Raw genomic sequence first — 288,358 nt, forward strand, 5'->3', positions numbered from 1 at the left:
TTTTTCCATTCCTTAAAATTCTCAGTCTACATGTGTCTTTAAAGCTACAGTGAGTCTCTTGTGGGCAACATACTGTTGAATCTTGAATTTTTTAATCCATTCAGCCATTCTATATCTTTTGATTGGAGAATTTACTCCATTTACATCTAAAGTAATTATTGATAAGTAATGACTTACTATTGCCATTTTTTAATAGTTATTAACAATTAGTTAACAATTGTTTAACTGGTTGTTTTGTAGACCTATCATTCCTTATTCCTTATACTGCTGTCCTTTTTGTGTATTTTGATGTGTTTACTTCTTTATCACATTCTTTTGTGTAATTACTACAGGTTTTTCTCTTGTGGTTAACATGAGGTTTACATATCTTAAAATTATAATATCATATTTTAAACTAATAACAAATAAACTTTACTACTTAAGATTTACACTTTTACTTCTCCTCCCACTCACATTTTAGGTTATTGATGTTACAATTTACATGTTTCTTATACTGTGTAAATAATAACAGATTTGTTGATTCATGTCCTTTTACTTCCACTTAAAGAATTCCCTTCAGCATTTTTTGCAAAGGCAAGTCTAGTGGTGATGAATACACTCAGCTTTTCCTTGTTCAGGAAAGTCTTTATCTCTCTTTCATTTCTAAAGAACAGCTTTGCCACGTATAGTATTTTTGGTTGATAGTATTTTTTTTCCTCAATATTTTGAATATGTCATCTCATCTTCCAGCCTGAAAAGTTTCTGTTGATAAATATGCTGACATTATTATGGGGGTTCCTTATATATAACTTCTATCTTTTCTCTTGCTACCATAAAAAATTCTTCCTCTTTGACTTTTGACAATTTAATTATAAGGTGTCTCAGTGTAGACCTATTTGGAGTCCTTTGGGCCTCTTGGGTCAACATGTCTATTTCTCTCCTCAGGTTTGTGAACTTTCAGCCATTGTTGATTTAAATTACTTTCTGTCCATTTCTCTTTCTCTTCTCCTTCTTCATTCTCATAATGCAAATATTCTTCCATTTCATTGTGTTCAATAAGTCCCATAGTGTTCCTTCACTCTTTTTCATTCTTTTATCTTTCTTCTTTGTCAGGATAATTTCAAATGTCCTAATTTCCAGGTCACTGATTTCTTTCTTCTGCATGGCTATGTCTGTTTTCAAAGCTCTCAAATTCTTCAGTTTAGTTATTATATTTTTCAGCTCTAGAATTTGTGCCTTTGAATAAGTAGTCTCCTCTTTCAGTCTTTGCAGATTTGTCTTGGCAGAGACAGTTCTTCAAAAGTCAGGTCAGTTTGGGTTTCTAAATGCGTCTGCTGGTAATATATTTGGGCAGGTGGGACCTGTCTGTTTTTGGGTGAGACAACTGTTTGAGCTCTGAGATGAAGGGGGTTGTGCCACTGGATGAGAACAACTGGATAGGACTGCTGACTTCGTTTTCTGCCCAAATGAGACTGTAGAATGGGTTCTGTGGTTGCTTGGATCCTCTGGTCAGTCTTCCTAGACATTGGGACTGGGTGCTATACTATGTAGTAAATGAGGCTGTGAATTAGCTTTCTGCCCTGGCAGGTCAGAAGGATCGGACCTAGGGCCTGGCCTGTTCAACTTATTGTCTGGGTACCTGATTCAGGAAAGAATTTAGACTGAATATCTTGATCAGGCAAGGCTACTGATTTTGCTCTGCAGACAGGGAAAGCCACAGGCTATGTTCTCAGTTCAAGTGCCACTATAAGCAGGGTTGCTGGATGGGCTATGCGGCTCCTCATGTACTCTGATTAGGTTCCTTGGCTAGGCAGGCTAAAAGCTATATTCAGCAATAAGTGCGGCTACAAATTAGTTTCCCTTCCTGGGTGCAGTGGAAGAAGTCTCTCCAGGGACTAAGGCTCTCTGTTTGTGGTCATGACTCAAGCTGACTCATACCCCAAGCTCCCTGCCTGAATAGGGCCACTGAAGTTTCTCTGGGGTCACTAAGCTCTGACTACTCTACTCTCAGCTAAAGCCCTGCTTTGTTACACAAATTCTAGGTATTCTTGCCATCCTTTCCTGTAAGATAGGGCTGGGAGCCATGTTCTGCAGTGGCTGAGGCTATGACTCAACTCTCCTGCCTGAGTGTGGGTGGACTGGGCTCCAAAGCTGACAAAGCTCCTCACTCTAGGACCCAAATCTAGCAGACCTTCACTGCACCAAGTTCCCTGTTCAAACTGTACCACTGACTTGGGTCTGCAGAAGAGCAAAGCCACTAATTGGGAACTACTAGTCTCTGCAGGTATGAACTTGGTTTGCCAAGATCTGTGTACTGGCTGTTGGAAGTCCCTCTCCCCTTCTATGTTGCAATCATATTTCAAGTGGTTGAGCCCCACAGATTCCACTGCAATCTCTATGGGGAAGAAAACGGAGTGGGGGCTCTAATAAAGCAATCCACAATGCTTGGGGTAAGCTGGATGTCACCCCTGGGCTCTCTTCCCATTGAAGAAATTGGGCTCACAGGATATCTTTCTACATAATGTTGCACTGGGCTGGTGGAGGGGGATGCAGTCAGCATGTAGTCACTCCTTTTACCTTTCTAATACCATCTGTCTTGGCCTCTATTGTGCACGGGTTGGGGGGGTCACCTTCACTGTCATGTTCTAGGATTCTCTCAGTGGTGTTTTGTCCATGAGTAGTTTTTAATTGTTCTTCTCATGAGGGGAGAGCAAAATCAAGAATGACTTCTATCTCGCCATCTTGGTAACTTCACCCATAGTAACAGTGTTTGGATTAGAAGAGTCATTCCCTATATAGAATGGCAATTAAGGACTCCAGTGATCTTCCATTTAATCCTAGTGTTCTCTGGAAAATTTTTCTCATTATATTTATGTTACATAGACATTAAGTGACTTGCCCAAATTCATACAGCTGACAGTGTTATAACCCAGATTAGAACTCAGTATTCTTGCCTCCCAGTTCCTGTGTCTTTCGACCATTCGCATTTGTTCTAATCATCACCAGCTTTCCCCACAACCATGTTGGTATCTAATTCTTATGCATTTTGATGGGTACCACTCCCAATCAAAGCCTTTCAAATGATGACATATTAATACTTATAAGAGGAGATGGCCATCTGCCCAAGGTTCAAGCCATGATGCATCTGTCATCATGGCTCCTTTAAGGGGATTATAGTGTAGATGACCAAAGCCAAAAGTGCCTAGAACAGATTCCCAAGTGAAGCACTACCTACCAGAACACCAGCCTTGGGCACCATTTCCTACTGACTTTAACCTAGAGGAGACCTGCCAGTGCCACAAAAACCTGGAAAATTTGGCTGAAATTCATACAGGAGACCAGCTCAGCATGCTTGTGGCTCGAGGAGATTAGACAATATCAGAGTCAGTAGCATCTGTTCAGTAAAGAGAATGTAGTGACTAAGACTGGATTTCTCTGGCTTATGCTGTTTCTACTAGGAGCTATCTCTCTACTTTGCCAATAAACATTTATTAAACCTCCCTAGTTCTACTCCCATTAAAAGGCAGGGAAGGGAATGGTATAATTCTGGGCTAGATATGTATTTCAGGCAGAGGACGCAGCTTAAAATCTATAAAGATCATAGAGCCTTTACCCAACATGACACCTTCAGGCATAAAACTCCATCTGCTACAATACAGAGTCCCAAGCCCCAAGCCTGGTGCAGCCTTAAGGGTTGTTCTGAGACTATAATAAAGCTGAGTAGCCTACAACAGGACCTAGCAGTGTTATTGTTATCCTTCATCGACTTATGTTAATTTCATTTGGCCCTTTAATGATCTGAGAGAGGGTCTGAATGCTTTGAAATAGCGGGAATGAATGTGCGTGTTGTGCAGCAAAGCTGAAAAGTGGCTACAAGGATGGGAAAATATAAGACTGGGTCTTTAGTAAGTTGGCCTAGAATAGAGCCATCAAGCCTAGGGCCAATATGTGCTGCTATTAGCTTTCTTTGTCTATAGAAGCCAACTTTCTGTGATGACAAGTCAGCAAAATGATGGCATGCAACCATATTCTCAATTAGATGACGATAGGTTATGGCCCTCCACCACCAGCTCCTAAGTCCAGAGTCATTATACTCACCATCCATCCTAATGGGTAGAATGCATGCCTGGAATTTAGGACAAATGAATTTGGCCATATACTTCATCATGGTCTCTCTCATTTCTGGGTCTTTGTGCATCCATGTTGAATGCCATCTCCTCTTTGCTTGACAAATTCTGAGTCATCCTTTAAAATCCCAGCTCAGAAGTTATTTTTTTTTTCAATAAGTATTTTCAGAGTTTAGACCATGGTTTTGGCCCTACACAGTGGTATACATGAACAGCTCTTCCTCCCAGGGCTTAGTGTAGTAGGAGATTGCAATGAAATGAGATGAATAAGAACAATACAGACTATAGTGGAAGCAAGCACATAGCTTTTTTCATCATGGAGGACAAAGCATGAGAGACAAGACCTTTCGGGCGAGAACTGATGAGTAGGAGTCAGTCAGGTCAAGACAGGAAGGGAAAACATTCTAGATTGATGACACATCCTGCATAAAGGCTTTGAGATATATTAGTACTTGCTGTACTGTTGATACAGCTGATGCATTGTGAGTGAGGCAGACATTAATGATAATAGGAGACTGATCAGAACTTTTAAGGCCAGGGTTAGATTTTGGATTTTATTTTATGTGCAGCAGGATACCATTGGAGTATATTAAACAAGAAAGTGGCATGATCTGGTTTACAGTGTAAAAGGCTAGTTATATAGTGATCCAGGTGAGAGACCATGATGGAGGGGTTAGACTGGGCTGCTGGTAGTGGGAGTGGAGGGGTGTACAATATGGGATTTAAATTAGAAGCTGAGTGTACAAGATTGTCAGATATATTGGATGGAGGGACGAGAGAGAGATGTCAATAATGCCTCCTAAATTTTTGACTTGAGCATCTGGATGTATGATTCTTCTATTTACTGATAAAGGAATGTCCAAGGAAAGAATTGAGGAGTTCAGAGATATGCTTTTAACATGTTGAATTTGACATGAAAGAACTAGGCTAGAGATTTGACTTAGCAACATCAGCATAAAGGAGGTTTGGTGATTTTTCAAGCATGTCTGCAAATTCTTTGACAGTCCTCTCATTAAGAGGTGAGGTCTGTGCCCAACCTCTTGAACCAGGGCTGGACATAGTAACTCTGTTATAACCAACATAATTCAGCTACCTTCCAGGTTATGACAGTGCAAGCTATACAGTTTCCACCTAGTTCTCTTAGAATGCTTCTTCTACAAAGGTACTTTCTGGAGATGCTCCATTTCATGACCCAGGTGCCATGCTGTGAGAAGTGATAAGGAAAGGCCGGTATCATAACCCAGCTGCTACACATGTGAGTGAAAGACCCCATTCCCTACACTGGCACCCATAACTCCCTTCTCTTCTCAGTTAGGACCCAACATTTTCCCAGCTGAACAGGACTGGATCTGGGCAACTAATATGCCTTCGTATCACCACAGGACCCCCTGCCACATGGAGTGTGAAAATAGATCGTCCATCCTCAGATATTCTAGTCAATTAGGTCACCCCCACTTACATGAGTATTCCTATCTGAAGTCCCAGGCATCATGGAGTAGAGACAAGCCATCCGTGCTCTGTCCTGTCAACATTCCTGACCCATGGGAATAATAAATGGTTATTTATGCTATTAAATTTGGAGATAGTTACAGAACAAAAGATAATTGAAATATGTGATAACCGAAGCTATCAGAACAGATGAGAAAAGAGAAAACACTTAGGAAACCTCAGCTTTTAAGGGATGGGAGAAGCTGATAGGAAAAAAAATGAGATACAGAAAAGTAGCAGGGGAAAAAAGCAGGGCTATCAGGAGACTGTGGTGTCATGGAAACCAAAGAATCAAGTCATTGTCACCAGTGTCAAATGCTGCTGACAGGTCAAGTAACATAACTAAAAAATGCCTTTAGGTTTTAGTAACCAGGGCAGTGGTGACTCAGCAAGAGCAGCTTCACTGAGAGCAGATAACAAAAGTAGAATTATTTTAGAAGAGACAAGCTGGCATGAAGAATAAAGGAGAGACTTAGACAGAATGAAGGCCATCTTGTGCCTGTGACAGAAGGGAAGGGAGAGATGGTGTACAGATCTGTGAGTTCTGTTGATTTGATCACAAGAAGTTTAGGGAGTTCCATTATGAGAGTTTCTGTTCTCCATTAAGCTGAAGCTTTGGAAGAAAAAACAAAGGGAGAGGTGTTTTTTGTTTGCAATCTATATTCTTACATTACGTAGTGCCCTCCTGCCTAGAACCAACACCTGCTTAATCTTCTCAATTAAGGCCCCACCTTTTCCCATGCTGGGAATGGTCCTGTGCCTCATCATACAAGAGCCTCCCACGTGAAGCTCAGGCCAAGGATAAGGGTTGTGGGAGGTGGTGAGGAGTTCACTACTAGACCTAAGAGTTTAGCCCCTACATTCCAAGGTTTAGCCTCTTAGCTTATTCAGTATTCAATTTTTTTTGAAGCTGCAAACCCATATGAGTTGTTGACAGGATGGGGTTTGTGTTCCTGGGGCGGGCTGGTGTGGTGGCCCAGGGTGTGGTGACACTTAAGGCAGAGTGGACCACCAGTGCAGCTGCTGGGAAGGTACTGTTTTGCTGACTTGACTCTCATCATAACCCCATTTTGTTAATAGGGAAACCCTCAGCTCAAGGGAGGGACTTGCCCAGTATCACAGAGCAACTGATATGGAATTGAGCTTGACTAAAATTCAGGTGTTCATTCTTCTCAACGTTTTTCTCATGCTATCAAATTGGAGCTGAGGCAGAAGCAAGGCAGAACAGGTCCAGGTGCTCTCTGATGGAAAAGGCAGGAGGATCCAGAGGGCAGCTTGCATAGTCAACAAGGGCAGGTGCCTTTAGCCTCGCTTCAGCAGATGGTCACATGATTAATGTTTCCAAGTGAAAGGGAGCCTGTGTAATTAGATGTTGTTGAGACTGAATGGAGAACACTTCCTCCAATTCTAGGCTCCTTTAACAGAATTTTCCCCAATTACTTCCTGTTCCATTTCCTTTCTCATTCATTCCATATCCTTATAGCCCTCTTGGGAGAAGTCAGAGTTCAAGAGGGCTTCCTTACCAAGCTCAGACTGAGAAGCCCTCTGAAGGGTGTCCAAACACAGATGCATCCTGGTACCCTGTCATGCCTTGCTCTCCTGCCCACAGTCCTTTACACTTCAGCACAAGAAACTAAGGTCATTAAATGAACACCCCGGATTTAAAAGCCCATAGGAATGAAGAATTATTTAAGTAATAAAAAGCTATTTTAAATGACTTAAAACAGCATATTTAATACTACTTGGATTCTCTTAGAGCTGCTTTAGAAGTCTGCACATTGCATGTATTCATTTGTAATGGTGTCCACTGATCATGGTTTAGCTGGTCTCCTTTCCAACACCACCCTGAAGAAACCCTCCTCAATGTAACTCAGATCTAGATTAGCATTCGTTTATTCATAAATATTTATTGAGTGCCTACTGTTAGACATTCTTCCAGCATCCTCTGGAACTGCTAGGGAAAATCTCTGAAACTATTAATACCATAAAATACTTAAGTCCACAACATAGGTCCTAGCTTGAAGTAGGGTTTCAAACTCTGGCGGAGCTCAGCAACAGAAGTACTGATGGGAACAGCTCCAGCTTTCCCCTAAAAGTAGGGGAATAGTTTTCAGAGGCAAAGCGGATTTAGGATATTCCTAAGGAAAGAACATTTAAATATGACTGTCAGGTAATTTTGCTAGGGAGGCTGCTATGTGTGCCTTACTTGGTTGTTCTGGGGGATGTCTGAGTTGGGCAGGGATTATGAAATTGATACAGTAGGGAATCAATTAGATGATCACATGGCTGGAACATGCACCAAGGGTCAAACTATCCAAGTCTCTGATCTTATTTCAGACAAGAAAGCCTTTTATATGATTTGACATGCTCTCCCAAGGAGATTTTCCCCATCCCTTAGGAGCCAGGTGATTTCCTCAAGCACATCTCATGAGATTATTTCTCAGATTTTTCCTAACTCTGTAACAAATAAAGGCCATCATTCACTTCTTAATACATGGACTAACCGATTAAATATTGACTCTCCCTCTGCCTAGGAACTATTACCTAAGGGAACTACTGCTAAGGGAAATAATAATCAATGGGGGGAAAAGGAGCTGTTATAATTGAAAAGAAAATACTTTTCCCTATTTCTTGGCAGTGCATGAATTTAGTGGAGGAAACCATACAAGTGTTTCCTTCTTTCTCATATTGGATAACGAGACCTCTGAGTCAATTAAAGCTATTTTTTCACATGGCTTCCAGTTTGGATCACTATAATAGCCTTTTTCTCTTGGAATATCTTCCCCCCAGTATATTTCAATGGTGTTAAGAAGTAGAAACTAAGGGTGGCATGAGACTAGAAGTGAAAGACAAAAACAGAGTACTGTCTGTTAAGCAAAGAGTGACTAAAAAAAGTTCTCTAGCCCAAGTACAATTCAGAAAGTGTTTAATAAACAGCCACTAAACATTGCACCAAAGCATTTGGAAACACAATTTCTACAGAGAGGCAAAGGTCAGGCTTCCATTCTAAATTCCTTAAGACAATCATTAACAGGACAATCATTAACAGCCCCACCCATCCCACCCCCTATCCCCACATATCCACGACACTACACTCTTCTAGTCATGAATTTACCTACAGACACAGTCTTAGGAATAATGGGACTGGCATGCATTATCCCAGCAATGGCAAGGAAGCAGAGGATGGGGGAAGGATGGGCGAAAAGGCAACCAGCAGCTAATGATAGACCCCTTAGGAACATTGTTCAGGAGGTGGGCAGGTAGAATCTGTGTTTGGTGTTACTTAGGGGTTCTAGGATATTCTGGACTAGTGGCTGTGGCTGCCATCTTAATCTCATTCCCTTGAGCCATGACTACTAGAAGTGGTCTCTTTGAGTGATACATTGTGACTTTCTAAAAATCTTTTTTGGTGTCCAACCAAACTTCATTCAAGATCCAGCAAGCCTGTTGAGATTGTGCCAATTCTGAAGTCAAGGGAGAACTGGCTTCTCAGCCCTATCTTCATTTTGGCCTTTGTAAAGAGGCATATGATAGTTCTGTATTGCAGACACTTGTAAAGAGCCTAGGCAAGTCATTCAAACATCTGGAACTCATTTAAGTTAAAAAAAATTATAATTATACCTGTCCCTTTTGCTCACACTAAGAACAAATGAGATTAAACAGCCACTAAATAATATATTATCAAATTGGTAATAAAGTTACTGATTTAGTTGACTCGTATGTCAACTTACTCCAATTCACCCCTCTTAAAGTCAGCATCAACAGAGGACCAGAAGTCCCTGACATGGTAGGAACAAAGTTCTTGGGCCTGGTCTAGGGTTTGGAGTGTGGAGAGTATGGAAGGAAGAATTTGACTTTCACCTGCCAGTAGCCCTCCTTTGCAATCTGGACTTCAAGCTTCAACTACCACCAGCCCAAATCTCTTGCCCCATCCAGTATTTGACTACTTGCCTTAGCAGAGAGGTGACTTTCCTATCTCTCTAACCTTTTTAAAAATCACTTTGTAGGCATTTGATCTAGATCTTTGTTTCTATATGTCCCTTTTTAGTATAAATTTTTTTTAAAAAACTTAATCATTTTCCTCAAAAGTTTGCAGGTAGTAACAGGCCCAAACGAAGCAATCGTCAGGTAGCTACAGGGGCAGGGAGGTCAAAGGGCTTGAGAGAGAAGGGCTTTCCTGGAGGAGATATACCAAAGAGGGTACTATTTTCCTGAGGGGATGGACACAACAGGTCACTACCCATCTTGGTGCCAGCCTGGCCCAGTTGGTTCGATTTGTTTTGGCAATATATGGTAGACAGTGGTAAGCCTTAATTGTCCCCACTAACCTCCAAGCAAATAAAGGGGTTGTGGGCCATGTTCAGGCCCTGCCTTAGCTGTCAAGACTTATGCCTTGTGGGCCCTACTGTAGGCAGGGGAAGTGGTAGGAAGGACCATATTGGGTAGCCCAGCCTGGCTCCCTAGGGAGTCAGAATCATCTGATCAGGAGAAGTGAACAGTCCTCCTTAATGTGGACCTCTCAAATAGCCAAGATTCTCACGACAGACCATAGAGTCTCCTGTTCTTTCTGTACTGGGCAGAGTATAATAAAATACATGCAGTGTCCTCAGCTGAGGGTGACGGGCAGAGTAGGATGAGCAACTGGACAAATGGCAGTGTTTGGCTCCACTGAGGATATATTCAGCAATGTTAGAGGGACAAGTACTTTTTTCTGTTATTATTTCTTCATTGAGATTCATAAATATTGAGAATCACGGTTTGGTAGAGGGTTCGAAAAGAATCCGAAACACATGAAGGGGAGCCCTGGGGTTTGAGTGTCTGGATGCTTCCTAGGGTATAGAGTGCTCTGGTTGCAGCGCCGCCACTATCTACTGTTTGCGGATCATGCCCTTGATAGCTGACTCTCGGTTGACATATGTGGCCCAATAGACCAGATTGAAAATGGCAAAGAGCACAGGAAAGATGATGCGGGAGATTTTGTCAACCTTGCTGACACTGTTGTAGGTCTTGGTCTCAGTTGGGATATCCTGCACGTAGGTGGTCTTGGGCGAACCAATGATTGTTGGGGTTGAGGAGGCACTAGGAGCAGCGCCCTTGGAGATGGCAGAGAACTCAGTGTCCTTGGCCAGGTTGATGGGATAGGTGGTCCCCACGATGTTGAAGGTGGTGCTGGTTTTCTTTGTCGGGACTGCTGGTGTTTTCTTCTAGGGGCCAGAAAAGTAGGGGAAAAGAGGGGAACAAAACAAAAGATAAGTAATTCATTATACAGAACACCTTCAGAGGCTGTGGGGAGGATGAGCCATGAGGGAAGTTAGGAAACAATGGCCATGAAGCCAATAGCACTTGAGTAGCCAGGTTTGTGTCTAGGGATAATTGAAAATGAAGTTTGAAAACAAATTTTCACCATCCTGGTTTACTAGCTATGTGGCTTTGGCCAAGTCACTTCTCTTAGAGCTTTAGTTTCTTCATCTGTAAAATGAAGATCAAAATATTTGGAAGGGTTGTTGAGAGGATCAGATGAAATAATGGTGGTAGATATCACTGGAAAACTATTAAATATTGGTCACATGTAGGGTCCTATATAATCATGCGATTTGATCCTCATAGTAACTGTATGAGGTATAAATATGTGAGATTACTCCCATTTGACAGATGAGAAAACTCAGCCTCAGGCTGAGTGACAAAGCCCACGCTAGCCACTTGGGCTCCCAACTTTTATCCAGGGATGCACTGTACTATAGGTGTGAGACACCTTTTGGTTACCCGAGACATAACTCCAAAAGACTTCAACCATCAAGTGGCACATCTCCTGTGAGGAAGAGAGCTCGGTGAGTCTGAAAGTCATTTTGCCTTAAAGACACATACATACTATGGCATGTTTACATGCATCATTATAACAGTATCACACCCTTCATGCACTGTAAATGTCCATACTTGCAAGGCTGCAGGCAGGAACAACAGCCTCCCCAAGGAGCTACACAAATGCTTCCCCTCTGACACAGCAAAGACAGGGATGCCAGGTTCTTGCTATGACACTGCTCTTTGTCTTGTTTTTCCAGAGTATGAAACAAACAAACAAACCTTAATGGGAAACAAGCATACACACATGTGCCCATTTGTTTTCATATATATGATTTGTGTAAACATGGACCTTCCATGTTGAAAAGACAAAAGGAGACAAAGATCAGGCCTGGATCAGAAGAGAGAGAGGCTGAGGAACAGGAGAGGACAAAGGCAGCTCATAGTCTGAATACAGAGCTCATAATATTTGCTGCTTTACTTCCCACTCTGGCCTTTTCAACCTTCCATCCCTCTTTATTTCTAGGGGAAAGTGGAGATAGACAAGCTTCGAAAATGCCCAAGAGTAACTGACAAAAAGTTTCAACTAGTTGTGTCACCCTAATTTCACACACCTCACATTGCTTCCTTTCTCAATGTCACTTTGCTTCCCAGCATCTGTTTTACTTCTTTACTTCTTGCTTCCTACTTCTTTCCTTCCTGAGTTTCTCTACACCCACCCTCTCTTACTGACCCCCTTCTCCTAATCTCTTTCTTTTTATTTGCTTCTTTAGAGTCCCCAATATTTTTTTCCCTTTAGACCATACTGCTATTTATCTTTCTGATCCAATATTTACCTAATAGCTACTGGGCCAAGAACTATGCTATGGGTTTAGGGATAGGTGGGAAGGTTAAAAGTTGAGTCAATTTGCAGTCCCTGTTTTATAGGAGTTTGCAGTCCAGTGGGAGACATGGCTTATAAAGACATCATTGCCATATAATGTAATCAGGGTTGTAAAGGATATGAACAAGGTGTGATGGGAATTCAGTGGTGGGGATAGAGTTCCTATAAGTGCTGGAAAAGGTGGCTCAGAAAAGGCAATGACCAACAGCACTGCTGTTTTTTTTAAAGGATGACAAGGAGTTTCCTGTAGTTGGATGACAGTGTGCATGGTAAGGCCTTCCTATGCTGGCTTCAGGGTTTTCAATCAGAGAAGGGAAGGGGGGCATTGGAGGGGTGGTGGTTTAAGTAAATGAACAGTCTAAGTAGTAGGACATTTAAAAAACAATACTGTTCTTTCTCTTTTTGGATTGTAGTTACACTGTTACAAGTGGAAGGGGACAGAACTCTAAGGCTTCTAAGAACATTGTAAATGCTTTAAATACTACATGGGACTCGTTTATAATTAGCAAATTCATTATGTGAATAGAGGCCTGCTGCTAAATGCCTTTGCTATTAAATAAAAGAACACTTCACTTGCTTGCCTGCTTACTTATTAATTTGCTTAGTAATCTCTTTTTTCCCATGGGCAGACCAAAAAAGAAAAAAAAAAGAAAGAAAAAAAACCCATTACTCTGACTATGCTAGAAGCTTTCACATATGTTATTTCATTTTGTCATTTTATAAGCTGGTTACGACCAAGTCTCTGAAATAATCATTCTGAACAACAAACACTTTCTTTAGCTCTGTAGGCACTTTGTGCTCTATAGGTGGGGAAGCAGCAGTTAATTTAATCACATATTTTTTAAGTAATACAAGAAAATTACCTTTTAATTCCCCTTGCCCTTTCCATCATGTTAGATTTTAATCAGCCACTATAATTTTACCTAAATTGTCAAAGAAGGGAGATCAAAGCAAAAGTTGTAGTGCTGAGAAGACAGAAGCAAGAGGCAGAGATTAATGGTTACTAATTCCCATTTCTGCATCTGGTTTTCTAATAATTCTCTATGCCCTGAAATTTGATAGATACAAACTAGAGTGACTTAACTTTGACCAAGTTGCAACTCTGTTCCTACTTTGTAGGCCAATGCTTGGCCCTTAGGTACAGGATAGATCTTTGTAGAATGAAACAGGCCCCCTCAACTGCATATTCTCTATGTGATTTCCAGTTTGTTCCTCCTGAGTCTTGACCTGTCCTATACAGACAACAGCTCTATAGTTCATCCTGGAGTCATTCCCATACCACCAAAGTGAAAATGGCTCTTCTAAATTCCTCCAAGTGGTTTTACCCCAGGGCAAGGACATGTTTCCTTCTAGAAATTCACTTCATGTAGATTTAAGGATGAAGTAATGAAAACTTTTATGGACCAATGTATGTCTGACTCAAAGAGTTTTCCTCGGATGGCATTCATGTCCATTATTTCCAGAAGTTCTAATTAGAGAGTAGGTTGAAACCTGAATGTACTTGACACCAGTAGGACCTCAGAGTATGTGTAGATATGGTCCCACGCTTCTGTGTTAACCCCCTAACAGCTATCCAACTTTCTGAACCCCATACAGAAATGGGGCAAGGTAATGGAATAGATGCTACATGGGATTCAAAGACAAAACAGATAAAACCCCAAACAACCCAATTTTAAAAATGGCAAAGGGCTTGGATAGACATTTCTCCAAAGAAGATATAGAAATGGCTAACAAGCATGTGAAAAGATGCTTAATATCACTGGTAATAAAGGAAATGCCAATGAAAACCACAATGGAATAACACCTTACACCCATTAGGGTGCCTACTATCAACAATAAGAACAACAACAACAAAAGAATATAACAAGTGTTAACAAGAGTGCGGATAAACTCAAACCTTTGTGTACTGCTGGGAATTAAAATGAAAATTTTATGAAAAATGGAATGAAAATTCTGTGAAAAATGGAATGTCAGTTCTTCAAAAAACTGAAAATAATAGAATGAAAATATGACCCAGCAGTTCCACTTCTGGCTATATGCCCCCAAAATTTAAAGCAAGGTCTGAAAGAGATATTTGTACACCCAAGTTCATGGCAGCATAATTTTCAATAGCTAAAAGATGAATGAAACCAAAGTACCCACCAAGGGAAGAATGGATGAATAAAATGTGGTCCATCCATACAATAGGATATTATTCAGCCTTCAAAAGGAAGGAAACTCTGACACCTGCTACAACATGGATGGACCTTGAAGATGTTATACTGAGTGAAATAAGCCAGTGACAAAAAGACAAATGCTGTATGATTCCACTTATGTGAGGTACTTAGAGAAGTCAGATTCATAGAGAAAGTAGAATAGTGTTTGCCGGCTGGGGGCGGGGGGAGGGGAGAATGGGAATTTTTTTTAATGGGGTCAGAGTTTCAGTTTGGCAAGATAAAAATGTTCTGGAATTTGGTTGTATAACATTGTGAATATACTTACTGAAAATTATTAAGATGATCAGTTTGAGTCTATCTAATGAGGAAGATCAATTAAAACAAGAGAAAACTAAAATATAAGGGAGAACACAGAAAACACAGAAAAAGGCATAAATGCTAAGTCAAGCAAATTCAGAAGAGGAAGGGAGTAGGCCAGATTAAGAAGAGGTCAGTAGGTGTACAGTAAATTAAGGCAAATCTTATATCATGGCTTTTACAATCCCCACAGAGAAGGTGAATTTAAAATAGATTTTATAAGAGATAGAAGACAGAACTGATTAAGAACACAGAGAAGGATTGTAGGCACGAGTTGAAGGACAAGCAGAATTCAAATATATAATTTCATGTATGTCACTAATCCATCAATGGCTGTGGAATTTTTTGAGAGAAAAGTAGAGGAATTGTATTGAAGTGATGGAGGAGGTCAAAGGTGCTGACGAGTGACTGCAGTGATGCACCATGCAGCCAAGGTTGGGTAGCAAAGCAAGGGAACAGAAGGAATCATGGATTTTGAAATGCTACAAAGGTTATTTTTTCATTTGTTAAGTATTTACTGAATGTCTACAACATGGCAGGCTCTGTGCTAGGTGCTGGGGGTACAGCAGTAAATAGTGAAACATGGCCCATGACCTCAAAAGCTCACATTCCAGTGAATGCAGGGGGTACATAATAAATGTGGAAGTGACTAAATATATACAACAATGTAATGTCAAGAGTGAGAAGTATAGGTAATGTATAAAATAATGGCAGTGTATAAAGCAGGGCAGGGTCAGAGAAGGATGATGAAAGCTATTCAGAGAAAGTCTCTCTGAGAAGGTGAAGAAATATCTGAATAAAATGAGAAAGCAAGCCATGAAAAGATCAGAACAACAAAACTTCCAGAGACAAATAACAGTAGTGACAAAGCACTTTGGGGTTAGAATGATAGTAATTTGTACACAGATCATCAAGGAGACCAGTGTGACTTAAGTGGAATTAATGTGGACAAAATGATATGATGGTAAGAGTTAGCATCACAGATCTGGGGACCAGATCTTGTGAGGCTCCAAAATCCAAGGTAAGAATTATGGATTTTGATTTAACTGTGGTGGGAAGCCATTAAAGTATTTTGAGCAAAATTTTTCTACTTTGCAAATATGAGTGGTCACTCTGGCTGATGGGCAGAGAATGCATGGTTGACACAAAAGCAGAGGAATAAAATTAAGGGGCTAACTTAATGAGGCTGGTGATAGATATGGGGAATTGACTGAACAGAAAAATATCAACGAAGTAAAATAAAAACATGAAATCCTAATAGATGAGAATCCAAGCAAAGATCTGGACTTTCAATGGTGACATATTTTGTGTAAAAGAATGGAAGATTAAGTCTGAAGGCAATATTGCGGATTAAGAGGATGTGAACTACACTTCTAGAAAATGGGAGTGAGAAGAATAATAGCTTCTGCCAAACAGGGAGGCAGTGAAAAGGAAGTCTCAGTTAAGATAGGAGTTATTCAGTGAAGAAGCACAATGAACAGGAGTTCCTGAGGGAAGTGAAGGAAAGTTTATGAGGGGAGGGGTAGGAGGATAAATTTGGAAAAAGACACAGTAGAGTATAAAGTTAAAAGCTGAGGGGAAGCTAAATAACCACAGAGGAAACAATCTGAGCATTGAGCAGGGATGACATGATGGTGAGCCGTATAGAACATTTGACCTCATGTGTCCATAATGAAGTTTATTATGAGATTTTTAGATATCAAGTCACAGTTCCAAGATACTAATACCATTGGCTGGCTTAACACTTATAGTCTTCCTGAACACAAAACAAAACAACCCCCCCCCCCCAAAAAAGCCCACTAGAACAAGTATTCAGGTAATCAGACTAGTTCATTCCAAAGCCCTCACCTAGTGGTGGAAACAGAAGCAGTGCCTGACAGGTGGGACAACCCAGAGCTCATTTGTTACAACTGGCTACAGGCTCAATTCTAATTTCTAATGTCAGATGGGTCTTCAAAGGAAAAACAAAGACAGAACTTGAAGTTCCAAATAATGTAAACTAGTTGTAAAAATCCTATATAAAGATGAGCATAGAGGAGAAAATAATGTTGATAAAATGATGAAGTCAAAGAGCAAGATAGCCAGATAGGATGAGCACCAAAGCACAAAGCAGTTTGCATGAAGTAAAGGAGTAGGTAATGACTTGGAAGCAGCAAGGAAGAAATGGAAGGGTGTCTTCCACCTGCAATGGCAGCTGAGGAAGTAGTTTCCTCAGGAAATGGCCAAGTAAAGATAAGGAAAGATCCTTGCAACCTTGGGATAAATCCCACTTGATCATGATGTATGATCCTTCTATTGTATTACTGGAGTCAGTCTACGAGTATTTTGTTGAGGATTTTTTCATCTATGTTCATCAGGGATATTGGCCTGCAATTTTCTTCTTTGTGATATCTTTGGTTTTGGTATCAGGGTGATGGTGGCCTCATAGAATGAGTTTGGAATTGTCCCTTCCTCTGAAATTTTTTGGAGTAGTTGTTAACTCTTCTCTAGATGTTTATAAAATTCACCTATGAAGTCACCTGTTCCTGGATTTCTGTCTTGGGACTTTTTAAAAAAATTACTGATTCAATTTCAGTACTGGTAATGGTATGTTCATATTTTCTTTTTCATCCTGGATCAGTCTTAGGAAATTGTACATTTCGAGGAATTTGCTCATTTCTTCTAGGCTATCTGTTTTATTGGCATACAGTTAATTGCAGTATTCTCTTATGATCCTTTGTATTTCTGTAATGTCAGTTGTAACTTTTGTTTGTTTCTGATTGTATTGATTTGGGCCCACTCTCTTTTTTTTTCTTGATGAATCTGGCTAAAGGTTTATCAATTTTGTTTATCTTTTCAAAGAACCAGCTTTTAGTTTCATTGACTTTTTAAAATGTTTTAATTCTCCATTTATTTCTTCTCTGGTCTTTATGATTTTCTTCCTTCTACTAACTTTGGGTTTTGTTTGTCTTTCTCCAACTCCTTTAAGTGTAGGGTTAAGCTATGTATTTGAGATTTTTCTTGTTTCCCGAGGTAGGCTTTTATTGCTATAAACTTCCCTCTTAGAATTGCTTTTGCTACATCTCCAACAAAGATTCTATATCCCTGTGTTTTCATTTTCATTTGTCTCCAGGTATGTTTTTTATTTCCTCTTTGACTTCTTCAATGATTCATTGGTTGTTTAGTAGCATATTTTTTGGCCTCCACGTGTTTGTGGTTTTTACAGTTTCATTTTTTCTTGTAGTTGATTTCTAATCTTATAATGTTGTGCTCAGAAAAGATGCTTTGAAATGGTTTCAATTTTCTTAAATTTACTGAGGCTTGTGTTGTGGCCTAGCATATGATCATCTGGTCTAATGTGTCATTTAAGGCTAGTGTCTACCTGATAATTTTCTGTTTGGGTATCTGTCCACTGACGTAAGTGGGGTTTTAAAGTCCCCTATTATTGCATTACTGTCAATTTCTCCCTTTATGTTCATTAACATTTTCCTTATATATTGAGCGCTCTTATGTTGGGTGCATATATATTTACAATTGTTATATTTTCTTCTTTGATTTATCCCTTAATCATTATGTAATGTCCATTCTTATCTCTTATAACAGTCTTTATTAAAGTTTATTTTGTCTGATGTAAGTATCGCTACCCTGGCTTTATTTTGATTTCCATTTGCATGGAATACCTTTTTGCATCCCCTCAGTCTGTGTGTGTGTGTGTTTGGAACTGAAGTGGGTCTCTTGTAGGCAACATATATGTGGGTCTTATTTCTGTATATATATTCAGCCACTCCATGTCTTTTGATAACTAGTCCATTGACATTTAAAGTAATTACTGATGTGTACATTCTTACTGCTATTTTGTTAATTGTTTTTGTCTGTTGGTGGTTGAGGCTGGTCCCAAGACTAGAGCAGGCTCACTTGAGGGTGGGGCCAGAGCCTAGAAGATCCTGGGGCTGGTGCCTACCCACTGGTGGGTGGAGCTGGGTCACAGACTTTCTGGCTGGCTGTCCTTGGGGGTTCCAGTTCTGGTGCCTGCACACTGGTTTGTGGGACAAGGTCCCTGGCCTGGTGGTAGGCAGAACCATTTTGAGGGGTGGCTGTGGGATCAGGGGCTCTTAAGGCAGGCTGTCTGTTGATGGGTGGGGCTATGCCCATGCCCATTTAGTTGCTCAGCCTGATGTGTCTCAGCACTTTTGCCTATAGGCTGTTTGGTCAGGGCAGGGCTGGGTCCTGAGGCTAATAAGCTAGAAGGAGGATTCCACAATGGTGCTTGCTAGCATCAGCATCCACCTGGTAGAATGATTTACCCAAAATGGCTGCCACCAGTGTCTGTGTCTCCAGAGTGAGCTGGTTTCTATTTATCCCAGCCCTCTGGGACTCCTGAAAGTAAGTCCCAATAGCCTTCAAAACCAAATGCTCTGGGGGCTCATATTCCTGGTGCAGGATCCTGGGCTGGGGAGCCCAACATGGGGCTTAGACTTCTCAGACTCCTCTGGGAGTGCTTCTGCATTTGAAATTATTCTCTCATTTGTGTATCACCTACCCAAAGATATGGGACTTGACTATATCAGGACTTCACCCTTCCTTCACATCTCACTGTGGTTCCTTCTTTATACCTCTAGTTGTAGATCTTTTATGGTAGGTTCTGGCCTTCTAAATCAATGTTGTTTCTACAAATAGTTGTGATTTTTGGTATGCCCATAAGAGGAGGTGATCTCAGGGTCTTTCTATTATGCCATCTTTCCTGATCTCCCTGTTTTCTTGTATTTCAACTTATTCACCAGTGATAGAGTATAACTGTTGCAAGAGCATTCATGCCTACTGTAGAACAGGGTGGGAAGGCCACCAGACTTAACTCACAGTGAATATCATTACACCAGAGAGAAAATACCAAGCAATAACTCGATTTGTGGCTATTTTTGTAGGAATGCCCCAAATGTTTAAAAGCCATTAATGATAAGAAACTAAGCTTCTCCATGCTATGGATGGAAGTTAAGTATTTTCTCTAATGAAAATAAGATAAAGTATAATTCTAGAGCATTAAAATATTCTTATTTGAAAATAAGAAAAAGAGCCTAAAATTAATGTGTTTCCAAAAATTTGGTAAGAATTTATGAATATTTTAAAAGCAGTTCTAAGAATAATAATTATCTTCTTAAGTGAACTGGTTTATTATTTTAATCTGCTTTTATTATTTTTAATATTCAAAATGTAATCAAGGTAATAATGAACATAGTTAAAAAAATTAATGTAAAGACTTATAATGAAAACCAAGAAACCCTTACCCTCATATACCCAGCTTTATCCAGTAACTCATAATTATTTTTAATTCTCTTACCTAATACCTCTAATAGTTATTTCTATACTTCTAAATAACATGCTTATACTGCTATTGGTTTTATATAAAACCATTCATCTTTTCATGATAATGATTTACCTCACTTATGGAACCCTTCCTCCATGCACCAATAACATTATAACAATATTTTTAGTTTGAGCCATAATCAGTGCTAACATCATTATAAATGACTAGATAAATATCTCTAGTTTCTTGCTACAAACTGCACTGGTTCCTCTCCAGGTTTAACTGATGTACAGCTTTCTTTTTAGGAATTCCCTTAATCTATCTCCTCTATAGGATATCCTCTTGTCTGGATCCAATGTATTTCTCTTTTGTGTTCAACTGTTTTGAGTTTTAATAGAATATACACCCCAGTATTTTCCTAAGGTGGAATATATGGGAAGTTATTGCAGGTCGAAGCATAGTACTATACCTTTCTACTTAATTCATACTTTGGCTAGGCATACGATTCAAGGTTGAAAATAATTTGTCCTTCAGATTTGAGTTTTTCTGTTCCACTGTCTTCCAGCATCCACTGTAGCTGAGAAGTCTGATGCCATTCTGGTAATCATTTCTTTGTATATATAACACTTACTGTCTTTTTAGAAGCTCTTTAGACTATCATTTATCCCTAGTTTTCTAAAATTTCAAGATGATGTGGGCCTATGAGGACACTTTCAACCTGGAAGCTCATACTTCCCATTTGTAAAGATGTCCTGTATTAGTTCTTTGTTAATTTCCTTTGTTCACTTTTCTCTCTCTGTTTACTCATTCTGTAGCTTCTGAGTTAGATGAACTTCCTGGATTCATCCCTAAGTCCCTTAACCTTTTCTTTTACATTCTCCTTTTTTTTTCCTTTTTACCCTACTTGCAGGAGATTTTCTTCAGTTTATTTTCCCACCTCTTTATTAAGATTTTTATTTTGGAAATTCTTTTTCATTTCAAGAGCTCTTCCTTATTCTCTGGTTTCCTTCTATATTAGCATTCCATTCTTATTTTATGTATGATATATTTACAAATATAAGAGAAAATTTACTTTTGTTTTCCTTAAATTCTCTTTAATTCCCTAAATTAGTTCTGTTCTCGCCAAGATGAGGTTTTTTAAAAAAAATCTTTACTTCTCTCTTTCACATTGCAAACTTCACCTTGGTAATCCATGGTATCCAAATATTATTTGGCAACATAAAAGATGTCTGTATGCTCAGTGTACCTGAGCTAGGCTTGTTGATTGGTAAACTATGATTTAAGAAGATTGGTTGGAAGGAGGTCATTTTATGGGATACTCCAAATGCCAGTATGTAAAGGTATTTTCTCTAGAGACATTCAGCTCCTCTAGAAGAGAAACTTATGCTGTTCTTCAGGAAAGTATATATCTGGCTATAGACATTTTATATCTTGGGCAGGCTCTGGGGTCTAGAGTATTCTATACATAGACTTGTAGCCAGTCCCCCTAATTGCACCCCTGTGATTTGTCTGCGGTACCAGGTACCTCAAATACTGAATTTCTCTAGGGTTCTATCTCACTCCAGCTTGATAAATCAGTTTTTACTCTTTCTTTCAACACTCATTTTTCTAAAAAATAACATTACAATCTCTTGTCTGACTGAAATCCCTTCTCTAATTCTCCTGGTACTTGTGGACTTCTACCTATTTTATTTCTTTACCTCATTTTAGTGAGTTTTTTTAAAGGAAGTGGTAATAAAACATGTAGTTGTTCCTCAGAAGCTCACAGTTCATCTATTTTACAGAGTGCTATTATAAGGCAGTCATTTGTCTTCATTTGAAAATGAGGTTTTGTTCCTGCCTATACCTTAGTTTCCTTTCCTTTATTCCCCCCACCTCACATTTTATCTAATCCTTGATTACAGTAGAGATCAGAAATATATTTCTTAATCATTTACATTAGTTTTTAACAGTTTTGTGCTCACCCATTCTGGCTTTATGAAGCAAATAAGGTTTAAGATGTCTCTCTAAAGGAGGGAAAAGAAATAATTAATTTATTAAATTCCACTAATTTTACTTTCAATGCACTTCATTTTTTTTCTGTGTCAATAGTTCTCTTAGTTCCTTAATATTGTAGCAGTCAAAGCATAGCACCTTCACATTAAAGATCCATTTTTATGCATTCCATAGGTTTTTTTAATTCAAATCTCATAATCACCATCCTTTCAATAACTTAAATAGATTGACTATGGAGAGGGACTGAGGAAGTCTGAGATCAGGATCTTTGCAGAAGAGCTTGACAATTCTTTTTGTTCTTTTTTCATCTTTAGCACTTCTGGAATTGGATAAATGATCATCATTTTTGACATCTACAAATGGTCATCATTTTTGACATCTACATGTAAAGTCTCTTAATCTATTCTAGTCCTCTAACTTCAAATCACCCCTGTACCTATTCCTAGCCATAAAAAACAAGCCTATTAAGATTTTGCACAAGATATCTATGACTTCCTTTCAGTATCTTAAGTTAGCAATCATCATTTCCTCAAGACATCTATCCTTTCTCCATTGTAGTAACCAAACTGGAACAGTATATTTAAACATAGCTCAACCTGTACAGAATAAAAAGGGCTTATCATCTCACTTGTTCTAGGTAATTCCTAATTCAGACTTGAGTTAAATTTGGCTTTTCAAGAGTTACACCACAGCTTATTAAATTGATTTTTCCCTATATCCCAGCATCTTATTTATAACACGCAATTTCTGCTAAGATTTTTTACCCCAGAACTCATTTTGGGGGAATCTATGTATAAGAATTTGTTGCATTTAGCAAATGTTACTGTTTTAATTGCATCCTTTTCTTTCAAACTTCAGAAATTCTCTTTGATTCTAATTCAAAAGATACTCCTCTTCGACCAACATTCATTAATGCCAGATTGCAAATCTGAATCTCCTAAATTATATATTTTCATTTACGTCACTGATGATAGCATTTAAAAAGGAAGGGTCAAAGATAAAGCCCTGTGGCTTACCATAGGAACATCCATTCAGGTTGATGTCATCCATCAGTTAATTCTATTTGAGTTCAACTGGTCAACCAACTACATCGGCTTAATCATACCATTTTTTTTCAACTGCTCTTTCTTCTTAAGACATAATTTTAAAAAGTTAGTTGGACATCTTGATAAAGTCTATATATTTCCTGTTCCACCAGTCTAGTACACTTTTCATACATTTTCTCAAGGTTAGTTTGGCATTATTTCTTCTTAGTGAACTCACACTTGATATCAGTGGTTGCTGCTGACTGCTCTTAAACCATCTGTTTAATAATATAATCTTGGTTACATTTCATTTTAATATGTCATAGCAAGGATATTTTTCCTTACTTTTCTTCTCTGTAAGGAAAATGAGATATAAAAACCAAAACTCCATCTTTGATGAAAATTAAAAGAACTTAGAATTTTTAACCCTCATCCCCAAAAGTAAGGGCTTCTAATACAGTAAAATTGTATCAGGGTGAAGAATACACTAAGGATGCCTACTGTTCTAGATTTTGGGCCAAAAATAGAGTCCTAAAAAGTGAGTGGAAGGACCTGAAAGAGAAAACAAATAAGCTCTGTTTTGAAAAAAAAAATCAATTTTTAGTCTGGTAGCTAAAATATCCTATAATACTATTGGATCACACATAGTATCAGAGGAGGCAGAAAATGGAAAAATTAAAGGATACAATTCTACACACAGAGAGACATAAACACACAGAAACACACACTGCACCATATATGGAGGAAATTCTTGTGAGTTATTTATAAGAATTTATATATAAATAACATATGATACTCAAACTACTCACTTTCAACTGTTTACTCTCAACTACTCACTACTATCCCTACTCATTTTCTTTTTTTTTTTTGTCTTTTTGCTATTTCTTGGGCCGCTCCCGCGGCATATGGAGGTTCCCAGGCTAGGGGTCCAATCGGAGCTGTAGCCACCGGCCTACGCCAGAGCCACAGCAACGCAGGATCCGAGCCGCGTCTGCAACCTACACCACAGCTCAGGGCAACGCCGGATCGTTAACCCACCGAGCAAGGGTAGGGACTGAACCCGCAACCTCATGGTTCCTAGTCGGATTTGTTAACCACTGCGCCATGACGGGAACTCCCTACTCATTTTCTTAGTCCCTTCCCAAAATGATACTTTCATAATATAGCAGCATGAGTAAACAACTCCTCTAATACAACTTCAAGTAATAATTGAAAAAAAACCAATATGGTACTGATGCAAAATATGTTACAAAGAGGAGGTAAAATGACCAATATAGGTTTGTAGAACAACAAACACAGAACACTTGAAAAAAATGTCAGCAGAAATCATAAAATTAATATAAGGGAAAATAATACTACTACAGAAATGAAGGTGATTAGACACTGGTAAAAATGGTCAGAGACATAGAAGATAGATAGACTTGAGAAAAATGAAATGGAAAATAACAGAAATTATTTGAGAAAAATGGTAGATATGAGAGTTCCCATCGTGGCTCAGTGGTTAATGAACCCGACTAGGAACCATGAGGTTGCAGGTTGGTCCCTGGCCTCGCTCAATGGGTTAAGGATCCGGCGTTGCCATGAGCTGTGCTGTAAGTCACAGATGTGTCTCGGGTCCCGTGTTGCTGTGGCTGTGGTGTAGGCTGGCGGCTACAGCTCCGATTCGACCCCTAGCCTGGGAACCTCCATATGCCGCGGGTGTGGCCTTAGAAAAGGCAAAAAAAAAGACAAAAAAATGGTAGATATGAAGGACAAAGTTCTACTACACGTATAATCTATGCTTCTAGGAAGATGAGAGAGAAAAAATGTGTTTTGTGAAAGTTCTCCTAAAACAAAGACAGTTATGAATTCTATAGGCTTAAAGGGCAACATGCTGTCCTAGGAAAAATTCATACAGATAGATCAAGATACATCCTTTTACTAGAATTTGTAAATAAAAGACACATTTATGTGGACTTCCAGGTCATAAAATCAAGCCCCCCTATTATATGAGAGCTTCTCAGGCTGGTCTTAAATTTCTTTAAGAAAAACTGTATGGGAACTGTATTTCCTACTATCTTCCATGTGTAAATTTATCTGTCTTGTGTTTTTATTTGAATTCTCTTTGAGCTGTTGTACAAATTATAGGTCACATCCTCTTTTATGATGTCCACATAGACACTAACTGATATACTCAGTTCTAGCACTGAATGTTGTTATGAAGAAATGTAAAACCTTGAAGTAACTAAGCAATGAATGGGAAAATGGACAAAAGGGCTCTTTTGAGAAAAGAACCTATTTAAATGTAGAACAATGACTAATCAACTGTAGAAATTATGGCTGCATAAAAGCAAGTAAATGCTAAAAAACTTAATGTAGAAATAATATAAGAAAAGGTGGGAAATAACAGGGACTGGTAAAGAGAGAAGGTGAGGGTAGGATAAGTATAGTAATTTCCTTATATCTTGTAGTGGGTGAAGAATCAATAGACCCTGTTCATAACTGATAAATCAAATATTAGATTGGTAAACATATTTTAAGGATACAAAGGTAACAACTAGACTAATTATAATAATCAACCAACAAATTCCTATGGTAAAGTAGATGGAATAAGTAAAAACATACTTATTCCTTCATAATTTATAGCAAAGAGTTAATAAATTCTATCTAAATAAATAGTTGAAATCTATTATAAAATGTTTCTAACTCGTCAATCTATATTCTATGGAATCTATATTTTCCTCTAGTTTGAAAAAATCTTCATTATGTTTTCTCTTCTTCATGATTCTTCAAAGAATACTAGAATGGTTCTGGGACCACATCTGCCAGGTTCTTTTTTAGCATCTTTTGATAGCCTTCATCTAGAGCAAGGAATCTGAACTCTTTAAACTAGCCAATGATAATAACTTTGATTTCACTGTATTCATGTTTTCTTTTCTACCAATTCTAGGTGGCTTATTGGTTCTTTTTTTCCCCCTCTCTTTTTTCTTCTTTCTCATCCATTTACTAATCCAATTAACATTAATTCAGCTTTTACTATGTGTCAAATGCTGTGCAAGGATACTAACTAGTTAGAAAGAATGCAGACAAACCCTTGTCCTCAAGAAGTTCAGTCTAGCGAGGAAGCAAATAACTCTAATACAAATAAATGCTTTTAATATCATGAGCACCCTCCTCCAACCCCAACAAAAGCTAAAGCTATCTGGAAATTCTGGAAAGGTTTTATGGAGAAAATAGCACTTCATCTGGGTCTTTATCAGGCAAGAAAATAAGAAAAGAACATTCCAGGTAGAAAATAAAAAATAAGCAAAGACATAGAAGGAATGATGATCACTTTTGTTTGATCATAATGGGAACATACTGGAAAAGAGAGAGGCAGAGTGGCCTAGAGACTGTTCTCTGGGTTGAGGATAAGTCCACTCTTCTGGGTGAGTTTGTAAGTACAACTGGTTCCCCTTGGGTTCAGCAGTATCACACTTAGGTTTGGTCCCTCACCATAAGATATCAGCCCTCCGCGATACCTACCCTCTTTTCTTTGTCCCCAGCAAACACTCCACATTGCCAAGAAGCACTCCAGTTGAGAATTGGATTGATGACCCCAGTGAATAGCACACAGCCCTGGCCAGTTCCCACAGGCTGCAGGCTGCCCACTCCTGGTTTCAATACAGTTCTCTCAGGGAGTGCTTCCCAGCCCCCACTATTGCTGTGTCTTACCTTCATCTCCAGGGCCTCTGGCACCTTCTTGCCTTCCCAAGCCCAACTGCGCTTTGTGAAGTAGTTGACGGTGGCGAATTCAATCAGCGCAGAAAATACAAAGGCATAACAGACGGCTATGAACCAATCCATGGCCGTCGCGTATGCCACTTTAGGTAAGGAGTTTCTGGCACTGATACTCAAAGTGGTCATGGTGAGAACAGTGGTGACACCTGGGGAGAGAGAAAAATGAGAAGCAGCTGCCACTGAAAGACATTTAGAGCATACGTGACAAGATCACCAACTTCCTAGTTGAAAGGAGAAAATAAACCCCACTAAAAAATGGCCCCTTTAAAACAAACAAAAAACCCCTAGAATGTCAGAGTAGAATGGTTTTACCTAGTAACCACCCCATATCACCTATCATAGGAATAGGAATCTCCAGTATAGCAGTACTAAAAGTTGTCCTCTAACCTCTGCTTAAAAATTTCCATTGAAGACTAGGTAACCTATTTCATTGTAAGAGAGCTTTCTAATTAGAAAAATCTACCTTGTAAATTAAAACCTGTCTTCCTTTAACTCCAAACCCAGTGAATGATCTCGTAGTTCTCTCTGGTGACACAGTAAAGAAAAGCCTGCTCCTTCCTTTTAGAGTTGGAGAGTGTAGCCATGGTTCCTCATGAGTCTAGTCATCTCCTGAATGAATATGGCCAGTTCCTTCTTTTGTTTCTCCTCCTTCCCCATTCTGGTAGTTCTCTTCTGAATAGACCATAAGAGACCTCAAGACTCAGGACATGGTCTGATCTTGGTAGGAGTTTCACTTCCCTTACTGTGGATGCTGTTCTCCTAATAACACAACTGTAGAAAATGGTTCTTTAGCTGCATCACAGTCTAGGTCCTATTGAATTTGTGGACAAACAAAATCATTATATCATCTATTTCTTATGAATTGTTGCCAAGCCAGAGCTTGCTTTTAAACCAATTGATTCTTTCTCTTGGTAGCATTTATTAACCTAAATTTAAGGCTTTCTTTTATTTACTTTTAAATTCTATTAACATTTTCTTCTAATTTCTTCATATTTTAGATATACGTATGAGCTATACACAGTGTTGTACTTAACAATAAGAGCTTAAAGTCAAACTCAGACTAAAACTCTAACAATCCCACCTACTTGTAAAATGACCTTGAACAAGGTGTTTTACCCTACTGAGCCTCAGTTTTATCATATGCAAAATGTGTGTGATGATACCAGACTCAGAGATTTGTTGGGGAATCCATAAGATGATGTTTATAAAGCCCACAGCACAATATCTAGCACAGAATAATCCCTCAATAAATAGAAGCTTCTATAGTTAACATTACTCTTATTTTTACTGTTATTAACAATAGTATGGTCATAGTTATATAATTAATTATAGTAGTATAATTATAATATTTTTAAATAATATAATGGTAATTTTATAATTATTAGTAATAGTATTTTAGTCTTTAATACCTACACTAGAAGCTAGAAGTCCTGAGTTCTGCCACTTAACTTGCTTTGTATCTTGGGCAATTTCCCTAATCTCTCCTTGCCTTCATTCTCCCCATCTATGAATATTCTATACAGTCTCCCCTAGAATCAGTTGTGTACCCAAAGTCTTCCAAAACTGAGGAAGAAGGAATAGTCAGAACCTCCTTCTAAGTGTTGGATTACTCAAGAGGATGGGGAATGAGAGCCTGGTGAGCCTAATTCAAGCAGGGCATGAAAGGAAGTCCTAATGGGGTGAGAGGTGTTATATAGAAAAGCAAGCAGATAAGGCATATTAAATATTAACTCTACTCAGAGAGTCAACCATGTGTGCTACAGCCTCTGGAGCCTCCTTTCATATCTTGATTCCCTGAGTACCTTATGTACACATTTACTATATAAATTAAAATCCAGACTGGAAAAGACTTAATACAGTTTCAACAGGCAGACCCTAAAGGAGCACCTTTGCACAAGCTAGGCAGAGAGTTAACCAAGACTGATTAGCAGAAACATATTTTAAGCCCTGTCAGGAATCAGCCACACAGCTAGCACTTCATAACACACTTCTGAATTTGTAGCCTAGTAAGCTCTGAGAATGGATCCAAGACTCAATAACCCTCTGATCACACTGAGCAAAAATAATTTACAGAAGAAATTAGTTATCTCATTTATGGTTATCAGCAAATGCAGTTGTCCACCCTGGCACATTCGTAGCATCGCCAAAGCATGGATGAAGAGAACTATACTGCAACAAAAGTGATTCTCAGTAGAGATGTTTAGAACTCTAGTCTGTTGAGGCTTAATTAGAATTGTCATCTTGTGAAGAACTCTGAACCAGTCAGAGCTAGTAGAACCTTTAATCAAGCATTTGGTGCACTTCATGGTTGGACAAGAGCTTTGGCATTTTAAAAGAGATCCAGGCTTGCCACTTGGTGCTTCTTTTGCAAGACTTGTCTGCAAGTTTTTTTGTCACTGCTCTCCTCACTTCCTTTGAAGACTTCTAAAAGTCTAGTATGCTTCTGTAGTAATGCATGTCTGTCCCACCCAACTAGAATTGCTTGAGAGCAGGGACCATGGATAATCCATCTCAATCTTTTCAACTCTGAACACAATACCTTGCAAAGAGTAGGCCCCTAATGTATATGTCATGAGTAGAACTGCTCTGCCCAGCCTATAGCCCATAGCAATGCAACACATTTGTTCCCATCAGAGTAAGTACTGTATTTTTCTTATAGGAATGATGTTATAATTCAGCAATATAGTTCTTTTGGGTGCACCCATGGCATGTGGAAGTTTCTGGGCCAGGGACTGAAACTGCATCATAGCGGTAACCCAAGCCACTGCAGTGACAATGCTAGGTCCTTAACCCACTAAGCCACCAGGGAACTCCTCAACAATATAGCTCTTGCTCTCTTCTTTTGTCTAGCATTGACAACTGCCTTACTAAGTTAGGTCCTGGGGGTAGGAAAATTAAAACATTTCAGACCACAGCATTCACCAGAAGATAATCAGAATTAATAATATTTCATCTACCTGTTGAGCTCAGACACTACCACAAAGATAAGGATTTTTGTCATTCATTATCAGTCAGGCTTAATCCTGTTTTACAAAGTACATTATGGAATATGACCCAGTCCCCATTCCTTCTTTATAACCCATTTCTCCCAGACTCTTCTAATCTCCAACTCTGCTGCTCTATAACCAGCAAATAAACCCATCTCCTCAACCCCTTTTCTGAATGCACATCTCTCTTGATCTTAACTGAAACCTAACTCTCCTTTTGTGTGTGCTATTTCACTTCTTGAAAGGTGGTTGATCATTCAGAATCAAGTGCTCAAGAGGCAGGGGTCCATATTTTCCTTATCTCTGGTACACTTTTTTCTTTCTCTTTACTTAGTTTCTTTTTTTTATTATTTTCCCACTGTACAGCAAGGGGATCAAGTTATCCTTACATGTATACATTACAATTACATTTTTCCCCACCCTTTGTTCTGTTGCAACATGAGTATCTAGACAAAGTTCCAAAACTCTACTTAAAAGAGACACATGCACCCGCATGTTCATTGCAGCACTATTCATAATAGCCAGGACATGGAAACAACCCAAATGTCCATCGACAGATGATTGGATTCGGAAGATGTGGTATATATACACAATGGAATACTACTCAGCCATAAAAAAGAATGACATCATGCCATTTGCGGCAACATGGATGGAACTAGAGAATCTCATACTGAGTGAAATGAGCCAGAAAGACAAAGACAAATACCATATGATATCACTTATAACTGGAATCTAATATCCAGCACAAATGAACATCTCCTCAGAAAAGAAAATCATGGACTTGGAGAAAAGACTTGTGGTTGCCTGATGGGAAGGGGAGGGAGTGGGAGGGATCGGGATCTTGGGCTTATCAGACACAACTTAGAATAGATTTACAAGGAGATCCTGCTGAGTAGCATTGAGAACTTTGTCTAGATACTCTGGTACACTTTAGACCATTATATCATAGTCTTGTGAAATCTATTCTCTGAGACTTCTACTAGCTGGTGATACCCCTCTCCATATTTTCTCTTAGGTATCATCTACAGAATACTTCAGTCACCCCAAAGATTCCTTAGTGACCATTCCATCCCATCCTTGGCCCCAAGTGACCACTGCTCTGCTTTCTTTCAACATGGTTTAAGTTTTTCTCACTAAATTTTCATATAAGTATCACATAGTATGCATTCATTTATGTCTGGCTTCCTTTACTCAGCCTAATATCCTTTAGGTTCAGTAAAACAAACAAATGAATATAAGAAAACATGAACATACTCATGGTATAGAAAACAATCTAGTGGTTAACAGTGGGGAAGAGGGCAGGGGCAAGATAAGGGTAGAGGACTAAGAGGTCCAAACTACTATGTATAAAATAAATAAGATACAAGGTATAGCACAGGGAATAGATACAATATTTTACAATAACTTTAAATGGATAATCTATAAAAACTTCTGAATCACTGATATATACCTGAAACTAATATATTAAAAATAAACTAGTTTTTCAGTTGAAAAAACTAAAAATAAAGAGATATCACCATAAGTACACCCAAAAAAATATCCTTTAGGTCCATTCATGTTGATGAATCTATTTAATTTCAGAGTAGTATTCCACTGTATTGAGATAGCATAATTTGTTCATCTCTTCACCTATTAATGGACATATGGACTGCTTCCAATGTTCAACTATTATGTATAAAGCAGCTAGGAAGATTTGCATAAGTCTGTGTGAGCATATGCTTTCACTTCTCTTGGTAAACACCCAGGGATGGAACTGCATAATTATATGGTAAGCATATATTTAACCTTATATAAGAAAATGGCTTCTTAAGTGGTTGTAATATTTGACATTCCCATCAGACATATGATAGTTTCAGTCTGCATGAATCTTTGATTTATAAAAATTAAGTATTAAGTGCTACTTTTACACATTTCCTTGACAATAAAAGTCCTTAGACATTTTATCTCCATGTATCCCATCTCAACTTACATAGATTTTACTGTGGTCTAGTCTTTTATTCTAAATATATGTATACCCTATAAGCCATTATCATATATTCAGTAGCCATTTAGCATTATCTACATATTATTTTTATTCTTTTATAATGCATCTATTTTTTGCTTTTTTTTTAAGGGGCCACACCTATGACATATGGAAGTTCACAGGGTAGGGGTTGAATTGGAGCTGCAGCTGCTGGCCTATGCCATAGCCACGGTAATGACAGATCCTTACCCCATGGAGCAAGGCCGGGGATCAAACCTGCATCCTCATGGATACTAGTCAGGTTCATTACTTGCTGAGCCACAACGGAAACTCCCCTTTTATAATGTATCTTAAACCTACTTTCTAGGATAATTTTCCTTTTGCTTGAAGAACTCCTGTTGGTGAGGATTTAATGAGAATGAATATTTGGTGGACATTTTTTCTTTTGTCTATAAATGTCTTTATTGTTTCTGTTAAACTCAACTGGTATCCCTTCATGGCTCAGTGGTTAACGAACCTGACTAGGATCCATGAGGATGAGGGTTTGATTCCCTGGGCTCACTCAGTGGGTTAAGGATCCAATCTGGCATTGCCATTAGATGTGGTGTATGTCGGTGGCAGATGTGGCTCGGATCCTGCATTGCTGTGGCTGTGGTGTAGGCCAGCAGCTGTAGCTCCAATTCAACCCCTAGCCTAGGAACTTCCATGTGCAGTGAGTGTGGCCCTAAAAACAAACAAACAAACAAACAAACAAATAAATAAATAAAATAAATCAGTGTACTTTTTCCCAGGCGGCTTTTAAGATTTTTTTCCTTTGTTTTCAGAAGTTTCACTATAATGTATCTGTTTGTGTGTCTTTTAAGTTATCCTACTTGGGTTCATAGGGCTTTTATAATTGTGCCTTTATGTCCTTCATCAGGTTTGGATAGCATTCTGCCATTATCTCTCCAAAAACTGCTTCTGCTCCATTTGCTTACTTCTCTCCTTCTGAGATAACAATTACTTCTGTGTTCAACCTTCTTAATAAATCATATATGTCATTTTTCCCTCATGCATTTTCTACATTTTTTGTCTAGGTATTTTCTTCCAGTTCATGAGTTCTCCCTTCAATCTTATCTAAACTACTGAGGTTTTAATCTGTTTTTTCCAGTTTTAGAATTCCAAATGTGTTTGCTCTCTCATGCATGCTCCCTCTTTCCCCCCACATCATTTACATGCTAGAATTCTCATGTTTCTTTCAACTACTTAAACGCATTCATCACAGCTATTTTGAAAGTTTGATAACTCAAATATCTAGAGTCCCAATAGGTCTGTATTTTTTAACTGGGTTATAATTTATATCCAATAAAATTAAAAGTTTGTACATTTCAAAATGAGCATATGTACATAAATGTGTAACTACCCCAATCAAGATATGCCCATTTTCACTCAATCCACCATCCCACAGGAAAGCACTGCTTTGGTTTTTGGTCTCTAATATCATGGCTTAGTTTTGCCTGTTTTGGAATTTCATATAAATAAAATTATATATTATGTACTATTTTGTGTTTGGCTTCTTAGTTTGACATAATTTTTGATATTCAACCATATTTTAATATAAATCAATATTTGTTATTCCACTCTATGAATATACTACAATATTCACTCATTGATATACATTTCTATGCTTTCCAGTTTGGAGCTTTTATGAATAAAGTGGTTATGTATATTCTTGTAAAGCCTTTTATGGATATATGTTTTCATTTCACATGAATACATATCTAGGAGTGAAATACCTAGATTTTAGGGTAAATGTATTTTTAACTTTATAAGAGTCAAACTCTTTTTCCTAAGTGGTTGTACCATTTTATATCCTCACTAGAAGTGTATGAAAATCCTAATTGCTTTTCAATGTCACAAATATATGGAATTGTCAACTCTTTTTAATTTTAGCCATCCTAGTGTTTATAAAGTGATGTTTCCAAGTGGTTTTAAATTGCGTTTCTTAGTTAACATTGTGGCTCAGCAGTAATGAACCCAACTAGCATCCATGAGGACGCAGGTTCGACCCCTGGCCTCAATTAGTGAGTTAAGGATCCAGCATTGCTGTGAGCTGTGGTGTAGGTCGCAGATGTGCCTGGGATTTCATGTTGCTGTGGCTGTGGTGTAGGCTGGCAGCTGTAGCACCAATTCAACCCCTAGCCTGGAAACTTCCATATGCCACAGATACAGCCCTAAAAAAAAAAGATTAAAAAAAAAGACCCAAAAATTGCATTTCTTGATATAAAATGATGTTAAGTATCTTTTCATGTGCTTATGGGCATTTATATATATTCTTCATGAAAGGTCTGTTCTTTCCTTTTTCTAATTTTTTAAAATTGGATTCTTTGTATTTTCATTATTAAATTGTAGGAGCTCCATAGACTTTGTCAGATCCGTACATATAAAACATATATTCTCTATGTCTGTGGCTTGCCTTTTCATTTTCTTAATGTTATCCTTTGATGAATGGAAAGTTTTAATTTTGATGAAGTCTAATTTATACTTATTTTATTTTTTTCTTTCTTTCTTTTTATTTATTTATTTATTTATTTATTTTTGCTTTTTAGGGCTGCACCCGTGGCATATGGAGGTTCCCAGGCTAGGGGTCTAATCTGAGCTATAGCTGCCAGCCTATGCCACAGCCACAGCAACACCAGATCCGAGCCATGTCTGCGACCTACACCACAGCTTGGGGAAACGCCGGATCCTTAACTCACTGAGGGAGGCCACGGATTGAACCTGCAACCTCATGGTTCCTAGTCAGATTTGTTTCTGCTGCACCACGACAGGTACTCCTACTTATTTTCTTCATTGTTATTACTTTTTTTGTGCACTAAGGAATTTCTGCCTTCCAAAGGTTGCAAATATATTGCCTTATATTGAGTTCTAAGAGCATTATATTTTTAGCTTTTATATTTAAGAAAGACCATGATGAATGTCAAATTAATTCTCTGCAATGTCATCTATGTCATAAGTCAGGTTTTCATATTTGTGGGTCTATTTTTACTCTCTATAGTGTTTCATTTATTTTTCTTTACCTTGTACCAATAACACACTGTCTTAATTACTATAGCTTTTTAATCATTTTCTACATCTTACAGACAAGTTCCTCCATTTTGTTCTTCTTTAGGAGGATACTGGCTATCCTTGGCTCTTTGTCCTTACATAAAAATTCTGCATAATTTTAAATTAATATTTTATCTTGGAGGCTCTCACATCAATGCAGTTAGTGTTATAAATATGAACTCTAAACTCATGTGAGGCCGAGTTAAAAAATAAATTTTTAAGGAAGCCTATATTTTACATAGAGCTCATGCCAAAATAGATATGCTTCCTCATTATCTCCCTGTATTTGTAGTGCTCTTTTGCATGAAGGTCATAACCCTTCAATAGTATTAGATTTATGGAGGTGAACCCTTTTATATGTTTCTTATGACTTATGTAACAAATTATCATAAATTATGTGGCTTAAAACAACACAGATACATTCTCTTACAATTCTGGAGGCCAGAAGTCTGAAGTCACTTTTACTGGGCTAAATTCAAGGTGTCAGCAGGGTTTTACTCCCTCTGAAGGCTCTAGAGGGAGAATCCATTGCCTTTTCCAGCTTCTAGAGTCACATTGGCTCATGAGTCCCTTCCTCCTCTTTCAAAGCATAGCATCTTCAAATCTCTCCTGCTTCCTTCATCATATTGCCTCCAGCCAAATATCTCTCTGCCTCACTCTATAAGGACATTTGTGGTTGCATTTAGAGCCTATCCAGGTAATGCAAGATAGTCTCCCATTTCAAAATCCTTAACTAAGTTCAAATCTGCAAAGTCCTCTTATCATAAAAGATAACATTCACAAATTTCAGAGATAATGACATGGCTATCTTTGGAGGCCATTACTACCACAGTCCTAGTTCTAAACCTTAATTTCATTTAGGCTCAAAGCCTTTCTTGTGTAATATTAAAACTCAAACTCTTATTTACCAAGGTCAGTAGTCTATCTTTCCATTTTCCTTCTACAATATCAGCTCATGTGGTTAGCATTCCAGTTTTCAGTTCTTTAGTCCATTTGGGCTGCTGAGGATTTATTGTGAGCTAAAATATCAAAAAAGAATGTTTTCTATGCTTTTTCTTTTTTTTTTTAGGATTTTGTAAAGGAAGATTTTTCAGTATATCTAGTTTGTTATATTTCCAAAATTGGGCATCTTTAACCTACTCCTATGCAGATTTTGCTTTCCCTATTTCACTAGAACTGTTATTTTCAAATCACTAACAACCATGCATATCATGACACCCAACAAACAGTTTTTATTTACATTTTACCTGAACATATAGAATTCACCCCAGAGGATTACTCCCTGCTTCTTGAAACACTCGCTTTTCTTGACTTCCATGATTTTGCACCCTTCTAGTCTTTATAATTTGTTCCTACTTTACAGGTTATTCTTTCTCTTTCTCCACTATTGTCTCCTCTTGTACCTGACCTAAAATGCTTATTATTGAAAAATCACTTACTATCTTAGATCTACACAGCATAGCTTCAGAATATTGGTAGGATAATCAGCCATCTGTGTGATTCCTCAGCATATCCAAGACAGTTTAGTAGATTAAAAGAATTAGTTAACCTTTATCTCCTAAAACAACAACAACAAAAAAAAACAGGTAGAATTTTTTTTTTTTTGCTTTTTAGGGCCACCCCCACAGCATATGGGAGTTCCCAGGCTAGGGGGTCAAACTGGAGCTACAGCTGCCAGCCTACACCACAGCCCACAGCAGCACCAGATCCTTAACCACTGAGCAAGACCAGGGATCAAACCTGAATCCTCATGGATCCTAGTCATGTTTGCCAACCTCTGAGCCACGAAGGGAACTCTGAAAATGTTTTAAAGACTTATGTGTTTTAAGTCTCCAGGGAAAAGTGCTAATGATATGCAAATATCATATAAAAGAACAATAAATTCATATTGAAGAACATTTAATTGTAAGTACTATTGTAAAAACCTTCAAACTTTGTGTAGCTCTTACTGAATATTAGATACCTTCAAAAAGGTTAGAGAAGCAGCAGCAAACTCAGATGGTCATATAAAAAATAGGTCAAAAAAAGCCCCCAATCCACTTATCTGTTTTCAGTTTAGTTTCCCACCCTTCACTTTCTCCAGCTCTGCTCACTATAATTTCCTTTCCTTTTCACTGAAGTCTCTGTCCCTCTCCAGGTCCTGAAGCAAACCTGACTGAGACAGGAAGCATTTCAATAAATTTTACTACTCCAACACTCTTCTTATTCCCACTTCTTTTTAAGAATTCAGTTGCTGGAAACGCCAGATTCAAGGACTTAGTTACTAATGCAGGGCTCAGGTGTTGTTGCTCCCAGGAACAATTTTTCCATCTTCCTTACCCCTACTGTGACTGCCCAGCATAACACTTTGCAAATGTACTCCCCCTTATTTTCCATAAAACAGCACTCACCAAAGACCGTGCGGGCAGGGACAGACTCTCTGTTGAGCCAGAAAGACACTTGTGACAGAATGACAGTCATGATACATGGCAAGTAGGTTTGGATCACAAAATAGCCAATTTTTCGCTTGAGATGGAAGTGGGTTGTCATGACAACATATTCTCCTGGAGAAAGAGTAAAATTAGACATTACGCAGCCAAATAAACATTGTTGGCTCAAGGTGGGCTCCAATTCAATTCACCAAGCTCCTTAACCTTATACTCAAAATGAGATGTTCCAGCACCTCTCAGATCCACATAATCAGATCTCTTTAATGATCATGAAGTAATGCAGAGATGGTTTTTTTTTTTTGGTGAAAATTTAGGCTAACAGTGTAACAACACAGCTTGCTCAGAGCAATTCTGACACAAGTTCATTCAACTATATTAGTGTCCTCATGTAAATAATAATAATCTCTTCTGTAAAATTTGCTGTGTGATTGACATTCTTCTAGAACTTTAACATTCTTAAAGTATTTAATCTTCACAACAACCCTGTGAAGTAGGTATTATTATTATATTCATTTATGGGTCAAAATAAACTGAGGCAAAGAGAGACTGAGCAATTTACAGGTTATCCACATAGTCGTAGAGCCTGAATTCAAGGCCAGATGGTTTTGCTCCACCGCTTATGCTTTCTAACAACTATGCTCTGCTATTTGAATGGATTTATTGGTTAAAACCAAAAATTCACATAGCATGATATGGGCTGGCCCACATCACCCCTCTTGAAAATAAGAGTGAACAATTATTGAACTGTTATGTTCCAAAGAATTTCAAGTGTTTTTGTAGTAGTAATTTTATACCCTCCCACCAACCCCGTAAAAAGTACTAATTATTACCCCATGTTGTTAAGTACAATAATTATCAGTCTTAGTGGATTTGTTAGCAGCATCATATACATTGACCACTCCATCCTCCTGAAAGGAATCTCTTCACCAAACTTCTAGGACATGATGTTCTTCTGGTTTCCCTCCTACGTCATGACCTCTCCAATCTCCTTTGCTGGTTCCTTTAAATTCTCAATGTTTGAGGAGGTCAGGACTCAGTACCTGTACCTGTCTCACTCCCTTGGCATTTTCATCCAGGCCTGTATCTTTAAATAATATCTTAAACTCTAATAACTCCACAATGTATATTTTCTACCTGGGCTTCCTACTTACTATGGGTTGAATTGTGTCTCCTGGAGAAATATAGTGAATTCCTAACCCCAAGTACCTCAAAATGTGACCTACTTTAGTACAAGGCTAAAGATGAGGTCCTAAAGGACTAAGATGGGCCCTAATCCACTATGACTGATGGCCACACCTGCGGTATGTGGAAGCTCCCAGGCCAGGGATCATACCCACACCACAGCAGTGATAATGCCATATCCTTAACCCACTGCACCACAAGAGAACTCCCTGATGCCCTCTTATAGAAAGAAGAGATACACACACAGGGAAACATGAGATGACAAAGCAGATTAGAGCAATGCATGCCCAAACCATGGAATGCCAAGGACTGCCAGGAACCATAAGAAGCTAGAAGAAAAAGGCAAAGAATAAATTCTCTTTCAGAACCTCCAGAAGGAACCAACCCACTCAACGCCTTGGTTTCAGACTTCTAGCTTCCAGAGTTAGGAGATGATAAATTCCTGTTGTTTTAAACCACTCGGTTTATGGTACAGCAGTTCTCAGGAGCACAGATCAAAATCCTTAACATCATTACTGACTGCTCTCTCTCAATATGCAATCCATATTGTGTGTGTATTCACATTCTAGATGTTTATGTGAACATAAAAAATATGAGGAGGCTTATTTTAAATTTAACAAAGAATTCTGATACAAAATTATAGAATATGTTCTTCATTATGACATTTGAGTTTCTTTTCTTTCTCTCTGCTTCTTTTTCAATCATTTTATTTCGTTGTTCCCCACCCAGTCCCCTGCTTTCCTCCCTCTGCCCGTCTCTCTTGTCTGTGTCCATTTCTACTCCTTTCTTTCCCTGTCCTGTTCACTCTTTCTCTCAGCGGAGAAGGCACTGAAGATTTATTTATAACAACAGTTGGACTTTAATTAGCTTGGGGAATTCCTGCCTTCCCCATCTTAGTCTTAACAGTCCTGAGTTCCTTCCTATTAATCCTATCTGATCATGTAAAATATTTTATATTCATGATTATTATATATTTTATATGTTATATTGTATAGATCTGAAAGAAAAGTGCAAGTGGACTTTTCAAAAACTTATCAAATTAGCCAGTTTTAAATAACAATATATTTTCTTAAACCTCTCCTTTTCTGTCCTTCTTTCCTTCAATTTTTATTTTGTTGTCTCTCTTCCAAAGAAGCAAAGAAAGTGATGTAACATCATCAGCAACATGGTGGAAGAGGACTGCTGTTGTACCTCATATGTAGGCACCTCATACCCCTGAGAGAAAAGTTATATTCCTTATGCTTCATTTTGAAATAAATACTTTGAAATTGAACAGCTTAGAGTCCTTACTTGTCCTTCTCCCTGCCTTAGCTACACTGTAAACACAATCACCCATAAGCTAAAGATGAGGCACCCTGAGCATAATAATGGCCTGTGGGTTAAAGATTATTAGTACATGATGTTTTTCAGGAACTTTCCTAGTCTGTTCTAATCTCTGATCAACACACCCTGTTCACAAGTACTGTTATTCTAGGCAATAACCCAGAAGAACACCCTCATGATCAGGCTGAGATCTCCTGACGCCGGCTTTGATGTCTAAGATTCCTCCAAAGAAAGAAGAATGCATGTTTGTCCCAATCCTGATTCCTATCTAAAAACATGTTTTTCTCCTTTTTAATATAAAACTCCTTGCAATTCTTTCTAAGCGGGGGGCACAGTCTTTAAGGCATTAGCCTGCTGTGGCCCTCCTTTGCCTGGCAAAGCAATAAAGCTATTTTTTTTTTCTCCTTTACCCAAAACTTTGTCTCTGTGTTTCAATTTAGCACTGGCAGACAGAGGCCAAATACTGGCAACATACCCTTGTTAGGGCCCACCTGGGGGCTCATTGTCAAAATGGCTCATTATCCTGACCCATGAGACTGACCACCTTGCTCAAGCGACATCCTGTTTTTGCCGCTGGTGACAACTTTCCCAAGACTATGAGAACCCCTACCGTGGTACACTACACATTTCCGGCTCTCTCAAGATTACAAGACCACCCCACTGTGAGACACCTCTGACTTTCTCATGACTACGTGGGTTACTACCAGAGTCCAGCTGCACGAAAGATAAATTAAACCCCCCTCCCTCCGCCGCCAGCTTCAGGGAATCTAATTTCCCATCCGTGGGGTATAAAAAGGCCCCGCCAGAAGGGTGGGGGCCTGGCTCTTCTTAAGGGTCAGTCACCATCTCCTTTTCCCTCAAATAAATTTTCTTCTCTTTGCCTGAACACCCTGCTTGTTCTCTTCTTCTCCACACTCACCTTACATTCTGGTGCCAAAACCCAGAAAGGGAAGTCCTGCCTTGGCTTGGCAGGCTTTACATCCAAATCTCCTGGCAGACTCCCCCTCCCAAACTGTTCCGGGAAACAGAGATGAGCTTCTTGGACTCTCCACACCCACTCACATTTCGTCCATCCATTGTAAGAGTGAGTAAAACCCCGTCCTACAGGATCCTCTTTCTCTCACCTCAAGTCCTAGCGCTAGGCAGGGAGGATCCCCCCCATCCCCCCGGCCTTCAGCCCTCAGCCTTGTGCCCACTCGGTCTGCCCTTGAAATAGGGGACCCCCATTTCAAGGCAGACAACTCTTAGCCTCTAAGAAGGCCTTGAGAACAGGGACGCCTATTCTCTTGGACCTTTCTCATTTTTTTTCTCTCACCCTTGTCTACCCTCCCTATTCGTCCACAATGGGAAATTCTCAATCCCAACCTTCAAAATCCACTCCTCGATGATGCCTCCTCCAAAAACTACCAGCCCTAGGTCTCTAGCAGGAGATTAGACCAAAAAGACTTATTTATTATTGTGACTCTCTCTGCCCTCAATACAGACTTGATAATGGTTCCCAATGCCCATCGCAATGGCAAGTGGTCCGAAATTCCCTATGTTCAGGCTTTCTTCACTCTTTGCTCTCGACTCTCTCTGTAAATCTTCTTCTACTTCTCTGGGCCACACCCTCCTAATACAACTCTCCTGATCCCTGTTCAGATTTTTCTTCATCTTATTCCTTTGACCCTTCTGACCACAGCCCACCCCCTATCATTCCCAATCCCATTGCAGCTGTTCCAGATCCAATTCCAGTTCCACAACCTCCACCTCACGCTCCCTCTCAACCTGACCTCCCTCCCATACCTGTTCTAGAAGCAAGCTCCTAGGCCTCAGCCCCACCCTCTACCCCAAGGGTCCTAAGGCTGGGTCCTAAACCAGCCTCCCTAAATCCCCTGCCCATACCCAGTCCTGAACGACTTTAAAGCAGGAAGCTTCGTAGCAGGGCCCTGCTCCTTTCTCTGCTCCCCTCCTCCCTTTACTGGAAGTAGCTGAGGCAGAAAGCATTGTTCGGGTTCATGTCCTATTCTCCCTTTCTGATCGATCTCAAATCGAAAAGCATCTTGGCTCCTTCTCCTCAAACCCCTCAACAATACCTTTTAAATTTGGCCTTAAAGATTTTCAATAATCAGGAGTTCCCGTCATGGCTCAGCAGTTAATGAACCCGACTAGCATCCATGAGGACAAGGGTTCAATCCCTGGCCTTGTTCAGTGGGTTAAGGATCAGAATTGACACGAGCTTTGGTGTAGGTCGCAGACACAGCTTGGATCCTGTGTTGCTGTGGCTCTGGCGTAGGCTGGCGGCTACAGCTCTGATTCGACCCCTAACCTGGGAACCTCCATATGCTGTGGGTGCAGCCCTGGAAAAGGCCAAAAAAAATTTTTTTTCCAATAACCAGGAAGAACAGGCAAAACTAGAAAAGGCCCGAGAGCAGGCCAAATACCACCTTTTATCCACTGTCCTACATGGCTCCTAACTTCTGTCAATCAACAAAGACAAGAAGCCACCTGGGCTCTGCTTCAAATGTGGCATAAAGGGACATTAGAAGATCAACTACCCAAATTCCCCTCTAGGGATCTGGCCATCTCTTCCAGGTCCTAAGCAGGAGTCCTCTGACCCAGCTCTACTGAGCCTCCTTGGACTCACCACTGAAGACTGAAAGTGCCCAGGGCCTCAGGCCCCAATTCGCATCACCTCTATGGAGCCCAGGGGAATTCTCACAGTGGTAGGTAAGCTGATCTCTTTTCTCATCGACACGGGGGTAACTTACTCTGCTATGCCCGTCTATTCAGGAAAAACAAAGGTCTCTCAGGTCTCTGTTGTGGGAGTTGACAGTTTAATTTCTACACCACGAATTACTGAGCCTCTGCCTCCATGCTTCAAGATACCCCATTTTCCCATTCCTTTCTCATACTCCCAAAACACCCTACTCCTATTCTCGGGAGAGGCCTCCTCTCCAAAATAAAAGCCTCTATCACTATCCCAGGTCCACGCCCCCATCTAGCCTGGCTACTGCTTCTTGACCCCACTTCCTCTTCCCCACCCTCATTGCCCTCCTTGTCCGCAAACCCCATAGTTTTGGACACAGACAATCATAGGGAGACTAATTACAAAAACAGGGCTGCTTTGTCCTTCCCCATTCTCAAGCCACACAGATTCTGTACAGACAATCAAGCCTTACACTTGGCACTAAACCTCTTTATCACCTCTTAAGACATCTTATCACCTTCTTTCACTCCTACAACAGATCACTCACTCTTATTTTATCTGCTCCTCAGTCTCACCACCGGGGGCCCTAAAGCCTATTCCCTCATTCCCAACACATCAGGCTCCCAGTCATATCCCAGGTGGGAGAATTGGCAAATGGACTTCACTCACATGCCTCCAACATGAGAAGTAAATGTCATGCTCCCTCTAGCAGACACTTTTTCAGGGTGGATTGAGGCTTTTCCTGTGAGGAAACTGCCTCGGAGGTAACACAGTTTCTCATAGGAGAAATCATACCCCCCCCCCTTGGCCTCCCGCCCTCTTTCCAATCCAATAACGGGCCAGCTTTTGTCTCCCAAATCACTCAGCAGGTAGCCCAGTCCCTAGGCATACCCTGGAAGCATATTCCTTACAGACCTCAATCTTCAGGAAAGGCAGAAAAGGTAAAATTTATTCTCAAAATGCACCTAACCAAACTCTCTCTAGAATTACTAAGGCCATGGACCAAACTTCTTCTCAGGGCTTTGGCTCACATTAGGGCTACACCACGTCCCACCCCACCCTGTCTTTCCTCAGTCCTTTTGAACATGTGTATGTACGCCCTCTTCTCTTAGGTCAATTCCCTACCACAAACCCCGTACTCAGAAATTATTTTCCCTCCCTTATTAGACACCTCAGTAATTCATGGAAAAACTGGCTAAATAAATTGGATGCCATGGGTCCTACCCTTTTTAAGCCCAGTCCTTTTCCTTACTCTCATTTTAACTTTCGTCCCATGTTTAATGCATCTTCTTTCAAAATTTCTTTAGGACTGCTTACAAGCCTTCACCAACCAAACTATCAAAAGCTCTGAGCCCACATAGACCCCCTTGATGCACATTCCAGCCTTTTCTTATCTCACCCCCACGATGCCCCTGTCCAGCAGGAAGCAGCTGCGGAAGATTGATCTTTGGCCCTTATCCTAAATTTAAAAGGCTGGAATGTTAGGGGCTATATGGGGGCTCATTGTGAAAATGGCTCATTATCCTGATCCATGAGACTGACCACCTTGCTCAAGCGACATCCTGTTTTCACTGCTGGTGCCAACTTTCCCAAGACTGCAAGACCCTTCTCCCACTCACCGTGGGACCCACACCTCCATCTTTCTCAAGATTAGCAGACCACCCTACCATGAAACACCTCCAAATTTCTCATGACTATGTCACCGCCAGAGTCCAGTGGCAGGAGAAAGATAAACTAACCCCCCCCCCTGCCTCAGGGAATCAATTTCCCATCTGCAGGGTATGGGAAGGCCCTGCCAGAAGGGCAGGGAGCTGGCTCTTCTCAAGGATCAGTCACCCTCTCCATTTCCCTTGAATAAATTTTCTTCTCTTTGCCTGAACACCTGGCTTGTTCTCTTTTTCTCCACACTCGCCTTACAAACTTGTCACATGACAACTAACCACCGAAGAGTTAAAAATCCCAGATCCAAACAGTAAAGCTGAAACATCCACCCACCCAGGGCTTGAAACCCTAGAAAAGCCACATTAGAAGGATAACAGAAGTGGTTTCACTTTGTCCCTTTTTCCTTCCTCTAGGCCAGCTCAGCACCGCACCTAGAGGATACTTCTGACTCTATGGTTTCTCCAGTAGAAAGAAACCAAAAGGCAGAGATCCATATTATTAGGTATTCCCCAGGAGGAGCACTGCTCTCCTCTCCTGGGGAATGCTCCAGGTAGTGGCACAGCCAGATCATTTGGGTCAACTAGCACAAAAGAAAGGACAGAACTTACAGCCACGAATGCATGAATCTTGCAGGTGATACCAGGTCCACTGCCACCAAAGTTGCCTAATCAAACGTGCAGTCAGCAGTGTACATCAGCGGCACAGGGAACCAAACCTCGGAAAGCTGCCCTCGACTCTGGCAAACAAAAGACTACATGCAGAGGCCCAGCCCAAAGCGGAGCTGAAGCCAACAGCAAAGCTCCAGTATAACCTTCCTCCAGTGGCGGTTATCCATGCAAAATGACCACGCTCACAAAGTGGTGTTCACAATCGGTTAAAATGCACTCGCTGGGCTCTTATTTTCTTTGTGTTCATTTACCCATGGTACATGTCTAAAGGAATAATATATACAGTGACAGTAATGAAACAGTTTTTCTGAAAAATGATCAAATTTCTAGGAAAGATGCAAAACCAAGATCATACATTCCAACGCCCCTTTTAAAATATTAATGTAAAACTTTCTAAATGAGGGAAAATGGAATCAGTGCTGAAATAGGGAACAGTGTGAGCAACTAGCTATAAATTTTTAGCAAATTCATTCATCTATTTAACACATGTTTGAAGCTGCAGCAAAGAACAGGAGCCCTCTATTTAGGATTAAGTCTTGTTCAGAACTGACACCATTCAGAAAGAAATCCACTCCTACGAAAGAGAACATCTACAGATTATGAGTCATTCTCTAGCTCAGCTTCCCATGAATATGTTGGAGTCCACATAGACGTGCAAATCACAATTCAGAAAGGATCACTTATAATTTATAGTTACATGAAAACAATATACATTTATTGAGTTAATAATATTTACATAGTTTCTAAATCAAAGGGTATCAAATAATATGCAACAAAATTTCTCCCTCCCTAAAGCTGCCCTCAAACCATTTCATTTCTTTCCTTTAATTAACTATAATTAACAGCTTTTTGTGTATCTTCCAGAAATGTTATTCTCATACCAACATATATACACCCCTACAGTTTTTCGTGTGTTTGTATTTCCTTTTTTTTTTTTGCTCTACAGTATATCCATAGATATTCCCATTGAACTCCTTTTTTCTTTTCTTTTTTTTTTTTTTTAGAGTCATACCCATGGCATTTGGAGGTTCCCAGGCTAGGGGTCTAATCAGAGCTATTGCTGCCAGCCTATACCACAGCCACAGCATCACCAGATCCAAGCCGCGTCTGCAACCTACACCACATTTCACAGCAACGCAAGATCCTTAACCCACTGAGCAAGGCCCACAACCCCATGGTTCCTAGTCAGATTCGTTTCTACTGCACTATAACAGGAACTCCCTGAACTCCCTTATCCTTATACCTGCATAATATTGAATTGCGTAAAATGAATTTTAACATATTAAATCACCTCTTACTGATGTACACTGTATCATGTCTTCAAAACAAATTTACAATTGTTAGCTAATATTTGCAATAACCCTAATTTCAAATAATGTCACATTCTTAGGTACTGGGGGCTCAGGTCTTCAACAGACCTATTGGGGAGACATAATTCAATTTATAACATCTGTGTTGCCAAGAGTGAAGGGAATCTGGTATGCTCATACACTGATAATGAGAGCATTTAATGACAAGAAAACATGCTTACAATATAAAATTATATAAAAAGTGTATAAAACAGTATCAAGATCATTGTCCCAGAGTTCCCGTCGTGGCACAGTGGAAACAAATCCTAGGAACCATGAGGGTGAGGGTTCCATCGCTGGCCTCACTCAGTGGGCTAAGGATCTGGCACTGCCATGAGCTGTGGTGTAGGCTACAGATGCAGCTCGGATCTGGTGTTGCTGTGGCTGTTGTGTAGGCTGCCAGCTGTAGCTCCAATTAGACCCCTAGCCTGGGAACCTCCATATGCCATGAATGCAGCCCTGAAAAAGTAAAAAAAAAAAAAAAAATCACGGTCCCATTTACATAAAAACATTTCTATAAAAATGCAGAAGGTATTTCTCTTGTGGTACAGTGGGTTGTGACTGCAGCAGCTTGGGTTGCTGCCATGGGTGGGTTCGATTCCTGGTCCAGGAACTTCCACATGCTGCCTGTGTAGCCAAAAAAAAAAAAAAAAAGGCACAAAGGAGGATTCTTTTGCTTTTTTGGGGGCCGCACCCACAGTATACGGAAGTTCCCAGACTAGGAGTCAAATCAGAGCTGCAGCTGCCAGCCTAAGCCACAGCCACAGCAACTCAGGATCTAAGCTGCATCTGTGACCTACACCACAGTTCACGGCAATGCCAGATCCTTAACCCACTGAGTGAAGCCAGGGGTTGAACCCACAACTCATGGTTCCTAGTCAGAGTCGTTTCTGCTGCACAATGGGAATTCTGCAAAGGAGCATTCTTGAAGTTTACATGCCACAATGTATAACAATCAGCTAATGTAGAAAATTCTTCTAAAAACTTTTTTTCTAGATGATGGAATTAAAGAGTATTTTAATTTATGTTTTTTGTTCCTCAGGAATTTCTAATTTTTCAATCATGAACATGTATTACCTGTGTGATAAAGAGTAAACAACAGTGGTTTAACCAAATGAAATGGGGCTGCTTGAATGGCTAATGATGGGTCTCAAAAGTTGATACTAGGTAAGGAATGCCAAGGAAACATGGGGAAGTGAACCAGGGATAACAGTGAACAGATGGTAGCCCCAGGAACTCTCTCCCTTCCGCAGGGTGGACCTCTTGGACCCCAAGGATGCCCTTGGTCTCTAGGGACCTGCCTTGCTGTGTTGAGATGTATGGTCTTCCTCAGGAGCCTGGGTACTCTTTACTCACAAGTTGGGGTTGGAAGAAGAGGAGAGTCTGATCTCAGATGGGAGTTTGGTTGCAGCAGCAGGAGCACCCCAGAGTGGCTTCTGCTCAAAAATACAAGAGTCGCAGCACAACAGAAAAAAAAAAAAAACATTTTGCACATGCAAGCACTAAAGGTCCTGCTCATTCCTCCTCCTTTGGAGAGCAGAACTGACCAGATAGGGGCCTCCCCTGACACACACACACACACACACACACACACACACACACACACACACACACCAGCTAACATTCAAGATGTTATGTTCTCAAAAACCTGTGGTGTTTTGAGCCTTCACACTGCCTCTCTCAAGAAGAGCCTTTACTCACAACAAATTCTGAATCTCTAATCCTGTTATCCTTTAAATTCATTTCAAAGCTGCTTTTTTTTTTTAAGGTTCCCTCCACTGGTCCTAGAATGGAGGGAGAACAGAGTGCACACATACTGCAACACTACAAGGAGAGGAAATACCACAAGGAGAGCTAACGACATAAAAGGACAAGAGCACCCTAATTCATTTATAATTGTGGACTCAGATCTTTCAGGAGACAAATGTTGAAAGTTCCCACTCTTTCACGGCAAAAAATGTTGTAAGATATGTGGGCCCCCAAGATATACTACCATTTTGCCAAATACCCTAAAGTTAGTTGGGATTCAGAGTTCTTCCTTCCTCAGGCGCCTGTAACTGGTCAGTTTTCAAAGAGATAGGACTTGAGTCTACAGAACAGGTCTCTAAGTTCCATTTACCAATGTCCAAGAAATAGCTATTGAGAGGATCTAGCAATGTTTGCCAGACAGACTTATCTCTGATATGGGTGATTCACTTAAGAAAATAATTCCATGGCTCATTCCTGGACCTCCTGGCTGTGCACCTGGCTTCTCCTGGGGTTATTACCTGGCCACCTCTGTATTAGCAGAGTTAAGCAAATAATTTCATGAAACCTTTAGTATCAAAGTTTAACTATCCCACCATCATGGCTTCCCTCTGCTTTCTCTTCTACCACAGTCCAGCCCTAATGAGCTTGATTTTCTGACTCACCAAGAGATAGCAGAGCATCATAGCTAAAAGCATTGCCTTGGAAGCCAATCCGCCTCAGTTCACATTTGGGCTCTGACATTACATAACTGACATGGAACAAATTACTAAACATCTCTATGCCTCAGTTTCCTTTTGATAATAGTACATAGACCACAAGACTGTTTTGTTACCTTAAGTTATTATAAGCACTTAAAACATTCAATGGTATGTGGTACAGGTTACAAAAATGCTTATTATATAAAATAAATAAATACCTGTACTAGACCGTATTATTTCTGTCCCAACAACATGGCCCAGCAGGTCATATTGATTGAGTCGAGAGCCATCCTGGGCCACTTCCACGGATTTGTTCTTCCCAAGAGTCCAAGAATAAACCACTTCAGCTGTTGTATAGGCATCTAAGGCAGAAAAAAGTCAGGAAGGAGAAGTTGAAGGGAAAGGAAAATGATCACCTTTGATACTAAACTTGCAAGAGGTTGAAATACAACTATCCCAAAAGAGATTTGGGTATGTGGTCTGTCTTCAACTAAAGTACATATACCTATGCATGTATTAAGCACTCATTGAATAATTACTAATAGTTTATGCTGGACACACAGAAATAAACCCAAAATGGTCTCTTCCGTCAATGACTCACAACCTTTTGGACTGTCAAGAAATTGTTAAACCTTTCCTTCTCTGGGGGCGGGGGCGGGGGGTAGAGTAGAGGCAAGGGAAGGAATGGTTAAAATATATTAAATAGTTAAAATGGTTAAAATAATGCAGATGTCACAAACTCAAATGCCTCAGGAAATAGAGAGGCATCTTAACTGAGCCAAATAGGCTAGTTGTAAGAACAATAAGCTACCAGAAATGTCATTAAATTTTCTTTAATTAATTAGGGTGTGAGTATATGAAATAAGGTAAAAAAATCGTACTAGGGATTTTTTTTATTTTTTATTTTTTATTTTTTTGTATTTTTAGGGCTGCATCCATGGAATATGGAGGTGCCCAGGCTAGGGGTGGAATCAGAGCTGCAGCTGCCAGCCTACACCACAGCCATAGCAACGCAGAATCAGAGCCACATCTGTGACCTACACCACAGCTCATAGCAACACCAGATCCTTAACACGGTGAGAAGGCCAGGGATCGAACCCTCTTCAGATCACATAAATCTTTCGCCTTTTACTAGGGATATTTTAAATTTAAAATGAAAAGTTCCAAATTAAAACAACTTTTATTACAATTTTATTTTGAAACTTTTTTCTTTTTTATGATTTTTATTTTTTCCATTATAGTTGATTTACAGTGTTCTGTCAATTTCTACTGTACAGCAAAGTGATACAGTCATATATATAGTGACCCACATATACATATTCTTTTTCTTACATAATCCTCCATCATGTTACTGCTTTGATTTGTAAACCAGAAACCTGCCACCATTTCTTCTGCACCAGAGTGTTAATATCAGATCTTATATTTGGAATTCCAATGTCAACTATAGAATTTAATACAGATTAATTTTAACAGGTGTGTAGGTAAGGAAATGAGGAGTGAAGCTATTTAGTTTTAGTCAGTATCTTAAAGGAAGAGAGTTGCTTTCTTTCCAGACAAAAATTAACTCTCTGTACAGTGAGTTTTATATTTGCCATCAGTTCCTTGCCTTAACTCAGACATTTAGGCTCATAATACAGGGAAGCTGAAAACTACACTGTTCAAATTCAAGCTTTGAGCTGTTTCTTGTTCAAGTCAATGGGGGGAGGGTGGTCTCCAGCTCATGGGGGCAACTATTATGTCCATAATATTCTCTTTTAAACTCTTACCATGAAGCAAATAATTGCTAGTGAATTTACCAATGAACAAATATAAACTCTGTATCCCTATGAAACTTTGCAAAATTGGATATATATTTCATAACAGTCTGACATTAATACTTATGTGTATTAATTGTGATCTGCTTATGTTACACTTTTTAGGACTTATAAGCAAATCACATAACAGTTCTCATTGAAGTTATGGTATTTTTTAATCTGTGCTCTCATAAGTGACGAAAGAAAATGCCACAAGAAATCTAACTTTTCCATATATTATGCCCTGTATATGGTCTCAGATATTTCTTCAACTAATGAAAAAAATACTTCTGGTTCAATGTATACTTTCTATTCCAATTCAAGACATCTTTATAAACTTGGCATCTATAAAATATTTTGATCCCTACAAAGGTTTATTGTTTCATTAATACATAACTGAATTTCCTAGCTGCAATACTTAGTTGTACACATTCAAATATAAAACCTGTTGAGGAGTTCCCATCATGGCTGAACAGTAACGAACCCAACTAGTATCCACAAGGATGTGGGTTCAATCACTGGCCTGCTCAGTGGGTGAAGGATCCAGCGTTGCCATGAGCTGCAGTGTAGATTGCAGACATGGCTTGGATCTGGTGTTGCTGTGGTGTTGGCCGGCAGCTACAGCTCCGATTTGACACCTAGCCTGGAAACTTCCATATGCCACAGTTTCAGCACTAAAAAGACAAAAAAAAAAAAAAAACCCTGTTGAACTTCAAGTCTCTTTTGTAAAATTAAGATTTTCATTGTACAATTTTTAATACATCAATTATGTTTTTTTATGATTGCACAATGTTGATATCAAATTTTATTTTTCAGCAAAGGCATACTTTGTATGCATAGTAACAATGTAGAAATAGTCTTCTTTTTTATTAAGAAATGCAAATTATACATTTTTTGAAACAGTCTGTTCAGTCTATATTTTATTTACTTAAAAAAATTATAGCTATGAGTGCAAGAACTATGTCACTTTCCTCCTAACACAACTGGGAACTCTTAATTCTACCACATGTAAAACAAGAATGTAAGTGAGTTGATTACTAGCAACTAACATTAGACCCTGTTTCAGGGAGAAAGTAGAAAGTGCCCATCTAAAAGAGATAGCCACTATTCAGCCCTAGCTGGTTCTTGCCATGTAGGAATTTGAGCCCAATGTTGTTCAATATTCTGATTTCATAAAATAATATAGAAATTTGGAATTTTATGTTACATCTCCCAAATTTCAACTCTTGGTAGATTATTTTTAAAGTTATTAACACTGTATGGATCGAATAAATGATACCTGCAAACTATCAACTTGTAACCTCTGGTCCAGAGATTTTCTATAGATGGCTATGGTCTTCTGTGATTCAGCTTTGGAAACAAAACATCCTCTGCTGCCTATGGGGTATCTAGGGCTCTGAACTGGAATTGAGATCTTTAAACTAGTATTACCAAGAAGAAAAGGATATCCTCTCCTCAGGACTCTTCTCACACCCTTACCTAAAATTTATACTATGATGATTATTAGGTGAGGACTGTGACAGGGCTGCTTAATGAAATGTGATTTGACAAGGTCCTTGCCCTCTCATTTTCCCCAGTGCCTTCCATCTTTAATATATATGTTTGGGATTCTACTATTCCTAAGCAGATAGATATCACCTGTATATGTCTTCTTATCCTTGCTGTTAATGTTGTTATAACTCCCTATGTTTAAAGGGCAATGCAGTGTTCTGCCCAATAAACCTAAGAGTTTGACAATGTAAAAACTAGAACAGAACATTTCTGTTCATGAAAAGGGTAGGGGATGGAAAATATTTTCTACCCCTAATAAAGAAAAGGGATTTCTTGCTGAATCTCTTTACTTACACTGGAATCTCTTTACTTACACTGAGTACCTTGAGCATACAATCCTGAATATTAGCCCTAGAAATCCTAGCATGTTCTAGTACAGGTGTGACAATAAATTGTGCAAAAACTTCACTGGGCCCACAGTGGCAACTTGTTTTATGCAAAAAGCAATGATTTCATTTCTTTGACAATGTGTGGGAACAGAAGATTTAATGGAGGGAAAAATATTCTCTTTTCACACATTAGAAGTCAAAGCAGGAAAGACATGAAGTAAAAGGAAGAGAAGGAACAGGGAGAAATATATTCAAAACAATTGAAAACTACCTGATTGTCTTCTCACGGTGTGAACCTGTAGTTGTAAAAAAAGGTTATTAAGGCACAGTAAGCACCACCAGGATGCCCACAACCTATTGAGGAAGACTAAGATTGCACAATAGTTATAGTACAAGCCTAAATATGAGAACAAGGCAGACTAGTGGAACAAAAACAAGTGTTAGGTGAAACCAGAAGGGGATGCTATTGATTCTGCTCAGAGTACAATGTTAGAGAAGGATTCATAAAGTAGATGATACTCAGAATTTAAGGTCACCTTTAGTAGGTGAAAGAAGGACATCCTTAGTGAAAGAACAATATAGCAAAGGCAAAAAAAAACATATAAGAGCAAGGAGTGTTAAGGGAATTAATGGTATCTCTGGACTTACACACTAAAGAGAAACTGGGATAATTTTATAAAATATCCTAATTGCCCACACTAAGAAATAAGGGGTTTATGTCCTTAAAGGACACACTAGACCAGTTAGACTTAATAGATATCTAAAGGACATTTCATCCAAAACCAGACAAATACACTGTCTTTTCTGTGCACATGCAAGTTCTCTAGTATAGATTGCATGCTAGACTACAAAGTAAGTCCCAATAAATTTGAGAAGATAGATATTATATCAAGCATCTTTTCTGACCACAAAAATATAAACCTAGAAATCAATTATAGGAAGAAAAATGGAGAAAATACAAACACATAGACACTAACCATCTTGCTACTAAAAAAAAAACAATAGGTCAATGAAAAATCAGAGATGAATTCTGAAAATACCTTGAAACAAAGGAAAAATGAGAACACAACATTCAAAAAATCTATGGGATGTAGCAAAAGCAGTTCTAAGAAGGAAGTTTATAGCAATACAAGCCTATCTAAAGGAACCATAAAAATCTCAAATAAACAACCTAAACTACCATCTAAAGGAATAAGGAAAAGAAGAATAAACAAAGCCCAGAGTCAGAGTCAGTGGAAGGAAGGAAATTATAAAGATAATAGGGGAAATAAATTAAAGAGACTAAAAGAAAACCCAACAATGACAGAAAAGATCAATGACAGAAAAGATCAATGAAAACAAGAGGTGGCTTTTTTGAAAAGATAAATAAAATTGATAAGCCTTTAAACTATGCTCATTAAGAAAAAAGAGAGGGCCTATAAAAACAAAATAAGAAATAAAAGAGGATAAATTACAATGGTATCACAGAAATAAAAAAAATCATAAGAGAATACCACACTGAACAGTTATATGCCAACAAATCGAATCTAGGAGAAATAGATAAGTTCCTAGAAACATGCTTTTTCACAATTGAGTCAGATAGTAATAGATAATCTGAACAGACTGATCACTAGTAGTGAAATTGAATCAGTAATCAAAAAACTCCCAACAAATAAAAGTCCAGGACTAATCAGCTTCATAGGGGGAATTCTACCAAACACATAAAGAATTAATAACTATCCTTCTCAAACTATTCCAGAATATTGAAGAGAAGGAAACATCCCCAAATTCATTCTACAAGGCCACTATTACCATGATACCCAAATCAGACACAGACACTACAAAAAAAATTACAGACCAATATCTCTGAGGAAGATAGATACAAAAATCCTCCACAAAATATTAGCAAACCAAACCACTGATATATTACAAAAAAGATTATACACCATAATTGAGTGGGAATTATTCCTAGCCATAGCAATCAGCAAGAAAAAGAAATAAAAGGCTTCCAAATTGGAAGGGAAGAGGTAAAATTGTTAAAATTTGCAGATGACATGATGCTATATAGAAAAAATGCTAATGTCACCAACAAAAAATGATTAGAACTAATAAATTAATTCAGTAAAGTTTAAGCTACAAGATTAATATACAGAAATCTATTGCTGTTATATACACTGATAAAAACTATAAGAAAATGTAATCAAGAAAACAATCACAATTATAATCATATTAAAAAGATTAAAATACATAGGAATAAATTTAATCAAGGAAGTAAAATACCTATATTCTGAAAATTATAAGCCACTGATGAAGGAATGGAAGATTAAACAAATAAATAGAAAGTATCCCATGTTCCTGGATTAAAAGAAATAATATTGTTAAAACGTCCATACTGCTAAAAGAAATCCACAGATTTAATCCTTATCAAAATAACCATGACATTTTTTACAGAACTAGAGCAAATAATCCTACAATTTGTATGGACCCAAAAAAGACCCTGAATAGGCAAAGCAATTTGAGAAAAAAAAGAACAAAACTGGAGGTAACATGCTCCCTGACTTCAAACTATACTACAAAGCTACAGTAATCAAAAAAGTATGGTCCTGGCACAAAAACACACACATAGATCAATGGAACAGGATAGAAAAACCTGAAATAAACTACACACTTATGGCCAATTAATCTACAACAAAGGAGGCAAGAATATACAGTGGAGAAAAGACAGTCTCATTAGTAAGTACTGCTGTAAAAATTGGACAGCTATGTATAAAGAATGAAATCAGAATATTTTCTCACACCACATAAAAAATAAAATGGATAAAATATCTAAATTTAAGCCTGGAAACCATAAAACTCCTAGAAGAAAACATAGGCAGAACATTCTCTGACATAAGTGTTAGCAATACATTTGTGGATTGTTTCTTTAAGCAAAGGAACCAAAAGCAAAAGTAAATAAATGGGATCCAATTAAACTTAAACCAAAGGAAACCATAAATAAAACAAAAAAATACAACCTACTGAATGGGAAAAAATATTTGCAAATGATATGTCTGATGAGGGGTTAATACCTAAAATATATAAACAGTTCATATAACTCAATATCAAAAAACCCAAAAAAAACTCTTTAAAATTGGGTAGAAGACCTGAATAGACATATTTCCAAAGACACACAGATGGCCAACAGTGGGTCACATGAAAAGATGCTCAATATCACTAATCATCAGGGAAATGCAAATCAAAACCCCAATGAGATATCATCTCATACCTGTCAGAATGGCTATCATCAAAAAGACCATGAATTACAAATTTGGCAAGGATATGAAGAAAAGGGAACCACAGTATTCTAGTACACTGTTATTTGGAATGTAAATTGGTGCAACCACTATAGAAAACAGTAAGAAGGATCCTCAAAAACTAAAAATAGAACTACTGTATGATCCAGCAATTCCACTCCTGGGTATATATTGGCAGAAAATAAAAACACTATTTCAAAAAGATAACTGCACCCTCATGTTTAAAAATAGAACTACTGTATGATCCAGCAATTCCACTCCTGGGTATATATTGGCAGAAAATAAAAACACTATTTCAAAAAGATAACTGCACCCTCATGTTTATAGCAGCATTATTTGTAATAGCCAAAATATGGAAGCAACTAAGTGTCCATCAACAGATGAATGCATAAAGACAATATGACGTGTGTGTGTGTGTGTGTGTGGAGTATAATCTATTAAAACATGGAATCACTATGTTGTGCACTTGAAAACAATATAATATTTTAAAATTAACTATACTTTTTAAAAATGAAAGAAGGGTTTTAGTCCCCAGGCTATAAGTTCTTGCGAACATGCCTATTTTTTGAACACCAGACTCACATTCCATATAATCAGCACCCAGAAGCAATAGTTGTGTCACTTTCAATCACAACCCCCATCAGTGTAACCATTGTCATGGCCATTGTTTCTATATGGAAATTCCTTCCTGGCCTTTATTGGGAAATTTATACATTTTTCTGAATATCAAATACTGAGAAATATAGCTGGGAAATCAGCAAAATGGAAAAAAGTATTATAATTCTCCCATAAGAATAAAGCTTAACAGTAGACAGAAATATCACAGACTTAAAGAAAGCTACTAATATTAAGTCAAAAACAAGAACAGGAAATGCTGGCACACTAAGTGAAAAGTGTTGAAATTCCAAATATCAACACAAGTCTACTGCTTATTGTAAGTGTATATTTGTAGCCCCGTATGCTGCTAATGGCGAGTCATTCTTGAAAATTATATATATATATATGTTAAGTATATATGCACAGTATACAACATACAAATCCTGTGTTCTTTCAAGATATAACAAGTTTAAGAAACAAAATTAGCCCTTAAAATAGAAATTTTGATGTTTGATTTGTGTAGTTCTGTTTACCTTGCTAAGAGAGCCAAATGTTTTTATTACAATACTATCCAGTAAGATTTGCTGGTGTTTTCCAGTGTTTGAGTATCATCTATTGTAGAGTTACTGGCATTTGATAATACTTCTAAACTGTTATTTCTTATTTCTTAAAAAGGATGTATATCCAGGGTTCCTGTTATGACTCAGTGGGTTAAGATCCTGACATAGTGCCTGTGAGGATGTGGGTCCGATCCCTGGCCTCACTCAGTGAGATAAGGATCTGGCATTGTTGCAAGCTGTGGCATAGGTTGCAGATACGGCTCAGATCCAGTGTTGCTGTGGCTGTGTCATAGGCCTCAGTGCAGCTCCAATTCGATGACATCTAGCCTGGGAACTTCCATATGCCGCATATGCAGCCTTAAAAAGAAAACAAAAGATTGTATATCCATAAAAATGAGCAAAGAGCATGATGGTTTGAAGTGTTTTATAAATAACAATTAATTTATAAAATTCCTGGCTGGAGTTCCTGTTGTGGCGCAGTGGTTAACGAATCCGACTAGGAACCATGAGGTTGCTGGTTCGATCCCTGGTCTTGCTCAGTGGGTTAAGGATCTGTCATTGCCGTGGGCTGTGGTGTGGGTTGCAGACGCGGCTCGGATCCCGCGTTGCTGTGGCTGTGGTGTAGGCCGGGGGCTACAGCTCTGATTCGATCCCTAGCCTGGGAACCTCCATATGCCATGGGTGTGGCCCTAGAAAAGGCAAAAGACAAAAAATAATTCCTGGGAATTTTAACTCTTATTCCTTATTTCCATAGTTTAATATGTTATGAATTTGGAAATACTACCAATAGCAATGGCAGATAAAATATTAGGGACTTCTAACACCATAGATTAGATTTTCCTATTTTTATATATGATATAAATGGAATAATGAACTATATACACGTTTGTGTATGGCTTTTGCTCAGCATTAAATCTGTGACCTCATCCAGATTGAGTTGTTGAGTGTAGTATACTTAACAGTTGTTGTACAGTATTCCATAGTGTGAATACGTCACAGATTTTTAATCCATTTCGATGGACATTAGGGTAGTTTCGAATCTACTAAAACTAGCTCTGCTATGAACATTCATTTTATGCCTTTTGGTAGACATAAATACTGATTTATGTTTGGAAATATACTCAGGACTAGAGATGCTAGGCTATATGATATGTGTATGTTCAGCACTAGTAGCTACCACCAAACAATTTCCCAAAACCTTTGCACAAATTTACATTCCTATCAGCAGTGCATGAGTGTACAGTTGTGCTTCACATCCTCACCAACACTGGGTATTTGCTTTTTCCATTTTAGTCATTCTAGTGGGTGTGGAGTAATATTCTCTGGATTTTAATTTGCATTTCCCTGTTGACTGATGTAGCTGATCACTTTATGTGTGTGTGAGAGATGGGGTTAGGGAGAAATTGGGAAACCCTCTTTTATAAGGTGCCTGTTTAACACTTTGGCCTTTTTTTCTGTTGAGGTTTCTGAGTACTACTTACAGACTTGTATTAATAATAATGGATTTGAGTCATTTGTCATGTATATACAACACAGATACTTTCACTCTGGAGCTTGTCTTTTCGCCATTGTCTTTTGATAAAGAGAATTTCTTAATTTTTACCATATTCCAAGTCATCTTCTTTCATCTTTGTGGTTAATACTATTCTATGTCCCATTTAAGTAATCTCTATCTCTTCCAATATCATGAAGATATTTTCTTATGTTTTCTTCCAAAATCTTTATTTTTTTTTTTTACCTTTCTGCTTTTCATGTTTAGATCTATAACCTATCTGGAATCTACTTTTGTTTATGAGAGAGATAAAGCTCTCTCTCTCTGTTGTGTGTGCGCACACACATGCACATGTATATGTGTACTTTCTGCTAAGTCCCACTAGCCAATTTTTTCTTTCTTCCTTTTTCTTCCTTCCTTTCTTTCCTTTCCTTTCCTTTCTTTTCTTTTCTTTTTTTTTTTTTTTTTTTTTGCTTTTTAGGGCCACACCCACAGCATAATGGGAGTTCTCAGACTAGGGGTTGAATCAGAGCTACAACTGCCGGCCTACACCACAGCTATAGCAACACAGGATCCAAGCTGCGACTGTGACCTACACCATAGCTCACGGCAACGCCAGATTCTTAACCCACTGAGCGAGGCCAGGGATCGAACCTGCATCCTCATGGATGCTAGTCAGATTCATTAACTGCTTAGCCATGATAGGAACCTGATTAGCCTATTTTTCTGTCTTTGCAACATTAATACCTATTGCTTTAAAATATAACAAAGCTTTAAAACTTCAAAAAGGTCTTGATATCTGGTAATAGATTTGATTTGATTGTAAATTCTCCAGTTTTATTCTTATTCAAGACTATCTTAGCTACTTTTTGCACTTTTCTATTTCTATATAAACTTTAGAATCAGTGTTGTGTTCTTTATATTTATCCTGCTTTGTGTTTACCAACTTCTTGAATCTTTGGTTTGATAATTTTCATCAGTTTTAGAAATGATTGGTCTTTAGCCACTTAATGATTTATTTTGCCCCTTTCACTGTTTTTCTTCTACAAAATTACAAAATGACAAGATATTTTACTGTGTCTCATGTGTTTCTTTACTGTTTTCTGTATTTTTGTCTCTTTATATTATAGTTTTGCCATTTTCTTGTTACCATTTTTAAGATCTCTAATCTTGGCTTCTACTTATTAAAACCTACCCATAGAATTCTGAATTTTAAATACTGTAATTTTCCATAACTAATTCCTAATTTATTCTTCTTTATAGATTCCAATTTTCTATTGAAATACCCTTTTATCTATTTTATCAATCTTTTCCTCTTTTATTCTTCAACATATTAACCATAGTTTTTTTTTAAAAGACCTTATCTGCAAACTCTGATATCTGAGTCACCTGTAAGTCTGTTGTCATGTTCTGATTTTTCATGTTTTAGATCTTGGTTTTAAGTCATATGATCCTGCCTCTTCTTGGTATGGCTATGATTTTTTATTGAATTCTAGACATTGCATAATTAAAATGTTGAGTTTTTCAGATAATTTTGACTTCCACCAAAGAGGCTTCATTCTTTCCTTTGCTAGGTAGATAGTGTGGGGGAATTATCACCTTATTCCCATAAGGCACTGAATCATATTGTAGTTTTGTTTAAACCTGGTCTGTCTCTGCTGTTCCCTTGTAACTAGGACATAGTTTCTGCAGGGTTTTAAACTGATAGTTTGGCAAGGCTTCTTTTTTATTGCATTGACAGATTGTAGGAAAGCTAGTTCTACTTTTCATATTAGTTATTATACTTTAATGCAAATTCAAAATTCAGCAATTGTATTAAGAGGATTATCAGTCAAGAGGTTGAGATCTTTTAGATCTCTACTTTTATCATCTTAGCTCTGTGTGACCATCAAAACTATTACATTTTTTCTATTATCCAGCAGCAGCCTTATGCTCAGGGCCAAACTTGAATTCCATGTTGTAATCCATGGCCAAAATTGGCAACTACCACCAATAATGAAGAAGCTACAGGTCACAGATTGATCTATGAGAGGTTCTACCAATTGCCTAGAATTTTATTTTCTTCAATCCTGTTGCTTTACAGTTCTAGGTTTCCTAATTGTTCATCCATAAACTCTTTCCTACCCAGAGTGAAGGCAATACTCATCTAATTTGATAGTAAATCTATTAGGACAGAAATCTACCTTTTTTATTTATTTATTTTTTTTTAGGGCCTCACCTGCGGCATATGGATACCCAGGCTAGGGGTCCAATTGGAGCTGTAGCCACCAGCCTACACTAGAGCCACAGCAATGCTGGATCTGAGCCACATCTATGATCTACACTATAGCTCATGGCAACACTGGATCCCTAACCCACTAAGGGAGGCCAGGGATCGAACCCAAGTCCTCATGGATGCTAGTTGGATTCCTTAACCGCTGAGTATGACAGGATTCCTACAGGTCACTCTTGATATCTCTCTTTTTCTAATATTCCACATCTAATTCATTGGAGGATCCTTTAAATTTGTCCTTCACAATATACCCAGAATCAAATTACTTCTCATCACTTATGCCACTATTGCTCTGATCGGAGCCATTATCATCTCTCATCTAAAATACTGCAATAACCACTTAACTGGACTCCCTACTTATATTTTTAACAGAGTATCCATAATGATTATTTTAAAACCATAAATTAGATAATTATATAATTTAATTTATATAATTATTTTGTTCAAAATATTCCATTCATTCCCCATTTTCCCTCAGAATAAAATTCAAAGCCCTTAAATGTCCTTCAAAACTCTAAATCACCTGCTGCCCTCTTTGATCTCACATGTGGCACTTTGAGGTTCCTTGAACAGGCCAGATACTTTTCTGACTCCGGGTCTTGTTCTTGGTTGTTCCCCCTACCTGGAGTGCAATTTTTTCAAATATCTGCCTTGTTAAAGGTTTTACCTCTGTAAAATTTCTGCTCAAATGTTGCTTTTTGAAAGAAGACTATGCATATTACCCACCTAGACATAACTGACCCCACCATATTCTACAGGGCTTTTATGTCTTCTCATTGTGCCTCTCATTTTACAAAATACTTTATGCTTTACATTTTAATCTAGAGTTTATTTTCTCTTTCACCATCCGTCTCTCCTCTATAGAGTAGGCTCCACGAGGACAGGGTCTTTGTTTTATTAATGGATGCATTCCAAGCTCATAGAATAGCGTCTACTACATAGGAGACAATCTGTAAATATTTGACAATGATTAAAAAAAATGTGTCACACATTATTATTGGGGTCTTTTCAAAAGCACTTTCTACTTCAAAATACCTTGATGTATTGCTCTGATGACTCCTAAGTGAAACTTACTCTGAAATTCCTAGTCAGAAACTCACTCAAATTCTGTTCAGTTTTGATTTTTCTAGCTTATTTGAAAATGGGCTACGTATCTACTCATTTCTCTGCCAGATTTATAGCTACTGGCAAAGGCAATACTCTCTAAAAATGAGAAAATTTCCAGGATATCTTCCTGTCTACGATTTATGGTAGAGAATTAGATAGAACTATATGAGGGTGCATGTAGAACAGGTATTTCAAAAATATAAACATATTCTGTTTGAGGGCTCTTGCCTTTAGGAAGCTGTTATTATACTCTACATTAGCTCTGTCTTAGTTTGTCTTCTGTACAGTTTAAGAAACAGATGTTAATGTTTCAATTTAATGACTGAGAAATTAGTGTAATATGGTAAAATAAGGTTTGCTGTCTAGAAAGAAAACTCTATTAAAGGCTAAGTCTCCCCACCCCAATCCGTTATTACTATTCCACCCCACTCCCTTTCCCTACTCCCATACCAGCCTGGATTAAAGGCCTCAACTTTAGAAACTACTAAGGGACAGAATAGGATACATTCCATTTCTTTGGGAAAATGATCAAACAGAAAGTGAGAAAATACATACAGCTTCCAAACTTCAGTGGACAGGCATGCACATCCATAGGAAAATCTTCCAAATGCATGGGACATTCGGCATGAATTGTTAACCTAAAAGAAAGAACAGAACATGAAATTAAGCTAAACTGAATGGTATTAAACATGGAGCTGAGTTGCTACTCACCATAAATGGATAAGAATAATGGGACTAATGCTGCTAAGAATAATGGGACTTTGTTGAGGTTCACTGAGATCCAAAACTTTATGAACACAAAGGATGGATTAAATAAACTAGATAGCTTCTCAGGGAAGATTCAGTATTCAGATTTTTAGATCAGATCTGAATCCCACCTTACCACCTTTAGGAAAGCAAATATCACTTATCTGTCCCAGCTGAACTCCCTTATCTTCCTATCCTCCAAAGAAGCCTGGAAACACCAGGTTCTGACACATTCACTCCTGATAGCAGTTTAATTATTTCTGAAATAATTCTCCTCAGCAGGCTATCACGTTAAACCAATTTAGAGACTGTACTGCAGAGATATGTAGAAAGAATGTCTTTAACCTCATAATAAACAAGCGCGAAAGATGGCTCTGTTGCTTATTGCAACTGTTATAGCCTTGTTGAGGAAGAGGGCTCCTGGAGAACACACACAGTAGCTGTCCAGAAAAAAAATTACAATGTTTATGGAGGACAACGACAACCTCAGAAATCAAGTCTGAAGAGCTCATGTTCTTTTAATAGAGATAATATGTGAGAGAGACTGTTCATGGATTCTTCTGTGGAAATCTGGATTAGGTATGACTTGCCATGCCCACATATTCATTCTCCTGCATTAGTCTAAATAGATTATTAGTCTAAATAATCTATTCCTAAATTTCCCTTTTGATTTCCTTCAAATTTTTGAGCTTCAACTTTCTTTGGCCTAGATAGTAGTCAGCTATGTGGAAATGGGACTCATACTGCGAAAATTCAGAATTCTTTGACACCTAACTCTGATATGCTATTTCTAGCCAAGCTGTATACCTCCTGGTTATATTGGATTCAATCCCTACCATCCTGTTGCAGTTCTAGGTAGTCAACTGGCAAGCATCTCTAATCCTGGCTAATCATTAAACCTAATAAATTTGTGACACCTCATAAATGATCAAAGCAACAGGCAGGATGACTAAAGCAAACATGCCCAGATGTTTATTAGCAAGAACCCTAGGCTGGAAGGGATAAACCAAGTATATGCTCTTTAGCAAATATTTACCTATCTCTTGTTTTCACTTTCCTTATCTAAATAGAAAGAAATTGGAACTAGATGGCAAGTGTCCTTGCAGCTCTAACTTATCCTTTGGATATTTATAAAATTCCCCATGTGTCTTGGATGAAAGCTTAATTCTCAAGTCAGCCTGTAATAGCCCTCCAATCTACCTTTTATTCTTAAGGCATAAATGGGCGGGGGGGTCGTGACTCAAAGAATCTGATTCAAGAGAAATGTCTTTCACTGAGAAACTTGCTCCTTGTGTTGGATACCTAAAAGATTTCATGAGGGTTTAATAAAGAAAATTGTGTTGTTCTTTCCACTTGCATTATATTTCCAAGATACTGCCTCTTATGAGTAATGCCAAGGGGAAATTACTTTATGTCTACCCAGCAGTCCTGGGGACATGGCAAATAAAATCACAACAAATAGATTTTCAAAGCAAGATGCGAAAGGTACTGATTTCTGATTAGGAGCAGAACTGATTTATAATAACTTTCCTATCTTCCTTCCCAACCACTTCTTGTCCATCCCACCTAAGCACAGAGCAGTGACAATGAGAAGAAAGCAAATGTTGGTGGGGGTGGGGTACTTCACAAGCCAAATTAAGCTGTGCTCTTTTCATTGGTTCCTAAACACATCCTAATGCTCTCTAAACATCTGCATCATGCTGTCTTCCCTTTTGCCCTCCTTCCACCTTGTTACAACTTCCAAGACCCTTTCAATCTTTTTCTGCAACAGAAAGCATCTTGACTATAGTCAGGCTAAGATACTCATCACCACAATCTATGCCATAGACATATCCATCTCCTTCAAAAGTTTCCTTCCACCCTCTCTTATTAGCATTGTTATTAAATTCTTGTTATTTTGTGGAACAAAAACACTTAATGTAAAATCTTCCCACTTAGCAAATTTTAAGTGTTCAATACAGTATTGTTAATTGGCCTGAATAGACATTATTTCAGAGACATAAAAATTGCCACATGAATGAAGAGGTGCATCACTATCATCAGGGAAATGCATATCAAAACAACGAGATATCCCCTATCTATTAGAATGGCTAGTATCAAAAAAGATAAGAGATAACAATTGTGGGTGAGGATGTGGAGAAAAGGCACCCTTGTGCACTGTTGGTGGGCATGTAAATTGGCACAGCTACTATGGAAAATAGCACAAAGGCGCCTCAAAAATTAAAAGTAGAACTACCATAGTATCCAGCAATCCCACTTCTGGGTATCTATCTGAAGGAAGTAAAATCGGGATCTCAGAGATGTCTGCACTCTCATGTTTATTGCAAAATTAATCACAAAAGCCAAGACATGGAAGCAACCTAGGTGTCCATTGACAGATGAATGGATAAAAAAAGTATGTATGTACAATGGAATATTATCCAGCCTTAAAAAGAAGGAAATCCTGCTATTTGTGACATTAATGAACTCAGAGGACATTATGCTATGTGAAATAGGCCAGAGAAAAAAACTACTGTATGCTATCATGTTGAGTCAGAGAAGAGAATGGTAGTTGACAGGAGCTGGGATGGGTAGAGTTATTAGTGAAAGGGTATCAAGTTTCAGTTAGAGATCTATTGTACAGTAAGTAGACTTCAGGTGGCTTTTCAAAAGAGGTTAGAGACCTCTCAAAATATGACAGTCAGATCATAGATCCTCAGTCCCAGCCAGATTTTGACCTGTTTTGATTCCTATACAAAGAACAGTCAGGAACTAAAAGGCAGCACAGGAAATCTTCTTTGAGTTTGAGGATGAACAATAAGGATGGGAATATAGATAGGAAAGAGGCCCTCAGGTACTGTCCTCATTACACTGTTCACTGAGTTTTGTAGAAACCTGGCTCCTCTATCTCCTCATCCTTGGCTTCTCAACAGTTGGTTTTTATTCCATTACAGTAACAGAGTTTTATTACTTTCATAGCCTCCTAACTTGTTTCCCTATATTCACCCTTGCCCTTAGAGTATATTCTCCACAAAATAGCCATCCAGTATTTCCCCACGTTATATAGAGTGAAAGCCAAATTCTTTGCCATAGCTTTACAAGGTCTTACATTATTTTGTCTTCTGTTCCTCTCTGGCTTATCTCCTATTATGCCCTCCCTTGCCCATTCTGCACCAGCCACATTGGCTTCCTTGCTGCTCTTCTGACATGCTGGTCTCTCTTACATCATAGCCTTTGCACTTGGTATGTTCTCATACCTCTTTCAAGTCTTTGTTTCATTATTATCTTCTAAATAAGGCCCACCTTGACCTCCCTCAGCTTACTATCCACACTATGGTCAGTAAACCTTACCATGCTCTTTTTTTTTCCCAGAGTACAAACATAAAACATGACATATAATTTATTTTTTCTATTTATCATCATTTTTTTCTGCTTACTATAAAGCTATGAATTTTTGTCTTGGTTTCTCTTTGATGTGTGTCAATACATATCCACTGAATGAATTAACTAAGGAATGATTTCTCTTTCCTAAGAGCATGTACTTCTATGGGGATCTTGCAGAGAAAGATATAAATTAGGCAATACAGCATTCAGATATTCCCAGGATTCCAGGCAAATAGCATCTTAATATGATTACTTCATAGCACAATATCTCAACCTATCCTCTTCAATGATCCCATAGCCTCTTTCCTAGAATTTCAGAGCTTAAATAGCCTTACAGAAAGCATCCTGCTTTATCCCTTCATATATTTTATATATGATGAAGCAGAAGAGAAGAACAATTTCTCAAATCACCCAACAAGAGTTGACTAATTATTGTACTCAACAAATATTTTTGATCACCTACTATATGCCAGGTATTATTCTAAACAATATAAGTATATCAGCAAACATACCAAGGTTGTTGCCCACTTAGAGCTTACATTTGAGTAGAGGAAAGACAAAAAATGAAACAAGAAAAATAAGTGAACTATATAATGTATTAAAAGGTAATATGCCTCAGGAAGAAAAATAAGATGTGATAGACACTATGGGAGAGGAATTGCAATTTTTAATAGGGTGTTCAGGGAATATTTTACTGAGTAGGTGACATTTAATCAATGACTTGAAGGTGATGAGAGTGAGCATTATGGATACCTAGAGAAAGAATATTCAAAGTAGAGGAAGTAGCAAGGAAAGACCCTGAGGTGGAAATATGCCTAATGTGTTCAAATAATAGCAGCTAGACCAATGTGCCTGCAGTTGGAGATACCAAAGGGGAAGATTAATAGATGATGAGTTCAGAGAGGAAACTATGAGGAACGGGCTAGAAGTTTTTCTAGGATACTTTGGCTTTCACTCTAAGTAAAATGTGGAGGTATTGCATGATTTTGAATAGAATGGTGACTTGATTTAATTGACATTTTAGTATTATTCTAGCAACAGTGTGCACAATTAATTGAAGGAGGAAAAGGACACAACAGGAACTCCATGTATAATCAAAATTTAAATCTTTTTCTTTTCTTCTTTTTTTTTTAAGGTCGCATCAGCAGCATATGGAAGTTCCTGGGCTAGGGGTTGAATTGGAACTGCAACTACAGGTCTATACCACAGCCACAGCAATGCTGGATCTGAGCTAGATCTATGATCTATGCCATAGCTTGTGCCAACACTGGACCCTTAACCCACTGAGTGAGGCCAGGGATCAAACCCACATCTTCACAGACACTATGTCAGGTTCCCAACCCACTGAGCCATGAGGGGAACTCCTAAATCTCTTGTTTTTCAAAAGACACCATTAAGAAAATGAAAAGACAACCATAAAGTGGGTCAATATATTTGTGAATCATACATTGATAAAAAACTTGTATCAAGAAAATAAATAATTCAGGGTTCCCATCGTGGCACAGCAGAAACGAATCCGATTAGGAACCATGAGGTTGCCAGTTCAATCCCTGGCCTCACTCAGTGGGTTAAGGATCCAGCATTGCCATGAGCTGTGGTGTAGTTTGCAGATACAGCTCAGATCTGATCTGGCTGTGTCTTATGCCAGTAGCTGTAGCTCCAGTTCGACCCCTAGCATGGGAACTTCCATATGCCATGGGTGCAGCCCTAAAAAACAAAAAATTAAAAAATAAAAAAATAAAGAAAATTAAAAAAAGAAAAATAATTCTTACAACTCAAAAATGGGAAGAAAAACAGCCCAATTTAAAAATGAGCAAAATATTTAAATATACATTTAATAAAAAGATATTCTGCTGACTAACAAGGACATAAAAGGATATTCAATCATTAGTCATTAGAGGAATACAAATTTAAACGACAATGAGACAGTGCTACATGCCTACAGGGATCTGCAGTACAGCACAGGGAACTCTACCCAATATTCTGTGATAATCTATATGGGAAAAGAATCTGAAAGAGAATGTGTGTGTGTCTATCTATAACTAAATCACTTTTTTGTACAGCAGAAATTATCACAACCCTTGTAAATCAACTATACTTCAATAAAACTTTAAAGAATTAAAAAAAAGACTGACAATAGTAAGTGTTATCAAGAATTTGAAGAAAACAGAACCTCATAAATCACTGGTGGAAAAAAATATATATAATACCAAAACACACTTTGGAAAACATTTTGGAAATTTCTTAAAAATCAAACACAAACTTCCTATAAAACTCTGCGATTTCACTCTAATTCTCCATTACTCAAGATAAATGAAAACATATGTTTGCAGAAAGACCTGTTCATAGCAGATTTATAAAAGCCAAAATGTAGAAACAACCTAAATGCCCATCAAATGATAAATGAATATAGAAAACATGGCATAGCTATACATAAAGGAATATTAGTCATCAATAAAAACGAATAAACACAACCAAGAATCTCAAACACAGTTTGCTAAGTGAAGTAGCCAGACGCAAAAGATCACATTCGTAAGATTCCATCCACATTAAGTATCTAGGAAAGGCAAATATATAGAGATGGAGTTGATAATGGGATAATGGCTGCAAATTTTTAGAGGGATTTTGAAGGTGATGGAAATGTTCTAAATCTAGATTATGGTTATGGTTGCAAAACTCTGTAAAAATTACTAAAAATCATTGATTTGTAAAATTAATTTTTTTGTCCTTTTTTGTTTTTGTTTTTAGGGCTGCACCCGCAGCATATGGAGGTTCCCAGGTTATGGGTTGAATTGGAACTGTAGCCGCCAGCCTACACCACAGCCACAGCAACTCGGGATCTGAGCTGAGTCTGTGACCTACACCACAGCTCACGGCAATTCCAGATCCTTAACCCACTGAGCAAGGCCAGGGATCCAACCCATGTTCTCATGAATACTAGTCGTGTTTGTTAACTGCTGAGCCACAACAGGAACTCCATGTATATTTAAAATGTAATAATTTTATCATATGTAAGTGATAGTTCAATAAAGCTCTTACAAAATTAAAAAAGCAAAAGAGGACTTATAGCATACTTTTCAAAAGCATGGTTTTAAAGCCAGAGAACCAGTGATTCCCAACAATATATAGTACCAATGGGTAATACTGCTTTTACCTAGCACAGAAGGTACCTGCCTCAGAATCCCAAACAAGAGATAATACAGTGATTATGTTATACCATCTCATTGAGTTAAGAATCCCTGCTATTGTATTATTTTCAAAAGACCCTAGAATGTCACGAGACATGTTTCTACAATATTTTCTTAGCCTCTTTGCTGAAAACTCCATCTTGTCCTGCTTTACTTAATCCCATCTTCCTGCTTTACTTTATCACATCTTCCTGCTTGAAAAACACCCATGGTGCTGGTAAATGACTTAAGCTTAAGAACAAAGACCTAAAGGCATAAGTTATTCATAGGGTCAGCTGAATGAGGACATAATGCATTGGTCTAGGCACGCTGGACCTGTGCAGATTGGCACGCCATTTGCACAAGCATGATATGTCCTCTAAGGAATAAGAGAAAGAGGAACCTCAAGGCCGGGTGGTTTATGAGCAGTGGTTAGCTGGATATGTATTAGCAAAGAGAACTGAGGTGCAAACCTAGGCACGCCGGGTTGCTGCAAATAGGCACGCTGCCTTCTGCAGAAGCACAGTGGTGATTCTCTAGATGCTATGCATAGATAGCTGACGCCAAGCTTCCTCAAATGCTAATGATTGTTATGTGCCTAAAGGTCAGAGTAAAAGCTTAACCTTCTACCAGCTAAGTGACTTTTAAAATAATAAAGAACTTATAAAATAATAAACAAACCCTATATCCTCCACCCATAGCCCCCTCCTCACGTGACATAATCCTAAAGAACACAATAAAAAGCAGTGTGGTTTCTTGAGGCGGTGCTCTTGGTCCCTGAGACCTTGAGTCTCCCGGTTCCCACCTTCACTTAAGATAAATGCCTCTGTGTCTTGTTTTATGTTAACTTTTTTCCTTAAGTTCCACAGCACCCATTCTTCAGCCCCATCCTGCTGAGCTGGTCTCAGCACTAGAAGACAACCTGTTTCCTTACCTTTTTAACTTCTTACATGCTTCCTACATTTCCTGCTCCATGGCCCTTTCTTCCATTATCAAAGCTGTTAATGTTGCAGCTTTGATGTTTTTTCCAAAGTTATATCTGTCTCTCACCATAGCCAAGAATTGGGCCCACTTGAATAATCCAGGATATTCTCTCCATCTGAGAATTCTTAAATAAATCACATGTGCAAAGTACCTTTACCATATGTGGTAACATACTTACAGGTTCTGAGAATTAAGACATGGACACCTTTGGGGGGCATTACTATACCTACCATATACAGCAAAATAAATGAATGAACACATAAACACAAAAAATCAAGACTACTGAAAAGCTGGGAGAAAATATTTGAAATATAAATAAGGGCTAATATACAAAGAGTTCTATAAATGAAGGGAAAATGCCAAAAACTTAACAAAAAATGGGCAGAATTCATGGACAAATAGTGCACAAATTCATTTGAAAGTTGCCTTTGAACATATGAAAAAATGTTCAAGCTCACTCATAACTAGAGAAATTCAAGTTAAGACTACACTGAGATACCATTTCTTATCTATCAAACTGAAGAAAATTTACATGTTTAAAAACTCATTCTATCAGTAAGATTGTGCATAAATACACATACATTGCTGGTGAAGATAGAAACTGGTGCAACCTTCTTGGAGGAAAATTGGCAACATTCAACAAAAATCTATGTGCATTGATCATTTGGGTGAGCATTCTCAGATTTTGGAATTTACCCTGAAAGTATACTTCCAATAGTACAAAAATACATAGGCACATAGTGATTCATTGCTTCATTGTAATTGTAAATTGTTGCATAAAATGTCTTATTCTTGGTGTCCACATATTCCATTTTTTCCTTATTTTATGGCTTGCCTTATCTTTTGGATTGGATTTTAAACTGCTAGTTAACTTTGCAATCTTTTCATGGGCAGTTTCTACACTATCGTCTACATAATAGCACTGAATAAATGTTTGCTGATTTGAGAATTATTAGGACTAAACATTTTCATTTGTTATAAAAAGTTTCATTTTGGAATAATGTAGTCATGTAACTTAAAAAAAGAATATCTGCTATTGATTTAAAGCCAGTGAGTAAATAGTTTATTTTCTAGTCCTTTGGAATTGAGACAAATGAGTGAATTGGTTATTTGGTACCCATATCTCATCTTCATTGGAAATATATAAATACATTTTCAAAATGAGCATACATATAAGAGATTATTCTTACTATGCTCTTTGCTGATTATTTTTCTATTTTGTTCAATAATTGATGCAAAAGCCAGCATTTTGCATATATTATATAGTGCTTTGCATTTTTTGGATTTTTTTTTTTTTTTTGCTATTTCTTGGGCTGCTCCCGCGGCATACGGAGGTTCCCAGGCTAGGGGTTGAATCGGAGCTGCAGCCACCGGCCTACGCCAGAGCCACAGCAACACAGGATCCGAGCCGCGTCTGCAACCTACACCACAGCTCACGGCAACGCCAGATCCTTAACCCACTGAGCAAGGGCAGGGACCGAACCGGCAACCTCATGGTTCCTAGTCGGATTCGTTAACCACTGCGCCACCATGGGCACTCCCATTTTTTGGATTTTATTGGTACATGTATCTTGTCTCCTGATCTAGATTGAATACCACATGTAAGTAATCTCATTTTAGATGGGAATTCAACCAATGTGCTAATCTAACAACAAAAAATTCCAACTCAAAAGGCATAAAGAGGGAGTTCCTGTCATGGCTCAGAGGTTAAGGAATCCAACTAGGAACCATCAAGTTGTGGGTTTGATCCCTGGCCTCCCTCAGTGGGTTAGGGATCCAGTGTTGCCGTGTGGGTGGCAGATGCAGCTCAGATCTGACATTGCTGTGGCTCTGGCGTAGGCCAGTGGCTACAGCTCTAATCAGACCCCTAGCCTGGGAACCTCCATATGCAACGGGTATGGCCCTAGAAAAGACAAAAAGACAAAAAAAAAAGATAAAGAATATGTGGTACATATATACACAATGGAATATTACTCATCCACTAAAGGAAAGAAATAATGGCATTTGCAGCAACATGGATAGACCTAGAAATTATGCTAAGTAAGGTTAGTCAGACAGTAGATGAGACACCAACATCACATGCTATCACTTACAGGTTGAATCTAAAAAAAGGACACAATGAACTTCTTTGCAGAACAGATACTGACTCACAGACTTTGAAAAGCTTGTTGGGGGTTTGGAGGATGGGCTGGGGGTTTGGGATGGAAGTGCTATAAAATTAGGTTGTGATAATTGTTGTACATCTATAAGTATAATAAAATTCATTGAGTTAAAAAAAAGCTATTACATCCATGTCCTCAATTCACATTTGCTTTTGGCTCAGGGAAAGTGATCCTTCTGGAGAATGAAGTTCTGGTCCTAATATGGGATAAAACTCTCACTATACTGAAACATTTTCCCATTTTTTTTCTTCTACTATGTAATATCTTAAACACATTCCTTACTCAGAATGTCATAGATCTATATACATATCATTTGTATACCTTAAAATATGCATGCTATACATCAATTAGGGTTTTCAAAATCATAAAATATAAGTAAAAATGAATCACCTAATTGTTAACAACTGCCCTATAGAAAAACATTAAACTATTTCTGGATTTTTGCATATAGAATACAAATTTTTTAAAGTGGATGAATAAAAGAGGAAAAAACTCTAGAGGAAAAAAAAAAGATTCCTGAACTAACTGGAGTCCTAAAGTTTAAAGATATAAATTTTATTAAGGATATGCGCTCATTGCTGAGTGAGACTATCAACACCTCGAGAGTAACGTAGGAAGGAGTAACGTAAATATAGTAGGAGATAAGGGTCTTTGGAATTCAACATGAGCACCTCTGTATGTCACCTAGGTCTTTTAGAAGTGGAACAGTCTGTTCTGCATTGTAAGGAAAGTTCTCCTGAAGAGCCAAAATAATCCTGAGAAAGAAGAACAGAGCTGGAGGTATCATAGTCCCTGACTTTATACTACAAATATACAGTAGTCGAAACAGTAGGTTATCTTGTATGTTAAACAAAAACATATACATTAATCAATGGAACAAAATAGAGAGCCCAAAAATATACCTACACACCTATAGTCAATTAATCTCCAACAAAGGAGGCAAGAATATACAGTGGAGAAAAGACAGTCTCTTCAATAACTGGTGCTGGGAAAACTGGACAGCTACATGTAATAGAATGAAATTAGAACATTTTCTCAAAAAATATATAAAACTAAACTCAAAATGGATTAAAAACCTAAATGTAAGACCTGAAACCATAACACTCTTAGAAGAAAAGTTAGGCAGAACACTTCTTGATATAAATTATAGCTTTATATATTTTTTTGGATCTGTCTCCTAAAGCAAAGGAAATAAAAGCAAAAATAAACAAATGGGACCTAATTAAAGTTTTTGCACAACAAAGGATATCATCAACAAAATAAAAAGACAATGTACTGAATGAGAGAAAATATTTGCAAATGATATGACCAATAAGGGGTTTATATCTAAAATATATAATCAGCTCTTATAACTTAGTATCAAAAACAAATAACCTGATTAAAAAGTAAGCAGGATACCTGAATAGACATTTTTCCAAAGAAGAAATACATGGCCAATGGGTTATGAAAAGATGCTCAACATCATTAATCATCAGAGAAGCACAAAGTAAAACCACAATGAGATATCACCTTATAGCTATTACAACGGCTATCATCAAAAAGACCACACACAAAAAAAAAAACACTAGCAAGGATAAGGAAATTTTATACTCCATTGGTGGGAATGTAAATTGGTACAGCCACTATGGAAAATAGTATAGAGGTTTCTCAAAAAAACTAAAAACAGAACTATCATATGATCCAGCATTTCCATTCCTGGATATTTACCAGAAAAAAAAATTAACTCAAAAAAATACCACAAAGTTTATAGTAGCCTTGTTTACAATTGCTACAAAATGGAAGCAACCTAAGTGTTCCTCAACAGATGAATGGATTAAGAAGATATGGTATACATATACAATGAAATACTACTCAGCCATAAAAAAGAATGAAATTTGGCTATCTTCAATAACATGGATGGGCTTAGAGGGCATTATGCTAAGCGAAATAAGTCAGATAAAGAAAGGCAAATACTGTATATTATCACTTATATATGGAATCTAAAAAATAAAACTAGTTAATATAACAAAAAAGATAAAAGACACAACAGGTATAGAGAATAAACTAGCAGTTACTAGTGGGGAGAAGGAAGGGGAAGGGAAAATGTAGAAGTCATGCATTAAGAATTAAAAACTATTAGGTATAAAGCTACAAGAATATATTGCACATCACAGGGAATATAGTTAACATTTTATAATAACTGTAAACGGAGTATAAAATGTAAAAACTTGTGAATCAATTGTTGTACACCTGAAACTTACATAATATTTTACATCAATTAAACTTCCTTTTAAATAAAAAAGAAAAAAAATAAAGAAAGAAAGAAAACAATTCTTCAGGAGTGCCAGATAGGCTATTTCTATTATCATGGAATAAAAGGCTGGGCTTTATGATGAAAAAGACAAGACAGCAAAATCATTAATAGCCATTATCAGTATAAGATGAGTCACCTGAAATATATCAGCACCAAACACCCAAACCAAGCAGTACATTAGTCATAAGAATCCCAGCTTTCTGCAAGTTCCCTGCTAAATCCTTGAGCTATAGGCAAAAGGTTTCATTCAGTACATTGGAAGCCCTCGGGCTTCCTAATTGGAAGATCACCACTTTACCACTGAATTTAGCACTTGCCATCAGGGTAGAGACCAGAAGTGAGGCACTCTCTGCTCTGGGAAAACTGGAAGAACAGGTCTTCAGATAGATATTTTTAGGAGAAGATTTTATGAGCCCAATTCTTGCATCTCCTCATATCTAGAAAAGAAAAAACTAAAATCCTTCAATGATGACATGTCTGTGACTAGCAGTCACCTTCATGAGACTAGCGGCAAACCTCTGTGAAATGTGTGCATGGCTGCATGCACCTCCCCTTTCCTCTTTGGGGAAAAATGTGTCACGGTCATCTGTGAGAACACCCACTCCCAAGGGTGGGCCTGTGAGCCCTGAGGGAACTCAGGAAAGAAACATACTCTGGCCCACAGTTGAGATGCATATCAAAGGAGTGATTCCAGGAAACCCAGACCTTTAGTCTTCACATAGAAACTGGTTTTCTGTAAATCTTCTTCTGTAAATCTGGTTATCTGCATATCTTTTGTTCCTACTATCTCCCCTTTCTTAAAAATCCTAGCTTCCCCCCTGGCCTCCTCTGAGTGATTTCTCAGGGGTACTTGAGATGCTGTCTCCCAGGCTTAAGTCCTAATTTCACCCCAAATAAAACTTAACTCTCAACTTTCAGGTTGTATTTTTTTAGTCAACATAATGGAGCACATCTAAGTTTTAACAATTACCTAAAATGTGTTGTTCCATCCTAGTTTTTTTGATGTTCGCACTTTCCCTCCACTCCCCAGCCATTTGTAAATACTTGTGATTTCACCAAATAAAGCCTCCATGTTTTTGTGTCTTTGTACAAATTTTGTTGGACTCTTTTTTGTCTTTCCAGGAATGCATTTTCCTCTTTACATGTGCAACAAATTTCCCTCAAGTCCTTCACTTATTCTTTGTCATATAAAAGCTTCCTGCCTTCCACCTCATTGTTGAGGTTCCACCTCATGATGTGAAATTGTTTGTATCACCTTTTTTGTTAATTATTTTTTAATAGCACATAGGATTATCAGTCTCTTTATGTACAGGTCTTCTGTACAGGACTGTGAGCAACTTGAGAGAAGTGTCTCTACATATTATTCATAGTATGGCTGTTGGCATAGAACATAAATGCTTTTTGATTTAATAAATCTGCATATAGACAGAAGAAGTATTGTCAGTCTCATTTCCCAGATGAAGAAATTGAGGCCCAGGGGGCAGAAACGTCTTGTCTATGATTACACTGCTGATCTTGACCAGAATTAAGACTCACATTTAGAACTCCTAATTCCTACTCTATGTAAAGTTCATTTCACCACAACATATAGTCTTCACTCTGTCTAGAAGCATAGAAGCTGAGCAGGAACCCTGTGGGGCCTTCCCAAGTACAAATCCTTTTAGGGTCCCCAGTTTTTTATTTATGAAATAGTCTTTACTCAGCCTCCAGACCTTCACTGCGTTCCAAAGGGCAGATTCAAAGAACTACTTATCAAGGAAGGGCAGGAATATAGAAACAAAGGAGGAACAGTCAAGAAACAATAGGCAGCCTGGGGCAAGGTTCTCATTCCTCATCAAGAAATATGCATAACAATATATTTGAGCCCTGCTGCAGAACTAAGGCCCCCACTGAGGTGGAAGATGGTAACTTCAGGCAGAGCACAAGATTCCTGGAGCCCCACCCTGTTACCTCACCACCAACCAATCAGAAGAAAGCCACACACCCTACAGCCCTCACCCCAAATTTTGCCTATGAAAACTTTTCCTCACAAACCACTAGGGAGTTTGGGTTTTTTGAGCATAAGCCAACCATTCTCCTTGCTTGGCCCTGCAATAAACCTTTCTCTGCTCCAAACTCCAACGTTTCAGTTTGTTTGGGCGAACTGTGTGTCAGACATATTCAATAACAGTAGCATCTAAAATAGTTGGGTTCAAACACAAATAAAAAAGTAAATAAATAAAAAATAAAAATAAAATAGTTGGGTTCTTCAGAACTAAAGGGATCCTTCTGGTGATCTGAAAATTCCCCTTGTATAAGAGTGATCTTTTTAACAGACTCAATCTGCTTGAAGTTCAGCTTCTTACCTTTGAGAATAAATGGCATTCTTGTTATTTCAAGGCCCTGATTTTCTCTTAGAGCTGGCAAAAATGAAACAAATCTGAGAAAACCTCTTTGGAATACATTCTTTCTCCCCTCCCTCCAACTCAAACACTACTTCCTGTGTGATACCTTCCCACATTTGGGCTCATGGCTCCAAGTTTTAATGAAGCCTATAATTTTTAGCTTACAGTACTTCATTGTTGGCTTTTTGTGAAACTTCCATTATGCCTTATGGTATAGTAAATTATGTGTCCTATCTTTCCTGCTAAGATGTGGGCTCTTGGAAGCTAGGGGTTGATATTACCACACAGAATGCACAGCATAAGTTGTGATTGACTGAGGACTTGTACTACTACATGCTTTTCACCTCACTGGAAGCTTTCTCAGAGTCCAAAATGAGCCACTCTATCTCTTCTATGCTCTTATTTCTGTTCATTAGAGACACACTAAGTGTGGTTCTGTGAGTCAGTTGCTAGCTTAATGAATAAGGAACTACAGGTGGAATCCCCTAGAGCAAAAGCCATTACAAAAAAGGACGGTGTGAAACAAAGCTATCAATGCTTGGTTGATTTGATTATATTAAGTCGGTACAAACGTGCCTCAAATGCCTTCCCTGGTTTCTGGCCATTTCAGAGGCAGTCTCTATAATGAAGACTCAAATACAAGCTATTTGCATCTAAAGCAAGAAGAGAGGAGCTTTTCTATTAACAATTGCATGTGTGTTTGTGAGCAAAGTCCAGGTATCATGCACAATTCATGTTTCAAGTAATTTGTCTTTGGAACATCGTATGAACTGAAATTAGGCACTTGTCATCAGCCTCTACATGGAGTAAAACATGAGCCACTGCAGCCACGGACCCACAGCACCCCCTGAGTGGAGCTCAGGGTGGAGACCAGGAGTGAGGCACTTTGTGCTCTGGGAAAACCAGAAGAGCAGGTCTTCAGATGGATATTTTTAGGAGATTTTATGAGCCCACTTCTTTCATCTCCTCATATCTAGAAAAACACAAAAACCCTTCGTGGTGATGTCTGCTCCTCATGGCTAGTAATAACCTTCACGACACCAGCAGCAAACTGTAAAATGTGTGCATGGCTTCCTGCATCTCCCCCTCACCTTTATCACTTACATCTTAATATTTCCCCTTTCCTCTTTGGGGCGAAAACAAAAGTTGTCATGGTCATCTGTGAATGCAGACACTGCCAAGGGTGGGCCAGTGAGCTCTGAGGGAACTCGGGAAAGAAACAAAGAATACTGGAATTCCTGTCATGGCACAGTGGAAACAAATCTGACTAGGAACCATGAGGTTTCAGGTTTGATCCCTGGCCTCCCTCAGTGGGTTAAGGATCTGGCGTTGCCGTGAGCTGTGGTGTAGGTCCGCAGACAAGGCTCAGATCCCGCACTGCTATGGCTGTGTCATAGGCAGGTGGCTACAGCTCCAATTGGACCCCTAGCCTGGGAACCTCCATATGCCACAGGTGCGGCCCTAAAAAGACAAAAAGATAAAAGATAAAAAAAAGAGAAAGAAACAAAGAATACTGGCTCACAGCTGAGGTACATATGGAAGGAGTAATTCCAGTAAGCCCATAGAAACGGGTTATTTGTAAATCTTTTGTTCCTACAACTTTCCATTTGTTGCAAAACTCATATATCGTAGCTTCCCCTCTCACCTCCTCGGAGTGGTTTCTCGGGGCCACCTGAGATGCTGTCTCCCAGGCTTAAGTCTTAATTTTGCCCCCAAATAAAATTTAACTCTCAACTTTCAGGTTGTGCAAATTTTTTAAGTCAACAATCCCAAGTACCTGAGCAAAACTGACCCAGTCATATAATTAAAAAACAAAAAGAGGAATGCAGGTCTGAATATGACAATAAGCCTCTCTTAATTGGTCAAAAAACACTACTTTCTTCGTGATGGTGCAACATGGAGATAACATTTTCTTTAATTTTCAGCTAAACATAGGACACGATTAGTGTGTGGCCTAATATACAGAAGACACTTTATGCAACTTATTTAATTTCACAAAATTCCATTGTATCAAAATTCTGGGTTACAAAGCTGCATTTCCAACTGCAGCTTGTCATGTCCACCTCAAGCTCATTTTGCTAAAACTGATGTCCCCTACTCTCCCTTCTTAGTGGAAGTGGTGGGATGTAGTTGGGTAAAACAGTTTGCTTTAACATAAGAGTGACTTGGGATTCTGTACAAGCTCTGTCACTTATTAATGGTGTGGTGTGACTTTGGTTCTACTGAAACTTTAGTTCAGTTCAATGATTATGTAAGTGGGGATATTAAGAGAGTACACATGTGCCAGAACATATGTCAAGCAATTCAGATGGCTTATCACATTTACTCCCTGTATAGACAAAGAATGATGCCTGCTTGCCAAGCCATCAGCCACTGCAGCCACCCCCTGTTGGTGTGCCCTGAGGAGAATTCAGGATGGAGAAAAACAGGATACTGGCCCTAGATAGTTATGAGACAGATCAAATCTGCTGTGTTTGAACATTTTTGGGTTCAGCAACTTGTGTTAACTCAAACGATCTGATCATGTTGTTCACTTTTAAAAAAATACCATATGATATCACTTATAACTGGAATCTAATATCCAGCACAAATGAACATCTCCTTAGAAAAGAAAATCATGGACTTGGAGAAGAGACTTGTGGCTGCCTGATGGGAGGGGGAGGGAGTGGGAGGGATCGGGAGCTTGGGCTTATCAGACACAACTTAGAATAGATGTACAAGGAGATCCTGCTGAATAGCATTGAGAACTTTGTCTAGATACTCATGTTGCAACAGAAGAAAGGGTGGGGGGAAAAATGTAATTGTAATGTATACATGTAAGGATAACCTGACCCCCTTGCTGTACAGTGGGAAAATTAAAAAAAAAATCAATAATGCTTTCTGTAACTACAGGATTAATATATTCTGTATCGCTTCCAGACTATTATCCCTCATCAGTCATGCAGAAATATTTCCAAATAGGTCTGCTATCTGGCTATATTTTCCACTATCCCTCTTTATCACTGCCATTTTTCAAATGTTTATTTACTCCTCTACATTATCCTAGGGGACTTAGTTACAGGAAGTACTCATACAACAGCCTTAACCCCACCTATTTCCAATCAGGCACCAAATACCATCTGATAGGTTCCCAGGAGGATGTAGAACGACTCCCCAACCCGCCAAATGTGGCTGTTCACCTTGGAGACCTGCTGAGGACAGACACCCTCTCCCAGAATGTGGATGCTCAAGTTGGGCAGCTTCTTAAGAAACAATGGCCTGTGGAAAAAAACTGCCTGCATAGATTAAACTCCTACAAGGATTAACTTCCTTCTGTCATGGGACTCAAACTCTTACTCCTCCCTTGACCTTCCCCTCCTCCTTCTTCATTGTTCTTGCCACAAGTTTCCACCATGAACTCCATCCAGCCACAGATTCCCACCACAGATCCTTTATAATCCTAGCATCTCCTCACAGTCAGGGCGGGCACCATCTTGAGCTCAGGCCGTGCCCCTCTGATGCCTTAATAAATCTCTCTTGCTTTACCAACTTGGCCTTGCACGTTCCTTGCTTGGCAAATATAATACTATTAACACTATCTTTTGAACATATAGAATAACCATATCCTTTTTAGAAACCTTACTTAGTGGAAAAAGCAGCAGCTTAAACTCAAACAGATCTGCGTTTACCTAATTACTGCATCATCTTGGGCAATCATTTTTATTTTTTAAACTTCACTTTTTTACATCAGCTCAATAGGGATCATAATATCTATACTGAATAGATTTGTGAAGATAAGAGATATTTTACATGGCGTCTGGTACATGGTAGGGTAGGTGTTCGATACATATCATAGGGATAGAATAGGATAGTTACACAGGTAGTTGTTGAAGTCCCAGTAGGGGACCATAGATATAGAGGGAAACCTAGGGAGATTTGGGAGACCACTGTTAAGTTAATGATCCCTCAAGAAAGCAATCACAATGTCATGGAATGAAGCAGGCTTGCCTAACTATAAAACCATAAAAACAGTCCTAGTTTGACCTCATAGGGTCAAACACTCTCTTAACCAATATGAACGAGAAGCTAGTGATATATGCCTGCCGTCTACTCAAAAAATGAGGAAGAAGGTGGTCTTTTCCCCCTCCCCCACTTTCCTTGGGATTATAAAAATGTAGCCAACCTAATCCTGGGGCAGACTGTTAGGGGCTACATGGGGGCTCATTGTTAAAATGGCTCATTGTGCTGACCTCACAAATAAAATATGAAGTCACAGTGACCCACAAGACTGACCACCTTGCTCAAGTGACATTCTGTTTTCGACACTGGTGCCTACTTTCCCAGGACTACAAGACCACACCTCTGGCTTTCTTAAGACTATGTGTACACCAGAGTCCAGCTGCAGACTAAAGATAAACTAATCCCCCTTTAGGGGATCCAATTTTCCATCCACAGGGTATAAAAAGGACCCGCCAGAAAGGCAGGGGGCTGGCTCTTCTCAAGGGTCAGTCACCCCCTCATTTCCCTTTAATAAATTTCCTTCTCTTTGTCTGAACACCCGGCTCATTCTTTTTTTTTCCACACTCACCTTATACAGACCCTCCTCGCCTGCCCACCTGCATCTCTCATAAGCATCTTATCTTAACAAATCTATTTCTTGCATATCATTTTGCCTCTTGCTGAATTCTTTCTGCGCTGAGACACAAAGAACCTGAGCCTCAATAAGTCCAGACACCAGGTAAGTGATTCTAATTTAAAAAAAAAAAGGTGGGTTCAAGTCCCAATCTGGGTTTAGGCTAGGTTCAAATCAAAGGTGTTTTGGTTTCAATAGTAGTTGTTACTAATATCATTAGAATTTTATAGCTCATATCGCTAGGCACCTCACCTTCATCTTGCCTTCCTCCAATCTACCTTCCACACTGTTGGAGAGTAATCTATCTAAAATGCAAATCTGTTGGTATCATTCTCTTTTGAAAAAAGTATTCCATGGATCCCTAGCATTTTTATGTCAATAGAGATCATAAGCATGCTTCTCAACAGGCCATTTCCATGCACTTTTCTCTGTGGTCCTGCAACCGAGTTGGACCCTGTGGTGTCCTCCAGGGTATGAAAGGCACTGCCTGGACCCTGTTTCTTGTTTGTAGAAAGGCTTTAGACTCCTAGATCTTCCCTGAGTTCCAAAGGGCAGAGTCAAAGAAATTTCTAATCAGGGAAGTGAGGGAATGCAGAAACAAAGGAGAAGCAGCTAAGAAATAATAGTACAGCCTTGGGGCAGGGTCCTGATTACTCCTCAAGGAATATACCTGACAGTATCTTTGAGTTCTGCAGGAACTAAGACCTCCACCAGGTGGAGGATGGCAGCTTTAAGCTGAAAACAAAATTCCTGAGGCACTGCCCTATTACCTCACCACCAGCCAATCAGAAGACAGTCACAAACTCCATTCCTCTCCCCAAATTTTGCCCATAACAGCTTCTCCCTGAAAACCATTAGGGAGGTTTTTTGTTGTTGTTGTTTGTTTTGCTTTGTTTTGTTTTTTGAGTATGGGCCACCCATTCTCCTTGTATACCCTGCAATAAACCTTTTTCTGCTCCAAACTCCAACACTTCAGTTTGTGTGGCCTCACTGTATGTTGGGCACATGAATTAGCATTTCATGACAGTCCATTCACACTGAACTTCTTTTAGCTTCTTTAATGTATCATTATTACCTCCCCTGCCCATTCCTCTGGGCTTTGTATCTGCTGTACTCTCTCTCTCTGGCATTTCTTCCCTATCTTTAATTTACTTCGACACATCTTTTAAGTTTCAGTTTAAAAGTGATTTCCTCTGGAATTAATTGTGGATATTCCCCATAGACTCACTTCATTGTCCCTGCTAGATGTTTCTATAACACTGTGTGCTTTCCTGATCCTAGCACTTATGCTATGTTTTCATCATGGTTTAATTGTTTTCCCCACTAGAATATAGTTATATGACAGAAGTGACTACATCTATTTTTGCCTACCATTTTATCTCTAGTGCACTGAATACTGTTATTGTCTCAATAATCCCTCAAGAAATATTTTTGGAAGAATAAAAAATGAAAGTTCTAACAAGAGACATGAATTTTCGGAGTTCCCGTCGTGGCTCAGTGGTTAACGAATCCGACTAGGAACCATGAGGTTGCGGGTTCGATCCCTGGCCTCGCTCAGTGGGTTAAGGATCCAGCATTGCCATGAACTGTGGTGTAGGTTGCAGACGCGGCTTGGATCCTGCGTTGCTGTGGCTCTGGTGTAGGCTGGCGGCTACAGCTCCGATTCGACCCCTAGCCTGGGAACCCCCATATGCTGCAGGTGCGGCCCTAAAAAGACAAAAGACAAAAAAGAGAGAGAGAGACATGAATTTTCTGATGCATGTTATCAATTCATTAATACCTGCCTTTGTGTATGCTGTTTTCTTTGCCTGGAATACCCTTCTATACCTCACTCTGTCACTCATCTTTTTAATAGTTAACTATATTTTCCTTAAGATTGAAGATACAGGATAACCACTGTCCCCTTTTTACATGAATTTAGATGCTTTTTGCCCTACAATTCCATCACATTTTGCACCTCCTTCTATTTAAGGGCTTTTATATTATTGTGCAGCCATCTGTGCATATGTCTTCTTTAACCACTAGACTATAAGGTCACTAAGAGCATGAGCTGTGTCTTATTTATCTCTGTAGCTCAGTACATATCCCAAAACCTTAAATGCAATAACACTCATAAATATGTTGAATGAATGATTCAAGGGAATGAGATAAAATCTAACTAAATTTAATAAGTACCTTTTCCTCCTACTCAAATAATCAGTGGAACTTTTTAAATGTATTATATACTATGCAATATTTATATATGGTAAGTATAAAGAACATAAAAATGAATATACCTATATCTTCATTAATAAATAAGATGTTTTAACCAGAAATGAAGATCCATATATATCCTATGTATATCTGAAAAAGTGGAAAATACTTCACAAAAGTGTATATCATCTTGAGCTGGACTCTGTTAATCTTTTCTGTATTGTTCCAATTTTAGAATGTAGGTTGCTGAAACAAACAGCAGGTAATGAGCTCTAGCCTGCATTTTTATGGTTGTCCTGAGGTCCCAAGATAAAGCAACGGAAGGCTTTATTATAATAAACTGCCCTAGTTACATAGCCATGCAATCCTTGGTCAGATTTTTCTAAGTTGTCCTTCTATATTTTTCCCATGGAATCCAGATGTGATTTTTGAGGGTCAAAACAACATTAGGAATGCTATAGAATTACACTTCCTGAAAAATTCCAAGTGTCCTTTAGATCTTATCCAATTTGTGCTTTTCGTGTGTTTGCAAGACAGGCAACAGCTACCTCATTATCAAAATGAGAAAGCAGATAATTTTGTCTTGCAAATGGTCACTAGATGAAAATGCATGGTGATAAATAGACTCAAGCTTTCATTTTAAGTTTTGAACCTAGGTCTTCCTCTGGACCTACCTTCCTGGGTCCAAGGTAAAGCATCTACTTATAAGAGCTTTCTACCAAGAGCTTCATCATGCTCTGAACTTCTGTAACTTCTCTGTTCTGTGCTTCACAATAAATACAAGGGCATTCTGTATAGATGCCTATCTTATCAAAACTTCACCTTCTTGTTCAATTCACACTAGAATAAAGGACCCAATGGTCATCTTCTTCCAATTTATCCAACTCTATTTTCAGGTAACTAATCTTTTGGTCTGCTTCATCTTCTATCCTTTTTAATCTGCAACCTCTTCATATTTCAACACTCCCATCCTCCCCTCTACTTTCTTCTCTCTTTTCTACCCCCTCCTCCAAAACTCAAACCTATCCACCATCCTCTTTTCCTTTTATTCCGTTTCTTCATTATCCTGTTCTCCTCATTTATTCTGTATTCTCTCTCCTCTATGTGTTCATTTACTTTTCTTCCCATCCCTCTTTATTCCCTCTAGCTTTTCCTCGATTTTCTTCTATTTTCTAATTGCTTTTTACCCATCTGCATCTCATCATCATAATTCCATCCCTCCAACCTCCTCATTCCATACATCCTCTATTCTGTTTATATCTACTCTACTCCATTCTTTTCACAATTGTGTACAATCGCATCTCCCTTTCCCCTTTGGTAAACATAAGTTTCTTTTCCATGTCTGTGAATCTGTTTCTGTTTTGTATATAAATTGATTTATATTATTTTTGATTCTACATATAAGTGATATTATATGATATTTGTCTTTTTCTGTCTGACTTACTTCATTTAGTATGGTATTTTCTAGATCCATCCATGCTGCTACAAGTGGCAATATTTCATTCTTTTTTCTGGCTAATATTCCAGTGTGTGCGTGTGTGTGTGTGTGTGTGTGTGTGTGTGTACCACAACTCCTTAAAGCAATTGTCTGTTGATGGTCACTTGTGTTGTTTCCATGTCTTGGCTATTGTAAACAGTGCTGCCATGAACATTAGGGTGCATATATCTTTTCTAATTAAGGTTTTCTCTGGATATATGCCCAAGAGTAGGACTGCTGGATCATTTGGTAGCTCTATTTTTAATTTTTAAAGGAAACTCTATACTGGTTTCCATAGTGGCTGCATCAACTTACATTCCCACCCACAGCGTAGGAGGGCTCCCAGTCTCCACATTCTTTCTAGCATTTGTTATTTGTAGACTTTCTGATGATAGACATTTTCAGTGTGAAATGATATCCCACTGTGGTTTTGATTTTCTTTTGTCTAATAATTAGTGATATTGAGCATTTTTCATGTGCTTATTAGCCAACTCTCTATATGTATATCTATAATATATATATTTTTGAGTGTGCATACCTACAAATGTGTTAGGAATTATATGCCAATATGTGCATTTCTAATCTGTAAGCTTGACAGAATTTTCAATGGATAGCCTAAAACATGCTGCTTTCTACCTTTGGTCCTGCCCCTGGTATACTTTAGATGGAAGGTAACACTCTCTGACCTCATTGTGTAGAGGAGGGTTCCATTGTCCACCAGTCTGAGCAGCTTGTTAGGCGTGGTCATGTTGTGGGCCACTGATTTCTTGCCATTGTGGAAGAATGTGTCAGGGGTCCAGATTTTACTAGCCAGGAGATTATTCAGTGGAAGGATCTTCATGGGTCCATCAAATTTCAGTCTTTCATCATGCCATGTCTGTCGAAAAAATACATCAATTGTGTACTCCTAGGAACAAAAAGAGAGAGAACAATGTTTCAATAGAGTTCTGGTAGGGACCCACAGTTCCCTTAGAAAATATTAATTACCTTGCAGTATTTCCTCCGATGCATAGAAGCAGCATTCTATTAACAGTAGTTACCAGTAGTACAGCAAATGACTGTGATTAAGAAATATTACCATGGTAATCAATAAGTACATAGATAATATGTCTGACAAGATTTTGCTTAGGAAGGTCACTGCCAACACTGCCTGGCACATCATACAAGCTGAACACAAGAATTTGTCTTAAGAAAAAGTAAGAGCTCCTTTCTCTATGCAGTGGCATCTCTAATAGGAATAAACTCCTTACCTTGTCTCTTCTACTAAATGATCTCATATGAACATCAAAGGCCAATATAACGATAACCATAAAACTAAAACTTGAAATTTTAAAACACATTTCATTTGATTCTCAAAATAACAATATGTATAATGAGTTAATATTATCTTCAATAAATAAGGAACTCTTACACATAAATAAGAACATACACATAGAAAAATTGGTAAATGACATGAATAGAAAATAAATTAAATGGATGAAAGTTTCTAATAAACATGGAGAAAATTTTCAAAATTGCTATTCATCTAAACACAAATAAAAAGAAGAAGTATTCCAGGTTTGGGGAACAGCAGAGTAAAAAATTTGGATATACCTTTCTGTAGCTATCAATTATAAAATTTGAATATATATATATATATATATATATATAGAGAGAGAGAGAGAGAGAGAGAGGGAGAGAGGGAGGGAGTTTGAAATCAATTGGGAATGACTAAAAGTAGGCAGAAACTTGAAGAAAGTTTACTCTTGAAAGATGGCACTAGCAACAGCTTAAAAGGGTGTTTGTGGCTTTGCTTTCCTTAAAGTGCTCTCTCAAACCTAGCATTTCTGTGGCAGATATCTCAGCCTAATGGCTCAAAGTGGCCAATAATGTGGACATTTAGGAGTGGGAGTCCCAGAAGCAAGAGAGTCACAGAAGGTATGGAACTCAAATCTGAGTATATACTCTGCCCCCAAATTTTGGCTGATAACTACATACATAAGGAAAACTCTTTGTTTCTAGAGAAAAATTCAGGCAGAAACAATAGGGGAGTATTCCACTAAATGACAGATGACAGAACTGTGGTGGGTGATGTTTATAAGTTTGGCAGAAATTAGAAAAGTGTTTGCCTTAATACCTCAGAAGACAGAGCTCAAAGCTGATCAAAGAGCTGAAAATTCAGGAGGAGGCCTTGGGAAAAAAGAACCACTGAGTATGTAAGTCACAAAATGTGAGTACAAACTCTGCCCAAATCTTTGACTGACCACTGAACTACACAAGACAAGGGAGACACATCTAGGCAGTCAGGTAAAATAAAGAAGCACCCAGAAGCCACTTAAAATCCTTTGTCTTAAAATTCCTCAGTGGCTTCCAATCATACTGTGGTAAGGGCCCTCCCAGAACAAAGGGAAGGCAACATGGCACAACCAGCATCTGTGTGCGCAGGTGTAACTCTGTGGCAGCATGACACAGTGTTCATGTGCACATGTGCACCTATGTAACATGGACCATCCAATCAGAATTTACAGAATGTACATTACCTTATAAGGGGAAAAAGGGACCAAAATGTAAAAGGGAAACTAACAGAAGGTATATAATGCAACACCCTGCTGCATTTGGGGCTCAGCATTTGGATATGAATCCCCTGAGCCAGTGCCTGCATGAATAAACACTGCTTCCTGGAAATAAGCCTTGGTGACCCATCTCTCTGTATGTAAGTCCTATAACAATACCTGGTATAAATTCCAATACCTTTCCTTTACCTGGAAAGCACTTCATAAACTGGCTGCACCCATGGTATGTGGAATTTCCCAGGCCAGGGACAGTACACAGCAGTGACCTAAGCCACAGCAGTGATAACACTAGATCCTTAATCTGCCAAGCCACCAGGGAAATCCTAAACCAGAACACTTTTGAGAGTGAGAAGAGGCTTTATCATTGGGAATAGACTCCCACATAAAACCAAAACCCTGAAGGGCTCCTATTTCAGCAAAAGAGTGAATTAGATAAAACAAACAGACAAAACTAGTTAATACCATGGAAATTCAGAAAGGAAACTTGTCTATCCAAGCATGAATTCTGAAATGGAGAGGTTTAAGGGAACCATTTCTACTGAGATTTACCAACTTCGTGTCTAATTTTATTTTATTTTTTTCTCAGTGAAATTTTATTACATTTATAGTTGTACAATGATCATTGCAACTCAATTTTATAGCATTTTCATCCCAAACCCCCAGCCCATCCCCATCCCCAACTTCACATCTAATTTTATATGGGATTGATATTTAAATGTATGCATGGTTTGGGGTTTACAGGTTGAAAAATTAAAACATAAAAAGAGGTCTCAGGATGGAGATACCTCTAGATTGACTTACAAAACCAAACACTGAAACACTCTGGAGGGACATGGCCATCAAAAAATACTTGCTGAAAATAACTTCACAATTCACAACAAAACACTTAAGGAAATGCTCATAAGCAAAAGTCAGATGATATAATGTATAACTGAGTTACACCTATTCCAATAACTTCATATAACAGAATAATCAAATAGATCCTATAAAAGAACTATAATTAAAATGATAAAGGCTTGAGAGGAGATGGGATTAAGATGGCGGAATAGAAGGACTGGAGCTCAACTTCTCTCCTAAGCACAATGAAATTCACAACGAAAGGCTGAGCAATCTTCAACCAAATGAACCAGAAACCTTCAAAGAGATATCCTACTCCAGAAGACAAAGAGGACACCACATCAAGAGGTAGGATGGGCGATTTCACTATATAAACAACCCCATACCTCCCAGGTGGGAAGCCCCACAGACTGGAAAGTAACTGGTTCACAGAGACTCACCTACAGGAGTGAGAGTTCTGAGCCCCACATCAAACTCCCACAGGTGGGGATCTGGCACTAGGAGAAAGAGCCCCTGGAGCATCTGGCATTGAAGGCCAGTGGGACTTGTGCGTAGGAGCTCCATGGGACTGGGGAAAACAGAGACTCCATTCTTAAAAGGTGCACACAGACTTTCACGTGCACTGGGTCCCAGGGCAAAGCAAAGTCTCCATAGGAATCTGGGTCAAACCTGACTGCAGTTCTTGGAGGACCTCCTGGGAAAACAGGCTTGTTGTGGGGGAAGGACATTGGAAGCAAAGCTCTCGGGAATATTCAGCAGTGTGCCATTCTCTGGAGGTGGCCATTTGGGGAAAAGCTGGCCCCAGCCATCTGTGCTGAGAAGCCCCAGGGCAAACAACCATCCAGGTGGGATCACAGCCCCACCCCTCAGTAAACAGGCTACCTAAAGACCCCCTCAGGCACACAGCTGCCTCTAATCCCATCCAGAGGCAAAGTCCCACCCACCAGAGGGATAGGAATCAGCCCCACCTACCAGTGGACAGGTATCAGCTCCTCCCATCAGGAAGCCTACAGCAAGCCCCCATACCAACTTCAGCCACAAGGGGGGCAGATGCCAGAAGTAAGAGAGGCTACAACTCTATTATCTGTCAAAAGGTCACCACACCAAAAACCTATAAAAATGAAAAGACAGGGAAGTATAACTCAGATGAGGGAGAAAGAAAAATCCCCAGAAAATCAGCTAAGTGACCAGGAGATTCTCAGCCTCCAGGAAAAAGACTTTATTTAGACTGTTGATGCTGAAGATGATGCAAGACATTGGAAATAAACTGGAGGCAAAGATGGATAACTTACAGGAAACAATGAGCAAAGAGATACAAGATTGAAAACTTAAACAAGAAGAGATGCAAAATACAAGAAATGAAGTAAAAAATTCACTAGAAGCAGCTAACAGCAGAATACAGGAGGCAGAAGAGCAAAGAAGCAAGGTGGATGACAGATTAGTGGCAATTATGGAGGCAGAGCAGAAAAGAGAAAAAAGATTGAAAACAAATGAGGAGAGTCTCAGAGAACTCTGGGACAACATTAAACGCACTAACATCTGTATTATAGGGGTGCCAGAAGGAGAAGAGAGAGAGAAGGGGACAGAAAACATATTTGAAGAGATAATAGTCAAAAACTTCCCTAACATGGGAAAGGAACCACTCACTCAAATCCAGGAAGCACAACAAGTACCATATAAAATTAACCCAAGGAGGAACACCCTGAGACACATATTAATCAAACTGACCAAAATTAAAAACGAAGAGAAAATGTTGAAAACAGCGAGGGAAAAGAGACAAATAACATACAAGGGAACCCCAATAAGGTTATTGGCAGATTTTTCAACAGAAACTCTGCAGGCCAGAAGGGAGTGGCAGGATATACTTAACGTGATGAAAGGAAAAAACCTCCAACCAAGATTACTCTACCCAGCAAGACTCTCATTCAGATTTGAAGGAGAAAGCAAAACCTTCACAGATAAGCAAAAGTTGAGAGAATTCAGCAACACTAAGCCAGCCTTACAACAAATCCTAAAGGAACTTCTCTAGGCAGAAAAGAAAACACCGCAGCAGGAAACAAAAATTCCACAAATGACAAGGCTCACCAGTAAAGGTATATATACAGTAAAGATACGAAATCATCCATGCACAATTATACCACCAAAATCCGAAATCATGAGAAGAGGAGGGTACAAATGCAGGACACTGGAGATGCACTTGCCATTAAGAGACCAACAACTTAAAACAATCTCATATACATTTAGTCTCTTATATCAAAACTTCAGAATAACTGCAAACCAAAAATCTACAATTGGGAGTTCCCATCATGGTGCAGTAATTAATGAATCTGACTAGGAACCATGAGGTTGTGGGTTCGATCCCTGGCCTTGCTCAGTGGGTCGAGGATCCAGCACTGCCGTGAGCTGTGGTGTAGGTCACAGACATGGCTCAGACCCCGCATTGCTGTGGCTCTGGCATAGGCCGGTGGCTATGGCTCCGATTAGACCCCTAGCCTGGGAATCTCCATACGCCATGGTAGCAGGCCTAGAAAAGGCAAAAAGACAAAAAAAAAAATCTACAATTGATACACAAAGAGAAATCAATGCAAATAAAACACTACAGATAGTTATCGAACCAAAAGATGAGAGAACAAGAGAAGAAGGTAAGAAAAAAGAGCTACAAAAACAATTCCAAAGCAATTAATAAAATGGCAATAAGAACATCCATATAAATTATTACCTTAAATGTTAATGGACTAAACGCCCCAACCAACAGACACAGACTGGCTGAATGGATACAAAAACAAGACCCATATATATGCTGTCTTCAAGAGACCCACTTCACCTCTAGGGACACACAAAAATTGAAAGTGAGAGGATGGAAGAAATATTTTATGCAAACGGGGATCAAAAGAAAGCTGGAGTAGCAATACTCATATCAGACAAAATAGACTTTAAAATGAAGACTATTTTAAGGGACAAGGAAGGTCATTACATAATGATCAAAGGATCAATCCAAGGAGAAGATATAACAATTTTAAATATATATGCAACCAACATAGGTTGACCACAATATATAAGGCAACTGCTAACAACCTTAAAAGGACAAATCAACAATAACACAATCATAGTGGGAGACTTTAACACCACACTTACAGCAATGGACAGATCAACTGGACAGAAAATCCATAAGGAAACATAGGCCCTGAATGAAGCATTAGACCAGATGGACTTGATACTATACCTAGAGAATCCTAAAGACTCTACCAGAAAATGGTTAGACCTCATCCAGGAATTTGGCAAAGTCACAGGATACAAAATTAATACACAGAAATCGACTCCATTTCTATACACCAACAATGAAAGAGCAGAAAGAGAAATTAGGGAAGCAATCCGTTTACCATTGCATCCAAAAGAATTAAATACCTAGGAGTAAACCTACCTAAAGAGACAAAAGACCTGTACTCTGAAAACTATAAGACCCTGATGAAAGAAATCAAAGATGACACAAATAGATGGAAAGATATATATACCATGCTCATGGATTGGAAGAGTTAATATTATCAAAATGACTATACTACCTAAGGCAATATACACATTCAATGCAATCCCTAAAAAATTACCAAGGACATTTTTCACCGATCTCGAACAAAATATTTTAAAGTTTGTTTGGAAGCACAAAAGACCCAGAATAGCCAAAGACATCCTCAAAAAGAACAATGGAGCTGGAGGAATCAGGCTCCCGGACTTAAGACTATACTACAAAGCAACAATCATCAAAACCGTATGGTACTGGCACAAAGACAGAAATACAGATCAGTGGAACAGGACAGAAAGCCCAGAATTAAACCCATGCACCTACAGCCAACTCATCTATGACAAAGGAGGCAAGGATATACAATGGAGAAAGGACAGCCTGTTCAATAAGTGGTGCTGGGAAAACTGGACAGCCACATGGAAAAGAATGAGATTAGAACACTCCCTAACACCATACACAAAAATAACCCCAAATGGATTAAAGACCTAGATATAAGACCAGACACTACAAAACTCTTAAGAGGAAAACATAGGCCAAACACTCTCCAACATAAACAACTACAACATCTTCTCAGATCCACCTCTTAGAGTACTGACAATAAAAACAAAAATAAACAAATGGGACCTAATCAAACTTGAAAGTTTCTGCACAGCAAAGGAAACCCTAAACAAAACAAAAAGACAACCCACAGAATGGGAGAAAATCTTTGCAAGTGAATCAACTGACAAGGGATTCATCTCCAAAATTTATAAACACCTTCTATAGCTCCATACCAAAAAAACAAACAACCCCATCAAAAAATGGGCAGAAGATCTAAGCAGACAGTTCTCCAAAGAAGACATACAGATGGCCAAGAAACACATGAAAAGATGTTCAATGTCACTCATGATTAGAGACATGCAAATCAAAACCACTCTGAGGTGCCACCTCACACCAGCCAGAATGGCCACCATCCAAAAGTCTACAAACAATAAGTGCTAGAGAGGGTGTGGAGAAAAAGGAACCCTAGTACACTGTTGGTGGGATTGTAAATGGGTGCAACCACTGTGGAAAACAGGATGGAGACTCCTCAGAAAACTAAACATAGAACTCCCATTGGATCCAGCAAGCCCACTCCTGGGCATCTATCCAGAGAAAACCACGACTCGCAAAGACACATGTACTCCGATGTTCACTGCAGCACTATTTACAATAGCCAAGACATGGAAACCACCTCAACGTCCATCGACAGAGGAGTGGATCCAGAAAAAGTGGTACATATACACAATGGAATATTACTCAGCCATTAAAAGGAAGGAAATACTGCCATTTTTAGCAACATGGATGGACCTAGAAAGTATCATGCTAAGTGAAGTCAGCCATCCAATGAGACACCAACATCCAAGGCTTTCACTGACATGTGGACTCTGAACAAAGGACAGACGGAACTTCTTTGCAGATCAGATGCTGACTCAAGACATTGAAAAACTTATGGTTTCCAAAGGAGACAGTTTGGGGGGTGGGGAGATGTGCTTGGGTTATGGGATGGAAATCCTTTGAAATTGGATTGTTATGATCATTATACAACTACAGATGTGATAAATTCCTTTGAGTAATAAAAAATTTTTTTAAAGATGTATTTCTTCTTATTTTATTAACCCTTTATCATTATGTAATAATTCTTACTCATTCTGGTAGATTTCTTTGCTCAGAAGTCTATGTAATATTAATTAAATTGTAGCTTATTTAATAACAAAAACATGATAAAGGCTTCAAAGGAAAGATTGAGAACATGAGAAAAGATCCAAACACTATTGGGTGGGTGTGAGCTTTTAAAAGGCAAAATTTTAAAAATGTCTATTTGAAGCAGACATTTTTATTATTATAATATAAATATAATATTTATTATTATTGAAGCAGCAAAAGAAAAATAGTCATTGAAAATAAAAATTCAATGGATATGTTACATAGGGGATTAGATATTATCAAAGAGAGATTAGTGAACTGGAAAATGCATGTGAAGAACAATTGTTCAGTGTATATCAGGTAGATAAATGATTTTTTAAATGAAAGGGAAAGATAAATATCATGTTATCACTTACGTGTGGAATTCAAAATACGGCACAGATGAACCTTCCTACAATACAGAAAGAGACTTACAGACCTAAAGAGTAGACTTTTGGTTGCCAAGGGGGAGGGGGGAGGGAGTGGGATGGACGGGGAATTTGGGGTTAATAAATGCAAACTATTACATTTAGAACGGATAAGCAATCAGGTCCTACTGTACAGCACAGGGAACTATGTCCACTCTCTTGGGTTAGAATGTGATGGGAGACAGTGTGAAGAATGCATATAATTGCGTGACTGGTTCACTTTGCTGTACAGCAGAAATTGAAAAAACACTGTAAATCAACTATACTTTAACAAAAAATTTAAAAAATAGGAGTTCCCATTGTGGCTCAGTGGTTCATGAACCCGACTGGCATCCATGAGAATGCAGGTTTGATCCCTGGCCTTGCTCAGTGGGTTAAGGATCCAGTATTGCCATGAGCTGTGGTCTAAGTCATAGACACAGCTCGGATCCTGTATTGTTGTGGCTCTGGCATAGGCCTGTGGCTACAGCTCCGATTGGACCCTTAACCTGGGATACTCCATATGCCATGGGTGCAGCCCTAAATAGCAAAAAAAAAAAAAAAATTAAAAAATAAATAAAAATGAAAGAGAAGCATAATACCTGTAGCATAATCTAATATAATTCTAAAGTTAGAGACTAAAGAAAATGGAAGAGAAACAATATTTAAAGTACCAACAGATGACAATTTCTCAGAATTCTAGAAATATAAGCATCCTTAGCTTTAATAACCATAATGACTTGTGAGCTCAATATAATAAAATAGATCCAAATCAACACAGTATATTTGAAAAATACTAAAGAGGAGGTCTAAAAACTACAAAATAGATAAGGCATATTATCTATAAATAAATAATTTGATAGAAGACTTCTTGAAAACAATCATAAAAGCAAAAAGTATTCTATAGCCAACTAGATTATCATTTAAGAGGGTTACAAAGTAAAGATGATTTTAGGAGTTCCCCTTGTGGCTCAGTGGTAATGAGCCCAACCATGAGGATGTGAGTTCAATCCCTGGCCTCTCAGTGTGTTTATGATCTGGCATTGACATGAGCTGTGGTGTAGGTTGCAAATGTGGCTCAGATCCCATGGAGTAGGGTGGCAGCTGCAGCTCTGATTCAACCCCTAGCCTGGGAACTTCCACATACTACAAATGTGGCCCTAAAAAGAAAAAAAAATCAAAATAAAGATGATTTTAGACAAGTAAAATAAGATTTTCTCATGACTGCATCACTAACAATATTCAGGCCTCATTCAAAAGTCTCCAAATCAGAGAAGCATTCTTTGACCATTCCATCATAAATAGCAATTACACTTCCCCTTGCAATGCATTATTTTTCTTCATTCATTATTTTGTCAGATAGCTCTGACAAAATGTATTTTCATTTGTTTACTATGTCTTGCATTCCACTAGCCTGGCTGCTCCATGAAAGCAGAGACTTCATTCAGTTTGCTGCTATATCCAGCAACTAAAACTCTAGCTTGCCTATAATAGCTGCTCCATAAATATTTTTGAATTTAAAAAACGATCGAATGAATATTCAGAAAAGGAACTACTAAAAGAAGTTCTTCATGTAGTTGAAAATAAAACCAGCATGAAGATGAAAGAAAGAATGGTATGCACGTTTGTTGACAAACTTATGGGTAAACTAAACAAATAATGGCTCTCTACAATGATGATAAGGGCTATACATAAAAGGTAGAACAGATATCTCAGTAAGCCAAATGGAGGAAGGAGTAGGGGATATGCAGATTAATACATTCTTGTATTATTTGGGAGGAGAGTGAAGATATAAGATTTAAGGTAAAGTGTGTATATTAATATTTAAGGTAACCACTAAGAATATAGAATGTAAAACTTAAAACAGTAGAGAAAAAGAAATTAGAATGGAGAAAATGCTTCAATCTTATAGAAGGCAAGAAAAAAATAAGGCATGTAAAAACATGGCAGAAAAGAAATCAGAAGATAGTAGAAACAATATAATCTAACAATAAATAAACAATATAAATATATGCTATGTATATGAAGAGTCAAACCTTAAGGACACATAAAAACACAAGTTGAAAGTGAAGTAATAGAAACATATGTATGGGGAAATCCTAATCCAAATAAAGTGGTAAAACTATAAAATACAGACAGAGTTGACTGTTAGACAAATGCTTTTCTTCAGGATGAATATTACACTAAAAATTCGAGTTTATCAAGTGAAAAAAAAATTTTTATATATGGCTAATATAGACTCAAAATATGTAAGGCAAAAATCAAATTACAAGGAGAACATAACAAATTCATAGACTTTCAATAAATAAAAGGCCAATAAGACCAACAATTTATATGATTAAAATATGTGAAGAACCCAATTGACAAGCATGAACTAAGTCTACACATAGACTTACCCACTTAACACTTAGTAAAACTAACTTTTTTTTTTACCAAAAATAGATGATCAGATGCCAAGCTATAAAGCAAATCTCAAGAAACACAAAAAAAGATTTCATATCCTAGAGACCATCTTGTTTCGACATAAGGAATTAAATTAGAAATTAATGACAAACTTTTACATTTGAAAATTAGAAAACCCACTATAAAAACTTCAAGAAAGAAAGGAGAGACTACAAAGGATATTAGAACAATACTTAGAACTGAATATCAGTGAAGATGCTTATATATGAAATCTTGTAGTGAACTCCTCCAGTGCTACTTAGAAGTAAATTGATAGCTATAAAGAAGCCTTAAGGATAGTATTAAGAAAAAGGAAAACTGTAAAATAATTTACCTCAAGAAACCTGAAAGACCACGGAGTATCCCAAGGAAAGTAAAGAAAAAATAATGATCCACACAAAAACAAAAATCAGTGAAACAGAAAACAAAAAAGAAATAATCTAGATGATGAATAAAATAAAAACCAAGTTGCTTTGACAACATAAATAATACAGGAAGTTTAATGAAGAAAGAGAGAGAAAATGGGGGGAACAGTTGGTGGTATGGGTAGAAATGTACAAATATAGATTAAATAAGATAGGTCAAAAAAGTGATAATTTTTGAAGCTGGGTGATGGATGCACAAGGTTCCATTAAACAATTTTTTCTATTTTTGGGGGTGTGTGCATGAGTTCCACTAAACAATTTTTTCTACTTTGGGGGGTGTGTGCATGTGTATCAATCATTGCCAGCCTGTAGAGAGTAGATTGTAGGGAAATGAGGGAATTCCCACCATGGCACAGTGGGTTAAGAATATGACTACAGGAGTTCCCGTCATAGCTCAGTGGTTTATAAATCTGACTAGGAACCATGAGGTTGCAAGTTCCATCCCTGGCCTTGCTCAGTGGGTTAAGGATCCGGCATTGCCCTGAGCTGTGGTGTAGGTTGCAGACGCAGCTTGAATCCCGCGTTGCTGTGGCTCTGGTGTTGGCTGGTGGCTACAGCTCCGATTGGACCCCTAGCCCTCGAACCTCCATATGCCACAGGAGCGGCCCAAGAAATGGCAAGAAGACAAAAAAAAATGACTGCAGCAGCTTAGGTTTCTGCAGAGCCATGGGTTCAATCCCTGGCACAGCAGGTTAAAGGATCTGGCAGTAGGTCATAGCTACAGCTCTGATTTTATTCCTGGCCTGGGAATTTCCATATGCTATGGATGCAACCATGAAATTTTAGGACAAAAATTTAGAATGGAGGAAAATGAGGGGCTTTTTACTCTTGGAGATGCAAGGACAATGATGGCTTGAACCAGAATGGTAGTTGCAGTGATGAGAAGTGGTTTAATTTCAGAACACCTATGAACATAGATAAAAAGAACCATGAATAAAATAACAGTGAAACAAACCAAGAAATGTGTTTTAAAAACATCCTTATCAAGTTTGATTCTTCCAAGGAATGTAAACATGGCCAAATAAGCAGAAGAACCTATTGTAATTAGCCACATTAACAAATTAAAGGAGAAAAATCATGCAATCACCTCTCTCTCTCGTTTTTGTTTTTGTTTTTGCTTTGGCTACACCCATGGCATGTGGAAGTTCCTGGGTTAGGGGTTGAAACTGCACCACAGCAGCGACCTGAGCTGCTGCAATGACAACACAAGATCCTTAACTGCTGAGCCACAAGGGAACTCCATGCAATCATCTTATTAAGAGGGGACAAAAGAAAAGTTGCAAAATTTTCAAATCCATTAATAATTAAATGCAAACACCCCTTGGGAAATTATAAATAGAATGTGGAGTGGATATCTGTCATATTCATTATTGCTCATGGTCATTCGTTTGGACTTTCTAGGAAATTTTGCAGAAATTCCCATATTATGAGTTCTGCCCTTCTAAAATAAGATTAAAAACTCAAATTCCCAGTTTTTATTGGAGTTATTATCAAACTAAATGACATAGTTACCACCAATCACACACAGGCCACAAGAAACTTCAATTCAGAGGTGGTAATACGAGCAAGCAGGATCTACATAGAGTTTCTACTTTTGCTGATGCAGGCAGTAAAAAAAAAAAAAAAAGCATCTTGTCTTTAGTGGCACACATGGGCCACGAAACACATAAAAAGAAGCTTAACCTCAAAGTTAATCGTGAAAATACAAATAATATCACATCATGATATCATTCTAATATGTAGGAAGATATCACCTCATACATACCAGAATGGCGAAAATAAAGTGTGACAATATGAATTGTTAGCAAAAGTGTAGAGAAATAGAGCTCTCATATACTGCCAGTAGGATTATAAATTTGTACAACCCACTGCAAGAGTTATTTGGTCCTATCTGAAAAAAGTTAAGCATGCGCAAGCCATACAAATCTGAAATGCTATCTGTGGGTACATACCCTACAGAAATTCAAACATGTTCACAAAAAAAAATATGTATAAGAATGTTTTTTTAATAGAAAAACAAAAACGGAAACAGCCTAAATGCACACTAACAAGAGAATTGGATGAATGTATGAATAAATATTCATATGCTGTAACAGTCTATAGCCGTCGAAATAAAAGAATTAGGTTAAATGCACCAAAAAGAATAGCTTTCGGTACAGTTAAAAATAAGTTGTAAAATTATAAACAAGCTATGATGCATTTTATATACTTTGAGAACCACTATTTTCTATTTATTGTGATATTTGTTATTTTGTGTGGTATATATATCCTTAGTTATAGGTCTAAAGTATGCATGGGAAAGATCAAAGAAAGCAGATTCATGCTTATCACCTCTGAGGAGGAAGGGAGAGAGACAAATGTGATCAGGATACACAGGGGTTTTTTTAACTTTAAAGATTATTTTTCATATAAAAAGAAATATAGCAAAAATTTTAAGATTTAAAGAAGTTGGATGATATGTACCCAATTTTTTAATGTATTATTCTTTACATAGTCAAAATTACTGGGAAAAATTACATAGTGATTATTTGCTCCCTAAGTATTGCATGACCTTTGGCCAAAAGCAATTTGATTTTGACCCAACCATTCTAGAAATGTAATCAATTCCTTCCTTCCAAATTAAGCCTTTGTATACTCTCCAAGGATGATTGCCTCCAAATTGACAAATGAATTCTATTGTTTTGTGAGGCATTTAAATCAAATCTTCCAGATAATAAGCCTAAGTCTGCCTCCTGGGAAAGGTACTTAATACATTTCCTACCCTGTACAGAGATGATACACAGCTCTTGGGGAAGAATTTCTGGCTTGGTATTAGAGCTTCAACTCTCCAACATTGCAGTATATCAAAGCAGGCTCCCAGAAAGGGCTTGCATGGCTGAATCAACTTTTAGCAGGGTCTGGGGGCCACCCAGTCTTCTCTTTGCTCTTTAGCGACTCTTCATTATTCTCTATTTTGAAGAATCATAATCCACATGCCTCTTTCAGTTGTATTTAGCCTTTGAAACAGTCTTATTAGAATTGTTTATGTGTCCTCTTTCCTGTGGTAGTGGGCTTAAAATTATTAGACCTCTTTCCTCCATAGCACTGGAATAAGTGGCCATGTCCACTTCAAGTCCTCACTTACTGATGGTCTTAGGCATGGAATGGAAGGGAGCATTTGTCTAGTTTGAAAGTCTTAAACTGTCCATTTCATCTTATTCCATAGGATACCATTTTCCCAGGCAAAAACCTACAAACAAGGACCTCTTTCTATACTACATCTGGGAAAATGGTATCATTTTCAGTAAGTGAGGACTTGAAGTGGACATGGCCACTTATTCCAGTGCTATGGAGGAAAGAGGTCTAATAATTTTAAGCCCACTACCACAGGAAAGAGGTGCCTATGCTACTCTCTTTCTTTTACATTAACATCATTCTTCCCCTGTACAGTCTTTGGACACCCTGGGGACTTTGCATGAGCTTCATAAGCAGTTGTCAGACTAAAATGCATGTCACCTGAATCTATTATCAAGAATTATGATTATAATGTATTTTATCAGTCCTCATTTCCCAAGTCTCCATTTTACTTGTTAATTTGTTTGTTTTGGTTAAGCTAGATGGTTAGTTCTCTTAGTATATTATCTACTTTCATCATTACCTGGTTGTCCATTATATACCCTAGGAAATTTCTCTGTTGACAAATAGCAGCTGGCACTTGTTACCTAGCAAGTATATAAGCAGTATCTCTGGTAAGAGAGTGAGGTTGACAATACTCAGTTGTTATCTTTCTTTCACTCAGCTTTACTGAGACATAGCTGACAAATAAAAATTGTATATTTAGGATGTACAATGTGATCTTTAAAGGTATACAAGGTGATGACTCAATATATACATTGTGAAATGATTGCCACAATCAAGTTAACACATTTAAGTCACCGTTTGCGTGTGAGTGTGGTGAGAATATTTAAGATCTACTTTCTAAAAATATCAGCTGTCACCTTTCTACTTTTCTTTCTGATAACTGACCATATGCATACCCTGCCATTCTTTTTTTTTTTTTTACTATTTTTAATCACAGTATAGTTGATTTACAATGTGCCAATCCCTGCTGTACAGCAAAGTGACCTGGTCATTCATATATATATATATATATACACACACATTCCCTTTCTTATATTATCTTTCATTATGGTCTATCCCAGGAGACTTATCCTGCCATTCTTAAGCCAGTGTCCCACTTTTTCTGCATTTTAATTCAAAAAGCCTCTTGGGAGACCTGGGAAAATTTCCACTTGCCAAGAGCCATTGCTTATTGGTAACAAATGGATAGACTCAATTTATGAGATAAGTAGCAATGAAATTGCATTTTCACTAAATCTCTTGCAGCCTTCCTCTCATTACCACCTCACCATCTTTCCACACACTGATTGAGAAAAATGATCTAAACTCTCCTAAAAATGGAAAATTATAGATAGTCACAGAACTGGCCTCAGTTCATTCAAGTTGACATCACACCCCTTGTTCTGAGAAAGTGTACTATGTGACCATCAAGCTCCATTTGCTGCAAATTGTTAACACAAGTTTTCATTCATGATGCCAGTAAAATTCGCACTGTAACCAGTTTCCAATTTATGCCTTGCACTCTGCATTAGGTTTCTTTCTTTACCTGACTTTCCCGTTAGAAACATCTTCAGATTTCATCTCTGTCCAATTCTCTAATTATCATAGCTCCTTATTCTCACAGATGAAGAAACCATCAAAACTAGTGTCCAAAGGTTACAGTCATCAATCATTGGCTTACTAGTCTTCCCACTCAATGGTGATTCCTGAAAATAGCTACTTTAATTTGTTATCTGCAGGTCTTGCTACTAATATTTCATATCACACAGAAGACCTGTATCATGTCCTGTGCTAGGTGCCAGAGATACAGAGATGTACTTGGTATGTTTTCTGCCTTTGAAGAACTTTCATTTAAGTGGAAAAACACAGTCATAATTCTTCCCTCAAATTTAATTTGTTCCATCTTATTTATTCTTGCATTTAACAAATAGTTGGCACTTCCCCAGGTATCAAACTGAGTTATGCATTGGTGGTACCAAGATTAACCAAATAGACATGGCCCTTCATGATTCAGACTCAGAATCTATGTTTATGGTGTTAGGTGTCTGACTAAGGAGTGTAATGGCTACAAAGGGTTATGGGTGGTGGTGGTTCAATGCTCAAACTGCAACCACAATTCCCCCCTTGGTGAACAAAAGATACATCTCTATTCCCTTAGAAATGTTTTCTGCACCAAAACTCCCAGTTTGGCTGGAAGAAAGTCAAGAACCCAGCTAGCATTAATTTTTATCTACTTTTCCAATTAGTCTGTGGTCTCAGGGAAGCCTGCTTTCTGGCTTCAATTAGTTGTGAAAGTCACATGACTGTATGGTGCTTCATCCAAAGTCATCCTTTGGAAGAAGAAAATTTTTAAAACATCAGAAATATGTTTCCTACCCAGACTGACCATAGCTATTCTGCTTTGTGACAGGATGGAAGTTCAGCTAAAAACCCAAAATTTATTTGACCAAAGGCTTCCCCATCAGGAAAGAGCCATTCTGTTGCTTCTGCCTAATCATGAGGGAGAAGAAAAAACAAGCAATTGGAAGATGAAACTTTAGAAGAGATAAACTGTCTAGATTGTTTGAAAAATGTCTCCAGAGCCTCTGCACACCCATATGTGATATTTTTTATTCTATATATACTTTCTGGTTTTGTCTGCATGTATTTATGGATGTTGATGCATAAGTGAGAGTGTGTGTGTGGAGGGGGGGTGTGTGTGTGTGGGTGGTTGTGTGTTCAAAGAGTAGCTTCAGTTGCTTTCTTATGCCACACTCAAATCCTACATTACCTATAGGACAAATTCTATCACAACACTACAAAATCATTTGTATTTACTCAACAGGTCTAGTCCATCACTAATTCCTACTAATACAAAAAGAAGCTTTGTCCCTTGCTGAGTAGTTGTTCCACTGAAGAAAGAGGTACAAATAAATCTAAGTAGTTAGCATGGATATTTTCACTTTTTTGAACATATTTTTTTAATTTTAAATAAAAAGATTTGAATTTCCCATACAAAGTCACTCATTCAAAACTTTATTGAACATCTAATAACTGTCAGATATACTAAGCAGGTAATAGATTTTTTTCCTTCATGATAAGGGATCATTTTTCAGTCAAATATCTGACATTTGGTATCCAAAATAGGTATTGATCAGGTGGTCCATTAGGACAGGATATCCTGCCTCAACTCTCCACTGCATTTTTTGCCTTCACGGCAAAGGGAGAATAGTAGGAGAAGGGGAAACCTTTGCAGATGCCTCATTAGTCATCCCCTTGCCAGTTCTGCCTTATTTGAATTTTCTCTGAATATCTCCCCCTCTTCACATCTGTAGAAGTACCAGTTTCTAGAAGTAGTTTTGACTCTTCCTCCAAACACTTCACATCACTTTGGTCTGTCCACTTCCCTGATGAATAGAGCTTGTTTGCAATGAATGGATTTGAATGACACTGCCAGTTGCTAGACTGAGAGTACCCCCCCGCCACAGTGCACTCCTCGCATGACCTATCTGTGCTAATATGTGTGTGGTGCTGGCAAAATGTGAACACAGAGGTCAAAGAAAGTTTAATTGGGGATAGGGAGCCTACCTGAATTTTGAAAGATATGTTATAGAAAGAAGGGAAGCATACTCCTGATGGTAGATGTATGCCTGCTACTGGAATACGTGGGGAGAGCAGGGCAAAAGATGGATTTGGCTAAGTGTAGGATGGTGAGGGTAGGGAATTCATGATACAACACTTCCCCTTAAACATAGTTCTAAGGCCCTGCCATAGGAAAACCCTAATATGTTTTCTTTTTTTTTTTTTTTTTTTTTGTCTTTTTGCCATTTCTGGGGCCGCTCCTGCGGCATATGGAGGTTCCCAGGCTAGGGGTTGAATCGGAGCTGTAGCCACCGGCCTACGCCAGAGCCACAGCAATGCGGGATCCGAGCCACGTCTGCGACCTACACCACAGCTCACGGCAACGCCGGATCATTAACCCACTGAGCAAGGGCAGGGACCGAACCCGCAACCTCATGGTTCCTAGTCGGATTCGTTAACCACTGCGCCACGATGGGAACTCCCCTAATATATTTTTTTTGCTCTGTTGCATCATCTTTCACTTTTACCTTTGCAGAAACTATACTTACCATGTCAGTGTCTGACACAGGGCCAAAACTGGTCACGTAGATGTCAGTCTTCACTTCGGTCACTGCATCTGGTCCAAAGAAGTAGAAAAGCAGAGTGTTATGAAGGCTGTTGCCATAGCTCAGAAAAAGTCACTGCTAGCCAGCTTGCCACTTCTAAAAAGGATACTTGGTACAATCATAGGAAAACCCCTAAAAAACCCCTCTCATTTGTACTACTTCACAAAGGATATGCTAGGTATAGATAGGTGCAAAGTCCATCCTTTTAGGTATCATTGAGAATGACAGCAGAATCCCCAAACTCTAAAGCTTAAGGAGAACCCTTTGAGATCTCTGACATTCACAGATCCTGGGCTGGGCTCTCACTCTGGAATTCTCCCTACCTGTGGTACGTTACAAATGTTCCAATATCCAGGAATCCAGGATGATTGTACTCCCACACCCTTGCCCACTTAAAGTAGGGAGGGGACTTGTGATTGGTTTTGGTTGCAGAAGGAAGTAGTATGTGTCCCTACCTGGATGGAACAATTAATTTCCAATGTAAGACCCTCCCTGCCATGGTCATCACGGAAACATATGTTGATATGGAACTATTATAAGGTTGAAACAAACTGGAATGATCAGCTAACAATGGGAAGACAACTGCCTTGGAGAATTGCCTGGATCAACAATAGATTTTGCATCAATGATAAATAAACTTTTGTTGGCTTAAGTGACTGAGATTTGCACATGCTTGATATCACTGGATACACTCTCTGCATTTTTTTCTATCACAACTGTCTGTTTACTTGTCTGCCTTCCCATATAACCCAAGAGGTCCTGAGGAGCAATATGTATTTGTTATCTCTGTATCCTCAGTACTTAGAAAATGAGCCTGTTACTCAGATGGTACACATTGAACATTTTTGGTATGAATGGATGAATCTCATCACATATATATTTGCCAAGTTGGAAAATGATACTCAGAGAAGTGAAGTTATTGCACTGCTAAGTTTCCTTTTTTTTTCTTTTACTTTTTTTTAGGGTTGCACTCAAGGCATATGGAAGTTCCCAGGCTAGGGGTCAAATCGGAACTGCAGCTGCTGGCCTATACCACAGCCATAGCAACTAGGGATTTGAGCCATGTCTGCCACCTACACCACAGCTCATGACCACACTGGATCCTTAACCCACTGAGTGAGGCCAGGGATCAAACCTGCATCCTCATGGATCCTAGTCAGATTCATTTCTGCCATGACACAACAGGAACTCCCACACTGCTAAGTTTTTCTTCTCTTCCTGTCAGTCCTGTTTATCCCATTGCAGTCTAGACTAGCCCAGGCACTCCACCATACCTCATACATAGCACAGGACAGCCTACTGTACCTAGAAAAGTCATGAGGACACAGGTTCGATCCCTGGCCTCGCTCAGTGGATTAAGAATCCAGCATTACCGTGAGCTATGGTGTAGGTCTCAGACATGGTTTGGATCTGGTGCTCTGATTCGACCCCTAGCCTAGGAACCTCCATATGTCCTCGGGTGCAGCCCTAAAAAGGCAAAAAAAAAAATTACGTTTCTTTTTTATTGAACTGTAATTGATTTACAATGTTATGTTAGTTTTAAGTGTATAATATTGTGATTCAATATTTTTATACATCAATATATATATTTTATATAGTTTTATATATCCATTTAAAGTCATTATAAAATATTGGCTATACTCCCTGTGCTATACATTACACGATTCATTTTTCTCTCCTGGAGAGGTAGGGAACATTCCTACTCCATTTATAGCATATTCACTATATTCATCCAGTCCTGGGTCCTGGTCTAGATATACTTTCTATCTTGTTGACTTCCTAGCTTCCAGAGTCATCCTTTAGGCTTACAACACTATTCCCCTACACAGGCACAAAGTGTGCTCAAGGCCAATGCACACATCCACAAGCATTCCATTTTCAAAAGAGACTGTTAGTATCATTTAATAATAATCAATGCTATAGTCGATGGCTCTAAACACACAATTTCATTCCAAGCCTAATCAGCAAATAACATGTCTCTGAAACTAGAATTGTGTTTGGGCTCTCATCTAGAGCAAAGGCTTCCCTCAGAGCCATTTCTGTGTTCCAAGGACAAGAGACAACACTTCAGAATGCAGAATATTCCCCCTAAAAACTTGTCCCTTGAATTACACTGCCAGATTCATTGGCTGTAGAAACAATACCCTACCTCAAAGTACATAAAAAAATTAATTAATGGGAGAGACCACAATTGAACTTGAATCCAATAGGACATAGTTATACACAGAACATCTTTCTAAACCAATTTAATTGTAAAAAGATAGTTATGCAGATTAAAAACAAGTGACACAGACTACAGGAGAAAAAGGAGAAGAAAAATGGTGGGGATAAAGTCATATGTCAGGAGACTGCTCTAATTCCAAGAGGAGAGTGGAGCTACTGTAGGTAGAAAGGGAAGTGGCTATAACAAAGACTTGGACTGGGATGGGAAGGCTCCATCCCTGACTCAATGAATGCTTTAAACAAGACTTTTCTTCCTTTTTGTTGCTTTCTTGTATAATAAGGGTTCAGTACTAAACAAATTTGAATTTTCTCTCTGCTCTAAGTAGGAACTCTGACTGTAGGGTCTAGCAAAAAGCATCTGACCAAAGATGCTCGAGGGTAGCAAGAGGTAACTTTTCTCTGCTGCCTGAGGATGGTAGGAGATTTGTATCATCAGGCTACATGAGATAGCGGTTTTCTTCTCTCTGTATGTCCCCTTCTTAACTAGTGTCTTCTTCACCTACACCCTATTCACATGACTGACCTTCCCTATTAATTACAGAGCCCAGTCACTGAATACCTATGTACTCGTCTCTAGCCCCACCTAGTGATTGTTCTAATCTTTAGATCAGACATCTCCACTATGATAGTTTATCGAAGCAGTAGCGAGGGGCATGCCCTTCTGCTGGTTTCCCTGGCAACCAATGAGCCAATTGGAAGTCAATTCCCCAGGTAATTGGTAACCTCCCTCCTCCTTTCCATTCTCAAGAGTGAAGACTGCCAACATGTCCTGTCCACCTCTGCTGCACATGATGGGTATCATCACTTCAGGACCTTGCTTTGGATATGTAAGCTCCTCTACTCATTAAACCACTGATGTCTCTGTGGCTGGCTCTGGGCTCCTTCTTTGCCCTTGAGGCTGGGTAAGTACAGGGCTTGGAAGAATCAATATAGTCAAAATTATAATACTACCTAAGGCAATCTACAGATTCAATGAAATCCCTATCAAATTACCAATGACATTCTTTATAGAACTAAAACAAAATACTTTAAAATGTGTATGGAAACACAAGAACTTCAATAGCCAAAGCTATATATATATATATATATATATATATATATATATATATAATATACACACACACACATATATATACATACATACATACATACATTTCCCCAATACATTATTTTTTTTCTTTTTTAAAATTTATTTACTTATTTTTAATTGTTATTTCCCCAATACAATTTTTTCCTACTGTATAGCATGGTGACCCAGTTACACATACATGTTTTTTTCTACTGTACAATATTTAAAAGAAAAACAGAACTGGAGGAATCAGGATCCCTGACTTCAGACTCTACTTCAAATCTACAGTCATCAAAACAGTATGGTATTGGCACAAAAATAGAAATACAGATCAATGGAACAGGATAGAAAGCCCAGAAATAAACCCAAGCACCTATGGTCAACCAATCTATGACAAAGGAGGCAAGAACATACAGTGGAGGAAAGATAGTATCTTCAAAAAATGGTGCTAAGGAGTTCCCGTCGTGGCGCAGTGGTTAACGAATCTGACTAGGAACCATGAGGTTGTGGGTACGGCCCCTGCCCTTGCTCAGTGGGTTAGGGATCTGGCGTTGCCGTGAGCTGTGGTGCAGGTTGCAGACGCGGCTCGGATCCCGCATTGCTGTGGCTCTGGCATAGGCTGGTGGCTACAGCTCCGATTAGGCCCCTAGCCTGGGAACCTCCATATGCCGTGCAGGCGGCCCAAGAAATAGCAAAAAAACAAAAACAAAAAAAGCAAAAAATGGTGCTGAGAAAACTGGACAACTATATGTAAGAGAATGAAGTTAGAACATTTTATAATACCACACACAAAAATAAACTCAAAATGGATTAAAGACCTAAATGTAAGGCCAGATACTATAAAAATCCTAGAGGAAAACATAGGAAGAACGTTCTTTCACATAAATCACAACAACATCTTGTTTGCTACACCTCCTAGAAAAAAGGCAATAAAAGACACAAATAAACCAAGGGGACCAAATTAAACTCAAAAACTTCTGCACAGTGAAGGAAACCGTTTAAAAAATGAAGAGGCAACCCACAGCACCAGAGAAATTTTTTGCAAATGACTCAACCAACAAAGGTTTTAATCTCCAAAGTATACAAACAGCTCATATAACTCAACAACAAAAAAACAAACAACTCAATTGAAAAATGAGCAGAAGACCTGAATAAACATTTCTCTAAAGAAGACATACAGATAGCCAGCAGGCACGTGAAAAAAATGTTCAACATCACTAATTATTAGACAAATGCAAATCAATACTACAATGAGGTACCACCTCACATCCGTGGGAATGGCCATGATTTAAAAGTCTACAAATAACAAAAGCTGGAGAGGGTGTGGAGAAAAGGGAACCCTCCTACACTGTTGGTGGGAATGAAAATTGGTACAACCACTGTGGAAAACAGTAAGGAGGTACCTCAGAAAACGAAATGTAGAACTACCATATGGTCTGGCAGTCCCACTCCTGGGCATATATCCAGAAAAAACTTTCATTGAAAAAGATACATGTACCCCTTTGTTCACTGCAGCACTACTCACAATAGCCAAGACATGGAAACAACCTAAATGGCCATCAATAGATGAATGGATTAGGAAGACGTGCTACATATACACAATGGAATATTACTTGGCCATATAAAAGGGCAAATAATTCAATCTGCAGCAACATGGATGGAACTAGAAACTCTCATACTAAGTGAAGTAAGTCAGAAAGAGAAAGCCAAATACCATATGATATCACTTATATGTGGAGTCTAAAATATGGCACAAATGATCTATCTACAAAACAGAAACAGATCATGGACATGGAGGACAGACTTGTGTTTGCCACGGGGGAGGAAGAGGGAGTGTGATAGATTGGGAGTCTGGGGTTAGTAAATGAAAACTGCTGCATTTGGAGTAGATGGGCAATGGGACCCTGCTGTATATCACAGGGAACTATATCCAGTTACTTGTGATGGATCAGGATGGAGGATAATGAGAGAAAAAGAATATATATATATATATACACACACACATATATATATATATATGTATAACTGGGTCACTTTGCTGTACAGCAGAAATTGGCAGAACACTGCAAATCAACTATAATAAAAATAAATATTTAAAAATCAAAAAATAAATATATGAAAAACCCACAGCTAACATCATATTCAATGGTGGAAAATTGAAAACATTTCTACTAAGATCAGGAACAAAACAAGAATGTCCTCTTTCACCACTATTATTCAACATAATTTTGGAAGTCCTAGCCACGGCAATCAGAGAAGAAGAAAAAATCAAAGGAATCCAAATTGGAAAAGAAGATGTAAAACTATCACTGTTTGCAGATGACACGATCTTATACCTAGAAAACCCTAAAGATAGCACAAGAAAACTGTTAGAACTCATCAATGAATTTGGCAAAGTTGCAGGCTACAAAATTAATACACAGAAATTGATTAAATTTCTATATACTAACAATGAAAGATCAGAAAGAGCAATCAGAGAATCCATCCCATTTACCATTGCATCAAAAAGAATAAAATACCTAGGAATGAACCTACCTAAAGAGACAAAAGATCTATACTCTGGAAATTATAAGACACTGATGAATGAAATATGTTTTGTGATGAAACTTTGTCACAGTTCCATTAAAGACGGGATCACAAGATGAATGGTATGAACAAAAGCCAACCATACTCTTTATCTCATGATAGACTCTCCATTACTTCCCAATGACAATCTTCCTGAAAACAGTGAGGCCTTAAGGATTGGGACTTAAAGGCCTGACATTTCTTACTTCAAATCACTGGGATTTTGCAGAATAAGTGCTTATTGTCATGTACACTTTTCATGAGACCAGGCTACTATAAATGAGCTCCCATGTGACTAGCTGGATCTGCTAGTGACATGGATTTAGGGAGTGGGCTACAGTGATTTATGGACAGGTTATCAGAGATGTCTGTTCTTGCATTAATGGCCTTTTCATTTATCTTTGACAGTGCTTGGGGACTGAGATACTGAAGGCACTCATTGACCTGACCCCATCCCACATAGCATTAATCACAAACAGGTGGCTTAGGAAAGCACCTGTGTTTTACAAAAGTCTGTGTTAGAGGTCCTGAGCTCTAAACTAAGCTCTGCGACTGATGCATACCCCCTTTTGCAGGCTGTTTGGCAAAGCTCATAACTTTTGACATTTGGTAGGCTAGAGGTCTAGCATTATGTTTATGCTACTCCACCTAGTGTCTGGTACATGGAATGTACAGCAAATCTTAATAGTTAACTGCATACAACACATGTTTATAAAAGAACACCAGTAAGAAACAGCACAAGGTTTAAAAGAGAAGATGACCACCACCAATCTAACCACTGTAGGTTTTCATTAACTCAACTATTTCTCTACTATTGCTAGAATCTTGACCCTCACAAAGGTAGTACAGAACAAAATTTACTGTCTGTTTCCTAAAATCCTCAGGAATTTCAGATTTAGGCCCTAAAATTCATCTTTCCATCCCAAGCCAGATACAGTTGCTGGGCAGTAGACACATTTCAGATCACTCAAGTCACTTCACTGGTTCTGCAAAATCACTGACTCCTGTACCATCATCCTCAGCATTTCATATTCCTGTCATTATCTCATTTCTTAATCTAGCATTTAACATTAAATTGTAAAATATCAACACATATTTCAAGTGTCAATTCAAATGGTCCTATTTGTCTTTCACTCATTCTAGATGTTTTCCCACTCAAATCTTTCCCTTTCTCATACACTTATTATTTTTACCTAACCCAATACTTACTCAGAATGTAGTGGAAAAAGCATTGAATCTGACTTCAGAAGATCTTGGTACAAGCTCAAGTACTGCTACTAACAAGCACTACAATCTTGAATGAAACTTTTATCTCCCTAAGCCTAGGTTTCCTTAACTAGATATGAAGAGCTTGAGCACAGAGATTTCTAAAATCCATTTTAGAAATATATTCTCTGATTCTTTGGTTTTCTGGCTTCTAAGCATGGGGTAGATCAGAGGCACCAAATTAGAACTGAAGAGATAGGAGCAGTGGCGAAAAAAGAAATAAGCACTAATGTAGTAAAGAGGGTAGACAAAAAGTAATAATATCCATGTTTGGGCTCATGAGAAAAAAATAATCAAATGGTATTTTTGACTTTTCTCAAAAAAAAGATTGCCATGCTCAGTGCTCCTAGTGGCATTAATATTGGTCTTTAGAAGCACCGTCTTAGAATAAATTACCTTCAGACCTTTCTAGTGGCATCCTTTCCTTGTGGGAAGACGTACTGAACTAGCCACCCACATATAAAGAAATTTCAGTAACAAATGGGGAAAAAATAAAACCATCATAGAGCAGCCTCTTTAGCAGTCCTTTGCTGAAAATAGAGGCCACTCCTAAGAGCTAGTAAGATTTCCTTGAGGCAACACTGTAACAAAATTAGAGAGGGAAGTAAAAGCAGCGCCAAAGAATGACCAAGAAATAAGTTGGAGACTGACTATACAATGTCTTCTTCACTCTAGAGGCACATTCTTGAGCCAGAACAAGCTGAAAGCTAGGGGAAAAGCAATAGAATCTTTAAAACAGATGAAATATTATAAAATGTTACAAGGATGTTCTGGTATTTTTCCAGGGCCTACTGATTTTTAGCTTAAGAATAAGTGGAAAAAACATCAATATGGGAATCTGGAGACTTGGGTTAATCCTGGTCCAGCCTCAACTTAATTGTATTTCAGTTTCTTTATCTGTAAAGAAGGGAGTCAATTTTGTAATGATTCCAATATTAAAAATATGTTGGCCATAATAGATTAGAAGAGGCTACAAAAGGTACATACAATCATTCTTAAGAAGTGTTTGGAACTTCCAGATCATATGGCACAGATCATAAACACACAATAATGAGAAATCAAATATGAAAGGCATGCCAAAAAGATACAATTGTCTCAAATAAAAGATCAAAATATGGAAAAGAAACAAAACAAAGGTGTAAGCAACATTGAAGCTGGAGTTCTGGATCTGAAAATAAGTGGAGTAAAAGAGGCTAGAAAAAGTGAAGATGAATTTATGCCTAGGGTATGGCTCTGTTTGAGGCAGCAGGCTTGTGCTGGGGATGGACAGGGATACCATGATATGTACAAAGACACAGTTTGGGTTTACGAATTGAGCCACGTGGCTTGTTGGAGCAGGAATGGATCAGTAATATCACAATGGAGAAGAAACTTTAAAAATATTGTTATAAGTCCAGCTTGGAATAAGGATCAGAGTAGAAGTAGACTATAGTACCACAAGCCAGTAAGAAAAAGAGGGTGAAAAACTAAAATTAAAACAAAACTAAACTGGTTTCTGGCCTGGTGGAGTAAGTACATTGCAGCCTTTCTCTCCTACTCATTACAAATAAAATCTCTGGACAAAATAACTACCTAACCATTCTGAAAAGTGAAAAAGAACAGGTGGATTATGAAGGTAAATCAAGACTTGGAGAAGTAACCCACAGGGAAACCCATGTTTTCTGGGGTTTTTTTTCCCTTCTCTTCTCTCGCGGTTTTAATCTTAGAGGCAAAGCTGCATAGTGGGACAGTGGCGCAAGCAGCCAAAACTCTGATAAAAAAAATCTGCCTTGTAAGAGAATCAGGGGAAAAGACCCCTGCATACCACAGAGTATGAGGAATTCCAGAGTACAGAAGGTCAAAAAAGAGGATCAACTAATTCTTTATGTGAACACCTACAAATCACAGGCTTACCCTCGAGCACATGCCTAGGACAGACCCAAGGCAGCATGCCAAAGACTTTGAGAAGTACAGTATTATTTAAACCACCACCTAAATTTCAGAATAACCCTGAGTAGCACAAGTATAGGACAGGCCCAAAGCAACAGAGCAAGGATTTTTAACTGAACTTTGAATTAATATGTAAACCATGGACCAAATCTTAGATTATTCCCTCAGTGACAAATGTGTGAGATAAATCAAAAGCAGCATAGCAAAGCCTTTGAAAATTGAAAGAGATGGGCATCACCACACCTAGAGAGCAAGGAAGACCTTGCTTCTAACCAAGTTGACTGTCTGCTAAAACAAATAAGAAAAAAATCAATATTCTCCAAAGCATTATGACAGGGCCCAGACTCCACATAACATAGTATTCAAAATGTCCAGTATATAATTCAGAATTATTTTACTTAGAAAGAATCAGAAAATATTACTATTTCTCAAGAGAAAAGACAATCAACAAATGTCAACTGTAAGATGATTCACATGTTGGGAATTTCAGTCAAAGATTTCAAAACAGCTATTATAACTAAGTTTTATGAGGTAAATGAAAATATACTTAGAATAAACAGAAAAACAGAAGTTCTAACAGAGAAGTTTAAAAATATTAAAATATAAAAATTTTTCAATTTGAAATTTTAGAAATGAAAAATGTAGTTACCAATATAAAAAAATTCACTGGATGGTCTCAATAGCAGAATGGGGATGACAAAACAGAGGAAAGAGTTGGTCTCCAGTAAGCTTGGAGATTGAGAGAAGTTATCCAATGTGAAGAACAGCAAGAAACGTGTCTGAAAAATTATCAACAGAACCTCAGGGCTATGTTAAACAATATCATAATGTCTAACACGTACAGCATTGGAATTCCAGAAGGAAATGGAAAATAAATTAGAAAAGAAAAATAATTTTGAAGAAATAGTGCTTAGAAACTTCCCAACTTTGGTAAAACATATAGGTATACAGAATTAAGTCATTCTACAGACCCTAAATAGAAGAACAAAAAAAAAAAAGAAAATACTGCCTAGACAGATCATAATTAAACTGCTAAATATCAAAGATAAAAATCTTGAAAATATCTATTACAAAATAACATAGTTATGAAGGGGAAAAACTGTTTGAAAGATTGAGGATATATCAAGTCACAAACAAAGGAAAACAGTATCTTTAATACTGTTATTAATACTTTAATAAGCTTATAGAAAACAACTGTTAATGTCAGGATTCCATACCCAGTAAAAATATGCTTCAGGAAACATTCCCAGATTAAGAAAGACAAAGGAATTTATTATCATCAGCAGATTTACTCTACAAGAAATTCTACAGAAATTCTTCAGGCTCAAGGGAAATAATGCCAGAATGTTGGGAATTAGACTGTCAGGAATAAAGGAAGAACAGAAATGGAAATTCTGGATATATGTAAAAGAATTTTTCCTCCTTAAGTACCTTAAAATAGCTATGAGTGCTGAAATAAAACATAGCCTCATGTGGTTTTAATGAATGTTGACATTATAGAGAAGACAATCATATGATAAAGGTCACTTGGATGGTAAATGGGCCTATATTTATTATAAGACTACTATACTTTACTGGAAGTGGAACAATATTAACTCTAAGAAGACTGTCAAACCTCAGCTATGAAAATTGCAATCCCTATAGCAATGAATGAATATCATAAATATTTCAAAAAATGCAATATATAAAATAAAGATATTTAAATATTTCAAACATATTCAGAAAAAAGGAAAATAGAGTAACATAAAAACAGAGCAATAGCCAATACCTAAGTTCCCATTAATGGATGAATGAATAAAGAAGATGTGGTGTATACACACACACACACACACACACACACAATGGAATATTACTCACATTACTCAGCTATAAAAAGGAAGGAAATCCCAAAAGTTCCCATTATGGCTTGGCAGCAACAAGCTCAACTAGTATTCATGAGGATGCCGGTTGCATCCCTGGCCTCACTCAGTGGGCTAAGGATCCTGCATTGCCGTGAGCTGTGGTGTAGGTTGCAGACGTGGCTTATATCCTGTGTTGCTGTGGCTGTGGTGTAGGCTGGCAGCTGTAGCTCCAATTCAACCCCTAGCCTGGGAAATTCCATATCAGCCCTAAAAAGGAAAAGAAAAGGAAGGAAAGCTTGCCTTTTGGGACAGCAGGGATGGAACTAGAGGCATTGCTGTAGGTGAAAAAAGTCAGACAAAGAAAGAAAATACTGTTTGATTTCACTTACATACAGAATAAAAAAAATGAACAGATACAACAAAATAGACACAGTCATAGACACAGAGAATAAACAGATGGTTTTAAGAAGGGAAGGGGATGGGAGATAGGAAAAGTAAGAGAGGGAGATTAAGACGTCAAAATTCCAGTTACAAAATCAATGAATCACTAGTATGAAATGTGTAATGTTGGGAATATAGTCAATAATTATGCAATATCTATATATGTTGACATGGTAACTAGATTTATCATGGTGGTCAGTTTGAAATATATAGAAATAGTGAATCACTATTGTGTACCAGAAACTAACATAGTGTTGTAGGTCAGTTACACTTCAAAAAAAAATCATAGAAAAAGATATCAGCTTTGTGTTTACCAGAGTCAGGGAGTGGGGAGAAGGGTGCACTGGATGAAGGCGGTAAAAAAGGTACAGACTTCCAGTTAGAAGATAAATAGGTGCTGAGGATATGATGTACAGAATGATAAATATAATTTAAAATGTTATATGCTATATATAAAAGATGTTAAGAGAGTAAATCCTGAGTTTTCATCATAAGGAAATTTTTTTCTATTTCTTTAATTTTCTGTCTATATGAAATGATGAATATTCACTAAACTTATTATGGTTACCATTTCATTTTATATGCAAGTTAAGTCATTATGCTATACATCTTAAACAGTTTTGCATGTCAATTATATCTCAATAAAACTTGAAGGAAAAAGAAAACAACAATGAAAAAAACAGAGGGAACAAATAAAACAAATAATAACTATGTCAATAAATATATTAATTGTAGGTGTTTTCAGCACTTAAAGTCAGAGATTGTCATATTGGTAAAAAAGGGCCAACCCACTTTAAACACAAAGATATAAATATATTAAAAGAATGGAAAATGTACACAATGTAAACAATCAAAAGAGAGTTGTGGTGGCTATACTGATATCAAAGTATACTATAGAACAATGAAAATTACCAAAGATTATGTATTTACATAATTAAATCACAAGTAAGATTATTAGGCTAAACATGCTATCTAACAACGGAACTTCAAAATATATGAGACAAAACTGCCAGAATTTAAACAGGAAAGAAACAAATCTAAAATTATTGTTGGACATTTCAACATTCCTCTTCCAACAACTGACAGAATGTGTAGACAAAATTAGTAAATATATGGAAGATTTTAACAATATTATCAACCAGTATCACCTAGTTGACATTTATAGAATACTCTACCCCCAACAGAAAAATATCCAATTTTTTAAGTACATTGGAACATTTAACAAGATAGGCCCTAAAACAAAGCAACAAATTCAAAAGAATTGAAGTCATAAAATAAGATCAGGGTCCATAAGAGAATAAAAATAGTAATAATACAGAAAAAAACCTGGTAACTTTCCAAATATTTAGAAACTAAATAACACTCTTCTAAATAACCCATGAATCAGAAAGAAGTCACAAGGGATGTTTCAAAATATAGTGAACCAAAAAAAAAAAAAATCAACATATATCAAAGCTATGGGATGCACATAAAGAAATACTTAGAGGGAAATTTATAGCACTAAATGTGTACATTAGGAAAAAAGAAGAATCTAAAACTCAATAATCTAAGTTTCCATCACAAGAACTAGAAATATAAAAAAGAAACACATTAAAAATGAAACAAATAGAATGAAAAATAGAAAACTAATAGAGAAAATCAGTAAAATTAAAAAATCCTTGAAAAATTGATAAAACCCTAGCCAGGCTGACAAGAAAACAAAAAGAAAAGATAAAAATCTATGCGTATTAGGAAAAACATAAGAGTGATGTCACCAAAAGAGCAAGGAAATCCAGGGCTCTGTCTCTCCATGAAAACAATTTATACTCCTGTTACAGATTTCCAAGTACTAGAAGGAGCAATAAAAGTCTTACTCTCAAAGAATTATGGTTAAGAGTTTTTACCTGAATGGCAGCTCCCTGAAAGAGGGATGCAGGGGCTTGCCTTTGTTTCACCCAACTGTGAGCATTCCCATTGCTGGGATTGCTTCCTGAGAGGCATTGCCAAAAACATTCAAAAACAAAAATATTGACTCTCTTCAACAAGTTGTGCTGAGAATACTGGACAGCTACATGTGAAAGGATGAAATTAGAACATTCTCTAACACCATACACAAAAATAAACTCAAAATGGATTAAATACCTAAATATAAGGCCATATACTATAAAACTCCTAGAGGAAAACATAGGCAGAACACGCTTTGATGTAAATCACAGAAATAAATTGTTTGATCTACCTCCTAGAATAATGACAATAGAAACAAAAATAAACCAGTGGGATCTAATTAAATTCAAAAGCTTTTGCACAGCAAAGTAAATAATAATAAAAAATACAATCCACAGAATGGGAGAAAATGCACATGATGCAACTGACAAAAGCTTAATCTCCAAAATATACTAATAGCTCATATAACTCAACAACTACAACCAAATGAAAAATGGGCAGAAGACCTAAATAGACATTTCTCTAAAGAAGACATATGAATGGCCAGTAAGCACATGAAAAGATGCTCAACACCACTAATTATTAGACAAATGCAAATCAGAACTAAAATGAGGTACCACCTCACACAGGTCAGAAAGGTATGTTAATGAGTCTACAAATAACAAGTGCTGGAGAGGTTTTAGAGAAATGGGAACACTCCTACACTGTTTAAGGGGATGTAAACTGGTACAACTGCTATGGAAAATAATATGGAGATTCCTCAGAAAACTGAAAATAGAACTAACATATGATCTAGCAATCCCACTCCTGGGCATACATCTGGAAAAAAACTTTCATTCAAAAAGATACATGCACCCCCATGTTTACTGCATCACTATTCACAATAGCAAAGACATGAAAGCAACCTAAAGGTCCATTGACAGATGATGTATTAAGAATATGTGGTATATACACAATGGAATACTCTCAGCCATAAAAAATGAAATAACACCATTTGCAACAACTTGCATGCAACTAGAGATTCTTATACTAAGTGAAGTAAATCCGAAAGACAAATACCATGTGATATCAGTTACATGTGGAATCTAAAATATGGCACAAATGAACCTGTCTACAAAACAGAAACAGACTCATAGACATAAAGAACAGACCTGTGGTTGCCAAAGGAGAGGGGGGAGAGAGTGGGATCAACTGGGAGTTTATGGTTAGTAGATGCAAACTGTTACATTTAGAATGGATAAGAAGTAAGGTCCTACTGTATAGCACAGGGAACTATATCCAAACTCCTGGGACAGAACACAGTGGAAGATAATATGAGAAAAAGAATGTGTATTACGTATGCATGTATGTATGCACATATATAACTGGGTCACTTTGCTGTACAGCAGAAATTGTCATAACATTGTAAGTCAACTATACTTTAGTTAAAAACAAAAAATTCCAACAAACAAAAGTCCTGGACCAGATGGCTTCACAGGCAAATTCTATCAATCATTTAGAGAAGAGTTAACACCTATCTTTCTGAAACTCTTCCAAAAATGGCAGAGGAAGAAACACCCAAACTCATTCCATGAGGTCACCATCACTTTGATACCCAAACCCGAGAAAGATACCACACTAAAAAAGAAAATTACAGGCCTATCACTGATGAACATAGATGCAAAAATCCTCAACAAAATACTAGCAAACTGAAACCAGCAATACATTAAAAGGATCATACACCATGATCAAGTGGAATTTATCCTAGGGATGCAAAGATTTTTCAATATCTGCAAATTACCTGGAGTTATACACCACATTAACAAACTGAAGAATAAAAACCATATGGTCATATCAATAGAGGCAGAAAAAAACTTTTAACAACATCTAACACCCATTTCTGATAAAAACCCTCTAGAGAGTGGGCATAAAGGGAACCTACCTCAACATAATAAAGACCATATATGACAAGCCCACAGGTAGTATAATTCTCAATGGTGAAAAGCTGAAAGAATTCCTCCTAAAATGAGGAACAAGACAAGGATGTCCATTTTAACCACTTTTATTAAACATAGTTTTGGATTCCTTTCAGGCTCCTCTCAACACTCAAAAAAATGGCCTTTTCCCAGGATATCTCCTTTCTGCATATAACACAGATGAATGGATAAAGAAGATGTGGTACATATAGCATGGAATATTACTCAGCCATAAAAAGGAATGAAATTATGCCATTTGCAGCAACATGGATGCAACTAGAGATTCTCATATTAAGTGAAGAAAGCCCAACAGAAAATGCAAGTATATGATATCATTTATATGTGGAGGCTAAAATAATAAGCCAAATGAGCTTATTTACAAGACAGAAACAGACTCACAGACATACAGAACAAAGGTATGGTCTCTGCTCCTCTTAAATGCTGTAACAAGCCTGTAACAGTCTTCCTAATATCCTCTTCCCATTGTTTCTCGTGGCATTTGGTCTCCTTGAAACAAGTAAGAAGCCCAACTTTGAAAAAAAAAAAAAACATAGTTTTGAAGTCCTAGTCAAGGCCATTAGAGAAGAAAAAGAAATAAAAGGAATCCAAATTGGAAAGTAAGAAGTAAAACTATCATTGTCTGCAGATAACATTATATTATAAACAGGAAATCCTAAATACACTACCAGAAAACTTTCAGAGCTCATCAAAGAATTTGGTAAAGTTGAAGGATACAAAATTAATACACAGAAATCAATTGTATTTATAGATACTAACAATGAAAGATCACAAAGAGAAATTAGGAAAATAGTCCTATTTATGATCACATTGAAAAGAATAAAATACCTAGGAATGAACCTACCTAAAGAGAAAAAAGACCTATACTCCGAAAAATATAAGATACTGATGAAAAAATCAAAGATGACACAAACAGAATGGAAAGATATACCATGCTCTTGGATTGGAAGAATCAGTTATTATCAAAATGACTATACTACCCAAGGCAATCTACCAATTCAATGCAAGCCCCGTCAAATTACCAATAGCAATTTTCACAGAACTAAAACAAAAAAAATTTAATTTGTATAAAAATTCAAAAGATCTCAAAGAGCCAAAGCAATTCTGAGAAAGTCATATGGAGCTGAAGGAAACAGGCTCCCTGACTTCAGGGTATATTAAAAAGCTACAGTCATCAAAGCAGCATGATACCAACACAAAAACAGAAATACAGGTCAATGAAAAGATAGAGAGCCCAGAAATAAACCCAGGCACTGCTGGTCAACTAATCTATGACAAAAGAGGCAAGAATATACAGTGACAAAAAGACAGTCTCTTCAATAAGTGGTGCTGGGAAAAATGGACAGCTACATGTAAAGAATGAAATTAGCACACTCTCTAACACCATACATGAAAATAAACTCAAAATGGATTAAAGACCTAAATATAAGACTGGATACTATAAAACTCTTAGAGGAAAACATAGGCTGAATGCTCTGATATAAACTACTGCAATATCTTCTCAGATTCACCTCATAGAGTAAGGAAAAGAAAAACAAAAATACACAAATGGGACCTAATTAAAATTAAAAGTTGTTACACAGAAAAGGAAAACATAAGAAAACCAAAAAGACAATACACAGAATGGGAGAAATATGAAGCCATTTACAAGGGATTAATCTCCAAAATATACAAAAAAACTTATACAGCTCAATATAAAAAACAAACAACACAATCAAAAAAATGGGCAGAAGATCTAAACATTTCTCCAAAGACATACAGATGGCCAAAAAACACTTGAAAAGATGCTCAACATTGCTAATTATTACAAAAATGCAAATCAAAACTACTATGAGGTAACACCTTACACCAGTCAGAATAGCCATCATCAAAAGGTCTACAAACAGTAAATGCTGGAGATGGTGCCAAGGAAAGGGAACCCTCTTACATTGCTGGTGGGAATATAAATTGGTACAACTACTATGGAAAACAGTATGGAGGCTCTTCAAATAAATAAAAATATAACTACCGTAGGACTCAGCAATCCAGAGGAAACTCTAAATTTGAAAAGATAAATGCACTTGAATGTTCATTGCCGCACTATTTATAATAGCCAAAGCATGGAAGCAACCTAAATGTTCATCAACAGACAAATAGATGAAGATGTGGTACATATACAGAATGGAATATTACTCAGCCATAAAAAAGAATGAAATAATGTCATTTGCAGCAACATGGATGAACCTAGAGATTATCATACTAAGTGAAGTTAGTCAGACAGTGAAAGACAAACATTATATGATATCACTTATATGTGGAATCTTAATAAAGGAATCAAATGAACTTATTTGGGGAACAGAACAGACTCACAGACTTTGAAAAAAAATTTATGGTTACCAAAGTGGACAGGTGGTGGAGGGGGATGGACTGAGAGTTTGGGACTGGCATATGCACACTGTGGTATATGGAATGACTGGCCAACAGGGACCTGCTGTATAGCCTAAAGAATTCTACCCAATATTCTGTGATAGTCCATGTGGGAAAAGAATCTGAAAAAGAATGGATATGTGTATATATATAACCAAATTATCTTATTGTACTGCAAAATTTATCACAACATTGTAAATAAACTGTACTTCAATAAAACCGTTAAAAATTAAAAAAAAAAAGATGTGGTACATATATACAATGGAATATTACTCAGCCATTATACAGAATGAAATAATGCTTTTGCAGCAATATGGATAGACCTAGACATTATCATACTAAGTAAATTAAGTCTGACAGAGAAAGACAAACATATCATTCATCTGTGGAATCTAAAAATGATACAAACAAAACAGGAAATTTTTTAAATGATGTAAACTATCAAAATGTGCCATACACACACACACACACAGACACACATATATATATACATACATATGTATATATATAGCTATACCCATGGCATATGGAAGTTGCCACGACATAGATTTAATCCAGGCCACAGCTATGACCTATAATGCAGCTGCAGCAACACTGGATCCTTTAATACACTGCACCAGGCCAGGGATCAAAACTGCATCTCTACAGTGACCCAAGCCACTGCAGTGGGATTCTTAACCCACTGTGCCACAGCAGGAGCTCACAAAATGTTATATTTTTACCTAAAATATTTGTTGACATAGCGGAAATTCAGTTAGCATGCACTGGCTGAGTGATATAATTGTTTATTTTAACTTTGAGAGTCCTTCCCGATATGATGGGTATTTGTTCTGATTGGTCAGTGTCAAAATCATACCAGTTATGTATTATTGGATGCAGTTTGCTAGTATTTTGTTGAGGATTTTTGCGTTGATGTTCATCAGTGAAATTGGCCTGTAGTTTTCTTTTTTTTGGTGGAATCTTTGTCTGGTTTTGGTATCAGGGTGATGGTGGCCTCAAAGAATGAGTCTAGGAGTATCCCTTCCTCTGGAATTTTTCGAAATAGTTTCAGAAGGATAGGTGTTTGCTATTCTCTAAATGTCTTATAGATTTCGCGTGTGAAGCCATCTGGTCCTGGACTTTTGTTTGTTGGAAGTTTTTTAATCACAGTTTCAATTTCAGTTCTTGTACATCATGATAAAGTGGGATTTATCCTAGGGATGCAAGGGTTCTTCAATATCCGCAAATCCATCAGTGTGATACACCACATTAACAAACTGAAGAATAAAAACCACATGATCCTCCCAATAGATGCGGAAAAAGCCTTTGACAAAATCCAACACCCATTCCTGATAAAAACCCTTCAGAATGTGGGCACAGCGGGAACCTACCTCAACATAATAAAGGCCATTTATGACAAACTCACAAAGCCAACATCATTCTCACTGGTGAAAAGCTGAAAGAATTCCCACTGAGATCAGGAACAAGAAAAAAGATGTCCAGGGGAGTTCCCGTCGTGGCGCAGTGGTTAACGAATCCGACTAGGAACCATGAGGTTGCGGGTTCGGTCGCTGCCCTTGCTCAGTGGGTTAACGATCCGGCGTTGCCGTGAGCTGTGGTGTAGGTTGCAGACGCGGCTCAGATCCCGCGTTGCTGTGGCTCTGGCGTAGGCCGGTGGCTACAGCTCCGATTCAACCCCTGGCCTGGGAACCTCCATATGCCGTGGGAGCGGCCCAAGAAATAGCAACAGCAACAACAACAAAAAGACAAAAGACAAAAAAAAAAAAAGATGTCCGCTCTCACTGCTACTACTCAACATAGTTTTGGAAATCCTAGCCACAGCAATCAGAGAAGTAAAAGAAATAAAAGGAATCCAGATTGGAAAGGAAGAAGTAAAACTACCTCTATTTGAAGATGACATGATACTATACCTAGAGAATCCTAAAGACTCTACCAGAAAATGGTTAGACCTCATCCAGGAATTTGGCAAAGTCACAGGATACAAAATTAATACACAGAAATCGACTCCATTTCTATACACCAACAATGAAAGAGCAGAAAGAGAAATTAGGGAAGCAATCCGTTTACCATTGCATCCAAAAGAATTAAATACCTAGGAGTAAACCTACCTAAAGAGACAAAAGACCTGTACTCTGAAAACTATAAGACCCTGATGAAAGAAATCAAAGATGACACAAATAGATGGAAAGATATATATACCATGCTCATGGATTGGAAGAGTTAATATTATCAAAATGACTATACTACCTAAGGCAATATACACATTCAATGCAATCCCTAAAAAATTACCAAGGACATTTTTCACCGATCTCGAACAAAATATTTTAAAGTTTGTTTGGAAGCACAAAAGACCCAGAATAGCCAAAGACATCCTCAAAAAGAACAATGGAGCTGGAGGAATCAGGCTCCCGGACTTAAGACTATACTACAAAGCAACAATCATCAAAACCGTATGGTACTGGCACAAAGACAGAAATACAGATCAGTGGAACAGGACAGAAAGCCCAGAATTAAACCCATGCACCTACAGCCAACTCATCTATGACAAAGGAGGCAAGGATATACAATGGAGAAAGGACAGCCTGTTCAATAAGTGGTGCTGGGAAAACTGGACAGCCACATGGAAAAGAATGAGATTAGAACACTCCCTAACACCATACACAAAAATAACCCCAAATGGATTAAAGACCTAGATATAAGACCAGACACTACAAAACTCTTAAGAGGAAAACATAGGCCAAACACTCTCCAACATAAACAACTACAACATCTTCTCAGATCCACCTCTTAGAGTACTGACAATAAAAACAAAAATAAACAAATGGGACCTAATCAAACTTGAAAGTTTCTGCACAGCAAAGGAAACCCTAAACAAAACAAAAAGACAACCCACAGAATGGGAGAAAATCTTTGCAAGTGAATCAACTGACAAGGGATTCATCTCCAAAATTTATAAACACCTTCTATAGCTCCATACCAAAAAAACAAACAACCCCATCAAAAAATGGGCAGAAGATCTAAGCAGACAGTTCTCCAAAGAAGACATACAGATGGCCAAGAAACACATGAAAAGATGTTCAACGTCACTCATGATTAGAGACATGCAAATCAAAACCACTCTGAGGTGCCACCTCACACCAGCCAGAATGGCCACCATCCAAAAGTCTACAAACAATAAGTGCTAGAGAGGGTGTGGAGAAAAAGGAACCCTAGTACACTGTTGGTGGGATTGTATATTGGTGCAACCACTGTGGAAAACAGGATGGAGATTCCTCAGAAAACTAAACATAGAACTCCCATTGGATCCAGCAAGCCCACTCCTGGGCATCTATCCAGAGAAAACCACGACTCGCAAAGACACATGTACTCCGATGTTCACTGCAGCACTATTTACAATAGCCAAGACATGGAAACCACCTCAACGTCCATCGACAGAGGAGTGGATCCAGAAAAAGTGGTACATATACACAATGGAATATTACTCAGCCATTAAAAGGAAGGAAATACTGCCATTTTTAGCAACATGGATGGACCTAGAAAGTATCATGCTAAGTGAAGTCAGCCATCCAATGAGACACCAACATCCAAGGCTTTCACTGACATGTGGACTCTGAACAAAGGACAGACGGAACTTCTTTGCAGATCAGATGCTGACTCAAGACATTGAAAAACTTATGGTTTCCAAAGGAGACAGTTTGGGGGGTGGGGAGATGTGCTTGGGTTATGGGATGGAAATCCTTTGAAATTGGATTGTTATGATCATTATACAACTACAGATGTGATAAATTCCTTTGAGTAATAAAAAAAAACTAGGAAAATTTTTAAAAAATTAAGAAATTAATAAAAATCATACCCTTTATGAAAATATTGGGTTGTGATCCCTTTAACAATAAAAAGATCTTCCACTGAAATTAGGAACAAGTCAACGATGTTATTGAAAATGATTTAAATATGTATGTAGAAAATATAAAGGAAATGATAGACAAACTAATATAATAAGTAAATCAATACAAAAAGTTCTCTGGATAGAAGGGCAAATATAAAGCCAATCATATTTCTACACAACAGTAACACAAGCTAAAAATGAATCATCATTCAGAATATTTTTACAGTCAATCTTTATCATTTTTATTTTTTATTTTCTACATTGAGTATATATCACTTTTTAAAAATTTTTTATAGAAATATAGTTGATGTACTATGTCATGTTAGTCACTTTTATAAAAGGTTACTTTTAGAATAACACTTATTGACTAATTTATTTGATACTCTATTCCTTAACTTTTTAATTTTTTAACTCAATGAATTTTATTACATTTATAGTTGTACAATGATCATCACAACCCAATTTTATAGTATTTCCATCCCAAACCCCCAGCCCATCCCCCACACCCCCAACCTGTCTCCTTTGGAAAGCATAAATTTTTCAAAGTCTATAAGTCAGTTTCTGTGCTGCAAAGAAGTTCATTGTGTTCTCCTCTTAGATAGCATTTGCAAGTGATAGCATTTGATGTTGGTGTCTCACCATCTGACTAACTTCATTTAGCATGATAATTTCTAGGTCCACCCATGTTGCTACAAATGCCATTATTTCTTTTCTTTTAATGGCTGAGTAATATTTCATTGTGTATATGTACCACATCTTCTTTATCCAATCCTCTGCAGATGGGCATTTAGGTTGTTTCCATGTCTTGGCTATTGTATAGAGTGCTGCAATGAACATTGGAGTACATGTATCTTTTCAAGTCATGGTTTTCTCTGGATAGATGCCCAGGAGTGGGATTACTGCATCAAATGGTAGAATATTTTTTAAATTCCTCAAGTTAACCTACAGACTCAAGGCAAGGACAATTCCAGATTTTATTAGAAAATGATAATCTATTGTAAAAGTTATATAAATGCAAAGGGCCAAGAATAGTAAAGGCAATCTTTAAGAAGAACAAACTGGAGGACTGATACTAGCAGATATCAAACTTATTATTAAAATAATTAAGATACAAGTTACATTCATCATGAGAAGGAAGGTTGGGTCAAACTTTTGAAAATCAATCAATGTAATTCACCATATTAAGAAACTACAAAAGAAAAGCCGTATAATCAACTCAATAGACATAGCAAGAGCATTTGAAAAACTGCAACATCCATTCTTGTTAAAATCTTTCAACAAACTAGAGTAGAAGAGAACTTCCTGAACTTGATAAAATGCATCTAGGAGAAATTTACACCTAACATCATACTTTATAGTGAAAGACTGGAAGCTTTCTTCCTAAGATCAAAAAAAGACAATGTTGTCTGCTTTAATACTTTCTGTTCAACATTATAGGTGAGGTCCAGTTAGTGCACTAAGGCTAGAAAAAAAAGGCATCCATATTGCATAGGAAGAATTAACACTTTTTTCTCATATGATATAATCATCTAGGTATATAATCTGATGAAATCTAAAAAAAGGTTACTAGAAATTCTATTTCTGGCATGAAGGCATGACAAGCTCTGCATACCTGCTCCTCAGTGAAACTTGTGAAATTTACTTTAAAAATAACCATTTAAATTTTCTGGAAATGGTCCTAAGTGCGTACAACAAAAAGAAAAATAAAATTTATTCCTGAAAATCTACTAAAACTCAGTAATGAAATCAAGAATCCAGGATATTTAAAAGAAGGACCATTCCTACACCCCTTCACAGCTCAGTCTGAAGGACATTCTACTCCAGACTGTTGCAACCAAGAAAGCACACAGGACTCTGTCCTCACTCAGCTCCCATTTGGAAGGCTGTCTTCTTGGGAAAGGCAAGATGCCAACAATTCTCATCCTGGAGCAAACTACTTATTGATGTAGCTAAATCCTGTGCCAGTTTGGCTGAGACGTAGGAAATCTCTTCATCCTCCTAGCCCTCACTCATGGAATCTAGACTCTAACTTGGGCATGGCTCTGCTGAGAGTACTATGGCATCAGATGTCACTGATCTGGCTCATAGAAAAGTGGTCCATGCTGGAGGAGACCCCGTCACCAAGCATTAAGCAATGAAAGTGGGGGTTCCTTTATAGAAAAGTGTGCCATTGTTCTCACCCCCAGAACCAGAGCCAGGACTCAGAGATTTTGCCTTATTGATTCTTGCTCTTGCATTTATTATTTCTATCATTACTGTTAGCTATTTCTTTCTGGTTTCTTAAGGTGAAGGCTTGAGGCCTTCCTTTGGGGTTAATCTTTTCTAATGTAGCTATCTAGTATCATAAATTTTCCTTAATTTAGAACATTTGATCATTTTTAAAAATTTTGTTCAATGTAAAAAGTTTAAAATTTTCCTTTTAAATTCTTCTCTTACTTATTGTTTATTTAGAAGTATATTATTTAGTTCCCAAGTACATGGAGATTTTCTAGATATATCTGTTTTTGATTTCTAATTTCACTCCTTTTGGAATAAAGGAATTCACTTTATATCTTGTGAATTCTTTTAATTTTTTTTACAACACAGAATATGGCCTATCTTGTTAAATGTTGTCGAAACACTCGGAAAGAACGTACATATTGCTGCTGTTTGTTGGAGTAGTCTACAAATGCCAATTAAGTCAAGTTGGTTAGCAGTGTGGTTCCCCTTTCTGTTACCTTTTATTTTCTGTCTACTCATTATATTGCTTATTGAGAGAGGAGTGTTAAAATCTCTAACTACAATTATAGATCACCTCTTTCTCCTTTCAGTTTCTTGTCTTTGCTTCATTTCTATGATCAGGTGCATAAATATTTAGTATTGTTATGTACTCTGGATAAATTGGTCCCTTCATTATAAAATGGCCCTCTTTATTTCCAATAATATTTTTGCTCGTATATTTATTTTGTTCTAGTATTGAAATAGCTACCCCAATCTTCGTTTGATTAGTGTTAGCTTGGTACATCTTCTTTTATTTATTTACTTTTAACATATTTATGGCTTTATTTTTATTTTTATTTTTTGCCATTTCTTGGGCCGCTCCCGCAGCATATGGAGGTTTCCAGGCTAGGGGTCGAATCGGAGCTGTAGCCACCAGCCTACGCCAGAGCCACAGCCATGTGGGATCCAAGCCGCGTCTGCAACCTACACCACAGCTCACAGCAACGCCAGATGGTTAACCCACTGAGCAAGGGCAGGGATCGAACCCGCAACCTCATGGTTCCTAGTCGGATTCGTTAACCACTGCGCCACAACGGGAACTCCAATGGTTTTATTTTTAAAGAGGTTTTCTCTCAGGGAGTAATTCGGGTCTTTTTATCCAAATTGACCACCTCAGCCTTTTAAAATAGATGTTTAGATTGTTTATATTTAATGTGATGATTAATATGGTTGCTATTGGTTTTCCACACGTTTCATTTATTGTTATTTTTTCTTTTTCTGCCTTCATATTTGTTATTATCTATTTTAATAAACTTTCTGGCTTTATTAGCTATAATTTTTAAAGTTCTACAGTGCACATCCTTAATTTATTACAATCTACCTACAAGTAATATTATATTACATCATATGCAGTGTATTTCATCTTTTGGCCTTTGTGCTATTGTCATACATTTTCCTCATATGTATATTCAAGGCTTGTAATACAATGCAATGTTATTATTTTCAGTTTAAGTAGTTATTTATCATTTAAAGAGATTTAGAAAAGAGAAACTATTTCATATTTACCCATATATTTTCCATTTTGTCACTCTTTCTTCCTTTTTATAGATCCATATTTCTATCTAGCATATTTTACTTTTGCTTAACACATTTCCCTTAATTTTTTGAATTACAGATCGCTGGTGATAAATTTTTTAGCTTCTCTGTGTCTAAAAATGCGTTTATCTATATTTTTAAAATATATTATCTCTGGTACAAAATTCTAGATTGATTTTTTTTAGTACTTTAAAGTTGCTGTTAACTACCTTCTTGCTTGCTTGTTTCTAACAAGAAGGCTGTTGTCTTTCTATAATTCCCCTATGTATATAAATATTCTGTTTTACTCTGTTTTACAAGTTTCATCTTGTCAAGTATTAGGTATTTTTTTGTATTGCTACAAATAGTCTTAAACTTTGTTCTGAGATAATGTTAAGTTATTTGAAAATACTTTGATAATTTTGAAACTTGCTTTTAAGCTTTGTTAGGTGGGACCAGAGCAGCCTTTGCAGGGGATGACTTTGCCACACCACTGAAGGCATATCCTTCTGAATACTCTACCCCAGGCCCGTATATTACAAGTCTTTGCCTCCTTTGTCGAAGATTAATTGAACATAGGAGTCTGGGTTTATTTCTGGATTCTCTATTCTGTTCCATTGGTCCATATATAAGTTTTTGTACCAGTACCACATTGTCTTGATTTCTGTGGCTTTTTAATATTATCTAAAGTCTGGGAGAGTTATGCTTCCTGCTTGGTTTTCACTCCTCAGGACTGCTTTGGCAATTCTGGGTCTTTTGTGGTCCCATACAGATTTTTGGATTGTTTGTTCTAGTTCACTGAAAAATATCATGGGTAATTTGATAGGGATTGAATTAAATATGTAGATTGCTTTGGGTAGTATGGCCATTTTAGCAATATTAATTCTTCCAATCCAGGAGCCAGACACCTGTGGTCAATTAATCTTTGACAAAGGAGGCAAGAATATAAAATGGGAAAAAGACTGTCCCTTCAGCAAGTGGTGCTGGGAAAACTGGACAGCTGCATGTAAATCAATGAAACTAGAACACACCCTCATACCATGCAAAAAAATAAACTCACAATGGCTTAAAGGCTTAAACATAAGACAAGACACTATAAAAGTCCTAGAAGAGAACATAGGCAAAATATTCTCTGATGTCAACCACACAAATGTTTTCTTAGGTCAGTCTCCCAAGGCAACAAAAATATACCAATGGGACCTTATCAAACTTACAAGCTTTTGCACAGCAAAGGAAATCATAAAAAAGAAAACCTATGGAATGGGAGAAAATAGTTTCAAACAGTGCAACTGACAAGGGCTTAACCTTTAAAATATAAAAACACCTTATACAACTCAACAGAAAAAAAACCAACAACCCAGTTGAAAAATGGTCAGAAGACCTGAGTAGGCATTTCTCCAAAGAAGATATACTGATGGCCAACAGGCACATGAAAAAATGATCAACATCACTAATTATTAGACAAATGCAAATCAAAACTACAATGAGGTACTACCTCACACCAGTCAGAATGGCTATCATTAACAAGTTGGCAAATAACAAATGCTGGAGAGGGTGTGGAAGGTAAATTGTACAACCATTATGGAAAACAGTATGGATGTTCCTCAGAAAACTAAATATAGAATTACCATATGACCCAGCAATCCCACTCTTTGGCATATATCCAGACAAAACCGTCCTTGAAAAAGATACATGCACCTCTATGTTCATCGCAGCACTATTCACAACAGCCAAGACATGGAAACAATCTAAATGCCCATTGACAGATGAATGGATTAGGAAGATGTGATACCTATACACAATGGAATACTGCTCAGACACAAAAAAGAAAAAGCTAATGCCATTTGCAGCAATATGGATGGAACTAAAGACTTCATACTAAGTGAAGTCAGAAAGAGAAAGCCAAATACCATATGATATCACTTATGTCTGGAATCTAATATATGACACAAATGAACCTATCTATAGAAAATAAACTCATGGACTTGGAGAATAGACTTGTGTTTGCCAAGGGGAAGGGGGAGGGAGTGGGATGGACTGGGAATTTGGGGTTAGTAGATGCAAACTATTGCACTTAGAGTGGATAAGCAATGAGATCCTGCTGTCTAGAAAAGGAACTAGATCTAGTCATCTGTAATGAAACATGAGGGAGGATAATGTGATTTGAAAAAGAATGTGTGCACAGCAGACTGTGTTACTTTTCTGTACAGCATAAATTGACAGTACATTTTGAATCAACTATAATAGAGAAAATAAAATCTTAAAAAAAAGTTTTTCCACTTTTTTAGGGAAAACACAAATTATTTCCAAACCTGTTATTTTATCTGCTGTAGTCTGGTGGTCCTTTTTTCAACCTTGGGCTGTTTCCCTATATGCATGATCTGATGATCTGAGCAGAACTTACCTGAAAACCTATGAAGGAAAGCCTATGAAGATTTCTGGATCACTCTCTCTCTCTCTCAACTGTCTCTTTTCCATGCAACTCTCACTTCTCTGCCCACAAATTTTAGCCACTTTGGCTACCCCAAATTCAAAAGTCTTTCTCATCAACTGAGGGAGTCCACCAGGCACTATATGGATTCTTCCTACACTGCAGCCCAAAATTTACCCAGGCAGTAAGCTGGTACAATCGAAGAGCTCATCTTGTTTGCATCCCTTCTTTCAAGGATCACTGTCCTGTGCTGCCTTTGTTTAATTTCAGAAAACTACTCTATACTATGTTTGTTCACTTCTTATTTGTTTTTTAAGAAGATAAATCTGGTTCCTGTTACTTCATGTTAGCCAGAGCAAAAGGCTTCATGCATGTTTTTTTCATGGATACTCAAACTCTGCATATCTACAACTAATTAATTTTTACTCCCTTCTCCTTTTCCTTCTTTGTTCCCACCACAACTCCAAAAGAAACAGAAAAAAACAAAATAGAACTATTCTTCTTCCAATGGTCTCTATTTTAGAAAATAGTGCCACTCAGTCATCTATGCCAGGAACCTTAAAGGTTATCTTTTTCTCCTCCCTTTCCCTCTAATCCCATAATTTAATCAGTTACCAAATTCTCTACATTCTTACAATCATCACCTTCATTCTGGACAGCTGATATTGATTTGTGACTGATCTTCTCTTCTTCCAATACTGCCCTCCTCCAATCCACTATTTATATCAAATCAAGAGCCATATAGCCTTCACATAAAAACAAACAATGCCAAAAAAAGACCATGCAAACATATCTTCAACTTTACTTAATAAGTGAGCTTATAGTGGTATAGGTATAATAATTCCAACACTATTTTATGTATATTATAGGATTAAGTAAATTAGTACATCAATGAAGGATACTGTGTTAGAGTAGAATTAGTGGTATCAGTATAGACTCACTACACATGCACATATATATATATATAATGTTCTATTTTCTCAATTCTGTCCACTGGAAGGTTCTAGAAGCAGCGACACACAGTAGCAATGAAAACACCTAGCACATAGAAGTTGGATTTTAAATATAATTTCCCACCAAAAAAAATCCATTTCTTCTTGGAAAACAATGATTCATTCCAAGGCTTAATAAGAGAGTAGGAGTTCCCGTCGTGGCGCAGTGGTTAACGAATCCGACTAGGAACCATGAGGTTGTGGGTTCGGTCCCTGCCCTTGCTCAGTGGGTTAACGATCTGGCGTTGCCGTGAGCTGGGGTGTAGGTTGCAGACGCGGCTCGGATCCCGCGTTGCTGTGGCTCTGGCGTAGGCTGGCAGCTACGGCTCCGATTCGACCCCTAGCCTGGGAACCTCCATATGCCCGGGAGCGGCCCTAGAAATGGCAAAAAAAAAAAAAAAAAAGAGAGAGAGTACAAGTTAAGTTTTGAATATGCTGTTATGCCATAAAGTAAAAAAGTGCTCAAAAAATAACACGAAAGGCCAGCTTGAATAGGCTTCCACTTAGCAAATACGGGAAATTATAAACAAAAAAATCATAATAAAATAAGTAGTAATAAATAATAATATTAATGGGTTACGATTAATTGAATAAAATGAGAATCCATCTGTTCATGCTGATAGTTACCTAATTAAAGAGAAGGAAAGGATTCTTTTATAATAGGAGGTCCTATAATAAACATAGATGATTGACAAAAGTTAAATAGGGACTACAGATTAGAAAATGGCATAATGTCAGGTCATATTTTCTGAATTTATAATTTCATAGTAATTTGATAAAACAATTTCTTTGTTTTAAGAAAAATGCACACTGAAGTATTTAGGGATAAAGGGTGGGATACACCTGCCATCCAGGAAGGGATCAGCATTTTATTACCAGAAATGGATTTGGGCAAATGTTGTGGTATAACACCCTACATGCATTTACCTAAGTGATATTCAGAAACCCCCAAAACTAGACCAGAGAGACTGACCACTGAAATGAAGGATTAAAACTAGTTTTCAGTGTTTAGAGGGAAGAAACTAAGCTTTGCACTAACTTCATTGGTTAAGAGACTACTGAAGGCACCTTAAGAATTGTTTTAGATGACGATAGCCAAGAAGATCTTAAAATAGTAACTGACCTCCAAGCCCAGGTCGAAGTCGGTTGTCATAGCCATCCAGAAGACGATCCAAGATTCTGGTGAAGATAGTGATGTTGTCAGTGCTGTCATCAGGAATATCTGGAGCATGCTTTGGAGAGAGTCTGAGGTGGTGGAGGAAAAAGAGACACAAAATAATAGTTCTTAATAGCAAATAATTACATGTCTAAACACTTGAATTCAAGAAAATTTCAGTCAGTAGCCTGGGCCAAATAAGTAGATTTGTATCTTAACCAAACCAACAAGCACTTCCTATTTGTCACAACGATTATCTAAGTAGGAAGCAAACAGTGGTCACTTTACTTGAGTCCTTACTTCAGCACTGTTATGAAAAGGACCTCAAAATAAAACAGGAAAATTCTGTTCTTAAGAACTTACCCCTCTTCTAGCCTAGAGAAACGTTGGTTCACAGAACAACAGAGCCAGAAAGACCCTTGAATTGCATGTAATCTACTTACCTCTTGCCCTATGGAGATAGGGCAACAAAGGAATAGGAGTCCATTAAATGTTAAAGCTACTAGAACTCTTAAGATATTTCATAATCTCTCTCATTTCATACATGGGGAAATAAGCTGAGAGAGGACACCAAATTTGCCCATAGTCATATTGCTAGTGAGGGTCAGAGATAGGACTATAATCCAATTTTTCTGATTTTCTAGAGACCCTCAGCTACTTCCTGCTTATACAATGTGGATGCCTTCTGCAAAACTTTCCAAGCATTAGGTACTTTACTGATCACCTAATCAGGTCTGGGCTGTGACTAATGCTTTCACTTTGTGAGAAAGAGCTTGATAGGACGAGAAATAAAGAAAATCCCTGGGTAGTTTAGGGGAAAGAGGAATATAGTGAAGGAAATGGCTGTTGACAAGGGTTAAGGAGCATGTTCTAGGAATTCCCTTGTGGCACAGCAGATTAAGGAGCTGCTGTTTTCACTGCAACATCTTGGGTCACTGCTTTGGCCCAAGTCAGATCCCTGGCCTGGTAACTTTCACATACCACAGGTATGGAAAAAAAAAAGTGTAGAATCAAGTAATAAACCAGAAGTCAAGAATCCTACATCTTAGTACCAGCTGTATTTGTGATTCAGAGTACACTATTGAACAAGTTACAATATACTGCGTCTCTGTATGTCTCAATTTTACCCATTCTTACTTTGGACTGAGAAGGTTGCCATTAATAAATATATAATAACTATCCCTACCATCCAGTTAAATCATGGAAATTAAAGACATAGGATAACAGTTGAGAAAGATCTTGAGAGGCAATCAATATGTCTTCCCACCAATATTTCTCCCTAGTGGTAAGAAAGATCTACAGAATAGTAGGAACATCTGAATTGAAAGTTATCGCTTTCAACTGCCACTCCCTACCTGGTAAACTTTGCAAAAGTAATTTTGAACCCCAATTTCCTTAATTCATAAGCCTAATTCAATTCACATAATCATTCAGTGCATCAGCAAAATGCACACAGGAAAAAACAGAGCAGAAAAAAAGATAAAACAAGGTGAATATTCTTTCCCCTGCTTATAGGTTTGCTAAGAAAATCAAATGATAAAATAGATACACATGGAAGGAAAAAGAGAAAAACGCTTAAAGAGTTTGGAGACATGCACTTGAATTTATTAGTTGAGGGACCTTAAACAAGTCATGTAACACCTCTAGTAATAGCTTTCTTGTCTTTAAAATTAAAATAACTTCACAGATAAGTTGTATTGATATTAAATAATTTATTAAAACTTCCACACATGGGAGTTCCCTTGTGGTACTGTGGCCTAAGGATCCATTGCTGTCACTGCAGCAGCTCAAGTCATTGCTGTGACACATATTCAGTCTCTGGCCGGTGGACTTCCATATTCTGTGGATGTGGCCCAAGGGAAAAAATATAACCACTTCTATACTTAATGCTTACTATCTAGAAGCATTCAAAGTTTTTTTTTTCTCTTCTTTAATATAGTAGTTTGTACACTAAATGCATTATTCAAATGTAAATAATCACAACAAAATATTGTCACCGCCATTAGCCAAAGTCATAAAGAAAGCTTTGACCAAGAGGCGCTGGAACCCAGTGAAGAGTAGAGATGATTGGCTAGTTTAGTGAAGAGTACCAGAAATGATACATATATTCCATTTGGGAGCAGGGATAAAGAAGGAAACTATAGTGCAGGGCTAACAAACAGACATTGATATGCTGAAGCGATAAATACAGACACCCTGTCAGGTCTTGACTCACATTTGGCTCAATCACCAATGTTCTGAATCTACCTTACAAGGGCTATGGAGAGAGAGGCTGTGGGAGCTCGACTGATTTTGTGAAAACCTCTTTCTCATTTTCCTTTAACTCTCGCTGTGGGGAATCTTGACCCTGGTTAGCCTAATTTGATTTCTGGGAAGTAGATCTATGAATTGAATGAAAAGCCATTTCTTGGATTACTGGGAAGAGGTAAAAAGGAGAATCCTCACAGAGTCACAGATGAGCTTTAAAATGCTTGTGGAATCTAATATAATATAAAATAACTTATCTATAAAACAGAAACAAACTCACAGATTTTGCAATCAAAGGGAAGAGGGAACAACTGGGAGAATGCTATTAACACAAACACACTACTTTATATGGAATAGATAGTTAACTAACAAGGACTTACTGTACAGCACAAGGAGGTCTACTCAGTATTCTGTAATAACTTACATGGGAAAAGAATAGACACATACATATGTATAACTTATTCACTTTGCCTTAAACCTGAAGCTAATGCAACATTATAAATCAACAATATTTCAATAATTTTTAAAAAAGGATTCAGAGATTATCTACTCCAGGTAGATTTATACATGGGAATTCTAAAGCCCCTGAACATAACTGAGTGTTCATGGAAAAGCTAAACTTTGAATCAGAGATCCTGAATATAAAGCCAATACACTCTTCTGCCGTTTTTACTGAAACAAGAACTTATATTACAATGCATGTCCATCCCTTGAAGACTCTGTGTTGATATGTTAGCAGCATCCTTCACTAATAACTTTTTAAAGTCAAAAATCAATGTTTAATATCATTCCAGAACTATTTTCGATAGATTTTTCTATGATTTTGTATTTGATTACTAATAAGATTTTCTTCTGATCTGCACTAAATTACTGTATGGGGAGCTGGAAGTTGATTTAATCTATAACCAAAGTCAGAACTCTCCCTTCTTAAATAACTGAATTTCATCAAGCTAAAGATTCTGTAGTTTGTGGCCATTCAAAATTGGGGGAACAACAAAGAATCATGTTATGTCAGGATTATGGAGGACCTTAGAGATCATATAATTATTTCCTTAATTACAAGAAAAATAAATAAAAGATATCCATATCAGAAAGGGAAGGACACCATTTCTTCTGGCAGAAAATATAATATTATATATAGAAAACCCTGAAGAGGACTTCCTGTTGTAGAGCAGCGGAAACGAATCCAACTAGGAACCATGAGGTTGTGGGTTCAATCCCTAGCCTCGCTCAGTGGGTTAAGGATCCAGCATTGCCATGAGCTGTGGTGTAGATTGCAGATGAAGCTCGGATCTGCTGTGGCTGTAGTAGCAACGGCTCCAAGTCGACTCCTAGCCTAAGAAGGTCCATATGCTGCAGGTGCGGCCTTAAAAAGACAAAAAACAAACAGAAAACCCTGAAGACTCCATTAAAATACTGTTAGAACAAATAAATGAGTTCAACAAAGTTTGAGGATACAAAATCAAGATACAGAAATTAGTTGCATTTCTATACACTAACAAAAAATTATCTGAAAGAGAAATTAAGAAAGCAATCCCATTCACAATAGCTTTAAGAAAAATAAAATATTTAGGAATAAATTTAACCAAGGAGGCAAAAGACCTATATACTGTAAACCATGACGGAGATTGTAAATACATAAAATGGAATACTACTTAGCTATAAAAAGTACAAGTTATACCATCTGCAGCAATGTAGATGCAAATAGAGACTCTCACACTAAGTCAAGTAAGTTAGAAAGACAAAGACAAATACCATATGATGTCATTTATATGTGGCATCTAAAATATAGCACAAATGGACTTATCTACAAAACAGAAACAGATGCACAGATATAGAGAAAAGACTTGTGGTTGCCAAGGAGTAAGGGGAGGGAGTGGGATGGATTGGGATTTGGGGGTTGATAGATGCAAACTATTACATTTAGAATGTATAAGCAATGAGGCCATACTATATAGCACAGGGAACTATATCCAATCTCTGGGATAGACCATGATGCAAGATAATATATACATGATTTGGTCACTTTGCTGTATAGCAGAAATTGGCACATTATAAATTAACTATACTTTAATTTTAAAAATGTAATCACACAAAATCTAACATCCATTCATGATAAAAACTCTTACCAAAGTAGGTATAATGAGAACATATCTTAACATAATGAAAGTCATTTATGACAAACCCACAGCCAATATAATACTCAACAGAGAAAAGCTAAAAGCCTTCCCACTAAAATCTGGAAAAAGACAAGGATGCCCACTCTTACCATTTTTATTCAACATAGTATTGGAAGATCTAGCCCAAGGGGATTTTAGACCACAAAACCCCCTGAAGAGACAAAGCAATCCTGAGAAAGAATTGGAGGAGCAACAATGTTTGATTCCAAGCTATACTACAAATCTATAGTAATTGAAACAGTATGGTACTAGCATAAAAATAGGCACATAGATCAGTGAAATGGAGTAGAGAGCATATACACAAAATCTCACAAATATAACAGACTAGTTTTTGTCACTGGAGCCAAGAACACACAATGGGGAAAGGACAGTCTCTTTAATAAATGGTACTGGGAAAACAGGAAAAGAACGAAACTAAATCCCTACCTCACACCACTCAGAAAAATTAACTTTAAATGTATCAAAGATTTAAATGTAAGACCTGAAAACATAAAACCCTTGAAGAAAACATAGGAGGAAAGATCCTTGACATTGGTCTCAGCAATAATTTCTTGGATAAGTCACCAACAGCACAGGCAACAAAAATTAAAATAAACAATCTGGTCTAAATTAAACTAAAAAGCTTCTCCACAACAAATGAAATAAGCAATAAATAGAAAAGAAAAGCCACAGAGTGGGAGAAAATAGTCATAAACCATATATCTGACTAAGGAGGCATATCCAAAATATATAAAGAACTCATACAACTCAATAGTAAAAAGGAAAATAATCTAATTTAAAATGGGCAAAGGGGAGGTCCCATCTTGGTTCAGTGGAAATGAATCCAACTAGGAACCATGAGGTTGCAGGTTTGATCCCTGGCCCCGCTCAGTGGGTTAAAGATCCGGTGTTGCCGTGAGCTGTGGTGTAGGTCGCAGATGCGGCTAGGATCTGGCGTTGTTGTGGCTGTGGCGTAGGCTGGCAGCTGTAGCTCCAATTGGACCCCTAGACTGGCAACCACCATTTGCCATGGGTGCAACCCTAAAAAGACAAATAGACAAAATAAAATAAAATAAAATAAAATGGACAAAGGACCTGCATAAGCATTTTTCCAAAGAAGACATACAAATGGCCAACAGGTATGTGAAATCATCAGGGAAATGCAAATCAAAACCACAATGTGATATCAACTTACCTGTTAGGAAGGCTGTTCGACAAAAATACAAGAGATAACAAATTTTGGCAAGGATGTGAAGAAAAGGAACCTTTGTGCACTTATGGTGGGCATGTAAATTGGTACAGATATTATGGAGAACACTATTGTGGTTCCTCAAAAAATAAAAATTGTACTACCATATTACCCAGCACTCCCACTTCTGTGTATATATCTGGAGGAATTAAAATCAGTGTTGCAAAGGGATATCTGTACCCCATGTTCACTGCAGCATTATTCACAATAGCCACGATATGGAAACAACTTAAGTTCCATCAATGGATTAAAGAGGATGTGAGATACACACACACACACAGACACAGGCACACCAAAAGATTGTACATATTTAAGAAAGCAATCCCACCATTTGTGACAACATGGATGGACCTTGAAGACATTATCTAATTGAGATAAGTCAGAGAAGGACAAATATTATATGATATCACTTATATGTGGAATCTAAAAAAACTGAACTTGTGAAAACAGATAGTAGAATGGTAGTCACCAGTGTTAGGGGGGTGAGGAATTGGAGAGAGGTTATTTAAAAGTACAAACTTAGGAGTTCTCGTCATGGCACAGCAGAAACAAATCCGACTAGGAACCATGAGGTTGCGGGTTCCATCTCTGGCCTCACTCAGTGGGTTAAGGATCCGGCGTTGTCCTGAGCTGAGGTGTAGGTCGCAGACATGGCTTAGATCCCGTGTTGCTGTGGCTGTGGCATAGACCGGCAGCTATAGCTCCAATTAGACCCCTAGCGTGGGAACCTCCATATGCCGTGGGTGCGGCCCTAAAGAGCATAAATAAATAAATAAAGTACAGACTTCAAACTAGTAGATAAATATGTTCTGAAAATGTAATATACAACATAACAGTTCTAGTCAACGATACTATTTTATAAACTTCAAAGTTACTAAGAGGATAAATTCTGTTTTCAACACAAAAAAGAAATGATTAAAATGTGACATAATAGAGGTGTTAGCTCACTTTACTGTAGTAATCATATTGCAATATATACATATATATATCAAATAATACATTTTACACCTTAAACTTACACAATTTTATGTCAGTTATATTTTAATATTTAAAAAGAAGTATTTTTCAAAATTTCTGTTTAGATCATTCATCCTGCACTGCTCACAAAACTTTCATAACTATTCATGGTTATCAAATGAAATTCAACTCCTTGGCTTGATATTCACGGCTCTCTGTGAATCTGCAATCTATTGCCAATATAGTTTTACACTTGCAAATTCCACTATTTCTCTTTCTGACCAGAAATCATAGCCAAATCAGACTATTCACCCTATACTCCCCATGTTTTTATTTTTGAAGTCCAGTCATTCCCATAAGTGGAAAAGTCTAGCTAAAAATTCAGCACTAGAGATGGCCAAGAAACACATGAAAAGATGTTCAACGTCACTCATGACTAGAGACATGCAAATCAAAACCACGATGAGGTACCACCTCACACCAGCCAGAATAGCCACCATCCAAAAGTCTACAAACAATAAGTGCTAGAGAGGGTGTGGAGAAAAAGGAACCCTAGTACACTGTTGGTGGGATTGTAAATGGGTGCAACCACTGTGGAAAACAGGATGGAGATTCCTCAGAAAACTAAACATAGAACTCCCATTGGATCCAGCAAGCCCACTCCTGGGCATCTATCCAGAGAAAACCACGACTCGCAAAGACACATGTACTCCGATGTTCACTGCAGCACTATTTACAATAGCCAAGACATGGAAACCACCTCAACGTCCATCGACAGAGGAGTGGATCCAGAAAAAGTGGTACATATACACAATGGAATATTACTCAGCCATTAAAAGGAAGGAAATACTGCCATTTTTAGCAACATGGATGGACCTAGAAAGTATCATGCTAAGTGAAGTCAGCCATCCAATGAGACACCAACATCCAAGGCTTTCACTGACATGTGGACTCTGAACAAAGGACAGACGGAACTTCTTTGCAGATCAGATGCTGACTCAAGACATTGAAAAACTTATGGTTTCCAAAGGAGACAGTTTGGGGGGTGGGGGGATGTGCCTGGGTTATGGGATGGAAATCCTTTGAAATTGGATTGTTATGATCATTATACAACTACAGATGTGATAAATTCCTTTGAGTAATAAAAAAATGGAAAAAAAAAGACTTAAGGCAATACTAATCAAGAGAGCAGTCAATTATATGGACATCCACCAGGGTGACTGATGAGCCCAGGGCATGGAAGAGGCCAGCCTAGGGAAAGGGCCCAGGCTGAGTCAAGATCCTCCAGGCTGCACTTCTGAGCATGTTTTACCTAAAACTAACCTGAGGCCTGGGGCCCAAGCATCCCAGAACCCAAAGGAAACAAGAGCTATAAATCTGTCTTTGGCAGCAGGGTGGAGGTTGAGTGAGCTGGCAGAGAAGCACAACCAAGGGATGCAGCCAAGGGATCGGGCTGCATGAGGAGTCAGCCAGCATGGGAGTGAAATGGGGCTGGCCCGCAAAATCCTGAACCCTACACCAAAGTAGAGCTCGGCCAAGTGCAGCAGAATCTGGGACGTGAGGCCATGGGCCTAGCTCAGTGTCACCAGTCTCTTCCTAAGTGGCTCTGAGCTGGATTAACGTCCAGGCCAGAGACTCAGCCCAGCATGTTGAACTCAGGAGGGCCCGGGGCTCTTCTCCAGCCTTCCCCCTCCTTGTGCAGATTCTGAACGTGCTACTGGAAGGGGAGATGGTCCCTTCCCAAAGCACTCCCTGCGATTTGGAATTGAGTCCTGGACAATAACTTCATTCACTTTCCAAGTTCCCTGCCTGCTCCCGGCCGCAGAAGTAGAAGCTGTGTGCCTGCAAGGCAAGCCAGTCTCCCTCCCTCTGTACTGGATCTTCTAGGAACTGGGAATCTGGAACCACACAAGCAGGAAGAGGCTGGGGGTTGGGGTTCAAACTGACTCACCTGTCACCAAGTCTCACCATCAGAACTGGGCCTGCAGCACTCATGGGAGCAGAGGGAGAAGACAGAGCTGCAGTCTATTCCCTAGGAAAATGAAGTCTGTTTTTTTTTCCCTCCCTGATTAGCATTTTTATTGCATCCCTCCTCTTTGCTCTGCCTGCTCATAATTAAATACTGCCCATGGTGAAAAGAAAAAATTCAGCACTAGATATGTCAGTTATATACAGAGAATGGAATGAGAAACATCTGGAATTCAGTAACACATATTCTAGTGTCTTTATTGAAGTGACTTAAAAAAGAATAAATTGATTTTTGGATAATATACTCAATCCATCTCAAAAAGACAACTGCCCTTTTTCAAATGTCTTCTATAGACTATTAGTGGAACTAAAGACATATTAGCTTGATAGTCACTCAATCACTGTGTTCCACCTATTCACATTATTTCCTGAGTTAAATGTAGACTAAAAACCAAGTCCTAAAAAAAAAAGTCCTCCATACCTTTTTAGTAAATGAAAATCACTGCTTCACAGTAACACACAAGAAAATCTCACTATAATGTTGTGAATGATTGAATAACAATGTACCAGACTTTAGAGATAATGATTTCATGTGAGAACATAAGCAGACACACCCCAACTTAAAATGGGCCGTATTCCCAAAGTTTGCAAAGAATTAAAGGTACATTCTTCCTTCGAAACAATGCCATAAAGGGTAGGTGGATAGTCTTCCAGGTAAGGCTACACAAGTCTTTATTTCTCATAATTTATCTGAATGACTGTAACCATTTTGGCAATGCATGAGCACTATTTCAACAACACTTTTCTTTAAGTGGACTTTTGTAGGCCAGCCTAAAAGCCATTTATAATACTACCTATGTGGAGAAAAGAATTATGACACAAGAGAAGGGGAAACTACACTATGAGGAATAATGTCTTCCCCACTATTTACTCTCTAACCCATACCCATGGCCATGAGCAAAACAATGAGCTGGTCATGAGCTCATATCTCTCAATTGATCCTGGTGGCTGGAATCCTTACAATGGAGAATCCTTATAGTCATCACATTAACCAAGAGATCACACTTACCATAAGTAATACTGAGACAACCTTGCCTCTTGACATGATACAAAAGGAAGTCATAGCATCACCTACCAAATATTTTTGATCATAACTTCAAAAGTCCAGTCCTGCCATGTGTTACAAATTCTACATTTCTACCTCAAAATGGAAAAGGATATTTTTCATTCCTCTGGATACTATAAGAAAATTACACTTGCTCCATTTTAGCTCAGGCCAGGCAGTCACGTGGCTAAGATATTAAGTATTCAGAGATTGAAGGATTACTATACATAAGTGTTCATGTACACAAAAGAAATGGATATGTGCCTAATTCTTACTTTAAAATGACCAAACACATGAAAAGCAATATATTATAGCAATGAACAACACATATTCTGGAACAGACAGTCTGTATTTCAGTCCTGGCTGTCGCTTTCTAACTGTGTGAGCTTTGACAAGTTACATGACCTCTTCATGTCATCATATTTTATCTGTGAAGCAGGAATAAGAAGAGCACCTAGCTAGCAGGTCTATTATAAGGGTTATATTAATTAGAATAATGCTTAGTACATAGTTATCTAAATATAAACTTTAAAGTAACATGATAGAATATGACAACTATAATTAAGAATAAAGTATTACACTAAGTTTCAAAAAATATAATCAGAGAGCAAAGGAGAGTGTCCAGTTTTAAGCAATGTCTGGAAAACCATATCATGTGAGCAGCATAGCTGAAAGTAATGGGAATTATTCTATAGACAAGAAAGCATGGGGTAGCTCTGAAAGCTGTTATGTGAAAAGGAAGCAAAAATGCTACAGGGGCCTAAAACTGGTAAGCATCAGAGGAAGGTGGACTCCTGTTCAATATAGGAAGCACTTTCCAATCCGTAGAGCTATATGCCTATGATAGCTGTGCAGTTTACCACTGGAGGGATTCAAACTGATAGGTCAATCAAAAAGAATAATGCAAGTGTGATTCTTGATCAAGGTAGGAGATTAGGACTTATACCTTCTCAAGTCCCATGTCTGGTTCTGAAATTTTAAGATTTGGTGATTTAATGGTAAAAGTATTAATGTATTATTTCCATAATAGAGATTATATATACATTGGACTATGAAATACACATACTTCAAATCACAATTGGCCTGAGACATACCCACTCAATATGTTCCCCACCTGTTCACATTATTTGCTGATTTAAAGTAAAATGAAAACCAAGTCCTTCATGTTTCTCTTAGTAACTTAATATTTACATGTGTAGCCATAGGTGCCAGTTTATTCTGAGATTAAGAAAACTGAGAAAATGTAGACACAAGGATTGACACCTTTAGTACACTGGCATCAAGTCAGGCTATGCAATAGTCCAACCATTTCCTTTTAAATTCACAGTATCTGCTTTTACCAATGCCACCACCATAAAAATCTTAAGGCAACAAAAAGGTGTTTATATGGTGTCATATAAATATAAGGCCTTGTGCCCAGTGTCTTTCATTTCCCCTTTTAGATATATACTCTTCACGCTGTTCTTAGTTTATCCCTTGTGATGTGCCTACACCTAGACCATGCTTTTACAATTAGTCCCCTTGCAAATCTACCCTGCTCAAACGGTCTTAATTAAAAGGCTCCAACTCTTTTCTTTGGGATCTTGACTGATACATATCTCAAATTTCAACAAATTTCAGTCAGACCTGGACAGAAGATCCATTTGGCATTTACTTGCTACTTAGGTTGATCCATCATAAAATCGCTTATATTCAACCATTTTGACCAGACAAATGGCCCTTTCATAATGGTCCAACTTAACACTATTCACACATACAGTTATCATTTGTTAATGGTCAAAATACTGAATCAGGAATCAGAAGTATAAGAAATGTATTTATTACATGAAGATGAAATTGTTCCCTGTAGCTTTTCTTTAAGAATATACAACTGGGAATTGGATAGGTGTTCTAGACCTGGCTCTACTATTAATCTGCTTTATGGTCTTAGAAAAATAAATTTCTTTTTCTGGAACTCAATTTCTTCATGCACAAAATGAAGGAATGGATGAGATTCTCTCTATGAGTTTTCCTATGTATACTATTCTAAAATTTCAGAATCCTGTATCCCTAACTATACTGTAAGTTCTTTGAAAACAAGGACTATGTCCCCAAAGTATTATCCAAAGTTTCCTTACATCAAAATCATCTGGGGCATTTGATAAAAATGCAAATTTTTAGGCACTATCCCCAGAGTTATTAAACCAAGATCTCCAGGTGTGTTTTAAATGCAGTGGTTCTCAACATTTCATAGGTGTAAGCATTTAAAACGTGATTTCAACTAAGTACTGGTCAGCAAACCACTGTTGATTGTTGAAGCTACTTGGTAGTCAACCCAGGTGATTTAATTCAATAAACCACTAAAGTTGGATAAGATAATGCAGCAAATGGATTTTTTCAACACAAAAGAACATAATTAAGAGGGTATGAAAACAAGCAAACAAAAAGAAGCAGCTGTTAAGTATCAGAGTTACCAGCATATATCATGTATTTTAAAGTTATATTTGTTTATTTCTAGCAAATACAAATACAATGCCAACCTTAATATTCAGAGTCAAACTTTTAGTAGTCTTATCCCTCCAAAGCATGGATTGCATTGGGCTTAGAAGAAAGTAAACCACTTTAAACGTTTTTGATACTCAGGTATTAAATACAAGCACTTGTTTCTGTTTTTTCAAGCAGAATGTCTTAGCCTCCTCTTTAATGTAATTATTAAAAAGCTTGAATGTCTCATTTTCTAAGCAACAACAGGACAAAAGGGCTTCACAGGCCAAGTTTCCAAGGACATGTTAATTCAGTTCTGTAGCCCTATGCTCCAATGATTATTATTGAAAATGCTGATAGAAGATGGAAATACTCAGAGTACATTAAGATAATCAACCCTGCAAACATAATTAGGAACAAATCCTAATGCTTCCAAGAAGATGGGCCAATAGCCAAATGTAAAACAACAACAAAACACTACCACAGAATAAAACACCCTATGTAGGAGTTACCATTGTGGCTCAGCAGGTTAAGAACCTAACATAGTATCCATGAGGATGTGGTTTGATTCCTGGCCTTGCTCAGTGGGTTAAGAAGCTGACATAGTATCCATGAGGATGTGGGTTTGATTCCTGGCCTTGCTCAGTGGGTTAAGAAGCTGACATAGTATCCATGAGGATGTGGGTTTGATTCCTGGCCTTTCTCAGTGGGTAAAGGATCCAGCATTACTTCAAGCTGTGGCATAGGCCACAGATGTGGCTCGGATCCAGTATGTTGCCTTGGCTGTGGCGTAGGCTTCAGTTGCAGCTCTGATTCATCCCCTAGCCAGGGAACTTCCATATGCTGCAGGTGCAGCCATTAAAAAAAGAAAAAAAGAAAAGAAAATACCCTATATAATACTGAAATATTTATGGGCTAGGGGGTCATTTCTAGTAATAATATTCCCTGAATGAGGCTGAGTTACAGGAACACTAGGAAACAAGGCTGACAAGATACATAGAAGCAGAATCATAATAAGCCATATAAATTCATGTTTGAACTTTAATCTAGGGATAATAGAAAGCCATTAAATATTTCTAAACAGGATAGATATGATGCAACATTCATTTTAGAAGAAATACTGGCTGCAAAGTGAAGGTTGGTTTGGATGGGAGCAAGACTTTAGGAAGTATGACCAATTAGAGACTCCTGCAGTAGTCCAAGTGGAAAACAACATTGGATTAAACTAGGACAGTGGCAGGAAAGTTGGAAAATGGTAGGTGAATCCAAGGATATGTGAAGAAGAAGAAATGACAGATCTTAGGGATTGATTCAATCTGCAAAGTGAAGGGTAGAAAACTGACACAAATGATTCCAATTTTCTGGCTTGAGCAATGGGGATGTGTGGTGGTAACACTGACTAAAATGAGGAAAAATGGAAGAGGAACATGTTATGTTTGTTGTTGTTTTAAAGGAGGGAGGGAGATGGAGATGATGAGACTACTTTGGACATGCTTAGTTTAAAGAGTTTATGGAATAGCCAAGTGGATATATTCAATAGTTTGACATAGAAGTCTGACATTCAAGAAGAGTTAGGAATGGTGAATGAGATAAGAGTCATTGGCAAATACATATAACATACACATTATACCAACAATGTCATGGGGATGGATGAAATCAATCAAGAGTCTATATGATAAAAAGGGAATCCAGAAAAAAAAGACAAAGAAAAACACTAACACTTGAGCAATAAACAAAAGAAAAGATTACTAAAGAAATTAGAAAAGATATTTATATTACAAAGGCCTTTGATATATCTGTGTAATATTGTAGAAAATATTGTAGAAAGCATAGCCATAAAACCAGGCATAGTATTTACTGTTGGTACTATGCCTAGCTTTCTTTTACTGGCCCAGTGAAGCCATCATTTATTTACTTCATAGTATTACCATCAGCTGAAGGGAACCCTCTAATTCTAAAATGCCTGGGAGGGTAGGCCTTCCTCCAGTCAGCCCACAGGCAATGACTGCCTGAGATGAAGCTATAAAATTCCAGGCCCCTTGCCTCAATGTGGGCCAAATCTGTAGTGCCATGGGGTCAAATGGAGACTACACTTCAAGTGAAATCACACATTTGCTTTACTTTTTACCCTTCCTTATCTCACTTTCCTGTACTTCTTACAAGTTTCTCTGAATAAATTATTTGCTTAAGAATCCTTGTCTCAGGCCCTACTTTTAGAGAACCTAATCTAAGAACCAGGGAATTACAGTGTCTGTGAAATCAAAGAAAGAACTATTCCTAATATATATATATATATATATGAAATTTTCCTAATAATAAATATATAATTTCCATAATATTACATTACATATAATTTCCATAATATTATATATAATATATATATATCATTCCATAATAAAAAGGAATTGAGGGAGGGAAAAGTCAACAATGTGCATGTTGCTGCTACCAAAGAAATTAACATAAGAACAGATAAATGTTCATTTTAGCAACAGAACCAACATTGGAAATTTTGGTTGCAAAAATTGCCTTACAGTCATGGGGCTGGAAGTCAGACAGCAGCAGTGGAGGAATGAGTGGGAGATGAGTAAGTAGAGACAATAAAGAAAACTGCTCCTTCAAGAAGTATGACTGTCAAGAAGAGGAAGATTTAAGGCACTATCTGGAGGGAAGACTTTTAAATTTAAGATGGGAGGTTTCTGATTCACATTTAAATGCTAATGGGACAGAGCCAATAAAAAAAAAGGACAGGTTGAAGATCTAGGATAGAAGAGAGACAATTGAGAGCAAATGGCTGGAGAGAACTGCTTTTAAGACATTATAAAGGAAATTAAAACATGGGCTATAAAGTTGCCCAAAAGGACCTTAGAGATCTCGTTCTACCTTGAGAGTCTGAGCTAATGATGTTTCGCCAAATACAATGCAATGTCTAAGTATCAGGGACCAGAGTACTTCAATTCACCTGGGAAAAAAATCAAAAACCTTGGTTGACTCCCTCACATCATATACAAAAATAAACTCGAAAGCAGCTAGGGAAAAGAAATAAGTAACATACAAGGGAACCCCAACAAGGTTATCGGCAGATTTTTCAGCAGAAACTCTACAGGCCAGAAGGGAGTGGCATGATATACTTAACGTGATGAAAGGAAAAAACCTCCAACAAAGATTACTCTACCCAGCAAGGCTCTCATTCAGATTTGAAGGAGAAAGCAAAGCCTTCACAGATAAGCAAAAGTTGAGAGAATTCAGCAACACTAAACCAGCTTTACAACAAATACTAAAGGAACTTCTCTAGGCAGAAAAGAAAACACAGCAACAGGAAACAAAAATTCCATAACTGACAAGGCTCACCAGTAAAGGTATATATACAGTAAAGATATGAAATCATCCAAGCACAATTATACCACCAAAATCAGAAACCATGAGAAGAGGTGGGTACAAATGCAGGACACTCGAGATGCACTTGCCATTAAGAGACCAACAACTTAAAACAATCTCATATACATAGAGACTCATATCGAAACTTCAGAATAACTGCAAACCAAACATCTAAAATTGATACACAAACAAGGAATCTCTGGAGAAAAAATATATCTCATAGTAAATAAGTGCATGATCCACCATGAAGGGGGTCATTTGACATCATTCTTGGAATGCTGAAGTCTTCTTAGGTCTGATTCTGATTTCCTCTCCATCAAAGAACTTATGAAAATTATAATTAAATAATGCCACTGTACAATTAAATAATACAGTTCTACAATTGTATTATTAATAACCATTTCTCTCCATGGTACAATGTAAAGTCTATAATGTCTTGTTTATCACATCACCTAGAACGGTGTAATGCCTATATTGAAGAATCAATTAGATGCAACAAATTGTGAGGACATATTTATATAGTTACACTGTTTTTTAACCAATTTATGTGTTTTATATTTTACTTATTTTCAGAGTGTATTATTTTTGTTATTCTTACAAGTTAAGCTATTCTTTTTATTATGCTATATAAAATATTTAATGGTATATAAGGCTTTCTTCTTTATAAATTTTAGTTGTACAATATACACAATTTTAATATAATGCTAATATTTAAAGAAAAATTGAAATGTAATAGATAATACTAAATAGTAAAGGTGAAAGCTATACAAAATAGGATAAAATATAGAATAAATTTCCTATTTGTCTCAGCATATTTTCCATTCCACTTCTCCAGAGGGAGTCACTTAATCTGTTTCTTAAGATCCATGATATAATAATCTGCGTGAATGTAATGGTGTTTAAATACATGTATTTTATTCTGTAAAAAAAATAAAAATTAAAAATAATTAATTAAGCTAACACAGGGACCAGTACATAAAGACAGAAAATACCTGAGTCCTTGATGCCATAACTGAATTATTGGATCAATTGACCCTAAGGCCTATTCTATCTCTGGACTTGCAGTTATGTAAACCAATAATGTTTAATATTTTCAAAGCCAGTTTGAATAGGGTTTCTGTTAATATCAATATTAAAGAGCCCAAACTTGCTTAGTTAACAAAAAAAATAAAAATAAAAAAAATAAACTCAAAATGGTTTAAAGAGCTAAATATAAGAAATGATAACAAAAAATACTAGAAGAGAACATAGGCAAAATATCCTCTGACATAAATTGTAGAAATATTTTCTTAGGTTAGTCTCCTAAGGCAAAATAAATAAAAGCAAAAATAAACAAATGGGACCTAATCAAACTTTAAAACTACTGCACGGCAAAGGCAACCATCGACAAAATGAAAAGACAACCTACAGAGTGGTAGAAAATATTTGCAAATGATGTAACCAACATGGGTTTAATTTGTGGAATACAAACAGCTCATGCAACTCAATATCCAAAAAAAGCAAAAGAAAACAACCCAATCAAAAAATGAGCAGGAGACCTATACAGACATTCTCCCAAAGAAGACATACAGATGGCCAAGAGGCACATGAAAAGATGCTCAACATCACTGATTATTAGAGAAATGCATATCAAAACTACAAGGAGGTACCACCTCACACCAGTCAGAATGGCCATCACCCAAAAGTCTACAAACAATAAATTCTGGAAAGGGTGTAGAGAAAAGGGAACCCTCCTACACTGTTGGTGGGAATGTAAATTGGTACAGCCACTGTGGAGAATAGGATGGAGGTTCATTAAAAAATTAAAAATAGTTACTATATGATCCAGCAATCCCACTTGTAGGCATATATCCAGAAAAGAGGAAAATTCTAATTGAAAAAGATGCATGCACTCCTATGTTCATAGCAGCACTATATACAATAGCCAAGACATGGGAACAACCTAAACGTATATCAACAGACAAATGGATAAAGAAAATGTGGTACATATACACAATGGAACGTTACTCAGCCATAAAAAAGAATGAAATAATGTCATTTGCAGCAACATGGATGAACCTAGAGATTATCATACTAAGTGAAGTATGTGAGACATATATATATAAAATCTAAAATATGACACAAATTAATCTATATATACAACAGGAACAGACTCACAGAGATAGAAAACAAACTCATAGTTAGCAAAGTGGAAAGGAAGGGGGAGGGATAAATTAGGAGTATGAGATTAACAGATGCATACTATTATATATAAAATAGATAATAGATATAAAATAGTTACTGTATATCACAGGAAACAATATTCAATATCTTGTAACAACTTGAAAGTAATCTCAAATATATACATCACTTTGCTGTACACCTGAAAGTAATACAATATTGTAACTGAACTATACTTCAATTTAAAATGAAGCTTTGGTCAAAGGAAATAATTTATCACAGTGTTCTTTTTTTTTTTTTTGAGGAGTTAAAGGTACTTACCCGCCAATATCCTGCTTCACAAAATCTCCAGGTTCTTGTCGTCTTGATTCCCCTTGGCCAGTTGTTCCAGGGAGAATATTAATCAGGAAGAGAAGCCCAAGGCTAATTATGCAGAATGGACTCGTTTGTGTGATTATCATCTTCCTGGGTACCAACTTGGAGAGACCTGTGAGTTCCATGTGCAGGGAAAGAGGAAGGGGAAAGGAGTAGAAGACAAAGGGAAGGAGGAAGAAGAGGTACAACAACAACAAAAAAAACCATTTTATTCAACTCTGTTAGAACCATTTAACTTCCCTAGTACACAGTTACTAAATGCTTAATGTGACAGTCTTCCTTCTCCAGTTCATCAATACCACCAAAATTCACTCCTTTTTCTTATTTATACCCATCCAACAGAGGGTTTACAGACTCTAAATGAGTAGTCAGAAGTCTTAGGTTACAATTCCATTTCTCCCTCTCTTCCTATGACTAGGTGAATCACAGAATTTCTCTCAGCCTCAGTTACCTCTTATAATCCAAGACCTTAAAATAATCTTGCAGGTCTTCATTTTATTTTCCACCAATCTTGTTTGATATTTTCCTAACACAAATGCCTTTTTCATGTGTAATTGTATAACACTGTAGAAAATTCTAGAATATTAAGACTTAGTCTCCTTACATCATTTTTGGGATTTATTCTCATCTTGATACAGTTAAGTAGTTTTCTGAAATATTAAAGGGCCTGGAGTAGGTGGTCTGTTTCCTCTGAATCAGGTTGAGAAAATGCTGAATGATGAGACATCATGATTCTTGAAAAAGAATGCAATGTTTTCCCATTAAGAAATATTTGAGGGCAAAGTCAGCCCCTTATAGTGGCCACAACACAAGAAGAAATCCAAGCCTAGTTTCTTGGTACATAAGTCCCTAAGTGGTCAACAAATTATACTGATGATAGAATCAGGTGATTTAGAGCTGCTTATATGTAAGACATGTTTATTAACTCTAACTGTTGGAAGTTTATCCAGGACATGGGGTTAAGAGATCAGTGTGAAGTGGCACTTGATTGCTATCTCTAAACCTTATGGCTTCTTTGAATCCAAGACACTGACCACCTGAAGGAGATCTAATTCTAACCCAGTACTATATTCGTTTTCAGTCATATATGTGGTTTAACTTTCAAAAGGAATAGAAGGATACCAAACTTTTTTCCCAAGGAAAGTTTATGCAAGAGACTAATATGTTAAAAGATACATGCTGAAGAGCCATTCCGTTCAATGAGAAGATGAAGAACAAAAGTCTTTGTAAATTGATCCTATCCCCAAGAAAGCATCCACTAGCTTCTACATAAGATTGACTCTTGAATCTGGTACAGGCACAGAAAACTTTGATACAAGAGAAGCTGGATCTCTGACGTAAGAAAATGTCCACATTATAGACAGAAATAGTCATAGTATAAGGTTGTATCACATAAACTTGCCAATATATGACAACTTTTGTTTCACAAAACAGCAATTTCCTATGTCCAATCTGATATATATGCTGTGCTATTCATGATTCATGAGCTATACAAGAGTTGATGGACATTTTAAAGAAATCAGCAGAAAAAGTACAGTTAAGAAAACCATAGCATATGAGTAAGAAAATATGGTGTGTGAGCAGACAACTCTGGGGCATGAGAAACAGCTGTGCTATGGGCAATAACTGTGATATATGCTCAAACATTCCCAGTGCTTTAGCAGACTCTAATGTTGAAAATCACATGACAAAGATTAATGTTTAGATGATCATTATTGATAATTACTCAACAGGAACAAAGAGACTTGGTACAGGATATGAAATATAATTGCAGAAATAATCCATGGAATATAGCACAGAACCATGATGCATGTTCCAAAAACATGAATGTCTAAGTAACAATCCTGGATTTAAGAGACTATGGCCATAGTATATGAGCAAATATGTCCACAGTATGTGTTCAACTATACTATTATAATATATGATTATTGTTTATGTTTCAATGACCATGGTAAACAAGCAGCAAACCTTCACACTTAGCATAGATGTCAATGACACAGAAGCAAATGCCCATGATTTAGAAGGAGGAAAATTATGATGCATAAGAAGACAACAATGTTATATGAATTCATGATTAAGATACATGTTCAAATAATAATTACGCATGAGAAGACATCCACTACATATAAAATGGATTGGACATAATTTGTGCCCTCCAACTACCATGACATTTTGTTAGCAAACAACATTATTATAATTCACATGAAGACATTTATGATAAAACATTTTGGCCATAGTATATGTCAGAAAACTACTGAACAATAAATAGAAGAAGGCATTTGGTACACATTTCATAAGATATTGCATGCGATCAAAAGAATACCACTAGACTCACACAACAATGTTAATTAATATTAATAAATTTTATAGTTAAAACAGTTGCTATGTGTTTTTATCACAATTAATTTTTAATTAAGGCAAATATGCCACTGGAACAGGCAGCCTTAGCAAGTTAGCAAATATGTACAAAACAGGACTCAACCCTTATATATATACAGAGCAATATGGCACATTAGCAGATATTAGCATTAAATGAACATAAATCCATATAAATGCTCAGATGACTATCAAACAAGAGGACAGTAGAAGAACACACACTCACAATTCTTCTGATAACCCTGATGAATTTTCAAGTGACCATAGTGCATAAACTGAAAACTATGACACTTGAATAAAGAGCCTTCAAACAAGATAAAGCATCTACGTAGCTGAAGACAACTATGGTATATGCTTAAACAACCAGGATGAATGTAAGAAGTATTTGGTATATTAGTCCTTAATCATGATGTGTGCATCATGATACAGGAATTAAACAACATGGTTTAGAAGTAGAAGGCCATGCTAGGGGAATAGATTGCTGTGGTGCAGGAACAGAGGCCATGGTCCAAGAGTAGGTAGACATGTTGAAAATTTTCTTAACCAGAGGACAGATGTAAGATAATTCCAGTATTAAAATGTACTATCCATAGTTCATTAACACACACTCATGACACATGCTCAAGCCACCATAATATGTGATTGAACAGCCAAAATAGCAAATGGTTACTCAACAAATTCACTCTGCTCAAGAGCTAAAGGAAGGTACAAGGAATGAACCAGAGGTAAATTGCTATTAGCTGATGACTTAACAAATTCATTTCTCCAACCTAGATCTCTCTTGCAACCCATATCTGCACTTAGATGTCTTAGAAGCATCTTAAACCATATTTGAGGTTCAGGGATACACACACACACACACAGAGACACACACACAGAGACCTGGTCCTCCTACGGTCTTTCTCACCTCAGGTAATGGTAACTCCACGCTTCCATTTACTCAGAGTAAAGACTCTGATGCCATTCTTGACTACACTTTTATTCTTATACCTGATATTCAATCTATAAACAAATCTCATGGGCATTCCATTCAAAAGGAAACATATCCATAGTAAAACTATTGGTCATCAGTTCTGATATGGCTCTGGCTTGTCCTCTCTTGCTGAGATCACCATTGTAAAAGCCTCTTAACTGGTCTCGCCACCTCTGCTCTTGCTCCCCTACCATCTGTTCTGTAAACAGCTGACAAAGTAAAATTATAAAGTTAAATCAGGAGTTCCCGTCGTGGTGCAGTGGTTAACGAATCCGACTAGGAACCATGAGGTTGCGGGTTCGGTCCCTGCCCTTGCTCAGTGGGTTAACGATCCGGCGTTGCTGTGAGCTGTGGTGTAGGTTGCAGACGCAGCTTGGATCCTGCATTGCTGTGGCTCTGGCGTAGGCCGGGGGGCTACAGCTCTGATTCAACCCCTGGCCTGGGAACCTCCATATGCTGCGGGAGTGGCCCAAAGAGATAGCAAAAAGACCAAAAAAAAAAAGTTAAATCAGGTATCTCCTCTGTTCAAAATCCTCAAATTCCTTCCCATTTTGAATGCCTCACTTTGACCTACAAGGACCTACCTGATCTTATCCCCAAATAGCTGGCTGACCTCTACTACCCTCCATTCTTAATCATTTCAGTCATATGGCCTCCTTGCTGCTCAGTGGATATGTCAGACATACTCCACCTCTAGAGCCTTTGTACCTGCTACTGCCTCTACCTTTAATATAATTCCACCCAATATCCAGATAGTTTATTCTTTCCCTCACTTCGGGTTTTTATTCAAATATCACCCTTTTCATTGAGGCTTTCTCTGACTACCTTATACTACTTCCTATGCAGTTGCCTGCTCTATTTTTCCTTCTTTGCACTTCTAGCATATATTTTATGGTTTCTATTATCGTCTGTTTCCCCAGTAGAATATAAGCTCAATGGGAACAAGGAAGTTTTCTTGTTTTATTTATAGATATATGCCCAATGCATACAAAAGTGCCTGATAAATAACTTGTCCTCAATAAATAGCTAATGAGTCTTACTTTTAAAAACTCACATCCCCAAATGAGGTAATATAGTATAAAGGATAGGGTGGAAGATGGGCCTTGGTATCCACTAGATTAAGAGTCTCCTTGACACTACCAAATATTAATCATGTTAGGCTTTAAAGACCTCCTTCTTCAATATAAAATGGGGATAATAATACTAATCCTATAAGAACTCTAAAGATTAAATAATATACATGAAATGCCTGGCTAAAGACCTGTTACCAGGATGAGTCTGCTGTCAGATCCTGTCCAAATACAAATTCATTTTATCACAAATATTTGAGCATCTACTATGTATACGGCACTAAGACAATACATTCTTCTATTAGAATTCCTAAAAATTCCTTACCAAAGTGCTTAGAAACTACAATATACTAATACTCTGCCCACCAACTACTCTGCTTGGATGCTATGAGGCACTATTTGCCAGAACTTTATCAGAATAGAGGTATCCCAAGTGCTGCTACCCAGATGCTACAAAGCCAACACTGCCATTTCTTTGCTTCAATTTGTCACCAGGTTTCATCAGAGGCCAGCTAATTCTACCCAGCCAAAAAGGATTGTCACTGTTAAAGGTTTCAGAGTCAGAAACATCCTAGTTCCAATCCTCTCTTACCCTGTTGTGACTGCCTGGTTAAATCCATCTCCTTGCCTGCAAATGAGTAGCTAAATATAGCTGGAGAAAAATCCATAATTATGCCTGACTAGTCTCTCTTTAAATTTTCCTCAACATATTTCAAATGTCCCATGATCCCTTTACATTTGCCAAACCAATTAACTCTCCCACTCTCTGAAACAACTATTTTTAAACTTTCTTTTCTCTCCTTAATTCTGCAGTAACTCTTCTCCAAGAATCTCAACAAATGGCTTTGCTTCTTATTTTCTAAGAAAAAAAAAAAAAACAATCAGAAGACTTAATCTTCCTAATATCAATTACACCTGAATCTCAGCCATATACTTTACCTTTCCCTTGTTACCAGAGGTGTCTAATCCTATCTAATGCTATCCCTTCTACAGGTGCCTGGATCCCATTCCTTGTCTCCTGCTCAAGGATTTTACTTCAGTGATTTTATCTTTCCCACACTTGTCAGTTTTCCCATATGTGCTGGCTCATTCCCTGCAGCATAAAAAAAATGATGTAACACCAAGGCCAAAGAAAGCCCTCTCTTGACATGAAACCCCCCTCTAACTCTTCCCTAATTTCTCTGCTTCCCTTTATGGTAACTCATTTCAACAACTTTAATATCAGTATCTCAGCTCCCTCACTTACCGCATTCGGATACTACTTAACACCAATCATGTATTTTTACCTCTCACTCCAACTAAATCACTCTTATTGTTCATCCCAAACTTAAGAAGCACCATCTATGTACCAGGCACTCTTTTAGGTGCTGGGAGTACAGGAGTGAACAAAACAGACCAAAAGGAAATCAATGAAGAGAGAAAAAAAATAGATCTAGAGCTCTTCTCTCTCAAATACCTCACACCAAATCCATTCACAGCCAACCCATATCTACGCCTTGATTTATCTCTTCCACACTCTATAACCAAACTATTAGCTTATCCTGTTGACTTCAAAACAGATTCAGACTCTAACCACTTCTCAGTATATCTAATGACCACAAGTTTATCTAAACCATCATCTCTCACTCCCATGACTACAATGAACGGCCCCCTAATTTGTCTCTCCCCTTCCTCTCCTGGCCCCTACAGACCCTTATCTGTACAGTAGCCAGAGTGAGCTTTCAAAAGTATAAGTCACATCATATCACCCCATTCTCGAATTTTTCAGTGGATTTTCATTGGATCCAAAGTGCTTGTCATGACCTATAAGGATTTACTTGATTTGACCACTGGCTACCTATGACTCTCACCTCCTTTTACTTTCACTCTCAACTATTCATATCATCTTAAACTGATTTTTCTGCTGTTCCTCGAAAACATCCAGCACGCTCCTGCCTTAGGGGCTTTGCACTTGCTCTTCTATCATAAATGCTCTTCTTCAGTTTGGCTCACTCCTGCACTTTCTTTGGGATTCTAGTTCCATGTCACTGTCTCAGAGAGACTTTCCCTAATCACTACTGTCTAAAACTGCATGTTATTTCCTGATCTTTCTCTATCCCATTACCTAATACTATTTTTCTTATAGGATATAGCATTACCTAAAATTACATTATATATTTATTTTTTTCCCCACTAAATATAAGCTTCATTACAAAAGAGACCTTATCTCTATTTCTGAGCCATAGAACAGTGTTTGACATATGATAGCTATTCAGTAAAATATTTGTTGAAAAAGAGAGTGAATGCTTTCAGGAGTTCATGCCACACTACTGTAGGCATTCTTTCCTTCTCAGAGATATATTCTCAAAACTATCTTTCCCTTCTAAAACCATTCCTTCATGCCTTTCAATCCTTCACTTCATGGAAAACAAATGTTCCTGTGTCCTCAACCTCTTAACAGAAAACTGTCTCCTCCCTGCATTAAATAAATTGGGTTTATGTCAAAGACACTACTTCATTAACTTTCCTCTAAGTGTGGCATGTGCATATTCCCACACATTATGTAAGTGATAGACAGGAACAGAATTATCTTATTTCTTTAATACCAGGTTGAAACTATTCTTTCCTGTGTGTACATACTTCTTGTCATTTGAGGTTCATGCCATCTATCTGTATCACCCCCTGCCTTCATTAGTCTTACATCAACTTCCTTACAGCCTCCCAATATGGATTCAAAAACAGTGCTCAGCTCACACTTCTTATGTCCTTCCACCATCTTCAGTATTTCATTGTTGGTGTTGATAAAGTATCTATCTATCCTACTTTAGCAATCTATGCCCATAGCCACACTCTCTGTTTCTTATGTATATCTGCTCCATAATTACATAAAAATCTTAAGGTACAGTTTAATTTCTAAATTTATTCTGTAATTCTTCTAGTTTTTAAACTATCACTTCTATTTCACTTGCTCTTTGAAATTAGTGTTCCTGTCTATCAATCATTCCATTGTCTCCTATTCTCTTGGGCTTGCCTAGTGCTACTTTCTTTCATTCAAAGGCTGGATCCAATAGTAAAGCACATATTACTCTTTCACCAGAACCTTGCATATATGACTCCACTGTATTTGCCCAGAAATACTTCCTTGTATCAATCAACAACAACAACAAAATCTGTGTTCTCTTTGACTAGTAAATGCTGCAGAAAAAAATTCCACAGTCATGCAAAGCAATCTCACAACAAATGTTTCCAATGCCAGAACCATTCAATCCTTTGATTTGTCATACATCAGCCCTCTCCACACCACTCTTTTCAACTGTTTTCTCTAAACTTTTGTGATTCATCTCAGGTTGCCTATTCAAGGAAATTTATAATGATTCTTAGTAAAAAGTCAAGATGATCAGGAAAGACAAAGTATCTATAGCAGATACTAAAAGTGCCTCATGCATATCCCCTTGGATCTCTTATCAGTTTCCTATATACTGACTCTGCTGTTCCTCCTCTCCCAAAAAAGAATCATTTGTTTGTCTGAGGACTGGCTGCCTTCAGGTTGCTGAAACCCACTTCTGTCTGTTAAAATTGAGAATCAAAAGTGTCTGGGAATTTGAGTCCCCAAACCTGGGCAGTCCTTAACCAGGAGTGAAAGGTACAGAGGTACAAATACTGCAGGTCCCTGATGGGGACAATGCTGAAGTGTGACCCACACTGTCTCCATGAAACTTCACTTGACAGCATCCTCGCTTAGCTTCCTTCCCTTCCTTGCCCCACTCTCCACTCCTCTATTGGTTTTTCCTGAGAATATTTCCTAATAAACCACTTTCACATGAATCCTATTCTCAAAGTCTGCTTCTATAGAGCCAAATTTAAGACATCAGCCCTGCTTCAGTCTATGAAAAAATGTTCACTTTTATATTTACCCTTACTTTCTCATTTGTTCATTTCATAAAACAAGGTTAACCTGTCCCCTTTAAGGATAATCCATTAATCTAAGCTCCTGATCTCATCAGCTCCCTTCCCCTCCATTGACTGTCCTACTCCTACTTGCCTATATCTTAAAATCTCTCCTCTGTAATGAATCCTTTCTCTTAGACTATAAACATAAGGAAGTTTCTCCCATCCTAAAAAATATTCTATTGATATGCTCCGTTCTAGTTATGTTCTTTCCTTTCTTGTCAATCAAGCTTCTTGGATGAATAATTTGTAATTGTTAACTCCTTCTTACTTACCTTCTATTCATTCTTTTATCAACTACATTCTGCCTTCTTCCATGATTTTGCTGAAACTATATACTATGTCAGTGATCACCAATAATGTTGGTATTAAAAATACAACCCACACTTTAGAGCACCTGTTGGATTGAACATCCTTTCTCGTTTTCTATTTTCTTTTTCTCTTCTTTTTTGCTTTTATTTAATTTTTTGATAGCACTGACCACAACTTCCTTCTCTGAAATTCCTTGGACTCCATGTTACCATCCTAATTATACAACACCTCTGTCTATTTCTAATCCATTTCCTTTGGGGGCTTCTGTGTGGATATCTCTAATATTGGGGGTTCCCTGGCTCTGGAGAAATACAGTTCAAGACATATCTCTTCTCAATTTCCCATTAACAGAGGTAGATAGCAACAAAACAGTGAGAGGATGGGTGTTCGATTGTTAAAAGTAATGGAAAACAGACAAAATTCAATGTCTAAAAGGAAATTTAATTATATACATTACTGTTAAGAATAAATTAAGATAAACTACACAACACATGTTCCATCCCTTAAAATAGAATGTATAGATCCAAAACTGTTAGGAAAGGTAAGCTAATGTCCCATAAATGCCATAACTTAGAAACCTAAAGCCTGAATTAGCCAAAAATGTATGTGGAAATATGCATTTTGTACTGTACTGTTCTTTGAAGCATATACAGGTATAGATACTATTCTTCCCCATCCCTACTAATAGCAGTGACTCATTAGACTTTTTACTTTCAATAACACTACTTCAGAATAAATAAAATAAGAACTTAGAAGTAAAAGATAAATGAAAAAAATTGAGTTGTTGAGGTAAATTAACATATCACTCAGTTCACAACATATTAAGTGGAAAAAAATGAAGACATATTCAAACACCATAATTAATACAACTGGTAAACATTAATCGACATTTGTTCTCTAAATAACATATAACAGTACTTATTTACAAGTACCATTTCAAGGAAAATTTTTAAAAGTAAAACTATAAAACAAAACTTTATTTTTGGTGGGATGAACCTAGAGCTGGACACATAGATAAATTCAACACCTTTAATTAAACAAAAGAGAATGTAAAATATCTCAAGAAAATAAAATAAAAACAAGAACCCAAGGAAAAGTTAGAGAAAAAAATAGAATTACACAACCAAGTTGTGGTTTTGACTATATCAAAGAGCAAGGGAGACATAAAACAAGAAATACATTCTTCATTACCTGGATATAATATGGATAACTATGTAGAAAATACTATATAATCAAATAAATTATTATAATTTGTAAGAGAGTTTATCAAGATAGATAGATATAAAATTAACATCCATAAATCAATGGAATTTTAAAGATAAATAATTATATACTGAATTTTCTAAAATTATATCCATAATAGAATAAAATTAAGAAGTACTTAGGTCTAGGAATAAATCTAGTAGATGATGTACAAAACCTCCATAGGATAAAAGTATAGAATTTTATCGAGAGATGATCTAAATAAATTCATAAATACTACTTTAAATAATATTTTCAAGATATCAATATTGCTCAATTTATTTTTTGATTGATTGCTCAAGCATGATAAGCTAATTCTAAAATTTATACGAAAATTCAAAGGGCCAAGAATAGCTTTTTGAAGTCTTGAAGACTAAGATTAAAGGACTTTGATCCACTGATAAGAAGACTGTTTTTAAAAATTTTAATTGTGGTAGAAGCATATTGATGCTAGGAAAAGCAAAGAGAATTTAAAAGAGAATTCAGAAACAAATCCAGGCATATTTGGACACTTGATTTGCGACTGAAGTAGTATTGAAGAATTGTATGGTAAATACAGGATTTTCAATAAATGGTTCTAGGACAATTCATTATTTTTATACCTCATATGACAATTAATTGGAACTTTACCCATAACATACAAAATTTTATTACAGGTGGGTTGAAAATCTTAATATGAAAGCCCAAATTATAAAGATTATATAATAGGAGAGAACTTCACAAATTTGGAGAAAGTATTTTTAAACATATATAAAGTGCTAAACTAACCATGACAGAAACAGTTGTTAGAGTATATTAAAATTTGGAACTCTGTTCATCAAAAGATGCAAGATAAAGAATAAAGAACAAGCATAGAAAGGTATAGTCTTTTCACATACCACATTTATATCTGCTAAAGAAACACTGTCCAAAATATATGAAGAATTCCTACAACACAGTAAGAAAAAGAGAGAAAATCCAATAGCAAAAAATGGACAAAAGACTTGAAGAGGTACTTCACAAAAGAGAACTCAGCATTGTCATTACATTAAGAAAAGATGCTTACTTCATTACTAATCACAGAAATGAAAATTATACCTTCATTGACAAAAGTTTTAAGGTCTCATAACACCAAGTTTTTTTTTGGCAAGGATATGAAGCAACAGGAATTCTCCTACACTGCTGGTGGGAGTATAAAACATTGTAACCTCCTTGGAGAACAGTTTGGCATTAGATTGCAAATTTGATGATATACATACCCATGAGCTACCATTTCCACTGTTAGATATGTACATTAAAAAAAAAAAACTTACGTACAAATGCACCAGAATAACCATAAATGTAAAGGAATGTTTATAGCAACATTGTTCCAAAAACAGAACAACCTGGATGTCCATCTTAAAATAAAATGGATAAATCATGATATATTCATACAATGGAATACCATACAACAACAAAATAGTAAGTACCATTACATGCATCACCTTGGATACATATCATAAACTTAATGTTAAGCAAAGGAACAAGGAAACACCGTATGATTCCATTCATACAAAATTCAAAAAGAGTCTAACTAAACTATATTTGGATATATATGATAGAGCTATAAAGTAAAAGAAGTGAGATCATGATAGCGATTACTTATAGTGAGGAAAGAAAACGTTGAGATGGGAAATATTTTCATTACAGGCTTCAAGAGTACCCACAACTTTGTAGATCTTGACTTGGATAGTGGTTGTACAGATATTTACTTAATACTTATAATCATTAAACTTATAATTATTCTTAAGCAGTATGTTCCATTATATGATATTTCCATATATGTGTTATATCTAATATCTCATATTTTTAAAATTAAAATTCATAAAATAAGTCATATGCCAGGTGAACGGTAAAAATTTCAGAATGTTGATTATATTGATATATTTATTTTAAAATTTAGTCTTAAGATTGATTCAAGAAATGTAATTAAAGTGATGAGGCACCACTCCATCTATCAAATAAAATATTTTTAAATGGTAAACAATTTTGTTGAAGATAGGACAAGACAGGAATTATATATATTATATATATATATATATATATATATATATATATATATATATCTGCTAATGAGAACATAAATCTATGCAACCTTCCTCGAAAACAATCTAGAAGCATGAATAAAAAGCCTATTTTACCACATCTTCCTGATCCAACCATCTATCAGTGGACATTTGGGTTGATTCCATGTCTTGGCTATTGTGAATAGAGCTGCAATGAACATGCGGGTGCATGTGTCTTTTTTAAGTAGAGTTTTGTCTGGATATATGCCCAAGAGCGGGATTGCTGGGTCATATGGTAGTTTTATGTATAGTTTTTTAAGGTATCTCCATAGTGTTCTCGATAGTGGTTGTACCAGCTTCCATTCCCACCAACACTGCAGGAGGGTTCCCTTTTCTCCACACCCCCTCCAGCATTTGTTATTTGTGGACTTATGAATGACGGCCATTCTGACGGGTGTGAGGTGATATCTCATGGCAGTTTGGGTTTGCCTTTCTCTAATCGTCAGGGATGTTGAGCATTGTTTCAAGTGCTTGTTGGCCATCTGTATATCTTCCTTGGAGAAATGTCTATTCAGGTCCTTTGCTCATCTTTCAATTGGGTTGTTGGCTTTTTTGCTGTTGATATGCACAATGGAATACTACTTGGCCATAAAAAGGAACAAAATAATGCCATTTGCAGCAACATGGATGGAACTAGAGACTCTCATCCTGAGTGAGGTCAGTCAGAAAGAGAAAGACAAATACCATATGATATCAATTATATCTGAAATCTAACATATGGCACAAAGGAACCTTTCCACAGAAAAGAAAATCATGGACTTAGAGAATAGACTTGTGGTTGCCAAGGGGGAAGGGGAGGGAGTGGGAGGGAGTGGGAGCTTGGGGTTAATGGATTCAGAATGTTGCTTTTGGGATGGATTAGCAATGGGATTCTGCTGTGTAGCACTGGGAACTCTGTCTAGTCAGTCATGATGGAACACATCATGTGAGAAAAAAGAATGTATACATGTATGTGTAACTGGGTCACCATGCTGTGCAGTAGGAAAAAAATATATATATATATATATAAAGAAATTTTAAAAAGCCTATTTTTAAAAAATATACTAACTCTGTAACTCTACTTCTAGGAATCTACTGGAAAAAAATCAGAGATGCAAAAATATTTATATTCAAAATGAGTAGACAGCACAGAGAAGCAGAGAATCCATGATGTTATGAATAGTATGAAGTCATTCAACCATAGAATATGTCATAATAGTGCTGGATCACACAAATATAGAATGGTGATTATTCAGGTAAATGTTACATGTGGTTTAAAAATACTGAAATAGGGAGTGCCCATTGTGGCTCAGTGGAAAATGAATCCCACTAGTATCTATGAGGATGCAGGTTTGATCCCTGGCCTCACTCAGTGGGTTAAGGATCCGGTGTTGCCCTGAGCTGTGGTGTAGGTTGCAGACACATGGCTTAGATCCTGCACTGCTGTGGCTGTGGCATAGGCCAGCAGCTGCAGCTCTGATTCGACCCCTAGCCTGAGAGCTTCCATATGCCACATGTGTGGCCATAAAAATTAAAATAAAATAAAATAAAATAAAATAAAAATACTGAAATAAATGAATTTGCTTCAGGAGCAGATTCAACAATGCAAGGGTACACTGGTGTATGCTCAAGCACTCACGGTGCAAGAATAGCAACTACTTAAGTTTGCACAGTTGATCACGGTGAAGACTCAAACAACCCTCTAACACATGTTGAAAAGTATGAAATAGTAGACATTTGAATATGAGCAGAATAGTAATAGAAGAGCAGGCAAATGTGGTACATGAGCCAATTATCTAACCCTTATATTACTTCATTATCAGTACTGGTATAGATAATCATGGTTCAGGCATAGATACATAGTGTAAAAGGGAATATGCTGGCATAGATCAAAATGAATACACAACAATGGCTTTTGAGAATTTGACCATGATGCATGACAATCTCAGAATACGAATTAAAACTCATGAACAAGAAGCAGCAGCCATGGTACAGAAATAAATGTACATAGTATAGACACAATCACAAATTCCATGCTATGCAATAAAGACAAAGAGCATGGGTTTTAAAAAAATGGTTTTGGTCCAGGACTTAAAAGAATTAATATAAATGGAGATTCCATGGTACATACCCAAATGACCACAGTACATGATGAAGAGGTATTACTGGTGTCTGAGCATTTGACTGCGCTGCAAAATTAGAAAGCCCTGCAATATGAGCTAACATCCCTTATATAGGAGGAGATAGCAATGAATCAAGAGACTCTATGAGGCCCAAATGCAAGCAGCAATGGCTAGATGAAGGGATAGAGCAGATAGCAATGCTGCACAAAGAGACCACGGACACCATATGATCACAAAGCACTCTCAAACAGCCTTGCAAAATGAACTCTTAGCCATGATATAGGTAGATGGTACAGAAAGAGACATCAGTGATGGAGGAGAAGACCATCTCAGCGTAGGATCTGAAACAGATGCATAAGCTAATGCATTGTTCAAGATATAGAAGATAGAATTCTTGGGAGTTCCCACTGTGGCTCAGCAGTAATGAACCCAACTAGTATCCACAAGGATGTGGGTTCAATCCCTGGCATTGCTCAATGGGTTAAGGATCTGGCCTTGCCATGAGCTGTGGTATAGGTTCAGACGTGGCTCAGGCCCAGCATTGCAGTGGCTATGGCGAGGCTGGCAGCTGCAGTTCAGATTTGACCCCTAGCCTGGAAACTTACATAAGCCACAGGAATGGCCCTAAAAAGACAAAAAAAAAGGATATAGAAGATAGCATTCTTAGTACAGAATCTAATTACAATGTTCATAGTAAGAAAATTGTGATATCTTATGGAGTATGCACAGAAAAGTATGCTGAATGACCAAAAACTTAAAGGAGCAGAGAAACATGGTTTAGAGCTTGTTCAACATGTATACAGTAATGAGATTTAAATAAAAAAAAAACTACAATACAGGAACAATGACTTGGAGGCAAAAGTGGATAAAAATAGTATAAAAAGAGAAACAACATAGTATATGTTGAGATAGCAATGGATCTGAACAACTATCACTGATATTTGAGCTTCTAATGTACAATAAAATAACTTCAAGTTGCTGAAAGCAAAAGATATGATACAGAAGCTGACAGCAACAATGGAAACCATAAAAAGGAAGTTCAAAATGAAATAAATTTGCTATGTAAACTAATTTCCATAACATGGGAAACAGCAATCTCATTACTACAGTGGACAAGATTATGTCATATGCAGAAAACCATGGTATGTGAGCATATCATGAAAAAAAATTGATGCATATATATGGATATTATAGGAGAAGTTAGAAATGGTAGGTAGAGATACATGGAATAATAGTTACTACCATGATACAATATTTATGAAATTAACTATTGCTTTTGGAATGGATTAACAATGAGAGCCTGCTATGTAGCACTGAGAACTAAGTCTAGATACTTACAACAGAGCACAACAATGGGAGAAAAAATTATGTATACATGTATGTGTAACTGGGTCCCCATGCTGTACAGTGGAGAAAAAAATTGTGTTGGGGGAAATAAAAATAAAAAATAATAAATAAATAAATAAATAAAAAGTAAAATAAGATGACGTGGAATGGTCCAGGAGCAGTTGGCAATGACCATTTATGTGTTGTAAAAATACCGCCAGTGCTCAAGCATTTGACTATAATGTAAACCAAGATAATCTCAGAACATAGGTTGTCACTCATGCTAGAGAACAAAGGAAAAAAAAATATTAGCATAATAATGACAGTGATAATGATAATAAGTGTATACTTATTTAGTACTTATAGTATGCCAGCAACAAAGAACTTTACATATAATAACTATTTTACTCTCACAATAATCATTATTTTAGAATTGAGAAACTAAAGCAGAAAGATAGGAAATGACTTGTACACAAGACAGTCTAACCTCACTATATGTAAGTGGTTCTATGCTACCTCTGATTGACATGGTAGGAGACCAAAAACATATCAAAGGAACTAATGGCTATATTGCTGATACAGATAGCAAGCACTGTTGTATAAGCAGATATGTGGCCCAGTATCAAAAATCTGTGCTACATGAGCAGCCACCACGGTAGTCAGAATATTTGACCACAAGGCATACTCTAATGACCCTGCAACATGAACTAATATCCAGGATAATGGAAAGATAGGCAAACTGTCTATCACAAATTGTGACAAATGCTGTCACAATTAACAAGCTGTTATTCACGATAAAAAAGATTTCATTCTCTATTCAGAAATAGACAATGACTTAATTTGCAAAGAATTGTAATGTATGAGGATAAATCTGTAGTACAACCCCAAATACAGTATATGAACATAAATTCCTTATGTCCAGAGTACCATGGAAAAATGGGCCAAAACCTATATGTAAAAGAAAACAGAATGGTACAAACAAAACAATCATGTACTAGGAACTGCACAGACAGTCACAGTATATGATCAAAAAAGCCACAATACACAAAGGAATTACTTGGTCTAGGAGCATATGATAATTATGGGAGACACTATAGATATATACCTAAATGTCCATCCACAGATGAATGGATTAAGAAGATGTGATACATATACACAATGGAATACCACTCAGCCATAAAAAAATAATAATAATGCCATTTGCAGCAACATGGATACAACCCTAGAGATTCTCATACTAGGTAAAGTAAGTCAGAAAGAGGAAGACAAATGCCATATGATATCACTTATATGTGGAATCTAAAATATGGCACAAATGAACTTATCTACAAAACAGAAACAGACTCACAGACATAGAGAACAGACTCCTGGTTGCCAAAGGAGAGGGGGAGGGAGTGCGATAGACTAGGAGTTGGGGTTAGTAGATGCAAACTATGACATTTAGAATGGATAAGCAATGAGATCCTACTGCATAGAACAGGGAATTATATCCAGTCTCTTGGTATAGACTATGATGGAAGATAGTATGAGAAAAAGAATGCATATGTATGTGTGTGGTGTGTGTGTATATATATATGAGACTGGGTCAATTTGCTGTACAGCAGAAAATGGAACATTGTAAATAATAAAAAATTTAAAAATAAAAAATTAAACAAATAAAATAAGTGATTATCAAAAACCTGTAGAGCACAGGAAAATCTACTCAATAATTTGTTATAACTTATATGGGAAAAAGAATGGCTATACTTATATGTATAACTGAATCACTTTGCTATATACATGAAACTAATACAACATTGTAAGTCAACTATACTCCAACAAAATTTTAAAAACCTTATTAAAGACATGAAAACAATTATAGGTGTTTGAGTAGTTGAACATAATACATACATACCAGTATACATTGAAATGTGAGTGATCAATTATGATACAAGAACAGGGAGAAATGGTACAACTGACTATTATGCACTTCTTGCTAGGGAAGTGTGATGGATGAAGAGTGAAGAAAAAACACAGCAATGAATGGCTGTGTTGAAGGAGTAGAGAAATTATTGCAAAAGGAGAAATCAAGGCATAACATTAGATGTTCATGTTTAAGGGACAGCCACCACCAGTAATTTAGTATGTGATCAGGGTGCACAACCAGACAATCTCAGAATGCAAGCTGAAAATCACAATAAAGAACAAAGAGATACAGTAATTTAACATTATAAGCAAATACTTAGCATTTACCATGTGCCAGGTGCTAATCTAAGCATTTTATATTTAACTTTTTGAATCCTCACAACAACATCATGCAGTAGGTATTATCATTATTTTGAAATTGAGAAGACAGAGGGGTGAAATGACTTGCTCAAGGACCCAAAGCTATTAAATGACAGAAGTGGGATTAAATACAAGCATTCTAACTTCAGAGTCAGCACTGTGCATATATACTGATGGTGCCATGCTTCCTCAAATGGACGTGGTACAAGATTAAAAACACAGAGTACAGGAACAAATGGCTTTGGTCCAGAAGTAGACGGCAATGTAGCAAAAGTAGACACCGTAGCACATGCTCAAACATCCGTGGTGCATGAGCAGCCACCACAGGAGTCTGAGCATTTGACTACGATGCACACTCAGAAGGTCCTGCAACATGAGCTGACATCCAGTGTATAGGAGTAGATACTAAAGACGAAGGAGGAAGCAAACACATTGGAGTAACACATAATTATGATGTAAAAAATGATATTCATGGTACAGAAATTTCCATTCTTATTATAAAGCAGACGATGTATATTTTTACATATATGATGAACGAATAGAAGATTGTAGTAAAATTTCAAACAGGAAAATAGTAGAATGAATCACACACACATTCATACAATCATAGAGAATGAGCCAACATCCATTTAGAGCCAAGAGACAAGGTACAGTAGAAAATAGCCATGAGTGTAAATTTCACTGGTGGATATGGTACATGATCAAAATGTCTCAACACATGAATTATTATTCCAGAAGCAAATGGCAAAGGTGCATAGAGAGACACCATGGAGCATGCTTTGATAACAACAGTTGATAAAAACCATCAGTGGTGTTTGATCATTTGATCATGATGTATACAAGTAAACAAAAACACTATATCATAACAGTCAAGACACAGGAGCTATGAGACAGGATATGTTACACAAACTTATTTTTTGAGAAGAAGACTATGTTGTAATGGTCATGATATCTGGTACTCAGATATTATGTCCTACAAAAAAACAATCATGGTATAGGAGCACATAGCTTTGTCCGTGAGTAGATATCAGGTATGCCAAATGAAACCTGACACCAAATATTTAGATGACCATGTAGCATTAACAGCCACAACTAGTATTTGAAAATCTGATTATGATGTTTAGCTATACAGCCCCATGACATGAATTGAAAATGAAGATACAGAAGTGGGTAGACATGCCACTATACTTCCTGAAATGGATATGATTGGTAATTTAAAAGATACAACAAATTCCTTTACTTTAGGAGCAGATGGAAATGATGAAACAGGTGAAATCATGGTACATGCTTTAACAACCAGGTGTATGAACAGCCACCATAGGCTATTGAGCATTTGACTGTGATGTACACTCAGACAAACCAATGACATATGATTACAAGATATCATTCCAGAATATATAGGCATGGGCAGGAAAAGGCAAGAGTCATCAAGGAGTAGAGATCTATGGAATAGTTGTAAATTACTATAATGTTTTACATAATGCATAAGATACCATTTCCCTGTAGAACAGTAAACAAAGAAAGTTCCTGCTCAAGAACCATGGGGTATATATAAGCAGACAAGCATGCTGCATGTTCAGACAACCATGGTGCATGAACAAAATCCTATAATACAAAAGCATGTGGATGTGATACAGGAGGAAAAAACTTGTCATGGAATATGCTCAGATGGATTGGGCATATGAATAAAGGAAACAATGCACGAATACATTTTCTTTAGGTTAGCAGCATATTGTAATAATGCTAGAGGGGATAACATGGCACATGTAAGACAATCATGGTTCATAAACAACTATCATTTATGTTTGAGCATTTTACTGTGGTGTAACCCAGAAATCCCAAGAAAATGAGTTGATGACCACAATAAAGGGACAGATGAACTGGTATATTACAGAAGATAGTGATGATGGAATTTTTTTAAAAAGCAATAGTACAGGAGCTAATAGGATGGTGCAGATGGCAATGATTCAAAGGGAAACTCCATGGCATATGCTCACATCATGGTGTTTAAACACTATCACAAATATATGAGCAGTTTATCATAATGCACACCTACAGAACCCCAGAATTTGAGCTGACATCATGATACAGAATCAAGGGATACAGTATTAGTATTATCATCATCATCATCACCACATATATCTTACTATATGCTAGGATATTTATGTATAATAATTCATCTAGTTCTCAAAACCTTATGAGGTGTTATTTTTGTCATTTTGCAAGAAAATGAAACATGGAGACACAAATTAATATGTCCAAGATCTCATAGTTAGTAAGTAGGTAATTCAAGATTTAAATCCAGTCATTTTGGCTCCATTCTCTTAAATACTACAATAAATGACAATATGCTGTGATTCTTCTGACAGACATGATACATTAAAAACAGAGTAATGAATGGCTTTGTTCCAGAAGCAGATGGCAATGTTGCAAAAGTAGACACCATAGCACATGCTCAAACATCCGTGGTGCATAAGCAGCCACCAAGGAGTCTGAGCATTTGACCACGATGCACACACAAAAGATCCTGAAACATGAGCTGACACCCAAATTATAGGAGTAGACAGTGATGACAAACTAAAATACATGGTATAAAATATTAATTCTCAGTACAAGACTAAACAATGATTGTGTATTATCACACCAGCATAGTATTTAAGAGGAAATTTATAGTAAAACTTCAGTCTAGGAACAGAAATCCATTATGAATGTGTAGAATATCATGGAGGATAAGCCAATTCACATATGAAACATGGGACTGATATGGTACACTCCAAAAGAACCACAGAGTGGAAAACTACTCAGATGATTTTTTTAAATTATCGGAATATATGGCTTTGGTCCAAGAGCAGATCACACCCACACTCTTACAGGACATGACACACACACATACCTATAGGACATAAGCTGTCAATTATGATACAGGTGCAGACAGACATGGTGTCAAAATAAACTGTGATATGATTCATATTCAAATAAATATGGTGTGTAATAAAAAAAACCCCATGATGCAAGCAATGAATGACTTCAGTCCAGGATAAGATGACAATGGTACAAAAGGAGACTCAAATGGACATAATGCCTAATTTAAAATAATCCTGGTAACTATCCAAAATTCATGTTTTATCCTCTTATACCCTCAAATTATACCATTATATGAGCTAACATCTGTGAAACGTTTAGCTGACGGTACAAGAACAGACAGCAAATATGGAAGAAACAACCATTGTGCAGGATAATATATGCTATAGAAGTTGTCATTCTCTACATAGACCAATCATGTTGCTTCTTTTTTATATACTCATGATGGATGGGTAATATTCATCTCATATATAAATAAATAAATATATATGTGTGTGTGTGTGTATATATATATATATATATATATATATATATGAACACATACAACACACAAACAGTTGGATGAGGCAAATAAACACTGAGTGATTCATTCAGATGCACATCACTTTCCAATATCCACAATATATAATCAAAGTCTTGCAGTCAAGGATAAGATGAAAATGGTGAAAAATGAGGCCCCATGCCATATACTCAGATGGCTATTATACGTAAACAACCACTTCTTGCATTTGAACATTTGATCATGATTCTGACAATCCCAAAATATGAGGTACAAATGATGATATGGGATATATCACAAGAAAATATCCAAAATATAGGGGCAGTTGGACATGATATAGGAGTAAATAGCAATAGTGAAATATGAGGCAGATCTGAATGATATATAAGTTAGTAACAATGCTGCCCAATATGATAGTTATGACAGAGGAGGTAGAAAATGACAGATCAAGCTCACACATTAGAGGTATATGAACAGAAAGTCAAACTGTGGTGCTAAATCAGATTGACATAATGCCTAATTAAAAAGCCATAGTACAAAGAAATGTTGAAACAGCTGAATGTTAGTTGATAGTGACTGAAATTTCATTGTCCTAATCATCATATTTTCCAAAATATTGTTTTCTCACTTCAGTAGGTACATCACATCTTGCAACAAGATGGACTCTAAGTCTAGACTGTAGCAGAATTTTTTAGGTAAATAATAAATATTACTGAAAAGTTTTTTTAAAAAGGAAACATCTTCAAGTGCAGATACTATTATGAATTTAATTATGAAGTTCTAATGCCTGGTACCTGCTGACGTGATCTTATTTGGTAATATGGTCTTTGAAGGTGTAATAAAGTTAAGATGAAGTCATACTGGATTAGGGTGGATCCTAAATCCAATGACTTATGTCCTTATAAGAAGGGGAAATGTAGACACAGATGGAAAAGGAGAGAATGCTGTATGATGGAGGTAGAGATTGACATGACACAACAAGCCAAGGATTACCTGCAACTACCAGAAACTGAAAGAGGCAAGGGTGAAACCTCTTCTAGAGGTTTCGGAGGGAGTACAGCCCTGCTAACACCTTGATTTTAGACTCCTAGCCTCCAGAAGAGAAATAAATTTCTCTGTGTTTTAAGCTGTCCAGTTTGTCACGCTTTGTTATGGCAGCCCTAGAAAACTAACACAAATGGCATAATAAAAAATGGCAAAAGAAGATGTCATGGTGCATGCTTAAATGACTGTACAGTATATAAATATCTCTCTCGGTAGTTTTGCCACTTGAACAAAATGCACATTCAGAAAGCCCTCGAATATTATCAGTAGCCATGATATAGGAGTAGACAGCCAGAGTATAGTGTGCTGACAGTCGTCTATCAGAAGTAGACAATGGTCACTTACAAGTATCTATCTTATGACTGTAGTTAACAATGCATATGAGAAGACTACATTGACATATAAGTTTAAATAATGTAGCATGTCAAGAAAATAATGACTCATGAGCTAGCAATCATATTACTGTAGCCTAATACTCCTGTATAAGTATACAACGTCATGGTAAATGGTAAGGTTAACTATAAACAACACAGGTTGTATATAACATGGAAGTTGTAGGCCCTGGATCTACCCAAAGAATCATAATATCATGAGATGACCATGGTAAGACTTTGAATAATCATGATACATGGGCAGACATGTGCAGATAGTGATATCATGATCATAGTTCAGATCCATGTGCTTGAGCTCTTACTATATGGGAGCAGATACTAATGATTTAGGAGCAAAGGGCATGGTGCTTGCCTGGATGTCCATAGAAATTAATGTGACAGTGGCAAAGGCATACTGCAGGGGAAGAAAACCACAGATTATAGCTCAAATATAGAATCTTTTGCCTATGATTTATGCCTAGATGATCATTGCATATGCTCAAGTTATAGTATGACCTCGGCACAGGAACTTATGGTATGATTAAGTTCAGACTGCCATGATACATAAACCTGAGTAAGTGTTCTGATCACCATGTTGCTGAAGAAGGGGTCTATAGTGCAGGAGTAAGTTGCTACTATGAATGCTCAATTGACTATAATGTATTAGCAGCTGACCATGTTATGCTACTAAACATGCCATTTGTTTGTTTTAATGTTCACAATTTGGGAACATTAAAGTTACTATTAACAGTAACAATGGTTTAAAAAAAGACAGAAGACAATGAAGAGATTCATAAGAAGACAGCCAAAGTATATGAAAAGACATGTCTACACAGTCGTGGTACATGACCAAATGGCCATAGTGCAGGAATAAATGGCCCTAAGTATAAAAGCATACGATTATCCTCTGTGCTCGGAATACCACAGTGCACAAGCAAACAAACATGGAAGGGTATCAGTAAAAAACATAGAAAAGAAACAAAGAACCATGGTATAGGATACAACCTCCAAGACACTTGTGAAGACAGTCATAATATACCAATATATAGTCATTCTACAAGTTTCAGAAGACACAAGAAAAGTTTGATCACTGGTTTGGAGAGAACTAAAATGTGGTCCCATTATAGCACAATTCTCAAGAGGCCACTTCCCAGTCTAGCAAAGACCACCTAGATCAGAGCTGGGGCAAGAAATACATTATAAAGGGTCAATCCCAGTTCTGACTCTTATATCTTAATAGACATGTATCATCACATCCATTCAGACGAGGAAAGCAAATGCTTCAGAAGACAGAGGTTTTATTCATCTATTCATGTTCTGAGCAATATATTTCACAACTGTGCCAAGTTTTGGCAACACAACATTCAGCAAAATAGACATGACACTCACCTTCAAGGAGTTGATAGTCTAGTGGGACAACTGGAAATTATACTGAAGTATGGTAAAAATACAATAATGCAATGATACAGAAAATAATGATGGAAGAAAAAATGAGAGGGAGTGCTATAGCGTGCTATTAAAATATACAAAAGACATTTAAAGTGAGATTTGGAGGAAGTAACATTTAAACAGAGACCTAAATGATGAACCCATGAAGCTCAGATTGAAAAGAAGAAAGGAGGAAGAATTTTCTATCGCATATGAGGACCAGAATGGGCAAAAGAACATGCTATGCTGGAAAAATGAAAGTAGTCATACTTATGGAACAAAGAAAGAGAGGAAGAGAGTGGCTAGAACAAAAGCCAGAGTATAGTCTTACAAGCCACTACAAAGGGCTTAGGTTTGATATTTAGAGCAAAGATGTTGTGACACAGCATATTTGCATATGAGAGAAAATTCTGGTTGCTGGATACAGATTGTGCTCTAAAAGGGTAAAATAGAGTAAAGACAGAAAGCAAAATTAATGTTGGCAAATGGAGAAAGAAGTTGGAATCAAATGTCAAGCAGCTATTCTGGAAAAGCTGAAAGGAAGATGGTAAAACTATAGGAATAGTTTTGAAGGTCTGAGAATCCCTACGCCTATAATCCAAGTGGCGGCTTACTTATATGATACCTATATCATTGAATATCCCAAAACTGTCTTCTGCAGTAGGAATCAAAATTTTTACACGGCAGAGCTAAAATGAATACCATACATTGGGAACTTCAACATTGCAAGTGAGAATATGGGGCAGAAAAGTTGGGTAAGGGAACATCTCTCCCCTTGAGCAGAGAGGAGATATATACACAAACATACATGTATATACATGAATTTACACATCACCTTGAAGTGCATGAAATATTTACTCATTAATTTTCTTTATTAATATTACTATTAGTTGTCTAGTAAAGAATATAGACATTAAAATGAAATAAAAGTGACTCTCTCAGTGTAGTAGCAAGATTTTTGGTCCCAGTGCTCTTCGCCTGCTAGTATGATACCTATAAGTATGATAATGTTACATGGTTAAAGAGGCTTTATAGAAGTAATTAGCTAATAATCAACTGACCTTTAAACAGAGATCATCCTGGATTATCTAGATGAGTCCAGCAATCACATGGGCCCTCAAAAGCAGAAGAGGAGGAAGTAGCTATTCAAACCATCAGAGGAATTCAAACCTCTGTTGCTGCCTTTGTAAATGAAGAGATCCATGAGCCAGGGAATGCAGGTAGCCTCTAAAAGCTGAGTGAGACCTCTGGCCATCAAGGAAATGGGGACCTCAGTTCCAAAACCACATAGAACTGAAACTGGTTGATAATCTGAATGAACTCAGAAGCAGATTAATCTCTAGAACCTTCAAAAAATAAATGCAGCCCTGACAACATTTTTATTTCAGCCTCATAAGACTCCTTTAAGCTGAGGACCCAGTTCAGTCAACTAAACTACTGACCTACAGAACTGTGAGATAAAAAATATGTATGTTGCTTTAAATAGCTGGATTTTTTAGTAGTTTGTTACATCAGTAATAGAAACTAATATACTTAGTTTCTTCATCTGTAAGATGAGAATAATTATATATATAAATATACTTTCTTTTGGATTATGTGATATTTAATGAGAAATATATATATTTGTAGACAGAGAGAAAATTCGTAAGTGAATACAGCATGTGACAGGCATCCAGCAAATCACTGCAAATTAATTCTATCTGTGCATTTATGATATATTTTAAAATTAATAATCATATTTTATCTTATTACAATCCTTAGAGGTAAGCAGGGTAAGAATTTTTGAACCTATATAATGAATAAGAATCTAAAACACAAAGAGGTTTTTACTCGGTCATAAACCAGTATCTAATAAGTGTCAGAGAGGGACTGAATCCAAAACTTCTGGCTCTTGGTTGTATTATTTCCATAACTTATTTAAAAAGTTAGTACTTTCTAAAGGAGTTACTACGAATATGAGAATTCAGTTGTGCTATTTGGTTAGGGGGAAATACTTTTTGGCTAAGGTGTTATTTGATGCCTCCAATATAGCACAGGGCTGGCCTATTCTCCAGGAATGAATACTGAGTATTGACAAGAAATACAATTTCACAATGGGTCTGTCTTGGGAACCACTCTAAGAGAGCAGTAGAGACTATAGGATAGAGAGATTTGGATAAGGCCATGTAGAAATCAGCACTAAGGGATTTAGAAATCTGATACAGCTGTCCGAAGAGCAAAAACCATGTAGTTCTTAAACCCAGAGCATTCTGGTTTCAGCCAAATCCATTAATCCTCTCTGCTTCCTGCTTCTTCAGCTCATTTGCGAACTTTTCCCAAAAGCTCTACAATTCAGCTTTATTTCAAAGTTCAAGAATCTGAGATATAAATCCAGTGTAATACGTGAAGCTAGAAAGCAACTGTAGGTAACAAAGTCTAGCCAAGGTACTTCCATATGTCCAAATGAAGAAACACAATATTACAGGATCCCTCTAAGGAATATTGTTCATACCTATATAAATAGTGAGAACAAAGGCAGAATCTGCTATTCCAAATGCTGATGAAAGAAGTCTTTTTTCTCTCCTGCAGAATGTGTTGATGCCTTAAGGCCATGCTGATCTTTACCCAGCCATTGCACACTGTCATGTCAAGAGGAGGAATGATGGTGGGAAAATCATGGCAATTACCACAGAGAAAAACGAGATAATATCTGTATGATGGTATCTCTTTTTGCTACACATATAGATTTATGCAATTGATTTAATATTATCTCTGAGTTTGGGACAATTGACCTCTTCTACTGGGCCTCAATTTCCTCATTTTGTAATATGAATGGGTTGAGCTAGGTGATGACTAACTTCCAGATATAATATCCAATTCAGTTCAATATCAACTGAGAACAAACTAGGAGAACAAACTGAATAGGAACATAAGCGGCAGTGGGTCCATATTTACCTTTCTTTCCCTAAAACTTGATTAGGATTATAAACCCTCAACCCCACCAATTCTGGGATAATAGCAAGGAATACAATAATGTGGACAGTTTGAATATCATGACAAAAATATTGAGATAATTAATTCCATTAAAATTATTGTGTATATAGCATGGGACAGATACTATATGAAGAATGGGGATACAGATACTTTTAAAAGACAAAACGTCCTCAAGAGGATAAACAAAAAATAATTAGCATTTACTTTAAAGCAGAATTAAAAACTGAAGCAACATTACAGCCACTGTGCTGTTAGCCAATTGGAGAATGAGAAATCAATCATGATTTTGAAAGAAAAAAGTGTAAAATTGGAGAAAAAGGTTACATTTTAGTGAAAACTTGAAAAATCTTTTAAGAAGAAATGGGATAGATGGTTATAGGAGTAACTACTTAGAGCTGTTAAAAGAAATAATTTGTCTAAACAAGGAATCTTGTTTTGAAAAATCTGAATTCAGTAAAACATACTGACATGAAGTCTACAGAAAATTTCATACTTGACAATGAAACATTAAAAGAACTCTCAATAAAATGAGAAGTTGATTTGCAATGTTTTGAGTTCTGTTGTACAAAAAAGTGACTCAATCACATTCCTTTGTGCTGTACAATAGGATCCCATTGCTCATCCATTCCAGATATGAGTCTGCATCCCCCAAACCCCAAAATGCCCATCCCTCCCACTAACCCCCCCCCCACCGGGAACCCCAAGTCTGCTCTTCTTGGCCATGTTCTGTCTCTGTTTTTTGTTATTTTTAGATAGTAACATCCACTCCATATTTTAGACTCCACAAATAAGTGATATCATACGGTATTTGTCTTTTCATTTCTGGCTTACTTCATTTAGCATGAGAGTCTCTAGCTCCATCCATGTTGCTGCAATGGCATTAGTTTGTCTTTTTATGGCTGAGTAATATTCCACTGTATATATGTACCATATCTTCTTAATCCATTCAATCTGTTGATGGACTTTTAGGTTGTTTCCATATCTCGGCTATTGTGAATAGTGCTGCTATGAGCATAGGGGTGCATGTATGTTTTTCAAAGAAAGTTTTGTCCAGATACATGCCCAGCAGTGGAATTGCTGGATCATATGGTAGCTCTATATTTAGTTTCCTAAGGTAGCTCCATACTGTTTTCCACATTGTTGTACCAATTTACATCCCCACCGACAGTGGAGGAGGGAACTTTTTTCTCCACACCCTCTCCAGCATTAATTTGTTGTCTTCTTAATGATGGCCATTCTGACTGGTGTGAGGTGGAACCTCATTGTAGTTTTGATTTGCATTTCTCTAATAATTATTGATGTTGAACATTTTTTCATATGCCTGTTGGCCATCCATATGTTTTCTTTGGAGAAATGTCTATTTAGGTCTTCTGCCTATTTTTTAATTTGGTTATTTGCTATTTTATTTATTTGTTTATTTATTATTTATTTACTGTCTTTTGTCTTTTTAGGGCCACACCTGCAGCATATGGAGGTTCCTAGGCTAGGTATCAAATTGGAGCTGTTGCTACCAGCCTACACCACAGCCACAGCAATGCAGGATCCAAGCCATGTCTGTGAACTACACCACAGCTCATGGCAATGCCAGATCCTTAACCCACTGAGCAAGGCCAGGGATTGAACACACAACCTCATGGTTCCGAGTTGGATTGTTTCCACTGTGCCACAATGGGAACTCCTGCTTTTTTATTGTTGAGTTGCATGAGTTGTTTGTATATTTTGGAGATTAGGCTCTTGTTTGTTGCATCGTTGGCAAAGATTTTCTCTGATTCTGTGGGTTGTCTTTTTGGTTTTTTTTTATGGTTTCCTTTGCTATGCAAAAGCTTTTGAGTTTGATTAGATCCCATTGGTTTATTTTTGTTTTTATTATCATTATTCTAGGAGGTGGACCAAACAAGATGTTGCTGAGATTTGTGTCAAGGAACATTCTGCCTGTTTTTCCCTCTAGGAGTTTTATAGTGTCTGGCTTTTTATTTAGTAGGGAAACACAAGAGACACTGAATAGCCAAGGAAATTGTGAAAAAGAAAAATGAAAATGGAGGAATCAAGCTTCCTGACTTTAGACAATACTACAAAGCTACAGTCATCAAAACAATATGCTACTGGCACAAAAACAGATACATAGACCAATGGAATAGGATAGAAAGCCCATATATAAACCCAAGTATTTATGGGCAACTAATCTATGACAAAGCAGAACAGAACATACAGTGGACGAAAGATAGCCTTTTCAATAAATGGTATTAGGAAAACGAGAAAGCTAAATGTAAAAGAACGAAAGTAGAATACTATCCAACACAACATACAAAAGTAAACTCAAAATGTATTAATGACCTAAATATAAGTCCAGACACTACAAAATATATTTTTAAATTTATATAAAGAAAACTATAAAAATTTACTAAGAACTTTTATGACTGTGAGGAACAACTTTATACAACAGACTAATTCACCCACCAAGAAAATCTAGAAAACTGGGGTAAAATGTGTGTGTGTGTGTGTGTGTGTTTGTGTGTGTGTGTGTGTGTTTATTCCATCAGAGAGCTACCAAGGTGAAAAGAATTTGAGGGACAAAGATCTCAGAGTGAAGGGAAAGTCACTGAGGTAAACCTGACATAGTACACCTCTTAACCCCTGTAGGAATTAGCTGACTGGTAATTAAGACAGAGGCTAAAAAATTAAGAAGCTAAATAATTAAGCAGACAGCAGCTACAAAGAAATAGACAGAAAAACTAGAGAGAACTTCCAAAGAGTCATGGAGATGGTGAGACAAAAATCAAAGTTCAGAGATTCAAGTAACTTAGATTTAAAAAAACAAGATTTAAGAGCAAAGAGAAGAGCAGAGAAATCAGGTCTGATATTCTCAGCCTAATTTTTCCATGAAGGTAATTACTTATTTCAAAATGACCGTGCTAGAGAATACAAGCAGAAAAGGTACATTAAAATGATGATAAGCTCAGCAGAGTTATTAGCAGTTTCTTAGAACCTGAGGCCCAAGAAGGTAAAAAAAAAAAATCCCTGATAAACCTCCAAAATTTCAGCTAGGATGCTGAAGGAGTATACAAAGAGTAAGGGTGGGTCACAAAGACATAATGCCTTACCAAAACAAACAGCTAAAACAAACAAACCAAAAAAACGTCATCCTTGAAGTATCTCAATCTCTGGTTGTAGTAAGGTGATCCTACTTCCACTTTAATTGTCTGCCAGAAAGTACTGACGTATATACTCTTTAAAAAATATACCAGAGGGTTTATGTTACCAGGCAAGAATAGATTCATTTCTCCTTGCTTCTCCTAAGTCATTACAATTAAAACACTAAGCACAACAGAAAATTATTTGAGTATGCTGAGAGTTGAAAAGAAAAAAGCAGACTGGCTAAGGACCTTGGGATTTATGGAACAATATGGCAATGAGTTCCTGAATTTTCTTTTTACCTCCCAAATATTCCAAACTAGGCACTAGAAAAGCCTGAAACTGCAACCAAGAACCACCAACAGAAGCAAACCAAAAAAAAAACAAAAACCTTAAGCCATGCCTACTGTCTCTATAAAAAGGACCAAGAAAGAAGGCAGCCCAGCAAGACAGAAAACATACTGACGATGCCTGTCCTGTTGTAGCCAACCTCTACAAAAATTCCAATATTAGCAGCGAGGGTTAGGGGAAACTAAATAAACAGTCTTAACTCCCAATTCCATCCAGCAGTACAAGAAAATCTGACAAGATGATCCTCTTTTTTAGTTCTCAGTGTTTAAGTAAATTTCTGTGAAATTACTAGCTGACTAGATAACAAAAGAGACTTCAGTGACCATAGCACGAAGAATGCAGTCTTTAGAAAATTGTCTAGAAGAGCCACTAAACAAAAAAATACTATGACCCACAAAAAGCAATAACAACAAACTCTAGGGAGAGGGATCTCCAGAGTCAACACAGTGTAATATTCAAAATTTCCATTTTACCAAAAAAAAAATATAAAGATACTAGAAAGTATGACTCATTCACAGGAAAAAATAAATTAATAGAAACTGTCCTTGACAAGGCCTAGACATTGGGCTTACTAGATAGAAACTTCAAATCAACTGTTTTAGATGTGTTCAAAGAATTAAAGAAAAATAAGGTAAACAACGTGCCACTGAATAGAGAAATATCAATAAAGAAATAGAAATTATAAATTCTGAAGTTGAAAAATATAACTGAATGAAAAATTCACTAGTGGGGTTCAAAAGTAGATTTGAGCAGCAAAAAAAAAAGGAATTGTCAAATTTAAAGATAGTTTAACTAAATTTGTCTAGTCTGAAGAGAAAAAAGAAAAGAAGAATAATGAAAAATGAACACAATCATGCTGGAATAACTGGATATCCACGTACAAAAGAAAGAAGTTGCATCCTTTCCACTCAGCATATATAAAATTTAATCCAAAGTAGATCAAAGACCTAAATATGAGTTAAAACTATAAAGTCCTGGAGTTCCCACCGTGGCGCAGTGGTTAACGAATCCGACTAGGAACCATGAGGTTGCGGGTTCGGTCTCTGCCCTTGCTCAGTGGGTTAAGGATCCAGCGTTGCCGTGAGCTGTGGTGTAGGTTGCAGACGCGGCTCGGATCCCGCGTTGCTGTGGCTCTGGCGTAGGCCGGTGGCTGCAGCTCCGATCTGACCCCTAGCCTGGGAACCTCCATATGCCGCGGGAGCGGCCCAAGAAATAGCAAAAAAAAAAAAAAAACTATAAAGTCCTTAGGAGAAAAAATAAGAGTAAGTCTTCATAAACATGGATTAGGCAAAAGTTTCTTTGAAATACCAATAGCACATGGAATAAAGGGAAAAATAAACTGGATTCCATCAAAATTAAAAATATTTGTTCATCAGACTTCCCGTTGTGGCTCAGTGGTTAATGAATCCGACTAGGAACCATGAGGTTGCGGGTTCGATCCCTGGCCTTGCTCAGTGGGTTAAGGATCTGGCATTGCCGTAAGCTGTGGTGTAGGTTGCAGAGGCGGCTCGGGTCTTGCGTTGCTGTGGCTCTGGTGTAGACTGGCGGCTACAGCTTTGATTAGACCCCTAGCCTGGGAACCTTCATATGCTGCGGGAGCAGCTCAAGAAATGGCAAAAAAGACAAAAAAAAATTGTTCATCAAATGACACAATGAAGAGAATGAAAAGGTAACTCACAAATAGGAGAAAACATTTGCTAATAATGTATCTGATAAGCATCTATATCCTTAAAATATAAAAAGGACACTTAAAACTCAACAAACACAAGAAATACAATTCAAAGATGGGCAAAGGGTGAGTTAAATGGTATATAAATTGTATCTTAATAAAGCTGTTTTTAAAAAGAATTGCACAAATGTCCTGCATTCTACCAAATTTTTATAAAATGGGCAAAGGAATTGAATAGCCATTTTTCCAAAGAAGATATACAAATGGCCCACAAATACACAATAATAGTCTTTAGGGAAACGTAAATCAAAACCACAATAAAATATCTCTCACCCACTAAGATGTCTATAAAAAACCCAGAAATTAACAATTGTTGGTGGGGAAATTGGAACTAACATATATTGTTGATAGGAACACAAATTGATTTGGCTGCTATAGAAAACAGCAAGTTAAACATAAAATTAGTATATACTGAGGAATTACATTCCTGGGAATACAACTAAAACAATTCAAAACTGAGGTTTAAATTAAAAATTGTACATGAATATTCACAGTAGCACTATTTACAATAGATGAAAGATGGAAACAAACCAAATGTCTACTAACAGGTGAATGGATAAATAAAATGTGTCATTGCCATACAATGGAATATTATTTAGCCATAGAAAGAAATAAAATAGTGATATATGCTGTAACATGAGTGAACCTTTATAACATTATGCTAAATGAAAGAAAATAGACACAAATACCACATTCTGTATGATTTATTTATATGAAATATCAGCAATAGGTAAATCTGTACACATAGAAAGCAGATTAATGGATGTTAGGAACTTGGAAAAGGGGGGAATGGGAAGCACTAGGTATGGGCTTTCCTACTGAGGTCACATAATACAATGGTGATGGTTTCACAATAATGTGAATGTTCTAAATGTCACTGAAGTGTATCCTTTCAAATGGTCAAAATGGTAATAAGTGAATAAATGAGTTTAAGAGACCTGTGGGACATTTGACCTAGTGGGTGTCCCAGAGAAAGAGGAGAGAAATAAACCAAGGAGCAGAAAGAACTTTTTAAAAAAAATAATGGCCAAAAACTTCCCAAATATGAAGAAAGACATGACCTTATACATCCAGGAACGTCAACGAACTCAAAGCAATCTACCCCAAGACACATAGTAATCAAATGTTCAAAAGACAAAGACAAAGAGAAGATCTTGAAAGTATCAAGCGAGAAGTGATTCACCACATATAAGAGATTCTCAATAAGATCATCAGTTGATTTTTCATCAAAAATCTTAAAAAAAAAAAAAAGAAATCCCAGGCCAGATGGTTTCACTAGAGAATTTACAAAATATTTTTTCTTTTTAATTTTACTGAAGTTGATTTACAATGCTGTGTCAATTTCTGCTGCATAGAAAAATGACTCAGTTATATATGTATCATTTCATATTCTTTTCTATTATGGTTTATCACAGGATAATTAATATAGTTCCTTGTGCAATAGAGTAGGATCTTGTTTATCCATTCTATATATAATTGTTTGCATCTGCTAATCCCCAAATCCCAATCCTTCCCTCCCCCACGCCCCTCCCCCTTGGCAATCACAAGTGTGTCCTTTATGTCTGTCAGTCTGTTTCTGTTTTGTAAATAAGTTCATTTGTGGTTTTGTTGTTGTTGTTTTGTTTTTCCTTTTAGGGCCACACCTACACCATATGGAAGTTCCCAGGCTAGGAGGGAATCAGAGCTACAGCTGCCAGCCTACACCACAGTCACAGCATTGCAAGATCTGAGCCGCATCTGCAAATTACACAGTGGCTCATAGCAATGCTGGATCCTTATATAGACATTATATCCCCATAAACTCAACAGCCCGTTGCCCAGTAAACTCTTAAAAAATCAGTCAGAACAAACAGAAAGCACTATATAATAATGTGTTTTTATAAGCAAATATACTAATAACTACATTATATATAAACTGCTTAAATGCTCTGATTAAACACAAATATTATTAGACTGAATGTACAAAGATTATACATTGCATACAAGACACACATATAAAATGTAAGGATGCAGAAAGACTGAAAATAAAAGAATGGGAAAAGATACACCAATCAAAATTAATCAAAAGAAAGCTGGTGTGGCTAAATCAATATCAGACAAATGGGACACTGAAGCAAAAACCATTTCCGACAATAAAAAGAGACACTTCAGAATAATAAAAGAATCTTTTCACCAGAAAGATATAACAATTCTAAATTTGTATGCAACTAATATTGCCTCAAAAGATATGAGGTAAGACATGAGATGAAGAAAAGTTAGACAAAACCACAAGGAGGAATAAATAAATACAAGGTCATAGTGGGATACTTCAATACATCTTTCTTGGTAATTGATAGAACAAGGAGAAATATACATCGATAAGGATACACCATATCTGAATAGCATTAACAAATTGGACCTAAATGAAATATATGGAACACTATACTCAATAAATGCAGAATACATATTCTTTTCATAAACACATGGAATTTTTACATACACTTAGGCCAGAAGTCAGCAAACTTTGTAAAGGATTAGATAATAAAAATTTTAGTAGATAATAAATATTTGTGAGCCTCATGAGATAATCGGCACATATTTTTCTTTTTGTAAACCAACTTTTAAACATGTAAAACACATATTTAGATTGAGGGCTATACAAAATTGGCTTGTGAACCATAATTTGCTGACACTTATAGACCAGGAAGCAAACTCTCAACACATTTCAGAGAACTGAAAATTCTATAGAGTATGCCCTCTGACCAGACTGTAATTAAGCAAGAAATAAACAACAAAATGAAAATTAGAAAAGCTCCATCATTTGAAAATTAAGTAATACGGAGTTCCTGTTATGGTTCAATGGTTAATTAACCCGACTAGCATCCAGGAGGACACGGGTTCAATCCCTGGCCTCGCTCAGTGGGTTAAGGACCTGGCGTTACCATGAGCTGTGGTGTAGGTCATAGATGCGACTCAGATCCTGCGTTGTTATGACTATGGCATAGGCTGACAGCTGCAGCTCTGATTCATCCCCTAGCCTGGGAACCTCCATATGCCACTGGTGCGGCCCTAAAAGACAAAAAGACCAAAAAATAAATAAGTGATACACTTAATTTTAGGTTTGGGTGGAAAGGAACTACAGGAGGAAACTTTGGGGGGTATAATATGTTCATTATGTTGAATGTTGTTTATTATCCTTCTTAATGCATCAAAACAGGAGACACATTATTTTTTTATGTTCTGATATTAAGTTTGATCAGTTGGCTAAGGTGGTGACTGCCAGGTTCTCCAGTATAGTACAATACCCTTTAAATTGATTTCCTAGTTTCTATTTTTATTTCCCCAATTGGAGATCTGCCTCCATCAAACTTCTCTATTCCTACTCTGTGCGTCTAACTTGCTGTCTTCTTGGCAAGGCCATCTCGAGTTGACCCAATTATAAATTATATAGTCCCTACTGGATTATAAATTCCACAAGAGAAAGAACCTTTTTCTACTTAGTTTACACCTTTATCTACTGCTCACTACATAATCTTGGTATATAAGCAATCAATAAATATTGGTTGAGTGAGAAGCTTTAAGGCTGTTCAGGAACAGATCAAATTACCTCCCTTAACTCAGGAGCCGACATTGTAAGATACAGCATGGCATAAGAGAAAGATTTTGGAGTCACACAGACTCAGGTTCAAATCCCAGATAAGAATAATATTGGACATTCAGAGCCTCCATTTCCTCAAAGGCAAATTGGCCATACCAGCACTTACTTCACTGGTTGTTAGAATTAAAATTTTGTAAAAAAAAAAAAAATAGTTACGATTAGTGTGTAAAGGAAGCTACATAGATGATAGGGTTAATCTTTTTTCTAGATTAAGATACAGCTTTTACAAGAAACACTCTTACATCATGCTGCTTAGCTTGTTGTGTGCCCACAAGTACAGGAACCAATTATCTCTCAGGGGAACTCAAGTCTCTCACAGTCAAGTCTTCATACTCAGTTCTACTCTGGAGCAAGCCATGTGGTGGGAATGGAGGGGATTCTATCTCACTTCTTTTTTTCCCATTTAATTTCACTGGAGTTAGTTGGTTTACAATGTTGTGTTAGTTTCAGGAGTACAGCAAAGTGAATTAGTCATACATATAAATATACCCATTTATATGGAGTGAAGTAAGTCAGACAGAGAAAGAAATATCATATGATATCATTTATATGTGGAATCTAATAAAAAATGGATACAAAAGAACTTACCTATATCACTTCTAAGAAGCACTCCTCTAATGAAAATCAGTTTTTCCCAAATGCTTTTTTTCCCAACCTCCATTGCAGTTTCTCTGTAACCCTGTTATATCCCTTATCTTAGGCAGTTTTGTATTTGTTATTTCTATGTGCCTGGGCTTATCTCTTGCTAGCTTTGTCAGAATAATAATAATAATAACAATGAAATAATACAGCTTGCAGCAACACTGTCATACTTCATCCAATCTGCCATTGATTTTGACACACCAATATTTTACATACCACTAAGAAAGTTGAGGTACCACAAAGTAAATAATAGCATATCATTAATAGGTAAGACTCATTTTGATTTCAGAAATATTAAATTGTGGGGAGGAGATGTGATTCTTGAAATTGAAGAAACATGTTTTGTGTCAGCACTGTTCTAAGCAATTTATTAAATTATTTAAGCCTCACAACAACCCTATGAGATAAGTATGTTATACTACTGCTGATAAGTCCTCTCTGGTCTAAATACCTACTAAATATCTCTCTACTCTACTATTTTCCATCCCCTATGAAACCACCATAGCCTGAGTCACCATCATGAGCTCTCATATTTCTCCACCACCTAATTCTTCCTCCATATCTACTTTTGACTTCCTTGAAAGCCAGTTCATTCTCTGCTGCCAGAATTAGCTTTGAAAAATGCAAATTTTATCATGTCATTCTCTGTTTAAATCCCTTCAATAACTCCTCTCTGACTTTGGAATAAGGTCCAAATTTAGTATGGCCCACAAGACAACACATGACATGACCTGAATAATATTGTTTCTCTGAATTCTCATCTCCCCTTTTTCTACATGCCAGCCATAGTGACCTTCTTTTACCTCCTAAAATGGAACATTAATTTCCCCATAATCAAGACCTTCACACAACCTACTCCATCTCTTTGAAATATTTTCTTCTCCATCTAGTGATCTGCCTCCCATCCTCTACTACTGGAATGGCTAACAGCTATAGCTATAGATCATTTATTCTAAACTTGTGTCACTTCACCGAAGAAACTTTGCCTGTCATGTCTCCCCACTAAGCTAGGCCTGTATTTTAATTGTTTTATAACACTCTTTACTTCATAGCATTCAGCTCACCTGCAAATTACTTGTCCAAAGTACGCCTTCCTAAAAGGGATCAATTCTATCCAATTCATCATCATATCCTAACACCTAGCATAGTGAACTGATACATTTCATACAATCGACAAATAGATATTAAAATGAAAATGAAAATCTCTTTTGTCTCTGACCAAGAAAAGCCAAACACTCAAGAAATGGATTAATGAAGTGGAACTTGAAGATTACAGGAGCTTTAGTAAGTGAACACTGAACTTGTCAATTCTGGCCACAAATAGTTACAGCCAAATCCTGCTTGGGGGCTGAAGTATATCAAAACATCTGGAGAGTTGTCATTTATTCATATCTATTATTTATATGATCCTAAACATCTTTATATGTGAATATACATTGTAGCTCAAATTATTCTTTTACCTGCCCCTGGGAAGTACTTTGGCAAAGCAAATAAACCATTTATAGACAGAAAATCAAAGACCCACCAATTAGAGATAGCAATTCAAGAACTAAATCACCAGGAAGGAGAGATACCCTGTGTCATTTGCACAATTGCCTGAGGTTGCTGGCTAAATTTACAACTGGTCCTATTCTAAGGGTACACTGACTCATAGCCCCTTCCATCTCAGCACCCAGATTCCAAAACACGCACTCTGCAGACAGTGATTCAGAGCCCTGGCACTATGCTGTTGTGTGCTGCCTAACATCTAAAGAGCTATTCTTAATAGCAGTCACTGGGGCTGCAGGCAGACAGATGAAGCTATATACTAAAGAGTAACTGAAGATTTGTAGTTTGTCCCCAAGGTACAGGAGCTATAAACAGGAATGTGCAATGTACATTATTTGGCCAATCCAACCTTTATCTAAAAATGGGGAATCTCCAGAGCAGACACAAAGATAGAGGAAGCTTACATTCATATGAAACAATTTCAGCTTCCAAACCCCATTAAGCATATAACTAGGAACATTGTTGTAGCATGGATACTTCCCAGGATCCCCAAATGCTTCTGGAAACTGTATCACTTATAGATATCTAAACAGGCACTCAGAAAGCAGACAGAAATTACTCCTCAAGTAAAGATTAGACTGAGTTCTAAGACTGAGTATTTACTTATTTCTGCCCAGGTATTAATGAAGTTGAAATCTACTTGTAACAATGAGATACTTATAAACATCTGGAAAGCATATACCCCCTCCCCAAGAATGAGAAAGTTTCTTTCTCAAACTAATCCCAGCTGAAAACTGAGAAAGATGGATTGAAAGAAAGGTATCATTGTAAAACAATACGGACCAATGAAAATGAAGAATGCTCTTAATTGGTAACTAGTGTAGAAAGAGAAGAAAGAAAATAGGGAGTTTGATTAAGGGATCCAGGCGCAAAAACACAGCCTAGCCCTTGTGTCAGTGAGAGAAAGCAGAAGCTTGAAGTTTAAAGAAGAAAGAGTGGAATTAAAAGAGAGGGAATAAGCGTTTTCTGCATCTATTGAGATGACCATATGATTTTTATTCTTCAGTTTGTTAATTCGGTGTATCACATTGATTGATTTGCGGATATTGAAAAATCCCTGAGATAAATCCCCCTTGATCATAGTGTAGCTCAAATTATTCTTTTACCTGCCCCTGGGAAGTACTTTGGCAAAGTACTTCAATACATTGTTAATTTAAGATTACACACATCCCTGTTTTATTATGTCAAAGGTAAAAATGCCACAGTCTCCACAACAGCAATAGGTAAAATTTATCCACAAAATAACTTGGTACAAAAAAGGTCAGGTTCAGAAATTTTTTTTTAAAAAAAGAAAGAAAAATAAATATTTACGTGAATTTTAAATCCTGTTTTTAAACAAGTCCAGCATAAACCACACAGCCAGTCTGTCATCCCCTCCTGCCAGGGAACATGGACAAGACTTCTGGGTCCTGGTCCATGCCAATTTGCCAATCTGTTTAAGTGGTGTCCATTCTTGCATTATAAGTATCCAGCTGGGTGTCTTAACTCCTCCGCACAAAGTTGCTTCTTTGAGTTCCTGCTAGTACATCTGCCTCTGCCTGAGGTGCCTCTCTGGGTGTAATAGAGAAGAACCAATCTGACTCCATATTGGATCTATTTCTTTTACTTTGCATTGCTACAAGTTAATCACTAAGAGCATGTTGCATATAGCTTAAAGTATACACAATGGCTTTTCTCTGGGAACCGACATGCCTCAGTATTAAACCAAAATACCTTTGTTTAAACTCACAGAAAACATCTTTACCAGGCCCACCTCTAAATGGCTGCAGAAAAGAAAAACATAACACCTTCCCTAGGGATTCTGGCCAGAACCTGGAAATATTTGCAACAATTTACCTCCTCACCTCCCCCTTTCTGTTCTAGAAAAGAAACTGTTATCCCAATACAGGCAAAATAGTTCTTTGGGACACTATCCCACAATATTCTCAGTCTGCTGGCTTTCAAATAAAGTTTCTACTCCTTGCTATAACAACTTGTCTCTCAAGGCAAGCAGTCTGAGCTTGGACTTGGTAACATAAGTGCCACCACCAACACCCAAACTTTCTGAATTCTAGTTTCTAGTCGTCCACTTCTGTTAACATTCTGAGGTCTCTGCTGTGTGACAATCTGAGGTGACAAGCTGAATGTTCATGGTGCAGCCATCCAAAAGGATGCCGTTGTACTGTTTCGTAGCTTTTAGTGCATCTGCATTCCACTCAAGTGCACGTCAGCCGTTCCTAAACTGCAGCGAGATTGGTCACAGTTCACAGCAGCCTTCTGAGTTCCAGATTCAGCAAAGAATTTCTGAAATAAGCATCGGACACATCAAAATCCAGATATGACAACAGCACTTTCCCACTGGTCTCCATGCCAGCACCACCTCCAAAACTGCTGTCCAAAAGATCAATTGCCATTCATCAGGAAGTTCTTTTGGCCTGCTATAGGGCCATGTCTGGTTGCCCGCTACCACTCCCCACACCATAGGTGGTAGCCAGCCAGTTTTGGATGGTTCCACTGCCTTGGTTCATTCTCACCATCGGCACTCCACCACCAGGGCTGCTGCCCTGGCCATCCTGGAAGCCAAGCAGGCAATAGCTCCTGTCTGCCTCATGGCAGCCTCATATAAATGATGTCGTCTAGAGATATATCCATTTTGTCAGCCATGGTGGGTGCAGAACTGTCCTCTGCTTGAGCCTGTATCTTCCACCATGCCACTTCTGATGTCCTTTGGGGTTTTCAAGAGCCATGTCCTCCAGCGGCCCCAGATATGCTGTGGGCCAGTGGTGGTGTGGGGTGGGGCGGCTTCTGCACACTGAATGGATGCCGAAAAAGCTTTTGATAAAATTCAACATCAATTTTTGATAAAAATTTTTTAAAAAGTGGGAATAAAGGGAACAATCCTCAACATAATAAAGGCCATATATAACAAACCCACAGCTAACATCATTCTCAATGATGAAAAGCTGAAGGCATTTCCTCTAAGATCAGAAACAAGCCAAGAATGCCCTCTCTCCCAACACAAACCTGGTGGCCACAACATTTCCCATACTCTCCTGCTGAGGTACCCATCAGTACCTCCCTGAGCCATAGTACCTGCTTGCCTGCCCCAACCTGAGTGGATCCATGCCTCCATTGCTTCACAATCCAAATTGATACTCAGATATATGAATGTTAGAATCTATGATTATACATGGCAACTAATTTATGAGAACTCTTCATAACTATGGTCTCAAACACTGAGTAGTCATTATCTGAGGAAAAAATTATTATCCCTCTAGAAATCCTAAGGTATCATCATATCAAGTTAGTGCTGTAGATTCACATGGGAAAAATCCCCTCCCTCAGCCCCAAACATAGAATAATGATAGTTAAATCTTAAAACATACTTTAAAAAATAAAAATACAACCATAATTGCTTAAAAATAGAAAATAAAAGAAGGGAGGGAGAGAGAAATATGTTTGTGGAGCTGAAACAAACAAACAAACAAAAAAAGTTACTCACCTAGTAGGAAACAGGCACAGGCAGACAGGAATTCAACTCCTATAGGGGTAACATAAACCAACAGTATTGAATGTATGGCAATAGAGCTAATTTAGATCATGGCAGGAAACCATAAGGTGAGGCAGGGATTTTCCACCTGTGCATAATGACTTTTTGAAATGCTATGATGAATACACAAATCTAAGATTGGCAACTGAGGTACTGCGAAAGTGGTAGGAAGTAATGGAAATAGCTATGTAACTGAGATTTGCACCACACCACCTGCTGACTCAAAATCTGGACCTTTTGTAACCTCAAGTAACTAAAGTCTAAGCTGCCAACATAAAAGTAGTTCTGAACTTGGTATCTGATCAAACAAAACCTAATCCAGCCAGACCTAAAACGGATAAGAAAAGCAGATAGAATAACTATTCTATTTGAGGTAAACTTGCAGCAGGCTGAAATTCTAAGCAGACAAAAAAATCTTGAAAAAAACAGTAAACAAATTCAACAAATTTGTGGGGTTATAATCTCAGATAAATATAGCAATTTGAAAAGAGACTTTAAAATAAATGCTAGGATACACAAATAACTAAAGGAATAAGTTTGTGGACAGCAAAAATAAAAGTTTATAAAATAAAAGTTATGGATAAGAAATGGTGGATATTAAAAATCAGCAATCTTGTAAGTCAAGAATGCAGTCTTTGAAATAAAAGCTCAAAAGGCAGCATAAACCCTAGACTGAATATGACCAAGAAAATATTTAGCAAATTTTGATATGTTTCTGAGGAATAGACTCAGAATGAAATACTGACAGAGAAAGATAAAGAAACTGATAAAATGAAAGAGAAGTTAAAAGACATGGAGAAAAGACTTAGAAGCTCCAACTAAGCCTAACAGTGTGATTCCAGAGGTAGAAAGTAGTGAGTATAGAAGAGTGATAATGGCAAATAAATAAGTAAATAAATTAATTAAATCTTATACTAATTTAAATCATCATATAATAGTGGTGCCACAAGAAAAACACTTGCACATATACTGCCACCTACCAACTCTGAAAAGAGAAAATAACTACAAAAAATAACTATATAGAAATATATAAGAAATTATAAACTCAGTTAAAGATAGTCAATTAAACATAAGCATTTGTTTCTTCTCCATTCTGAGACCCTGCCAAGGTGGCAGCAAAAGGATTCATCTTGGAGTTGCCATCATGGCTCAGTGGTAACGAACCTGACTAGGATCCTTGTGGAAACAGGTTTGATCCCTGGCCCAGCTCAGTGGGTTAAGGATCCAGCATTGCCATGAGCTGTGGTGTAGGTCACAGATGTGGCTCGGATCCTGAATTGCTGTGGCTGTGGCATAGGCCAGCAGCTGCAGTGCCAATTCGACCCCTAGCCTGGAAACTTCCATATGCCATGGGTGCAGCACTAAAAAGACAAAAAAAATTTAAAATATTAAAAATAAAAAATAAAATCAAAGTACAAGTGGAGTTCCCATTCTGGCTCAGCAGGTTAAGGACCTGACAGTGTCCCTGATGATGTGGGTTTGACCCCTGGCCTTGCTCAGTGGGTTAAGGATATAGCATTGCCACAAGCTGCAGCCTAGGTCACAGATGGGGCTCAAATCCAATTTGGTATTGTTGTAGCAACCCTATTTGTTACCCAGAACACAAGAAATTAGGTCTGTATCCTCCAAAGAAGATACATAGAATATCAATTTCTGCTGCATCTTCTCAGTCTAAGAGAAAGGACCTAAAAATATTGTTATCATAATTCTCAAAAAAAAATCTCAACAAATAATATACCTCCAGCACTTATTGTTTGTAGACTTTTTGATGATGCTCTGGAGGAGACAGTTTGGGGGGTGGGGGCATGTGCCTGGGTTATGGGATGGAAATCCTGTAAAATTGGATTGTTATGATCATTATATAACTACAGATATGATAAATTCATTTGAGTAATTAAAAAAACACAAAGAAAAAAACAAAAAGCAAAAACAAAGCCAAAAAAAAATATACCTCCTCATTTAGCATGCCCAATCAGTTTCTAAATAGAAACAAACAACCAAAGAATAGACGATGCATGAGGAATGCCTCTGAAATAAAATATAAACAATAATTGTTTTAATTTGGAGAGAAAAGACTTTTTAAAGAGAAGAAGGGCATAAAAAGTTGTATCATTAATAATATTGGAGATAGAAAACAAGATTTTACATCCAGGTAAGAAAAGGAACAAGTTTCTATAAGAAAGGAAAGTTCAAAGAATTTTTTAAAGCATTATAAATTGAAATCATAATAGAGGAAATGAAAAACTCAAAAGAAGGGTGGGTACATAAAGTTGAAGACATCTCCTGAAATACAGAACATCAGACAAGAAGATGGAAGCAAAAATGTAAAGAAATTATAAAATCACTACTCAGCCATAAAAAAGAATAAAATCATGCCATTTGCAGCAACATGGATGGAACTAGAGACTCATACTGAGTGAAGTAAGTTAGAAAGACAAATACCATATGATATCACTTATATCTGAAATCTCATATACGGCGTGGATGAACCTTTCCACACAAAAGGAAACCATGGACTTGGAGAACAGACGTGTGGTTGCCAAGGGGGAGGGGGAGGGGGTGGGGGTGGATGGGGAGTCTGGGGTTAATAGATGCAGACTATTGCCTTTGGAATGGATGAGCCATGAGATCCTGCTGTGTAGCACTGGGAACCATGTCTAGTCCCTTGTGATGGAGCGTGATAATATGAGAAAAAAGGATGTGTACATACATGGGTAACGGGGTCACCATGCTGTACAGTAGGAAAAAATTTGTGTTGGGGAAATAACTAAATACATACATACATACATACATAAATACTTTAAAAATAATAAAAGAAGTTATAGAACGGCCCTAGAAAGCCAACATTTAAATAGTAGGAGGGAAGGAGAGACAGAGACAGAGATAGGGATCAGGGAAAGGGAGAAAGAGAAAATGGCAAGAAGCCCTTCATAAACAAAATAATTTTTAAAGGTTCTCAAAGGAGTTCCCGTCATGGCTCAGCAGTTAACGAACCCAACTAACATCTAGCATCCATAAGGGTGCAGGTTTGATCCCTGGCCTTGCTCAGTGGGGTAAGGATCAGATTTGCCATGAGCTGTGGTGTAGGATACAGATGCGGCTTGGATCTTGCATTGCTGTGGCTGTGGTGTAGGCTGACATCTAGGGCTTCAATTGGACCCCTAGCCTGGGAACCTCCATATGCCGTGGGTGCGGCCCTGAAGAGAGAAAAAAAATTCTCAGAATGTTACAGCCAATGGACTACTAAGCACAATGGATGAAAATAGGTCCACAAGAAAAAACAACATTGTCAGAACACTAGGGATGAAAAGAATATCCTACTTGTTTCAACAGAAAGAGAGACAAATTCAAGTATAGATGTTAAGGAATCAAGATGTCTTCATACTGCTTTTATTGTATTAAACATACCTTGACTTTTACTTCTATTTATGCTCTTTTCTTCTACAAGACATACATAGTTCTTTACAATTCTTCAATTTTATGGAGAGAGCCCTTTTTTCACATTTGTGAATTTTAGAAAATTACAATGTGAAAATTCACCTTTATCTGGCTTATATGTAGAAATTGGATAATTTTTTTTTTGTCTTTTCTGGGGCCACACCCAAGGCATATGGAGGTTCCCAGGCTAGGGGTCTAATCGGAGCTACAGCTGCTGGCCTACGCCACAGCCACAGCAATGCTAGATCCGAGCAGCATCTGCATCCTACACCACAGCTCATGGCAATGCCAGATCCTTAACCCATCAAGCAAGGCCAGGGATCGAACACGCAACCTCATGGGTCCTAGTCGGATTTGTTCACCACTGAGCCATGACGGGAACTCCAAAATTGTATAATTTTTATTATAGTTAATAGTGTGTCAATTTCTGCTGTACAGCAAAGTGACCCAGTCATACATAGATATACATTTTTTTCTCATACTATCTTCCATCATGTTGTACCCCAAGAGACTAGACATAGTTCCCTGTGCTGTACAGTAGAACCCCATTGCTTATCCATTCTAAATGTAACAGTTTGCATCTACCAATCCTAAACTTCCAGTCCATCCCACACCCTCCTCTCCCCCTTGGCAGTCTGTTCTCCATGTCTGTGAGTCTGTTCCTGTTCTGTAGATAGGATCATTTGTGTCATATTTTAGATTCCACATATACGTGATATCGTATGGTATTTGCCTCTTTCTGACCTACTTCATTAGGTATGAGAATCTCTAGTTGCATCCATGTTGTTGCAAATGGCATTATTTTGGTTTTTTATGGCTGAGTAGTATTTCATTGTATATATATACCACATCTTAATCCATTCATCTGTCAATGGACATTCAGGTTGTTTCCATGTCTTGGCTATTGTGAATAGTGCTACAATGAACATAGGGGTGCATGTATCTTTTTGAAGGAAAGTTCTGTCCGGATATATACCTAGGAGTGAGATTGCTGGGTTATGTGATAGTTCTATATTTAGTTTTCTAAGGAACCTCCATACTGCTTTCCATAGGGGTTGTACCATTTTACATACTTCTTCTCTCCCATTTTTTTTTTTTTTTGCTTTTTAGGGCTGCACCCATGGCACATGAAAGTTCCCAGGCTAGGGGTCAAGTTGGAGCTACAGCTGCCAGCCTATGCCATGGCCACAGTGACACAAGATCCGAGCCATGTCTGTGACCTACACCGCAGCTCATAGTAATGCCAGATCCCCAACCCACTGAGTGAAGCCAGGGATTGAACCCACATCTTCATGGATACTAGTCGGATTCATTTCCACTGTACCATGCCAATTTACGTACTTCTTAAGAGCAATTCTGGAAGCTAGAAAGGAGTAGAGCAATTTCAAACTTCTGAGGGAAATAATTTCCAACTATACCTAAACTATGAATTGTGAGGGTAGAATTTTTAAAATTTAAATAGCAACTTAAATTTAAAATTATTTATACTTATCCATGCACACTTTCTCAAAAAAGTTCCATAAATGTGAGAATGTGCTTTGCCAAAAATGAGAAAATAGATAATCCAGCTCAAGAGAAAGGAGAGGGTGATATAAGGATAGTGATGGAAATACCTGGATGACAGTTGTGAACAAAGCAGAGTGAGAAACAAGTCCAGATTGTAGTAGGACAGAAGAGTCAAGGAGCAATTTCGAGAAGATAATAAGAATAAAATATCACCTATGTCTGAATGTACTGAGAAGAGATGTAGACAACTGACAATTTGAGCTTGGATTAATGGTAAATAGATGGAAAATAAGCATGTTTCAAAAGATAATTATTCCAAGGAAAACAAAACTAAAATGTGTGCATTAATGGAAAATTAATGATAATCTATATGGTAGGCAGAATAGTGTCCTTCCAAAGACATCAACATCTTAATCCCCAGAAATTGTGACTGGGGAGGTTACATGGCAAAATGAGTTTAAAGTAGAAGATGGAATTAAGGTTGCTAATTAGTTAGCCCTAAAATGGGTAAATTATTCAGGGTTATCTGGGTATGCCCAATGTAACTACAAGGGTTCTTAAAAGTAGAAGAAAGTGGCAGAAGAGTTAGTGGCAGAATAATGTGATGTGAAAAAGAGATTACTAACTTTGAAGATGAAGGAAGGGGCCATGAACCAAGGAATGTAGTGGCCTCCAGAAGCTGGCAAATGCAAGGAAATGAATAGTCTGCCAGAGTCTCCAGAAAGGAACACAGCCTTGTTAGCACCTTGATTTTAGCCCAAGAAAGCCTCTAGAACTGTAAGAAGTTAAATTTGTATTGTTTTAAACCATAAGTTTGTGGTAATTTATATATGGTTCAACTATGAATGGCATTATCATAGTCATAATAACATAAACAAAAAATTAAATCAATACTATGCTGCAACTAAACGAGTATTGGGATAGGAAAAGAAACTTGTGTATGTTATACAAGTAGGTTTTTAAATAATCTAAATCTTTATCTTCCAGAGTTATAACTTAATAAATAATGAGTAAACATTTACAATTAACAAGGATCAAGATAAGCACGTTATTTAGGGATAGGATATGAATTCTAAAAGAATTAACTGGAAGGGTTGAAAATATTTGTTACTGGGAAGAGGGCATGGAACTACTGTGGGGGGTTTTTTGGTTGGTTGTTTTTTTTTTTTTTTTTTTTGCTTTTTAGGGCCGCACCTGTGTCATATGAAGGTTCCCAGGCTAGGGGTCAAATCGGAGCTACAGCTGCCAGCCTATGCCACAGCCACAGCAATGCAGGATCTGAGCCGCATCTGCGACCTACACCACAGCACCACAGCTCACAGCAACGCCGGATCCTTAACCCAATGAGTGAGGCCAGGGATCAAACACACAACCTCATGTTTCCTAGTTGGATTCGTTTCCACTGCACCATGATGGGAACTCCTGTTGTTCTTTTTAACAAACCTTAGATAAATATTTGATTTTAGACTAAGTCTCCATATAATTTGGCAAATATCAAAACAGAACTTTAAAAAACAGAAATATTAAGAAAACTCTAGGCTATTACATTCAAAAACAGACTAAGTGGACAATTTCCTAAGGAAAATAATAAAAGAAATAGTAAACAGAATAGATCTGGAATAGAACAGAAATTGAACCAGTATATTAAACATAACGCTCCTTCCACAACTCCAACTCCATAGTAAAGGGGTAGTGAGATCACATCAGAATCAAAAGCCAGTTTCATTACACCATCATTAAAGTTAATCTTACATTCTGTAAACTTTTCCAGAAACTGAAAAAAGATGAAAACCTATATAACTTAATGTAATATCAATTTCAAAGTTGAACATGAACAATAAAATCAACTTACAAACATAAACTTTTAAAGGGAAAACACAAATAAATACAGCAACATATAATACACAATAGAGTAGATTTATCCCCAAAATGAAAGGACAGTTCAATGAATTACCTACAGTAATTTTATAAATATATATGAACTTATTATATCAAAAGAAATATATGAACATCTCAATAAATGAAGAAAAAAGCATGCAATGAAATTCTCTCAGTCATGATAAAAATCTTAGCATATTAGAATAAATGGAACTTCCTTCATTTCATGAAAAATATCCATCAAAACCTACACCAAAGGTCATACTTAATGGAGAAATTTTAGAAACAATCTTACCCAAGTCAGGAATAATAATAAGATTGTTCCCTTTTCTATTACTAAGCAATATTATGTTGTGGTATGTCCTAGCCAAAAGAATAATAGAAGAAATAATACATTATTATAAAAGAAGGCAAAATTGTTGATATTTGCAAGAGATTAAACAAGAGAAAATTTAAAAGAATCAATAACAAATTATAAGAATGAATAAGAGTCTTCAAAGTTGCTATATGTAAGACCAACTTATAAGATACCAATTAGAAAATCTAATAGAAAAAGTATCCTAATTAAAATGACCATGAAAATAAAATGCATTTATAACAAATTATCAAATGCAACTAAATAAGGGCATATATGTGTGGTTAGGCATTAAATTATATACTTACGTATATAAGAAAAAAACTAAGATTAGTGATCGGAGATACCACTTTGAAGAGCATCTTAAATCCAAAGCAAGTAAAAGGAAGGAAATAATACATATAGAAGAACTCAATGAAATTGAAAAAAGGAGAAAAAAATCAATGAAACTAAAAGCTGGTTCTTTGAAAAGACAAATAAAATAAGAAAACCTTACACAAACTGATAAAGAGAAAAAAGAAGATAAAAATTACCATTGTCAGTAATGAAGACAAGTATGTCACTACAGATTATACAAACATTAAAATGATAAGAAGGAAATATTATGAACAAGTTTATGGAAATAAATTTAATAATGTAGATGGAATGAACAAATTCCTTGAAAGATATAAATCACCAACTCTTACTCAAGAGGAAACAGATAAACTGAACAGCTGTTTATCTATTAAATAAATTCATATCTTAAATCCTTACCATAAAGAAAATTACAAACAAAAAAGCTCCAAAAAAAGCTTAGATGGTTTCACTAATGATTTCTTCCAAGCACTTAAGGAAGAAACAGTACCAATTTTACACAAACTCTTCCAGAAAATAGAAGAAGGAAAGCTTTCAAGTTTATTTTATGAGGTCAGAATAACTCTTTACCAAAATCAAATATAGGAAAATAAAATTAAAAGTCAATATCCCTAGTGAACATAGACACACACACACACACACACACACACACACACAAAAAAAAAAAACCTAACAAAATATTAGCAAATGTAATCCAGAAATATACAACATGGATAATACATCACAACAGAGTAGAGCTTTATTCTGGACATGCAAAGGTGGTTCAGTACTTGAAAAACAATCCAGCATATCAACAGACTTTAAAAGATCATTTCAATCAATTCAGAAAAAGGATCTGAAGAAATCCAACATACATTCATGATAAAAGTTCTTCAGCAAACTACAGATAGAAGGGAACTCTCTAATTTATAAATGGCATAAAGGAAAAATCTAAAACTGACTTCATAGTGAATATTTCCCCCAATAAGATCAGAAGCATCCTATTAGAGGTCCTATCCAGCTCAAATAGACCAAAAAAAAAAAAAAAACAATAAAAAGTATACAAATTAGAAAAGAGGAAGTAAACTTGCCATTATTCCTAGATGACATAATCATCTACATTGAAAATACCCAAAATCATTTTTAAAGAAACTAGAATAAATGAGTTTTGTAAAGTCATAGGATACAAAGTCAATATATAAAACTAATTGTATTTCTGCACACTATCAAAACATTTTCAAAAGCTGTCAGAGAGGAGATGAAGATGACAGAGTAGAAGGACACGGAGCTCACTTCCATCCACAAATACATCCAAGAAAAATATACATCTGAAACAATTCTCACAGAATACCAACTGAAAAGTAGGCAGAATATCTCATACAACTAAAGCTGAAAGAAAGATCCTCACATAACTGGGTAGGACTAAAGGAAAAACAAAGGGAATGAAAACAGGACCTATGCCCCTAGGAGGGAACCATGAAATAGGAAAGATTCTCTCACCCTGTAAACCACTTTTACTGGCCAGGAGGTCCACCAGAACAGATAGGGTGCTGCAGGGGCCTGGAATTTGCCTGACAGGAATGTGCACAAGCAAGCTTGCTGCCTAGCAGGATAGAGAAGGACTGGTGCTGATTCCAGGAGAAGAAAGAGAAAGAGGGATTGAAAATGTATATGAAGAAATTATGGCTGAAAATTCCCCAAACCTAAAGAAGGAAACAGATATCCAGGCACAGGAAGCACAGAAGTCCCAAATGAGATGAACCCAAATAGCTCCACATCAAGACATATCATAATTAAAATGGCAAAAGTTAAAGAGCAGAGTTTAAAGGCAGCAAGAGAAAGCAGTTACAAGGGAATTCCCATAAGGCTTCAGCTGATTTCGCTGTGGAAACTTTGCAGGCTAAAAGAGAGTGGCAAGATAGGGAGTTCCTGTCGTGGCGCAGTGGTTAATGAATCCAACTAGGAACCATGAGGTTGCGGGTTCGGTCCCTGCCCTTGCTCAGTGGGTTAACGATCCGGCGTTGCCGTGAGCTGTGGTGTAGGTTGCAGACGCGGCTCGGATCCCGCGTTGCTGTGGCTCTGGCGTAGGCCGGTGGCTACAGCTCCGATTCGACCCCTAGCCTAGGAACCTCTATATGCCGCAGGAGCGGCCCAAAGAAATAGCAAAAAGACCAAAAAAAAAATAATAATAAATAAATAAAAGAGAGTGGCAAGATATATTCAAATTCCTAAAAGGAAAAACCTGCAACCCAGGATACTCTACTGAGCAAAACTGTCTTTTAGAAAAGAAGGAGAGATAAAGAAAAGAAAAAATTAAAAGAATTCAGCAATACTAAATTTACCCTAAAAGAAATATTGAAATGTCTTTTCTAAATACAAAAGAAGCAAGAATCTATAGAAAAATGAATATCATAATAGGAAAGGAAAACATATAAAAGAATTGAACATCACTTAAATAAGCCAGTATGCAGATTAAAAAAAAATCAAAACATTTTGTGAAAGTGACTATAACTACAAGGAACAGCAAAAGGATAAACATGAGGATGCAAAATAGGACATCAAAATCACAAAATGTGAGGGAGGGGAGTAAGAAAATGTGTATCTTTTAGAATATGTTTGAGCTTACACTACTATCAGTCTAAAGCAAGTAGTTGATATAATTACAGTTAACATACTTGAAAACCATGGTAACCACAATTCAAAAACATAAAATAGACTCACAAAAAAAAAAAAAGTAAGAACTCAAGCATAGTATGACAGAAAGCCATCAAACCACAAAAAAGAAGCAAGGAACAAGGAATAAATACAAAATAAACAGAAAAACAAGTTTTAAAATAGCAATATATACATACATAAATATAATTACTTTAAATGTCACTGGATTAAATGCTCTGATCAAAATACATAATGTTGCAGATTGAATAACAAAACAAGAACCTACAATAAGCTTCCTACAAGAGACCCACTTTAGGGTGATAGAAATGCATAGATTGAAAGTGACAGTATGGAAAAATACTTTATGCAAATAGAAAAGAAATTAAGGAAGGGGTAGCTATATTCATATAAGACAAAATATTCATTAAATCAAAGACTGTAAAGAAAAATGATAAAAGGATGAATACAAGAATATATTATACTCATTAATATATATTCATCCAATATAGGAGGGCCTAAATACATAAAACAAATATTAACAGGCATAAAAGGAGAAATTGATGGGGACACATTAAAGGTAGATGTTAACACCCCACAGACATCAATGGACAGATCTTCCAAACAGAAAATCAATAAAGCAATAGAGATCCTAGATGATACAATAGAACAGTTAGACTTAATTGATATTTTCAGGACACTATATCCCAAAAAAACAGAATACACTTCCTTTTTTTGCAGAGGTTTGGTTTATTTATATAATTTTAAGGATTATTACAAACACCAACATATTATTCCTGCAGCCATGTGTTTAGCCTCTCAGGATAGGAATCTAGTGTGGCTGAAGCAGCATTTCAAGGAGAAGCCTGCATTTGGTGGGATAGTTCATCACCACTTGTGTTTTGTACATTTTTAGAAATTGAAATATGATTGATTTACAAATGTTCTATCAATTTCTGCCATAGAGCAAAGTGACCCAGTCATATATACATATATATATATACTCTTTTTCTCATATTATCTTCCACCATGTTCTATCACAAGTAATTGGATATAGTTCCTTGTGCTATATAGCAGGATCTCATTGCTTATCTATTCTAAATGTAACAGTTTGCATCTACTAACACCAAACTTCCAGTCCATCCCACTCCCTCCCCCTCAGCAACCACAAGTCTGTTCTACATGTCTATGAGTCTGTTTCTGTCCTTTAGATAGGCTCATTGGTACCATATTTTAGATTCCACATATAAGTGATATGATATGGTAGTTGTCTTTCTCTTTCTGATTTACTTCACTTAGTATGAGAGTTTCTAGTTCCATCCATGTTGTTGTGAATGGCATTATTTCATACTTTCTGTGGCTGTGTAGTATTCCAGTGTGTATATGTACCACATCTTCTTAATCCACAGAATACACACTCTTTTCAAGCATGCACAAAACAGGATACACCACATACTAGGGCACAAAATAAGCCTCAACAAATTTAAAAGGAGAAATTATTCAAGCATCTTCTCTAACCATAACAGTATAAAATTAGAAATGAACCACAGAAATAAAAATGAGAAAAAAATACAAGGAGACTAAACAACATGCTACTAAAAATCTAATGGGTTAATGATGAAATAAAAGAGGAAACCAAAAAATACCTTGAGAAAATGACATTGAGAACACAACAATATAAAACTTATGGGATGCAACGAAAGCAGTCCTAAATAAAATTGGAAAGGAAAAGGTAAAACTGTCACTGTATGCAGATGACATGACACTCAATGTAGAAAACCCTAAAGATTCTACTAAAAAAAACCTATTAGAACTAATAAATGAATTCAGTGAGGTAGCAGGGTACAAGATCAATATACAGAAATCTGCTGCATTTCTTTACACTAACAATGAAATATCAGAAAGAGAAATTTAAAGAAACAATCCCACTTAATATCGTGTCAAGGAATTCTCTTGTGACATAGTGGGTTAAGAATCCAGCATTAGGAGTTCCCGTTGTGGTGCAGTGGTTCACGAATCCGACTAGGAACCATGAGGTTGTGGGTTCAATCCCTGGCCTTGCTCTGTGGGTTGAGGACCCAGCGTTGCTATGAGCTGTGGTGTGGGTTGCAGAAGCGGCTCAGATACCATGTTGTTGTGGCTCTGGCATAGGACAGTGGCTATGGCTCCAATTAGACCCCTAGCCTGGGAACCCCCATATGCCACCAGAGTGGCCCTAGAAAAAAGACAAAAAAAAAAAAAAAGAATCCAGCATTATTACTGCAGCAGCTTTGGTCACTGCTGTGGCAGAGTTTCAATCCCTTGCCTGGGATTTCCACATGCTGTGGGCATGGCCAAAAAAAAAGTCAAGTCAAAAGATAAAATACCCAGGAATAAATCTAACTAAGTATGTGAAAGACCTACACACCGAGAACTATAAAATGCTGATAAAGGAAATTGCAAATGTATAAAGAAATGAAAAGATAATCCCATGCTCTTAGATTGGAAGAATCACTGTTTGTAAAATGTACATACTACCCAAAGCAATCTACGTATTTAATGTGATCCCTATAAAATCACCCATGACATTCTTCACAGTACCAGAGCAAATAATCATAAAATTTATTTGGAAACATGAAAGATCCTGAATTGCCAAAGCAATTCTGAGGAAAAAAAAAACAAAGCTAGAGGCATAACCTTCTCAGACATTATAAAACACTACCAAGCTACAATAATAAAAACAGTATGATCCTGACACAAAACAGACATATAGATCAATGGAACAGAATAGAGAGCCCAGAAATAAACCCACACACCTAGGAAAAATTAATCTGAGAAAAAGGAGGCAAGAATATACAATGGAAAAAGAATAATCCCCTCAGCAAGTGGTGTTGGGAAAGCTGGGGCAGCCTCATGTAAATCAATGAAATTATAACAATGTTTTACAGCATACATACACAAAAATAAACTCAAAATGGCTAAAAAACATAAATATGAGACATGAGACCATATTCCTAGAAGAGCACATAGGCAAAACATTATCTGACATAAATTCTAATAATATGTTCTTGCATCAGCCTCCCAAAGCAAAAGAAATAAAAGCAAAAATAAACAACTGGGACCTAATAAAACTTAAAAGCTTTTTCACAGCAAAGGAAACCATAAACAAAATTAAAACACAACCTACGGACTAGAGAAAATATTTGCAAATTATGCAACTGACAAGGGCATAATTTCCAAAATATACAAACAGCTCATAAAACTCAATATACAAATAATAATAATAATAACGATGATGATGATGATGAAATACTGAGTAGAAGAACCAAGCAGATATTTCTCCAAAGAAGACAGATATTTCTCCAAAGAAGGCCTATAGGCAAATGAAAATATTCTCTACATGACTAATTACTAGAGGAATGAAAATTAAAACTACAATCAGATATGACCTCACACTGATCAGAATGGCCATCATTAAAATCTGTAAAAAGAGATGGGATTAAGATGGCGGAATAGAAGGACAGGAGCTCAACTTCTCTCCTAAACACAACAAAATTTACAACTAAATGCTGAGCAATCTTCAACCAAATGAACCAGAAACCTTCAAAGAGATATCCTACTCCAGAAGACAAAGAGGACACCACATCAAGAGGTAGGAAGGATGATTACACAATATAACCAACCCCATACCTCCTAGGTGGGAAGCCCCACAGACTGGAAAGTAACTGGTTCACAGAGACTCACCTACAGGAGTGAGAGTTCTGAGCCCCACATCAAACTCTCACATGTGGAGATATGGCCTTGGGAGAAAGAGCCCCTGGAGCATCTGGCATTGAAGGCCAGTGGGGCATATGTGCACCAGCTCCACGGGACTGGGGGGAACAGAGACCCCATTCTGAAAAGGTGCACACAGACTTTCACGTGCACTGGGTCCCAGGGCAAAGCAAAGTCTCCATAGGAATCTGGGTCAAACCTGACTGCAGTTCTTGGAGGACCTCCTGGGAAAACAGGCTTGTTGTGGGGGAAGGACATTGGAAGCAAAGCTCTCGGGAATATTCAGCAGTGTGCCTTTCTCTGGAGGTGGCCATTTGGGGAAAAGCTGGCCCCAGCCATCTGTGCTGAGAAGCCCCAGGGCAAACAACCATCCAGGTGGGATCACAGCCCCGCCCCTCAGTAAACAGGCTACCTAAAGACCCCCTCAGGCACACAGCTGCCTCTAATCCCATCCAGAGGCAAAGCCCCACCCACCAGAGGGATAGGAATCAGCTCCACCTACCAGTGGACAGGCATCAGCCCCTCCCATCAGGAAGCCTACAGCAAGCCCCCATACCAACTTCAGCCACAAGGGGGGCAGATGCCAGAGGTAAGAGAGGCTACAACTCTATTATCTGTCAAAAGGTCACCACACCAAAAACCTATAAAAATGAAAAGACAGAGAACTATAACTCAGGTGAGGGAGAAAGAAAAATCCCCAGAAAATCAGCTAAGTGACCAGGAGATTCTCAGCCTCCAGGAAAAAGACTTTATTTAGACTGTTGATGCTGAAGATGATGCAAGACATTGGAAATAAACTGGAGGCAAAGATGGATAACTTACAGGAAACAATGAGCAAAGAGATACAAGATTGAAAACTTAAGCAAGAAGAGATGCAAAATACAAGAAATGAGGTAAAAAATTCATTAGAAGCAGCCAACAGCAGAATACAGGAGGCAGAAGAAGGAATAAGCGAGGTGGAGGACAGATTAGAGGAAATCACAGATGCAGAACAGAAAAGAGAAAAAAGATTGAAAACAAATGAGGAGAGTCTCAGAGAACTCTGGGACAACGTTAAACACACCAACATCCATATCATAGGGGTGCCAGAAGGAGAAGAGAGAGAGAGAAGGGGACAGAAAAAAAATCCCAAGAGATAATAGTCAAAAACTTCCCTAACATGGGAAAGGAACCACTCACTCAAATCCAGGAAGCACAACAAGTACCATATAAAATTAACCCAAGGAGGAACACCCTGAGACACATATTAATCAAACTGACCAAAATTAAAAACGAAGAGAAAATGTTGAAAACAGCGAGGGAAAAGAGACAAATAACATACAAGGGAACCCCAATAAGGTTATCGGCAGATTTTTCAGCAGAAATATTTCTGCAGGCCAGGAGGGAGTGGCATGATATACTTAATGCAATGAAAGGAAAAAAACCTCCAACCAAGATTACTCTACCCAGCAAGGCTCTCATTCAGATTTGAAGGAGAAATCAAAACCTTCACAGATAAGCAAAAGCTGAGAGAATTCAGCAACACTAAACCAGCTTTACAACAAATCCTAAAGGAACTTCTCTAGGCAGAAAAGAAAACACCGCAGCAGGAAACAAAAATTCCACAAATGACAAGGCTCACCAGTAAAGGTATATATACAGTAAAGATACGAAATCATCCACATGCAATTATGCCACCAAAATCAGAAATCATGAGAAGAGGAGGGTACAAATGCAGGACACTGGAGATGCACTTGCAATTAAGAGACCAACAACTTAAAACAATCTCATATGTATATAGACTCTTATATCAAAACTTCAGAATAACTGCAAACCAAAAACCTACAATTGATACACAAACAAATAAGAAAAATCAATGCAAATACAACACTACAGATAGTCATCAAACCAGAAGAAGAGAGAACAAGAGAAGAAGGGAAGAAAAAAGAGCAACAAAAACAAATCCAAAGCAATTAATAAAATGGCAGTAAGAACATACATATCAATTATTACCTTAAATGTTAATGGACTAAACGCCCCAACCAAAAGACATAGATGGGCTGAACGGATACAAAAACAAGACCCATATATATGCTGTCTTCAAGAGACCCACTTCCCTTCTAGGGACACATACAAATTGAAAGTGAGAGGATGGAAGAAAATATTCCATGCAAACGGGGACCAAAAGAAAGCTGGAGTAGCAATACTCATATCAGACAAAATAGACTTTAAAATGAGGAATATTTTAAGGGACAAGGAAGGTCATTACATAATGATCAAAGGATCAATCCAAGAAGATATAACAATTTTAAATATCTATGCAGCCAACATAGGTTCACCACACTATATAAGGCAACTGCTAACAACCTTAAAAGGACAAATCAACAATAACACAATCATAGTGGGGGACTTTAACACCCCACTTACAGCAATGGACAGATCATCCAGACGAAAATCCATAAGGAAACACAGGCCCTGAATGAAACATTAGACCAGATGGGCTTAGTAGATATTTACAGGATATTCCATCCAAAAGCAACAGAATAGATATTCTTCTCAAGTGCACATGGAACATTCTCTAAGATTGAGCACATCCTGGGCTACAAATCCAACCTTGGTAACTTATAAGAAACTTGAAATCATATCAAGCATCTTTTCTGACCACAACGCTATATGACTGGAAATCAACAACAAGAAAAAAACTGCAAAAAACACAAACACGTGGAGACTAAACAACATGCTACTAAACAACCAGCAGATCACTGAAGGAATCAAAGAGGAAATTAAAAAATACCTACAAGCAAATGACAACAAAGATACGACACTCCAAAACCTATGGGATGCAGCAAAAGCCGTTCTAAGAGGAAAGTTTATAGCAATACAAGCCCACCTCAGGAAACAAGAAAAAGCTCCAATAAACAAGCTAACTTTACATCTAAAGCAGCTCGAGAGAGAACAGACAAGACCTAAAATTAGTAGAAGGAAAGAAATCATAAAGATCAGAGCAGAAATCAATGAAATAGAAACAAAGAAAACCACAGAAAAGATCAATGAAATGAAAAGCTGGTTCCTCGAAAAGATCAACAAAATTGATAAACCCCAGGCCAGACTTATCAAGAAAAAATGAGAGGGGACTCAAATCAATAAAATTAGAAATGAAAAAGGGGAAGTCACAACAGACATCACAGAAATACAAAGGATCATGAGAGACTACTATATGCAACTACGTGCCAATAAAACGGAAAACCTAGAAGAAATGGACAAATTCTTAGAAAAGTACAATCTTCCAAGACCAAACCAAGATGAAATAGAAAAGATGAACGGACCCATCACAAGTACTGAAATTGAAACTGTGATTAAAAAACTTCCAACAAACAAAAGTCCAGGACCAGATGGCTTCACAGGTGAATTCTATCAAACATTTAGAGAAGAGCTAATTCCTATCCTTATGAAACTATTCCAAAAAATTGCAGAGGAAGGGATACTCCCAAACTCGTTCTATGAGGCCACCATCACCCTCATACCAAAACCAGACAAAGACACCACAAAGAAAGAAAACTACAGGCCAATTTCACTGATGAACACTGATGCAAAAATCCTCAACAAAATACTAGCAAACCGCATCCAACAATACATTAAAAGGATCATACATCATGATCAAGTGGGATTTATCCCAGGGATGCAAGGGTTCTTCAATATCCACACATCCATCAGTGTGATACACCACATTAACAAACTGAAGAATAAAAACCACATGATCCTCTCAATAGATGCCGAAGAAGCCTTTGACAAAATCCAATACCCATTTCTGATAAAAACCCTTCAGAAAGTGGGCGTAGAGGGAACCTACCTCGACGTAGTAAAGGCCATATATGACAAACCCACAGCAAACGTCATTCTCAATGGTGAAAAGCTGAAAGAATTCCTCCTGAGATCAGGAACAAGACAGGGATGTCTGCTCTCACAACTACTCTTCAACATAGTTTTGGAAGTCCTAGCCACAGCAATCAGAGAAGAAAAAGAGATAAAAGGAATCCAAATTGGAAAGGAAGAAGTAAAACTATCCCTATTTGCAGATGACATGATACTATACCTAGAGAATCCTAAAGACTCTACCAGAAAACTGTTAGAGCTCATCCACGAATTTGGCTAAGTCACAGGATACAAAATTAATACACAGAAATCGATGGCATTTCTATACACTAACAATGAAAGAGCAGAAAGAGAAATTAGGGAAGCAATCCCGTTTACCACTGCATCCAAAAGAATAAAATACCTAGGAGTAAACCTACCTAAAGAGACAAAAGACCTGTACTCTGAAAACTATAAGACCCTGATGAAAGAAATCAAAGATGACACAAACAGAAGGAAAGATATACCATGCTCGTGGATTGGAAGACTCAATTTTGTCAAAAATGACTATACTACCCAAGGCAATCTACAGATTCAATGCAATCTCTATCAAATTACCAAGGATATTTTTCACCGATCTCGAACAAAATATTTTAAAGTTTGTTTGGAAACGCAAAAAACCCAGAATAGCCAAAGATATCCTGAAAAAGAAAAATGGAGCTGGATTTCAGACTATACTACCAAGCAACGGTCATCAAATCTATATGGTACTGGCACAAAGACAGAAGTATAGATCAGTGGAACAGGATAGAAAGCCCAGAATTAAACCCATGCACCTACAGCCAACTCATCTATGACAAAGGAGGCAAGGATATACAATGGAGAAAGGACAGCCTGTTCAATAAGTGGTGCTGGGAAAACTGGACAGCCCCATGGAAAAGAATGAGATTAGAACACTCCCTAACACCATACACAAAAATAAACTCAAAATGGATTAAAGACCTAGATAGAAGACCAGACACTATAAAGCTCTCAGAGGAAAACATAGGCCAAACACTCTCCAACATAAATGACAGCAACATCTTCTCAGATCCACCTCTTAGAGTACTGACAATAAAAACAAAAATAAACAAATGGGAGTTAATCAAACTTCAAAGTTTCTGCACAGCAAAGGAAACCCTAAACAAAATGAAAAGACAACCCACAGAATGGAGAAAATCTTTGCAAGTGAATCGACTGACAAGGGATTCATCTCCAAAATTTATAAACACCTTCTATAGCTCCATACCAAAATAAACAAACCACCCCATCAAAAAATGGGCAGAAGATCTAAACAGACAGTTCTCCAAAGAAGACATACAGATGGCCAAAAAACACATGATAAAGCTGTTCAACGTCACACATTATTAGAGACATGCAAATCAAAACCACTATGAGGTACCACCTCACACCAGCCAGAATGGCCATCATCCAAAAGTCTACAAACACTAAGTGCTAGAGAGGGTGTGGAGAAAAAGGTAGTGGTACACTGTTGGTGGGATTGTCAATTGGTGCAACCACTGTGGAAAACAGGATGGAGATTCCTCAGAAAACTAAACATAGAACTCCCATTTGATCCAGCAAGCCCACTCCTGGGCATCTATCCAGAGAAAACCACAACTCGCAAAGACACATGTACTCCGATGTTCATGGCAGCACTATTTGCAACAGCCAAGACATGGAAACCACCTCAATGTCCATTGACAGAGGAGTGGATCCAGAAGAAGTGGTACATATACACAATGGAGTATTATTCAGCCGTTAAAAGGAATGATATATCGGCATTTTTAGCAACATGGATGGACCTAGAAATTATCATGCTAAGTGAAGTCAGCCATACAATGAGACACCAACATCCAATGCTTTCACTGACATGTGGAATCTGAACAAAGGACAGACTGAACTTCTTTGCAGATCAGATGCTGACTCAAGACATTGAAAAGCTTATGGTCTCTGGAGGAGACAGTTTGGGGGGTGGGGGGATGCGCTGGGACTGTGAGATGGAAATCCTATAAAACTGGATTGTGATGATCATTGTACAAGCTTAAATGTAATAAATTCATTGAGTAATAAAAAACAAACAAACAAAAACAAAAAAGGCTTGTCCCTTGGAGGGAAAAAAATAAAGTTGTTAAACAACAAGTGCCAGAGAGGTTGTGAAGAAAAGAGATCCTCCTACTCTGTCGGTGGGAATGTAAATCGGTAGATCCAATATAGAAAATAGTATGGAGGGTCCTTAAAAAAGTAAAAATAGAGTTACCATATGATCCAGAAATCCTACTTCTAGGCATATATCCAGAAAAGACAAAAACTCCAATTTTAGAAGATACATGCATCCCTATACTTATAGCAGCTCTATTCACAATAGCCAAGACATGGAAACAACCTAAATATCCATCACTAGATAAGTGGATAAAGAAAATGTGGTGAATATATATGCAATGGAATACTATTCAGCCATAAAAAGAATGAAATAATGCCATTTGTAGCAACATGGATGGACCTAGATATTATCTCATTTACTAAGTGAGGTAAGTCATGGAGAGAAAAACAAATACTATATGATATCACTTATATATGTAATCCTAAAAAATAAAACAAATAAATTTATTTACAAAAAAACCAGACTCATACATAGAAAAGAAACATATCATTACCAAAGGGGGAAGGGGAGAGGGAGGGATAAATTAGAAGTATGGAATTAATAGATACATACCACTATATATAATGTAGATAAACAACAAGGACTTACTATATAGCACAGTGAACTACATTCAATATCCTGTAATAACGTATGGTGGAAAAGAATCTGAAGCTAACATAATACTAGAAATCAACTCTAGTTAAATACTTTAAAGAATTGAAAAATGTTGTGTCATTTATAATACTATGAAAAATGTAATACTTAGAATACATTTAATGAAACATATTCAAACCTATACACTGAAAACTACAAAAACAAACTTCACCTTGTTCCAAAGACAAAAGTCATCTAGACATGCATCAAAGACATAAATCAAAGAACTAAAGCTATAAAATTCTGGAGGAAAACAAATGAGGGGATCATAATGAACTAAGTTAAGGAAAAGACTTCTCAGAATACAAAGGCAAAAGTCATACAGAAAGCTCATATAGAAAATAAAAAGACAAGTCCTAACGAGAAAATATTTTCAAAATACATATATTTTAAAGGATTCTATTATATACATATATCTTACAATTCAATAATAGGAGTATGAGTATCCCAATTTTCAAATGGGCAAACAATTTGAATAAACATTTCTCCAAAGAAGATATATAGACAGCCATGAAGATATATAGATGGATATGAAAAGAGGTTCAGTATCATTAATCATAGGGATATGCAAATTAAGTCACAATGAAATACCACTACATACTTACTAGAATGGGTAAAATAAAAAGACTGATGAGGCAAGATAAAAAGTTAATATACAATAATAAATTACTTCCTTATACACCAGCATTGAACAACTGACATTTGAAATTAAAAACAGCACAATTTACATTAGTATCAAAAGATGAAATACCCACATATAATTTTTTAAAAATATGCATAGGATCTATATGAGGAAACTACAATACTGAGGTGAAAGAAGTTAAAGATCTAAATAAGTGGAGAAATATTCCATGTTCATGGATAGGTAAAGATAATACTGTCAGGTTCAGTTCTTGCCAACATGATCTATAGATTCATTTGACACAATCCCAATCAAAATCCAAGCAAGTTATTTTATTGATATAAACAAAGTAATTCTAAAATTTACATGGAAAGGCAGAAGGCCCAGAATATTCAAGTAATACTGAAGAAGACAAATACAGTTGAAGGACTGACACAATACAATGGCAAGAATTACTATAGAGTCATAGTAATCAAGGGAGTATGGTATTACTGAAAGAATACACAAATCTATCAATGGAAAAGAATAGAGAAACAGAAACAGATCCCACAAATATAGTCAACTTATTTCTGACAGAGGAACAAAGGCAATTCATTGGAAAAAAGAATACTCTTTCAACAAATGGTGCGGGGCAACTGGATATCCATCAACACAAAAATAAATCTAGACCAAGACTTTACACCTTTCACAAAACTTAATTCAAAATGGATCACAGACATAAATATAAAATGAAAAATTATGAATTTTCTAGGAGATAACCGGAGAAAATCTAGGTGACCTTGGTATTGAGCTTTTAAATTTAATACTATAAACAAGAAAAATGCTAAATTGGATTTAATTAAAATAAAATATATATGCTTTGACAATGACAATTAAGAGAATGAAAACACAAGACATAGAATGGGAGAAGATATTTGCAAAACATATATATGATAAAGAATTTGTATCCAAAATACTCAAAGAAATCTTAAATCTCAAAAATAAGAAAACAATTCAGTTCAAAGTGGATAAAAGATCTGGACAAACACCTCAGCAAAGAATATATATGAATGGTAAGCATATGAAAAGATGTTCAACTCATGTCATTAGGGAATTGCAAAATAAAACAACAATGATATGCCAGTACATATCTATTAGATCAGCTAAATTCCAAAACACACAACACCAATTGCTGATGAAAATGTGGAGCAACAAAAAAATGTACAAGAAAAAGAGAAAAGAAAATGTGGAGCAACAGGAACACTCACTCATTGCTGGTGGGAATGCAAAATGATTCAGCCACTTTTGAAGACAGTTTTGCAGTTTTCTTTATAAAACTAAACATAGTCTTATCATGTGATCCAGCAATTATGCCCCTTAGTATTTACTCAAATGAATTGAAAACTTATATTTGCACAAAAACTTACGCATGGATGTTGATAGCTGCTTTATTTATAATTGCCAAAACTTGGAAGCAACCACAATGTCCTTCTATGGTAAATGGGGAAGAAAAAGACTGTGGTACATCTGGGCAATTGAATATTATTTGACAATAAAAAGAAATGAGCCATCAAGCCTTGAAAATACATGGAAGATACTTAAATACCCATTTCTTTGTGAAAGAAACCAGTCAGAATGGGCTATATACCATAAGATTCCAATTATGTGACTTTCTGGAAAAGGCAACACTATAAAGACAGTAAAAAGATCAGTGGTTGCCAGGATTCAGGGAAGAGGGAGGGATGAATAGGTGGAACATGGATATTTAAGCAGTGAAATATTCTGTATGATACTATAATGGCAAATACATGACATACATTTATCAAACCCCATATAACTTTAGAACACAAAGAACGAATCCAAATGCAAACTATGGACTTTAGTTGATGATTATATATCAATATCAGTTCATCTATTATAAAATGTACCACATTAATGCAAGATGGTAGTAATAGGAAAAACTGGGAGTGGATGAATATAAAGTAACTCTACTTTTTATTCAGCTTTTTTGTAAATCTGAAACTTCTCTACAAGTAAAGTTTATTAGTTCAAAAAAAAAAAAAGACTGAAAATTCCAAATAAATGATGCCTAGGAATATATCTAATACATGAGTATTGTTAATAAAATTATAAACTTCTATTAAAGACTATAAAAATAGACTTGAAATAATACTAAGATATAACATTCATAAATAGGAAATCTCTTTATCAAAAAGATGTCAATTCTTCTCCAAATCATTCTATAGCTTCAATAAAGTTCTGAGAAGAATCAACATGACTTTACTGGAATTTGAAAATCTTATTTTAAAATTAAATTAAGGGAATAAAGGGTCAAAAATAATCAGGACAATTCGGAAAGAACAATGAAAGTGGTGTGGGTAAGGGCAGAGAGTGAAAAAGAACTTGACCTTAAAAATATCGAAATTGATTATAAAGCATTCATAATTAAAACAATATGTGTAGACAAATGGATTAATGGAGCATATAGACCACCTAAAAATAGATGCAAGCATCTATGGAAACTAGGTTATATGATGGAGTTTGCATTCTAAACCAGTTGTGTATAAATAATATTGAAACAAATGGTATTTGACATAGAAAAAAATCCACCCATATTTCACATCACAGATAAAAATAAAACCCAGATGGCTTTTAAAAGTAAATTTAAAGCAACATTTTAAAACATTTCAAAGAAAATTTGGAGAACATCTTTAATGATCATGCAATAAGAAAATATTTCTTAAATATGAAACAAAAATCACAGTTCATGAAGGAAAAGATTGATAAATTTATCATGAAAATCTAAAACTTCTAAGTGATAAAGGACCCCATAAACAAAACAGAAAGCCAAGGTGACATGCTAGACATAGAATTATGCAACATATGTAACTGACAAATAATTAGTATCCGGAATATACAAGAAATTCTAACTAGTAAAAAGCAACCAAATGGGGGTGGCTCTGCATGTCGTGTTTTGGAAGGAGGTAGAGAGAAATGAATCTGGGGTTAGACTCAAAGGGAAGATAAAGTTTATCTATAATGTTTTATTTATTTCATTAAAACATCTGAAGCAGAAATGACAAAATGCTAATACTTGCTCATTCTGAGCAGTGTATATGTGGTTATTTGATCACTGTTTTAGACACTTTGAGTTTCTTTCTAAATTTTAAATTTTTCAAAATTAAAAAAGACATGTAAATGAAATTGAAAAAAATAAATTTGAGCAAAGTGAAGAAGTTAAAATTATAAATAGCATCTTCCACAGCCATAATCAATTAGCAGAAATGGTAGCAAGATCCCCTTCACAAAATTAAAAGCATGATATGTTACTACTATCATACATTCTATACAGTTAGACAAATTGAAGCTTAGAGACCACACAGCTAGTAAGTAGAAGAGCTGAGGTAATAAAAATTATTTTAAAACTTCAATAATATTTAAATTTGCAACTAGGACAAGAAGAGACAAACAAGAAGAAAGGGGAAAAAAAAGAAACTCCAAAGAGAACCTACAATATATAATAATTTACATATATTAAATGTGGCATAACAGAACAGTGGGAAAAGATGAAATATTCTATATTTGGTATTGTGAAACAGTTGAAGAGGAAAACAATTTAGAAAATTACCTCACACCACACATCAAAATAAATCCCAAGGGCATTAAACAACTAAATATAAACAATAAAAAATGAAAACAAAATCTATTCAAACACTTATCCCATTTCTGAAGAGGAAAAACTTCTTAAATGTGGTGAACTTAGAAAAAATCACAAATTCAAAGATATACAGCTATATAGATAGATAAATAATTAAATAAAAGTTCACTTGTGCATAAAAATTAATTTAAACTGTAAATTTAGGAAATATATTCCATATATACCACAAAAGAAATGTCTAAAGTCTACTAAATGTATATACTGTCCACATGAATAAATAAGAAACAACTAAATTCTCAATACAGAAATGTATATAGGTCATGAATATATGTTATATGAAGGAAAAAAGTGACCAAGAAACACAAGAAAGTACCCATGGCTCACTATAATAAAAGAAACACATTAAAATAGTAAGATTCTATTTTGCCTCTAGCAGAATGGCAAAGATTTTTAAAGAATAACGATAGCCAGTACTGGTAAGGTTTACTAGCAGAAATTGGCCATCTTATACAATGTGACAACTTCACACATATATCAAAGCTTTTTAAAAAATTAATATCCTTAGGTCCAGTAGTGCCTCTTATGAAAACCCATCGTAAGAAAAACCATTCTTTCAACAAATATTTAGTACAGATCTACAATGTGTCAAACATTGTTCAAGGGACTGGGAGATACAACAATAAACAAAATAGGAAAAAAAAATCCCTGTTCTTGAGGGGCTTACATTTTAATACAAGGATTCAGCGAATAAATAAAATATCTAGTCTGTTAGGTGATGATACAGACCAAAGAGAAAAGATAAGGCAAAAAAAGGAAAATAGTGTTAAGGGAGAAGGGTTTGCATTTTTATGGATAGTTGTTATAGAAGGCCCCACTGAGGTGACACTGAAAAAAAGGCCTGAAAGAGGTGAAGTTCAAAGAAGCAACGATTTACATGTAAAGGTATACATTTCACGGCTATTCACAATAACTTAAAACTGAAAGTAATTTAAATGACCAATATGGGATCTGTTAAACAATTTCAGTATAAACTCTACAGCTGAAAATTGTGTGGCTGTTAAAAATTGTTTGAAGGCTGTTGAATCACATGGGGAAATGCTTACAATATGATACCAATGGAGAAGTCAGATATAAAATAGTACGTATAAAGTATGATTCCAATTATGTAAACATGGAAACATCTGGAAGGAAGTAGAACAAGTTATCTTTGGGCTAGATATTTAAAGGCGATTTGTGTTAACTTCTCTCCATTTTCCAAATTTTCTATTATGAGGCTGTTTTATTTCTATAACTAGACAAATAGTTTAAAGGTAGATATTATAGCCTTAAGGTAGATCCATAAATGTGCAAAATGTTTTAAATGGTGGTGTTTGTCAGCCATGCCTTAAATACTAGATCCAGATTTGGGTATTATATATTAAGGGTGATACTGAAAACTGAAATATCTCATAGCAGATACTCAAAATATATGTCATATGAATCCCTCTTGTACTATTTTTAAGTTATTTTATGCTATGATCACTTACATAATTCCATCTCCATCCACCTTCCCTTCCCTTTCAAAAAAAATCTATATAATACTTGATTTCATTTAAAAAATCATTTTTAAAGAGAAAAGGCACCCTTCAAAATATACATCCTGGAGATTTTTATTCTTCTTTCTGTGTATGGTGAGAAGACACACTGTGTACAAACATCAATACTTTAAAAATCATATTTGAAATATAAAAAATGTTTTTCTATTACCAAAAAATACTTCCCTTTACCATATGTCTTTCTCCTAGGAGGAGACTGCCTGGACCACCACATTTAAGAACATGAGATAATCATCTTGCCTCTATTTCACAGTATCCCGCACCATTTTTTTTTTTTTAGTGCTCTTAGTTTATTTCAAACCAGCAATAATGGAAATACCATCCAATACTCAAGTTTACTATAGAACTTAGAATACAGACAGTTCTTTCCTGAGATTTCAGGACAGTCATGATTTCAGCAACCTCATGAATGGAACAAGGAAAAGTGCCTTCTTGCAATTTCTTCCAAATCCTGTGAATACTTCCACAAAAATTAGCAACTTTCAGAATTCCATATAAAATCCTTAGTGTTGCTTAAATAAATGACTGAGATTGAACTACCTTCACAGAACAATGAGAATGTAGTAGACCTCAGAGCATGAACCATAGAAGCTTACAGCTGAGAGGGTCTTCATAAGTCATTCAGATCTAATCCAACCCTCCTCATTTTACAGTTATGGAAACTGAGACTCAAAAAAGACAAATGGTTTGTCACAAGAAACTAAGGTAGCATCCAAGTCAGGACTAGAATCTAGACTAGGCTATCCAAAATCCTATCTTAAGAGAAATTTTTAATATCCAATTATTCATAATTTTTTTCTTATCAGGTGCCTCTTTCTCTAATTTGTTGAATGGGGAGAGTTAGGGGGTCTAGAAAGAGTGCTAGCTCATTTAGAGGTTCAGTTAAGCAACATGACATATAACCTGGTTTTCAAGTAAGCATGTGCTCCTGTAGGCATGAGGCTAGAGGGAATCTTACCTTTCCTTATAGCACTATCATCTGCCAAACATCTGCAAAATGAATATGCATCACCCAATCTTAACTGTTAGTAAATCACTGTGAGCATGAAAGTGGGAGAGGACTGTAAGAAACTTGGTGTTGTTTTTCAGTACTCAAATTTGATGGAAAAATCTAACAATGTTGAACACACCTTCCATCTTTTTCCTCTACACAGTAATTGCAATATACAATTATATAATTCAATAGTTTGTAAAATAATGCCTATCTCCAAATCTAAACCTTAAGCGCTAAGGTGGCAACAAACGTCTATTTTGCTCACCATTATATGCTTCATTCTTAGTAAATAGTATGTGCTCACTAAACATTTATCCAACAAATGGATGAGTCCTCTTCCCTCAAGGCTGTTTCATAATACTGTACTCTCCTAGTTTGCACATGTCTGACCTCTTCTCCTTTGTGGCCTTCACACGGCTCATATTTGTTCCCCCACATCCTAAAGATAAGCATTCCCCAAAGAAGAAGTCCTTAGACTCTTTCTGTCTACTTCAAACATTTCTTTTATATCAATGACTCTCAAATCACTCTCTCCAGCTAACTTCTTTCCAGAGCTCCAATCCCACATATTTTTCCAACTGTATCCAGTACCTCTTGCTGGGCTATAGCAATAGTAATACTTGCATGTCCTCAGTCAAACCGAGTCACTCTACCTTGCAGATCGGTTTGCTCATCCATAAAATGAGGGTGTTTCTTCTCTACTGCATATATGGAAAAGTCTTAATTTTCCAGGCTGCTATTCAACATTACTGATTGTCAGGCCCTCCAAGTATCTTGCCAAACATTTTTCACATCATCTCACCATACTCCAACACAACTGAACTTCTCATTATTTCCAATACACACCCTCTAACTTTCTAGCCTCTGCTTAGCACAATTTTCCCACCCCCTAAACTCTGCATGTCCAGAGTTCATCCAATTTTCAAAGCCTAGTTCAAATGCCACTTCCAGGAAGCTGTCTTTGAACTCCTTGGTTGCAAGCCCTTTGCCTCTTTTTTATGAGTGTGGACCTCATTCCTATAGTATTATAGTTGTTTGTATATTTCTTCTCTCTCCTACTTGACTGTGTCATCTTGGAGGGCAGAGGCTTTTCTTCAGTCAGCCTGTATCTCCCACATTGTCTTTGGTCCATAGTACCCACTTAGTAATCTTATACAGAATAGATTCAGTTTAGGTCATATCAGTCACCCTGCTTAAAAGCCTTTAATCAGTTCATTTGTTTCTGGAATAAAGACCAAAATCCTTACAATGACCCACTCCAGCCACCTCAGCTTTTGTTCAATTTTCCAAATTCACTGTGCTTCTCTCATCTCAGGGCCCTCCTGCATGCTCTTCCCTTCATCTAGAAAATGACTCCACCCCTTCCAATACCCCCACTCACTCCCATGTCTCTACTCAGCCTTAATAGTACTTCCTCAAAGAAGCTTTTCTTAAACCACAAGCTGGATCAATTTTCTTGTTATACACCTTCATAGCCCTACTCCCAATACTTTTCCTTCATAACATTTATTGCTGACTGAAAATAACACAGTTGTATGTGATTATCTGACTTATGACCTACTTCCCCATCAAACTATCAGCTTCAAGTAAGCAAGGACCATGTCTGTTTAGTTCACCTTTCTATCATCTGCATGGTGCCTAACCACATCACTGAATATTGAATAACTGAGGTGATTAATTGATGAATGACTGAATTAAAGGCAAAAATTTGGGACTTAGAGTATAAAAATATTTTCCTGGCTTCCTATAATTCCTTCAAAGTAAAATTGTGATGTCAGGTAGCTATCTGGGACAAGTGAGCTGGCCTTCTATTTTTCATAAGAAATTTATAAAATAAGATGAAAACTGCCCCCAAATGCTGAAAGGAAACCAAAATTACCCTTTTTTAAATGAAAGTATGGCCCCAAAAGGCATAGTAACACCAACTGGTCAGTTAATTTACCTTACAAACATTTATTAAGCACCTACTCTATGCCATATACTGGGATAGTGGCTGATGTGACAATAAACTGGACTGATGATATAGCCCCCTAATTGCTTGGAATATATAGTGTAAGAGTGGAATTTATAGAAGCTTAAAAAGAAAACTTTTATGGCAGTCACAACACCCAAGTAATGCTTCTTTGTGAGGATATTAAGTTCTCCATCAAAGGAGATATTTAACCTGAGGGTGAAAGATCATCTGGCAGGGATGATTTAGAAATTATAATGGCCAAATTTGGGCATCTCGAATTAGATGGGCAGGAAGCCTAGACCAGAGCTGCCTAAAGTGTGGTCCTAGGATCAATGCGTATCTGCGAACTTTTATTACCAGGCAGCAACGACCTAAGTACTGAAATTGAGAACACATACAAGTACAGAAATTGAGAATATGCCCTTACAAAATGTTACAGCAATTCAATCTGAAAAAAAAATTTTATGTCTGTTGAATTTAACAATAAAAATGTGAGCTCATATTTTGTATGTCTTTTATCTTCTAGTAATTCATAGCTAATATATTTTACTAAAGTAACCGTATGCAATGAATTGGAATTTAAAAAAAAAAAAAAACTGGTTCTTCACCAAGATGGCTTGAAAGCACCAGAACAGCAGGTTAAGGATTATCTGTCAGCTTGTTAAAATGCAAAACTGAAGTCCCACCACAGACCCTCTGAATCAGAATTAGCATTTTAACAAGATCCCCAGGGGATTCTTTTGCACATCAAAGTTCGAGAAGAACCGGCCTAGATGATTTCTGAAGCCCCTTAGAACCCTAAGATTTTACAATTTACTTCACATAGAGAATTGCAGAGCTGAAAAACCCTTGATGATAAAGTTCACCTCATCATTTTATAGGTGGAAAAGATGAAGTCCTTACAAGAGGAAAATATGTGTCCAAGGTAATTGGTAAATTTTCAGAGCTAGCCGAACTCAACTTCCCTAATACCCAGAGCAGTTTTCTACTCTACACACTGCATGCTGACTCCAACTCCACCCAGTCCTACTCTGTGCTATCCCCTCAGTGATGTCACTGTTTCTAAGATACTTTCTGATATAACAATTTATTCTATCTTTTATATACTGTGTGAACCTTAAATCACGATGATTTCAAGCATTTTCTTTATGATAATTACCCTTAATCCTTTCTTCCCAAATCTTCCCACACATCTATTATCTGGCTGCTATATGGACATTCTGGGGCTTTAGCATAAATAGCACCGATTCCTGGTTTTTAGTAAAAAGAACAGAGGCATATTTTTTGTTCCCATCAGTCCACTTGATACCAGATACCAGCTTTTCCAAGGAAGAAAACATACAGTATCAGGGCTGCTTTAGAAAACTCAGTAAGATCAGTTTGAGGCTGGCAAGTAAGTGAATGAGAACGGGTACGTGTATATGTATGACTGAATCACTTTGTTGCACAGCAGAAATTATCACAACCTTGTAAATCAACTATGATGAAGCTTTAAAAAAGAAAATGGGATTCTAGGCCATATTAATGAAAGTCTAGTCTCCAAAATGAGGCAAACACTGGTCCTTTCCTCATGATCTTGTCAGATCCAAGGCTTGAGGAGAGAAGTATGACTGCTGTCTTCAAGTATCTGAGGAGCTATTATTAAGAAGCAAACTTGTTCTAGATAGTCCCAAAGAACCAATGAGTAGAAGTTACAGGGAGACAGCTCTTGGCTTATAATGGGATTACTTCCTGACAATCAGAGTTGCTCAAGGATATATAGAGCCACCTAATGAGCTCTCTGTCACTGCAGGGAGTTCAAATAGAAATCAGTCAATGAACGAGATGCTTAGGACAAATTCAAGAAGTAAAGCTTGATGGCCTTTAGGGAGCCTTCCAGTTCCAAGGTTTTAGTAATCTAAAATTTTCACAACAAGGTGACTCTAAGCTCTCAGAAAATAAGAGCAAGATTTGGCCCTAAAAGGAGCAGATTTTTGCTGGATGTGAGATGGATGGGGCTGTGACCCTGAAAAGGTGAACTCTTTCCAGGCATTCTTTTCAAAGGAAAGCTGGCTGCCCAAATACAGCCCTTTGGGTAGCCCCTCCAGGAAGCCCATATGAGTGGCTCCACAATGGCCAGACACTATGCCCCACTCTAGTTTCCTGTTACTTTAAACAAAGGACTCTACTACTTTCCAAAAAAAATATTGCCAAACATCACCCTTCCTACTATACCTACACTTTTCCTAACAGACAAAGGTGTAGATTCTAGGGTTAGAGGTGAAAACCATGCATTCTGGAACCAGGTTGCCTGTGTTTTAATTCCCAGTTGGGACATTTAATTGCTTAAATCTCTCTGTGCCTCAGTTTCCTCATCAGTAAACCAAGGAAAATAATAGTATCTGCTTCATAGAGGTGATGTGAGAATAATACACATTAAACCCTCAGCCCAAGATCCAAAACATTCTAAGTACTCAACAATGTTAGCAATTAACATTGTGGGTGTTATAATTACCACCATGGGTACAGCAGTGTCGCCAACACAAAAAGCCCCCATCAAGCAACCAAATCTCTTCTACCAGTTCAGAATGGCTGTACTACAAGAGCTTCAGCCAGCCCCTGCATAGCTACAGATATCCAGAACCTGGTGACCCTCAATAAACCATACTATTCACACCAGGAATCCTGGCTCTTCACCCAGCTCTCTCTAAATCCAGCAGCCACCCCTCCCCCAGTCCTTCTGCCTATGCCACCCGCAGCCACAGTCAGAGGAGCAGAAAACTGGAAATCCAGTTCCAGACAAACCATCAGGTGTTTCTTTCCTCCCAAGGACACAGCTGGACCTAATACCATGCCTGCTAATAGGATGGGGTGGGATATATGACCCCCTGGTCTCCCTGTCAGCTGAACTACCTGAGATGGGGAGTGGGCAGGCAATGGGGCTTCCTAAGGAGAAGCAAGGGAAGCATCCCAAGTTTGTGAAGGAACTCAGGCCCAACCCTACAATGAGCCTCTTAAAGGAAGGGGGGAGGTCGCAACCTGCTTTCAAAGGAAGCAGTTATTTACAACTTTCTACTCACTGGCATCTGGGGGCGGTAATACGGAGATGGGGAAAGGGGCTGCACGGTATTCTCCTTCTTTCTCATTTCAAGCAATGAGAAGCAGCTGCAGAGAAAGAGTTAAAGGAGAAAGGAAGCTCCAGCCATTACCCCATCTCTGTGCCTAGGGCTGTCTGGGGGGTCGTGACGGTGCTTTCTACTCTGGCTAGGGGCCACTCGGTTGCTTTCTGCAGCAGCTGCTGGGCCCCCCCAAGCAATTTGCAAGGTCAATGCTGACCTGCTTCCAAAGAGGAACGAAACAATTCACTGACAATGAAGCAAATAGCGCATACACCATATCGCAACCCCCATCCTCACATCAGGTTTTACCCCAGCGCCTCCCTGCCCAGATACGGACTCTGGGCTTCCACCAGCCCCACTGGGGAACCCAGGATAGCATCACAGCTGCAGAGCATGTCTCGCCTCCCTGGCCAACCCAAGGAGACTCTCAGTACGGGGAAGAGATGCTATCGCTAAAGGAGACCCGAGCTTGGGGGAGGGGGAAGGAGGGAAAGCTATGTTTCTTACCAAGCTCCACAGTCACTTCCCCGAAGCGAAGAGAAGGATGAATGAACTGAAATAAGTTGGAGGTTGAGCCCTCACAGAGCTCGGCTTCCTCTTCTCTTTCTCTGGGTCTCTAGCCTGGTCCCTCTCTCCTCTCGTCTGTCTCTCTGGTTTGCTCGCAAGCTTGCGCGCGCTCACGCTCTCCCTCTCTCCCTCTCTCTCTCTCTCTCTCTCTCTCTCTCTCCCTCTCCCTCCCTCCCTCCCTCCTCCTCCTCTCTCTCTCTCCCCCTCCCTCCCTTCTCTCCTCCCCTCCCCCTTTGCTGGATTTGGATTCACCACTGCCTAGCGCTGAGCACGCGGCTGTGCTGGGGTTCAGAATACAGCGCTGCAAAGGTTTGAATCTGTGGTTGTCTTAGGAAAGACTAAAGTAGTATTTTATTCTGTAGGGTCTCCATTAGGGAAAGAGAGGGAAGCTCGCTCGAAGAGAAAGGGAGGAGCAAGGGGAAGAGAAAGAGCAAAAAGGTAAGAGCAAATAGGAGGATAAAGGAAGTGTGGATTACCATAGTTGATGTGTGATGCTTACTAGCTGCTCCAAGACAGAAGATAAGTGGTCTGTTTCCCTTACATCCCTATGGGCTAGCCTTCCCAGCCCAGGCTCCAAATAAAGGTTTAACAAATCTGCTTGCTCACATAACATCTCTGAGGACCATAATGAGCTACAAAATTTACATCAAAGAGGTTGCCATTCCCACTCCACTAAGAAGAAAGGTTTCAGCCACATTGATCTGCCAATGACCTAACAGCCACACCCACCCCCAACCAAGAAGTGTGGACTCAATACACAACTGTCAGCTAGAGCTTACCTCCAGGCAAATCGGAGGAGCAGCAGAACCACAATGCTTTCCTTTCAAAACCTCTGAAGGGAAATACAGGTGTAAGTAAGTGTGTGAGCCTACATGTGAGTTTGCATAAGGGGGAAGAAGGGAGGGAAGGAGATTAATTAACTCATAGTATAAAAGAATTGTATTCCCATTGGAGGGAAAAAATAAAACCTGAGCAAAGTACAATGTAACAGAAGGTAGAAAAAGAACCAAACTAAGAATAAAATAAAGGATATCTGATTTGAGGTCTGCCTCTGAAATAGTGACCTTTGACAAGTCACTTCTTCAGTTTGGCCCTCATTATCCTCAACTGCAAAATGAATGGCGATGGATATACATGATCTTGAAAGATCCTTTCACACATAACAATCTAGGTTCTAAAATAGGAAAATCCCAGGTGAAAGAAGACTACCAAATTTCAAAAGTTTTCTAAAGGTGAGTCCCCAAATGGGACTCCAAACCACATAGTCACGACATTCAATTGTGAGCATTTCAGAGGTAATATGAATATGAGCATATGTGTAAAGAGCTGCTGCTATCAAATAATTCAGCATCTACCTACATACATATAATGATTAGCATAAATGCTTTCTTAAACCCCTCATACTGTGATTTTTCAGCCCATTTAGTCAGAGAATCAAAATGGCATTTGATTGCACATATGTTATATTGTGTGTGTTAAGTATACTATCCTTAACATACATGCAGTGACTGGGACATGGAAGGCATTTTAAAATTTTCCCATAATGTGCTATTTCTATATGCACCACTATACCGTTGCCCCCCCCCCAACCCCCAGACAAATTCCTAATACTCTCTATTTCTGCTCATTGAGGTGCATGTTCTCCAATCTGACTGCATGCTTTTTTAAAAGCATGTACCCATGTACTGAGTATATAGAGAAATAGGGATCCACAGGCTAAGTGACTGAGCTGAAAGGACCCATTTAAAATAACCATCTCATTTTGCATAAAGAAAAACTGGCCTATGGGAAAATATATAGTTCATACAATGTCATAGTGAATCAGTGACAGAACCAAGACCAGCACTCTGATTGTTGACTCCAGGTATAGTATTTCCATCTACCAAGGCAACATGTAAGTTGTACATAAAGCAAATATATATGCGGGCACATAGCTATGCACACTCTCTCCTGCAAAGGTATGTATTTTTTGGTGTACATTTGTTTGTATAAGTGCCCACTGGATTTATTGGATTAGTGAATGGCAAAAAGAAATATTGTGAACTGGTGTAATGTTGCTGTATTATTTCCTAGGCTTGCCATAACAAATTACCATAAATTTGATAGTTTAAAACAATAGAAGTTTATTATCTGACATCAAAGTGTTACCCTAAAGGCTCTAGAGGAGAACCTTTCCTTACCTCTTCCAGCTTCTGGTGGCTCCTGGCATTCCTTGGCTTATAGAAACATCACTCCAATTTCTGCTTCAGTCTTCAAATTGCTTTCTCCTCCATGTCTCTATGTGACCAAATTTCCCTGTCTTTTCTTTTATAAAGACACCGGTCATCAGATTTAGGGCCTACCCTAAATCCAGGATGATTTCATCTCAAGATCTTTAACATTACTTCAGAGACTACACATCTAAATAAGATCACATCCTTAGGTTCTGGGTAGACATGAATTTTGGGGAGATACTATTCAACCCAGTACAGTGGGCAAGTTTTATTTTTGTAAAATAATGATACAAAACAAATAAACCATTTAAGGAATCATCATTTTTAAAAGATATTTTAACCCAAATAAGTTAGATGAAGATACTCTCATAACAAAAACTATAATTTAAATCATACAATTTTTATCTGTATTAAGAGCTTAAAATTAATAGCATTTTCATAAATGTTCTCAGTTCACTGCAAACCACAGAAAAATTTTACTAGGACCACTTCCAGTAGTGGTGGGGCAGTTTCTATCAAACCAATCCTGTTACAGATAGCAACAATAAACTGGACAAAAAACATCAATCTGAATGCATTAGAAATTAATCATAAGCAGTCATAAATTGGAGAAGAGTTGACAATTTAAAGAAAGGAACAATGCTAGGTGAGTTTGTCCTTTTTTGAAAATGTCTGCCTGAGGGCATGCCCCAGGCCAGAGTAATATCTAAAACTCCAGAGGAACTACAAGTAAGGGTTGCAGCTGTTAAATGTTTAATACCTGGTTCTCCAGGAAAAAAAAGTAAAACCCTGATTCATACTATTTCCTAATTTCCATATTGCAAATACTTCCACCATGACCAATTTTATCAACATGAAATTGATAAAAATGTGCAGAGTTGGGTCTCACAAGCCAGTGCCATTCAGCTACCTAACACAAAGGCTCACAATCCTTGTGGCTTGAAGAATTAGAAGACAGAGTTCAGAATAACTGAAGCTGGAAAGTGAGGAGAGAAATCCAATAATGGAAAGAACTACAGAGTAGTAGATCCCAATTTTGTGTATAAACTGCCCAAATCTCAGAACAGAATTTTCAGTGCTGCCCACCACGAAGGAGAGTTTTGAGTTTCAGTTTAGCCACATTAACTGCCTACTAAAACAAACAAACAAAAAAAGCAATACTCTACAAAGAAATGAAAGAGAATATAAACATTCTGCATGCATCATTCACAAAGTTTAGGGCACACTCCGAAATTGCTAGGGGGAAAAAAAGAAACAGGAAAATATTACCTATACTTGACAGAAAAGGCAATCAGTGGAGACTAGCCCTAAGTTGGACCAGATGTTGAAATTAGCAGAAAAAGATTTTAAGTCATCTCTCAGAACTACACTAAAGGACATAACAAAAAAACACCCTTTAATAAATGAAAAAAAAAAGAAGATCACATCAGAGCTATAGAAACAGTTAAAAAGAAACAACAGATGCAAATTCTAGAACTGAAAATTAAAATATCTAAAGTAAAATTCACTGGGTAGGCTTAATAGCAGATTGAAAATGAAAGAAGAAATAGTAAGTTACTTAAAAGATAAATCAATAGATATTATTCAGTAGGAAGTACATAGAGATAAAATTTTGAAAAAGATTAACAGAGCCTCAGTGTTTTGTTTGATAATATCAAAGTTCTAACATATGTAATAGGAGTTCCAGAAGGCAAAGAACAAAATATGAGAAAAAATATTTTTAAAATAATGCCTTAAATATTTCCAAATATAATGAAACATAAATTTACAGATTCAAGGAGCTCAGTGAACCCCAAGCAGGATACCCAGGTACATCATAGGTAAACTACATGAGAACCAAATATCAAGGGAAAATCTTGAACGAATCCGGGGGGGGGGGGGGGAACTTACCGAGGAACAATAATACAGTTGGCCATTGACTTCACATCAAAAAAATAGATATCTTTAAAGTGCTGAAATTTAAGGGGAAAATCTATTAATACAGAATTTTACATCCAGCAACACTGACTGTAAGCAAACTTTGAAAAGTTAAGAGTGGACTTACAATTTCTAGTTCTTCATGTAAGGAATTTTGAAGTCAACACTCCATCCTAACAACAAATAAACCCTGAACTGACTGAAAAATCAATGCCCTTGAATACATAAGAAAGGTGAGGACACAAGGCTAACTGCTGCTTCCAAGACTGAGGCAAATACAGGGAGTTACAGCTTACCATATTAGAGACTCACTAGCAGAAACTGTGGTGGGATCCAATTCTGAGGTCTTTGGGTGAATTACTAGAGGATCAGTGTGGACAAAATTTGCAGCAACATGGATGGAACTAGAGACTCTCATCCTGAGTGAACTAAGTCAGAAAGAGAAAGACAATACCATATATCACTTATATCTGGAATATAATATACTGCACAAAGGAAACTTTCCACAGAAAAGAAATTCATGGACTTGGAGAATAGACTTGTGGTTGCCAAGAGGGAAGGGGAGGGAGTGGGAGGGACTGGGAGCTTGGGGTAAATAGATGCAGAATGTTGCCTTAGGGATGGATTAGCAATGGGATCCTACTGTGTAGCACTGGGAACTCTGTCTAGTCAGTCACGACGGAACATGTAATGTGAGAAAAAAGAATGTATATATGTAAGTGTAACGGGGTCACTATGCTGTACAGTAGAAAATAATATATATAAATAAAAGATTTTTTAAAAAAGATCACAGTAAAAAATAAATAAATAAATAAATAAATATTCCAAGGTCACCCAGTAAAAGGGGAGCCCCCACAATATTGTGAGATTTACCTCCAGGAGCTTAATCGTGTTCTCACAATAAATATTGGAGAAAGAGACCCTCATGCTTCCTCCAGTTGTGGTGGTGGGGGTGACAAAGTAGCCATTTGAAATACACCAGAGCACTTTGTTCTTAATAAGGCCTTCCCTTAAGAGAAACTAGTTAATCAGAGCCTAACCTGCTGGGGTATTAGCAAAGCCTAACTTACTGGGGGAAAGGGAAATAGCCAACTTCAGTCATCTCTAGACTTTTATGTGGAAAAAGGAAAATACTCAAGTCCAGCCCCCTCTAGCCATGCTGACACAACTAAGCAGGGAGAAAAAATAATGAGAAGCATTTGTAAAGTTCACAGTGAAGAGAAATAGGCTTACTGAAGACTGAGAGCTAATCAAAGAAATGTATAATAGTTCCCTCTCATACCACACCATAATATTATTGAAATAATTATTAGTTCTAATTTTATTTGTGTTGTTGAGTCTTTAGAAATTTGTGTATATAAGATTATTATCTGCAAATAATGAAAATTTGCTTCTTCCTTTCCTTTTTGGATGCTTTTTATATCTTTGTCTTACTTGATTTCTCTAGCTAGGACTTCCAGTACCATGTCGTATAAGAGTGGTGAGAGTGGGCACCCCTATCTTGTTCCTAATCTTAGAGGAAAAATCTTTCAATCTTTCACTGTTGAATATGATGTTAGCTGTGGTTTGGCCTCTATTGTGTTGAAGTACATTCCTTCTATACCAAATTTGTTGAGGATCTTTATCATGCTAAGATGCTGTATTTTGTAAGATGCTTTCCTTGTGTCTGTTGAGATGATCATATGACTTTTATCTCTCATTCTATTGTGGTTTATCAAAAGTATTGATTTGTGTATGTTGAACCATCCTTGCATCCCAGGGATAAATACCACTTGGTCACAGTGTGATCCTTTCACTGTGCTGTTGAATTCAGTTTGCTAATATTTTGTTGATAATTTTTGCATCTCTGTTCATCAAGGATATTGGTTTCCTTTCCTTGTAGTCTGCCTCTCTGGCTGGTATCAGGGTAATGCTGACCTCATAAAATTGGTTTAGGAGTGTTCTGTCCTTTTCAATTTTTGCACAATCCCTGGCAACCACCAATCTACTCAGTTTCTGAGTTAGTCATTTTTAGAGTCTATACATAAGTGAAATCATATAGTATTTGTCTTTCTCTGCCTGACTATTTCACTGAAAATAATGACCTCACAGTTCATGTCAAGATTTCCTTCTTTTTATGGCTCAGTAATATTCCATTGCACACATACACCACATTTTATCTATTCATTTGTCAGTGGACACTTCGTTGTTTCCATATTTTGGCTACTGTGAATAATGGTACAATGAACATTAGGGTGCAGATATCTACTGGAGATACTCACATCACTTCCTTCAAATATGCCACCCAGAGGTGGATTTGGTGAATCATATGGTAGCTCTATTTTTAATTTTTTGATAAACATCCATACTGTTTACCATAATAGCTATACCAATTTACACTCCCACCAACAGTGCACAACAGTTCCCTTTTCTCTGCACCCTTGCCAATACTGGTTACCTCTTTTTTTTTTTAATAATAGCCATTCCAACAAGTCTGAGCTGATATTTCACTGTGGTATTGATTTGCATTTCCCTAAGGATTTTTAATGTTGAACATCTTCTTGTGTACTTTTCTATGTCTTCTTTGTAAGAAGGTCCTGTTCAGGTCCTTTGCCCATGACTAATTGGATTATTCATTTTGTTTTATTGTTTGTTTTTGGTATTGAATACTATGAGGTTTTTTTATGTTTTGAAGTTTAACGCTTTATCAGATATATTATGATTTATAAATATTTTCCCCTATCCTCTAGGTTGCCTTTTCACTGGGCCTATTGTTTCTTTTGTTGTACAGAAGATTGATTTATTACTTACCATTGGTTAACTTCTAAATTGTTGCTTGTGCTTTTGGTGTCATATCCAAAAAAATCATTGCCAATCATTATGTCCAGGAGATTTTTCCTTCTGTTTTCCTCTAGAAGTTTATGGTCTCAAGTCTTACACATATAATTAACCCATTTTGAATTAATTTTTATGAGTGGTATTGATTTTGTATTCTACAACTTTGCTTAATGCATTTATTAGTTGCTCAGTTCATAATTAGTTAATAATTTAGTAACTAAATTATTAGTTTAATAATTTTTGTGGCAATTTTAGAGTTTTCTATATGTAAAATTATCTGATCTGCAAACAGAAAATTTAACTTCTTTTTATTTTTTTTATTGCCTAATTTCTCTGGATAGAACTTCCAGTACAATATTAAATTGGAGTGGCGAGAAGGAGCACACTTATCCCAATCTAAGAGAAAATGCTTTCAATCTTTCACCATTGAGTATTATGTTAGCTGTGGGTTTCTTATACATGGATTTTCATTATTTTGAGGTACACTCCTTCTATACCCAATTTGTTGAGAGTGTTTTACTTTAAAAGGATGTTGCATTATTTCAAGTGCTTTTTCTGTATTTGTTGAGATTATCATATGATTTTTATCCTTCATTTTACCAGTGTGGTTATCACATTTATTGATTTGTATATATTGAATTATCATTGCATCCCAGGGAATAAATCCAACTTGATCATAGTGTATGATCCTTTTAATATAATGATTTTTATTTTTTTCCGTTATAGCTGGTTTACAGTGTTCTGTCAATTTTCTACTGTACTATTAATGTGCTGTTGAATTTGGTTAGTAATTTGTTGGAATATTTGTCTACATTCATCAGACATATTGGCCTATAGTTTCCCTTTCTTGAACTGTATTTATCTGGCAGTGATATCATGGTATTGCTGGCCTAAAAAATAAGTTTTCTGTGTTCCTTTCTCTTCAATTTTTGGAAAAAAATTTAGAAGGATTGACCTTAATCCTTCTTTACATATTTGTTAAAATTCACCAGTGAAATTATTTCTCCCAGATTTTTCTTTGTTGGAAGGTCTTTGATTAACCTTTGAATCTCCTACTCATTATTGTTCTATTCGGATTTTCTATTTCTTCATAATTCAGTCTTGGTAGGTTGTATATTTCTAGGAATGTATCCATTTCTTTTATGTCATTCATTTTTTTGGTATCTAATTGTTCATAATAGTGTGTCATGATCCTTTGTATTTTTGTGGTATCAGCCATAATGTCTACTCTCTTATCTTTCATTTATAATTATGTTTATTTGACTCCCTCCCTCCCTCTCATTTAATCTAGATATTTTGTTTATCTTTTCAAAAAACTAACTCTTGGTTTCACTGATATTTTTCTATTTTCTTTCCGGTCTATTTTCTATTTTCTTTCTGGATATTTATTATTATTATTATTTTTTTTTTATTATTTTTATTATATCCTTCCTTATGCTAACTTTGAGTTTACTTTCTTCTTTTTCTAGTTCTTTGAGGTGTAAAATTAGGTGCTTTATTTGAGATCTCTTTTTCTTAGTGTAGGTGTTTAGTACTATAAAGCCCCCTGTTAGACCTCTTTTGGCTGCATCCCATATGTTTTGGTATGTTGTGTTTCCCTTTTCTTTTGTATCTAGATACTTTCTAATTTTCCTTTGACTTCTTCTTTGACCTATTGATTTTTCAGGAGTGTGTTGTTTATTTTCCATATATTTGTGATTTTTCCAGATTTTTTGCTATTATTGATTTCCAGTTTCATACCATTGTGGTCAAAAACAATATGTGATACAATATGAATCATTTTAAATTTGTTAAGACTTCCTTTGTGGCAAAACATATGATCTATACTGGAGAATGTTCCATGTGCACTTGAGAAGAATGAGCATTCTGCTGCCCTTGGATGGTATTTTCTGGATATATCTGTTAGGTTCATTCATTCTATAGTGTGATTCAAGCCTACTGTTTACTTGTTGATTTTGTCAGATGACTTATTCAATGTTCAAAGTGAGGTATTGGAGTCCTCCGCTATTATTTTATTGCTGTCATTTCTCTCCTCAATTCTGTTAATATTTGTTTTAAATATTTAAAGCACTCCGATGTTGTACATATATACTTCCAATTGCTATATCCTCTTCATGAATTTACTCCCTCATCACTATATAGTGACCTTCTTTTTTTCTTGTGGCCACTTTTGTCTGAAAATATATTTTACCTGATATAAATATAGCCATTTATGCTCCCTTTTGGTTACCATTTCCAAGGATGTCTATGTCTATCCTTTCACTTTCAGCCTATGTATATTCTTAAAGCTAAAATGACTCTTACAGATAGCATAGAGTTGGATCTTGTTTTTTTTTTGTGTCTTTTGATTAGAAAATTTAATACATTTCTGTTTAAAGTAATTATTGCTTTGTAAGAACTTAATACTGCCATCTTCTTAATTTTTTTGGCTATTTTCTAGTCCCATTATTCTATTTTTCACTTCCAACTATCTTTATGATTTATGTAGTGGTATGCTTTGATTCCTTTCTCTTTATCTCTTGTGTATCTTCTATGGGTTTTCACTTTTGCAGTACCACAAAGCTTACATAAAATTTACTATGGTTATAATAGTCTATTTTAAGCCAGTAATAACTTATATTGCATATAAAAACTCTAGACTTTATTCCCACACATACATTTTATATATTTGATACCACAATTTACATTTTTATATTATGTATCCATTTAACATTATTGCAGTTATATTTATTTTTAATATTTTTAATATATATACTAGAGTTTAAATGATTTATAAGTAACAATGGCAAACTATTTTAATAAAAATTGTACAAAGGAAGATCTATAAAGATATGCAAATTGGCAATAAGTTCCAGAAAAGCTTCATTATTAATCATTGTAGAAAGTCAGATGAACACTATAATAAGATATCACTACACATTCACTAGAATGGATAAACGATTAATTTATATTCACAGTTGTCAAGAATGTAAAACAACCAGAACTCTATACATGAATGGTGAAAGTTTAAAATGGTACAACTATGTTGAAAAAGTCTTTGTCAGTTTCTCTTAGAATTTAACATACAACTATATTTACAGTCCAGCAATCCTATTCATAGGTATTTAACCAATAGAAAGGAAAACGTATGTTCACAAAAGACTTATACAAGAATGTTCATAGCAGCTTTATTCATAATAGCTTAAAAATGGGATAAAAACAAAGTCCATAGCAATAACTGGATAAACAAGCTTTGGTACAGTGTAGTTCTAGTCAGCATTAAAAAGAACAAACTCGGGAGTTCCCGTCATGGCACAGTGGTTACTGAATCCGACTAGGAACCATGAGGTTGCGGGTTCGGTCCCTGCCCTTGCTCAGTGGGTTAAGGATCCAGCGTTGCCGTGAGCTGTGGTGTAGGTTGCAGATGCGGCTCGGATCCCGTGTTGCTGTGGCTCTGGTATAGGCTGGTGGCTACAGCTGCGATTGGACCCCTAGCCTGGGAACTTCCATATGCCGCGGGAGTGGCACAAAGAAATAGCAAAAAGACAAAAAAAAGGTAAAAAGAACAAACTCTAGTTCCATCCATGTTACTGCAAATGGCATTATTTTGTTCTTTTTATGGCTGAGTAGTATTCCATTGTGTATATATACCACATCTTCCTAATCTGGTCATCTGTTAATGGACATTTCAGTTGTTTCCATGTCCTGGCTATTGTGACTAGTGCTGCGATGATGGAACTAGAGACTCTCTTACTGAGTGAAATGAGCCAGAAAGACAAAGACAAATACCATATGATATCACTTATAACTGGAATCTAATATCCAGCACAAATGAACATCTCCACAGAAAAGAAAATCACGGACTTGAAGAATAGACCTGTGGCTACCCGACAGTAGAGGGAGGGAGTGGGAGGGATCGGGAGCTTGGGCTTATCAGACACAACTTAGAATAGATTTACAAGGAGATCCTGCTGAATAGCATTGAGAACTTTGTCTAGATACTCACATTGCAACAGAACAAAGGCTGGGGAGAAAAATGTATACCTGTAAGGAATAACTTGATCCCCATGCTGTACAGCAGGAAAAAATCAAAAATCAAAAATCAAAAAGAACAAACTGCTAATAAATACAATAGCATGCATATATCTCAAAAATGTGATACTGAGCAAAAAGTCAGATCAAAGAGGAGTATACAAACTATCATTCCATTTATATGAAGTGTAGGAACATGCAAAACTAATCTATTAGAGAAGTCAGAATCACAACTTAGGTGTGGGAACAGTGACTAGAAGTGGTACAAGGGAATTTTCAGGGAACATGGAATGAATGGTCTTTATCTTAATCTGGGTGATGGTTACATGAATGTACCCTTCTGTCAAAATCCATCTTTTTGTTTATTTAAGCCTTGTGGTTTTTGCTGTATGCATATTACATCACGATAAAGCAATGTTAGAGGAAAAATCCAAAAGGATCACCTGAATATTGCTCTAATTACTAAGAAAATGCAAAAGTAAAACTTTCCATCAGAGAAAATGTAGGCCAAAATGGCCTTGCTTCAATTTCTACCAATCATTTAAGAAAGAAGTAATTGCAACCTAACAAAAATTCTTCCATAGAATAGACAAAGGTTCAACATTCCCAAAATCATTTTATGAGGTTAACGTAACCTTGAGACCAAATCCTGACAAGGACTGAATGAGCAAATAAAATTATAGGCCATTCTGAGTCATGATCACGAATGAAAAAAGCCTTAAAAATGTTCATAAATCATAACTAACTATATAAACAGCATAATACATCATGGCCTAGTTGGGTTTATCCCAGAAATGCAATTCTGGTTAAAAAAATTTTAATGTAATTCACAACATTAACATTTTAGAGGAGAACAATATTTTGATTATGGAAAGAAGCATAGGAAAAAAGCATTTGAAAAAATTTGATATCCATTCTTTTCCAAAAGAATTAGCAAACAGGAATATAAGAGAACATTTTGAATATGATACAGTGTATCTAGAAAAGTATTTACTGAGAGACTACCACACTTATCTATAACATATTAAAATACTTCTCTTTGACATTGAAAATATGATAAAATAGTATCATGACAACTGTTCAACATTATAGTGGAAGTACTAGTGAGTTTGGTGCATTATGAATAAAAATAAATAAAAGTATGAATATAGGAAAAGAAGTATAAATTTTCATTATTCATAGATTATATTGTTGATTACATAGAAAAATCTAAAAGAATCTATGGATTAAAGTATCACATTTAAGAAGGGACTTTAGCAAAACTGCTAGATACAAAAGTACTATACAAAAATCAATTTTGTATAAATAAAGCAAGAAACATTTAAGTCATTAAAAGATCCCAGTTGGAACAGCATCAAGAATATTTATTTGGATTGCTTCTGAATAAAAGGTCATGAGAGGCAGTATTCCTCTACAACTAGAAAAAACTGAAAAATTTACAAAAATATTTTATTGAGGTGAAATTTTATATTATGCTGTATAAATTTTACATGTACAACATTATAATTTGATATCTGAAAACACTACAAAGTGATCACCCCCAAAAGTCTACTTACCATTCGTCAACATACAATTGACCTCTTTTACCCATTTTAAACACACACCCCAACCCCCATTCCTTTCTGCTAATCACCAATCGGTTAGTTTTTGTTTTGTTTTGTTTGATCATTTGTTTATTTGTTTTAGATTCCACATATGAGTGAAATCATATGGTATTTGCCTTTGTCTGACTTATTTCACTTGGAATAAAAAATCATAACTTTAAAAGAATCATATAGTGGTGGAAACAACAAGGGTTAAACAAATTAACATTTATTTAAGGAGGGGAATACTTGTTCAAAGTGAATTGACAATCTCCAACTGTTTTTCTCCTCTGAAAAATGTACCAACTCTAATAACAGGCTGAGAATCAGGCTTACCCAGGCAAAAAGCCTCCACTGGGAGAAAGAAAAAACCAACAAAGTTCTATCAGTTTGACAGGGTTGGTTGACAAATTGAAAAGTTGATGAGACTTAAATGCTCAGCAGATTTCCCCTACCAGACATTTGCTGACTTCTACTACTGCAGAAGAATACAAGGAGCTAGGTCAAATACTTCTAAAAAGTAAAGTGAAATTTCCAGCAACCACCCAGTTGTTAGGAACAGACATGTGCTAGAATTTGAAGCTACAGGAGGGCTGCAAACTGTGAATGGCATGTCACATCTTCCACAGTCTTTCAGGGGTTTAAAAGACAGAATCCCGCCAATGTGTTACGTCCTAGAGAAGAAGAGCAAATTATAGTGGCCTGTTGTACTAAAACTGCAATCCAGCCCTGACTCAGCTCAATATCTAATTGGATTGAGAAAAGCATCCCTTTACCTTATCTGCCTAAAAGGGGGAAATTGGAACTCTCTTTAGAATATCTCATCTAGAAATATTATGATTATTTTACATATTATGCATGGAATGCAATAAAAAATTACTAGAATGAAGACATACCTATTAGAATGGCCAAAATCCAGAAAATTGACAAGGCCACTGGTGGTGAAGATGTAAAAAAAGGTATGGTCATTTTGGCAGACAGTTTGGAGGTTTCTTACAAAACTAAACATACTTTTATCACACATGCTCCTTGTTATTTACCCAAAGGAGATAAAAACTTACATCTACACAACAACTTACACACAGATGTTCGTAATAGCTTTACTTATAACTTTCAAAACCTGGAAGCAACCAATATGTCCTTCAGTAGGTGAATATATAAATAAACTGTGATATATTCAGATGATGGGATATTCTTCAGTACTAAAAAGAAATGAGCTATCAAGCCATTAAAAGACATGGGGGGAACTTAAATGCATATGACTAAGTGAAAGAAGGTAATCTGAAAAGGCTACATACTGTATTATTCCAACTATATAAAACCCTGGGAAAGACAAAAGTATAAGACAGTAAGAAAAGATCAGTAGGGTATGGGTATGAATAGGCAGAGCACACATAATTTTTAGGGCGGTGAAACTATTCTCTGTGAACTTGTAATGGTGGATACATGTCATTATACATTTTCCAAAATCCATAGACTGTACCATACCAAGAATAAACCCTAATGTAAACTATGAAATTTGGGTGATGATGATATGTTTATGTAGGCTCACCAACTGTATTAAATGCACCACTCTGGTGGGGGATAATTCATAGGGGATAATGTTGATAATGGAAGAGGCTCTGCATGACTGGGAGTAGGATGTATATGGGAAATTTCTGTACCTCCTCTACTTCATTTTACTGTGAACCTAAAACTGCTCTAAAATAATAAAGTATATTAAAAACAATAAAATAAAAACACTAAATATGCAGAAGGACAGATGATCCAGATATTGAAATCATCAGAAAACTGGTGTAAAATTAGCTGTGATTGGGAGTTCCTGTTGTGGTGCAGTGGATACAAATCTGACAAGTATTCATGAGGATGTGGGTTCAATTCCTGCCCTAGCTCAGTGGGTTGGGGATATGGCATTGCCCTGAACTGTGGTGTAGGTCGCAAATGCGGCTTGGATCCCACATTGCTGTGGCTGTGGTGTAGGCTGGCAACTGTAGCTCTGATTTGACCCCTAGCCTGGGAACTTCCATATGCTGTGGGTGTGGCCCTAAAAAAGAAAAAAAGGTTGCTATGATAAAAATTTAAAAGAAATGGAGGGGAGTTCCCATCGTGGCTCAGTGGTTAATGAATCTGACTAGGAACCATGAGGTTGTGAGTTTGATCCCTGGCCCTGCTCAGTGGGTTAAGGATCCGGTGTTCATGAGCTGTGGTGTAGGTCGCAGATGCAGCTCGGATCTGATGTTGCTGTGGCTCTGGCGTAGGCTGGCAGCTATAGCTCTGACTAGACCCCTAGCCTGGGAACATCCATATGGTACGGGAGCAGCCCTTGAAAAGGCAAAAAGACAAAAAATAAAAATAAAAGAAATGGAGGAATGATTAAAAAGAGATAAAAGAATCAAGATACTCAATAGAGAACTTTAATTAATAAAAATAAAAATCAATTGAATACCCTAGAATGGAAAAGCCAAGAATTCAATGTATAAGTTTAAAAGAATAGTGGACGCAAAAGACCAGGATTATATAACTCCAAACTAAATTAATAGAAAATTCTAAAACTGAAGCACAAAAACAAAATAGACTGGGGGAAAAAAACATAACGAGGAATAAGAGACATGTAGGACACAGTCAAGGTCTAAGATACATATAATGGGAGAAGAGAAGGAATAGGGTAGAAGTATCATTCAAACAGATAATACTCAAAAAGTTTATAAAACCGGTGAAAGACATAAACCCACAGAATCAAAAAGCTCAATGGACCATAAGCAAGGTAAACAAAAAGAAATAACTTATATCAAGAAAATACAAAGGAGGAGTTCCCATCATGGCACAGTGAAAATGAATCCAACTGGGAACCATGAGGTTGTGGGTTCAATCCCTGGCCTTGCTCAATGGGTTAAGGATCCAGCGTTGCCGTGAGCTGTGGTGTAGGTCGCAGATGCGGCTCGGATCTGGCGTTGCTGTGGCTTTGGCATAGGCCAGTGGCAACAGCTCTGATTAGACCCCTAGCCTGGGAACCTCCATATGCTGTGGGTGCAGCCCTCAAAAGACAAAAAGACAAAAAAAAAAGAGAGAGAGAATACAAAGGACTTCAACAATAAGAAAAAGATAACACATCTAGAAAAATAGGCATGACTTGAATAGAACTCCACCAAAAAAGGATATTCAAACATCCAATATATTTGAAAAGGTATTCAAAATCATTCTTATCGGAGAGAAGCAAATAAGCAAATTAAAACCATAAAGAGATATCACTACATCCCCACTTGAATGGTCAAAATGTAACTAAAAAATATAAAATACTAAATTTGGGGGGAAATGTATAGCACTGATATGCTAGTAAGTGTTTAACAACTGGATTTCTAAAAAAAATAAACAAAAGCCCAGATTTGTAGTATTTTCCAGTCTCCACGGTGTAAATACCACCATCCTGAGGTCACTGAACACAGAGGGGAAGAGACACTCATAATTGGCTCTTGAAAGACAGTATGGCCTGGTTTCAGAACACCACTGATGTAGAGCAACAATGGTTCTCATATACTGCTACTTGAAGCATACATTGATACAACCAGTTTGAAAAACTTTCTAATTTCTTCTAAAGTTGAAGATATGCATACTTGTATTACACAGAAATTCTATTCTAGACTATATACTCAACAGAGGTACACACATATATATATTCACCAAAACACATATTCGAGAATTCTCATAGCAGTATTATTAAGACCCAAACAATCGGGGTACTACCCAAATCCCCATCAAAAGTTTCAATGATAAACAACTGTAACTTAGGGACAGAATGATATACTACATACCAGCAGTTAACAAACTGTGGCCCACAGGACAAACGTGGCCAACCCATTGTTTTTACAACCTCTGAGCTAAGAATGTTATATATTAAAATGATTACATTTTAAATAGTTACACAATTGCCTACATAATACTATCAATCTTTCCTCTTGGCCCACAAAGATTAAGCTATTTTCTACCTGGCCCTTTAAGAAGAAGCCTACTGACTCCTGCTATAAATCAATGAGAGTGAATAATTTATAACAGTGATCTCTGGACCAGCTGCAGCAACAACACCTTGTTAGAAAAGCAAACTCCTGAGCTCCACCTCAGATATATTGAATCAAACTCTGGGACTGTGACCCAGCAATGCATGTTTCAACTAGCCCTCTTGGTATTTCTGATGCATGCTAAAGTTCAAGAACTACTGATCTACAACTCTAAAAACATGAATGAATATCATAAACATAATGTTGAGTGTAAGAATACAGATACACTAAAGAACATACTATAAAGATTCCATTTAAAAAGCAATTAAACCTTTTCTCTCTGTACTCCTTAGGTGATCTCTTCTAACTTCTTCATTTTTTTAATGTCTTCTTTTTCCATTGCAGCATTATTTATATATTTATTTTTATATTTTTATTAAAGTATAGTTGATTTACAATGCTGTCCCAATTTCTGCTGTACAATAAAGTGATATATATATACACACACACACACACACACACACTTTCCTTTTGTCTTCCATAATGTTCCTTTCTAAGAGATTGGATATAGTTCCCTGTGCTATACAGTAGGACTTGTTGCTTCTCCATTCTAAATGTAATAGTTTGTATCTACCAACCCCAAACTCCCAGTCCATCCCACTCCCTCCCCTCTCCCCATTGGCAACCACAAGTCTGTTCTCTATGTCTGTGAGTCTGTTTCCATCCTTTAGATAGGTTCATTTGTGCCATACTTTAGATTCCACATGTAATACCACATGTATGGTATTTGTATTTCTCTTTATGACTTACTTCACTTTGTATGATAATCTCTAGTTGCATCCATGCTGCTGAAAGTGGTGTTATTTTGTTCTTTTTTATGGCTGAGTAGTATTCCACTGTATATATGTAACACATTTGAGTTTGGTAGATGCAAACTATGACATTTAAAATGGATAAGTAATAAGGTCCTACTGTACAGCACAGGGAACTATATCCAATCTCTTGGGACAGAACATGATGGAAGATGGTATGAGAAATAGAATGTATATGTACATATATATATATTGTTGGGTCACCATAATGTACAGCAAAAATTGGCAAAACACTGTAAATCAACTATTATTTAATTTAAAAAAAGATAAGATACATGCACCCCTATGTTCATAGTAGCACTATTCACAATATCCAAGACATGGAATCTCTTCATTTTAAATAGTTTTACATGATTATGACTCCAGAATTTATATTTCTAGGCCAGATATCTTCCTAACATGCACATCAAACTTAATATATCCAAAACCAAAATCCACATTTTCACCTCTAAACCTGTTCTTCCTACAGTCTTCATAATGTCAATAAAGGGCAACTACAATTTCCCATTATGTATGCCATGAAGAACTTGATAGTTACCCTAATTTCACTATTTTTCTCACATCTTGCATTCAATCCATCAGCAAATCCTGTTGACTCTACTTTCAATGTACATTCAAAATATGACCACATTTCACCACATCTTTTTCCACTACTACAACTCTAGATCTGGCCACCATCTTAAGCCTGGCTTATATTAATAGGCTCGTAGATTCCTGCTTCCACTTTTAAACACTATTTTTCACTCTGCAATCAGAGTGAACCTTTTAAAACATATGTAATACTATGTCACTCATCTATTCAAAATTATCCAATAGCCTGCCAAATCAGTCAGAGTAAAAGCCAAAGTTTTCATATTGGCCTACAAATCCCTAAATAACTTTTTAGGCTTTATTGGGCTTCTACTACTCTCCTCTTTTTGTCATTTCACTTCACTTTTCTCTATTCTCAAATTCATCAGGCATATCCACACCTCTTCCTGAAATACTCTCTGAGAGTTCATGGCCCCCTCCTTTCTTTCAGGTCTCTGCTAAAATATAGCTTCAATGGAAAGGGCTTTACATCTGGCCAACTCTATTTGTTTACTTTCTATCTTCTCACTGGAATATAATCTTCATGAGAGCAAATAGTTTGCCTGATTTTTTACAATGGTTTTTCCCCAGAAAATATAACAGCTCCTGGAGTATAAAAATATTTGTTGAAAGCATTACATGAACAAATGAAGATTATCTGTTCCCTCTCCCCTCCCCTCAAATAAAGCATTCTAATAAACAGCAGTCAAAATAATGAAAGAACAGGTGGTCTGTTTACCCAGTTTTGTAAAGGAATTCTGATGAGATACACAATTCAGAAATAAGTTAGATTCTGCAAGTCCATGATTTTCTTTCCTGCAGAAAGGTTCATTTGTGCCTTATATTAGATTCTAGATATAAGTGATATCATATGGTATTTGTCTTTCTCTCTCTGACTTACTTCACTCAGGATGAGAGACTCTAGTTCCATCCATGTTGTTGCAAATGGCATTATTTCATTCTTTTCATGGCTGAGTAGTATTCCATTGAGTATATATATACCCTATCTTCCTAATTCAATCATCTGTCAATGGACATTTGGGTTGTTTCCATGTCTTGGCTATTGTGAATAGAGCTTCAATGAACATGCAGGTGCACGTGTCTTTTTTAAGGAAAGTTTTGTCTGGATATATGCCAGGAGTAGGGAGGGAGTGGGGTGGTTGGGGAGCTTGGAGTTAATAGATACAAACTATTGCCTTTGTAATGGATTAGCAATGAGATCCTGCTGTGTAGCACTGGGAACTGTGTCTAGTCACTTATGATGGAGCACGATAATGTGCAAAAATAGAATGTGTACATGTATGTGTAACTGGGTCACCATGCTGTACAGTAGGAAAAAAATTGTATTGGCGAAATAACTATTAAAAAATAATAGAGAAATAAGTTAGATTCCTATTGCTGCTCTTATAAATTACTACAAACCTGGTGGCTTAAAGCAATACAAAATTGTTCTCATAATTATAGAGGTCAGAAATTTAAAATTGGTTGGTGGGTCTACATTTCTACTGGAGGCTCTAGGTGAGAATCTGTTCTTTGCCCTTTCCAGATTCTAGTGGCTTCCATCAATCCTTCTTATGGCCCCTTTCTCCATCTTCAAGGTGGCAGCATAATATCTTCAATCAATCAATCAATCTCTCTCTCTATCTCTCTCTCTCTCTCTCTCTTTCCCTCCCTCCCCCTGCCACACCCCCAGCTTCCATTGTCACATCTTCTCTGATTCTGACCTTCAGGCCTCTCTCTCATAAGGACCCTTGTGATTATACTAGGCCCATACAGATAATCAAGGATAATCACCCACCTCAAGATCCTTAACTTTATCACATCTGCAAAGTACATTTAGCATTTCAGGTAACATATTCACATAGTCCCAGGATTAGGAGTGGATATTTTTTGAGAGACATTATTCTGCTAACTGCAAGGTAGAACAATTCAAGAAATAAAATAGGTAATGCTTACATAGTGCTTACTATGCACACCAGGTCATCATTCTAAGCACTTTACATACAGCATCTTAATTAGAATTCAATAAGATGCTGTATGTGAAGTCATACTTTTTGTGAAGTTGGTAGTTACTATTATTATCTTCATTTTTTTTGTCTTTTTTTTGCTATTTCCTTGGGCCACTCCCGCGGCATATGGAGGTTCCCAGGCTAGGGGTCCAATCGCAGCTGTAGCCACCGGCCTACACCAGAGCCACAGCAACGCAGGATCCGAGCTGCGTCTGCAACCTACACCACAGCTCACGGCAACGCCGGATCCTTAACCCACTGAGGAAGGGCAGGGACCGAACCCGCAACCTCATGGTTCCTAGTTGGGTTCGTTAACCACTGCGCCACGACGGGAACTCCTATCTTCATTTTTAATACATTAGGAAATCAGGACACGGAGAAGTCAGGTAACTTGATCACCTTATTTCTGACACACTAAATGAAAAAAATACTTCCTCAGATTAATACTGAAAGCTAGAAAATGTGGGAATATTTCTTCAAACTTCTGGAAAATAATTATGTCCAATTTTTAATTCTGTACCCAGCCAAAGTACTAATCAATTTTGAAGGTAAAATAAATGTCTTTACAGATATCCAAGAGCTAAAATAAATTTGCCTTAAACATACTCTTTCTCATGGAGCTGTTGGAAGAGGTGCTGCAGTAAAATAGGGCATATTTTAAGAAAAAGAATAAGACTATTTTTTTAAAAAAAAGTGAAATCCAATCCAAGATAGAAAAGAAACAAATTCCCAAGTTGTCCTGAAAATGGATATCCCCAAGATTACAACAGTCAGTCCAAATTGGAATAGCACCCTGAGGGCTTCAACAACAACAAAAAAATGAAATTGAGAGATTATCTAATATATCTGGACTTAATTAAAAGATATTTATGCTTAATGATTGATCAAGAAAAAAGTAAACAGACCAATAACCAGGCTTCATGAGTTCCAGGGAAGGCAATCGGTGCACAAAAGGAGGGAACTGGCACCATGTTATAAAGTTACAAACTCTATTGAGAGGAGAGGAAGAAGTCGTGTGCATATGTGCATGAACATTCTGGTCAATGGGAATGCCTGTTAGATAGTTATCCTTATCATTCATATAGAAAGTAAACACAATGTCAAAAGAAATTACAAAGAAATAATTTCTAAATGTTATTTAGAAATACAAATTTAACAGGGAAAAATGTGTATAATTTAAAGTGGTTATGTCAGGGCAGAGACAATCAGAAGTGAAGGGAATTAAAGGACAACTTTAAAAAAAAAAGCCCAATGAATAAATTTGAACCCAAAACAAATCTAGGTATATTCTAAAACTGTCAGAACTGAATAATAAAATGGTCTCTGAACTGAGAAGAAAATAAAAAAAAATAAAAACATGTATATGTGTGACACTGCTGGTGGGAAAAAAAGGCTTTGTGCAAGTATCTCCAAGACAGGCTGGGTCTAAGTCTTAGCCTGACCTCATGGCTTGTTGTATGACTTTGGACAGGAAATACTCCTATAATTCTGCCAACCAAAATGCAAAAATAAATAATGTCAGTCAGTGTTGAAGTTTTAGCGGACAATGGAAGAATAAAATGAATTTTTACCGGCAACAAACTACCAAATTACCCAATTTTGTAATTTTGGCCATTGCTGCTCAGCTGCTTCAGAATCAGGCGTTTATCTAAGTCTGAAGGTTGGCTGTGCTATTTAACTATACGTACAGGTTACCTGTACTTTAAGAGACAGTAACTCTGCAACATTTTTGGTGACCATACATTCCATTTTGTCCCATCTATTTAACAAGGTTATTTTTCCAGAAGGTTAGTGCATCAAACAGGAGATTGGATTAAGTAACCAGTAAGGCATTTTCTAACTCTAAAATTCCAGGATCTGATTTTTTGTTGTTGTTGTTAATTGGACCAATTTACTTCATTAAAAAAACAAAAATATACTCTGCTGCTTCTATTGGCATAGAATTCAAGATTATCCAGAATAAAACCCTGGTTCTGCCAATTGTTTATATCTGCCCCTATCCACCAGCACTCAGTCATTCCAGAAATTCAGCACCAGCCACTCAAATTTCCAGATGTTTTTGGCCTTGCTTTAGCAAAGACAATAAACCCTGCCAAATACTCCTTTTGTCCCCATAAATCTTCTAGCCCCCTTCATGTTGGACAGTATCATGGGACTAGTTCTGGCCAACTCAGTGTGTTGAAGGGCAGGTGCTACTTCTAGGCTACGGCAGTTAAAAGCCAATTTATGATTCCCCAGTCCCTATTTTTGGCATAAGAATCATCAAGGCTAATGAGCCAAATGATGCAGCCACAAGAAACCATCAGCCTTGATCCCTGAGTTACTGGAGCAGAGCTCCCCATGCCAACCAGGTTTGGAAAGGTACTAGAAGGAATAAATGTTAGTTGTATAGACATTAAGATGGGGACTGAGACAAATCTGTTACCACAGCATTGCCTGACTGACACACCTTCATTGACAGGCATCTCTGAATCTTTTGCTAAGCTGCTCAGGCTGCATTTAGTTTCTCTACAGGCAAGAAGAATATGTGTAGTTTCTGTCTGAGGAAGGGGATAAAGAAAGCCATCTGGGGAATCATTTATTCTAAGAGAAATGAACAAAACATCTAGTTGTGCTGATCTCTGGGGAAAGAGTAATGCGGAGCCTGATCATATCTCCTCCTGAGACCAGATGCTCAGGTCTGTTTAGAGCTTAATCTCATCTCAACTTCCTATAAATGAAGTGACCTTTAGGTCTATAACAAATTTTTACAGCTGATTTTTGTACACAACTGTTTCTTTGTTCTTCTTAAATTTTTTCAACTGAGCATTTCCTGAGAATATAATATTGGATATAATTCAGACTGAAGGTCATGGTCTCTTTCCTCAAGGAGTTCAAAGACTAACAGTGAGGTAGAAATGTAGTCACCTAATTGTGATATGAGGTAGAATCAAGTCAGTGCTTGAATGAATGATTAAAAAGGGCTAGGCTATAAGGAAAGAATCAATGATAAGTAGCATTGTTTGACTCCCTACTACCCAGCCCTGCACACCCTCCACCACCAACAACAGAATAATCTCAGGTCTTAAAACATGAATATTACATCTTACTTGATGAGTTTCTTACAATGGGATAATTACTGTTTTGCACTTTAAACATTTGTGTAATTTTCCCTGTTTTAAAAAACATCTTTCAATAGATTTAACCAAAGCATATCACATATCAAAACAATATTTAATGCCCTTGGCAAATACTTGAGGGACTAAAATATATATGCATCCAGGAGTCCCCATTGTGGCTCAGTAGTAATGAACCCAACTAGTATCCATGAGGACTCGGGTTCAATCCCTGGCCTCGCTCAGTGGGTTAAGGATCTGGCATTGCTGTGGCTGTGGTGTAGGCTGGTGGCTGCAGCTCCAATTCGACCTCTAGCCTGGGAACCTCCATATGCCACAATGCGCTCCCCCCCAAAAAAAGACAATATATATATACATTCAGGATAAATTTGGTCAAGTTGTTATAAATTTGTCATAAATATGGATGATGATCTTCCTTAGAGCTAGGATCCAGAACTTTCCACACAAAACTACTGGAAGAATCTGGCTTCTCCAAATGTATTACCACTCTTGAAAACTATGCTATCAATAATGTCTCTGGGCCTGGGGACAGCTGTGGAATGGATGATGCTTCAGCCATCTTTGTGGTAGGATTAAGTTAACTGATACAACTTCTATGGTAAAATCAAACACAGACAAAACTTTAGTTCCAGGAAATGAATCTCAGGTTAAAGAGGGACAGCTGATCATAAGCACTAACTCTACATCACTCTGACCCTCACTTTTCCCTCAAGGATGCAATTTGTTTGGCCCAACAAATCCTTTCATTTGCCTTCCTCTTAGCATAACCAAGACAGATTGGAATTTTTTCAAAGGGAAAAAATATTTTTCTAAATATTAAGGAAGTTAAAAATACCAAATATAGATAGTACAAAACATTAAAAGGAAACATGATTCAGTTTATATAGGCCCCACCTAGTCCATCTGCTATCTTGCTCTAAATAGCTGACATAATCTTGCAGCACCTTATCTTGATTTTTTTTCTTTCCCTTATGACTACTGGTTATTTTGCTTTCAGCACCTACTACCCACAATCTCCCTGGGCAAAGCTAATATCATTCATGGTATGGACAGAGAGAGAGAGACAGAGAGAGACAAAGAGATAAATTGAATCCCCTATGTTGACTGTCTATTAAAATCCTCCCACTCTAATCTGACTTTCTGGTGTCTAGGCTGAAGCATACGCCTCTTTCTCCCTGGTGAATGACCTCGCGGATGATATTCCACCTTTACATATTAGCTGTATTCCCATGCCAAATATAGATACCAGAATGCACTATCCATACACCTAGATTTACATTTATTTAGAGAGAAAGAGTAACAGGGCATGTGTGGAAAGAAAGGGCATTTCATCATACACAGTGCTTCTTGAGAACTATAGTTTCAGAATTATTTATAGCAGAATCTCTTGCAAAATGGAAATTCTTTTGCACTGCAAATGACTACTGAATCAGTGTTAGGTAAAACCAACAAATCTGATGTTTATAACAGACTAGATGGTTCTGAGATACCTGAAGGTTTGAGAGTCCCTGGAATAAAGGCTCAGGCAAAATTAGATGATTCAATTCAGATTATGTTAACACAAAACATCTAGTGCCCTGAACTATGTGATATGATTTTATGTACATGAACTCCTATAAACTTCACACTAGCCGTGTCAAAAAGGTCTCATTTTTCCTTTCAAGAAAATCAAGGCCTAGAAAAGTAAAGTGATTTCCCAAGGTTCTATGGCTACTAAAGACATAGCTAGTAAGAAGTGAAGGTTGAGGCATAATGTGCTAGTCTCAAAGAGAAGTTTGAGAGGAGGAAGGGAAAAATTGAGGAATAGTTAAGTGCATAGGCTCTGGAATCAACGTTGGATGCATTAAAATCCAAGTTCTATCACTTACTAGCTATATGACCTTGTAAAAGTTATTGAATGCTTCTATGCCTCAGCTTCTCCAACTGTAAAATGGAAATGAGACCAAAACCTATAGAAACATGGATGGATCTATCATACTAACTGAAGTAAGTCAAAGACAAACATCATATGATATCACTAATATGTGAAATCTAATAAAAATGATACAAAAGAACTTATTCACAAAACAGAAACAGACTCAAGATTTGAGTCTATTATTATCACTTTATTGCTTTGATTATAATCATGTACATCAGCAACTGAGATCTGGCCTCTTGCTCCTCCACCACCAGCCTCCCTGAGGAATGGCTTACCATGATACAACATACCAGGGCCCCTGAAAATTTGAGAAAATGGGCTCTAATTCCATTCTATGCCCCAGGGAGAACTCTGTCATCTCAAGTGTTACAATGGCTACTGTGTCCATCATTAAAACCATTCCATTATATGTATATTCTGAAGAACCCCCCAAAATTATAACTTATCAAGGTTGAAAGGTGACATAGTAACCTACTAAGTTCTTAAAAATCAGCCAACTGTAAACTTAGTTAAAATCAAAATTCCAAGGAAATGTAAAAAACCCTGGGGAAATTTCAGAACAGATTCTATCACAATATGTGACACTTGGGTGGGGCTCTATCACCAATTTATCTCTTGGACTTTGTGCAAGATAACATTCCATAGAGATGCATATGAGCAAGCACCTGCACAATGGGTAGGTAAAGAAAGGAGAAAGGGCATCACAAGCAAAAGGTAATTATAATTACCTTCTCCTCCTCCCCACTCAGATAGGGAGTAGTTGGAGAATGGCTGGTACATCACGCAGAAGATTACTGAAGAGGAAGACTGGCCAGAGAAATCAGTGCTTATTTTTCTCTACAGTGCTACAACAGAACAGACATATGCCCCACTATCCCATGCTAATAACTCAGCCACCCAAAGGATTTGAAACTTCATAATTCAGATAACTGCATTTGCAACAGCAAGGTATATCTCTATCCAACCCAAACAGAAATCCTCCAGGTAGCTACTGCCCAATAAGGGGCTATTCTTCTTGGAGGAATCTTTAAGGAATGCCTATTGCTTTTATCATTTAGATTCAGAATTTCAGAATATTCACATTTCAAGGTTGGAAGGAACTTCAAAGAAGATGTTGCTGAGCAATCACTTAAGATAAAGAGAGAAGAGTAACCATTGATTTGTTAAGAAGCAATTAATGCTCAGTAAATATATATAGATCTGACTAAAGTGAAATACAGTGAGTTATCAGGCTTGAGAACACTGCTTTTGATAAAAAGTGAGATGTGACTATAACACATTAAGACATGATTTTCTTGATTGGCTACTGAACTGGCTCCTCTCCTATCTGCTGTTTGCACTAATAATTTATATGAGATTGGCAAAGTTTCAAATGTAATACCATAAAGTTCTTTTAGCATTTGTGATAAAATTTACTTGTTCTACATATTGAATTTATTTATTTATCTGTTGTCCATCCTCTCTTGGAGTATAATTTCTTTCTCTAAAAAGCTTACTCTAGTATTTTGTAATGAGGGCACTGCTGGCATCTGGAGTGTGACAATTATCTATTATAAGATACTATCCTCTAATTTGAAGGCCTTTTAGCACATCTAGGTCCTACCCCCTAAATACCAGCAGCATGTTCCCCTCCTTCAGTTAGTATATAACCAAAGAACTCATACACACAATACCAAAAAATCCTTAGTGGGATAGTACCTCTCCTGGTTGAGAAACAGCCATTTCCAATTTGATGACAAGTAGAGTTTCAAGAAGGAAAGTAAAATAAACAGTTTTAGCTGCTTCTGAAAGATCGGATACAGTGAGGAATGAGATTTGACCATTGGATTTGATAAAGTGAAAACTCTTGGCTAATTAGACATGAGAAGTTCCAGTGGGGTGATGAAACTGAAAAGCTGACTGCAATAGCTTTATAAAAGAATGGGAAGAGAAAGGAGAAACAACAAGTACAGAAAACTCTTTCGAGAAATTTTGCTATAAAGAGAAGCAGAGACATACTTAAGGAAGCAGAAGGGAAATATGAGTTCCAAGTTGTTTTTAGTATTTTTAAGATAGAATGTATTATAGTATGTTTGTCGACAGATGGAAATGATTCAGTAGAAAAGGAAAGGTTGGTAATGCAGAAAAGAGAGACCTTGCAGGACATTTAGTCCTATCCAAAATGTCCATAAGACATTTGGTCCACACCAAAAGGTCCCTGATATTTGGTCCTCTTGGAAGCTATTTGGCATGGACCAAATATTCTCATGAACATTCTGTATAGAACCTAATTTTAAGGACCTCTTGGCATGAAATGAAGGTCTTATGGATGTTTTGGATAGGTCAAAGTATCTGCTAACTGAGAGAGGTGAGACTTACTGGAGTACTGCCCTTTAGTGGGATTCAAGGAACAAGTGGAAAGATTAACATTAGAAGTACACATAGTTCAGAGAAATAGGAGGAAAGTAGGTTATATGAATGCAAATAATGAGAGGCAGATAAAGTGGTAAAAGTATGAGGTGATGGCCTTCTGATTGCTTCTATTTTCCCTGTGAAAAAAAGAAAGGAAGAGGATGCATTGGAACTTTAAATAGAGGTGACAGTGTGCAGCAGTTGTCTGAGTAAGAGAGTTAATAGAAAGGGACTTGGGGATGCTGCTAGGCAGACTGCAGGTCACCTGATGTCAGTTGTCATGAATTTAGAGTGAAACTAAACCAGAGGTTGTGTACTTGTCTTTAAATACCATCCAAAATTCAGCTTATCAGGTAAAGGCCCAGTGTAGGTAAACTTGAACACTCAAATTTATGGAGACTTTAAAGACTTTCATGAGCTCAGCAACAAGGATTAAGCTTCAAGGCAGGGCTGTATTCCTGTTGGAGGATTGGAGTCATACTCAAGGAGAATGAGACAGAAGAATTGACAAACTGTCCTAACATTGTAGAAAGCATGTTTTTTTCCTGGCACCAGTGTCTGCTGACAGCAAAGCATAATTATAGGCCTCACTAAGTGGTATGCAGAGAATATTATTATTTTTCCTGCTCCCGTAATGGTAAGCTGAGGAACTGGAGTGAGCCTGAGAATAGGTCCCATCAGAAAATCAGCTTGGTGGGACAGGGGTAATGAGCACAGAATAAGCAGTTAAATTGTATTTTTTTATGTGTTTAATTATTTTATGGCAACCATCATTAAAATATAAAATTTTCAATAGTTGGCCCATCTGCAGCTTTAGGAAAGGTAATTGATAACTACAGATGCCTCATCTGACACTACTATAAAAAATGAATTTTTCTCCATCATTTAATGGAACTGGGGTGAATGGTCTGACCTAGGTTTCAACGGAAAGAGGAAAGTGCTTAATAAGTCAGAAAGCTTTCAGAAAAATATCTAGGAAGCTAACTTTCCCCCAGTATGGCCGTAACTCCAGAACTATATGGCTCATGAAAACAAACTTCCAACATACACTCAGTTGGTCAAAAACACCTCCCTGAACCAAGTTCTGTGCCAAGCCACAGGTTTGAGAGTAGGAAAGAGAGGCCAGGAATGAGTCATTGAGACAATTGCAACCTGCTTACTGGTGTATCTGCTTTATCTGTGCTGGTATCCTAGCAGGGGAAATAACATAAGGATAACAACAACTCCTTTAGGATGAAAGGCATGACTTACATACTGGGAGATTTATCATGCTTTGTTTGGCTGCACCTCCATGTAGAACACTAAAAATTCACCACTGGACAGCCAGGAAAAGTAGGAAGAGATCTGATTTAAGAGAATAGATCACCAAGCACATGAAAAAATGCTCAACATCCTTGATTATTAGAGAAATGCAAATCAAAACTACCATGAGATACCACCTCACACACGTCAGAATGGCCATCATTAATAAATCCACAAATAACAAGTCCTGGAGGGGGTATGGAGAAAAGGGAACCCCCCTGCACTGTTGGTGGGAATGTAAGCTGATACAGCCACTATGGAGATCAGTATGGAGGTACCTTAGAAATCTATACATAGAACTACCATATGACCCAGCAAGCCCATTCTTGGGCATATATCCAGACAAAACTTTCCTTAAAAAAGACACATGCACCCACATGTTCATTGCAGCTCTATTCACAATAGCCAAGACATGGAAACAACCCAAATGTCCATCAACAGAGGATTGGATTAGGAAGATGTGGTATATATATATACAATGGAATACTACTCAGCCATAAAAAAGAACAAAATAATGCCATTTGCAGCAACATGGATGGAACTAGAGATTCTCATACTGAGTGAAATGAGTCAGAAAGAGAAAGACAAATACCATATGATATCACTTATAACTGGAATCTAATATCCAGCACAAATGAACGTCTCCTCAGAAAAGAAAATCATGGACTTGGAGAAAAGACTTGTGGCTGCCTGATGGGAGGGGGAGGGAGTGGGAGGGATCGGGAGCTTGGGATTAATAGATGTGGACTATTGCCTTCAGAATAGATTAGCAATGAGATTGCTATGTAGCACTGGGGACTATGTCTAGTCACTTACGATGGAGCATGATAATGGGAGAAAATAGAATGTGTACATGTATGTGTAACTGGGTCACCATGCTGTAAAGCAGAAAATTGACAGAACACTGTAAACCAGTTATAATGGAAAAAAAATCGTTATACAAAAAAAGAATATAGCACCAACACATAAAGACCAAATTTCAACTAGTCCCTCAAAGTCCCTCCAATGCTCGTTACTTTTCTAAAATTACATATATATGCCCAGTTCTTCAAAGTTCCCAGTGAATAGTGCCCAATAAAGCTTAGATCCTCTGAAAGTAAGATTTCTCCATAGCATTTCTTTAACTGTTGGCACACTCAACTCCTGCATCGTCATATGCATAGTCACATTACTTGAACCAACTACAAATCTCCCCTTGGGAGTGACCTGGTCATCATTATCAGGCTCAGATAAATTTGCATCTTCTCTTTGATGATCTGCTCTGGTCTAATGTCTGTTTACAATTAAATAGAGTGTATAAGACTTCACCAGGGTATTCTCTTTCTCTATAGAAGGAACTTCCCCGGGCCCATTTCTATTCTCCCTGGTAGAGAGCCTGTTCTAGTGTCTTCTCTCTCCTAATTCCCTATCCTTTATGAGAAGAATATTGACTCCAGTTCTAAAAATGACATAATGTCCCTCCTTCTATCACATCCTGATAAGGTGATGTGACTCCTTTATATTTTGTGGCACAAGATTGCTAGCGAGAGGCCTATTGTCAATCCAAAGGGAGCATCATAAAATAAAACCCTCTAATCTATGTTACAGATTACAAGTTTTGACAAGCATCATGAAATATGTTCTATCACAGGCACATGGAAAAGTACTGTAGTAACATAAATGTACAACCATTGATGATGACTAGGAAAAGTCCAGAAGGTTTCATAGAAAAGAGGTCTCTGCATAATGAATAAAAATTAAATAATTCATGATGAATAATTCATCACAAGAGAGAGGAAAAGTATACAGAGGGGCAAGTTTACAAGTAACAGATAATCGTTTGCTGGATAAACAAATAAATGTAGCACATAAGGTAATAAAAGTTAGATGGGAGTCATATGATTAGAAGATTTGAAAGCTAGGAAATTGAATTATTTAGACTTTAAACTACTCTGATACCCTGAAAAAAACAAGGTTTATTGTGATCATCATTTTATGATGAGAAAGATAATGTTGTGTAGGACACAAAATGATCTAAGATTTACTCTTGATTCTGTCTCAAGATAGCTGTATGAATTCAAACTATTTAACTTAGTTTACCCCACATATGTATGAAAGAGTTAAATTGAATGGTATTTAAAAGCTCATCTGCCCTGGTACAATCTGATTGAAAAAAAAAAAAAGTCTGACTTATTCCCCTTGGTCAACCTATATGTGCCATCTATTTATCTATAGTCCATATTAAATAGCTTTACTAAAGGTTTTAGGCTAATAACTCTGATTTATTAAAAAATAATCACTGATCATGAATAATATCTTAAAAGTTCTTCCAATCACCATGGGCTATAGAGAGTTATCTGGGAAAAGAGAAGAAAATTAAATTAGCTCAACAGTTGGAAACTAGGTGACAATTATTTTATAAAGCAAAAGAAACGAAGAAACTATGGAATATCTACCACCTCCTTATAATTCAGAAAAAAATCAGGAGTAAAAGTCCAGTGGAAAAGGGAAGCAAAGTAAGCCAGCATTGGAAAGGTAATGTTGACTTCTACCTTGAGACTGTGAAATGAGCTCAATTATTTACCTCCTTGAATGCCCAAATTCCCATTGAAATAATAGAAAAATATAAAGAAAATAACATATTACAACGAAAATCTACAAATAGGGGAACCACCATTAGACCAAAAACACTGAAGAATTTCTGAAAGATAGAAAGCAGGTCTAATGTTGATGGTTAAACTAGAGCACAGATTATTTATGTAATGTTAAATAGAAAAAGGAGAGAGACAAGTGTTGCAAAGGTAAGAGACATGCTTTATAATGGTGCTTCAAAGAAATTCCAGGCTTTGTGGAAGCAAAAGCAGGTCATAGAAAAATCATCATGATGATAAAATATTGTAGAACAGCTGAAATAATCATCCAAACATCCCAATACCAACACAAATACCAAGTTGTGTATAAACAGTACCTGATACAGTATTTTGGCCCCAATATCAGTTATCATTTTTAAAAATATGTGGTATATTACATGATGAGCTTCTATTATGTGTATTGGGACTAGAGTGATATCATCAAATCTCAACCAAAAAATGAGGGGATATGGGAAAATCATAGCTCTGCACAGGAGTTAAATACACTAAAGTATTCTATCTCATGATGATTTCCTTACTTTGACAATAATAATCCCAGGCTTGCCTAGCAGTTTCATCTCAAAGCACTCTGAAGGGAAGCCTGTCAGCACAGCCAACCACTTACTCGATCCTCCATTCAGTGAAGAAGTTTATTGAGACAATGTACTCTCCATTATTGCTAAAGAAACCCTTATCAACTACTAATGATGAACCAAGACCTTCTTTGGTGAACATGAATAGGCAATCAAGAATCATCAGATATTTGAAGAAAACCATGGTAATGAAAGAAAAGAGATGGGATGAAAAAATTGAACATTTTTCCCAAGAGAAAGAGATAATTTTTTAGACTTTGAAATGATTTAATTTAATAACCTCAGAGGAAGTCAACAGGACATCACAACAATAAAACAAGAATACATTGCTATGAAAATGCATCAATCTGATCTCTAAAAATTTTAAGTATTTATTGTTAAAAATATTTTAAAAACTCAAAAGAACACTGAAGAAAAATAAGATGGCTAAAAATTAAATTAGTAATTTGGAAAACCTAGCTAGAATATTCTCCCAGATATCACTAAGAAAGGAAAATAATATATAATCAAGACAAAAACAATAGATGAAATATATTTTTATTAATCCTAAAACAACTTAAAAGTACTCTGTAATTAAAAACCTTTTTACAGATAAAGCTTCAGGTCAAGATGTCTTTGGTGAATTCAAATATTTAAAGAAGAAAGAAGGCCAGTATTATGAAACATCTGGCCTGCAAAGAGAAAGAGGAAATACTTCAACTCATAAGGCCAACATAACCTTGATACTAAACCTGATAAAAAATAGTAAGGAAAAGAGAACTTCTCGTGATTCTTATTCATAAATATAGATACAAAAATCCTAAACAAAGGATTAGCAGACTGAATTTTAAAATATATAAAAAAGATAAAACACCATCCACAAATTGGACCTATTTCAGAAATGGAAAAGTGGCTAAATTTTTTTTATATAGTGATTTTTATTTTTTCCATTATAGCTGGTTTACAGTGTTTTGTCAATTTTCTACTGTACATCATGGTGACCCAGTTACACATGCACATAAATATTCTTTTTAAATCAATGTAATTCATCACATTAGCAAAATAAAAGAGAAAAAAAATCATATAACATTTCAATAGTTGAAGAAAAATTGTTCCAGTCATGATTTTCAAAAGTCTTAAAACCTACGAATGGATAGGAACTTCCCTAATCTGATGAAAAGTAGTAACAAATGAATCCATTGCTAACATCATACCTAATAGTGGGAACAAATTATCTCTAGGCTAAAGCCTGCTCTGGACTTAACTAACAAAGCTGAAAAGCAAAGCTTGAACAGATGAAAAACTTTCTAAGTTACAACTTTGTCCCAGAACAAAGCACGAAAATATTTAAAAGGATATATAAACAATCCAACACACAACAATTTATAATATAATGTCTGGCATTCAATAAAAAAATTACCAGGAATTCAAAGAAATAGGAAAATATAATCTATAATGAGAAAAAAATCAATCCATGATTGATACCAATAATAGAATTAGTCAATAAATATGATCATGATAAATAAGAATCCATAAGAAAATGGATGTGTGCATGTATAACCAAATCATTTTATTGTACAGCAGAAATTATCACAGCCTTGTAAATCAACTATACTTCAATAAAAAACTTTAAAAAAGAATTCATAGATAAATATGATAAAATAGCAATTATAACAATATACCACATATAAGAAGGTAGAGAAGAACATGAGCATGATAAGGAAAGAAATAAGACATAAAAAGACCCAAATTAAAATTCTAGAGAAAAATATAATCTCTGAGATGAAAAATCATTGGATTGGATTAACAACAGATTAGACATTGTAAAAAAAACAAACTACTAATCCATTAAGCATATAGCAATAGGAACTATAAAAATGGAACAGAAAGAGATACATTAAAAAAAGAATAAAATATCAGTAAGCTGTTGGACAACAACAAATATATAACTGAGGACTGAGAGTGAATGGAATTATTTGAAGAAATAATGGCCAAATTTTATAAATTTAATGAAAAATATAAACTCATAGTTCTGCAAAATGGATTAGTTTGTAATTCTCATTTTAAGGAGAGATTTTTTTTTTCTTTCCTTGGACACAATTCTAACATTAACTTATTGGATTACTTTGGAGTATCAGATAACATCACCAGTCACAATTAAAGATTCTTGGTATTCGAAAGTCTGGTAAATGCCACTAAGAAACAGATATGAGTTTCCTTTCTGAAAGCTTTTAATGTGGTGTCATAAAATACAACCAGCTCCTTTGTTACCTTAAAATTAGGAATTTGTAAATATAAAAATCTAGGGAGATGGCAGGTGATGTCCCTTAAAATCCTCACCTATTGAGATTGGACTTAACATAGTTCTTCCTTTTTCTTAAAAAAATACAAGACTTATAGCTCAATACTGTTTTTTCTGTTTGTAATTTTCTGCTAACAATGTATATGAATTTAAAATTCTATGTAAGCTGTGTGCTAGTTACTGAACAGTTTATGCAGTGCAACTTTGCCAAACAGTTAAAAGAGGGAAAAGGATAATTGCTTAAATAAAAAATGACAACATAGTGATTGTGGGGCTTAAAACATATGTAGAAATAAAAAGTGCAAGAAACTACAGCACAATGGCTTGAGGAGAGAAACGGAAATATACTGCTGTGGGTTCCTATATTACATGAAAAGTGGTGTAATATTATTTCAAGATAAGACTTCTATTCACCATTGTGCTGGAGGTATTATCCAGTGCAATAAGGAAAAATACAAGGGAAACAAGCATAGGGATTGAAATGGAAAAGGTAAATTTTTATTTATTAGCAGTAGACATAATCATTTATGTAGAAAATCTTAGAGAATCCACAAATAAGATACTAGAACTAATATATGAATTATGAAAAAATTTTAAGTATAAAAGGTCGATATACAAAATGAATTGCATTTGTACATATGAGATAGAAACACTCAGAAATTGACATAACTTCTAAAATTACCATTTATAATAACATCCAAAAGATGAAAAGTTAAATACTTCAAAGCAGCATTGAAAAAATGTTCAAATGAAAACGAAACAATTTGACAAAAGATGTGCACAATATGAAAAACAGAATGTAGAAAGCACTGTGGGGAGAAATCAAAGACCAAAATAAATGGAGAGCTAAACCATGTTCACAGATCAGAAGTTTCAATAATGTTAATATTATTTCTATAGATTCAATTCAATGCCAATCAAAACTTCAGCAAACCAGGAGTTCCTGTTGTGGCACAGTGGAAACAAATCCAACTAGGAACCATAAGGTTGTGGGTTTGACCCCTGGCCTTGCTCAGTGGGTTAAGGATCTGGTGTTGCTGTAAGCTGTGGTGTAGGCCAGTGGCTACAGCTCCGATTAGACCCCTAGCCTGGGAACCTCCACATGCCACGAGTGCAGCCCTAAAAAGAAAAAAGACAAAAAAAAAAACTTCATCAGACTATTTCATAGCAGCTGACAAGCTGATTCTAAAATTCATATGAAAATGCAAAGAATGTATAATAGAAAAAAATTGAAAATGAAATAATGATAAATATTTAAAGCTATTATAAAACTATAGTAATCAAGACAGTATAGTGTTGGTATAAATAGAAATATATGGATTAATGAAACACAGTGAAGTGTGTAGAAATAGATTCACACATGTATGGCCAATTGATGTACAGAAAAACAAAAAGACAGTTAAGTGGGGAAAGGATAGTCATTTCAACAAATGGCACTGGAACAATTAAGTATTCACAGGCAAAAAAAAATAAAAGAAATTTAACTGTGACCTCTCACTATATAAAATCATCAACTTGAAATTGATCATAGACCTAAATGTGAGAGCTAAAATTATAAATGTTCTAGAAGAAAACATTTTTAAGAAAAATGTTGAGTGACTTTGGAACAGGAAATTATTCTTAAAATAGGACATAACCACAAAATATAAAAGAAAAAGTGATGAATTGGACTTCATTACAAGCAAAGGCTTTCACTCTCCCAAAGATGCTGTTAAAAAAAGAAAAAAAAAAGCCACACACAATTTTTTTTTTACAGAATGTCTATCTGACAAGGGACTATTATGGAGACTATATCAAACTCTTACATCTGAAGAATAAAAAGGCAAATAGCCTGATTTTTAATGGGCAAAATATTTCAAATCTCACCTTATCAAATACCCAAGAATGTCACAAAATTGATATTGAGCAAAAGAAGTAAGAACCAATATAATAAAACATACACACTGGGATGGCATTTATATAATGTTCTAAAAACAAGCACAGCTGTACAATATTGTATAGGGACACACATATGGGTGGTAAAACTGTAATGAAAACAAAGACATTCTAATCACAAAATTAAAGATATCATTTCCTTCTAATAGGAAGGAATTAGTGGGCCATTATTTCCAAGGGACACACAGTGGACCTTTAGGGTGTTGGTAATGTTCTGTTTCTTGAGTGAAGTCATGATTACACAAGTGTTTGCTTTATAAACACAGGTGTTTGCTATTTATAAATTGATTAAAAGAAAAATTTTAAGTAACCACGAATAGAGTAAAAATGGGAAGTGAAAATTACCAGCCACTAGAGAATTAAAAAGGAATAAGAAAATTTAAGAAATATATAAAAAATGAACAAAAAAAGTGGTATCACAGAAAATGGCAGAATGAGGAACTCCATGGCCTCCTTCCTCCACAAATGCAACAGATAAACTGGCAAAACCCTCAGAATCAATTTTGCAGGACTCTGGAAACTAGTCAAAAACTTACAACAACCAGAGGAAAATTTAACCTAGAAGCTGCTGCAATGTATTCAAAGGATGCTATGCCTTTTTAAATTGCTCCCTGCCATCTTCCACCCCCTCAGATAAAGCAGTGACCCTGAAAATAACAGCCCACATTCCTGATGCAGGTTTGCTAATGGCAAAAGAAGCACTATGGACCTTATTCGCGAACAGTTGTGATTGTGTTTCAAACAGTCAGGCATCGTCCTAAAGGACTAGTGTATGAACTTTTTATTTCACCTGACTTTGAGCATTCCCAGGGCTGAGGGGCCTTCCCAAGTGGCATTTGTAGAAAGTAAAGGCAAAAGATTTGGCCAAAGGAAACTGGAGCAAGAAACAACAGCAGGCACTAGCACTAGGTAAACTGGAAATCATGGTAGGAGAAGGTTGGGAAAGGAGACATGGGAGTGGGAATAATTACATTTAAATCTTCTGCATATAGCTGGAAGTCAAGCAAGCCACAAACATGCCCAAGGCTGAACATATGCTCAGAAAAGGCCTGAGAAGAACATAAAGTTTCACCATTAAGTGACTTTCAGACTGCAAGCAAACAAGAAGTGAAAGTTAAGATAGACTTGTAAATGACCTGGATAAGTGCTAAAATAGTGCCACAACACAAAGCCAACCTTCTATAACTAAAGAGGGTTTTTTTCTCCTTTTTGGTGTTTTTGTTTTTTTGTTTTTTAGCTCCAAGATTAAGGAAACCCTGACAAATACTATCTGATCACTAAGCTAATAAAATGCAGATTTCAATGGCCACACATGACAAAGAATAAAAACTGTACAAAAATAATTTAGAAGAATCAATAAACAAACAAAAACAACAGCCCACATCAAGAAAAAACAATAATCCTAGGGAAAAAGGATAATCTGATTTTCAGAGTTGCCACATTATACTATTTAAAATGTACTATTTCAACAAAAAAAATTATAAGGCATGCAAAGAAACAAGAATATATGGCCCATCCACAGGAAAAAATAAATTAATGCAACTGTCCTTCAGGAAACCCAGACATTGGACTTGGTAGATGAAGACATTAAATTAGCTGTTTAAAATATGATCAAAGAGTGAAAGGAAATCAAAGGCAATGAATTAAAGGAAACCAGTAGAATGATATCTCACCAAATACAGAATATCAATAAAGAAAGGAATGTTATAAAAAGGAGCCAAATGGAAATTCTGGCATTTAAAAGTTTAATAACTGTGCTGAAAAGTTTACTAGAAAGGTTCAATAATAGATATGACAAGGCAGAAGAAACAACCAGAAAACTCAAAGATAGGTCGATGAGATTATCCAATCTGAAGAGCAGAAGGAAAAAAGAATGAAGAACAGAGCCTAAAAGACCTTTGGGATACCATCAAACATACCAACATACGCATAATGAAAATCTCAGGAGGAAATAAGAGAGAGAAGGAGACATAAAGATTATTTACAGAAATAATGGCCCAAAACTTCTCAAATTTGAGGAAAGGCATGAATCTACACATCCCAGAAGTTCAAAAAATTGCAGGCAGGATAAACTCAAAGAGATCGCAATGGAGACCCATTAGAAGCCAAAGGCAGAAAAGCTTAAAAGCAGCAAGAGATCATTTACTGATGTACAAAAGATCTTCAGTAGGATTAACAGACTATTTCTATTCAGAAATCTTGGAGGCCAGAAGAAAGTGGCACAACATATTTAAGTTGCTGAAAATAAAAATTTGTCAACAAAGAATTCTACTTACAACAAAAATATTCTTCTAAAATTAAGGACAAATTAAGATATTCTCAGATAAAAGCTAAGCTAAGGAAATTAAACAGTTGTAGATCCACCCTACAGGAAATGCTAAAGGGAGTCATCCGAGCTGAAAGAAAAAAGGACACTACACAATAACTCAAAAGCTGTGTGAAAAATGAAGAACAACATAAAGCTACTACATAGGGGAATAGAAAACACTGTATTATTGTTATCTTGGTTTATAAGTCCTCTTTTTCCTGTACTACTTAGAAGATAAATGCTTAAAACAATAATAAATCTATATAAGTGAGCACACAATGAATAGAGACATGATTTGTGACAAAAAAAAACATAAGGGAGGGGACTGGAGTAGTAAAGGAGCAGGGTATTAATTCAAATTTGATAGTTACAAATTTAAAATATTAAGTGTAAATGCCAAGGGGGTTATACTTTATCTTAGTGTAACCACTAAGATAAAAACTAAAAAATGTTCAGCAAAGGAAATGACAAGGAAATCAAATAATACACAAGAAAGGAAGAATTAACCAAAAAAATGGAATTTATGGAAGAATTGAGGAAAAGATATAAGAAAGATACAGAAAACAGTGAAATGACGGAAGTCCCTACTTATTAGTTATTACTTTAAATGTAAATGAATTAAACTCTCCAATTTAAAGGTAGACATTGGCTTCATAAATTTTTAAAAACATTGAGTGGCACAGACAAAATAGGTTGGAAGTGAGAGAATGAAAAAAATATTTCATGCAAATAGTAAGCAAAAGAAGGCTGAGTTAGCTATACTATATCACAGAAAATCAGTTTTACGACAAAAATTTTTAAGAGATAAAGAAGCGTATTATATATTGATTTAATGGTCAATTCGCCAGGAAGCTATAATAATAAACATGCACTCATGTTAACACCAAAGTTTCAAAATACATTAAGCAAAAACTGACAGAACTGAAGGAAGAAAAAGACAACCCTATAGAAATAGTTGGGGACATCAACACCTCACATTCAATAATGGATAGAACTATAAAGAAAACCAATAATGAGGTAGAGGACTTGAACAACACTATAAACAAAATATACCTAACAGACATACATAGAAAATTCACCCCAAAACAGAAGAATGCCCATTCTTCTCAAGTGCACCTGAAACATTTTCCAGGCTAGATAATGTTAAGCCACAAAACAAATCTCAATACATTTCTTAAAAAATTAAGTCATACAAAATATCTTCTTTGACCACAACGGAATGAAAATAAAAATCATAGCAAAAGGAAAACAGGAAAATTTACAAATGTGTGAAAATTAAATGATACGCAAATAATCAATAGTGGCCCAGTGGATTAAAAATCCGATTAGTATCCGTGACAATGTGGGTTTGGTCCCTGGCCTTGCTCAGTGGGTTAAGGATCTGGCATTACCATGAGCTCCAGTGTAGGTCACAGATGTGGCTCAGATCTGGCATTTCTGTGGCTGTGGTATAGGCTGGCAGCTGCAGCTCCAATTCAATGCCTAGCCCAGGAATTTCCGTATGCTACATGTGCAGCCCTAAAAAAAGAATTTTTTTAATGAAATTAGAACATACGTAGAGACAAAAGAGAATGAAAGCACAACATAACAAAACTTATAAGATGCAATGAAAGCAGTGATCAGAGGGAAATTTATACTTGTAAAATGCCTACATTAAAAAAGAAGAGAGAACCGAAATCAATAACCAAACTTTACATCTTCAGGAACTAGTAAAAGAAGAAGGCAAATCTAAGGGTAGAAGAGGGAAGGAAATTATAAATATTATAGTGTTGATAAGCTAAATAAAGAATAGGAAAATAAAAGAAACAATGGAACCAAAAGTTGGTTCTTTAAAAATGTTAACAAAATGGGATTTCCCATTGTTTCTCAGTGGAAACAAATCTGACTAGTACCCAAGAGGATGTAGGTTCAATCCCTGGCCTTGTTCAGTGGGTTAAGGATCTGACATTGCCATGAGCTGTGGTGCAGGTCACAGACATGGCTTAGATCCTGTGTTGCTGTGGCTGTGGTGTAGGCAGGCAGCTATGACTCCAATTTGACCCCTAGGCTTGGAACCTCCATGCGCCACGGGTGCAGCCCTAAAAAAAAAAAAGAAAAGAAAAAAAAAAAAAAGAAATCAACAAAGTTAAAAGATATGTAGCTAGACCGAATAAGAAAAAAAAAAGAGAATAGTATGGTATATTCAAAGTGATGAAAGGAAAAAACCTTCAGCTAAGAACACCCTACCTGGCAAGTTTATCATTCATAATTAAAGGAGAGATAAATTATTTTCCAGAAAAGCAAAAGCTAAAGTAGTTCAGCAACTAAACCAGCTTTATAAGAAATGTCAAAGGGACTACTCTAAATGGAAAAGTAAAAGTCACAACTAGAAATATGAAACTTAGGAAGATGGCGGAGGAGTAGGGGGACACGCTCGCCCTCTCCCACAAACACAACAAAAAAAAGCACATCTACAGAATAAATGACTCGCACAGAACAGCAACCAATCGCTGGCAGAGGAACCTAAACTCCAATAACGGCAAGAAGTTCCTGACATTACTGGGCAGAACGGGAGAAAAGAGGAGAGTGAGAGAAGGTGAATCCGAGCGGACGGGGGGCGCTCCCGAAAGGGAACTGCGGAGGAGAAAGGGATCCGCACCCTGGAAAGTCACCCACTCGGGGGAAAGATCAAACGAACAGGAGGAATCTCCAGATGCAGAGAAGAGTGTAGCAGTAAATTGGACTACGGAAAAGCCAATCAAGAACCGAACGGACCATCTGAACTACGGGCACAGTCACCAAAAATTGAGACGCCTGGGTGGGGGCTGGGCACCGAGACCTCGGCTCCAGAGGTTAGTCCCCGGGCTGGGGGGGCGGGGCGGAGCGGAGACTGCTTGGGAGGTCTAGAAACCATTTGACGGGGCAGAGACTGCCTGGGAGACTAGAAAACAAAGCTGTCGCAGAGGAAGGGAGCAATACTCTAGGGGCGGGGAAGTGGAAAGCCGCATCAGAGGGAACCTGGGAAAAGAGCCTGGTCTGCGCCCGTGCTGGGGAGGGGAGAGAAGAAGGGGTGGGTCCCCATAGAATACCCCCCACGCCACAGCAAGCTTACAGGCCCGCTAGCCAGCTGAGTGCTTCCCAGTGCATCCCCTCCCCCCACCCAAGCCACCCCCTATGCTCTCGCCGAACCTGGCTGCCTCAACAATTGCCTGAAGCCTACCACCACAGGGGCTGTCCCTGCACAGGCCTGCTTGCCCTTTGGAGGGGCTACACTTCCGCAGAGCAGCACCAAACACCACCAGCCCCCGAGAAAAGGCCTGCAGCCCAGAAAAGCTAGAACAAGCCTAGCCAGGCCATGAATAGATCTGCCTAATTCTCGGATGGTTTTTCTGAGTCCGGCTGCCCCAGGGAGGAGCCTCTTGGATTTCCAGCGGCCCTGCTACCCGCCCAAGCCCCCAGGGGGTGCCAAGCTCTAGAGGATCAGCTGCATAGGACTGCCAGCTCCAGGCAGGACCCCCTGCAGCCCAGAAAAGCTGCAACAAGTCTGGCCGAGTCGGGAAAAGATCTCAGACGGTTTTTCTGAGTCAGGCTGCCCCGGGGAGGAGCCTCTTGGGTTTCCAACGGCCCTGCTACCCGCCCAAGCCCCCAGGGGGTGCTGAGACCTAGTGAATCAGCTGCATAGGACTGCCAGCTCCAGGCAGGACCCCCTGCAGCCACAAGCTGCAACAAGCTTGGCCAAGCCAGGAAAAGATCTCAGACGGTCTTTCTGAGTTGGGCTGCCCTGGGGAGGAGCCTCTTGGGTTTCCAGCGGCCCTGCTACTCGCCCAAGCCCCCAGGGGGTGCCCCACTCCCGCGGAATAGCTGCTCAGCACCACCAGCCCCCTGGAAGCGCCCCTGCAGCCCAGAAAAGCTGCAAAAAGCTCGGCCAGACTGTGAAAAGATCCGCCTACATTCTCAGGCTGTCCTTCTGAGTTGGGCTGCCCAAGGGAAGAGCCTCTTAGCTTCTCAGTGACCCAGATAGCTGCTCCAGCCCCCAGGGGGTGCTGCACTCCTGAGGAACAGCTGCCCAACACCGCCAACCCCCTGCAAGAACCCACATCCTAAAAACACCAGAGCAAGCTCTTCATGAACAAGTGAAATCTGCTACCATCGTGGTGTGGACCTCCCAGTCCTGTCTGCCCTCAGGAAGTCCTCCTTTGCTTCAAAGAAACACTGTTAGCACCATCAACACTCCACAAAAGCCACACTGCCTCAAAAAAGACTGACCAACAACGCCAGTCCTCAGGAAATATTCCACGGCAGTGACAAGGCAAACACTGCCCGGTAACAGAGAGTACAACTCCCTCAGGAGAAAGAAAACAACAAGCAAGATGAAGAAGCTGAGAAACCCCCCCCCCCCCCCCAGTCAAACCAACAGGAGAACTCACCTAAAATAGTCAACAATGAAACAGATCTCTGCAGTCTGACAGACCTGGAGTTCAAAAGAGAAATAGTGAAAATACTGAAGGAATTAAGAGAAGATATGAACAGTAATGCAGATACCCTCAGAAAGGAACTAGAAAATATAAGGAGGAGCCAAGAAAAACTAGAACATTCATTTGCAGAGATGCAAACTGAACTAAGGGCAGTAAAAACCAGAATGAATAATGCAGAAGAACGAATCAGTGATATGGAAGATAGAATAATGGAAATCACTCAATCTGGTCAACAGACAGAAAACCGAATCAAAAAACTGGAAAGCAATATAAGAGACCTATGGGATAATATAAAGCAGGCCAATCTACGCATAATAGGAATTCCAGAAGGAGTAGAAAAAGATAAGGGGATGGAAAATATATTTGAAGAAATTATCGATGGAAACTTCCCAAATCTAAAGGATACTGGGTTTAAGATACAAGAAGCACAGAGGGCCCCAAACAAACTGAACCTAAACAGACCCACACCAAGACACATCATAATAAAAATGGCAAAAGTTAGTGATAAAGAGAGGATCCTAAAGGCAGCAAGAGAAAAACAGAATGTTACCTGCAAGGGAACCCCCATAAGAATATCAGCTGATTTCTCTACAGAAACACTACAGGCCAGGAGGGAATGGCAAGAGATATTTAAAGTGCTAAAAGGAAAAATATGCAACCTAGAATACTCTATCCAGCAAGAATATCATTTAAAATAGAAGGGGAAATAAAAATTTTTTCCAACAAACGAAAACTTAAAGAATACAGCAACACAAAACCCAGGTTAAAGGAAATATTGAAAGGGTTTCTCTAAACCAAAAAGAAAGGAAGGAAAGGGAAGAAAAAAGAAAAGAGAAAAAAAAGAAGAAGAGGAAGAACTAGGACTGAGGAAACCGCAGAGAGCAGTCACTCAAATAAGCCAGCATACAGATTTAATCATGAACATGCTTCAAACAAAATAAAATTAAAAAGAAAAAAATTAAAAAGAGTCATCAAAACCATAAAATGTGGGCAAGGGATGTTAGGAAGTAAATAACCCTTTTTGTTTGTTTGTTTGTTTGTATGTTTATCTTCTCAATTTTAATATAGTAATGAAGTGTTTGAACTTACAGGACCATCAGGCTAAAACACACAATTATGGGAAGGGGTTAGCATACTTAAAAAACAGGGCAACCACAAGCCAAAACCAAATATTGCATTTGCAAAAAATGAAAAAAAAATACACTCAAGCAGATAATAACAGGAGACCATCCAACCAAAAAAAAAAAAAAAAAGAAAGGAAGAATGGAGAACCATAGAATCAACTGGAACACGAGGTTCAAATGGCAATAAATAATCATCTATCAATTATCACCTTAAATGTCAATGGACTGAATGCCCCAATCAAAAGACACAGAGTGGCTGAGTGGATAAAAAGGCAAAAACCTTCAATATGCTGCCTGCAAGAAACTCACCTTAGGACAAAGGATACATATAGATTGAAAGTGAAAGGGTGGGGAAAAATATTTCACACCAATAGACAAGACAGAAAAGCAGGAGTTGCAATGCTCATATCAGACAAAATAGACTTTAAAACAAAAGACATAAAGAAAGACAAAGAAGGACACTACTTAATGATTAAGGGATCCATCCAAGGAGAGGATGTTACTATCATCAACATATATGCCCCAAATATAGGAGCACCCAGATACATACAACAAATATTAACAGACATAAAGGAAGATATTGATGAGAATACAATCATAGTAGGAGACCTTAATACCCCCCTCACATCAATGGACAGATCCTCTAGACAGAAAACCAATAAAGCAACAGAGATCCTAAAGGAAACAATAGAAAAGTTAGACTTAATTGATATCTTCAGGACACTACATCCAAAAAAAGCAGAATACACATTCTTCTCAAATGTTCATGGAACATTCTCAAGAATCAACCACATATTGGGACACAAAGCTAAGCTCAATAAATTTAGGAGCATAGAAATTATCTCAAGTATCTTCTCTGACCACAATGCCATGAAATTAGAAATCAACCATGGGAAAAGGAAAGAGAAAAAACCTACTGCATGGAGACTAAACAACATGCTACTAAAAAACCAATGGGTCAATGAGTAAATCAAGAAGGAAATTAAAAACTACCTTGAAACAAATGATAATGAAGACACAACTGCTCAAAATCTATGGGATGCTGCGAAAGCAGTGCTCAGAGGGAAATTTATAGCAATACAGGCCTTTCTCAAAAAAGAAGAAAGATCCCAAATGGACAACTTAACCCTGCACCTAAATGAATTAGAAAAAGAAGAACAAAAAAGGCCTAAAGTCAGCAGAAGGAAGGAAATTATAAAGATCAAAGAAGAAATCAATAAAATAGAGACTCAAAAAACAATAGAGAAAATTAATAAAACCAAGAGCTGGTTCTTTGAAAAGGTGAACAAAATTGACAAACCCCTGGCCAGACACACTAAAAAGAGGAGAGGAAGAACCCAAATAACCAAAATTAGAAATGAAAAAGGAGAAATCACAACGGATACAGCAGAAATACAAAAAACCATAAGAGAATACTATGAACAACTATACGGCAACAAGTTTGACAGTCTGGAAGAAATGGACAATTTTCTAGAATCTTACAGCCTGCCAAAACTGAATCAAGTAGAAACAGACCAACTGAACAGACCAATCACTAGAAATGAAATTGAAGAGGTCATAAAATCACTCCCTACAAATAAAAGTCCAGGACCAGATGGCTTCACAGGTGAATTCTATCAAACATATAAAGAGGAATTGGTGCCCATCCTCCTGAAACTCTTTCAAAAGGTTGAAGAAGAAGGAATACTCCCAAAGACATTCTATGATGCCACCATCACCCTCATTCCAAAACCAGACAGAGATACCACCAAAAAAGAAAACTATCACCCAATATCATTGATGAATATAGATGCAAAAATTCTCAACAAAATCTTAGCCAACCGAATCCAACAACATATCAAAAAAATTATACACCATGACCAGGTTGGGTTCATCCCAGGTTCACAAGGATGGTTCAACATACGCAAATCAATCAGCATCATACACCACATTAACAAAAAAAAGTCAAAAATCATATGATCATCTCAATAGACGCAGAAAAAGCATTTGACAAAGTCCAACATCCATTCATGATCAAGACCCTCACCAAAGTGGGTATAGAGGGAACATTCCTGAATATAATCAAAGCCATTTATGATAAACCCACAGCAAATATAATCCTCAATGGGGAAAAACTGAAAGCCTTCTCACTCAAATCTGGAACAAGACAGGGATGCCCACTCTCACCACTGCTCTTCAACATAGTTTTGGAAGTCCTAGCCAGAGCAATTAGACAAACAAAAGAAATAAAAGGCATCCATATAGGAAGAGAAGAGATCAAACTGTCACTGTATGCAGATGACATGATACTATACATAGAAAACCCTAAGGACTCAACCCCAAAACTACTTGAACTGATTCATAAATTCAGCAAAGTAGCAGGATATAAGATTAACATTCAGAAGTCAGTTGCATTTCTGTATACCAGCAATGAAATATTAGAAAAGGAATACAAAAATACGATACCTTTTAAAATTGCACCTCACAAAATCAAATACCTCGGAATACACCTGACCAAGGAGGTAAAGGACCTATATGCCGAGAACTATAAAACTTTAATCAAAGAAATCAAAGAAGATGTAAAGAAATGGAAAGATATGCCATGTTCCTGGATTGGGGAAATCAATCTTTTAAAAATGGCCATACTACCCAAAGCAATCTACAGATTCAATGCAATCCCTATCAAATGACCCATGACATTTTTCACAGAACTAGAACAAACAATCCAAAAATTTATATGGAACCACAAAAGACCCAGAATCGCCAAAGCAATCCTGAGAAACAAAAACCAAGCAGGAGGCATAACTCTCCCAGACTTCAAGAAATACTACAAAGCCACAGTCATCAAAACAGTGTGGTACTGGTATCAAAACAGACAGACAGACCAATGGGACAGTATAGAGAATCCTGAAATAAACCCTGACACCTATGGTCAATTAATCTTTGACAAGGGAGGCAAGAACATCAAATGGGAAAAAGAAAGTCTCTTCAGCAAGCATTGCTGGGAAACCTGCACAGCTGCATGCAAAGCAATGAAACTAGAACACACCCTCACACCATGCACAAAAATAAACTCCAAATGGCTGAAAGACTTAAATGTAAGAAAAGACACCATCAAACTCCTAGAAGAAAACATAGGCAAAACACTCTCTGACATCAACATCATGAATATTTTCTCAGGTCAGTCTCCCAAAGCAATAGACATAAGAGCAAAAATAAACTCATGGGACCTAATCAAACTGAAAAGCTTTTGCACAGCAAAGGAAACCCAAAAGAAACCAAAAAGACAACTTACAGAATGGGAGAAAACAGTTTCAAATGATGCAACTGACAAGGGCTTAATCTCTAGAATATATAAACAACTTATACAACCCAGCAGCAAAAAAGCCAATCAATCAATGGAAAAATGGGCAAAAGACCTGAACAGACATTTCTCCAAAGAAGATATACAGATGGCCAACAAACACATGAAAAAATGCTCAACATCACTGATTATAAGAGAAATGCAAATCAAAACTACCATGAGATACCACCTCACACACGTCAGAATGGCCATCATTAATAAATCCACAAATAACAAGTGCTGGAGGGGCTGTGGAGAAAAGGGAACCCTCCCGCACTGTTGGTGGCAATGTAAACTGGTACAGCCACTATGGAGAGCAGTTTGGAGATACCTTAGAAATCTATACATAGACCTTCCATATGACCCCACAATCCCACTCTTGGGCATCTATCTGGACAAAACTCTCCTTAAAAGAGACACATGCACCCACATGTTCATTGCAGCTCTATTCACAATAGCCAGGACATGGAAACAACCCAAATGTCCATCAACAGAGGATTGGATTAGGAAGATGTGGTATATATACACAATGGAATACTACTCAGCCATAAAAAAGAATGACATAATGCCATTTGCAGCAACATGGATGGAACTAGAGAATCTCATCCTGAGTGAAATGAGCCAGAAAGACAAAAACAAATACCATATGATATCACTTATAACTGGAATCTAACATCCAGCACAAATGAACATCTCCTCAGAAAAGAAAATCATGGACTTGGAGAAGAGACTTGTGGCTGCCTGATGGGAGGGGGAGGGAGTGGGAGGGATTGGGAGCTTGGGCTTATCAGACACAACTTAGAATAGATTTACAAGGAGATCCTGCTGAATAGCATTGAGAACTTTGTCTAGATACTCATGTTGCAACAGAAGAAAGGGTGGGGGGGGAAATGTAATTGTAATGTATACATGTGAGGATAACCTGACCCCCTTGCTGTACAGTGGGAAAATAAAAAATATATATTACAAAATAAATAAATAAATAAATATTAAAAAAAAAGAAATATGAAACTTAGGAAAAGATAAATCTCACTAGTAAAGGCAAATATACAGGAAAGGCAGTAGATTGGACACTGATAAAGCTAGTAGGAAAGTTAGAAGAAAAATAGTAAAATCATCTATATCCACAATAAATGATTAAGGGATATACAAAACAAAAAGATATAAAATACACTGTCTAAAAACATCACCAGTGAGGGAGTGAAATGCAGAGTTGATAGATTATGTTCAAACTTAAACATACGCTATATGTGTTCAATATAAATTAAGTATGTGTGTGTATATGTATAGTTTTATAGTCATATATGGACCTCATGGTAACTAAAACCCAAAACCTATAATAGATCACACAAAAGAATAGAAAGTATTATAAACATAGCATTAAAGATAGCCATCAAATCTCAAGCAACAAGAGCAAAAGAAGAAATGAGCCAAAAAGAACCACAAAAACAATCCACAGACATTTTTAAAAATGGCAATAAATACATACCTATCAATAATTACTTTAAATTTAAGTGGAATAGGAATTCCCATCGTGGTGCAGTGGTTAACGAATCCGACTAGGAACCATGAGGTTGCAAGTTTGAGCCCTGGCCTTGCTCAGTGGGTTAAGGATCCAGTGTTGCCGTGAGCTGTGGTGTAGGTTGCAGATGTGGCTCGGATCCTGCATTGCTGTGGCTCTGGCATAGGTCGGTGGCTACAACTCCGATTAGACCCCTAGCCTGGGAACCTCCATATGCCGTGGGAGCGGCTCAAGAAAAGGCAAAAAGACAAAAATAAATAAATAAATAAATAAGTGGAATAAATGTTCCAGTCAAAAGACATAGAGTGGCTGCATAGATGCAAAAACAAGACCTATGTATATGCTGCCTATAAGAGACTCACTTCAAATTGAAAGATAGACACAGACAAAGAGAGGGGATGGAAATGAAAGTTGGAATAGCAATACTCATATCCCACAAAATATTTTTTAATTTTTGCATCATTTAGCATTGGCATTTTTTCCTTCCTCTTTTTTAAAAATTTTATAGAAATATAGTTGATTTACAAGGTTGTGATAATTTCTGCTATACAACAAAGTGATTCAGTCATACATATATACACAGATCCATTATCTTTCAGATTCTTTTCCCCCATAGAAATGAACACACAGATTTGAAAATCAATCTTAGGGACTAGATAAAAGTGATGTTTTTACAACACAATAAATGTACTAAATATCACTGATGTATACCCTTTAAGATAGTTAAGTTTATTTCCTGTGGAATTTACTTCAATAAAATTAGAAATTAATTTACCTCAATAAGACACATGCACCCGCATGTTCATTGCAGCACTATTCACAATAGCCAGGACATGGAAACAACCCAAATGTCCATCGACAGAGGATTGGATTAGGAAGATGTGGTATATATACACAATGGAATACTACTCAGCCATAAAAAAGAATGACATAATGCCATTTGCAGCAACATGGATGGAACTAGAGACTCTCATCCTGAGTGAAATGAGCCAGAAAGACAAAAACAAATACCATATGATATCACTTATAACTGGAATCTAATATCTAGCACAAATGAACATCTCCTCAGAAAAGAAAATCATGGACTTGGAGAAAAGACTTGTGGCTGCCTGATGGGAGAGAGAGGGAGTGGGAGGGATTGGGAGCTTGGGCTTATCAGACACAACTTAGAATAGATTTACAAGGAGATCCTGCTGAATAGCATTGAGAACTTTGTCTAGATACTCATGTTGCAATAGAACAAAGGGTGGGGAAATAAAAAATGTAATTGTAATGTATACATGTAAGGATAACTTGATCCCCTTGCTGTACAGTGGGAAAAGAAAAAAAAAGAAAAAAAAATTTACCTCAATAAAATAGAAAAAGGTCATAGGAATAAGAGTAATTAATCATAATTGAATTTCAAAGCACATCTAAACCAAAATAACAGAGAATACTTGAAAAAAATTTAAAAAACAAGTACATACACATACAATACCACACACATACACCAGGTAATTGCTAACCAATTCAAATTACAAGTAACAGCAGAATTCAAAATAAAAGCACTAGCCTGGATAGGGATATCTACTTTCACCAAAGTTGTTTGGCATTATTCTGAGGCACAAAAATATTAGGAAGGGATATAAAGCTGTTCTTATTTATAGATGACAAGACTGTCTGCCCAGAAAATACAATAGAATAAGCTGAGAAACTGATAGACCTAATAAAAGAGTTTAGTAATGATGATCAAAAATAAGGTAAATTACAAGTCTCAATGATTTTTCTATGTGAGAGGAATCAGGCCCTAGAAAAGACAAAAAGACCAAAAAAAAGTAATTTAAAAAACCTTGTTCACAATAAGAATAAAAAACATTCATTATACAAGAATAAACCCAATAAGAAATGCCCAAGACCTAGACGAATAAAAGTATTAAAATTTCAACAGAATCAAAAGGAAAAATCTGCATATAGAGGTACATTCTCACACAGCAAGACTCAATATTATAAATATATCAGTTCTCCCCAAACTAATCTAACTACCTCAACTATATTATTTATAGAATTTATAATACACTTCATTTGTAAAGTTTACTTCTTCTGAAAATTCTGAAAGTAAAATAAAAAGTACTTGCCAAGTATCTATATTAAAACAAGATTGACATTCGGTTGCAAATAAACTAGTATGAAAATAACAGTAATAATATCTAGCATTTATATATCATTAGTATGTTAAATGCACTTTCCTAATGTTGCATATGTTACATTTGATCCTACAAATAATCCCTCATCACCCCCTACATATTAGGAAACTGAGGCACTGAGCTATTAAGTAATTCAATTAATGTTATACAGTTAATAAATGGTAGAGCTGGAACATGAACCAAATAGTCCATCTCCAGAGCCTTAGCTCTTAACTACTGTTTTACTGTCTGTTTGCTAATGACATTGAATTGAAAATCTGTATTGGCATATAAGCACATGGAGATTTAAAGTATGATTAAGGCAGTACTTCAGGTAAGTGGAGAAACAATGAACTATTTATTAATAGTGGAGGTAAAATTGGCTATCCATTTGAGACAAGTTAAAGTTAATGACCTACCTCATTGCACACTCCAAAATAAATTCACAATGGCTTAAATATACAATGACAGGAATACACTGACAAATTTATATGAAAAGGTAAAATTATCTATAGAGTAAAAGACACCACAAATTATAATGCAGACTGGAGAAAATATTTACAATATATGTGCCAGAGTTAGTGTTTTGAACCACCTTCTCTCAAAAAAGGCAAAGAATAATAATAGACAATTTATAGAAAAATACAATTTACATATATACATGGATAATACATTTATTAAATTAAGTTCAACCTACTCAACCTTACTAGTAATCAGGAAAAAGAGAAATAAAGCACATTTAGTTAGGGAAAATTTTTAAAAGATTGAGAATATCCAGCAATGGTGATGACATATAGGGGAATGAGTCCTCCCTCTTGTTCTTGGTAGAAATATAAAGTAGAAAAATTTTTGAATGGCAAGTAGGCAGTATCTATCAAAATTTTAAATGCGTGTTCATTTTGACCCTATATTTTCACTTGAAGAAATCTATCCTATGGATAGATTGGCATGTGTTGCAAAAAATATATGAGATTATGGAAGCAATATTCTTAGTAATTCTATAAAGCATACAAAACATACGTAAGTTGGTAAAGAAGACTGGAAAACATGTGACTGGAGAACCAAGAGGAAAATGAGGAATGTGGGATCACGGAAGCAAATGGAAAAGAGTTTCAAAAATACATCTACAATGCCAAATGCTTTGTAAGGTAAAGATTCAATTGATGTAAGATAAAGTGTTCACTCCATTTAGCCATATGTAGGTCATTGGTTAACCCTGGAAAGCTCTCTTTCAGTGGAATGCTTTGGGGAAAAAAATACTTGGATTAAGAAGTGAACAGGAGGTGAAGAATTAAGAGAAAGTCGGTATAAACAATAATTCCAAGAAGTTTGACAGCAAAGGAAAAAGATGCGTAAATTGATACCAAGAGAGGAGGGTTAAAGATACTCCTAAATTAACTTCTTTACTTTTTATGGGAAAATTTAAGCCATAAGTCAAAGACTGATTATGCCCATAGGTGTTGGAAACAGCCTGGGGAGGTCCCATTGTGGCTTGGTGGGTTAAGACGTTGATATAGTGTAAGTGAAGACTTGGGTTCGATCCCTGGTCTCATTCAGTGGGTTAAGGATCCAGCATTGTGGCAAGCTTTGGAATAGGTCACAGATGGAGCTTGGATCTGGTGTTGCTATGTCTGTGGAGTAGGCATCAGCTGCAACTCCATTTTGACCCGTAGCCTGGGAACTTTCATATGCTGCAGGTATGGCAATAAAAAAGAAAAAAAGAAAAAGAAAAAATAAACAGCCTAAATTAGAAGCACACTATATATAAAGTGATAGTGACATTGGCTTCAGTGTGAGAATCAGTAAAGTAGTGAAAACTATGGTGAACTGGAAACCACATCTTAAAAGTAAAGGGAAAAGCATGACTCAGTTCCAGTAGATTGTGGCTATGTTGGAATCCAGATCCTGTGTTGTTAGACCTTCTGATTATTCAACAGACATAAAAAAATCAAGACTACTAAGACCATGCATGCCAATGCTGTAGACCAAACATATCTATAGGTAATATGTAGAGCAAATACTAAGAAAACTATACAAAAACATATGCTAAAAAACACTAAAAATAAATCAAGATATAGTCCTAAGAAATGTTTAAGTAATCCTGATACTACCAAAAGAAAAGCAGAGGAAACAGAAAACAAAGCAAAACAAAAAATTGGCAAATGTAGGTGCCAACTTATCAATAAGGACTTTAAATGTAAATATATCAGATTAGGGAAAATAAAACCAGCATTGTATACTGTCTACAAGAAACTCTTTTTTTTTTTTTTTTGCCAGTGTGTGGGAATGGATTTTATTTTTTTTCTTGATTTTATTGGTGTGTTCACAATGTTATATCAGTTTTAGGTCACAGCAAAGTGAATCAGTTAGACATACATGGATGGACCCAGAGATTATCATTTAAGTGAAGTAATTCGGACAGAGAAAAACAAATATCTCATGATATCACATATGTGGACTCTAATAAAAAATGATACAAAAGAAACTCACTTTTTAAAAAATTTTTATTTCTTTAAATACATATTTTTCTACTACACAGCATGGTGACCCAGTTACACATACATGTATACATTCTTTTTTCTCACATGATGTGTTCCATCATAATTGATTAGACAGAGTTCCCAGTGCTACACAGCAGGATCCCATTGCTAATCCATCCCTAAGGCAACATTCTGCATCTATTTATCCCAAGCTCCCAGTCCCTCCCACTCCGTCCCCCTCCCCCCTTGGCAACTACAAGTCTATTCTCCAAGTCCATGATTTTCTTTTCTGTGGAAAGGTTCATTTGGGCCCTATATTAGATTCCAGATATAAGTGATATCATATGGTATTTGTCACAAAAGAAACTCACTTTTAATATGGAAGCAAAAATAGATGAAAAATTAAAAGATGCACAAAGATATACTGTGTGCACTAATCAAAACAAAGCTGGAGGGGCTATATTGAAATCAGACAAAGTAGGCCTCACAGCAAAGAATTTATCTGGGACTAAGAGGGACATTTTAGAATGGTAAAGAGGATGATTTTTCAAGAAGATATAACAATCCTATTGTTTTAAGGTATATGCACCCAATAGTGGCACTTCAATATACAAGAAACAAAACTTGATCAAACTGAAAAGAGAAGTAAGCAAAGTGTTTGATAATCTAATCCAACCTAACTTTCCAGGTTTATTTCCTGCTTATTCTATGCTACATGCACACTAGATACCAACTGTTTCTCAAACATTTAACAGATTTTCCTATCTCTGTGTCTTTAACTTAACTGCGCACTCCTCTATGCCTAAAATGACTTTTAACCCATTACTTTCTCCCCCAAATCTTCACATCTCTCATACTATCTCTTTGTAGTGTAATAGTTAAATAATTTGTAGATTTTCATAAAATGACACACGATTTAGTAGCTAAAGTTAGTGAACTAGAGCTACCATGTATCAACATGGATAAATATTTTAAAGCATATTGATAATTGACAAAAACGTGGTTTAGAATATAGTTTGGTACTTTCCAGGTATATTAAAAATACTCAATATAATATTATGTATAGTTTATGGGTCTATATCTGTATAGTTACAATTTTTTAATAATGATTTTTATTTTTTCCATTATAGCTGACTTACAGTGTTCTGTCCATTTTCTACTGTACAGCAAGGTGACCCAGTCACACATACATGTATACATTCTTTTTTCTCCCATTATCATGCTCCATCACAAGTGACCAGACATAGTTCCCAGTGCTATACAGCAGGATCCCATTGCTTATCCATTCCAAAGGCTATAGTTTGCGCCTATTAACCCCAAATTACCAGTCCCTCCTACTCCATCCCCCCCTTTTTGCATCCATTAACCCCAAGCTCCCAATCCATCCCACTCCCTCCCCCTCCACCTTGGCAACCACAAGTCTGTTCTCCATGTCCATGATTTTCTTTTCTGTGGAAAGTTTCATTTATGCCCTTGTATAGTTATAACTTTTAAACTTTTATTGGAATGGTACATACTAATTTAGGAAAATACTTATTCTGGGACAGTTAGAGGAAAGAGATGAGGATGTGAAATTCTATCTTTATTTGTCAAGTGGAAGGAAGGTCAAAAAGAACTTAGCTCTGAATCATATTTTCAATAAGTTAACATCTATTGTATATGATGATTTGTTACATTTTCTGTACTTCTCAATATGTTTATTTTGCTATTACATTTTTTAACATCTAGGGATTTTTTGCACTTATGTCTGACAATTCTTATGTCTGACAATTCTTATGTCTGACAATACTATAAGAAAAGACTTTAGTCTTAGTAACAGGAACCTCCTTGTAAAGTGAATTATTTTATTCTCTCTTGTATCTAGTCTTGCTCAATCCATTCAATCAGCAAATAAAAGGCTCCCTACAATACCCTCACAGTATTTCTGTTCTTAGTCACAAACTTCTGGCCTTAATCCTTGTTATACTCTCTATGTCCCCCAGATCCCTATATAACTTAATGTAGGAGTTTCAAGTAGGGGCCTCAACAAGCATGCTCCAAATCCATAGTGTGACCTGAAAGTCCTGGGATTATTTCTGTTTTAAGCCTCTTTAAGAAAAGGAAGTTGATGCCTTCTATAATAGGAAATTCAAGTAAAACTCAGAGAACTTCCATATCACTTAAGCATCTATAGCAAGATGACAAACACTAGCATCATGGAGTGAGTCTCCTCAAAATATATTTATCCATGTTTGACTAAAAAAAAAAAGCCCCAAAAGAATTTCTTAAAATGGTTAAAAAATTAATCCAAAAAGTCTACCTTTAGCTATTTATTGACTTCCTTCACCTCTAATATTGACTAGTTTGATGAAATGGAATAAAACTTGGGCTGAAAAACCTACCATTGACTAGAAGTCTAACTTTAGACAAGTCATTTAATAAACCTGCATAGTTCTCAAAATGGAGAGCCCAAAAATAAACCCAAACACCTAGGGTCAATTAATCTTTGACAAAGGAGGCAATAATATACAGTGTGGAAAAGGGTAGTCTTCAGGTGGTATTGGGAAAGCTGTATAGCCCCATGTAAATCAATGATGTTAAAACACACCCTTACACCATACACAAAAATAAACTCAAAATGGCATAAAGACTTAAACATAAGACATTACACCATAAAATTCTTAGAAGAGATCCTATCAAAACATTCTCTGAAAAAACATACAAATATTTTCTTAGTTCAGTCTCTCAAATCAATAGAAATAAAAACAAAAATAAATAAATGGGATCTAATTAAATTTATAAGCTTTTGCACAGCAAAGAAAACATACAGATAGCCAACGGGCACATTAAAAGATGCTCAACACTACTAATTATTAGACAAATACAAATCAAAAGTACCATGAAGTATCACCTCACTCCATTCAGAATGGCCATCAGTAAAAATCCATAAATAACAAATGCTGAAGAGGGGTGGGACCAAGATGGCCCACCTTTCCCACAAACACATAAAAAAAATGATCTACATGTACAACAATTCACACAGAACACCTATGAAAGACCTTATACCTCCCAAGAAACCCTCCACATACTGGATAGAACAAAAGGAAAAAAAAGAGAGAGAAAGGAACCAGTATGGGACCAGCCCTCCTGAGAGGGAGCCAGGAAAAAGAAAAGGAACCTACACTCTGTGAAGCCACCTAACTGACAGGGAGATGAGCTGAGATAAACAGACCTCAAAGCTGCAGACAAAAGTGCAGCAGCTGAACTGAGGAGAGCAAAGCAGAGAGAGAGCCTCAAAGACCATCAGTAGCACTGCCCAAGACACCAGAGTCTGAGACGCTCAGACCAGGGCTGGGCACTGAGACTCAGGCCCTGGGAGTCAGTTACAGAGAGAGGACTAGGGTTGGCAGTGCAGAGACAGCCTGAGAGAGCTAGGGAGTGGTGCACCAAGAGCTAGGGAGCAGAGTGCCACAGTTGAGGGAACCCAGGAGGAGGTCAGGGTCTGCAGGAGAAGCAAGGTGCCATTATTGGGGATGGCAAGAAGAGGAATGGACTGACATAAGAATTTCTTTCTCTGTGCACACCAGATACTCAGAGGATGGGGCTATGGTCAGTGCTGGGGCTCTTGGGCCCCCTCTTATGCTGGCTATGGGTGGTGTACCTCCTGCCTGAGCTAAGCAGAATGGGGTGCTTCTTACATGGTCTAAAGGTGGGAAGGGCAAACCACCACAATTATCTATGATTCCAGAAATGGGTGTAGTTTACCACCACTAGGGGTCCGTGAACAGGCACCACTTGCAGCCCTAATTACCTCAGAGGGCAATACAGAGGAGGGCATTGTGACTGAGCACCACCCATTGCTACTCTCACTCCAGTGGGAAAGTACACGCCCTGCCACTGCCAAATGCTCCAGATACTGCCAAAATCTGCCTGAGGCTCATTACCACTTCCCAGGGACCTGCAACTAGAGGTAGCCTGCACCACCTTCCCACAGGTCTTTGCTACTCTCAAGAACCCAGCAACCAGGCACTGACTACTAGCCCTACCCATTGCCTCCTTCTCCCTGGAAACACACTTAGCACCCTGGGGATAACAGCCTGCTTACACCAAAGAAAGAGAGAGAAAACATCCAAACTCCCACACCAAAAATAAATAGTAACCCCCCACAAAATACAAAGGGGAATTCCTGCCTAGAAATAGCCCTCCAAGACTACAGTTTGATTTCCCTAAATTCACAGAAAAAGAAAAAAATAAGCAAAATGAAGCAGCTCAGGAACCATTCCTGGTTAAAAGAACAGGAGAATTCGCCTGAGGCAGCAAACAACAAAACAGACCTCTACAGTCTAACAGACCCTGAGTTCAAAAAGGAGACTGTAAAAATACTGAAGGAATTAAGGGTGAATATGAAGGAATTAAGAGCAGATATAAATAGCAATGCAGATTACTTCAGAAAGGAACTAGAAAATATAAGGAGGAGCCAAGAAAAATTAGAAAAACATTTGCAGAGACACAAACTGAGTTAAAGGCACTGAAGAGCATAATGAATAATGCAAAAGAATGAATTAATGACTTGGAAGGCAGAGTAATGGAAATCACACAATCAGGACTGCAGACAGAAAACCAAATGAAAAAAACATGAAAGCAATATAAGAGATCTATGGGATAATATAAAGTGGGAAAATCTACCCATAAGAGGGATTCCGGAAGAAGAAAAAGAAAAGGGGATGGAAAATATATTTGAAGAAATTATGTCTGAAAACATGCCAAACCTAAAGGAAACAGATATCAAGATTCAGGAAGCACAGAGGGCCCCAAACAAGTTGAACCCAAATAGTCCCCCACCAAGACATATTATAATAAGAATGGCAAAAGTTGATAAAGAGAGGATTCTAAAGGCAACAAGAGGAGTTCCCATCATGGCTCAGTGGAAACGAATCCAACTAGGAACGATGAGGTTGCGGGTTCAATCCCTGGCCTTGCTCAGTGGGTTAAGGATCCAGCGTTGCCATGAGCTGTGGTGTAGGTCACAGACGCTGCTCAGATCTGACATTGCTGTGGCTCTGGCATAGGCTAGCAATGACAGCTCCGATGAGACCCCTAGCCTAGGAATCTCCATATGCTGCAGGTGTGGCCCTCAAAAGACAAAAAATAAAGGCAGCAAGAGAAAAACAAATAGTTAATTATAAGGTAACCCCCATATGGTTATAAGCTGATTTCCCTACAGAGACACTACAGACCAGAAGAGAGTAACAAGATATATTTAAAGTTCTAAAAGGGAAAAATTTGCAGCCTAGACTACTCTACCCATAAAGGATATCATTTAAAATGGAAGGAAAAAAAGAATTTCTACAACAAACAAAAACTAAAAGAGTATAACAATACTAAGCCCATTCTGAAAGAGATGTTGAAAGGGTTCCTCTAAAAAAGAAGAAGAAACAGGATGGAGGGTATCACTATCAGAAAGTAATCACTTAAACAAGCCAGCATAGAGAAATAAAAGGAAGAAAAAAACCTATTGTAAAAGCAATGATGAACACAAGGAACAGCAAGAAGATAAACATGAAGACACAAAATCATAAAATGTGGGGAAGGAAAGTAAGAAAGTCTAGACTGTTTTTTTCCTAGAATGTCTTTGAGCTTAGACTATCAGGCTAAAGCAAGCAGATATAGGAAGGCGTTAACATACTTGAAAAACAGGGCAACTACAAATCAAAACCAAACGATAAAAGTGAAACAGAAACAAATTAAAAAAAACAATAAAATCAAAACAGAAATTTAAAAATACCCCAAGACATATGATAATGATAACAAAACCATTCAAAATCTATGGGATGCCGCAAAAGCAGTGCTTAGAGGGAGGTTCATAGCAATATAGGCCTTCCTCCAAAAAGAAGAAAAATCTCAAATCAACAGCTTAAGCCACCACTTAAAAGACAGGGAAAGAAGAACGAACAAAACCTAAAGTCAGCAGAAAGAAGGAAATCATAAGGATCAGAGAAGAAAGCAATAAAATAGAGATTCAAAAAAGAGTGGGAAAAAAATCAATAAAAGCAAGAGCTGGCTCTTTGAAAGGGCAAACAAAATTGACAAACTTCTGGCCAGACACTCCAAGAAGGGGAGAGAAAGAACTCAAATAAATGAAATAAGAAATGAAAAAGGAGAGTGGAGTTCCTGTCATGACTCAGTGGTTAACAAACCTAACTAGTATCCATGAGGATGCGGGTTCAATCCCTGGCCTTTCTCAGTGAGTTAAGGATCCAGCATTGCCATGAGCTGTGGTGTCAGTTGCAGAGGTGGCTCAGATCTGGCCTTGGTGTGGCTGTGGCATTGGCCAGCAGCTACAGCTCCAATTCAACCCCTAGCCTAGGAATCTCCATATGCTGCAGGTGAGGCCCTAAATAGACAAAAAGAGACCAAAAAAATGAAATGAAAAAGGAGAAATCTCAACCAGTATGGAGAACAGTGTGGAGGTACCCTAGAAATCCTTACATAGAACTACCATATGGCCCAGCAAGCCCATTCTTGGGCATATATCCAGACAAAACTTTCCTTAAAAAAGACACATGCACCCACATGTTCATTGCAGCTCTATTCACAATAGCCAAGACATGGAAACAACCCAAATGTCCATCAACAGAGGATTGGATTAGGAAGATGTGGTATATATACACAATGGAATACTACTCAGCCATAAAAAGGAACAAAATAATGCCATTTGCAGCAACATGGATGGAACTAGAGACTCTCATCCTGAGTGAAGTGAGTCAGAAAGAGAAAGACAAATAACATATGCTATCACTTATATCTGGAATCTAATACAGGGCACAAATGAACCTTTCCACAGAAAAGAAAATCATGGACTTGGAGAATAGACTTCTGGTTGCCAAGGGGGAGGGGGAGGGAGTGGGGTTGATGAGGAGCTTGGGGTGAATAGATGTGGACTATTGCCTTCAGAATGGATTAGCCATGAGATCCTGCTGTGTAGCACTGGGAACTATGTCTGGTCACTTGTGATGGAGCATGATAATGTGAGAAAAAAGATTGTATACATGTATGTGTGACTGGGTCATCATGCTGTACAGTAGAAAATTGACAGAACACTGTAAATCAGCTATAATGGAAAACAAATAAAAATCATTATATATAAAAAGGAGAAATCTCAACAGATTCTGCAGAAATACAAAAAACCATAAGCTAATACTACGCCAACAAATTTGACAAACTAGAAGAAATGGACAAATTTCTAGAGACATATAGGCCACCAAAACTGAATCAAGGAGAAATAGATCAGTTGAACAAACTGATCACTGGAAATGAAATTGAAAATTGTAATATACACTACAGGCAGTGTGATCCTCTAGAAATGGAAGGCAAGTTTAAGGTCCTACAGGGAGTTCCTTGGTGGACTAGCCAGTTAAGGATCCAGCTGTGGCACAGGTTCAACCCTTGGTCCAAGAACTTCTGCACACACGAGTGTGGCCAAAAGAAAATAAATTAACAAATAAATACATAAATAAGAAATGAAATTGAGTATTTAATTTTAAAAAACTCTGCCTACAAACAAAGTCCAGGACCAGATGGCTTCACAGGTGAATTCTATCAAATATACAAAGAAGAACTTATACCCATCCTTCTTAAACTTTTCCAAAAGGCTTAAGAAGAAGGAACACTCCCAAAGGTATTCTATCAAGCCAGTATCACCCTAATACCAAAATCAGACAAAGATACTACCAAAAAAGAAAAGTATAAGCCAAGATACTTGATGAATATAGATGCAAAAATTCTCAACAAAATTTTAGTCAACTGAATCCAGCAACTTAAAGAAAAGATTATGCATCATGACCAAGTAGGATTCATCCCAAGTTCACAAGGATGGTCAACACATGCAAATCAATCAACTTCATACACCACATTAACAAAAGGAAAGTCAAAAACCACATGATCATCTCAATAGATGCAGAAAAAGCATTTGACAAAATCTAACACCCATTCATGTTAAAAACCTTTCTAAAGTGGGTATAGAGAGAACATACTTTAACATAATCAGAGCTTTTTATAACAACCCCACAGCCAATATAATACTCAACAGAGAGAAGCCAAATGCCTTCCTGCTAAAATCTGGAACAAGACAAAGACACCCACACTCATCACTTTTATTCAATCTAGTATTGGAAGTCCTAGCCACAGCAATCAGACAAGTGAAAGAAATAAAATGTATCCAAATTGGAAGAGAAGAGGTAAAATTGTCACTATGCAGATGACATGATACTATACATAGAAAACCCTAAGGACTCCACACAAAAACTACTCAAATTCAGCAAAGTAGCAGGATACA

General features: G+C 37.0%; 1 protein-coding gene and 1 non-coding gene across 2 annotated transcripts; both read right to left on the reverse strand.

Moving 5' to 3' along the window:
- Window positions 1-8,538: 8,538 nt before the first annotated feature.
- GABRA3 (gamma-aminobutyric acid type A receptor subunit alpha3) lies at window positions 8,539-226,698 on the reverse strand. Its single transcript, XM_047765626.1, has 10 exons — window positions 226,484-226,698; window positions 152,019-152,184; window positions 133,982-134,103; window positions 104,083-104,150; window positions 85,677-85,897; window positions 62,164-62,246; window positions 48,854-48,997; window positions 37,277-37,429; window positions 26,784-26,995; window positions 8,539-10,798 (listed from the first exon to the last, which is right to left on the reverse strand). The coding sequence occupies exons 2-10, from the start codon at window positions 152,156-152,158 to the stop codon at window positions 10,463-10,465; spliced, it is 1,479 nt and encodes a 492-aa protein (XP_047621582.1). The 5' UTR covers window positions 152,159-152,184; window positions 226,484-226,698; the 3' UTR covers window positions 8,539-10,462.
- LOC125118990 (U6 spliceosomal RNA) lies at window positions 83,668-83,770 on the reverse strand. The gene has a single exon (XR_007132959.1). It is a non-coding gene; the product is annotated as a U6 spliceosomal RNA (small nuclear RNA).
- Window positions 226,699-288,358: the final 61,660 nt, after the last annotated feature.

Source organism: Phacochoerus africanus, chromosome X, assembly GCF_016906955.1.
Source record: "Phacochoerus africanus isolate WHEZ1 chromosome X, ROS_Pafr_v1, whole genome shotgun sequence".
NCBI lineage: Eukaryota > Metazoa > Chordata > Mammalia > Artiodactyla > Suidae > Phacochoerus > Phacochoerus africanus.

Coding starts and splice junctions, on each gene's coding strand:
- GABRA3 (XM_047765626.1), bottom strand. CDS start 152,158: ATGATAATCACACAAACGAGTCCATTCTGCATAATTAGCCTTGGGCTT. Junction 62,247..85,676: donor ACCCTCCTCTACACAATGAG/GTCAGAGAGTGT, acceptor TCTTTCTTTTAG/GTTAACAATTCATGCCGAAT. Junction 37,430..48,853: donor AATAATACGGTCTAGTACAG/GTATTTATTTAT, acceptor CTCTTTCTCCAG/GAGAATATGTTGTCATGACA.